The 243793-nt window shown below is 43.2% G+C and overlaps 1 protein-coding gene and 1 pseudogene across 6 annotated transcripts; both read left to right on the top strand.

Moving 5' to 3' along the window:
- Positions 1-2065: 2065 nt before the first annotated feature.
- ETS1 (ETS proto-oncogene 1, transcription factor) lies at positions 2066-130306 on the top strand. Of its 6 annotated transcripts, XM_047690803.1 has the most exons (11): positions 2066-2182; positions 16702-16784; positions 32355-32499; positions 90089-90190; positions 98103-98222; positions 99779-99979; positions 102760-102837; positions 103807-104055; positions 108342-108602; positions 125770-125888; positions 126788-130306. In XM_047690803.1, exons 2-11 carry the CDS (start codon positions 16716-16718, stop codon positions 127001-127003), a joined length of 1560 nt encoding a protein of 519 aa, XP_047546759.1. In that variant the 5' UTR covers positions 2066-2182; positions 16702-16715; the 3' UTR covers positions 127004-130306. The 6 variants fall into 6 exon arrangements, with proteins under 6 accessions (XP_047546759.1, XP_047546760.1, XP_047546763.1 ...); XM_047690804.1 differs by lacking the exon at positions 90089-90190; XM_047690807.1 differs by lacking the exon at positions 108342-108602.
- A 101611-nt stretch (positions 130307-231917) lies between these two features.
- LOC125080227 (uncharacterized) lies at positions 231918-232014 on the top strand (annotated as a pseudogene).
- Positions 232015-243793: the final 11779 nt, after the last annotated feature.

Here is a 243793-nt window from a genome sequence, read left to right as displayed (position 1 = left end):
AAGTCTACTCCAGTCCTTTTCCCATTCTGTAATGGGGTTATTTGTACAAAACTCCATATTGTAATGGGCTTATTTTGTAATGGAGTTATTTGTTTTGTTTGGAGTTCTTATGTATTCTGAATATTAATTTCTTATCAGGGATTTGCAAATATCTTCTCTCATTTTTTTTTTTCACTTTCTTGTTGGTGTCCTTTGATGCACAAAAGGTTTTAATTTTGGTGAATTCCAGCTTGCCTATTTTTGCTTTTATTGCCTGGGCTTTGGTGTCCTAGCCAATAAATTATTGCCAAATCCAGTGTTGTGAAGTGTCTCTCTATGTTTTGTTTTAAGAACTTTATGGTTTTAACTCTTATGTTTAGGTCTTTGATCCATTTTGAGTTAATTTTTGTAGATAGTGTGAGATGAGGATTCAGCTTCATTCATTTATTGCCTGTGGATACCGATCTAATGTTGCATTTTTGAAAATACCATTTTAAACAACACTTCCTGCTTTCCTGGGCATTGCCAGGCAACTTACAACGGTGATGACTTACTTGGCATCATTCAGATTTCTAGCTTATGCTCTTTCTCACCATGACAGGTAGAGGAGGGAGCTAGGGTCTTCAAGCATTGCTGACTGTATGAACTCTTATGTAAACAATGTCCAACTCCAGAACTTCTTAAAAATCACACCGTGTACTCTTGGAGGACAAGAATCCATGTCTTCTCTGCTTTTTTTCCAAATGTCTTGCAAACATAGTAAATACAATTATAATTAGTTGTGATGGGTTTAATTGACCATGAGCTTTTTAGATAGCATGTCTTGCACTGTATTGCAATGGTTGATTTATGTCTCTCTTCCCACGACAGCATAAACTTGTTATTTTTCCAGTGTCTAGCACAGTGCCTGGCATAGACATTTATTAGACAATACTGCACCAAATGCCATTATCTCTTCCTTTCTTCGAAGCCATATTAAAGTGCATAGACAAAAGATGAGCAGCAAAATCTCATTTTAATTACAACACCATCTTAACTGCATTGCTAGCTTTATAGAGTGAAGGATAATGATACTGTTGCTCTGAGGGACATTTATTAGATTTTCATAGACTTTCCAGGTTGTGCATTTGTGATTTCATTAGAAGGGGAAAGGAGCCAACCATGACAAATCCATCTCCCATCTATTCTTCAAAAAAGATAGAATCTTTTAGGATAAAACTCTTAAATTAAGCAGCCAAATAATGACTTTTCAAAAAAAATTTCTCTTAACAAAATAACCGTATTCCTAGAAATGATTTTACATGAATGTAACATTCTTACCATGGTTCCGAATATGTAAATAAAAGAAGCTGTATATTTTCACCTAAAACAAATGTATGATTTTCACACTGCTCACATTTGCTCTAAATGGGAAATATATGAACATTTCTGTCCTTTAATTGCTGTGCCAGAGTCAGGACCACTGAAACTAATCTATTTTAGACATCACTAAGACCAGACTTACACAAATAGGGTATTTTAATTTTATTTTTAAGAATTCCCAGTGCTCCGTTCCATATAATTATTTCCTTCTCCTTAGGAAACATCACATTTCACATCAGGTTAACAGAGCTAAATAAGCCAGAGCAGGTGACTGTTTGGTAGATATCCTGTTTTCTGACAACCTTGGGGGACCTGATTCTACAGCAAGCTTTCCATTTCCAGACCCCTTGCCTAGGTTAATGGGACTCCATTGAATCCATGAATATTCACATATTCAGTAGAAAGTAAATCTAATGCATCAGCAGAGGATGAGACAGGTTATCCCACTGAGCTGGTTCCCTTTGGCTCATCTCCTTCCCCATTACTCTCCATGGCTGCATTATATTTAATTGAAGGATAATTTGAAGGATAGAAAATAAGGTGTGATTCGGTGTGACCCCAGCCAGTAACAACATTTGCTTTTCCACCTAGACCAAAGAGCCTGTTCCAGTGTCTGCCTCCGCGGTGTCAAGGGCTTGGGGCACACTGCCTTTTTTCCCAGCTTTCCCGGCCTTGACCACACCCCCCAATTTAAGGAGGCAGCTCTATTAGAAACATTATGGTCTTTGCATCCTCTATAGCCATCAAGCGGAGGATTCCTGCAGGTAGTTGGAAAGAGACCACAGACACTGAGGGAAGCTCACTCAGGACCCTTTCTTCACCCAGGCTCTCCGGCAAAGTAGTAAGTGAAGTGTGAGTTTCTGCCTAAAACTTTGCTCTTTTCCTTTCCGCCCCCCCCCCCTTTTTTGTTTCATTCTGGGGAATTAAACAGTGAATTGATGGGGACTTTCAGGATACAGGCGGGTTTTCTCTTTCTCTTTTCACATTTTCTGATATTTTCCATTCAATTACTTAATAACAATTTTCAAAAATACTTCTTAACATTCTTAAAATAGTCTGAAATCAAGAGTGTTTCACTATTCTCCCTGCTTAATAAAAGCAAAATCACACACGTTTTAGAGACTCGCAGATTACTTGTCAGAAACTCTGAATTTTCCTCGCATGTGGGAGCAGCTCCAAAGAAATAAAGCCGTAGTTAAACATAGAAATTCCTTTTTTTCTCTTTCACTCCTACCAAACCTATTGCTTTTTTTTTTTTTCTGCCTCGCAGCTTAATGAATTTTTGAGGAGAGGAAATTGCCACAGGTTTGAATCTTGCAAGCCAAACTAGCCAGTTTGTTTTGTGTTGTTTTTTTTTTTTTTCCTGTTTTGTCTTTTTTTGGTGTTTTTCCCTGTTTTGTGACTCCTAGTTCTCCCATGTTCTGCCTGTTTTGGGGGCTGTAGCTGAGACAGGGAGAGTCTCAAAGTCACGGGGCTTTTCTCCTCTCCCCCGCAGAGCTGGACTTCATTGGCGCTGCTACGGAACCATAGGGGGTATGGATGGCCATTCCCCTGCACTGGGTGATTTTATCCTGCATTGCCACTCTGTGGCTTCTCATCTGCTGTTAACAAGCCCCTGTTGCCCCACCTTTTAAAGCAGCCTTAAACGTGGACGAACTGTTCAAAAAGATTCTGGGTTATTGAGATCAAGGCATTCACTTGTAGCTTTTCCTTACTGCCTTTTGGGTAAGATTTTTTTTTTTTTAATTTTAAAACCATTTCCCCCCTTATTTCATACCATTGCTGGGCAACTGAAAAGCGACATATCATCGAAACAACAGGAAAAAGCCTCTAAAATGATAACCCTGGCAATTCCACATGATCTGTAAAATGACTCTTCATCTGTCGTGGCTCCGGACTGTGTCTTCTCCTTCTTACCTAAAAAGCAAACCTTCCCCTTCTGCAGGCAGGGATACTATGCGTGGAGGGTTGGCAGGGTGGGCCCTGTTGCTGTTGAGATTCTTATTTACCTGTTGTTCTTGAATGGAGGGAAGGGACAGCTAATGAGTTAATGTCTGCAAAGTGCTTTGAAGATGAAAGGCCTTTTTCATGTGTTCAGTATTGTAGTTATTAATATTAATATTTGAAGAAGCATGCTGTTTCTAATTGTAAATCAACAACTCCCATCCTTGCCAACTCAGTAGTGAAAAAGCAAACAGCCAACAAAAATCAGCCACACAGCGTTTTCCGTCCTGGTTCCGTTGCTGAGGAGGAGGGAGGCGGAGTCGATTACAGGCTCCTTCCACCCACGCGCTAGTGGGTAGAGGGGCCGCAAGGTCCAAGAGTAGAGTCTGGAAGAAGGTGGGCAAAGGGTGTCCTTCAACACCTGGTAATGCCTGACCCTGGAGAGCTGGGTGAGAGCATGGACCTGGGCCAGTTGCCTGCCTCAGATTATAATGAAATTCAAAGGCGAGCAGGGTCAGAACGGGAACCAGCCGCTGGATTTGGCATCAAGAATGTGGATGTGCATTTGGGTCCCATTAGAGATTGGCTTGGTAACGGAGAACAGGTATTTAACCTGACTGTTCTTAAAATGGGAATGATGATTTGTGTCTCACCTCATCTTTTCCACAAAGATGAGAGAACAGGAGTAAACAGCATAGAGAGTGAAAGTGCCAATCCTGTTGAGGGGCGGTCCTAAGTAATATTGTAACAAGTTGGGTGTGTGGGTGCAGGTCCCTGGGGGAGGTGGGGGCAGAAGACAGAGGAATGGTAGGGAAACAAATGATTAGTCCTGACACTCCTTTCTTTGGTTATACCCAGAGCCACAGTGTATGCCTGAATTTCTTACTGAGAATTCCCATTCTGGTATACCTCCTGATTTTATTTATTGATGAACAGATCTGTTTTTCACAGCGACTCTCCTTTTCTTTCTTTTTTTTTTTTTTTAGACTTGTTTTTAAAAATTTTTTTTATTTGACAGACAGAGATCACAAGTAGGCAGAGAGTCAGGCAGAGAGAAAGGAGGAAGCAGGCTCCCTGCCAAGCAGAGAGCCCGATGTGGGGCTTGATCCCAGGACCCTGAGATCATGACCTGAGCTGAAGGCAGAGGCTTAACCCACTGAGCCAGCCAGGTGCCCCAACGACTCTCCTTTTCTAATTACCCATTGAAAATTCCCATTTCTGCAGCAAACAGCTGAAGGAAGGGTGACATCCCAGAAGCTGGGACACACACCCGCACCCCCTGCTTTCTTTCTTTCTATATGGAAATTAAAAAGTATTTGGTATTTGAGCAAACTGAATGTGGTATGCAAAAATTTAGTGGCATCGAAGGCAAATTTTGTGAGTTTTCGATCCTCGGAACAACTCATTTTGTGTCTTTTCATCTCCTTCGTCCCTCCTCCACTGAAAATGTAGCTTTAGGGAACTCCAGCTTTTAATCCGGATTATTCTCCAAGTATCACACCTGGTTTCCGTCACTTTCCCAACCGGGAGGAAAATAATTCCTAATATTTATCGAGCACTTTAAGTTAGTATGCTCGGGGGTCCTTACTGAGTGCTTTGCACAGACTACTTCATTTAACCCACATCGAAGTATTTGAGGTGGGCATCCTTGTTATTCCCATTTAACAGCTGAAGACCCTGAGCTTGGTGATATGACCAATGTAGAGTAGGACCCAGTTAGAACCAAGGGGCTGTGAGTCCAGACCTTGGGGCTGGCACTGTACTTACTGCAAAGCAACCTTCATAGCTTTCAGATACTGACACGAGTTTAGGCTGAATTCTTTTGCTTTGACTCATGATTTGCTCTTATTTGGGAAAATACTATGGAATAGGCCTCTTTTCCAAAGGGGAATCTGCAGATCGACCATTCGTTGTCAGAGAGATACTGACCATTAGACAAGTTAAAAGTCTAGTTGACCAGATCAGCGTATCTCTCCTCCAGTGTCTCTTGGGACAAATATCGATTGAATTTCTGTGTTGTCTCCAGCCTTGTGTTGGGTGATGTAACAGATACTGAAGGAATAATAATGGATGTTCCATTTCTAAGATCAACATAATTTTATTTTAGGAGGCAAGGTCTTACCTGAAAAGAGGTTGAAAATAAAAGACAATATGAATGCTAAACTATGTGATATAGTCTATGAGTGTCTTGGGACTTCAGGTAGCAAGAAATCATGTCTGGAGCAGGGAGTGACATCTATTTTTGATCAATTTTGTTTCTCATAGAAGAGGGTAGATTTGATATTCCAGTTGACTAAGGGCTGCTGCTGTCTCAAGAACTTAGAGGAGAAGGCTGGGATAGTACTCACTAGGAAAGTCAAGAAGCGACCTCTTGGTGAAGATGTCAAGAAAATATTCTCAATGGGAGAAGTAAAATCTAGAAATTTTCAAGTGATGTGGAAAAGTAGAACCCCCCCCCCAAATTTTAGCCTTTTTTTGCATTTAAAGTTTTTGACCTTTTCATTTGGAAATCATCTCCAGTGCCTCAGAAGTCGCAAAACACAAACCGGAGAGTTTCCAAAGTGTTAGGACGTTTAAAATTGTGAAAAATACAATGCAAATTATTTTCCTTCATCATCTTTTGGTGCCCCTGGTGACCTTTTAAACGAAAGGATTCCTGTCAATGGGGAGAGAACAGCGATGGCAGTTTCTTGAAATTGGAGGCTAAGTAACGACAACCACAGGTTCTTAGGAAAGGCTAGGAGGCTTGTCAGACGTGCCCATCCTCGGGCACGTGGCTTTGGGGGCAGGGACAGGTCCTGAGCCACACGTGTTTCCCCGGCCAGCTTGTACTGTCGCTAAGTTAAAATTGAACTTATGCTCAGCCTGTGCCACAGATGTCTTTTTGCCTGATCCTCAGGGGGCCTGCCCCCTCAACACCTGCTTTGTTGTAATTGCTCATGAACTTAACCAAGTTTGTCCAGACGCTTCCTTGCTCCTCCAACTGAGGTCCCTCTGGGCCGCAACATCAGCATCACGTGGGATCTCGCTGGAAATACAGACCTTCGCCTGTACCTCAGACCTGCTGACTCAGGCTTTGCATTGTAACGCGATTCCCAGGTGATTCCTATGCAAATCAGTTGGGGAAGCGCAGCTCTAGAGGGAAAAACCAAAACACACACACAAGAAAATTAAAAAAACGCTAACGAACAAAATTCTTGCAGTATTTTCTGTAGCAGCTGACTACTTCCTTATGTTTGTATCTAGTTGCTAAAGTGTTTACTCCACCAAAGATAGACATTTAAGTCAAAAACATGTCGGTCTGACTCGAGAGGCTACAATATCTCCCCCTTTGTGCCTTGCAGTCTCTGATGAGTTTGCTCCTCGCAGTAAGAAAAATGCTTACTTCTCGGTTTTATGCATAACAATGGTACAAATAGACTACCATTCAACAGAAATTGTGGCTCTTTTCTCCAGGGAAATTCTTAACTAATGCCTACTCAACCTCTGCTTAGGAAGGGAATCCTTTTCTGATTATTTAAATGCAAGTCCTTTAGAAAAAGGGACAAGGGATTTAGGCCATCTGGGTTCTAGCTCTAATACCTGAATGAATAGCGTCTGCTCCTTTGGGCACTGAAAATAATAATTAATAAAACCCACTATGACTATGAAAGTATGAATGTTTACTAATGCCAGGCCTTATGACAAAACAGCAATAAATAAGAACCACTATTTGTTGACCATTTTATCATGCATAAAGCACTCTGCTAAGCATGTTTATTTTATCCAACCCTTCTCAATGATCCCGAAAGGATGGGTATTATTACCTCCAATTGATATTTGAGGATCTGAGACTTGGTGAGCTTAACAAACTTGCTTTTGGCCATAGGCTCAGTGAGGAGCTGCCCGTTCACCCACAGTCTGTAACTCCAGAGCTCTTAGTTGCTGATAAACTTAACCTCTCTGAGCCCAGTGTATTCAAACAAAGCATGATGGTCAACTCCAAAGTTGACTAAATTTGCAAAGTCCCTCTTTCTGCGAGAAGGACAGCAAGCTGTCGAACATCATATTCAGAAAATTTGAACCTTACAGTTTGGGCAGTAAAACAAATAAAACAACACCATGAAATCTCCATCTGACATAGTCCAAGAAATTGCTTGCTGGATTTGAGAGATCTGAGGCAGCTGGTCTCCCTTGGTTCAGTTTGAAAAGGGCATTATTCAAATCTATCCTGTTCCCCTTTCATGTCTTCCTAGTAGCTACCTCTGTTCATGATGTCTTTCAGTCTTGTTGAGAGCTTCTTAGGAGCCCAAACCATCTCCATATTCTAGATTGTATCCAATGTGCTCTCCACGCTGTAAGTAGAAAAGTAATTATTTAAAATTCTAGGCTCTTTAGGGATTTCTTTGGCAACATCCATTGGGTTAGAGGTGACATTTTTAGTCTTGAGACCTTTGGATTCAACTTGGCCAAGAATCTCATATAACGTGACCTCCTCTATATCCGACACTGTGAAGCAGCAAGTACTTAATGTCATTTCTTAGCTTGCTCTTTTTTTGTTTCTAGTTTCTTAGTAAGAAACAATTTTAATTTATCGATTCAGCTATTCATAGATAACTATGATGTGCATGGTGGCCAACTGTGATCATTTGTTGAATTTCGTGGTTAAATACAGCATTTGAGGAATGACATTTGGAGATGAGGCCTTGGGCACTTTTACTGTAAAATAGGGTACTGACTGTTACCCTTAGTCTCCCAGATGATGTTCCCACATGAAACCTGATTGCCCAGAAAAAAGTAGAGTGCCAGTTTCTGCTAGGTTTCAGGGATTAGGATTAATATCGTGTTCATAAATTCCTCGCATTTAAGAGCAGGCAGGTTTGGGTGTATCCCTTGATGTTTATGAGAAGCAACTCCACTCTGCCCACTGTTGACAATACCATTCCAGCAGTGTGACTGGGAAGGATTTGTTTCCATGAGGAGGAAACATAAAATAGTCTATGAGGTACTCCTTATTTCCTAATTGCTATGGTACAACAGACTAAAACCATCTCATATTCTCTCTCTTTTTTAGGACATATTTACGAGTTACTCCTTGAGGAAGGGCAAAACAATATACTCTTGCAATCGTATGATAACATGAGTGTATTTATAGTCTTCCAAGAAAGATTGGTTGAGCTATGTCAATTCATACAGAACTTGAAAGTGTTATGCTTAGTTAGGAGATGGAGGTGGTTTAGAGAAATAGGAGATGGCTATGAGTCATGTTCATGCCTCTATTCAAGTAAGGTTTGGAGCACTAATTATCAGTGAAGCGGGGGAGAAGTAAGACTACAATGCTAGCTGTACCCTGAGTGGCTGCTTTGTGCATTTAGTGAAGGTGGCCTGTTTGGTTTAAGACACAGAAGGCAACAGCACATAAATGAGAACACTGCCTTTATGGGTCAGGGTTGGCCACTTAAAATAAGAAGGAATGTTTACTACTGTAATGTTGAAATACCCAGTCAAGACAATGAAGTTCTTAAAAATTTAGGAGCAAGGAAGAGAAACCATCTCTAATTCCTTGAACTATTTTTCTTTTCTCCTTATTGTAATCACAAAGTTTCCTTAGGAAATGATCTAAATACGCTTAAATTTGTGTTCTTGGGGGAATTGAACTTGGCAGCTTTAGTTACCCTGCCAGATCAAAGGAGAGATCTACAAAATGACTGGAAAAATACCAGTGAGCTACTTATGAGAGTTAAGAGAGAGAATGGTACAATAGATAAACTTGTCAATATGGTGCATTTGTTAGTTTAAAGGAAAATATGATTCTGGGGCACCTGGGTGGCTCAGTTGGACCTGCCTTTGGCTCAGGTCATGATCCCAGAGTCCCTTAATGGAGTCCTGGGTCAGGCTCCCTGCTCAGTGGGGAGTCTGCTTCTTCCTCCCCTCCCTACCCTTTCTGCTCTCTTGCTCACTCTCTCTCATATAAATAAAATCTTTTTTTTAAGAAAAATATGATCCTGCGTGCAGTGAACATTGAAGAAGTCTAATCTTAGTGTTGCATATGGACACACGTCATCACAAGTGATGGGTCTTTTTTGTTGTTGTTGTTCTAGAGGTATCTTCACTCTCTTGAGTATATTCAGGCTGTGAGACATTGTGTTACACGTTCTAACTCTATTTCACGAACAGGTTCTTTCATTCAGTCAATAAACGTGTTGCATGTCTACTATGTAGCATATGAAAAGGCTATTCCTACTCTCAAGCAGCTCAGGATTGAGGAGCAGAAATAGACATTTATAAAGGAAACACTCTGAACCAAATAGCAAATACCGAAGTAGGTATATTATTACATTGAGTCCTGTGGAGGAGGGTTGAGAGTGTCCATCTAACTTCCTAGGGGGTTCAGAGAAAGCTTCCCAAAAGAAGGAATGCTCCCTCTGAGTCTTTAAAAACAGATTTTCATGGCATTCATAAAAAAGAAACTCAAACTATTCATTAGAAATTTAAGGTGTTGCCTTGACATGGATGGCAGTGTCTTTAGTCTGGCAAAGGTTCTGTTATTTTTCTTTGAATGGATAGTCCTTTTGGAAGTCAAATTCTTTTCCTCCTGCATTTTAGGCCCAAAGGGTGTCTTTTTTTCTTTTTTTAAAAGACTTTTTATTTATTTATTTGACAGAGAGATTACAAGTAGGCAGAGAGGCAGGCAGAGAGAGGGGGAAGCAGGCTCCCTGCTGAGCAGAGAGCCCAATGTGTGGGCTTGATCCCAGGACCCTGAGATCATGACCTGAGCCAAAGGCTGAGGCTGAACCACTGAGCCACCCAGGCACCCCAAAAGGGTGTCTTTTTAATACAGATTGACGGGAATCCTAAATTCTTGATATTGAATCCTAGTTGCAAATCTATTTAATTCTTGCATAGCAAATTTATTTATTTATTTATTTATTTATTATAGCAAACATTATTTATGTGTCATAGCTTTACTCCACAGTTGAATCCTTCACGTGCCATCTTTATGTCTAGCATAGATTGTAGCCATGATTCCTGACCTGTGACATTAACAGAAAGACTGGAGGGTAAGGTCAAAGTTAGAACACAGTGACCTTGTTGGTGGCTGTGTAATTTTGGCTTCTCTGTTATGGAAGGCACTTTGTACACGTTCCTTGTTCCAACAATACCACTTGTAGGTATTTAATGACAGGAGAAAATATTTTAGAACCTTTATCATGACAAGGAACTGGGACAAGTCAGTTATACAGTAATAAGAGACTCATTAAGTGAAGAATAATGCATACATAGAGCATAATACTCGACAGCCATAAACTTTGGAATGTAGAGTTATATTCCTTGAAGTAGAAAAATTTTCATAACATCATGTCAAATGTCAATGAAAAAAGCAGATAACAACATAGCATATAGAATATTATACCATGAAGGTAAAATTATGATCATGTGTATATGTTATATTTACATTCAGAAAGACACATTAAAAAACACCCAGAAGGACATTGAACAGAGTATTAGTATAATTACCTCTGGACAGTGGGATTTAGGGTGATTTTGGCATTTATTTTAGACATTTCTGTGTTTTTATTGTAATTTCTTCAATAAATATATATTATTTTTTCCAAAAAACAATCATTTTCAAAAGAAACAAAAAAATTTAAGTGTAGTTTACTATTTCTGTAATGGCATAGTGTTTCCTTGAAGAGCACATAACCCGAAATGAAAAACACTGATGTCACTGTGCTCCCGTAGAGATGCAGCCTAGCAGGGCAGAGTTGATGTGAACTGGCTTCAGCCTTCAAGAACGTCTTCTCTCTTTGGGATTTCCTACTCTTTATGCTTAGGTCTGACACACCCCTGCTCCTCCCCAGCCTCTCTGCCCTCTGGGCCTCCCTCACCCTGCCCTGCAGGGATCTGGGTGAAAGGCAGCTTTAGCCTGCAGGTCAGGCCCAAGTCACTAAGCTTGCGGAGGGTGGAAAGGTCTAGAAGAGGTCCGTTGGGTAGCATGCTCTACAAAGAATAGTGCTTTCCCCTGAGTCCTACAGAAAACTGTTCAACGTCCATTACTGGACTGATACACCCACATAAACCAAACTGTTTATCTTTTTTGTCCTCTGCACGGATGAGCATTTTCATCTGGAAAATTGAGGATGAGTGAGAAGAGAGGAGCCCAGGGGAAGGTGGCTGAAGACCTAGACTCAGATCTCAGCCTGACTGGGTTACAGCATTGCCCATTGTCTTTATCCTCATCTCTAAAAAAAAAAAAAAAAAAGAAAGAAAAAGAAAAGGAGGACTTAAGTGAGTTAAAGGGCATGTACGTGTTTTCTAACTTAACTCTGAGAGTCAGCAAGTCTCTGCGTGGCGGTATCCTACCAGCACCTGTGTAGGGCCTGGAGCAGAGTGAAGACGCAGACGAAATCCGTAAGTTCTAAGTGGGGTGTGCGTTGATGAGGACAATCAACAAGCAGCTCAGTGTCACATGGGGTAGTGGAAAACACTTCTGTGACTAGGTGACATTAAGAGTGAAAGCTTAGAAATGGATCACGCAACAAACCTATTCTTTCTTTTTTTAAAAGATTTATTTATTTGAGAGAGAGAGAGTATGTGCATGCAAAGGGAGGGGAGCGCCAGAGGGAGAGGGTAGAGAGGAAGCAGACTCCCTGCTGAGTGGTGACTCCTGGGGCTCCATCTCAGGACCCCGAGATCACAAGGACCTGAGCCAAAACCAAAGTTGGACCCTCAGCCGACTGAGCCATTCACCCAGGAGCCCCACACCTATTATTTCAAGTGGATCTTTATTCAGATCTGGGATCTGTTCAGATTCTCTGATCTAAAAAAACATCTGATCCACTTTACATTTTCCTTTTTGGGAGACCAAGTCATTCTTTCATTCACTAATCTAAAAAAAAAAAAAAATCTCTTATGTCCCCTCGTCTGTCCTTAAAGTCTGGAGATACAAAGATGAAAAAGACATAGTGCCTGCTTCCGAAAGCTCAGAGTTTAGTGGGAGAGGCAAATAGAAACAAGATGTTTATAAAAATGTTGTGTTTTTTTTTTAAGATTTTATTTATTTATTTGTGTGAGAGAGAGAGAGAGAGAGCACGAGCGAGCACAGGCAGAGTGGCAGGCAGAGGCAGAGGGAGTGGCAGGCAGAGGGCAGAGGGAAGTAGCCAGGCTTCCTGCCAAGCTAGAAGCCCGATGTGGGACTCGATCCCAGGACACTGGGATCATGACCTGAGCCGAAGGCAGCCGCTTAACCAACTGAGCCACCCAAGCGTCCCGAAACAGATATTTAATAAACCAATGCGTAGGCACAGTGACAGAAACACGCGAGGGGGATGGCGGGGGGGGGGTGGGGAGGGGAAGGCCAGCGAGCCCTGCCCTGGGAGGGAAGGGTAAGGGCAAGGAAGGGTTTCCTGGCAGCGAGACCTTCTGAGAGGAGTCTCAAAGCAGCAGGAGAAGACAGGTAGGTGGCTGAGGAGCAGGACAGGAGGCATTTCTACCAGAGGAGGTCATGCGAGAAGGGCAGGAACCGAGGACTGGCCCCATGAGCTTGTGGGAACAGATGTTCCACGTTATAGGAGCAGAGGTGCATCGGTGTTGGGTAGCATAAGCCCTAAGGTCGGCGGGGAGCACTACCCCCGGAGGCCGGGCAGGATCCTGAGAATTAAGTCACTTCAGACACAATTTATCTACTCCTTGGCCATTGCTGGTTCCTTTCAAGAAAACTGAGCTCAGCTCTACACAACTCTGTTATCAGGTGTTCACATTGTTCCTACGCTCTGGTGGGCCTCTGGATGCTTCTAGGCTGGGGAGTAAATCTTAAGCCACACAGTTGTTTTGTATTTAGGTAATAAACGTTTATGATGCCAAAACAAAACAAAACAAAAAACAACAAAAACTTTGGTCCAGCTGATGTTTCATGTTATGTGGGAGGGAATTCTCCTTGGCCAACAAGTCAAAAAAAAAAAAAAAAAGAAAGCATCACCCAGACACTTTTTGCTTTTCCTGAAAGGGTTTATGTCCCAAGCAGCTGTTCTGTGTCACAATCTACAAGTGGAGAAAGGGTGAGTTCTTTTTTTCTTTCTCCAAAAAATAATACAGCAGTAATCCATTTCTGTCCCAGAGTTATTTCCTGAGATGAGAGCCCTTGAGAGCTCTGGCAACTCCCTCTTTTCGGCTTCCTCCCTGGGCGAAGGGCTTTTCCCCAAGGGAAGTGTCATTCATCTAACGCAGCCGCAGGAACACAGCCCCCAGCTGAATGAACCATATGTGGGGCCATAGGTTTCCTCCCTCGCTCTGTCTGCTGGAAAGAAAACACATATTTCCACCGAACCTCTCCCCAAGCTGTGTTGCTCTGAGGGGTGTTGTCTGGCTGGGATTGAAACTCCTGATGCCCTCGAGCTGGGCTTCCGGACAAGGCTGCCCCTTCCAAAAATCCTTTTTCTTACAAATACTTAAATAAAATAGGAATTCAGAAGAGGAAAGATCTTTGCCACTTGTGGGAGTATAGGGGTGATTCATATGGCCACAAGGTCACACCTCACGCACGCTGCGATCTTCCACGATTTCCCATTCCCCACACCTAGTAGGACGGACCGCTTATCTCTTTCTAGATTGTTGATAAACTGTTCATCACCTTGTATTATAGTCCCATGTAAGTCTGTCTTTGCCACGGCCTGAAGATAGAGACTGTCTTTCTCAGCTTCATTCTGAGTTGGAGAGAATGTAAGGTCCATGAGGTCGGGGATCTTTGTTTCCCAGGTGGGTCCCAAATGCCCAGAACTGCGCCTGTCACACAGCAGACACGTAGTAACGATTTACTGAATGGGTAAACAAGTTTCTAACAAAGGACGCCTTCACTGTGCTTGTTGTATGAATGATTGAGGTCTGTGATGACTCAGGGGGTCCATGGGACTTTTTGGGAGGACCTCGGAGGGCTGAATGGCTGGCACAAACAGTGCTCCCATACCTGACAGGTCCCAAAGGTATAGATTGTCCTGCAGGGCTCTGGAGGGAAAGCCATTTGTACCCTAGGGAATCTGATCATAGTTAATCTGTTCTCAGGATGACACATTCTGTGTTGCTGAGTTGTAAGTTTCATCCGTGAGTAGATCAAAAACTTTCAAGTGGGGATGTGTAGATTGATGACGATTCATTAGAATTTTTGCATTCGATTTCAAGATTAAAGGTAAGGAATGCTTTGGTAGGAAGGGAATGTTGAACTCATTGAGACTATCTTCACAATATATGGTCAGGATCAGTCCTCGTTGACCTATGTTGTATGTACCTTATTCATATGTCATGCTCGGTCTGATTCAAGATAGCTCCTCATTGTTTTGAGAAACAGGCGATATTAACTGGATATTAACTGGATTTTTAACAATGTCCTTGGACTTAAATACTTTGGTCTTTGTCTCCTCTTAAGCTTCACCACCGGGAATTGTTAAGGGACCATTTTGCTGCAACGGAGATCAATTCCCCTAAAAAACAAGGGAATAGCATCTTGATTAACATAGCCTAGTTACCCTTAGTTATTTTATTTATTTATTTATGAAAGATTTTTATTATTTATTGACACAGAGAGATCACAAGTAGGCAGAGAGGCAGGCAGAGAGAGAGAGAGGGAAGCAGGCTCCCTGCTGAGCAAAGAGCCCGATGTGGGGTTTGATCCCAAGACCCAGGGATCATGACCTGAGCCGAAGGCAGAGGCTTTAACCCACTGAGCCACCCAGGTGCCCCCTTAGTTATTTTATTTTAAAAATTAATATTATTTTGTCTGCATCTATTTTTGGAGAAATGCATCATAAGAAAGTAAAGGGTTAGTTAAAAACAAGAAGCACAAGTTCTGGGCTAAGGTATGTCTTTTGACGATTTTTAATTTACTAATCTCAAGCACGCAATATTAGCCTCTCTGTAATTGTAGTCCTTAGTCGGTATAATTTTCTGTTGCTGAGCCGGTTTAACTATATCGTTTAAATACATTTCATAGGAAGGAAGATAGGCTCATTGGCTGTCAACTGAACGAAGACAGTGAACCAAAACCACAAACTGAACATAGGACATATAATACTCTTTTTTTTTTCCTTGAAATGTGCCGGTGGCTTTACATATTAGCAAGAATAAAGGAAAAGACCAGTACAATCCGGAAACAGTCAAGTTAAAACAAAAATGTTACTTTAAAAAAAAAATAAGGTTTTTATTGATTTGAGAGAGAGACAGCGGGCATGGTCCTACAAGAACACGAGAGGGGGGAGGGGCAGGGGAGAGAAGCAGACCCCCCACTGAGCAGGGAGCCTGAGCTGGGGCTAGATCCAGGACCCTGGGATCATGATCTGAGCTGAAGGCAGATGTTTAACCAACTGAGCCACCCAGGCACCCCTAAAACGTCACTTCCTACCGTAGGAATTTAGCCTTCAAATGCTGTGCCTAGGAACTAAATCTTCTAAATCACTTGGGAAAGACTTTTTTTTCAGTATATATATTGAGTTGATTAAAGTGTGTGAACTAATGTACTTTAGGAAGCATTTAGATTAACAAAAATGTTTGATACATAAATGATTTTCCTGATGACTGACAACCAGCTGGAAAATCCCTTCAGCCAGAACATTCCTCAAGCGTTCTCGACAGTCGGATTTTTGGTGTAGAGAACAGCTCTGGTCAAGAATTATTTCATAGTGTTTTTCCTTTTGTTCCAGATGAATCATGTTCCATCCCTTGTTCAGGGCTTCTCTCTGTTTATCTGTGTCTTGGGGTCCTGGTGGATGTGTCTCTCCAGTCGGGCTTTTCCATCCTTCTTCCCTTCAGGCCTTTCTTTTTTTACTCTTTTATCCAATTTATGCCACACCTGTGTGCTGAGTGCACCTGCTATGTGCCAGGCCTGGTTGGGGTGGAGGGAGGTGATGGATGGGGATGTTACTAAAAATGACATGTAAGACCTGGTTCTTGTCCAGAACCTGCAAAAGGGTCTTTTTGTAGATGTTTTCCTGCTTCTTGACTGCAGGCTCACAGAGGGCTAGGCACTATCCCTGCTACTTTGCAGTCAAGAGACTGGCTCTGTCTGGGGTCTGCCCATTCTCTATGTGCCCGTGATCCATCACTTTATCTTTCTGATTTCTCTTTTCCTTCTCTGCAGCATAAAGAGGTGAGCTCTAGGGGTGCCCGGTGGCTCAGTCGGTTAAGTGTCTGACTCTGATTTCGGCTCAGGTCACAATCTCAGGGTTTGTGAGATCGGGTCCCATGTAAGTCTCCACGTGGAGCCTGCTTAAGGTTCTCTCTCACTCCCCCTCTCCTACCCCTCCTCCCCTCTTCAAAAGAAATATTGAAAAAAAGAAGAGGCGAGCTCTATGGTTTCTAGGAGACACCCAGTTCTAAGACTCGAACCCTCTGGTTCTAGTGCACACATTTGTGGCAACCAGTGGCTCAGTGAAGCTTTCTCCCACGCAGGTGCTGAAAGTGACATGAGCTACTTTGTGGATTCTGCAGCCAGTGGCCCTGCCCCTTACTCAGCAACACGTCCTGCGATGGCGGTAGTGGGTCCGCTCCCTGCTCCTTCCCCTTGCCCACCCTGCCTCTCCTGGCTTCCCCTTGCTTCCAGCGTCCTGACCTCTCTTGGACAGAGGAAGCCGGGACCCAAATCCAGATTTGGAATCAGCCTTGAATCTCTTGGAGGAGCTAAATTGTGAGATTATCGTGTTTTTATCGGCACGTAAAATAAAAATCCAAGACTGATGATTTGCTGAGAAAGGTTTTTTTTATTGAGTTTCAGAGAAAATGACTCAAGCACGATTAATGGTTAAAGGCTGGTGATTGTCCACTGCTCAGTTCACTTGGTGAAAATTTTTCACATATTGATATACCTTGGGTTTAACATGGTTAAACTTATTTTGGGCCTCATACATGAAAGCTAAATATCACAAGCCTTCTGATCACAGAATTTAAAACTGAGAAATGTAACAGTAAGTTTACAGGAAAATGTTATAAATCCCAGAATAAAAGAGGTAAAAGGAACTTTAAAAAATAGGAGTAAAGTTTCTTGGATCTCAGGGAAAAAAACCCTCACCCCAAGCAGTGCGTTGATCAGTAGAATGCATTTCTTATAAATTGATTGTGTGAGCGATCCCATGATGCTATCATCGATCAATTGCAATGTTGAAAGAACCTTTAATACTAGCTGATATATTATTGACTATTCATTCCAAATTCTGTATGTTTTCATATGAAGAAAGCCAATATAAACGTTGAACTTTTTAGCTTACTCTGGAAATTGGCAGATAAGCTTAATGCTAAGATCTTCCCTGTACGTTTTGGCTCTAAGGAGACACCAAGGGACCAGAGCTCTTTTCTGACTCTGGTCTTGGACCGTCTTGCCTGAGGATCTGCAGAATTTCTAATGCTGGTACCCTTACGTTCCACGCCTGCTCACTGTAATTGTATTTTGAAAGATTTGATGTATTCACAAGTTATTTTCCATATCGTTGAAAAAATAATTGCTCAAAAGCTATTCTGTGTTCAAGGAGTGATTATCACTGCTTTCTTCAGTGACTATTCTGAAATACCTGTTTTTTTTTTTTCCTGTTTTAAGGTGGCTGCTGCATTTGTATAACCCCTGTTCACTTTTCTAAAAAAATTAGAATCCAGGAAAAAGTTTAGAGTAACACCAGAAATACGTTTAGAACACACACACAAACAACACACACACACAAGTCCTGACCAGCCCGTCCACTCAGTTTTGCTCCGTAGAAATCTCCCAGAGTCTTGCACTTGCTGGTCACAGAAGGGACTGGAAAAGTTGTCAGGGAAAAGCTCCTCCTCCTGCTTCTCACACAGAGGTTATCATCTGAGGTCAGCACAAATTACACTAAATAGTTCTTAAAGATGATATTGAAGAGATTTGTTAAAACAAATAAAGGGTTTTGGGATTTCAGGGCAAAATATGTCATTGGCTTGGAAGAATAGATTTAAAAACCAGCCTATGTTAATTATCTTTGCCAGTATGGTAATCAAAGTAAACAAGACAATAACTTCTGCAAAAAAGCAATGCCATGCAAATTTGTATGCATTGTATTTTAGACACCGAAATACCTGGTATTACAAGTATGCAAACTATAGGTATAGTATTAAAGTAACCTTGGCAGGGTGTCTGGAAATTGTATGAAATTAGAAAACCAAAACCCAGCTCTGGGTACATATTTTCAACAAACGACCCCACCCCTAACTGAATTCACTGGCTAGTTTTAATGTATTTTAAATGGTCTCCACTGGTTGCAAAACAAAGGACTCATTTGCTCTCAGCCCCAACAGCCATATCTGAAAAGCATTATCAACCTGTGGGATCCTTCTCGCTGCGAATTTCAGAGTTGCTTGGGTAAAAGCAGAAGGTTGCCTAAGAACTGCTAACTACTGCTCCAGCACTTTCACGCCTAACTTCTCTCTGGGCCTCAGTTTCTCCATCACTGGGACTAGTTAGGCAACTTTTCAGAACCCTAATGCAAGCAGGCAAGTCCTGTGACTTCTTCACCTTGGCGCTCTCCCTAATACGGATGAATGCATGAATAAACAAACAAATAAATAAAATGTATTGGTACAAACTCAGGTTCAATCAACCAGCCCCCACAGAGAACCTCCAACCCTAGCCAGCACCATAAGAAACAAAGAATCTGTAAATTGTCTGCAGACTCTAACCTTGCGACGCTGGCATTAGCAAAACTGACAGACCTCACACCCTCGATCCCAATCGAAGATTTCGGGGAGGAGTGAGCACAGCTTCATTAACTTTCCCAGACAAGAAAGTCAAAGCTGCAGACACCGGGGCCTGCTTAGTTCTGTTGGAGCCACTCTATCTAGAGGTCAACCCATGGTACTTAATCCAATAATCCGCGTCCTCCTGCCTGGTGCCCTGGGCTCCAGTCTGGTTAGGCCATGCGGGGAAGAAAAGAAACTCTGTCCTTGGTGTGGGAATTTGAAGGTGGAAGGAAAACGGTAAAGCAGTGGGTTTTTAATGGGGCTGATTGCGCACCCAAGGGATAGTTGGTGATATTTTTAATTGTTAAAAGCAGACAGCAGCATCCCCTGGCATTTAGAGAGCAGAGGCCGGGGATGTCACCAGCCATCCCGCAATACACATGATACAGTGTCCCCACAGCAAAGGGTTATTCGGCTCCACACGTCAGTAGCGGCGAGGCTTACGAGTCCTGGTGGCAGTAGCCCCGGGATCGGGTTTGAAGGTAGGATGGTCCTCCATGTACAGACTGGTCTCAGCGGCTCTTGGCAACGTGTAAATTACTACTTCAGAAAGGGAAACCTTACAAAAGAAAAACAAGTGAGAATATATTCATGTTATGAGGGGTTCTGCTTCGGCTGCTGCTTTCACTGTTCAGTCTAAAGTTTGGTTCCATCTAAAGCAGGATACGAATATTTTCTAGTCCCTGAAGATGGCTAATTCTCTGATTGCTCATTCATAAATTAGAGGTAGCATCAGCATGACTTGATCATTTGGGGTACCAGAAGAAGGCTTAAAATCATCATAAGCAACAGTTACAAACTCCACGGTCAGGTAACAGCCTTCTTACACAAAACATTATTCTCACATTATCTGCCTCAGGGTCAGCTTGTCAAAGTCAGGATGCGTGCTTTCCTCCTTGTAAGGTCAGTCCTCCGGGGGACGATGGCCATGAATAAAGTGGCGTCATAGCCGGGAGGTCGAGCAACAACGCTTTGGGGAGTTGTCTGGCCATTGTGTGGGAGGGGGTGACGTTTTTCAGGTACGAATATGGGTTGTGTGTCAGGGACCCTTTCATCCAACGGGAGGAAGTGCTCCTTCCTGTTATGCTACCTCAGCAAGCCCATGGTGAGCCCTGGAAGTCCCCAGCAGCGCTGGTCCCTTCATCCCCTCATGCGTCATCCTCTCCTCTGTGCCACCGAGGCTGTGGAGCTGGGGGAGGGCAGGAATGGGAGGGATGAGCCACTCCTGGTTTTGACCAAACATGTCCCAGTCCTTGGCCACCTTGAAAGCAAGGAGGATGTGTGGAGGAGGTCCCCCCGGGATTAATGACCCCTGGGCCATGCAAACTTTAGGAAGCACCTTGAACTGTTCAGAGGAAAAGGACTAGCACCGCCCACTCACCTCCTCTCAGAGCTCAGGCCTTTGGGGATAGAGTAATATGCTGGGGCAAGAGTGACTGTGTTGGTCCCAAATGCCAAAATTTCCTAGGATAAGGCTCTGGGTTTAGGCAACATCCCATGTTCCCTGAGATGGAGTAAAGGCATGAAAAACTTGACATTCTTCCACTTTCTGGATCAAATGTTCTTCTCTTATAAATATGGTCACTATGAAAGAAGCATTTCAGAAACCGTCCAACAAAAGCCCTTTTTTTTTTTTTTTTTTTGGCTTGTGACTTTGTTATATGAATGGATGAATGGAATCATACTCTCTAGACACTTAATGGCTATAATCATATAGAATAACATGCTATGAGGTCAGGGCTATTTCAGACATAGGATCACTGAGTAATTTGGGTGATGCTCATATGCAGGAGAGCACATTGAGTATCAGCTTTCCGGGGGGCCGAGGAAGGCTGCCCGCCACTGGCTGGTTTTAGGCATTGCCCTTTGTCCTTCCTGTCCTTTTCCAGTGGAACTCGGTGGGCTGGCAGCCCTTCCGAATCTCCAGTGTGGTGCCCGCCAAAGGGGTAGCGTGGCCATGGGCCTTAGCTAAGTGCATTTGCAAAAATAAGCTCCACACCACACCCTCAGGCACAGTTGGCCAACACAGAGACCTTTGAGATTGGATCTTGCCAACCACTCTGTGGTTTGAGCAAATCCTCTTTTGTACATGTTCTTTCTTCCTTCTGTCATAGGGTGATTGATCAATTGATTTTTTTTTTTTTTTTTTGGATACATAACTCTGGTTCTACCTTCTGACACTCTGGGGAGGCAGGAGGGAGACCCACTTTGTTTTTGCCTCTTTTACATGAGATGGAAGACAGCCTGCAGTGGCAGCTGTGGAATGCAGCCCATCCAATTATAATGGAAAGGATTTTGGAGTCAAAGATGTGGGTTCAATTCTGGTCTCTTACTTTTTAGCCATGTGACCTTGGACAAATTACTTAACCTCTCTGAACTTCAGTGTCCTCCTCTGTGTGAGAGGCGGAGTATAATTTTGCATGTAAGACCATCATGATGGTTCAATGAGAAAATACTTGTTGAGTGCCTCCCCCAGATATGACCTCAGCTAATTCTCTATCCCTTATGCTCACTGTCTCTTCTGTGCTCTTCTCTGGACTTCTTGATCACGTTGGATGGGAACATGGAGGTGGGGGGAGTAGAGATGATTCCACTTGCCCATCCGAGGGTGTTGCCCGAGCAAGATGGGGGCTACTGGGGTGAAGATGGAGACATTCTGATTGTGCAACCTCCTTGCTTCATCACTACCCTGCACCAGAAACAGCTCCCTCACCACCAGATCAAAGTTCCCTTGTAATGGGCTGGTGGTTTACAACCCCATTGTGTAAACAGACCTGGTTCTCTTATCTTGAGTAATTGCAGTTTAATTGGGCCTCCTTGGGAAGCAATTCCCTTCTTACCCAGGGCTGTTTGCACACTCTTCACCTCCAGCCCGCATGCCTTAGGATTCCAGCCTTGGAGTGGTCACCGGGGAGTCCGCGGTGTCCCTGCTGCCCTGGGGAAGGGCTCGTGATTGTTGCTGTAAAGCCTAGCACAGAACGTTCTTTCCTCCTCTGTGTGAATCCTGGAGAACAATGGATAAAGCATTTGGGATTAGAGAAGTAGAAAGACACAAAAGAAATTTGGAATATAAGGGAACACTGGACTTCTTTTTTTTTCCTTGTTACTTGTCATGGTGATGGCTTTACCCCTGGAGAGATTGCTGGAACATGATGCTTAGGGAAATTATTTACATCCATCACTCTTTGTGCTGGGAAACAGTGATCGTGTATACTTCTCCAGCATCTTGAAAAGGGGGTTTTTCTAAGATACTGGGTTCAGGTGGCACCACCTAGAGAAACAACCTATAGGCCATCTCCCAATATCAGATAACTTAATATATATATATTATATATATATATAATAATAATAATAACTTAAGGTCCTCAGAGATTAGGTAAGTTGCCTGAGTTTACAGAAGCTGGCGGGAAGCGGCTGAGACCCAGATCTCCTGACTCCTGTCTAAGGACACTCCTTAAACTACCAAATTTATCCTCATTTTTGGATACATGATAATGTCAAAGCACTTACAATAGACTTTCATTCACGCATCTAGCTGCCTTATTTAGATGAGGTGATCTTCCTGGATTTAGGAAAAAACCCAAACTGCATTTTTGTAGAGCACCTCAGCAAATTGGAATTACTTCTGGGTCTGGTAGCCTGGGTGACTTTTCCACCTAGGAGCCCTGGGCCCGGACGGAGGCTCTGAGTCATCTGGCCCTCTAACCTCTGCCGTGTGGGGTGCCCAAAGCTGTCACCTCGCAGTCACTGGGAGGTGGTAGCTTCACGCTAAGGGAGTAGATAGAAGCAGACAAGGAACACGTATCTCCCTGCAGATCTCCCAGCAGGAGAAGCTGTCAAGGCCAGGCGGGTGCTCAGGCTGGTGGCAAGGTCAGTGACCCTGGAGCTGTCAGCTGGGGTCACCAAAGGCTGGCTGTGGGTGGAGGCCGCTGTGGTTTCCACCTGCCTAAGCCACCTCAGCTGTGGTCGGTTCCAGAAGGATTTTGAGGAGCCCGCTCTTCTCTGCGGCAGGGGTCCAGGCTCTGCATTTCTCCCTCAGAAACCCGTAGGCGGTCAGGCCTGCTCTTTCACCGAGGCCCAAGCCCATCACTCTTATTGTTTTAAGAAGAATTTCCTGGCTTTGAGTCTAAATTAAACGCCCTTTGAGAGTTTCCTATTTTGTCTGTTCTGCTTCTCCCGTGGCGGCCACTCCCTTCCCCTCCCTCCTCCTTCTCTACGGCAGGTGCTGAGGAAAGCTGAACCCAAGCTCAGGAGTATTTCTGCTTGCCTCTCTCCTTCTGCCTCTTCCAGGGAGTGGGGACACACATGCCCTCCTGAAGCAGATGGGCCTCCGTGTCCTCCTGAAGCCCTGACGTGGCTGTCCCCAAACTTCCCCCTTAACATTGCTCCAAGAGTTTTCTTCGTGACATGTTGGGGGCGTGAGTGAAAGCAGGCGTCTTGTTAAGTATCCTCTGAGGATGAGGAAGCCAGACCTAGGTTAAAGCCTGTGGAGTTCGGGCCCCATGTGGAAGGCCCACTGCGTGCAATGGGAAGAAAGGGTTTGAAGCTGAGAGACCGTCTTTTGGTTGCCCCAACTTTTCCTGAGCATCGACGAGGCAGGAGGCCCGGGAGCTATTCGTAGACAGGTGCTTCCGAAGCTTCACAGTTCTCTGCGGAGAAACAGGGGACAGGGGTCCAAGCAGTGTTTGAGCATGGTCTTAGGAAAGAATTAGAAAAATATGAAGGTGTTCCTAACTTAAAGGGGCCCTTGTATGTCATGAATCCAAACTACGTACGACTAGACAACTCTTGGTTCTAGAGGGTCCTCCACCCATGAAAGCTGTGGGTCACAGGTTGGGAGAAAGAATGTGGATCGATCCGCAGAAGAAGTCACTGGACTTGGAGAGGCGCCTGGAGATCACTGAGGCCGGCCTGATCAGGAAAACAAAATCTAGAGGTAAGGGACAAGCTGGAGGTGACGCAGCTCCTTAGGGGCAGAGCAGGATGTGAGTCCGGACTCCCTGATTCCCCGTCTTCTGTCTTCTGTCTTCCTACTAAGTGTGGGGATATCTACAGCCATTTCCGGAACAATGGCTGTTCCCGCAGAGGCACACTCCATGTCTAATTCATCTTCGCCCCTGGGTGTAACACGTTTGTTTTGTTGTTGTTGTTGTTTTAAACAGCAGCATCTAGAAATAGTTATTGTGTCTCATATACTCATGGCCCTGGATTCTGAAGTTGACCAAAGAAAAGCCAGATTTGCTCCCACAGAGTTTGTGCGCTGAGTCATTAGTAGGCAAACACGGGGACATTTACAGTTGCTTGCTAAAGGTGGACATGAACTTGAAGAACAGATCATGCATAATCTTGCGGACTCAGCATGGGTTTGTGATGTAGTGTTTTGAAAAATATTCCCCTATGCCCTCTTTTCCAATTTTTGGGGCAGGGGGCAAGGCAGACGATGAGCAAAAGGCTTGGCAGAAGATGCTCCTGAGAGAACAGCAGCAGGGGGTACGTGGGTTGGGAGGAAGATAGAGTCCCTGACTCTGAAGTTTGGGGGGTGGAGGTAGGTAGAGGTAATAAGTAGAGGAGACCTTGACTGGAGGCTAATGGATAGGGGCATATGTGGTCCTAGTCATTAGAGTGGGCTCCCCTTCAAAGCAGAGCAGGGATAGGGTGTGCCCATCATTCCAGTAGCTTCCAGATTCTGGGGCTTTGTTTATTTGTTTCCAGTGTCATAAAGGGTGAAACATGTGGGCTTGGGCTGTGTCCCTCTGATAGCCCCCAAAGGGATAGGGGAGAAGAGTGCCCTTCCCTTGGCACCTTGGCCACCATTGTGTGGGGACAGAGCAGGGCAAAACGTGCACTTTCCTGAGATTGCCCTAGGGGGAGGGGATCTAATCGCTCCAAGGCCCTGTGGCTACCATCCTTCCTTGGTGGCCACTGGGCAACCACCCGAGGTTCCGAAGCTCTGCATTTGGCTTCCACAACTCTGTAGGACTTTCTTGTTTTTCTTCCTCTGTCTTCAGCCAGCCACTGTTGGTTGTTTCTTCCCTTTTCATCTCTGTAACTGTAGGCAACTTTACAGACCCATTTTTGTTTTACACTGGCCCATTTTTTATCTTTTCTTCCATTTTGTTGAACTGCCATTTTTCTTACTTTATACTCTCACCGGGTGCTCCATGTTTCCAGATCTAACATGCACCTTTTTTGTCCTTTCTATCCTGTATCCACCTTCAGGAACCCCTGCCCTACCAACCTGCCATCACTCCATCTAAACATAACTGAGGGTGAAATTCTCTTCCTCTCTCCTTCTTTTTTTTCTTTTTCTTTTTTTAAAGATTTTATTTATTTATTTGACAGAGAGAGATCACCAGTAGATGGAGAGGCAGGCAGAGAGAGAGAGGGAAACAGGCTTCTGCTGAGCAGAGAGCCCGATGTGGGAATCGATCCCAGGACCCTGAGATCATGACCGACGCGAAGGCAGCGGCTGGAGGCCACTGAGCCACCAAGGGGCACCTCCTCTCTCCTTTCTTATGTATTACACCTCACCTTTGTCTCACCTTACACTCACCTATCAGTCAGAAAATCTTGTTGATTCTTCCTTGTGAAACATACTTACATTTTCTTGTTCCTCTTTACCTCTACATTCATGACCTTGATCTAAACTCTGCCCTCATACCTGGACTGCTGCTTAGTACCAACAACCAACAGGATGCCACTGGAACACTCATGGGCGGTAATACAATAATGGGTGCCCCAGCCCTCAGGAATCAAGCTAAATGATATCTTAATGCAAAATTTTCAGAAGTCAAAATTAATGCAAAAATTATTTAAAAAAATAAAAATTTTAAATAAAGTTAGGGTTAGTAATACTGATTTCCCCCCCTCTTTACCTTAGTCTCCCGTATGGCTCTGTGAGGCACTCCAGTGCCTATGTCCGCTTCCTTATCTCCTCCTCTTGCCCAACCCATCCTACTTGGCACCATCAAAGGAGTCTTCTAGAACATATTGATTCACCATATCACTACCTCTAATGCAGACACCAAGCCTTTCTCCTGGAGCCAAATTCCTGTCCGGTATTACAGTGCTCAACATTGTGATCTTGTCCTGTCCTTCCAGCTTTGCTTCTTACTCATTGACCTCCATGGCAAGCGTCCACATTGTCCAAGAGCCTAACTTTCCTCAAGCTTCTCACCACCAAACGACACAGTCTATATCTCTCTAGATAACCTATCTGAATCTTTCTTATTCTTCCTTTGATAGTATTACATGTTCCTTTTCACCTTAAGGTGTGTGATCATCTTTTTTCTTTTTTCCTCTCTCTAGGCTCTTCACTACATGTTCTAGGCTAAATCTTACCCAGCCTTTGGGTTACATTAATTTGCTTCCTCCAGGAAGTATTACCTGCTATCATGCCCCTCCCCTTACACGTTGGGACTTAACCCTGTCCCATCTCCTTGCTGTAATTTCCTGTTTACTTGTCTGAATGTTCCTAAGGGTGAAGTTCATTTCTTGTTCATATTATGTTCTTTGCATCGAACATGATTCTTGGCATAGACTAGGTGTACTGATATAAATTTGCCCCATAAATATCTATTGCCATAGTTTGCCTAGTACCTATCCTAAGACAGCAGTCACCCTTCTTGAGAAATCTGTATGAGGGCCACATAAGCTTCATGTTGGACAGGTAGAAGAAAAGACAGTCTGAAACCAAATAGACCTGGGTTTGAATGCTATCTTTATTATTTTATTAGCTGTGTGGCCTTTGGAAGTTTACTTGTCCTCTTTTTAAAAAAAGATTTTATTTATTTATTTATTTGAGAGAGACAGAGAGAGAAAGAGAGGGACAGGGACAATCAGACTTCGTGCTGACCTCAGAGCTGACTGGGGACTTGATTCCAGGACCCTGGGATCATGACCTGAGCTGAAATCAAGTGTCGGACTCTTAACTATGAGCCACCCAAGCACCACTACTTGTCGTCTTAAAACCTCAGTTTGTTCTGCATAATAGTGGTAGGAATAGTAATCTTGCATGAGGATGGTGAGGATTAAATGTGACCATTTCTGCACAATGCTTAGCACACCAACTGGCATAGAGCAGGTGTGTGGTGTACGTTAGTTCCTTTCAAAAATCACCTGTGGCGTGAATGAGTGAGGACGGGTGGTTTCTTAAAACTGTGACAAGGACTGAAAATGTTGCTCGCATCTTATAAGTTCACCTCCAGTTGCAGCCAGGAAAGGACGGTGTCAACAAAGAGACTCAAACTTATTTTGGGTGGCGCTTTTTTAAAGCAACAGGGTGGGTGTTGTGCAGCCCAGATTTCTGACCTGTTAATAACCTGCCTCTTGCTCCTCAACGAAGACAGTTTCATAATGAATTGGAACCAGCTATGTGGTCCTTTTGAGTAAAAATGTCATTTTCATACTCTATGAAATAGGTATTAAGTCAGTTTGTGAAATGTCTAATAACAGGCAGGTGTCTAGATAACAAGAGTCATGGTGCTTCCAGGAGCATCTGCTAGCAAAGACGTTTGTGGTTCATGGTAAGCTTAGTGCATTACCTCCTTCTCATTCTTAAGAGTAGGGTCCTCTGGCTCCCCTGAGGACGGCTAAAGAGAAAATAATGTCTTAAAATAAATCTCCATTTATAGAATAATATATGAACTATCCCTGACAAAAACCTGGTTTGAGGCAGGAGTGATTAAAAAAAAAAAAAAAGCCACATAAATTCAGTCTGATGCTGAGCATGGTTGTTAATCAAAGGCTGGGAATTGACTCATCACACTGCTATGTTGTTGTCATTGCCTGTGTCTAGAACCTCATGGCTTTATCCCTAACCCATAAAATACTCCTTCGACCTTCCATCTCTCCCCTGCAGAATGCATGCAGATAATTTTCCTTCGACACTTATTTGCACATTACATTTTGCCATCAGTGGCCTTTCCTTAGCAGAGAAAGCTTAAACATGTAAACTTGAGAAAAATTTCTCCATCCCACCTTGCATCAAAAAGAATAAAATATTTAGGAATAGCTTTAACCCAGGAGATGAAACACCTGTACTCTGAAAGCTGTAAGACACTGATGGAAGAAACTGAAGATGACAAAAACAAATGGAAAGACATACAATGCTCATGGATTGGAAGAATTAATATTGTTAAAATATTACCCAAAGCAATATACAGATTCAATGTAATCCCTATCAAAATACCAGTAACATTTTCCATATTACTAGAACAAATGATCCTGAAATTTGTATGAAACAACAAAAGACTTTGAGTAGCCAAAGTAATCCTGAGAAAGAAGAAAGCTGGAGGTATCACAATCCCAGATTTCAAGATATACTACAAAACTGTAGTAATCAAAACAGAATAGTACTCTCACAAAAATTGAGTAATAGATTAGTGGAACAGGATAGAAAGCCCAGAAACAAGTCCACACTTTATATGGTCAATTAATCTATAATGAAGGAGGCAAGAATGTTCAATGGGGGAAAAGACATTCTCTTCCCCAAATTCTCTTGGGAAAACTGGAAAGCTACATGCAAAAAAATGAAACTGGACCACTGTACTACACCATACCCAAAAATAAACTCAAAATGGATTAAAGACCTAAACATGAGACATGAAACCATAAAACTCCTAAAAGGAAACACAAGCAGTAATTTATCTGACATCGCCTTTAGCAATATTTCCTAGATATTTTCTAGATGTCTCCTTTATATAATTATAATTCCCTTCCTTTGGGCAAGGGAAACAAAAGTAAAAATAAACTGTTGGGTCTACACTAAAATGAAAAGCTTTTGCACAGTGGGGGAAACCATTAACAAAACAAAAAGACAACCTGGCAAATCGGAAAAGATATTTGCAAATGGTAATCTGATAAAGGTTTAATATCCAAAATATATAAAGAATTTATACAACTCAACACACACACACAAAAAAAAATTCAAAATCTTCTGGGCAGAAGACATGAACAGACATTTCTCCAAAGAAGACTGCAGATAGCCCACAGACACATGAAAAGATGCTCAACGTCACTAATCACTAATCATCACAGAAATGCAAATCAAAATCACAATGAGATATTACCTTACACCTTTCAGAATGGCTAAAGTCAACAACATAAGATACAACAAATGTTGGTGTGGATGAAGGAAATGAACTCTTGTGTACTGTGGTGGGAATGCAAATTACGCAGTCACTGTAGAAAACAGTATGGAGGTTCCTCAAAATAAAAATAGGATTACCATATGATTCAATAATTCCACTACTGGGTATTTACTTAAAGAAAGCAAAAACACTAATTTGCAGAGACCTACACCTCTATGTTTATTGCAGCATTATTTACTGTAGTCAAGATATGGAAGCAACCTAAATGTCCATGGGTAGATGAATGGACAAAGAAGATGTGAGATACACACACACACACCCACATACACACACCCACACCCACATACACACTCACACTGGAATATTGCTTAGCTTTAAAAACGAATGAAATCTTGCCTTTTCTGAACAACACAGATAGAGCTAGAGGGTATTATGCTAAGTGAAATAAGTCCGATGAAGACAAATACTATGGTTTCACTTACATTTGGAATCTAAAAATAAAAAAAAAAAACAACGCAAATGAGCAAACAAACAAAAATAGACCCATAAATACAGAAAACAATCTGTTTTCTTGCAAGAAGAGAGGAGGTTTGGGGGGGTGGACGAATAAGATGAAGGGGATTAAGGGTACAAAATACCAGTTATAAAATAAATATGTCATAGAGATAAAAAGCTCAGCACAGGGAATATATCAGTAATATTGTAATGACATTGTATGGTGACAAATGGTGCCTATACTTCTCATGGGGAACATAGTGTAATATACAGAATTGTTGAACCACCGTGGTCTATACCCAAAACTTACATAACATTGTATGTCAACTATACTTAAGTAACAAATATATAAAAAAAGTAAATGATATAAAATGCAAAAACCAAGAAGTTCTCCTCAGGTTTTTAATACCCGTGCAGGGCCTATAACAAACTACCTGTACCTATCTACAAGGATTCTACTCCTACTATCTACTGCCATCTTCAAGGCTCTTACAAGGAGGGTTTAGGCAAACCATGCATACACTGTCCCAAAAGAACAGGGGCAGGCAACTTAGAATTCTCCTTTATATAATTTAGAATCAAAATGTTCTCACTTGAAACCTAATTCTTGCAACTCTGATCCTTGACATTGAATTTTGAGGAAGACTCTAGAGAAATATCAAAAGATGGGGATGGATATTGAGAGCACACAGGTAGTCTAGGAAATGTGTTTCAAAACTGATCAGTTGCGAAGGGCTGTTGAAGACCTACTTATCTTTGGGGATTCAAAAGTTGTTGCCTCGGAGGCTTGCAATATGAAAATACAATGTCCCTAAAATGGTTTTAACCAGAATTCAGTAAACATTTTCTGACTGAAGCTCTGGGGAGTGTTAATTTCCCTAAATCTTTTGGTCTCAAACACAAATAGCTAGCAGCACACCATTGCTCCATGTATATTCTAGTGGTTCTCACCAGTGTCCAGTACCAGAAGCTAAGTATGGTAGCCTTTGTTACTCAATAACTCAAAGAGACTCCATTCAGTTCCGAGGATGTTATTATGTTCTTGGCACCTTTAGCCCAGTTACAAGTCCAACAGCCCCAAAGTAAACTTCATCCAGCCCTACTTTGAATGATTTTATGAATATTATGGAAAACGTCATCTTATTTAATGCACACAAATGTCCTTCTATATTTTGGCTTTGATTGTCATTTTTCTCTGGGCCAATATACTCTCTTCTGTTATTTTTACTGAGCTTAAGTTAATGGACAGTTGCAAAACGGGGAAGAGAGAGTAGATAGGGAATGTTTGACTCTAATACCGCTGAGCTCTTATCCTGCAGCTCAGAGGTTCTCCAATAAGAGGCTCTTCCTGGGGGTTAGCAAGCTACCCTTCATGGATGAAAATACTATCTAAGTAGCTATATTTATTAGTTAGCCCTTTAATATCAGTAGACTTAACCACATCAAATTATACAGAGTTTCATTATCTTAACTGTGGTTTTTATGAAGGTAGAGAAACCATAAGAGAAGATCGAAAGAATAAAAAAGAAAGAAAAGAAAATAAAGGAAGGGCCAGTGTAGATTAGACTCCTCAGGAAATCTTTCTGTGAATCTGCTATCTCCTTTTGTGTCTTACTTTTTTTTTTTTAAGATTTTATTTATTTATTTGAGAGACAGATATAGTGAGAGAGAGCATGAGCAGGGAGGAGAGGGAGAAGCAGGTTCCCCACTGAGCTGGAAGCCTGTTGTGGGGCTCCATCTCAGCACCCTGGGATCATGACCTGAGCTGAAGGCAGAGGCTTAATGACTGAGCCACCCAGGCGCTCCTTGTGTCTTGCTTTTAACCCCTCTTGCTCAATCCCAGGAATGTGACGGGTCTGTTATATCAAAATAATATCTACCTTCTATTAGGCATCATGAAGACAATGTACACATACATTTCATATTTAATTTTGCTTTAAATATAATTTTCTTACACATATTTTACTTAATTCTTCCTATAATTGAGTAAACTGAGGTTTAGATAAAAGAACAGGCCCAGGCCTTCCCTTAGTAAGTGATAGAGGCAGGATGTGAATCCACGAAGATATCTAGCTTCAAAGAATAAGATCTCAAACTCTGCATAACATGCTTCCCATGTGTGTTTAAGGAAGCACCTCTGCCTTCCTTAAAGCGTACTGGGTGGATGATATATTTTATGAATTTCACAAAATGCCTGAAAGAGTGGCACCAGTCCCCAAATGTTGCAAGAAACTGAAAATTTCTGTGTAGCCATCAATATCATTAAAACCCATGCACAATCGATTAACTGAAAAATGAGTGATTATTATTACATAGGCCCATATTTTGGTTTTCCTTTGGCGTCTGTCACCCACTGGTTCTATGAGATTAGAATGTCCTGTAAGAATATCCATTTATGGTGTTTTTACAGAGTAAGATCATAAAAAATTTCAAAAGCTGGGATTGTATAAAGATGACCGAGATTCTGCCTTCTGCTAATCAGGGGTCCTTATTTGAAAATTAGAAAAGGTGGTTGCCAAATGCTTGAAGAAATGGATGAAAATCATTGGATGTGCAGTCTAAGCAAAAAACCCTTCTCCTTCTCTCTGTATTTTTTTGGGGGTGGGACGGGGGTTGGTTATGTGACCATTGGTTGGTTCTCTTCTGCTCTCTATCATCTATGGATGACTCCTAGCCACATGTGGTTGTATGATAAGATGTTATTCCATTTGGGCTAGAGTACAGAGATTTTCCTGTTAATATATTTCGTTACTTTTTCCCTTGTCACAGAGGCAAGCACCTATCAACTCCTATGAAGATCCTCGAATGGCCTGTGGCTTCCAGTCCAGTGATCACCCGCAAAGAGCTTACTACCCTTTCTGGAATGAGATGACCATTCAGGAAGTTCCCACTGGTCTGGAACACTGTGGCTCAGGTAGGAATGTGAACAAAGGCTCGGACTGCGTATAGAGTCGGAGGACAGTGGAAGGGTGATGTGGGCTTCGTTCTCTGTAGCAAGAACAGCTGCCATGGCTTGTGCTGGGACAAGATGCTATTGTTCTCGAACGGAAAGTCCCGTGACTTGTCCATAATTCTGCGTTACTTTATTCTCCAGCGACAGGAAGATGAAACTGTAGGAATGAACCCAGGAGAGGTTGCTTCAGGTCTTCATTCTATAAATAGTTCTGTGCACCATGCATTTCCTGAGACTTACCCGTTTCGGCCCGGTTGTTGACGAAGGGTCTAGAAGTTCTGCAGTCAGAGAGTATGAGCCGGATAAATGGCCATTTTACAAAAGGGAATTTCTTTACTCATCTTTTTCTCCCCATTGTCCTCAACCTTTTGGCCTGTGTCCACTGGCATCTGGCTCCTTTTTCCTCTGCCCCCTCTCTTTCCCCAGCTCCCCTTAACAGACCTCCTTCCTCTCCTCCCAGCATTCCCCTCTCTCCCTGACTTGCTGGTCACCGTGCTGCCCCCTGGTGAACAGGAATGACATTCCTCCAGAGAGCTCTTCCCTGTGTCCCCCTCCCCCAAAGACCTGACAGGTTGAGAGTCCTCACCCCCATCCTGTTTTGCAGAAGTCACTGTGTATCTCACAAATTCCAGGAGTCCGCGTTGACCTGTGAACAGCGTTTTTGTTACTTTACGTTCGATGCCAAATGTAAAACTTGATTTGGGGGTTCTGAAGTGATGGATTTGGGTATTAAGTTCAATTTATCACGAGGCCAGATTATATATACCCAAACACCAAAAACAAAAACAAAAACAAAAAACAACAAAAACAAAACAAAACAAAAAAACAAAAACAAAAAAAAAACAACCCAGCTCAAATCTGTATTTTCTCCCAGGATGAATTCCTAGCCTAAGAAATCTCATTACTCTCACATGTTGAAAATATGTAATTCTGAGGCACGATATAGGGAGAAAGCCACTGGGAGCTCACTTAAATACAACTCTTCGGTTCGGTGTTTCTTTACTCCACATAACGATATGGTAGACTACTTTTATAATAGCAGAGACAGAAAATAAATGTTTGTTTTGTTGCCCTTGCTTTAGCTCTGACCAGAAATATAGAGGCATAAAGCAAGATGCTGAAGCACTTGGTAGGGGTTGCAGCGGGGGGACTCGTTCTCCAGTTGTCTGGTTCTTCTCTAGGGCAGAACGAAAGCAATCTCTGTGTTCATGGTCTCTGGACTCAGTAGCCATTGATATTTATGATATTTTTCAGCACCACCCCTGGATTTCAGACTTGGTATGTTACGCTTCCCTTTCTGCTTGGTTCTTCCAAGCATAAACACAAATGTCTCAACTACCCATCCATTTAAAAAGGAGACAGGGAAGATTTTTGCAGCTGTTTGCAGGTTAGACTTGAAGATTCTAAGGGATGAAAAAAAGTCATCCTTAACAAACTGTTCTAACAAATCTTATTTGCATAAGCAAAAGGTCAGGATGGTTGCGCCTTCATTTGTGTAATTCTTGAATCCTATCGATGCCACCAGGCTTAGGTCTTTTATCTTCCTGCACAACCCAGGTTAAAGTTACCTTGCGGTAATACTTTGTGCTCTGGCTGGTGCTTCTGTTTGCTGGAAGTTACCTTTTGTTAAGAGCTGAGGTTATTTCATGCTGGTCCGTAGTCTCAAGATCAGAAGGTCCCTTCTTCATAGCTAAAAGACATGGTCCTTCTTTTTTTTTTTTCCCCTGGCTGAGAAATACATACATTCCCAAGTGAAGATGATTTTTTATTCTCCTCCTTGTCAAGGTTCTTGAAAGCAAAGAATTTTTATTTCAGGGCCAATGACACCGTGTCTGTGACGCACACAAAGAACCTCTTGGGATGAAGCTTCTTCAAAATGTGAGGAGTCACAGCGGGATAATATAGTCTTCTTCCCACAGTCGACTTCGTTATTGCAAGAAGAAGGAAGACAGGGTCACACAGACCAGTGGCTTTTGAGTAGGATGGGAAGATGAGTGCCTGTAATAACTAGTCTTAAAATGACCTGGTTGTTGTCAACCGCAGCTCAGAAATACTAGAAAGCCTCCATGGGGAGCAGTGCCTTGGTGGCAACTGTGAGGTCTGTAGTTCCCTCTGCCCTATGCTCCCTCTGATAGAAATATCTGGCAAGAACCCGAAGCTCCTCCAGCCCCTCCTTTGCCTTCTGAGCTGTCCAGACGAAATAGTTGCAGGGATTATTTCTGGGCTGTGGTCCAGCCCTCCTCAGTGATGGGTGTCCTTTGGAAGGAGATTTGGGGTTATAGAGAAGAGAGATGAAGACATGGACCAACCAATGATTTCTCCAGCTGCAGCACATTTCCTTGGAGATGTGTTGAGTAAGAAGAAAGAGAGAAAAAAAAAATACGCTACATTTTTTTTTTCATCTTCTTTTATCCTATTTATAACTTCAGTTTCCTTCCCGTCCTCCGTCTCATGGCCACTCCCCACCCCCGCTCCCATCTCACGTTTTGTGTTCTCAGAAGGAATGAATGAACTTCTTTTCCAAGGACTCCACATCTGGCAGTGACTGGAATACCCGGCAGGAGGGGCCATTGAGGAACATCGGGCCCTTTCCTAATAAAGTGGCTCTTATTCACAAAGGGGCCCGAGGCTGAGGACTAGGAAAGGGGTGAGGGAGAGGGGTGGGAAGATAGGGCATAGAGCTGAGAGGAAACGTGACTGCGGGAGAGCCTACCAGGTGAGCAGGAGAGAATGCTCAGTAACCAAGACAGTTGAGAATGGGTTGAACAGAACAGATGCTAAGAAGAGTGCCCAGGAAGACAGAGAAGCATGGGAATGGGCAGAAAATACCCATGGGTATGGGTGGACAGGTGAAGCAGGATGGGAAGAGAAAATGAAAGCTGAATGGGAAGGCAAGAGAAGGGGAGCCCGGAAGAAGACAAGGCAAGAAGGGGAGGGGAAGATGATATGAAAGAGAAAAAAAAAAAAAAAAAAAACACAGATGAATCTGAGGACATTAACTATACGGCTAAAAAGGGAAGCCACATTTGCATGCAATTGCCCGCGCAGCTGTACATTTCTTCATGACAATCTCGTAGTCATCATTTTCTTTTATTTCTCCTCCTCCTCCTCGTCCGCCTCTTCCCCCTCCTCCTTCTCAGCCTGGAGCCACTAGCAAGAGCCAATGGGGATGGGGAGCTGGTGTTCTGCATGAATGAATGGCCCTTTCTCTCTCGGCTCCTCGTCATCCCTCTGTCAGGGAGCCTTGTGAATCAATGGAGCCCCTTACACAAGACAGGGCTGAAATGTCTGTTACTGTTTATAGTCTGACTGGAGTGGAGCCCACTGACCCTGCCTCCTCCCTGTTCCCGTGTCCACTCTTCTGTCCCCAACATCAGCCCCTTCTCTCAATCATCAGAGCAAGAATAACTTTTCAGGTCAGTCTCTTACTCCTTGTCTCTAAGAAATCATTAACACTTCACTGTCATTAACTATTATGATGAGCTTCTAACCACAGCCCTGTTGAGAAGGGACTGAATAGACAGCAGGCCATTTTTGGATCAAGCCCGTGAGCTCACAGCGCTGCCCAGACCCGAATGGAGCCATGTAATGCCTGTTTTCCATCGGGAACTAGAAAACCGACATCAGAGACCCACCTGAGCACCCACACCACAAGCCCACAGTCAGTCCCCAGTTGACAGCTGTTCATAATTAATTTTCATATTATGAACGGCAATAATTTATATCAGAAAATAGGATGATTACTGAGCACCCTTCCAAAGTGATATACTGCCAAGTTATTTTTTGTTTCATGGGATTTGTCTTGAATCAGCCCAACTTATGGATAGGGTGCTCTAACCCAAGGTTCGCTTTTGGGAAATAGTTACTCAGAGCTGGAAAGCAGTCTGTGGCTACACAAGACAGTACCCCCAACTTACCCTTTTGGGAATGAACCTATGGTTTCCTTACTGTGATCCTCGATTTCAGAAGCAAGACAATACTTTATTTCTTCTTGTATAATGCAGTCTGGTACGTTCTTGGTCACTGAACACAGTAAAAACCACATCTACCCACGTTTGCAGCATACCTTCCACTTCTCATTCTTCATGAGAGAGGAAGTATGTATAGTATATTGGTAAAGAATCCAGATTCTGGGACCAGATTGCCTGGGTTTGCACATCAACTCTTCCTAACCAGGTGACCTTAGGCAACTTACTGTATCTCTGTACTCTCATTTCCTCCCATAGACCAGTGGTTCTCAAAGCATGTCAGAATCACCTGGACGGCTTATTAAAACACAGGGGTGTTGGGTTCTATCCCCAGGGTTTCTGACTCAGTGAGTCCAGGGGACGACTCAAGAATTTGCATTTTTTCACAAGGTCTCAGGTGCTGCTGCTGCTGCTGCTGGTCCAGAGATCACACTTTGAAAACCACTAAGTTAATATATGTAAAGCTTGAAACAGCGCTGTCACTTAGCAAGCACCTTATGAATGTTTGCTGTCATCACTCATTGCCCTGAAGCGCCTGAGTGTCCAGAAATGTCTGTGTATCATTGAGTCATAAAGCGCCCCGCTGATTGGTCGAACACTTTCAGTGGTTAGTTTCACGTACTGGAAATGGAGCAGATGTCTGGAGAAGGGGAAGACTCACTCCTTGTCTCTAAGCAACTTGGTTCAAGCGTGTATGGGGGTAGGGGGGGATTGGGGTACGCTTACAGGATAGAAGAATTATCTCCCACGTGAAATATTACACTTACTCATAAGATAATGCTTGGCAGTATGAGTGTGTGACTTTGGATCTTGCTATTTAATATTTCTAAAGTAAATTTACTAGTAAAATGGTAGGAGGAAAGAATGTCTTTCTCAAATAAACTTTGGAAGTTCAAGTGGGGAGATGTACTGGGAGCCCGAGTTTCTGGTCTCTCCTGGGGTTTTCCCAGACAGCCAGGGCGGCTGGGAGAGATCAAACCAGGCCCAGTGTTTGGAAAGGGCTATTGACAACCAGGTGGGAAATTTCAGCGGGAGAAGCTGATGCCTCCAGTTTGGCTTTTAAGCGTTGAGAATATTGAGATAATGCCAGGCAGACTTGTTGAATGGAAATTCACCTTGCTCTGAAGTGTTTATATTCACAGCAGCTCTGGCCTCTCCACCCACCATCTCAGATGGCCCCGTGGTTTTAAAGGACAGTATTTCCAACTGTGTCTCCTGCACATGTCTAATCTTTTCTCATTCGGGCTTCGTTTTCCTTCTGTGGAGGACCTGCTTCAGTTTCTTTTTTCTTCAAAAATAGTCCTGATCCTGTGTGTGTGTATATGTGTGAATGTGTGTATGTGTTTTTGGGATGCTGTGATGTGGGTCATTCCTCACGGGGAACATGCAAAAAAGATACCCTTCTCCCTCACTGTATTATTTTGTTCTTCTGATGAGATTTCTATGACTGCCTGATCCTGTTCTCCATAAGTGAAGGATATTCCTCCTGCTTTGGACTGAATTTGGTCCCATTTACCAATGTTATGTTGCCGTCTCCTTTCTACTCCCATCTCCTGACCTCTTGTCAGCTTTCAAGTATGTACGAGGTCATATGCCCATTACAAGAACTTAGTGGTATAAATGTTTGAGTATGAGCTGAAGGGTGTTGAGTCCAAGCGAAGGGTTGAGGAGTGGTGTGGTGGAAAAGAGCAAGAACACGCCCTGAATCTTGTCCCCTCCCCTTTAATAGGTGGGACACCTGCACTGACTGCAAAGAGGTCTTGTGCCCCTTAAATGGGGGTATATACTTAAAAAGTCATGGCCTGTAGCAGGTGATCAATAAATGCTACTACCTTCCTTCTTTTTCCTTTCAGTACGATTTGAGTGTGAATTTAAATGAGCCAAGGAAAGTAGATGTCCTATCCACTCTTGCCCACTCTTCTTGCCCGAGGCTGATTTTCTGACACCTGCCAACCTTACCCTTCACGTGCCTCCTTTTACCAGTGAAGGCAGCCTGGTGAGGAACACGAAGAGAAGCTCTGCTCCCTTAAGGACCAGAGAGACTTGTGTCTCACTCTGGACTTGTGCCTAGCAGCCCAGAGCAGTATGGATTGCCAAGGACTTTACAGATGTGAATCATCTGTGTAGGTGCTTGCGAAGGAAGGTTCCCTAGAGGAAGAACACTTGAGTGGAGTTCCAGTTAGACTGCAAGCCTGCTGTTGGCTGTCCTCCTATGCATTGCTTCTCAAAAATCCTAGGATGTAACCGCCTTGTTCTGAAACTCCCAGGGGGCTGGGGAGAAAAAAGTTCTCTGAACTTTTTCAAACCACAAATATTTGGTCCGAGTTGGGAAAAGGTCTTCGGGGCAGCGAGTTCTTACTTGATTCAAGCAGTTTGACCCCTCTTCTGGAACTCCTCGAGCGGGGGCTGGGGACGGTGGGTGCCGCGGCCGGCCGGGCTCCGCTCTGTGAATGGAAAGCTCGGGCTGGGTGAATGGTGTGGGAGCTGGAGTCCAGCCGGGAGGAGAGGGCTGCTGTGTGGGACCGCGCAGGGGTAGGGGGTTGGATGCGCAGAGACAGCCTGTTTTTCTCAGTGTCTGGCCGCGGAGAGACTCATACTCTTTCTCTCCAGATGTTCGCTGTGTTTATAGCTGCTGAAGCAGGAGACCCAGCTCCCTCATTAATAAGTTTCTTTCTTGCACTGCGGCCAGGGGTCTGAGCCCGCAGCTGGAGGAGGCTCGGTGGGGGAGGGCCGCCCGCAGGGGGAGGCGTCTCGCTCCCTCTCCCAGCCTCCGCGTCCCTAACCCCTACCCCGCCTCCCTCCTCTGCAATCCTCCCAAAATACACGAGCATACAAAAAGAAAAACACCAGCAGATTTTTTATTTCAGAGAGTAAACACTTGGGCCATGGGGGTCTGGAGGTTATGGGAAAAGAGGAAACCATCAGGCTAATCAGGCAGGCACACACTTCCCCTGCTGAAATAAAACAGAAATCATTGCTCCGCAGGGCTGGCGGGTTAACCCCGGCGCTGCCAGCGATGCTGGCGCGGGCAGAGCGAGCCAGGAGGTAGGGCGTCCGAGGACGAGGACCCGAGTGTTTAATTCCAGATCCAGGCAGGGAGGAAAGGAGAGCGGAGTGAACTCCCTGGGCCTGAATGCCCTCCATTCAGTCTGTGGTAGCACATCTGCCCCAAGCCGGGCTTTGGAGAGAGACCATTGGAACAGAAGAGATTCTGCGCTCAGATGTAGTTTTGCAAGAGGTCAGGGGGAGTTCTAGGTGGGTCCGGGAGATGGAGAGATAGGTGAGGGAGCCCAACGCTCGACCCAGAGCACACGTGGGGATTGTTACTGTTTAGAAAGGAGCGCGAGGGAGGGTTTGATAGCAAGGATTCCGGTCAAGGTTATAGCCCTGCCACCCACCAGCTCTGCAACCAAGGGCAAATGCTGAGCCCTTCTGAGCCGCGTTCTCTCCTTTGTAATATAGTCGTGCCTACCTCACAGAACTATGGTGGGGAACAAAGCACGCACTGAACGTGGAAACGGCGAACCCCAAAGCATAGCTCTCAATTTATGATTTCATGCATTGCTGTAAATTGACCAGGTTCCTCTCTCCCTCCCTACCTCCTTCCTTTCTCTCTCCCTCCCTCTGTCCTTTCTCTCTCCCTCCCTCCTTTCTCCTTCCTTCCTTCTTTCCTCCCTCCTTCCTTTCCTCCCTTCCTTCTTTCCTTCCCCACGCCCTCCCCTCCTCGCCTGCCCCCCTTTTCTTCTCCTCCCTATTAAATGCCTTCCCTCAGCCTCTACCTTGCTGCTGCCTGTCTGGAGAGCATAAATATCGCATGGACCAGAGGTCGTAGGTCAATCATGAGACCTAATTGCACTGTGAGAGAAATTACCCTTACACTGATCTATAGGGCAACCTTTGGCTCTTCCTGAGGCTGCCAGGGTGAGTGGTCCATCAGCTCTCAGTCCAGACCCTGCCCCCATCTGGCGGCCTAGTCAGGGGACCATCACCTCTTCCAGATCACGATTTAAAAAAATACCAGCGTTCTAGTCGCCTTTGCTGTTCTCTTGATTTCCCACCTGATTCCTACGTTTTTTAAAAAAATCAACCCTGACAACTTTCTACCAAGTCTCAGACCTGGAGATTCTCATGAGAGCAGGGGTGCTTGACAGCGAGGAGTGTCAGAAATATGTGATCCCTCCCCAGCAGTGTGCAAAGGAGTTTCCGAAGGGTCAATAGCTTTCCTAGGATTCTCTGAGCCCTCTGGGACACCCCCACCCCCAAGAAGTTAAGAACTATTGGCCAGGACAAAAGGAACTTTTGTACCCCCTGCAGCATTTAAAAGCGTGGCATACATAGAGAGTGTGCAAAGTCTATTTTGTGGACCTGGATTGAATTCCATGGTAGGAGCTTCCTCCTATCAATCCCTTCTCACCACTCTGGTCAGTCCCAAGAGAGTGTATTTAAATCTAGAAGCGGATTCTATCCCATTGTGCCAGAGACACTGGGCATTGAAGTCTTGACTGAAGTCCAGCCATATTTTCAGCTCCCCTCTCCACCTTTTTTTTCGTTTTAACATCTCCTTTTATTTTGTGCTCCATGGAATGAGCTCTGCGAACATCCGTGGAGGTTATGGGCTTGTGGCCTCTCTACTGTGAGATGGAGTGGGGGAGGGGAGTACTTCAGGCCTCCCTCCTGAAGTACTCAGGAGAGTCACATCGTGAACTCTCCTTCTCACAGATGTGCTTCTGGTGATAGACTTTTCCACCTGCCCCTTTGTGGGGTGAATGGGGGGTGGGGGGAGAGTGAGTGGAAGAAACTTTGTCTCTGAAGGGGGCAGGAGTCCAGAGTCCACACCCCCCACCAACAATGTGTACAAAAACAATCATGGTGCCCACATACACCTCCAGATGCCACATACCTCCACCCAGCTGCCTCCAACTCTGTGCGGCCTTAAGGATCTCGGCCCCCATTTCTGATCTTTGGCCTTTTGTGGAACCACTGACTGTTGTATTGCCTGTCACAAACTGGCTTCATCAAGTGGAGACCATTTCCAGAAGTTTCAGATCTAGGGAGTGAGATGACCCCACCCTGGGTCAGCTCCTTTGAACTGTCCAGTAGTGTCTTAGCATTTCCTTCTTTGGTCAGAACAGATGGACATTCCTCACTGAACAGGGCTTATGGCTTACGTGAGGTTGATAAGTTGAATGTTGGGTTTTATAAGGAAAGGGGCTGAAACTTCTGTGGTCCTGCTCCCAGAGACTTGAAGAAAGCCTGGAAATAACAGAAAAGTGGTCGCTTCAACCATACCTGAGATATTCAGGCATTTCATCAACACTTTGTATTTTGAAAATCTGAGTTTAGAATTCCTGAAAAACACCACCACTAACCTATCATGACGCAAAGTTTGTTTGGCTCTTGGTAGGTTTTTATTTATTTATTTTTTCCAAAATAATTCAGATCCCTCAGAATTTCCAGTTAGGCATCTGTGCCTATTTCTATTTCTGTTGCTTCTCTCCTGATTAATAAAAAAACTTAAGAATATAGAGTAAAAAATAGTTCATATCCCATTCTTGTTCAATTTTAAATAATCTTACTGTAGCAAGTCCTGAGGGAAGGCCTGTGTTCTTTCTAGAACAGCTAGAGAGAAAGAGTAATTGTCATTCATCAAGTACTTTCTATACTAAGAATCACAAATGTTTGGTGATTTCACTCTTAAAACATTCCTCTAAAGATGATATTATGACCCATTTTACAGATGAGATGAATGAGGCTCAGTGGGGTGACCTGACTTCCCAAAGAAGTCTAACTATAATTCTGGGAGGTGGGGAGAGGGTCAGTTAATCTGGGATCCTACTGCAAAGCTCAGGCTCCGACCCTGATGCAAACTTGGCCTGCCCCCAAAATGTTTTTTAGGTCTTCATTGTTGCCTCATCCCTACTGGTTAATGTCTGCCCTAGAGGGTAAGAGAATATAAGCTTTCCTCATTGTCCTACAAACCAGAGAGACCCATGAAAATCTTAGAGCTGAATAGAGAGAATGAGCCTGTGTAGTCTTTCAGGACCTTCTCTCTTACTTTGGGCCTGACATCGGGCACGAGGGAGCTCTGCCATCTGTAGGGCCCTTTGGGGGAGCGGGTTTTCCTTTGCTGAGAGTTCCCTTAGGGTCTCTCATCTAAGCATCACACTCCCTTTGCTCCATTTGTCCTTCTCCACCAGCTAGCTTTGGGAGCAGACAGAGTCGCTGAGCAAGACTAAACCCAAGAAGTTTGTGAAAGGTTATACCCTTGAAGCTATCCACAGTGTACACAGCACGTGCTGAAGTTTATACAGACTTCTCAGACCTCTGAATAGAGAGACTAATTGTGGGGAAGCTGCTTTTCAGCACACAGGATGGGCTGTTCTCTGTGGGTTTTACTATCAAAAGGCTTTTAAAAGTGCAGTGTAGCCATTGTTGAATATTTCACAATGAATTAAATACCATTTTTCTCCCCGCAGCTGTTCCATGTGAGTGAGCGTAGAGTGCTTTTTTTTTTCCCCCTCCTGGCAGAAGACGGCTGCTGTATAAACCTAAGCACTGGGGTAATGAGATTATTTGTGTGCGAATTCTTTAGGAAAAGCATTTCTTTATTTTAAACTCAATGATGTGATTCGGGGCTGCTGCTCTGGAGATGGGAGAGTGGGAGCCTCGGAAGAGAATGGAATTGAAATGTCTCTGAGCAGAATTGGGAGAATGCAGGGGTGAGGGGTGAGGGAATGGGGCTTCTAAACCCCAGTGCATTTATCTGCAATTCCCTGGGGGCCGGGGGGGGGGGGTGGGCTGCCTCTCTGAGCCTTACTACTGGGCTGCGGAGGAGGAGGGAAATTCCATATTTCTTTCTTTCTTTCTTTCTTTTTTTTAAGTAAACAATTAATCGCTTTTCCATCTGCCCTTTCAACATTTCTTCCTGATCTCACAAGTTTTAATGGGGTTGAAGGAACATTTGGTTTGCTCTCTCCCTGTTTTTATATCAGAGAGCACTTAAAAATTTGAGAATTACAATGAAATCTACAAGGAAAACAGCTTTTCTCTAGCGCTTACGATGGTCTCTACAATTAGGATGATATTCAACCTTACTAGTGCTGTGACATCAAGTGTTATACCAAGTGTCCATTCCTCTTCCCTTGCTTGACTTACTATTCCTCTTCAGATTTTCACTACCCTTCATAGAAATCGAACTTCAGGTAAGCGATGTGTTGAACTAAGTACAAAATCAATTAAGATTCAAAACGATGCAGACTTAAACCTTCATCAAGTATCATCCAGGAGTTACCAGCTGTTCTTTAGATCCACTGAAGACTAAGGGGGAAAAATGGGGGGAAAAATGGGAAAAGAGAGGTTTAGATTAGCTATGGTGAAATTTAACTCTGAAATCCATTATTAAAGGAGTTTGTGAATTGCCTACGCCCTCAAATGTCCTTCAGGGCATTTCAGAAGTAGGTTAAGTCATTTTTTATTATCCTTCTGTTCCTATAACATAAGACACAAATTTCAAAACCTTTTAAGGGAACTTCAAGGGAATGTTTTAGGAATCTATCAAGTGGGAAAGAGCAGGTCAGATAGGAAAAGAAAGCTATTGATTTCGAGAATAATCTTTTCGTTCTGCTTCAGCGAGTGAAGCAAAAAGGGGATTCAGCTAGGCATGTGTTATGAGAACTCAACCAACAAGATTTGGGGGCAAAGGAAAGACGGTTTGAAATGTCCTTCTGCCTCTTTCCCATTGTTGTTGGTCACTTACTCTTTTCACTTCCCGTATTTCCCGATAGCTGTGGAAGGTGGGCAGGTGGGCGTTCATCATTCTCCTCTCCCTCTAACCGAAGGGGAAGACCCGCTACAAAAGCAAGAGAGAATCTGTGAGGTTTGGGTTGCTTTAAATCATGTAACTGTTTCCCTCTTTCTGGCTGGGAACTAGTACTTCGCCATGTGCAAATGTGAGAGGGTTCTTTTTTTGGTAATAATTGTTATAAAAATAATCCACCCCTTTAAGGAAAGTTTATAAATTACAGAATACTTTAGGGGGAAAGGGCACTTCCATTTCATCAGTTAGTGGTTAATGTTAAAGTCTACTCCGTGAATATTTTCCTGTGAATAGTTCATCTGGCTATCACACATTGTCTCAAAGTTACACCCGAGATCATCCCTTTCTCTCCTGCCTCTGTAACACTACCTAGATCGCCAATCCTGTCTTGGAGAAAGTCAAGCGATCTAACAGTCACCAGCCTAGGAAACTAGTAGTTAGTATTGACTCCCTCCTTTCTGGCTTATCCCTAGTGTTATTGGAGGCTCTTTTTGTTTGCAAGTGGTGGACATCTGGCTCAATTAACTTAAACTGAAGAAGGAATTTCTTGACTCACAGAACTGAAGAGTCCAGAAGAGCCAGTCCAGGGAACCCTAGGATAGCGATAATCTTTTCAAACCCTTTGCTCTCTTCTTCCTGGGTCTCTTTCTTCCCCTCTTCTCCTTCCTCTTCCTCCTCCTCTCTCTCTTTAGCTCATGTCTTCTTGTCTTTCCTAGAAGGGAAGTGTGATAAGAGGTCTGGTAGGGGAAGTTGGAGGGATCTGGTAAGGGAAGATGGGGGAAAGCTTTAGGGATGCAAAAGCAGCAGATGATCACTATATCCCCATACTGAGTTGGGCACAAGTCCTCTCAATCTTGTATCCTAAATATCTCTCGAATTTATAAGGATGATGATGACGACGTTGATGATGATTATTGTCAATCTCTTAGCTTAGGCCCTAGTTGTATTTCCCCAATACCTGAGTACCTGAATTGTAGATTATCTCACTGTGTTGCAATCACTGATTTTTGTTTTTGCTACTTGCCTATACGTACCTCGAGGGTAGACCTTTGTCCTGGTCCTGTTCCTAGTACCTGGCAGAGCACCTGGATTGTCACAGGCATTCAATTGAGGTCTATTGGATAAACAAGACAGGACTATGAGATTCATCTGTCGGGATGATTGTGATAACTGCCCAGGATTTTAAAATCAGTTAATCAGTTAAGAAGTTATTCAATTACAACAAAACGAAACAAAACAAAACACACACCTTAAACGCTTCAGAACAAAATCCAAAGATTGTTCCAGAAGGTTCTTTGTCTTCAGTTTCTCTCTCTTTAAGCCAAGGAAATGTACCATTTATTTCCATATTCCCCATGTTTAGCCCAGTACTTGCCATAGAGCAGAGGACGTGATAAATATCTGTATCCTGGTTGCCCAAGCATCACAGCTACTGGCAGGGTGCTTGGTGTCTTGGTCCTCAACTGGGCAGGAGGTAATTCAAGGTTTTTGATTGGTTTAGGGTCTTGGTTAAAGTAGAGCACTTTTATTCTGTCTGTCATCAATCAACGCTTACTTGTGTTCCTTTTATTCTGCATGAGGCATTGGGCATAAAAGTAGGATGGCACGGTCGTCCTCAAGGAGCATCAACATAAGCTGGATGGGAAGCTAAGACCGACATACCCACGCTGGGCAGCCGGGTGGGCATCGGGAGAGTGGGAATTTTAAGAATATTCCCACTGCACACCGGAGTAAGGAGAGACCAAGGCAACCTGTTTCCTCTCTGGCCTCTCTGCCAATCACGTGAAAGTGAAGATACTGAGTGTTTGCCTCAAGGAGCATTCATCTGTCCAAACTTGGTCAGCAGAATGAGGGTGGGGAGTTTGATTTGAAAGGGGGTTGTCTCTCTGATGTTTAGAATAGCGGTCACTCTTGCTCTGCTTTATGTATCCTCGTTCACTGTTATTCTTTCCTTCTTCACCTTGTGTTGATTTTCACCTCCCTGGCCCTCATCTGTCCCCTCCTGGGCCTTCCCGACTGCCTTCAGAGATGAGTTCAGACTCTGCTCGGGCCTCCCAACCTGAAGGAAATGTTCCATTTGTTAGGTCTGCTGCTCCTCACTTCATTAGCATTCCTGATGTTTATAAAGCCAGGAGATAATATTTTTAGGTTCCATTTGGAGTTTCCCCGGGCAGCCTCTTCTCGGAGCCACTTAGGAAGTTTAGAAAAGAAGGTTGTGGAAATGTTAGATGTTTTTCCACTGAACTTTGGTTAAGCAAATGGTCTTGAGATGATGTTCATAGACTCCACTGGTCAGGCTTTACTGAATGATAGGAAATTCTTTCTCTCCCTTTTATTTGTCTTGACTTCACCTCTGGAAAAGCAGAAGGTTTTTTGCTTTTTGTTTTTTTTTTTTTTTTTTTGGACAGTGTTGAGATGAACTTTATTGAGAAATAATTCACATACTATACAATTTTACCATTTAAAGTGTACAGTTTAAGGGTTTTAAATATATTCACAATATTGCACAAATAGCACATAATTTAATTCTAGAATGTTTCTGTTTCTCCTAAAGGAAATTCCATACTTGTTAGCAGTCACCTCCCTCATCCATCCTACTCCCATGCACTAGTAACTACCAGTCTAATTTTTGTCTATAAATTTGCCCCTTTTGGCCTTCTCTTGTAAATACAGTCTTAACAATATGTGGCCTTTCGTGACTGGCTTCTTTGGCATTTTCAAAGGTTTTCTGTGTTGTACTATTTATTAATATTTCGTTCTTGTTTGTCACCAAATAATATTCCATTATATGGTTATGTTACATTTTATTTACCCATCATTTGACAGACAGTTGAACTGTATTCACTTTATGTCTGGGATACATAATGTTGCTATGAACATTCACATAAACGTTTTTGTGTGAAACTATGTTTTCATTCCTCGTGGCTTTATATCTAGGAGTGGAATTGCCAGGTTATAGGGTAACTCTTCTGGAACTAACAGACTGTTATCCAAAGCATCAGCACCATTTTACATTCTTGCCAACAATGTATAAGGGTGCCAATTTCTACACATCCTCCACCAATATCTGATAACTTTCATGGTGACTTTGAAATAGTATCTCATTCTGGTTTTGATTTGATTTTTCTTAATGACTAATGATCTTGAACCTGTTTTCACCTGTCGATTGGCGATTTGTACTTGGAGAAATGTCTGTTTAAATCTTTGCCCATTTCTTTTCAGTTGGGTTATCTTTTTATTACTGAGTTATAAGAGTTCTTTATATAGTCTGAGTCTAAGTTCCTAATCAGATATATACTTTGCAAATATTTTCTCCCTTAATATGGGTTGTCTTTTTACTTTTTTGATGTTTTGGTTTGTGGCACCAGTGTTTTTCATTATGGTAATCTGATTTATCTATTTTTTCTTTGGTTTTTCATCCTTTTGGTGTCACAGCAGAGAAGCCATCGACTAACCCTGGTTATGAAGATTTACTCTTACATTTTCTTTTAAGAGTTTTATAGCTTTAATTATTACATTTAGGTCTATGATCCATTTTGGGTTAATTTTTTTTTTAAAAGATTTTATTTATTTATTTGACAGACAGAGATCACAGTAGGCAGAGAGGCAGGCAGAGAGAGAGAGAGGAGGAAGCAGGCTCCCCGCTGAGCAGAGAGCCCGATGCGGGGCTCGATCCCAGGACTCTGAGATCATGACCTGAGCCGAAGGCAGCGGCTTAACCCACTGAGCCACCCAGGTGCCCATTTTGGGTTAATTTTTGTGCATAGTGTGAAGTAAGGGGTCCAATTTCTTTCTCTGGTATATGTATAGCTCATTATCCCAGCACTATTTGTAAAAAGATTTTTCTTATCCTGGGGTGCCAGGCTGGTTCAGTCAGTAGAGTATGCAGTTCTTGATCTCAGGGTCAAGAGTGTGAGCCCCACACGGGGGGCACAGAGTTTACTTAAGTAAAAATTTTTCTTATCCTATTGTCTTGGCACTCTTGTAAACAGATATTTTTCAATACGTAGGCCACCTATTTATTTCTTATCTATAACATAGGTATTCATTCGCATCAAGTGATTCTTCAACATTGCTCACTGTGATGAGTATTTTTTGATGGATAGTGAACTTAGCGAGTTGAGGGTGCTTGAGTTCTAAGTCTGGTTTCGAATGTGATTTTTAAAAATTTTAACCTGAAAAGAAATTGTCATTTATTGTTTATTTTGAGCCAGATACTGTTAAATATTTTACATATATTATCTTATTTAAATTTTACCAGAAAATCTGAGAGTCCATTTTATAGGGGAGCAAGTTGAGTTTTATATAGTTGAAGTAACTTGCTAAAAGTTGCACTGTTCTTAAGTTACACACCCCAATTCTGAGCTCAGGTTAGCCTGACTCTGTAGCCTGATATTAAACTCTGTGCTGGGCTTTGCACAGAATCTATGAAATAATAGTAATGAGGAAAAGACTGCAGAAAGGGACCACTCTATGTGCAATTAGTGAAGAATGCAAAATCTAAAAATCTAGTTATGCTAAATAGTTATCAATTTCCTCATCTCTAAAGTGGAACATAACACTTTCCCTTTACCTCTTGTATCACTATTAAACCAAAACAAACAGTATTTTATTTTTAAATTTCTATTTATTTATTTATTTTTAAGATTTTTATTTTATTTATTTGACAGACAGAGATCTCAAGTAAGCAGAAAGGCAGGCAGAGAGAGAGGAAGGGAACCAGGCTCCCTCTGAGCAGGGAGCCCGATGTGGGGCTCAATCCCAGGACCCTGGGATCATGAACAGAGCAGAAGGCAGAGGCTTTAACCCACTGAGCCACCCAGGTGCCCCCAGTATTTTATTTTTAAGTTACTTCAGTGTGTTTCTTTTTGTCTTTCTTGGTGTATTGTTTTTAAGTCTTAGCAATGTTAAGAGGAATCAATAAAGCAAAGGATAAATAAGTAAATAAATAAATCGCCCAGAATTTCTTTAACTCCAAAAAGAAAAAAAAAAAATCAGCAGATTTCTCTAAGGAAAAGTTTATTAATTCATTTTGTGACTTATTGTATAAATCCCATTTAATGCATGTTTGTTTCTCTAAGATATTAATATTGATATTTCTCTTCTTACTTTTTTTGGTCTTATTTTTGATAGATTTAAAAAAAAGCCACTAATCATTGTCTGGCAAATATTCTGAATATAGAGTTTGTGATATATAGGACTTTTAACAAAATTAGTATATTCAATTTGGGCATCTTGAAGGAATCACCACTGTGAATCTAAGGGAAGTGGAACTCCCTCTTACAGAGTAGAGGTGTCGATAAGTTATTATATCTGCAATCGAGCCCCCAAGTTCTCTTCCCTTCCCCATTTTCTCTGTCTCTTCTTTCAGGTGCTCACTTGGCCCTTGGTGAAGAATGGGGGTATGTGACTTAGAAAAATGGAACATTTCCCAGAATGTATTGTTCGTGCCTTTGTAATGTAGGTCCTACTTGTCTTGAAGTCACTATTGGGACATGTTATTATAAAATCCCAGTCTACATATATAAATAGAAAAAAGACAATTCAGAAATATGTGTTTTGTGACCAGCTGCTGCTACTTCTAACGCTTCCCAACGTTTCCCAGCTGCAGCTGTGAGGGAGATGTGTAGCAGACATTGAATGTTCTGAGCCCAGAGCTTGCTTCATGTCAGTTTCCCTTGCCTCTTAGTTCCCATGGGAAGGGAGCTGAGTCCTTCCTCCCCTTTCCCTTAATCCCGACCCTGATTTCATTCTTCCTCTGGTTCATCCTTGAGCTCAACCAGATGCATCACTTGGGACCCTACTCTATCCACCCCCCAATGATGGCTCCACTTATTTCTATTCTGAGTGAAGTTGGGTGGGAATTAATGCATTGATAATTTCTTCTCCACCACACCATGCCTTCCCTCCTTTTCCCCCTCACCCTTTCTTGGTGGGAAAATAAGGACTCAGATGGCTTATGGTACATAAGTGATGAAAGGTCTAATAAGAAATCCAACAAAGGAAGACAAAAGACTTGGTGGGCAAAAACCACATTTAAAGATTTCCAAGTGGTAGGTGAGAGAGATGTGGGACATAAGAATAATTTGCAAAAGCTGAGCAAATGTGTGTCTTCAGTATTTTGCATAGCTCTTATGCATCAGAGTTGAGCTAAAACAGTGGAGAGTTTCTCCACCCTGGACAGACACTGGCATACTGAGGGCTGGGATGCATGCCTTCCTCCTAGACATATGTTTGGGGTGCTGGGACATGACGTCGATGGAAGTGCTTTGTGACCTTCCAGGCCAGGCAAGGGACAGTACTGCTGTTCCTTCAGTCAGAGGAAGGGAGCCGTGCTTACTCACATTCAGTTCTGAGGCTTGACACATAAAGAATTTAAAATGACCCAAACTCTTGTGAAGGTAGCATGACATGGGTGGCGCCTGATGGCTCTCCGTAAGGGATCCCATTTGCGGAGTTACGTGGCCAGCTTACTCTGATGTCACTGCTTAAATAACCTGCCAACTGGGATGTATTGACATGAACATTCAACATGGCTGCAATATACCGTCAATTCCGAACTCTTCCTCCTCCTAAAGAGAAGGTTCTTTTGTGTCTTGATTTGTCTATTTTACGGCTTTTAATATTGCTGAAAACCTCAGTTGGATTTAGAAAGCAGCCATATCTCTCCCACATAAAATATGCTATTTTCTAGGACCTTAAAAATATTGTGTTTACCCAGTGTACTTAATTTTGTACCCAATATCTCCATGACAGAACTCACATTTACAAAACCTAGTTCTTATCTTATGTTCCTACTCTTTGCTTAAAGTGCATTGATTATATGCATCTGATATTTCTCTTTGATTAATATGGTGGCATTCACACTTATATTTATTTCCAATCATTCTTCCCTTGCTACCATGTTTTCTATTTATCTTTGTTTTAATAGTTTATTTCTGTCATGTAGTTTATTTGATCTGGCCTTGATAAATTAACAGGTGTGATTTTTACACGCTCAATGCTCAATGCCTCTTTGTATTCGTACCAAGCTGTATCTTGAGGCATCAGATTTATATAGAAATGTAGATCTATTTATCTTCATTTATTATCCTATTTTTACATATCTTAGAGGTCTAGGATGGGTCTTCCTTAAGGCAAGATCTGAGAATGGAGGCACATTGTAGTAAAGTCAAGTAATAAAGAGCTTACTGCCAACCAGAATCTAATTTATGGCTTTCAATGCATTATGATCATTATAACGTGGGCATTCCACTTCAGCAAGTAGGAAGTTGGCCAGAACAAAGTGACTACCAAGTGAATGACAATGTTTTCTCCCTCAGTTTCAGGTTGGAGGTTATAAACTCTTTTGCTGAAATGGTTATCTCTTGATGCTGGAGGACCATGGAATCTTCCTCTGTGTCTGTCTTTATGCCTTGATTTCTCTCTCTGTGGAAGGTGCCCTCAAATATTGGAAAAACATCTTTTTTAGAAGTTGGGATTGTGATGGGAAAATAACAAGGAAAGAACCAACCCCAAATTTATCATGCTTAGATGTGACTTTGTAGACAAATCATCAGATAATGAGTTTTGTGAGGTTTTATGTTTGTTTGTTTATATATTTATTTTTTAAAAAATTTTAAGTAAGCTGTATACCCAATGTGGGGCTCGAATCCACAACCCCAAGATCAAGAGTCTCACCGTCCAACTGACTGAGCCAGCCAGGCACCCAAGGCCTTTACGTCTTAAAGATAGTAATCTTTTAGTGACCTTGGCTATTTATAATTGTTTGGGGATTTGGCAGAGTTGAAAATCTCTTGCCACATGCTTTAATTCTTTCTCTCTCCCTCTCTGTTCCTTCCTTCCTTCCCCCACCCCTTCCGTTCATCTGTCCTTTTGCTAATTTGGAGTTCTATGAGTATTTCTTGGGAAACTTAAATGTATATAGGCTAACTTTGTAATTTAGTTACCCACTCATCAGTATCAGACATTCAAGAAGAATGGTGAATCTTCTTAAAAACACTTGGAAAGGAAGATTTATATGGTCCAGTGACTCGATGAGCTAGAGATCTCAAAGACGAGAGTTTGTTTGAAAAGTTAAGCTCTAGAACTATTAAGCAGATTTAGAAAATGGCTGGCCTGCTCTCTTTCCATTCTATTATTTAAAAAAAAAATGTATCTGGGAAGTATGTGCGTCAGTATGCATGCGTATGAGATCTGACAATTTCTTTTTTTTTTTAGGACTTTATTCATTTGAGAGAGAGAGAAGTGTGTGCATGATTGTGGGGGAGGGGCAGAGAGAGAGGGAAGGATTGGCTCTCAAGCACACTGTGCACAGAGCATGGAGCCCAATGTGGGACTCGATCTCACCACGCTGAGATCATGACCTGGTCCGAAACTATGAGGCAGATGCTCAACTGACTGAGCCACCCAGGCGCCCCCAGATCGGACAAATTCAGAGGGATGGAGAACCACATCCTGAGATAACAGTACCTTTTCCAAGCACCCAGGGCCATGTTTAGTGAAGCTGGGAGCAGGCCTGAGGCTACCACATCTGATGACATTTCATATCAGATGCTAGTTTTATTCACGCATCTATTTATTCATTATTTCTTTCATTCATTTTTTTTCAGTTATTTGTTCTTTTAACATTTATTAAGCATTTACTATGTCACTATGTCCAAGTCACTGTATCTTAAGCTGGAAATGACCACTTGAATCTAATATGGTTCCTGCCCTTGAAGGACTGAGGTGTGTGGTCAGCAGTTGGAAATGCTCAGTCAGAGAAGCCTGTAGGTCCTGCCTGGGAGGCAGTTTGTTCTGAGAGAGCAGAGGTGGAAGTGCCCGATTTTATCTAGGAAGACCCAGGAGACCTCCATGGTGTGGGGATGGAAGGGGAGTGAGGGAGTGGGAAAAGTGGATGGGGGGTGGGAGAGTTACGTTTGCTGCTTTGTCCTGAGAAATGAGTGGAATGGGGGAAGGGCTTCCTGGAGAGGGCAAGGCCTGCAGAAGTGCACAGAAGGATGAGGCACTGAGGTGTGTTTGAGGGATCCACACAAGGGGGGTGCCCTGGAGGGCAGTGTCCCTCTGCGGGAGAGAAGATGAAGCATGGCTGGAAGGCAGGCAGGGGCCAGTTTTGGTCTTTTGGGCTGTGGTTGGGTTTTATCTGCTTAGCAGGCTTTGAAGGAATTCATTATTCATTATTATTAAGATCAAAATTCATTTTTTCTACTTCATGTTTACAACATTTGGGTTGAACTCTTGTCTTCGCTTTCCTATAGCGTACCTTTCCAAGCGCTCCTGCGTCATCGGTCACCCCGCCTGAGGACTTGGGTGACGGGGACGGGGCTGTGCCCCCTGTGGCTGGCATGACGGTGACTTCCCCAGGCTCTGCGACTTCTGTTGCAAGTTCTTCACACATTCTACACTCCAGGGCTGGTGACAGTGCCTTCAGGCTGATGTGGGTGCCTTCCCGCCAAAGCTTTCTGGGACAGAAATTTGGCCCTCCCATGTCGCTTATTATTATTTTTTAAAATAATGCTAAATAATAGTAACAGATAATAATAATAGTAGGTCATAATAAATTGTATCTATTCTTTGAAGGTGGAGGTGACTAAAGTCTGAGCTAATGGAAGAATACGGAGCATGAGCAAACTCAACGATATTGATATGATGGCTTTTCAAAGGGGGAGCTTAGGAGAAGTCGATCGCTGGCCTGTCTATCTCTAGGCGTCTTGCAGAGAGGTCTTGGACAGAGGAAAGCTAATCAGAAGACCTGCATGGGGAAAGAGGCGTGTTATTTAATTAGCTTTACAATGGGCTGACTTGAAGGCACGTGGTGGCTTTAATAGAGGGAGATAGATGTCCTTTTTTACAGGGCTAATTGTTGGGGAAAAGCAAGGTCTTTGTTCAGACCCAGCATGAGGGCTCTGATCTCTCGGAGCCTAGGGCTGCCCCTGCTTATAATTTTAGACGGAGCTATTCAAGGCTGCTCTGTAGAGAAAAGAAGAACAAGAACGGTATTGTGTATGCAGGATCAGTGCCCAAACCTCCCCAAAGTCACTAGGAAAAAAAAAAAAAAGAACGAGAGGACCCAGCCATGTGCATTTTCGAGTATTTCCCCATCATTTGTTTGCCACGGTTGTTGGAAAGGGCAAAGCTGCACTTTAATCAACCTGGAGCGGGGGTGGGGTGGCTTAACCAAACACCCCCAGAAAACCAGTTAAGTCCACTTTCCCCAATGAAGTGGCATTAATCTTGCCAAAATGGAGCAGGCAACGAGTGAGGAGACTATGTGTGTTCTAATATACCAGCCTGGGTGGCCAGGTGCCAGGCACTGGTGGTGCCAGAATACAAATTATGTAGCCGGTGCCCCCGAAATAGGAAAACCTGGGTGCTCTTGGGCAACACAGAGCAATGAGGGCTCTGACTGGCGGCAGAAGGGGCAACATGAATTACCTCTCCTTGGGCTCTTTTGGGCCACTGGTCAGCATGGGTTGTTGATGCCAGCAAGTAAAGCACTTCATCTGGATTCTGGGTGGCAAGTCCAGGCTTGAAGGACTGCTACATGGGTCCAGAATTCTGTAACTAAAATGCATGCGTATGGAGCGATAGAAGGTTTGAAGTTCAGGGTTGCAGCCCAAGCTGTTAGAAAACTCTAGCTGTCAGAAAAAGAGACAGATAGCCTAGAGAAATGTAAGATGGGAATACACAAGACAAGACTTCCATACAGTGAATATGGCAGCGTACTGCCCAACGAGGGCTGGCTGGAGGAATGCCTCTGACAGCATGGTACAGGGTATGTATTACATAGTACGTGAGATCCTCCTAGGTCACTGACCAGCTTGAAAGCCAGATGGCACAAGCCAAGTTCTTATTTTGCTCAGGTGGTACAGAATCATGGAATGGGTCTGAGACCTGCAGCCCAGAGTGGGGACATTCCAATATTGGAAGAGGCCCAAGGGTGAATATTTTCCTTTTTGCTGCTAATGTGTAATGTAGCTGTGAACATACGATTAGAACTTCTGACCCCTATGTCATGTCTCTATAACAGGAACCAATCCCCTTTCATCCAAGAGGATGGTGTGCTTTGCTTACTTAGACCTAAAATTATCTTTATTATTATGTTATGGATTTAATGGCACACACCAAGGCAGGGGGTCACCATATCCTAATCCCATTGTGGGAACATTGCACACCACAGTATGGATTAACTTCTATGAAAATTTTATGCTCACCAAATCCAAAGTCACAATTCTGATTTTTCTAGTGAATGAGAGGAGCAAAGTGTTGTCAAGGGTTCGTTCTGGGTCAGGCACGGGACACATTACTGGGCACACGTTCCATCCCATCTTTGGTTCCACTCTGTGAGCTGGGCATGGTGATCACCTCCACTCTAGAGATGAAGAATGAGGCTTTCTGAGGCCAAAGGACTGACAGCTGGAGGGGGGCCAAGCTGAAACTCAACCTTCTGTCTGTCTAATGCCAAGCCTGTGCTTTTAACTACTCTACAGCATTGCCTCCTCAGTTGTTTTTAAGCTTAAGCGCATTCTATGAAGTTAAGACACCAAAACCCGAGAGTCGATTTGATGAGCAACTGCCCATCCTCCCATGGGCTATTTGGAAGCACGAATACTTATTTGGAAGCACGAATACTTATTTGGAAGCAGGAACACTTATTTGGAATTGTCTTTTTACCTCTACACCTCAGCCCAATTCAATTCAATTAAAAAAAAAAAAAAAAGTACTCTCCATGACAGAAAAACGTTAGCTCATTGAAAATGGAGAGTCCGTGTGGATGCTGGGCCTCTCCCGGATCTGGGAATGGTTGTTGCCAGCCATCTGGTCTCTCTCAATGCCGTGGAATTCCCTGAAAGAAAAGTCCGTAATCTTTTTGATTTTTGACAATTCTCAACATTATTCAGAATTTTTAATTCCTGGAAAGGGATCTCTCCTGGGAACGTGCCACCAGAGAGCTGACTGCTGTTTATTCTTTCTCCCACAGTCTGTTGCCAGCTCCCCACCCAGCTGTACCTCCCCCCTCCCCTCCTCAGCAGGTCCCTAGTGGCTCTTCCCACCCAAGGCCTTTTTGTGATGAAGTCTTTCAAGATGGTTTCCCAGTCTCGGGAAAACACATGTTTCTGATCAGTCTGATGAAATACATTTCCATTAAGAAGTAACTTCTCTATTTTCTACTTTCTTCGTGCTCCACATTACCTATCATTACCTATCATTGCAAGCCCTGAATGCTTGAAAGTGCTTCACAGGCCTGACTGATTAAATGGCGCCTTCTTGCACGTCACACGTGTCGGATTTGCTGCTCTCCTCTTCACTAACTCCGAGGAAGAAAGGTTTTTATTGTATAGAAGCCAATCCAGATAGATGAGATGTGAGCTGGGGTCTGCTCCGCCTCATGCGTCATTGCCAGGACCATCCACTCCATCCTGACTCCTTCCCGAGAGGTGATGTAAGATGCAAAGTGAGCACAGCTGGCTCCTTACAAGTGAAAGAAAGCTTCATCTCTCCTCCGCCCTCAAGTGCAGAGCATTACATTCGAGCTGCAATCCCGGAGAAGTTGACATATCCTTTCTTGAGGCTGTTTTTCAACTGTCAACTTTCTATCAGTGGCATATTGGGTACTTAGTCATTTCCAAAAATGAGTAATTACCCTGGACACCCTAGAGTTCTTTTTATGGATTTGTGCTCCTGAATAGTTATGAAACTTGGATTTTGTGCACATTTTTTAGGGCAGTTCATGTGCAAAGGGGGGTCTGAAACAGCAAGGGAATTTAAAAAGCCCTCCACATTATATGATTTAGCAGGGGCCAAAGGTAGTATTTGTACGAATTCCTTATGACACGATAATGTTCAATGAAGGATGCTTAACGTGAGACAGGAATATGTTCCTGAGTAAGATGTTTGTAGATGACCCACAGAGTGTTATAGTTATTGGCTAGGAAGATGTTCTCTGTGTAACGTATGGAATTTTTTCTTGGGCCTCTTCTCATATAATAGGCCCAAGAAAAAAAAGGACCTAGGTCTTCCGGTTGAGGTGATATAAAATAATGTGCGTTCATGATCCTCATAGCTTGGTGGTAAAGGTGGACCCTGACCAAACCCGTTATTTCCTTGGTTTCTATGGTTTAAGATCAGCTGCTTTTCTGTTGCAACACTTCCATTATCCAGTAGTAGATATAACCAAGTACAGGAACAATGGTCTGCCACAGTCCAGCCAGCAGGAGGGGTTAGACCTTCTTTAGGTGTTTGTTTTTGCGCGCGCGCGCGCGCGCGTGTGTGTGTGTGTGTGTGTGTTAAGTGCTAGTGGGTCAGTTAGTTCCTTCTGTCCTCCGTGTTCTCACTCCCTCCCTGCTCTCATTCTCTCACTCTGGGGGATGCCTACAATATGGCCCATACTTCCAGGAACCTGACCAGTTAGAGCAAATTTGACAAGGTAAAGGGGATTTGTAACAGGTACTGGCCTCCCTGCAAGCATCTGACTGTCTATACTTCCTCACAAAGATGGAGATAATGGGTCCATGCATTCTCTGGACTCTTACAAATAATGGATATAATAACGGTTGGGCATCTTACCTTCACGATAATCAGTGAAATAGAAGACTCAACTTAAAGTTCAGAAAGTGCTGAAGACTGCCTCTGAGCTGCAGAGTGAGATTATGGACAATGTGTTGTATAAAGTTCAGACTGACAGCAAAGCCACTAGTTGGCTTTGTGGTAAGCCAGATGCCATTTTTCACACCTATACTGAATATGCTCAGATGAAAAATAAAATGAATATGTTGACCTTAAGCAACATTTTCCTTTAAAGGAGATCAGAGAGGACAGGAGCACAATAAAATTTCATAAAGACTTTTCAGTTGGAAAACATCACATGGCTGGGTCTTTACTCTTGAACTTTGGGCAACTTTGAGTCATACATTAGACAAAACTAAAGAAACAAAGAAAGAAACAAGTAAGTAAATAAGATGGAAGATGGATATCTGAGTTAAAGATCCATATTTGAAATGTTAGGAAGTTATTTGTTCATTAATTCAATCACTGGCGGAGTTTATTAAGCTCCTGCCCTCTTGAGCTGGGCCCCGGAGGTTGTGATGGCTGAGACCCGTTGCTGCCTTTAGGGAGTGTTGGAGGGAGACATGGCCATTCAAATGTTCACCAGGTGAGCACAAGAGGAGAACATCGTGGGGGTGGGGTGGGAGACTCTTTACATACAGCACATCCACATAGGGGAAAGTCTGTGTTCGAGGTCCATTTCCAGCTTGGCCTTCCCCTTGCATCTTCTGTAGATCCTTTCCCCTCTCTTCCCCTCACCATCCTGTGCAACTCTTTCAGCTAGAGAACCTCCTATTGATTTGTTTTATTGTCCTTCCATAGCTGATGACCATGTAGGACCATGAAATGGGTTCTGTGACCATACTGGATGCATTACCAGGCTTTAATTTAATTTTGAGATCTTAGGGATCCCCAAATGCCAAGGACACAGAACTGCTGTGACTATACTTCCTCATGCCTGCCCCTGACCCTATCTTGTCCTTCCTTTGTTCTCCTAGAAGTTCCCTTCCTAGTCCTTCCTCCTGTACCATTGTCCTTTTCCCCTGTCAGGACAATTTCTTCTTCTGGTGTTATCAGCTCCCTCTGCCTTCCTTCCAGCATCAGGAACAGGCTGGAGAAATTCCCCACCCTATCTCTGTTCCTTCATCTCTGGGGGTGGTAAATGCTAGTCTTTTGGGGCAATTGCCTTGGCATTTTAAAATGAAAGGGGGAGGAAAAGGGGGAAGATTCCACAATGAAATTATCTTAATTTAAGATTCAAACCACAACTGCAGAGAACATCTGTTTTGAAGTCTGCTGTTGTCTTTGTAACCCAAGAGGAAAGCAGGGTAAGATCAGAGGAAGGCCTTAGCCTTCCACCAGAAGAAACCACCTGCAGCCCGGGGAGGGGGCCAGCATTCTGTACTCCTGGGGTATGGAGCTCCTTCCTAAGACCTTCCTTCTCTGCTTCTGCAGGTCATTAAAGAACATTGGTTCTCCTGCCATCTGTGCTAAGGCTATCATCCCTTTACCTCCTCGAGAGGCCAATTTAGGACAATTTAAATTGTAATCCAAATTACACGGCCCCGAAGGCTCATAGGGTAGCCTGCATTCTGCATTATCCAGGCCCAGGAGGACGCAACAATCCCAGGAAATGGGCTCAGTGTGGGTGTGGAGGAAACCTCGGAACCCTGCAGGCTTGATAGGCAGCTCCTCACCTCTTTCTGGGGGAGCAGAGCCCAATCTGCTGCTGGAGTAATACGTGATGTCTAAACTCGTGGATTTTATAGTGTCGCTTGGTCTGTGGATTAGGCCAATCCATCCCACATTGTTGGGGCTGCAGATGCAGCTGAATGGTTTATAATTACAGTCTAAAGAAACTGCAGACAGCCATAGAGCCAACCCAGACCCTTTCTCTCCCCACAGCCCATGCCAAGTTGGCCCCCACAGGGAATGCTGGTGTGGTTATCCTGCATTGCATTTGCCCAAAGACAACACATCGGGTGCAGAGAACACTGTCAGATTTCTAGAAATTGAGGGTGATCATCTATCCGTTTCTGTGTACACTGGATCCTCCTTTGTGTCTCGAGAGTGTCCAGTAACAGACCATGCCGAATGGCGTGGCTTCCCCAAATGTGGTATCAATAGACCCGAGAAGATGGCCACGGACGGAACTACAGTTTAGGGAATATTGTTGTGGGACTGACATTGACTTTTTCAGGCTGTGTGGCTCTGGGCTGAATGACCTACTCTCTCAAACTCATTTTTTCCCTCTGGCGAGCAGGAGGGCTGGACATGGAAATCTCTAAGAGACTCCCAGCTAGCTCCGTCATGTGACAGCCAAGCGCTGGATGAGGGCTCCACTGGGTACCACCCATAGGCTCTTCCTTCTGAATTTGAACTACGGGTTTTCCACGACTTAAAACACATACAGATCTATAGTGTTCTCTTCTAACCAGGTGGTGCTGGGATTTCTCAAAGGAGGCCAAAGCTGGGCAAGTTCCCAAATCAGGAACTGAGTGAGATAGGGGTCTGGAGAGATTTTTAAATTAAACAAGATCATTCTCCCTATCTCTCCCTGAAGACGGTTCAGGTAAACAGAGGATCCAAGTTACTCTGAGAAGGGGATGGTCCTAGAGACGGAACAGGATTTTTTGACTCTTCTACCTCATCCTGGATTTTAATAGCAGGAACAATGATTTAGCTTTAACTGAGCACGTTTTCTGACCTGGACACTGTGCTAAGTGCTTTGCATGCATTATCCCATTTACTCTTCCAAATGACCTTAAAAGCGGGGGGGGGGGTGCTATTATTGTCTCTGCCTTGAGTGTGGAGGAGCTGAGGTTTTAGGGTAAGTGACTTCAGAGCAAGAATTCAGCCCGTTAGTGGGTAGAGCTAGAGTTCGAACCGTAGTCCAACACCAGAGCCCGCACTGCTCACTCTCATCTTTGTCTGATTGTGGAAGCTTTCCCGGGGCCAAGCAGCCCCCAAGTCCTCCCTCTCCCTGCCTCTCTCTCCCCCCACTTCCCCCTAACTATGGCTCTTCTTATGGCCCATTGTTTATTGTACCTTCTAAACAATAGCTAATGAGTGTGTATTACATGGTCGGGAGAGCCAGGGGTGATTTTATTCCCTGAAACAGAGATGAGGTTGTCACACACAAAGGTTAAGTGGCTCTGCTGAGGTCACAGAGCCAGCCTGCAGTCCAACAGCTCGGAGCCTGCCACTTGGGTTCTTAAACTGACCCTCAGGCCTTCTGGCATCAGAGTTTAATTAAGAGAGTTATTTCCATTTTCCTTTCGATCTCCAATTTGCCATTTTATTGCTGCTTGATAATGGTAGATATCAGAGCCCCAGGCTGTTGTCTGCCCCACTGTGTTTTTTTAATGACTCAACTTAACACGGAGAAACCACTTGCTTTAGAGTGAAGCTTCAGAGGCCTGTTTCTAGGTCCCTGTGTGTGACGGGGACTATTGCCTTTTCTCAGAGAAAAAACAACCACAAATGCAACTCAGACAGGTTGTTAATGGAGGATTTTTTTTTTTTTAATCTTACATTTAAACCAGTAAATCAACATCTGTGAGTCATAAACTTGTTCTGGATCAGCCGTTAGTGGTCAGAGTGTTTTTGCACCTACCTCCAATACAGCATATTTTAGCTCAAAACTCAGAGGTTCTTTGGTTTGGTGAAGTTTAAGATTCAAGAAAGAGACAAATAACTTCTAGCACGCTTGTGGAGAGGGACAGTCTGTCTTCCATGACTGTTTGAAACTCCGTGTATTTTTCTGTTTCTTTTTTAACTGAGGCTGGTGTGGAGTCGAGGGGCGGAGTAGTAAAGAGAAAGTTTGTGTTTAGGACATCTATGCATGTGAGGGAATTCCTATAAAGAATGTGACTAGTTCCTTGATATCATTAATGTCTAACCTCACATCTGGGTCCCCCAACTCTTGCAAGCCTGTTTTGATAATCATTGACACGATGTTCCTCTTTTACGGAGTTTTAGCACTTGCTGGGTGTAATTCCCTAGGTCTTAGGAATGTTTAAAAATACAATTCTGTTCTCTCCCAATTGTAGGAGGAGCAGACTGTTGCATTACAAAAATAAGCAAGGAAGTATTTCCTTCTTTGATTTTTCTCAAGTGCCTCACAAGTTGAAACCACTTGCCTAAGTAGCTGGAAGGCAAGGCCCAGCTGCTCTTGTTTTGCTGGTGGGGAAACTGAGGCACAAGTGAACCCGAGTGGACATGAATGCTGGGGAATAGAGGTTCTGCTCTGTCATGGAGGACAAAGGACCGACCTAGGGGTGGATTGGTTGACATGGTTTAGTTCCTCTTCACAAGCCATAGCAGAAACAACGCACTTAAACCTTTGCCTTAGAGAAAGCTGGTGGCAAGGTAGATGCCCCTGGTGACCAAGAAGTTGATAGTTCATTACTGAATACATATTTCCTGAGTGTCTGCAATGGGTCAGGCACTGGGCTAGGGATTGCTTTTTAGTCTTTGGTAAGAGCCATAGAAGATTTATAAGAATCTACTCCTGTCACAAAGGGAATGAAAATTTCATTTATCAGTGTTGATTTGATACTTATAGGCCTGATTCGATTATTAATATCCCATATTTGTGAACATATTTTAACTTGTTTACATCAGTGCTCTTTGTCCCAAGCAAAGTTTCAGTTAGATCTGAAGTTAGAGGCATGATTTGTGATAACTTCACTGTTCACAATCAGCCTCAAGTACAAAGAGATTTCCTGGAGGTCTTTGGTGGTCTCTGGCTATCTCCCTCACCCTCCTGTCTTAAATAATCCCCTTCCTTGATTTGGACCTTCACATATTTTGAGCTTCTGTGCTGCAGGACTGGGCTACAAAGGGTGAGGGATAGTTAGGTGAGATATCATTGTTGCAAAACCAAAGGAGTAAGTTTCCCTACTGCTGGCGTGGAGTGGAAATTGTTTCTGGTTTGATTCTGGACGGTTCTTTTAGTGTCTGATGGTGGAGGGTGTTGGCAGCAGGGTTCAGGCTGGTCTAGGGGAGAAAGCTGAGGAAGATTCTGGGGAAGAGAAAAAAGACTGGCTCTGAGGCAGCTTCGTTTGCAAGTAGAAAAGTAAGTACTTACACTTGGATTTAAAAATAACAGCATTTTCTTAACACAACATCAATAAAACAAGATTCCCCCAAAGCAGCTCTCGATTTGCTCAGTTCTTTTGCTGATATATTCAGAGGAGGCAAAGCAGAGGATGGGTTCAGGATCCTTTCCTCTGCGGCTCCTTCGGACGTGTAAATATCCAGTTCATCCTTCCAGCCCTCTCCCCCGGCTTTTCCCAGGATCAGAAGTGTCTGTTCTTGGCATCTGGAGGCCAGCATTGTTTTCTCATACCTTTTGGAAACAGCTGGATTACAACAATCCTACAAAACTTAGAATTGTCACATACAAGTATTTTTTCTGGTCACTGAAGGACAGGCATGATCTGAAGTTTGAACCTGGAACCAGAGATTGATTTTCTGTTCCTAGCTCCTTTTCTCATCTCTTGTGGGAAATAGGCAAGCTAACCAAGGCTTCAAGGAGACAAAACTGGGATTAGGTGAAGGTAAGCAGGTGTGTTAAAACTGATCTAAGTCAGTTGCAGGCAAGTGGTGGTAGTTCAACAGAGGCTTAGAAATCAGGAAACAGTATTAAAAATAGCTTCCTTTGAGGTTGTTCAGAAAGATTGTTGTTTAATCTTCTAGTTAATCAAAGGTAGATCTCAATGTCTGGCTCTAGCTGTGCACATGTATGTCTGTGTATGTTGCTCTAGATTTACTGGTTGATCTGGTAATTAGAACAACTAGCTCCACTCATGATAACCAACGTTATTAGTGCAAAGTTATGAATTATTGGGGATCATGTTATGGTGTCCAAAGTGTCTGGAATTCCCAAATGGGACAGGGGCTGCGCACTGATTCTGTCACAGCTGCGAATGATGTACTCCAGAAATTCAAAACCACAGAGCCTCTGCACCGCTTTTTTTGCTGGTGGTGGTGGTTGTAGTAGGGTTGTCAGTTTTATCTAGTGGAGGAGAGTCTTTGAAAGGAAAGGCCAACGGTGACATAATTAGAAGAATAGAATAATAGCTTCCCCTTCCACCCAACCCGTGCCGTAGGTAAACTGGACGCTTATGGAAGCCCATGACTGCATTCCAGTTTGGGGGCCCTGTTCTCTGCTCTCCCAATAATACATAAAAAGCATTTGGGCCTTTGTTTTGGGGTCTCCAGGAGGCTGCCTTGGGCTTGATCCTTCTCAAGGGCAGCGAGAATTCTGCTCAGAACGCTGCCTCTGTCTTTTCTTAACTGATTTCTTAACCATGACACGCGGGGGGGAGGGGAGCCCTGAAAAATCGAAGGCTCCTCCAGAAACACTGCACCGATTCCTGACTCACTAACCGGCGAGAGTCCAGGACTCCCAAAGCCCTTAGAGGACACTGGCTCGAGAACCCCCTGCGGCGCTCGCACGCACGCCCCTTCCTCCGCATGCCTCACGTCCTGTGTGTCAGTCTTTGTGAATGAATGGTGTACACGCACTCGGAAAACTATGCTGCTACTGGGAAGAGGGGCAGGAGCCGGTGACCAAGTCCTCAAGAATGCGTGGCGAATCAGACGGACTTTCCCGAAAGGGCCGCGGCACCTCTGCACCCAGGCTGAGTGCGCTGAGCCCTTGCCGGCTGGGGAGCGGGCTCTACGTCCCGCCCGCTCCGCGCTCAGCCATCCGCGGCCGGGCGCCTGGGCCAGGGCAGAGAAGGCGCCGGCGCGGGCGCGGGTGGCCGCGGAGCTCCGCCCCATCTTTCTTTCGTTTTCGGGCCGCCGCCGTCGATTGGCCGCGGGTATCCGGCCCCGCCCCAGGACCGCCCCCGCCCCGCTGGCCCCGCCCCTCGCTCCCCCCCGCCCTGCGGAGATCCTGGGGGATGGTGGGGGGGCGGGCGCGCAGACCCGGCGGCCGAAGCTCGGCGCCGCGAGAAACGCCCTAAAGAGGCGGGAGAGAGGGAGGGAGAGCGCGGCTCCGGAGAGCGAGAGCGAGCTGAAGCTGCCTGCCGGCGGAGAGGAGGAGCGGGGCGAGGACGAGGAGGAGCGGGGCGAGGCGCAGGCGAGGCTGGGACCCCGGGGCGCGCGCACTTCTCCGCAAAGTGCCAACTTCCCGGGAGAGAGTGCCGGGCGCGCACCTTCTGGGCTCCGGGGAAAAGTCAGCGGGAATTTGAGATCTTAGGGAAGAAAGTCGGATTTCCCCCGTCCCCCTTCCCCTGTTACTAATCCCCATAAAAAAGACAAACAAGAAGAATAACAGCAAACTTGCTATAAGCCTGTCTGCCCCCCACTCCTGGCACCATGAAGGCGGCCGTCGATCTTAAACCGACCCTCACCATCATCAAGACGGAAAAAGTCGATCTGGAGCTCTTCCCCTCCCCGGGTGAGTGGTGACTGTCGAGGCCCCCACGCCGGCTTTCGGCCAGAGGCTGGGGTCCCCTCCGCTTCTCCCCCTTTCCGCTGTTCCCTCCCAGGCAGTGCGTTTCTGCCTGAGCAAGGCGATGCTGGTGGCAGCTGGAGCAAGGTAGAGAAGAGAAGGAGGACTGTTGGTGGCCTGAGATCCTTGTTTGGGGGGTGGTATTTATTTTCACAGCTGTGTTCTTGTGAGTAGTGGGAAAAAGCTTATAGAATGTCCAGCACCCTTATTCCTGCCTTTTTTTTTTTTTTTTTTTTTTAATCTTTCCGAATGAGAGAGCATGCTCTGGCCTTATTCCTTAGCGTTAGGGGGGATGGACACTTCGCAGAAGACATCAACCGCTGTCTCTGCATCCCCAGAACTGGAGCTGGATGGAGGGCCCTGAGCAGTAAGAGCTGAAACAGTGTCTCACTGGCCGGCCTACAAGCACATTTTCAAACATCTTGCCTTCCTGAGATCCTCTGTCACATGCCCCTTTGCTATCTAGCTCCTCTTTTCTGGGTTGAGGGCAAGGAGGTGGTAGGAGAACTGAAATGATCATCTTAACTTCTAGAAACATCCCAATTCTATTCATGCAGGATACTTACTTTATCCAAAGCTTTCTCATCTGCCATACGTTTGTCCTCTGGTACCAAAGATCTGTTACAAGAGGGAAAACATCCTGACCCCAAACGTGACTATGGGTCTTTGGTGGGTGGTGTTATCCAACTCTTTGAAGGATTTAGAAGAAGGGGATAGGCAAGAAATTTGATTTTGTCTTAGACACAATTTTTGATCCTAAAATTGGATCAGTTTTCATTGGCAGTTTCACAGGGTCCAGAAGTCCTAGAATAAAGGCGGTTTGAGAAGAATAGATGTTTTCTTTTAGAATAAGGAACTGCCAGCTATCCTTTCGAGATTAGTGATTTTAGAGGTAAAGGTATATATAATAAGATATACAGAGAAGGGGATGCTTTCTGGAAAATAATTAATTGCAGTGACCTGCTGCTCTGTTGTATCTGATTATTGAGAAGTTTAGCCGGTCTTGCCTTTGGTTAACACTTCCTTGCCTCTGCCATCATCACTTGCTTATTTTAACCCTTTCTTCATCTGCTTAAACTTCCAACACAAGCCAAGCTGATGTTCTGTCCTTTGGAGAGCTTCCCGAAATGTTAATGAAGACCTGGCCCTGTCCTCTCCTGTTAGACCCCCTGACATTCAACCCCAGTATTCTGAGTTCTGCTGGGAAGTGCACAAAGAAGGCTAAGCTTGTTTGTTGTCACAAGGATGATGACATGGTCAGAGCAATGCTGAGATCAACTAGAACCACGGAGACATTTCAGGCACTTAGAGCTACAGTTCAGAAATGATGTCGCTGTGCTGGTCATGTTTGGGGTTCGAGAAAGCCAGAATGAATTCTGTTAGTCACAGTTGATCCAAGCCATGTATCAAAGAAATGATAGTTGCCAGCAAAGATATGAACTCAACTAAGAGGTTCTTTCCTTAAGAATGGCTTGTTTGTATGTGTATTTATGGAGAAAGACAGAGTTGGGTGTCTGGGAAGTATCGTGTAAGATAGGTCAGTCCCCATACCTACAATGGATTTCATGTGCTGGGAATAAAGTGCCCCTGGCAACACATGTTTTAGATCACAGTAAACAGCTGAAGTCATTTTGGGGGGAGTAATTTAATATTATATATTAGAGATTTTGAGCATATGGTGGTGTTATTTTGATTATTGATAAAAAATAAGCCTCAGGGCAAATAACTTTGCTTAGCATTCCCATCTGTAAAATGGGGACAGTAAGCACTAATGCTACAGTCAACATCTATTGTACTAAGTGTCTTTACAGTGCCTCTCTTTTTCAAAAAAGGTTGACAAGACACTGATCAGGTTTTGTAAGCAGCCTTCGGTACAGCAAAATTTCAACGGGTCAGAGAAATTGGGCAATTTTATGCCACTCATCATAATGAGATTTGATCCTCTGGTCCTGTCTTGGGGAAAATAGAGAAACTGGCAAATACATATAGCAGTTTTAGTTTTTTTTTTTCCCCCTGGATTTTTTAGTAGGGTATATATGAATATTGTACCCATATCTCAGAGAGGAAAATAGAGGCCCAGAGAAGGTAAGTCACTTACTTAAGAAAATCTTGTAAGTCAGTGGCTAGAGTAAAATTAGTCCCTTTTTTTAACTTCTCAGTGTATGTTGCCTTGAGTAACACTGCAAGTTACCTTTGAAGAGCGTAGCAAAGAAACTTCAGTTGAGGCTTAAGCTTGCAGGTGCACGGCTAGAAGAAACATTGGCTGGGGCTGCCTGCCTTTGTTGGTGGGTGGAGAAGACACTGGCTAAGTGGGGATTTGCTTTGCCCATCAGACCATATAGGACATGTGTTTAAAGTTTAACTTTTCACAGCGTGGCTTTGTGTCCACAGCTGTGACTTAAATTTTTTTCAGAATGATTCTTTGGGTCGTTTAGTTTCTTATGTGTGGAGACAACTAGTTTGGGATCTTATCTGACTTAAATCATTAAACCAGGATTTCCCTACACCCCACCCCCCAACCAATACATGGGAGCCCGTAGGGAGGCAGTGGGGAAGTGGGTGTTGAAACAGGAGTCCTGGATTATTTGCCTGTCTTTGTGGCTAAGACCTGATCCAGAAGCTTTATTCACATTTCTTCTAGATGGAGACCTCCCAGGATTTAACAGCTTTAAGTACCAAATTAACATATATTTTGAAATAACCTGGGAACTGGATATCCCTTGTAAACGTAAAGTGGGTATACCATTTTGATTGCAGTATGTGATTGCAGGGGCTCTCAGGTTTTAAATGGGCTAAAACAAACACAGCCACGGAGAGTGGAGAGTCCACGAGTTCCCTCCTGGTGTGGAGCTTACCGAGAAGGGCAGAGGCTGGGTTCCAAAGCAAATACATTCCCAAGCCACTTCGTTTTCCCCCTCCTTCCCCATTTCACCTTCTAGGTGAGGTGAGCATAACATCCAGAGACAAGCAGGAGTTCTAATTCTGGATATTCGCTGTCCTGGCAGGGGATGGGCGGCCATCGCGGACCCATACTGCTCGTAGAGACAGGAAGATTTCTTCCTTTCACCGTCCCTTAGGTCAGTCTTTGTGTCTTCATCAGTGTAGACAGGAGAGAAGGGCAGAGCTGCTCAGGCTGTTAAGCTCGCTCGTTCACTGTGCTTCCAGACCCCTACGGACCACACTCCATTAGTAACTAACGAGCCCGGTGGTTCAGAGCCCAGACTCTGGAGCCAGCCTGTCTGGGTTTGAATCCCAGCTCTGCCACTTACGAGCTGGGTGACTTTGGACAAATTACTTCATCTCTCTGTGCTCTAGCTCCTGCATCCACAAAATGAGTGTAGTAACTGTTCTATCTCTTAGGGTTGATAGGAGAATTATGTCTATTGGTATGCACACCATCTGAAAGCAGTACGGACCCATAACAGAGTCTCAACAGTTAACTAGTAAACAAGTTGACACAAATGAGCCTGACCAGTGCAGGATTTTTGGGGGCCCTTGAAATGTTTCATAGGGGCTGCTGCTGTATTGTGTACACCCCCCCCCCCTTTTTTTGAGAGGGAAAGAAGATTCAAGTTAAAGAGACTTTCATCTCCTTAGCTGAGATCTCATGCCAGTGAGGTTCCATGCTCTGCCTCCCAGGGCTAACGCAGCGAGCCAGGTAACTTTCCGAGTGTGGGAGTATCTCCAGGTCCAACTCAGAGCTAAAGAAAGGCCCAAGGATTGGTGACCGAGGTGATCAGGGCTACCTGTAAGCAAGAAGGCCACCAAGAGTAGGGACCAGGGGGACATTTGAAGGACTGATGAAAAAACAGTGTTTCAGTTATGCAGAGTTGAGAAGGGCATCATGTCCAGTTATTATAAAGTATCTCACATTTTATTTATTTATTTGGTTGGCAGAGCTTGCATTCCTGGCATTTTTGGTTGGTTTGTATTGCTGTTTTTTTGTCTATGTAACTTTTTTTTCTTTCTTAAAGAGACCAGACCACCCTGTAAGAGGATCATAATCCCCGCCCCCCCCACTCCCAACCAGAAGACAAACCAGCCTGTGGTCAGCCTCCCAGAACCCAGCTTGCTCTGGGCTCCAGCAAAATCTCTGCAAGACAGAGGGCTGGTTAGTGTCGGTCCGGATTTTTCAGGAAAGCGGGGCTCTCTCTTTCAAAAAGCGCAGATAACTCTATAATGGCTATAGCGACATCATAATTCCGGACGTCTCTCTGGTTTGTGGAATGAATAACGCGTGGCTGTAGTGGTATCCCATGGGCCTGGCATTGATGGTGGATTCTTGTCATTCTCAAACGACAAATTATGGGGCCTACATCATGTACCTGGCACACTCACATCAAATAATACTTTTTTACCCTTCACACTAACTCAGGTGCGGAGAGCTATTATTTTATCTGTATTTTCAGATGAGGAAAATGATATTCAGAGAGATGCAAAATCCGCCCAAGGCCACACTGTTAGAAACTTACAAATTGATGAGCTGTTGTAGGCATTTTATACCTAAAATGAAAAAAGCATGTTATTCATGGTAACTCTGGAAATTTAAAAGGACATATGTGGGCGCCTGGGTGGCTCAGTGGGTTAAGCCGCTGCCTTCGGCTCAGGTCATGATCTCAGGGTCCTGGGATCGAGTCCCACGTCGGGCTCTCTGCTCAGCAAGAAGCCTGCTTCCTCCTCTCTCTCTGCCTGCCTCTCCGTCTACTTGTGATCTCTCTCTGTCAAATAAATAAATAAAATCTTTAAAAAAAAAAAAAAAGAAATACCTTATAGTAGCAACTAAAAAAATGCTATAAGTTTAAAAGGACATATGTTTAAAACAATTACACACATATATATGTAATATATGATATGTAATATATATTTGTGTATATACAATTACAATTATATATGTAAACAATTACATATGTATATGTATGTATACATACAAAGGGAGCATATGAGGAAGTAGTGATGATGGGTTCTCTGGGGGTTGAGAAGGTGCAGGGCTCCCTCTGGGCTTAGGGAGAGGCAGTGGGCATTCTCCAGGCCCGCCTGTCCAGTTGTGGTGCCTTAGGAAGGCGCTTGAAGGTTGGAGCTATGCTTGCCTCAGATCACCAAGCAGAGGACCTGGGTTCTTGTTTTTCCAGTGTCTTCCAGATGTACTTCTCTCTCTCGCAGGTGGGGAGACGATTATGTTCACTTCCAAGGTCACATCCTTCCTGGAGCCTCCTGATGCTGCCTGTTTTGCCTCTTGCCTCACAGACACAGCTCTGCATATAATCTCACTCACAATCTGGTGGACGAGAGACAGATCAGCAACTAGTTTGTTTTCTTAATACGGCTGTGGTTTAATTTTCTTGCTTCCAGAGGAAGCCATAGGCCCCTACATTTGCTGTCTACACACCCAGTGTTTTATTTTTTTCCAGCTACAATGTAGTATTTTCAAGTCCATTTAATGGGTCAAGGGGCAGTGTGTTCAAGAAGGGAGGGTGAGCTTTGGGATTCTACCTGTGGACCCACCAGTCCTCCATGACCCCTGGCCAATCAAGAAACAGATGCCCTGATTACTTGTCCCGGGTAAGGTATGGGTTCCTCTATCACTGCCTTATGGGGAGCATTTTCTCCAAGTAATTAATATCCTGGGACCCACACAGTCATCATCGAGGTGGATTTATATATTGACAACACAGACTCCATATTTGTTTTTACCTGACTACTCCAGAATGAAATTGGCCCCACTTCCCTGCTCAGAATGTCTGATGAGATTTTCTCTCCTCTTCCCAGCCTCTTAGGCCTACTCTTGGCTTACAGCTGCTATGCACGCAGTCCCTAACTCAGCATCGAGAACGTCAAGACAATTCTCAAATCTATCATTTCGATTTGTCATGTGTCTATAGCTTAGCTTTTTTCAGTTGGGTTAAAGACCTCTTTTTTTTTTTCAAAATATCAGTAGATGTTTTTCAAATTGCATAAAGAAGCTGTTTCTGCTTGGCTACTTTTCCGAAGCCCTGTGCCTATCTGTGTTACTTTTTTCTTTTGATTGTGAAGTTTAGAGTCTCCGTGCAGATACAGAAAGAAAATGGTCCGTGGTGTAGGTTGCAGTAGGATCCAATTTCATTGGCAGGGAGCCATGCTTACAGACACACTCAAAATATTGCTGTTCAAGCCATAAATATTTATTGATTACTTGGCCAACTTTGTCATATTTCCCAGGTGCTTTCCAGTTTCTGCTGCTTGGGTCCAAGCCTCTCACTGGACACTCCAAATGTCGCTTCTTACTGTCCTATCAACTTTTTTTCAATTGTCCTTCTCTGTAGCATTTAGTTCTGTCCCTGAGAATTGTAAAATACTGACCCAGCTGGTGCTTTAAGACCCAAAGTAGTATTGACCGGTTTTAGGCTATTGGATTTCAGAACTTGTTGATGTCTAGGTAATAAGTTTCTATAATTTGTCATCTAAACTGGGACACTTTTGAGAATGTAATGGGCACTGTGAATAATTATACTAGAATGATGGACATGAGCTTGGACTCTCCCAGCAAATGAGGGTCACACCACTTAGACACTGAATTTAGATGATAATATTCTCTGTAATATCTGTTCTCAATTGCTAGCCTTGGGGTTTAGACCTTCCAAAGTAAGGGCCATATTAAGAGTTTGAAATAATTCAAGTTCAGTGTGGTTTCCCCCAACCGTGAGTAATATTTTTAAATGTGTTTTTGACGCATAATGTAATATTTCTCAGAGCCCGAGAAATAACTACAAATCAACCTCAAACAAGTTCACTTCGAGCATTTGAAACCTCTTGGTAGCTTTGGGGAGCTATGCTAAGCTGTTGATTTCTGCTTTGCACGGTTCTGCAGAGGAACTGTAAACTTTGTGCATGTTGTGTGTGTGGGGTGTGTGGTGTGTGTGTGTGTGTGTGTGAAAATGAACTTTTGAGTAGGGGGGAGATGTCATCATTACACAAGTGAAGACAATTAACATTTTTGCTTTGTTTTGTTTTAATGCTTGCCCAAGATGAGATGTTTTACTGATGGGATCAAAAAGGGCAAGAAAAAAATAGAGGTTTTTTTTTTTTTTTTTTTTGTACCACTAAAATGGGTAAACACAAAAACAAAAGTAAAAAACAAGCCTTTAGTGCTTTAGGAGGGGAGGAAGGGAATGGTGGATTCAATTACAACATCCCTTTTGGCTAAAAAGGAATAGAGAGAAAAAAAAAGAGTAGGAAAGTATGAAAGAACTCATAAAGGAACAAAAAGAAATAAGGAAAATGAATAAAAGCATTTAAGTGATTATTTCATAGACTTTTGGGAAATTCCTCATAGGGACCAGTCTCAGGTGGTTAGGTGGGTGACCTTGGCTCTCCATTCTTCATCTGTGGAATCTTTTCAGGAGCCTTTAAATCCCTCGTGGATGCATGGCTGGTCGGGGTAAATCAGATGAGATCTTCCCTGGGTTCCAGATGCTTCCATGGCAGAAAGTGCAGGAGGACCATTGTGTGAATTTATGGACCTGCATGTGGATCAATGATTATTTATATTTTCTGTGCCTATTGGGCTCTTTCTTCTAACACTTCTAGGCTAGAATAATTTCACAGGTCAGCTTCAGGGAGAACATGGCTATTTCAGAAGCATTCGAAGGAGGCGTAAGAACAGGGAAAGGATTATTTTAGATAGAAAGAACAGTGTGGGAAGAACGCCGAAAGTTTAGAGTAAAAGAAAGGCTTACATAAATACGAAGAAAACTACCTTGATTGTAGAAAGGGAAGAGAGAAGGAAACGTGAAGGTAGGGCCCATGTGAGAACATTTTGAATCTCAGGATAAATTAATTTTGCCTTTGAAGGTAGGAAGGTTTTAAGGACAGAGAAGTGTTACTGAATAGGTTTCTGATATATATATATATATATATATATATATATATATATATATATATATATACACACACACACACACACATACATATACATACATATATATATTTTTTTTTTTGGGTAGCATTACTTTACCTCCCACTCATACTGTTAGTTGTTAAAACCTCTGTATCAGTTTATCAGAATAGGCGTTAAACCTCAGAGTAGATGACAGAATCAATCAGGTACGTATTTTCAAGGTACGAATGGAAAATAAAAAATCTAGGTCAGGCAAGGGCGTTCCTAAACCCGGGGAGTGTTTGTAGATCCGTAGTTTTTGAAGCATTTAGGAATTCTTACTACTTAGTAGGAACTAAAACAGCTTTCATCGAATGTCATTTTTGTGTGGTAACAGTTTTGTGCTAGGGTAATTCATTATTTAGCGTTCATGTTTAAAATCAGAGTGTATTGTTGAGTATGATTTTAAAATAGCCTTCAGAAAATCCATCACCAGGAAATTTTTGGTGGAAGAGTTTCCGTGTGATGACCTTTATACTTCTAGTATTTGTATGTTTTTCCTCTCTGATACTCCTTGCCTAAAACTTCAGTGAATTCTGTACATTATGCGAAGGTTGTCTTCTATCACTGAAATACTAATTAAATGAATACAGTGAGGATTCATGCATGGGAAGGGGAGACTTAGCAGTGTAGTAGGAATAAATATTGTGAGTACAGTGTATAGGGACCCATCATTGCTCGGAGGTCAGCAGCCCTGGATTCTAGCCATGGCTTTGCACTTGTTTGTCTGTGTGACCTTGGGCAAGTCATTTCATTTTTCCTGAACCTCATGTTCTTCCTCGGTCAAATACATGAACCAGAGAAGATGACCCGTAAGGTTTCTCTTTACCCTGACATTTTATGATTTTAGAGAACATTTGAAATAATTCAGGCTCGGAGAGAACATATATGTCACTCAAGAGGTGGGCAAAACGAGGCTGTTTTTCTCCTAATCCTCAACTTTTGCCGATCTACTGGGGATACATCTGTGAAGGTTAATATGTCTTCTGCAGGGAGGTGTTGGGAACTGTTCCTGGCCTTGCTTGACGTTGGAGAAACTTAGGGCACATTGTCTCGGGGGTGACCCTGGACCAGGTGTCCTGCCTTCCTCTTGGTTCCCCTCCATGAAACAGCTTTCCTCGTCCCGTCAGCCTTTGCTACAGTTGCAGCGGAAGGCGGTTCCAGTGTGGGGTCTCATCTGGAGGAAGGAGATGTAGGTTAGGGGTCTGGAAGGTGAAGCAGCCAGCCCCAGCTGCATCCTCAGGGCTGAGCATGTGGTCTGAGCAGTGAGCCGATTCTGTCTAAGCTGCCACTTCTCTGTGCGCTGCTTGGTAGGTAAACAGTCCCCTCCTGCAGCAGGAATGCATTCTGCTGAAAGTCGTCTCAGTGCGTCTTCCTGACAGACTCAGTGAGTCAAGGCCCCTGCCTCCTATTTGTATAGAGGAAAGGGCCTGGGCCGCTAGCTTCTGGCTCTTCACGCAGCCGGCAGCTGACCCTTCTGCAGGCGCTGGCTGTCCTGCGGAGTCAGGGGCCAACAAGACACCACCTGCTTTAGCTGCCCCAGCCGTGTCCCCAAAGCTACAAGTGTGTCGGGGCGTGGTGAGCTCAGGCCGCCTTGCTGCTCAAGGGCCGCTCTTGGCAGCCGTGGAAGAGTGTCGCCTGCACACAGCTGTTATCTGAAAATCATTTTCTTGATGTTATTTCTACACTTTGAGAAGGGCCTGTCACACTTTTCCCCTTTTCTGTCAGCAGCAGGCATCTAAGGGCGGCATGCCAGTTTGGGGAAAAACAAGAAAAACTGCCAATCTTATGAAGGTTCACCTTATCTACTGGTACTTATGTGGGTGCTTCTCTCCCCTCATCTTGACCCTTTTTTTTTTTTTTTGGCCTATTAGTTAGCAGGTGCTAACTTATTAATCCGTGAGGGCATTCATATGCTGAGGACCTCGTTATTGTACCCTCATCCCTAATGGCTAAGTATTATTTCCATTTCACAGATGAAGAAACTGAGAGGTTCAACAACTTGCCCAAGCTCACACAGCTGGTGAGCAGAGGGCTTTAGACTCAGACCCACTCACTCTGAAGTTCCGGGTCTGCTGCCTCCAACATGTGCAGAAATATTGGGATGCTTGTTGAATTTGGGGGAAACCCTCAGGTCTGTTTGTATCTATTATCGACCAGTTCTCTTAATACTGGGTTATAATTTGGTAGCACTTTTACAGTTAGACACGTGACTTCACCACACTTGAACCTCAAGGTAATTTTTTTAGATAGCAACATTTTATAAATGGTGCAACTGCAGAGCAGTGATTCTGAGTCCCCCCCACCCCCAAGTTTACATGGTCAAGTTCAGTGGCAGAGTTAAAACAGGAAGCTGTGTTCCCCAAACTTCCTGACATTTCTGTTTAGCCATATACATTTTCACTATTTGATTTGGCGAGTACATAGTGCATTCAATGTTAATGAAATAGCAATCATAATAATAGTAATTATTAGTAATCATAATCTAGTAATAAACATGAACTTGAGATCAGAAATGCCAACAAGACACCTTCTCCTCTTTTGCCACAAATAGATTTCCCCCACATATTTTATATGTAGTTAGTGGGTCCCACACAGTTGGCTAATTATTGAGCTCTGAGTAGGTTGCCCAGATGACTCCGACACAGTATCTGAGAAATCTGCATAGCTTTCCATGATGCCAACCCACTGGCCAACTTTTAAGTAGGATGGCAAGTTAGTTTCTTCTCAAGTTTAAAAAAAAAAAAGTGAGTTACTCCACTAGCTTCTAGATAAATATGCAGTTTCCCTCTGGGATGGGTTGACCTTGGACTTTGAGAAATATGTTATTTTTAAAATACAAAGCATTTTGAAAAGAATCCCTGTCCAACCCATTTTCCTGTGTTGAGATATATTATCTTCTGTGCCTCCGTTTACCCATTTTAGCAAATGAAGTCCATTTTGATGACTAGCAGGAACTTCAGGTGGTTGGAAGGGGGAGGGGAAGAAAACCCGCCAAAACCGAGAACCTCGTACTGCATTTTATGAGCAAGAATTGTACCAAAGAGTTGTATAAGAAGGAATGACATCTTAGATGAGTAGGTTTTTTCCCCCCCTGGGGCAGGGCATTTGCTATGGCACCAGGTGTATACACTCTGAGTTTAGCAAACTCATCCAATGTGTTGTTCCTTAGCAATAAAAATAAGTCCCCTCCCTACTTGTGTTGGTCATTCTGGAAACTAGAGCGTTCCAAGGCAGAATGAGAGGTTGTTATCCTGAGAAGTGTCCCCTTGGCATGTTGCTGTTTTCCTACGGGTGAAGGTAACCCTACGTAGCCAGCAATGCCCTTGGAAGGGCTCTGGGTTGTAGGGCAAGAGGAGATGGGAATGAGGACCCCCGATGGCAGCAAAAATGGAGATAATCATTTTAAGTTTGGCACTTTTGAATCTCAGCCCTAAACTTAATGCTTGCCGGGAAAATCTACTCTTGGAAGGCGAATCTTAGTGTGGGTGGAAGTGTGTCTCCTTCTCAACCTGAACTTCGAGCTCTCCACTTGTGGGGAGTTTGGGTCAAACCTAAGGAATCTTTGATCTTACCTTTCCCCAGTTTAAATGTTTTCTGTGCTTGAAACTGGGCAGGTCCTCTTCTGTAGGTGGTCATCATTTTATCTCCTACTGCCTGGTGTGGGAATGCGGAGAGCTGAGTCTCTTTACTCTGGGAGGCCTGAGTATCTCCACATCTCTGTATCATCTCTCAACTCTTCTAAAAGAAGGGTGCTCGCTCCTCCTGAGTGAGCTGCCTCTCCTTAGGAGAGAGTGGGAGAGTTCACGAGCTCAGGTTTAGAAAGTACTCTAGAGTCATTGGTGATGCAAGAAACATTATTAGGGAGAGACTGATACAGAGTTACAATACGGAATACATAAACTAAGGGTGAGTCGTGTGTGTGTACAGGAAATGCGTCCTTGATTTCACGTCAGATCAAGAGTTCAATCTTACACCTTCCTTTCCTCCTAATGGAAACCAAACGTTCTTCAAAACTGCAGGGTGTGCTTGTTTTTGGTCTTTGTATGTATCTGGTTTCAGTTTGCAGGAGTGAGGGAAATAAATTGCTTTGCACCAATAATCACCTTCCTTAAACAACCTGGTGAGCTTGGTTTATTAATCCCCATTTTGAAAGTAAGAAATTGATTCTCAGAGAGGTTTAATTAATTTTCCCAAGGTTCTATAGTTCTCAGGTCATACATTTGAGCTTAGATCTTTCTAATTACAAAGTCCTACCAACTTAGAATCTGTTTGGAGGGAGAATTTGCTACCATTCTCATCAGAGGCTTTGATCGTTGGAACATTCTTTTGTGCGTTATGCTCTTTCAGGATCCTCATGATTATCGGGGTAAGGAAGAAAACATTCAGTAGATCTATAAATATCTACCATTGGGATGTGTAATACAGAGAAAGGCCCCCCCCCAAAGTTCCTACAATTGTCACTATGCATTTTCAAATTCAAAATGCACGAATGAAAAGTCGCTAACTCAACTCACCAACTTATGTACAGAGCTGGGGCTTTGGCCCCCATTTCCCAGATTGGGAAATCAAGGAATGAAGTAAGAGCCCCACCCTTGCTTGAGAATTCTCCAGGGAGGGGATGTTCAGAGGCACAAGTCTAGGCCTTGAGGCCACTTGATGCAACAGGAATGTTTGTAGATAAACAAACACACATGGAATGAATCAATGTCTACACAGCAGACCTGCAGTTAACCTCTGATTCAACTGAAGTTGTTTTTTTGCTTTTTTTAAAAATCAAGTATCTACTGCTTTATTTCTGGATTTCTGAAGGTTTCTCTTAGGGGGGCTTTTTGGCTTTCCACGCCCTCACCTGTTGTCTTCTGTGATGGATGGGCTGATGGGGGAAACGTGAAATGCCGTCCTAGCTTTAGTGTCTCCAAAGGATCTGGGGTGCTGTATGAACAACAACAACAAAAAATATTTTTAAATGAGATTGGGCCCTGGCGACTTGCCTCTAGGTTCATAGGTTTCGGTCAGGTTGCTCTGCTCGCAGACATGCTGCAGACAGCAAGCAAGGAGCAAAGATGGGTCCAGTCTCTGGTGGCCCTCTGCTGCCTTGCTTTCTAAGAAGAGAATATTTTCAGCATTTTTATGGGCACACCAATTCCAAGGAATTAATATTTGAATTTCTAAAAGTTGGTGGTGCAAGATAGGTTCATCCTACGCAAACCAGTCACAGATCTCTTTGCAAATCTTCTCAAAACACCTCACTGCAGTGTACCCTTTTCAGTAATTTGTTTTTTCTGTTTGCCAGGTGGATTTGTGTGTGCCCCAAGTTTCTTCCCATCATCTTCAGATCTCTATTCTCTTTTCCTCATTTGGTGGATGAGACATCTTAAGTCCAGAAGGGGATTTACATTAGGTTGCTCCGTGGAAAGTGATCTTTGTCCCCAAATCACAGTCTGTCATTCCTTATTGGGTGACAAGGGTGTCTCTCACTGCAGGCACCACGGTGTCCTGGTAAGGGCAGGGTTGACGTGAGCCAGTCCCGAGTTTGAATTCAGGCCTTCTGCTTATAATTTGTCCTTAGGCAGAGCATTTAACTTCTGTAATCCTTGTTTTTTCTGATCCTTACAACAGAGATCCGAATAAAGAATGATCTGGGCTGTTGTCCGGGTTTGAGATAATTCGAGACAATACTTTTCCACTGCCACAGGGTCTCAGTAAATGTTATTTTATCATTATCTTGTAGGCCACCGTGTTCATCGCTGACAGCGCTCTTATGACTACAGTGGTTGTTAAAACTGTGGTTACTGTTAACCTGGTTACAGAAAATTTTCCACTCGACACCCCCCTAACCAGTGGGCCAGAGCAGTCCCTGTGGCCAGTTAGCAGTATCTTCTTCCTCTCACGCATACTTAACCAAACTTGAGCTACGGCTTTGGTCACGTTTCTAACCCGAAAGCATTATTCACAGGCACTGCCCCTGCCTCGTCAACAAAGACGTTTCTTGGAATTGCAGTTATCAGGGAGGGCATAGAATGATTTTAGCTGCGTAAGGACTCTCCTCTTTGCCCTGGAATCCTTTCTTTGCTTGGGAGCAACCTTAGGCGTCTGAGGTCTGGGACAGAACCTCTGCTACTTGTGAAAAGAGCAAGCCAGGAGGAGATCTTGCTCCTTCCTGGGAAGGTCCAGGCCAGTGAATCCGTTTGACAACCTCCTGAAGATAATCAGCCTCAGGACTGAAAAATCCCACTTTCTTTCCTCTCTACAGGCTGCCCCTCCTGTCCCCTGCAGATGCCTCTTAGATCTTCCTAGTTCTAGCCGAGTCTCCCTAAAGTGCTTTGCAGCTAAGACGTCCGTAGGAACTGCGCATCACTGGAGCCGGGCTGTGGCCGATTGGAATGGTTGATTTACAGCCAGAATCTGGCCCCTAGAAAAGGGGATCCTGTGTCTTTAAACAGCTGTGTGCCAGTGTGTGTAAATGTGCTTGCTAATCCAGTGACTAATTCAGTATATTACAAAGCAGCAATGAGCAGGCTGCCAAGGCAGGGCTGTATCCCAACTGGAGTGGGGTGTGAGGCTCAGAGAATTCTTCCTTGAATTCTGCCACACCACTCTCTGGAACGGACTCGAAATCTCCTCTGTCTGCTCCCTGCACCAGAGTCAGCACTTGCCTTCCTCTGGTTCCTGTCCTGCTCTCCCCTGCCTGTCCTCTGTTCTCCTCTCCCTCCATTCCTTGGGTCCGTTTATTTACCCATCAGAGGGTGGAGCTGTGCTCATTCTGAGTCAGGGCCACGGAACCAATCAGAACTGCTTTGGGGCATTCCAGGGGACAGAACTCATGATCCCTCTTGGAAAAGAATTTTCCAAAAGATCTCTTTTGGTCACAGTGCTGTGACTGCACCTTCCTTGGGTCATGTCCAGTGACCTGGCGGGGGGGGGGGGGGGGGGGGGGGGGGGGGGGCCGCTGGGGGGAGTGTTGGTTTGCCTGAAGCTCTGTTCTCGTCTGCCCTTCCTTTGTCTCCCTCCAGGGTGGGAGAGAAAACGTCCAGAAAGAACCTAGTCTGATGGAGATTTGTTTTCTCGTGAAAGCCTGGTGAACCCAAGTCCTGAGTGCCTTGGGCAGTGTCTTCTGAGGACCCCTTTGGGTTAGGGGAACGTGAGGTGTTTTGCTTCCTCCTGCTCTGTGACCCTCCCTCCCAGACCTCGCCTAAGTGGCCCCGCCCCGGAGCTGTGGACACCGGAAGTTGTAGACGCTGCAAGTCTGGAAGTGGACCCTTGCTCGGCTTCTCCTGTAGTCCCAGTGAGCAGAGCCTATCTGCTCTCTCGGGAGGCTTCCACATGGCAGAGTCCAAACCCTCCGGCTTCCCTTTCCCTCTAATGCCATCTGTGGAGGCGAACATCACACTTTGACCCCCCTGTTGTCTCGCACCCCTGACACGGGACATCGGCAGGCCTTTTCCTGCCCCCTTCCCCAAGGCTTCTGGAGCCCAGCTCCTGTCTCACTTCGTCTCCATCGCGAAACCTTTGGTCTCAGTTGTCGTTCTGTCGCTCATCACGAGATGTAACTGTGTGCTTATTGCTTGTCTGCCTGTGTGAGGTTTGTTTCCCCCATGAAAAGGGAAAATCCAGGTGAAGGGTCTGTCTCCCAATCACCAGGGTATTGCTTGGCTAGTAGAAGGTGGCTCACTAGCTCTTTAAAAAAAAAAAAAAAATATATATATATATATATATACACACACACATATGTAATATATATAAGAATATTATATATATTATAAATATATATATTATATATATTTTAGATTGAGATTTAATTTCCATAACATAAGATTCACCATTTGAAAGTGTACAGTTTGGTGGGTTTTAGTGCATTCACAGAGTGGTACAGCCATCTAGTACATTTTCATCACCCCCAACAGAAAGCCCGTAGCTGTTGGCAGACAGTAACTCTTTTCGAATAAGGGAATGCCGGCAAGGCCATCCAACAGAGAACGTGAGGAGATGGACCCGTGTGTCTTGATAGGAGCTCCCACTACTCCCCCCGATGCTCTGTGCACTTTGCTGAGGGGAGGCTATCGGCCTGTCCCCCCGCTGTAAGGGCCTCCTAACTCGCTATTGCCCTCGCTAGGCAAGCCCCAGCTCTATTTTGGTGGCTTCCTTGCTTCGGCTCCACTGTGCAGTGAGCCAGTGGACGTCTGGGCGGAGATAATGAGTGCTTCACCATCTGCATGCAGACCATTCTGTCCGAGAGCTGAGGGCTGTGGTGGCTGCAATTTCCTAATGGTTTCCTGATGAGGCAGAGCCATTTATAGCGGCGGATGAGGGCTGAGGGCTACGCATCTCAGTCTCCCCCTTCACCACCAGACCCGGGCAGATGGGAGAGTGGCTTTTGCTCCCTCCTCCTTTTGCATTGATCACTTTTTCTCTGCTCTCCACCCATTGGCCTACTCACACCCCATTGATCTGGAGATCGGGTCTGCCTGGCGACTTCTCAGCCACGAGGGTTTGCCACTGGGAGAGGCATCCGGTGCTGTCTGCTCTGGGCCGGCGTGGGCGATGCTGTGGGCAGTGGTGGGGTTGTCAGAAGGTTTGGGGCCATGAGGAGAGGCCTGCTCTGAAAGGAGAGAGGGAGGTTAAAAAAAAATGAATAAATAACCCGGAGAGGTGAAGAGATCACAGTTAGGTGTATTTCCCCCTAGGTCCTTAACTCCTTGCATTCCAAATGGATTTCATTTAGAACTGGAGCTGCTGGTGTTGCTTTAGGACATGGACATTGAGTCAGACATATGGCCTCATTAATCAGAAGCATCAGGTTCAATGCACAGGCCAATGCCCTTGATTTTATGTGCTGACTCCGTTGGTGGGGTTTGTTGTCACCCCTCAACCCTCTGACTGTGTCTCCATTACTCTATTTGGAATACCAGCGAGACTGGAATGGTAGCGTTCTAGAACCTTTGCATAGCATGGTGGTCATCTGTTCTTCCTTTCAGTGCTTTTTAGATAAAGCTGCCTTCGCTCTGTCTGAATTGGTGGGAACAGCACCCTCAAATTTTAGAGCTGTTAGACACAGTGGTATGATGCAATTGAAGTTAGGTATTAAAGGTTGCTTGCTTTATAGTTCCTGGTATTTGGCTGGAATCTTCCACTCCAAGTAAACTAAGGTAGAGGCTGACAACTGACATTGAAAGCTTATAGTCTGGAGCGGGAACAGGTAGCATCATGGGTCTTTATAGTCCCGAGTCACGTTTCTTAGATCTTTGGATGGATTGTTCCTCTTGGGTTCTTACTTGGAGAAGGACAGTGTTTGTCCATAAGGACACCACTTTATAGTGGTCAAGTTATGAGGGAGACCAGCTCTTTCCCAATCCACTGCTATGAGTAAACAGCAGGGGTATGGAGGACAAAAGAAAAAAGAATACTGGACAGGGAGTCAAGAGGTCTAAAATTAATAACCCTGTGACCAAAGGCAAGTTGATGTCACCTCTCTGGGTTTCATTTTCCCCATCTGTAGAAGAAAGGGTTTGATCTAGCTGACGTCTGAGTTCTAAGTTTGTGTTCCGGGAATAGTGTAGGACCCCTGACCAGTGACAGAGCCTGGCTCCTCCTCCTCTCTACCCACAGCCTGCTTTTCATTCATCTTATAATTACGTCGAGTTGCCAGGAAGGGGAGCATCCCTCCAAGGAGTTGTTAAAGTTTTACAGCGAATTCTATAAATTCCTCTTTCCTGCTTTTGGGCCCCAGATAAGGCTTTATGTGTCATATAGCTATAGTGAGGTCGGTAGAGAGGAACAGAGAGCCAAGGAAAAGTGTGAACACACAAGTAGAGTGGATGGGATGATAGTTACTGCCCAATGCCATAAAAAAGGCCAAAGTTGAAGATATAGGGGCCAAAATTACAGATTAGGTAGGTCTAAACAAACCTTGGAGTAGCCTCAGATGATGGGTTTAGCAGTGAACCCAATGGTTTCGGGAGAATACCCATAATCCCTTTGAAGCCGTCTCTCCGGGTCCTGAGTACCTCCTTAGCAGCTCAGGGAACTTGAGCCCGTACCCTGCAGTTATTAGCTAAATCCCTCAAAGCAACAGGATTTCTGATTCCTCATTAGGAACGTGCATTTGGATTTACTAAACTGAATGTGGCTTTTAATTCATGAGCTGTTGAATCCATAAAGTCTGATGTTCTGAACTCCAGATGTTCCCCGTTCGGTCCATGCGATCGGTCTTTGGTGCATTTTATCTGGCTCGCAGGCGTTTGGGAAGACAGATAGGTCTAGAGAAGGGCTGTCCCCAGCACTTGCCAAATGTCCGATAGGTGGGAATTGTTGCATCTCCTCTGATGTCAGCCCCACTTCAGGGTGGGAATGTGTGTCTCTCTGCCTTCTCTCCGCTGCTGCCGTATGGCTCCCATGTCGCTCTCTTGCCCTTGGAGCAGAAAGGAATCTTTAGCCTGTTGGAGCATGTTAGGGATGGGGTGGGGGAGGGGGTCAAGGAAGCAGTGTTGGGGTGAGTTTAGTAGAGCAGGAGAGGTGGTCCACGAGCCCACTTAGATCTTGAGTTAGGCGGTCCATTGTCTCAGCCGGGTTTCAGTCTCCACCATCTGTCTGGAAGGAAAGATGTACAGTAGTGTTTGCATGTGGTTGCCTTGTACAGATGATCTCAGTTAGCCTGTCATTCAGGTTTCTTAGACCATCCTCGGATGGCCGAAACCCTGAGAGTCTTGATGCAGGCCCTTCTGAAGTCACTGAGGAGGGGTGAGGTGGAGAAGGAACATAGCGCCTCAAGTTTAACCTGTTGCTGGTGGCACCTACTGCAGCCGGGTCCAGCGCTGGTCTGCTCGGGCCTTCAGCCTTCACGTCCAGCAACGTTGTCTCTAGTTCCCTGTGAATGGGGTGACAGGACCCGGGGTATTCTCAATGACACACCCTCAGCTAGTTCAATGACAAGGAGAAAAATGGTCTTATTTGGGTTCTTTTCTGCCTCCTTAGTGTTGGTTTTCTAAGAACAGAGAGGCGAGCTGGTGGTAGGAACTGGCAGGCGTAAGAAGCTAAAATGACTCCTTAGGGGATCTCTGTGAAGCCCTGAATTTCATGCCTTTGGGAGATGCCAGCTTCTTACTCCTTCTAGGAGGCTGTCAGGTTGGACTGGATCCAGGAGACACAGTTGCTGGCTACCGGTCGCCCGTGGATGCTGAAGGCCGTCAGGGGAAACAGACAATGCAGTGGGGTGGCAGGGGGTTGGCCACAGGGCTTACTGCTGGGTCCCCCCTCCTTCTTCCCTGGCTCATCTCTGTTTGTCTTCATTTTGGTGTCTATCACAGGCTGATGTGGCCACTGCCGATCTTCTTTAGTCAGCCTCTTGGAGGATTAAGAATCTAACTAAGCGCTTAACTATATTATACACCTGAAACTAATACAATGCTGTATGTTAACTATACTGGAATTAAGATAGAATAAAAACTTAAAGGAAAAGTGGAACCCTATAAAAGAAAAGAGTAAGTATCACAGGAAGGATTGGAATTGATGATCACGCCAATGTCATGTTAGAGCAGAAGATGACCTTTCCAGAAAAGAGAGAGACTGTCAGAAGAGGAGGCAGAGATCTTCATGAGACAGAAGACACAATCTGTGCATTTCAGCTCCTAGCCTGTTTATGCTAGCTCCCAAGAAGTGAGGAGGGAACTTCCCCACAGAAAAGCTCTTTTATAGAGCTCTGAGATGAATGTAATGAACAGATCTGATAGGACTCTTGTTCCAGGAACCCTAGCGTTAACCTCCATCTACTGGTTAGTCTTCCCTTGACATCCCCACCTTCCTTGACCCTCTGTAGAAAAGGCCTTAATTGCCTTGGGCCGGGCGGGGCTGAGCAGCAGTTCCATTTGTGACCGGGCCTTCTCAGCGGTGGCGTATTTTAGCAGTAGGCAAGCAAACTTCTTTACTTGGCTAAAGAGATCCTTTAGGGCTAGAAGAAACTATTGCAAGCAGCAAAGGCAGCCTTGTTCAAAGGAGGCAGCATTCTTGGTGACCTCATCTTCCTCCCAGCTCTGGTCCAGTTGGAGCTGTGCATACAGGGCAGACTTCCAGTTCCTCTTGTCTGGGACTAACAGTGGCAGATATAAATAGACCAAGACTTTGTCTAAGCCATTGTTCTCTAAGTGCCCATGTTTCTGGACTGCAAAGTGACTGTAGGGATCTCTCCAAGTGCTCTCTCTCATTCTCTCTTCCTGCCCTTCCTTCTCTCTCTTCTCTCCCCCCTCCATCCCACCCCCTCCTCTCTTGGGTCTTCTTTCTCTATCTCTGTCCTGCACAGATCTGATTCCAAGCCTCCATTTTCCTTGCTGCCTTTCCACTGTCTGGCACTTAGGGAGAACCTGGGGGTGAACTGGTCTCACATTGGACACATCATCTGAAATCTTTGAGCTTTGTATTTTTATTCCATTGAAGCTTTTGTCCAAGTCTTTCCATGATATATTTGTGGTCAAGTTGAGGCTACATGGATCCAACCATGGTAAAATCAGGAGGATTTGTAAACTGGTTGAGCTACTGTACCCAAAACGGTTTTGATGAAATGCGTGTCAGAATGATGTGTGGTCTCTGCTGTTACGGGGCTCAGGACTTGGTCATTGCCTTTTCAACATTTTTATCAGGGGTTCATATCAGAGAAGGACAAGGAAAACATACTTACTAAATTGCATATGGTGCAAAGCTAGTGGGAAGGGGACAGCTTCGTAATGTAAAAAAAGATCTCTGCACCAGGAAACAGGGATCAAAACAAACGAGGTCAAGTTCAATATGGATAAATGTGAAGCCTTCCACTGAGGTTAATAAGATTCAGTCAACGGGTAGAGAACTGGCTCAGCTTCAGTACTTTGAGTGGCTTTTGTCGTGTAGCTGTTGGAAAACTCAGTGCTGGTCTGTACCCACAGAAGTGAGTGGTGTAGGGGAAGGGGGAGTCTCATTTCCTCCTGAGGAGCACAGTGTTCACCTGGGAATGTTTTGATGCCTTTGAGGAACATGGGCATGCCGGAAATCTTCTGGGTGGGGGATGGACAAGAATCAGCCCATCATGAATGCTGAAGAGACAACCATCAAGGAATTTAAAAACCCTGGATAGAAAGTGGTGACAAAGGGATTTTAAAGCAGTCAGGAAACTGATAGATGAAGAAAGATGAACTTGTTATACATGGTTTCAACCCACAGAAGGAGAGACAAAGCCCTCCTTCTCAGGAGGGAAGTTCTCCTAGAACTCATAAGAGGGCAGATTTGAACTCAGTGGCGTGTAATCGTTAAGAAATCATGATTGCAGTCCATAAGAAAATTGAGTGGCTCAAAAGGGACAGAGCAACTGAATGTCTTAGCAAGTCAGGTGGCATCCTACACGACTGCCAGGGCCCTTCTGGGAAGCATGGTGTTTGTTTGGGTCTCAGGTCCGATCTTACCTCTGATTGTCATTACTCGTTCACACATCGTCCTTTGTCCATCTGGGGACCTTGACCTTGGGCTACATATGTAGAGTGTATCATGTCCCTGGCTGTGGTCTGCCCTGTTGAGAATATTTGTCCCTGTACTGGGAAAATGGACTTGTGCATTCTTCTTTTTCATTGTGGTTTCCCTGGGTTGAAAGCAGACAGTTGCACTGTGTGAATGTGTATGAGTATGCTTTTTCCTTCTCTGTCCAGATTTATTTATTAAAAGAAAAACACATCTGCATAAAAAAGCCTTAGAACACAGGAAGAATGTCCACTTTGTTTTTCTTTCTGTAGCACCAAGACATGTGGGGTTTCAGCTTCCTCCAAGGGGTTTTTGAAGACTGGCTTTCATCTCAGACAAGGCTTTTTCCCATTGGAAAAAACGGTCCTTTTTTGGTTTAGAAATGTATTTATATAATGTATAAATAAATAAGAAAGTGGAGAGAGAATTTCCTTTCAAAATTTATGGAAAAATGCTGCTTTCTGAACATCATTAATTGGAAGGTGCTGGCTCTTCCCAGTCCTCTTCCACTCTCTGCTCTGGCCTTTATTCTGGTTTAAGATTTCCCAGTATCTCCTTGCTCTGCGCCCTCTTTCTTTCCCTCTCTCCTTCTCTGCCATCTGCCTTCCCTGCCAGTTCTTCCCCTCCCACTCCTCTGCCAGCTTCTCCCTGTCTGCCCATCCCCCCAGCCCCCTCCACCCCCACCCCCGCCTGTGGACCCTGCCGCCCACCCTGCGCCCCTCTCCTTCTGCCTCTCCCAGGCTAGCCTTCAGCTACTAGAGCCCTCACTGCAAGAGGCCTGTCTCTGTGTTTGTTTCCTGCGTGGGAGGGAGAGGCAGGCCTTGAGAAAACAGTTCAAAAGTGCAGAAAAACTTTACCTCTTCCAGCCTAAATAAACGGGCTCCACTCCATTTGTTTGCCCAGATTTTTCCTTTGCCCGTGGAGAAAACTCCTCATCTTCCACCTTGGCCAGCTTGGCCTTCCTGGTGATCCTCATGAGCACTGCCTCCCCGACTCCCTCCATCCCTGTCTTGCCCCCCAGATCAAGGGTCAGGTGGGCCCTGAGCCGAGCGGGTTGGGGTAGAATGTGTGGTGAGACCCCTTAGCTCTGGTGATGTGACTGCTCTCTACAGAGGGTCTCAGGGATTGAGGTGCTTTCCTTCTCTGGGAGGAATGTTCCCTATAATGAAAATGATGGGGGGAAACGGAAAGAAATGTCCTGGTGTTCAGCATTTCCGCCGGCCCTGCTTTACCTCTGCGAATAGGTCTGGGTACAAAACACCTGGCTTTGGTATCTGAGGATCTGGGTTTGTGCGCTGCTTGGATCTCTTCGAGCCTCAGTGTCCTCACCTATGTGGTGGAGATAATGCCACAAACCTGGTCGTTTTCAGGATTATGTTAGAATATGGGGGAGAAGGTTCTGTAAAATGTGAGATTCTGTTCTGATAATAGTCCTGAAAAATCAAGGGTGGAGGCAAGTGAGTGAAAAAAATTACTCAGCCCCCCAATTAACCAGCATCTCCAGGGCCGCAGGGAGGAGGCATCAAAGGCCCACGTGTGAAGTTGAAGAAGAGGAAGCTGGGATTATAGCAAGATGGAGCCTGTCACATATTTTCCCGAGTCTTCTTGAGTGGGTGATCCTGGGCCACATTGGCACCAAAAGCCTTATGGTCCCGTCATGAGGATTTTAGCTGATGGCACGGCCGGAGTTTGGCCTCACTTAGAGTGTGACAGAAGAGCCCCTAGGAGATCCTGTGGCCATCTGCAAAGCTTTGGGGCCGAAAGGGGCCAATTCAGGCTTTCCTCCTGAGTAATATGGAAACTGGGCTCTGTGTTTTTCTCTGTAATTTTCATGACAAAGAAGTCACACAGTTCTGGGAGATTCAGGACTTGTAAAATGTGTGGTGTGGTGGGAGTCAAGTGTAATCATCTACATAGCAAATGATATGAAGCATGAGACATACGTAATAAATGGCGTGAAAGGATCATGTTAGAACTTTTGATTATTTAAAATACTCTGTTGCGCTGTCCCTTTTTATGCAGGGATCCGAATCTCCACAATTAAAACATTCTTTTATTTTTTATTTATTTATTTTTTAAAGAGGCTAAGTGTACTTATTTTTAATTTTTTTTTTAAGATTTTATTTTTATTTGACACAGAGAGAGAGATCACAAGTAGGCAGAGAGGCAGGCAGAGAGAGGAGGGGGAGCCGGCTCCCCACTTAGCAGAGAGCTCGACGTGGGGCTCGATCCCAGGACTCTGGGATCATTATCTGAGCTGAAGGCAGAGGCTTAACCCACTGAGCTACCCATTTTAAATCATGAGAGTGTCTTTCATCGAAGGGCATGTGAATGACGAGGATAAAATGCAGCTTGGGTTTGGCAAATTTCAAACACCTAGAAAAGGGTTTTGAGCCCCAAATTACAATTTTGTTTTGTGCCATATTGACTCTGAAATGGCACTCTTAGGGCCTTTTGGAAACCAAAAGGCTTCTTAGGTGCGCTGGATCCTGGAGCTGTGAGGTGTTGTCCTGGCAAGGCACATTTGAGATGATAATTGCTGCGAAACAGGTTTCCCCCTTAACAGACTGGAGGGTGCAGAATAGGTCAGAAAATTAGTCCTGTTCCGTAAAGCAAAGAGCCAGATTGCGGAGATGTCAATTTCCGTTGACATCTCAGAATCGGATTTTTGTGTTCATATTTTTCTTATTTTCTCAGTTGCTTCCTTGTACCTGGGAAAATTGCCAGATTCCTTCTCCTCGCTGTCTCTCAAAGCATTAGGAAGTAAAATTGTGTATTTTTTCTTGTAGTCTTGATATTTTACAAGATGCTTTTTAGTTCTGTCCAAGTCACTGGTTACTTACTGAGCACCTCCTAGTAATGAAAATGATGGGGGGGGACGGAAAGAAATGTCCTGGTAAGGTGGGGAGAGAATCCCGGATAACGAAAGAATGCTCCGTCTCGTTGCTCTTGGAGACCTGTCCTTGTGCACCTTCTCTTGCCAGGGCTGCTAGAAAAAACGCAGAACCGAGGAGTCATTCCAGCCGGGCTCACTCATTCAAATATTTCCTCTTTCAGGCCATGTGCCCAATGTGTAGGGTAGGAGAGTTGAACTCCTCTTAAGTAGAGAGCAAGAAAATTTAGCTGCAGGACCCAGGGGGCAGTTCTGCTTTCTGGCTCCGATTCTGGAACGGAAGAGCCTCTCTGGGTTTCCCTGAACACCTGGAATTAATTTGGATTTTGCTCTGACTTCGAAACATTTGCTGAGGTGGAGGATGGTGGAGGGCGTAGGAAAGAAATAAATCCAGTGATTAAAAATAGCTTTGCATGTCAGGTGCCTGAACGGATTTGGGAACATGCCTGCAATCCCTTTTGTCTGGCAGGTCTGAACTCCGGCGCTGCCGAATTACAACCGCTTTCATTTGTTTTTCCTGCTCCCCTACCATGTAATGGTCAAGGGCTCATTGGAACCATGTGTGAGCCTGGTGAGTCACCAGATCCTCAGGACTTCAGTGGTAATAATGTGTTAAAACTCCTTGTGGGGGATGGGGCCGGGGTGGATGGAGGGAAGAAGGGAGAGCACTGAAGTCACTTCCTACAGATGTTCAGATTTTCAGAAGCCCTCTCCGAAGGCTTCTTTCCCAGGCCCGGCTGCGGGACCCGGGGCCGGTTTCCCAGTGCGGTGGGGAGCATGCTTTGCCTCGCCCGAGGCCACCTCTCTTGTCCTGTGGCAGCTTCCAGCCGAGAAGGGGCGCCCACCTCGGAGGTGGCCCCGGGGTACCCAAGCCCTGTGTACTCCCCGGTGGGAGTGTGCGTGGGCAGCAGGGCCGAGAGGCTGTAACTGGACACTGGCTTGCCTTTTGGTCAGGCCTGGTTGTTGGAGGGGCGAATTGGGGATTTTTCTGTACCACTTCTTTGGACTGTTTTTTGTATTTTTAATTGTTGGGCGACTTATAGGAGACTAGGTATTAAGAGGAGGGTGGAAGCCTGGTTGTAGGTTTTCCCTAACTGATAGGAGTCTGTTTCGAGCTCCTGGTGTCCCCTTATGTGGGGCAGCAATGGACTGTTGGGTAGAGATGGGTGGTTTCAGAAGGGGCGCCCAAGCCCTACCTTGCTCCCTGCTTGCCAGAGCACCTCCTTGCCTGGTCCCTCATCACTCTGTCCACATCATTAGTCTGTGAAAACAGAGCTGAGGGGCCGGGGAGGGACATTATTTCCCTTCTTTGCGGTAACCTCAGCCCAGAGGCTTTGTGGATTAGACCATCGCCCTCCATTGGAAAGCCCGCCTGCCAAGTTCCTAGGGCCTTTCACAGGATTTAGAATCAGGAGTGTGGGAGAAAGAGGACCCTGACAGGTCTCTTGATCCCTAGTTCCAATCCACTGTCCACGAACGAGAGAGAGAGCAACAGAGAAGGGATTTGAGATTCCCTGTCACACTGTAATGAGATATTAGTGTCTTCACGGGGGAAGTCCTCTTAGAGACCAGTAACAGCTTTCCAGGGACAGTCAACTCTGGGGTCAGAGTTTTTTCTATTTCTATTTTTCTATTTCTATTGATCTAAAGGAGTAAAGATGCCTTCTTTCCCACACTGGGACTTTCTAGGCGGCTTGGCACTGCCCTTTGGATTCTCGCCAGCATCCCCAGCCTTTTCTTGCACGCTCCTAGCTACAGTTAAAAGGTCATGCGGACATGAACCATTAGGAAGAATGATCCCTGTGCTCTCTGCTTGTAGGAAGGGGGATCCAAGGGACTGGCTTTCCATCCTGATTTGAGCTCCTCTTTCTCTGATCCAACGTCCTCACTTTCCAGATAATGGCAGTGTTGCTTTCAGACAAGCTCTGTGGTTCAGATGGGCTGTTAAACAAAATGTAGACTAGACCTAGCTGTAAGCACCGTGGAAGGTAATCTGAAGCCTTACTTTCCTTTTCCAAGAGTTTATCTGTCTCTTGTCAGCTTTCCTATTATGATCCTCCTTTATCTAGAGAATGTCTGCCTGACAATAAAATGTTTGTGGGTGAAATGACATGTGGTCTGGGATTAGCTTTATAGTTCTTCAGTGTGTAGGGAAGGAGATGAATTAGGAACCAGTAGTGTTGATAGATTTAGAATATGATTTCATTGTACTCTTCCCTCCGCTTTGGTGGATGTTTGAAAATTACGATAAGGGAAATTAAAAATGTTATTCAACATTAACCTAGAACCTATTAATAGACTTCTTTTTAGCAAGGCACTGATTAAGTGACTTATCCAGTGTGATTATATTAGTGGCAACACTGAGATAAGAGCCATGGATTTTGACCAACAAGCCAAGGCAAGCCCCGTGCACGCCCCACTATGTCTTTTTCCCTTGTCTTCAGAATTCTCTTTCCAGCTGGGACTATTGTTCTCTTTCCTCCTGGGATGGACCAGAAGGCTTCTTCTTGGTTTCTTTTCACTTTCAGAAACATGTTTCAGTAAGACTTTATGTAACTAATTAACCTTATATTATGCACACAATTGCCCATCAAGGTGACTCAGGGGTGAACACAGACAGGGAAGGAAGCCAGGTTGTCATTTAACCTGTGTCACTTTGTATGGAAGGAAGGAAGCGTCGCTACCCATGGTCCCGAGAAAGGGCAAGATTACAGTTGATCCTGTAAATGGCTTTTAATTATGTCTCTATGGAGCTAGCTCCATAATTCTGGATTTGTTCAGTCCAGGAAAGGTTTTAAGTTTTTAATTATTTTCTCAAATGTGTCTAACTTTCCAACTAACAAATAAAAGTCCCATTTTCTCTCTCTGAATTGTCCAAATTTTAGTTTCCTTGGATCTCTGATCTAATCCTATTTGCTGCAGCAGTGGAATGGAGTAGGAAGAGCTTGAGTTTAAGAATTGAAAGACAGAGGTCCAGCCCTGTGATTTTACACAAAGCTCTTGATCTCTCAGAGCTCTGTTTCCTCATCTGTAAAATGGGGATCCAGTAGTACCTCCCAAAGACCCTTGGAAATTTCATGTGTGATACCATGAAATAGTATTCATGAAGGGTCTTAGTGGACCATAAACTGGTTTTCAGATGTCAGGCATATTATCCATTGTTGTTGTTTCTTGCATGCTGCTCTTGATGGGAACAGTAACCCCCCCAACCTGCGGTGCCCCCCCCCATAGTATCATCATGGTAACCTGCTAGGGTTTGGCCAGTTAGATGGTTGTGCAGACTGGAATAATTCACCTGGCATTTCTAGTTCTTAGCTTTGTTTCTCATCACCTCACCCTCAGATTCAGATCCTAAATGCTTTGCTTTATTGTGTAGTTTGAGGAAGGTGAGGAGAGAGACATCTTAGGTCAATAAGGTGCTGTCCTTACTTCTCCTGGGACAAACATCACTTCTGGCATAGAGTCTATGTAACATGGTTGATATGAGCCATTTGGTTCCAAACAACTGAACAGAATGGCACGAAAAGTCACATGAAAACATCCTGGACAGGTTCTTGGACATTGAACAGCCCTTACCCTTGACTTACATATAACTGAATTGAAACCGTTGTTCTGCATTTGACTTAAAACATCCTTGGGGTTGCATATAAACTTTTGTTCAGGGTCAGGCCACAATGCAAAATGAGCAGATGTTTCCATGCATTCAGAATGGCCCTGGTTCGTTAAGCCCCTACTAATTCAGGGAGTGCTACCTGTTCGTTTCCGACTCGATTCTGTGCAGTCTTGCTAAGATGAGAGTTTGGGCCTGTTACTCATTCACTGGCTTCTGTACAACTCTTTTCTCTGAAACTTTGGGTGATTCTTAGAAATATTAACTCACATTTAGGGTCCTGAGGGATAATCGCTGGGTGGGAAATCTGATGTGCTCATAAATGTTTTCAGTTTCCCATGTGTTGTGTTTAGAGTCTCTACTGTATTGGGGTAATATATCTTCAGGACAGGTTCTCAGCATTTTGAGACAAATTTGTTATTTGAATTTAAGATACTGCAATTACAAATATTAACACAAAGGCAATTTTAGTACTTGTCCATGAAATACAGTTAATGAATTTCCGGGATGGGGGGGTTGATTAATTTCTACATGCCATCCCTCCAATTAGAAATATTTGGTACCTGATGCAAAACTATTATAACAGACCATGAGCTAAAATGTGGCAGGAATAACAGAGAGGCCTGTTTGGGCTAAACTAGGTCGGATTCTCCACCTGTGTGGTGATTTTGTTATTGTTGTCAATCAGTGTAATTAACAGAACTGCTGCGATTACAAACTAGCACCATAGGTGGAATTTTTGCGTTCATATTTTCTGTGAAGACAATTTAATCTTTTAGATTAATGTCTGCTTCCAAATATGATTATTCATCATCATTTAAATGCAATGCCCAGGCTACTACTGATAAAGCCAATCCTGGCTAATTGTTCATTCACTTAGAGAGGGGAGGGTTTGCTTTTTTTTTTTTTTTTTTTTAAACCAATGCTCCCCGCTGTTTAACAAGGGAGAAAAGCTCTTACTTTTCCTGTCTGAATCCTTTGTGTCCAAGGGCAATAACATGCCTTCTCCTGAGCTCATCGAGCTCAATGCAGGGTGTCCCAAGTGTGCGGGGTTGGCCTTCGCCAGCCAGCTGGGCTGTGAGGCTGTGAGCACTTTTCCAAGAGATCCAGCAGCCAGGGGCAGAGCTGATGGGCATGGCGCAGCTGCAGCTGACAGCATGGGGACCAGGCTTTTGGAGATGGCATTGAGGTAGACAGGCAAAAGTATTCCAGCGGCTTCTGTTGGAGAGAGCGAGTGAGAGCCTGGAAGGGCTGGTTCCCTAATAGGAAGCAGGAACCTGCATGGAGTGTTGTCAGGCCAGTGGTCCCGTCCAGACCATACTGTCAAAGTGTGCAGGGTTATAGGAAGCAGACTCCAGGAAACCTCTTTCTCAGGCTTTCTGCTGTCATCCTTGGCATCTTCCATGTAGGAGATGCGTGGGGCCTCCTAGCCAATCCCATCCTTCAGTTCCAGCCTCTAGCACAACCATTGTGCTTTTGGCCCGGCCTGTATTTTCCACATGTGTTGTCCTGGCCAATTTCCACCATCAGTAAAGTTCTTTTACTGATTTAATCATAAATCAGTGGCGGGAACAAACACACAAAACAAAACCCACACATTTCAAGTTCATGCATTTGTGTTGGACAGGAGTGAAGGGACGGGAAGTTGATTCAAATTTGGAAAACAGTGAATTCACTAAACATTTGTTGATTGACTCCTGTGTTCTGCCCTGTGCTAGGAGGCCAGGATGCTTTCAAAAGGAATGTTCTTAGGTGAAATAAAAAGTCCCTTTCTCTGAGGTGACACCGACTTCTACTCTAAGTAGAGACATTTCTCGACCTGGCACTTGGCTGTTCTTGGGTGTGTAGAGTGGGGACAAAGGGGCAGTATTGATGTCTTTCTTGGTGACTCATTTGATGATTACTCCATTGTTTGAAGGGCTAGATGTTATGTAATCAAAATTTTATCCCCTCCCCCCATTTTTCCCTCTTAACAATCTGGGATTTTCCATCTTTTTGTCAACCTTCCTGGAGGCATGTTGATTTTTCCACTAGATTACTAGATTTTTTTGGGCTTGGCCCAGGGCAGCCCAAGCTCTCCCCTCCCTAGAACTTCAAATCCACCCTCGGTGGCAGGGCCTGGGGAGCAGCTCCTGTGAGCCCTTCTGTGCTTTTAGGGGAGAGCTGGACTGCAAGCTGTTTCCTGAAGGCATCACTCAAAGCAAACCAGAGAGAAAGTGCTCACTCTTCTCTCTTGCAATGCAGTTTCCGTTCATTTTGACGTTTGGAGGCAATTTATTTGCTCCTTTTTTTCAGAGATCACCAGTCATCATCTTTTCCCTTCTGTGTTTCCATTTAATTCAGCCAGTACACATACAGATGTCCAGGGAATTTTTTTTAACTGGTCAGGGGGCCGGGATGGCTAGTTGAGGAACACCAATGGCAGCATTGCCTGGAACCCAGCCATTGTATGAGTCAGTTTCATATGATACCCTCAAGACCCAGGGTGAGGAAGAGGGCTTCTGGAAATTACTACAGCAAAGTGTACCACTGCCCTAAGATCACACCATGGCTAGTAGGAATTCTCAGTGGTTTTGTTTTGGTTTTTTGTTTTACTTTTTTTTTTTTTGCCCATGAGCTTTTTGTGGGAACTTGTACTTAAGGTGAATACTGGGGATTTTTAACCTGAGCCATATTTATGTATTTTTGCTTTGAACATCGTCTGTGATTACAAGAGGGATTGGACGTAGAGATAAAAATAGAGATGGATGTCGCAAAGGATGACACGTTCATGGACGTGCGGACTTTGATCCTTCACTCTTCCTCGCCACCTTCAGGGTAGATATTACCTCACATATGCACTTCAACTTCGTCCTCTTATGCTACATGTATCACCATCTTCCTTTCACCACAGCTACTGTAAGAACTTTTTACCAAGTGTTCCCACTATTCCTACTTATCTGCTCAACCGTTCTTTACCAAATAGGTGATCTTCTCTCTCTCTCTTTTTCCATTTTTATATTGTGATAAAATATACCTGCCATAAAATTCAGCACCTGAACCCTTTTTAAGTGTGCAGGTCGGTGGTGTTATGTACATTCATAGCGTTGTACAACCGTCAACACCATCCATCTCCAGAACTTTTTCCATCTTGTAAAACTGAAACTTTGTTCCCATTAAATAACAACTCCCCATTCCCTTTCTCCCTCCAGGCTCTGGGAGCTACCATTCCCCTTTCTGTCTCCATGAATTTGATTATTTGAAGGACCTCATGTAATCTGTCTTTTGGTGATTGTCTTGTCTCACCTAGCATAATGTGAAGGCTCATCCATGTCATAGTCCATGTCAGAATGCCCTTCTTTAAGGCTGAATACTACCACCTTGTATGTATATACTACTCTGCTTATCCATTCATATGTTGATGGACACTTGGGCTGCCTCCATATTTTAGCTATGTGAACAATGCTGCTGTGAACAGAGGTATACAAATCTATCTTTAGGACCCTGATTCAGCTCTTTCAGGTATATCGAGAGCTCCTAAAACACAACAACAAAAGCCCAACAACTCTATTAAAAATGAGCACAACCCTTGAATAGACATTTCTGCGGAGAAGATACAAAAATGGCCAATAAGCACATGGAAGATGCTAACGTTCATTAGTCATTAGGAAAATTCAAATCAGAACTACAGTGTGGTACCACTTCATGTCCATTAGGGTGCCTTAAAAAAGCCCATGCTTACCTTGCCACCTCCTCTCAATCAACTGTCCTCCTGGTTCCTCTGCTCCAACTGCACTGTTCTTTTTTATACAAAAATGGGCCACATTTCCCCTCCTCCCCCCATTTCATAAAGTTTATCTGTGCTCCTCCCATTGTCTAGGACCATGGTCCTCTAATTGGGTGGTCATCAGGAGCCCCGGATTGTGTGTTAAAAGCACAGATTTCTGGGCTCCCCCTCCCCCCCTCCCAGAGGTTCTGATTCAGGAGGTCCGGAGCAGAGCTGAGAATTTGAATTTTTAACAGTTTCCCGGTGATGATGATGATGATGATGCAGGTGGTTTGGGGACCACACCTGGGGCATACTGGTCTAGAGTATTTTTTCTTTTTTAAACAAGTATGCATGTTTTAGATCTCAGGTCAAGCATCTCTGTTCTCCTAAGAGAGGCCTTTTCTGAGTCCTCCAAACTTCCGGGAATTCTTGTTCTATGTTAACCTCTCATCTTTTGCATCTCCTATGAAACCCGTATTGATGTGTTTGAATGTTTAATTGTATTAACTAGTTTTATAATGCCTGAATCTCCTGCCAGCCGCTGATATCCAGCTCCATGAGGGCAGAGATCATTTCTGTCTTGCTCACTGCTTGCTTCCCTAATTCCTTGCACATAGCGAGTGCTCAGTGATGATGTGTTGAATGAATGAATGTTGTCATTTCCTTTTCATGGAAGTAGGTAGCAACATTAATTCTCTCAGTGAATGTGAAGGTTGAGCAGGGGCTATGACTGAATTAGTAAAGCTCTGCAGAAAGAGTAAGCATTTTTTAATTTTTTTTGGTCAAGGATGTAGAACATTCTAGTCAAATGTCAGGTTTGGTTTGTTTTTTTTTTTTTTAGGGACCTAGCACACTGTGGAAAGCCCCCCAAATTTTACCTGCCCTGGTGAGGACATTAGTACAGTTATTTCTCAGATTGCCTTCTTCAAGCCATTCATGCCCTGTTATCTTTTATGTGTGGTTAACTACCTAGTAGTTTTTTAAAACTGAGGTACAATTAGCTTATATTAGTTTGAGGTATACGACATAATGATTTGATATTTGTATCTGTTGCTTAATGATGACTACAGTGTCTAGTCTAGTCACCTGTGTTGTTTTATTATTCATCTATTTTTTTCTTTACAGATATGGAATGTGCTGATGTCCCACTCTTGACTCCAAGCAGCAAAGAAATGATGTCTCAAGCATTGAAAGCTACTTTCAGTGGTTTCTCTAAAGAACAGCAACGCCTGGGAATTCCCAAAGGTGTGTTTTGTTGTTGGGAGAAGAGAGGGATGGGATCAGACTTTTGGGTGAGGTTAGTTATCTCAGCTGTAGTGTGAGATAGACATTATGACTAACCACTTCCGTCAGCCCCTGGAAATGGCGGCAGACGTCTCCTAGAACAATCGTAGACCCATGCCAGTGCTTTCCCATCTTCCAGGTTTTGACACTGCCATCTTGGTCTTGGACAGTGGTTCCCAAAGTTGTTTGCACACGAGATTCAGGACTTCAAGAAATCCCACAGCTCAGGTCATGTCCCAGGCCCATGAAGTTGAAATTCCTGGTAATTCCAGAGCACAGTTGAGCTTGGAAAACAGTCTTAGAGTCATTCTGGGCCATCACTGGATGAATTTAGTGAGCTACATTCCTTGGAATTTAACTGATTGCTCTTCTCTTTTCCATGTGCTTTGGTGAAATGTGTTTATGCATGGGTGTTCTCCTCTGAAAGGGTTTGTTCAGGGATGTAAGGGGACTGGAGTTGTCAGAAAGGACAAATGACTGGAGAACACTTAAGCCTCCAGCAGGCAACATTTCCTGAGCAACTGAGAGCAGAAAGAACACTTTTTTCTCAAGTAAGAGTGATGGGTCTGCTGCCTCCAGTCCAGTCACACCCACATCTTAGACAGAGTCTGTGAATGTACCTCCAAACCTTTCCTCATGTATATACTGCTTCATCACAAACCTTGGCTGACAGCAATGCCCAACATCCTATTAGCATCACAAAGCAGAATCAAGTGAATATTGAGCTTGGGTTTTCTAGCATCTCATAAAGTCATCTGCTGGATTGAAGGGGGGGGGTGTGGCTGGGCAGCAGGTGCATTGTGAGCCCCACAGCCGGCCTTCCTGCCATCCTTGGAGCTCTGAGAGCGCCACGCTGGTTCAGTCGTGCTCAACCCCAGCCACGTGGGAAGAGCATGTCTTGTCTGTTCTCTGATGCTGCTCCACGCTTGCGGGGTGTCTGGTATGATGAAATCAGGTGCCTGATAATGCTGTTATGACTAAGGACCATTTGAATGGCTTACTATTACTAGTTGCAATGATTATGACTAGCCATCATTAGCGAGGATAAAAATGATTAATTCTAACATCTCAGGTCAATCATGACAGCGAAGAGCAGGGATAGGAGGGAGCAGTCTCCAGAATGCACTTGACTTTGTTCTTATTGCTATGAAAGACATCATTCTGTTCCTCGGTCCTGGGCTTTAAAAAAAAAAAAACAAACAAACAAACAAAAAAAAAAAACCTCATGAAAGTAAGGTTGTGAGAGAGGAGGTTCATCAGTCTCTGTCTGAATAGAGGTGTGGGGGTCTACTCCTATCTTACTTTTTGGCTAATGGGCGTGATCTCTGAGCTTGCAGGCTAGGGATGTTGAGTGTGGGGCCAGGGGAAGGTTATGGAGAGTGCCCCATGACATGCCTTTATAGGCTGGTGCTTCCTAAACCTGTGAATCAAAGAACAGATCCTTCAGTGTCCTCCCTGAGGCCTGGGCACGAGGGAAAGCCTGACCTGCTGGGTCTTCATTTGATCTCTTTCCTCAGACCCCCGGCAGTGGACAGAAACCCATGTTCGGGACTGGGTGATGTGGGCCGTGAATGAGTTCAGCCTGAAAGGTGTGGACTTCCAGAAGTTCTGTATGAATGGAGCAGCCCTCTGTGCACTCGGGAAGGACTGCTTTCTTGAGCTGGCCCCAGACTTCGTTGGGGACATCTTGTGGGAACATCTCGAGATCCTGCAGAAAGGTAAAGGTGTGGGGAGGAAGTGAGGAGGAAGCCCTGTGGGGTTGCTGCTGCGGTGGGTGGGGGAGGATACCTAAGGGCGGGACATCCATGCCAGTACCTGTGGGTGTCCCATCACGGCATATACTGTCTCTGGAGACACGCCTGGCTGGCATGCAGTAGGTGCTCAATAAATGCAGCAGGTGCTCAATAAATGTCAGTTTTTTTCTTTTATGTATTGGAGGTTCAGATTTTAATGTTTTGCAAGATGGCACTCCCGAGGCATTTTGCTAGCCGGAATTCTGATCCCAGTCCTTACCTTGGACTCATGGGCTATTCGAACAGGGTCAGCAGCCAGCTCCCAAGACAGATCGTTGGTTGTATTTTTTCTCCTGGCCCCTTAATACACAGTCCCTTGATCCATGGCAGTGTGATACCTGTCCACCTCCACTAGAGAGCTTCGCTTCTCAGAGCTACTTACTAAGACTGGCTTCTTGGCCCCCTGCCTGGGAGGGTGGGAAGGGATTGGCGTGCTGTGGGCTACCTTTTTCATCAGGAGCACAAATGGGGGGTTAGGTCGGGACACCGTGTTGCAACCTTGTAATGACATGGCCTCCCCTACCAGCCTCTTCCAACCTTTTTGGACCAAGTGACTCATGTACCACAGTCCTGGCTGAGTATAGAAACAGCAGCAGGCGGCAAACTTGGGTGTTTTTGCACTTATTTTTCTAAATTTCTTCTTAAAATAAATTGCAGTTACCAGCAGTCAGTGGTGCCCTCCAGCTGACTGTAAGCCTAGAAGCCCGTTGCCCTCTCTGACCCAGGCCCACCCTTTCCCTGTGGTCACCAGCTCCAACCCTTGGCGCAGATGCCACGGTGGGGGTGGGGGGGGCAGGGAGCAAAGCTCTGGATTAGCACTTTTCTTCCATATAATACCTTCCTTTGTGTAAGGATATTTTCCACTCCGCAATGCTCAGGAGAGCCCCAAATTAGATTCCTCTGGGCCCAGAAGTGTTATCTTTCTTCCTTCTCTTCAGCGTCTGCGCTGGAAAATAAATAAATAAACACAGTCCAGAACTAGGTGAATCTTGCTGCGGCTGCCTCCGCTGGGGATGGCCGGGCCCAGGCTTCCCGAAGGCCCGAGGCCTTGTCCGCGTTAACTGCTCCAACACCCACTCCTACATGTTGACACGAATGACCTGTTTATAGAGGGAAAAGACAGGGCAGGCTCCTAACAGAGCTGATGTAACCGTTGGTGTATAAACACAACGGTGGATTCTACCAGACCGTGTAACCCAAATATATCCCAGTAATACGCACTTTCCCTGTATTTGTCCCCGTGGAGCGACCAGGTGTGCCAGAGTACCTGTGATCACAGTCATGACTAGTAACTGTAGCACAGCTCCTGTTTCCCGAGTGCTTTCCGATCCATTTTCTCATTGGATTCTCAAAACAGCCCCGTGAAATAAGAGGGCCGTGTGCTGTTGGTGTCCTCATCTGTAAAATGAGGGCAGATTAGGTGGTTTCCTCAAGATCGCTCATTTCCTTAAACTTGGTCTTTTTGATTTAATTTCCTGCCCTGCATTCTTTGTATAATAATATGGACTAGCAGGGCTGTGTCTGGGCCGCCAAGATGGGTGTGACCTACCTTCCTGCGAAGGACCAGTTTCAGAGAATGTAGGCCAATCAGGAAGTCATTGAGAATATTGGAGGACAAAACGTCCTATCATCACACCCATTTGCTACTGGGAAAGGTGGTAGGAACCATTTCTCCTTAGACTCTTGAAGAGCCCAGCTCTAGGTGTGTGTAGAGGCTACAGCTTTTGTTCTGTAATTAAACCAGAACAACACAGCCCCAGAACATAGCTGTTTGGGGTGGGGTGGAAGGCCAAAGGGACAGGGATGTTTTAATCTGATAAGGGGCTAAAGCAGAGTTTAATCATTTTATCTCCACTAGGAACTGTTTTCTCTGTACAGGCATAAACTTGTTTTCCCAGCAGCCTCTGCTCCCAACAAGCTATCCGATATCGGAGGAAAAACCCAAGCCAACACTCCTTCTGTGTGTCTGAGTCTTACAGGGAAATAGAATCAGAGCATTCCATGCAATATCTGGGGTCACACCACTGGATTCCAGGATCCCCCAGCTCACCTCAGCTCACCTACATTCTGTTCTCATGCCAAGGGGAGCTGGCACCTGGTTGCCAATAGCAGTTGGTGATAACGGTTCTCTGTCTTTGCGTGAGCCCCACCGTATCCATCCACCCAATGGTCACCTCACCAGTATCCTGTTCTTCTCTGAGCCTGGGGGTGATGGGAAAAAAAAAAAACAAAACCAACAACACAACACAAAAACCAGACATCTGTTAGAAGTGGAGGCCCTGAAGTATAACCACCTAAAGATGATAATATATTTCCAAAAAAAGTTTTGGAACCGATTGGTTCGAGCATTCAGGACTGATTCGGGTAAATTCCCAAGACATCTTGAAGCCTCTCGTGGTAACGTGGAGCAAGCATGCATCAGAATGAGGGTGGGATGCCTTCCCAAGCCTTAGAGATTACTCACTGGTGCTGCTTCCAAGTTATTAAATCCCATTTTGCAGCTACTGAAATAATTGACTTAGCCATACTTTTGTGATCTCATCTCTAGACAAGGCCCCAGTCAGGGTAGACTCAGACACCAGCTCAGTTAATTTCTTGGAGGAGGGACTGAGATCATTGTAGTCCTTGCGTCCAAGGTCCTTTTAGGCCAAACGTTACTTTGTCTGTTGACCTCTCTCTTTGGTTCCCCGCCCTGTCTGTTACAGAGGATGTGAAACCATATCAAGTGAATGGAGTCAACCCTACCTATCCAGAATCCCGCTATACCTCGGATTACTTCATTAGTAAGTTTGTCTTCCGCTCTTCTCTCATTTTGCTTGCTGTAGTGGGAACCTAGGAAAGGATTCCTGTCCCACATGACCTCGGGCTCCTTCATGGTAATTCTGTGGAAAATAACATTTTCTTCAATGTGGCCTCTCTGTTATTTATTTTGCTGTTCCCCCGAGGCACGAGGCTTCAACCTCTTTACGTGTTGGTATTTTATTAACCTGCCAACTCCTCTACACACCAGGATCTCTCCCACTACCTTCAGCATGAAAGTCATGTAGAGGGACTGCAACTTGGCCCCTGAACTTAGATCTTCCTTGATCCTGCGTACCATGGTGGCCATCAGAGGTTGGGGTTAGGGATTTGGTTGTGGCCTTTGTTCTTTCCCCTTTTACTAGTAGATACGACAGCATTTCCTCTGATCCTTCCTCAAGAGTGTGCCGTGTGGCTTTAGATTCTGTTACAGAAGGTAAAGCCTTTTCCCTTGTAGTAAACGATACCTAACCTTATACCTAACCTTACGGGAGAGGGGGCCAGAAGAAGCGGATTAGGGTAGGGCTGTTCTTATCTGATGGCCTTGCTTTTGAATGGAGTCTTGAGCAGGTTTGTTTTCCTTTTACCTTTTTATTTTATTTTGATTTTTATTCTAATAGCAGCAATGATATTAAGTATTGAGATGGCAAGAGCAAGAAGGGTTGGCCGGCGTTTTACACACGTAGTCTTTGCTTTTCTTCACAGCGCTCTGAGGGGGATTGCAATCATCCCTATTTTAGAGATGTGTAAATTAAGCCAGAAAAGGGAAGTCTCTTGTTAACTAGTTGAGCAAGCTGAAGCACCCAGACCCTTCTGACCTAAAATATTCTCCTTTCCTTCTCTAAGGTAGTCAGCTCGTTTTCGTCTTGTGGGGCTGCTGTGAATGGCGAAGACCTGCCTGTTGTAGGTCCAAATTGGCCCTCTCTCCAACGGCACATGTTCTCTGTTTCCAGGTTATGGTATCGAGCATGCTCAGTGCGTTCCTCCCTCAGAGTTCTCAGAGCCTAGCTTCATCACAGAATCCTACCAGACACTCCATCCCATCAGCTCGGAGGAGCTCCTCTCCCTCAAGTATGAGAACGACTACCCCTCGGTCATTCTCCGGGACCCTCTGCAGACGGACACCTTGCAGACTGACTACTTTGCCATCAAGCAAGAAGTCGTAACCCCGGACAACATGTGCATGGGGAGAACCAGTCGTGGTAGGTCAGATTTCTTCTCTAGAAGCTCTTGGGTTTTCAGATGTAACTGACTTTGTGAGTTTTTCAGGTCCCGTTATTTTTTTCTTTGCTATTGGCCCTGTATATTCCTGAGTTTCAGCCTTTCCGTTAGAATGTCTAGATATTAAGAGCTTTCCAACATGAAAGTGTGGCCCAGTCCGCCATGATGACAAAGACCGTGTGTCCATGGTGGAATTGGTGTGATGACCAATCCCATTTCTCATTTGGGTAAAATATTTCATTAAGTGATAACTCTAGTGGAAGGTGGTTGTTTTTTAAGGTGTGATTTATCTTCTTTGAGAGCATTTTTCTTGGGGAAGACATAATCCAATAAGAATGGTTCAGGTGACCCTCCTGGAAAGCCCTTAGCTTCCCATGTAGCCTAGCGATCCTTTTAGAGTCGTCCTGTGTCAGACTGCATACCCGGGCATGTTATCTGAATGACCTCTGCATCTCAGCCTGGGCTCTCCAGCCTCCTGTGACTTCTCTGGTTTGGGAAGATACAAGATGGTTAACCAACGGTTTATTTGGAACCAGTCATCAGCAGTATGGTGAAAGTGTGTATTTAGCTAAAGGACCAGGGAAAGAGGTCGCCAGAGGCTTCCAAAAGAAGGTACTCCTGTTGACATGACCATTATGATAATGATAAAATATTCACCGAGAGTGAAGTAAATGTTTCAAAATAGAGCTGACTGACTTTGTAAAAAAAAAAAAAAAAAAAGAAAGAAAGAAAGAAAAGAAAAGAAAAAGGTTTAGTACACCTGAATTTAAGATCAGGACACTAACGCTCAGAGGCGCAGCCTGACTCCTCAGGTGCCTGGATAGCTTTGTGTCTGAGGGAGGTTCAGTCCTCTGTACGGAGGGATTTGTTCATCGAGGAAGAACTAGCTAATTTCTAGAGAGTTGAAAAAAAAAAGACTTTTCCAGTGGATAAAGGTGAAAACACTACGGACAGGGAGAGAACAGGAGCTCATCCAAGTGGTGATCTGAGGCTTTTAGTCACGGGAATCAGGCCTCATAGGGATTTCTGCTCAGGGTTGACCCTGCTCTCCTCCTCTGAGTCTCTCAGAGTGGAGCCTAAAGACATCTTTACTTTGAAGAATCACCCAGCAGCCACCAGGGGCCATAAACGTCGTCGTCGTCTTCGAGCGTCAGTCTCATGCTTCCTCCCAACAGGCCCTAGGAAGAGTGGCAGGCCCTGCAGAGGGAAAGTCCCTAGCAAAATCTGAACCTGCAGTCTTCCTTCTTAGGGCCCCAGGGTGTTTGTGTCTCAGACGAAAGGGGATGGGTGGAACCAGTTTTGCCTTCCCCTTTCTGACTCTTTTTTCTTATTTTTGGATGCATGTCTATTTAAATACACACACACATGTGTGTGTATCTTTTTTTTTTTTTTTCCTCAGGCAGGTCAAAGCAACAAAACTACTTTCTTTCTCCTGGCGCTTTCTGTGCCTGTATGTGATGAGGCCAGGGCTGAGGGTTGGGCCTAGCCATGGTGTCACTCGGGGAGCTCTGCCGTCACCTTGTTTCTAAATTGTGCCTGGCCTTGCTTTTCTATGATCGTCCCTTCTCTCTCTCCTTCTCTTGGTCCTGGGTTTGGGGCTCCACTATCCTTCTAACCCCATGTCAGTTTCTGGGGACCAGATAGCGACCTGTACAAAGAGGCAGGAGTTGTTTCTCTCTGACCCCATTCCCCCTCCCTCACAGCAAACCGACCATGGCCTTGGCCCTGGAGAGGAAGCCCTTGTTGTTCACGGCTGCTGTTTGCATGTTAGAGGTCCTACAGACCTGCCCTCGGACGCGTGGTGATTGGTTAGACAGAAAGCATGACTGTTGGCTGGTGATTAGTAGTAATGATCACAGTATCTGTGGACCGCATTATAGGATACAAAGCGCTTCTGTGTCCCCCTTCTTCGGACTCTGAGTACTGTCTTTGTGTCAGTCTGTCCAGAGTGTTGCTGGTGAGGGTCCCCCTCTGCTGTGTAGCATGCTCTGAGGTCTGTCTGGTGGAGTCAGATGGCTTTGGAAGGCCTTGCTCTGAGACAGTTCACAGAGAAGCTAGCCAGTGGGTGTCTTAGAGGACACAGGCTTCCCTGCCTGAGCACAGTAGCATAACTGAGTGCCTCATCCAGTTGGAGCCAACCCATTTTTGGAGAAAATACCCGTAAACGAAGGTTCCCAGCTCCAGGATTGTGAAATAGAGCTAAAATGAAAGCAGCCTACTGCTCTAAACCACAACTCTCAACAGAGTTACATTTGGCTCATGTTTGAGAAGCTGCCAGAGGGTGGTTATGGCCTAGTTTCGTGCCCTTGCTTCTCGGGGCTCCTTGAAAACTCAGCTCGCCTGCTTTGGAAAGTTCAGTCTACGTGCCCTCCAAATGGAAAAGTGACTGATAGAGAATCGTTTCAGAGAGATTGAGGTAGAAATGCTGCCTAAGTATCAGTTACTTGCTGGGTGTTCTCCACAAAGAGATGAGTTGTCTTTCTTAAGCTGTTGGTGTGTTTGCCTTGTGGAGAACCTGAATGACCATTAAGATGGGTGTCTGGTCTCAGCAAACACCTCTTGAAGAGACGCCGCCAATTTTCCTTGTTCTGTTAAAAAGAGGCTATTGGATTCCGGTTGTAGGCTGTTTTCTTGAGTCTTTTCCTGTGAATTTCTGGAAGAGACGATTCTTTCATTTGTTAGGATAATAAAAAACTTACAGATATGCCAGTGGGTGGGGTAGGCACTGCCAGGAACTCATGGAGAGCTCCTAGTCTGCCTTCTGGAGATTACTCTTCTTCGGATGACTCGAGGAAGGAATGAGATTAAGTGGATATACCTACCGTTCTGTTTGCAGCAGCACTGGAGGGGATAAGAGGTTTGGGAAACCTTCTTACAACAGTGGCTTTGCAAAAAATATATATTTAACTGAATACCTTTTATTGTGGATTTTTTTGGTTGTGTGTTTAAATTTTATGAGCAACATATCTTCCCTCCCAATTACTATACATCTAATTTTGGTTTGGACACCATAATTAAGTATTTGAATTCCATTCTTTTAACCAATCCTCACTATTATGAAGGGGAGAATATGCCAGAAACCCACCAGTATTAGCTAGTATCGGCCAGCCGTATTCTGGGATTTGAACTTTATAGCAGACCTGCCTCCCCTAAACAATGGAGAGTTGACCTGTTATTTCTACACACACGTCTGTCACGTCCGTTTGCCTCTTGGCTTGTGCTGACCTGAGACGGTCATGGAGTCTCCCATGATTTAATTTAGGTTGCCTGAAAAGTCTCTGAAAGGGGAACACAGAAAATATTCCTGTGAGCTTTTCAGCTTTTAGATACATTTATTTTCCTCCAAATTATTTATTTTTTTTTGGTTTGTCTCCCTTTTCATGGCATTTTTGCCAATGGAAATTTCTCTAGGAGCTATTACGCAATCATAGCAGCTGTTTATAACCTGGTTTGGGAAATTAATGAACTTGCATGATCTTGTGGTCAGTTAAGAATGCCTTAAGCAACTCATGGAGTAAAGGATTTCTGACATAACTATGGACCTTAACCCTTCAATCAACTCTTTTATGTTTTATTGCCCCCACTCCCCCACTGAAGTATAAATTTCAAACACAAAATTGTACTTGGAGAAGATGAAGACCATGTATTTCTATTTAGAAGAGCGATAGTGGTTCTTTTTTTTTAACCTCCTGGAAAAAGCATCTCATAACTTCTTTCTCTATTTGAGAAGGCATGGAGGCAGGGCGTAGATTTCATTTTAAAATAGTATTTGGAAAAAAATGCTAAAAAATAACACAAGTTCCAAGGTCAGGGAAGGTCAATCCGCTCTTAGTCTAATGGAATATTTTTTCTTATGACCAAAATATTTTGCCAAATTGGGCCTTTTGAAATCAGCTCATTGGACTGAGTGGGAATAGAGAGTTGAGCCTGACTGCTGCGATTTCTTCATCTCTTCGTTGAGTCGAATACGTCAGCCGGAAATTCCGTAAGATCCAGTGTGATTCTCCACTTTTGGATTTCCGGCCCCAGGAATCTTGAGGCCCCACAGACTGCCGTCTCTCTCTGACAGACAAGAGCAGCGTGATTTCAGCCCCGTGGGGCGCCCTTCCCCAGTGTAAACCCCTGAGCTTCCGTTTCCACTGGCCTCTCCCTTCTTCCATCCCTCCTGTAGGTCTGATTAGCAATCTGTCCTCACTAAGAGGGTTTTTACAGTTTTCTCTTCCCAATTCCTCCTCCCCTGCCCTCTTCCCACCTCCTTTACCTCCAGGTAAGCTCGGGGGCCAGGACTCTTTTGAGAGCGTGGAGAGCTACGATAGCTGTGACCGCCTCACCCAGTCCTGGAGCAGCCAGTCATCCTTCAACAGCCTGCAGCGCGTCCCCTCCTATGACAGCTTCGACTCAGAGGACTATCCAGCCGCCCTGCCCAACCACAAGCCCAAGGGCACCTTCAAGGACTATGTGCGTGACCGTGCTGACCTCAACAAGGACAAGCCTGTCATTCCTGCTGCTGCCCTGGCTGGCTACACAGGTAGGCGTCCTGCCCCTACCTCAGCAGCCTCTGTGGGCTTGTCGCCATGGGTGGGCTCGGTGCTGGAAGGCATCATGCACAGATCCCTAGAGACTCTCTTTTTTGGCTGAGTGGGAAGAAGAAGACAGTAGGAGGTCTGGTCAGTCTCTCACACCACTCTGTTTGTGAATGGCCATCGATTTTTGGAAGTAAACAGTATCGTTCTATCCCAGGGGATCATTTCCAAGAGTGGTAGGAAGAACTTCTCTCTCAAGGGCATCATTGAATGACCACACTCTAGATTCTTCTGTAGTAGCATTCTCATTAGGCTAGCTGTTCAAATAGGAAGAGAAGCCTTAGTCACCCTATGCTCTGTCCAGATCTTGGCCTCTGTAGGAAACCCTTTGTTTGTTTGTTTGTTTCTCATTTAGCTTTATTACTGACTTTCTTCTAGGAGTGAAAGTTCTAGCAGTGGTGAATGAAGAAAGAACATAGGGAAAGGAAGATGGATGTTGAGAGCTTAGGCTTTGATTGAGAATCTGCTGATAAAATAGTTCATTGTCTGAGTGAGTTGTTAGCAGGGGTGCTGCCTAACCTTGGAGATATGTGACAAGTGTATCTGAGAAATATCCAAGGAGCATTCATGGGTTAACTTAGATCCTTTCTGTAGGAATGTAGTATTTTCTAAGAATTAGGAATTGTGCTGTGAGTGGAGCTTACTTTAAGCTTTGATCACTGAGCTGTGGTGTAGGCCACTCTTCTCTTCAGCTCCACGCTGGACAGGTTGACACGTGGGGACCCTTTCTGTGGATGGAGGCAAACTGTCCTACCTGCGTTTCCAGGGAGGTACCGGTCTGATCTTAGGAGCGTGCTTGATCCTTATTCCTGTGTCAGGGAGGTCTCGAGATTTTACTAGGAAAGCCAGCTGAGCTTTGAACAACTCAGAAGCTTGGAGAAATGACTCCTTCAGAGATCAGAAGTACGCCTTTTATGCCACATCCCACACAGCTCCTCGGGCCGTGCGTCGCACAAATTGGTGCTCAGCACTTATGTCTGTGTTTTGGGGAAGTGACAAGGTCTCTATAGAGAGTCAGGACCCAGAAAGACGTAAACGCCCCCTACCCTGTTCTTCCTCCTGGAACCTCCCATAGTCTTTGCTTGGACATCACTAGTGTGTCACTAGTGGGAACATATTGCCTTTCAAGTGGATCCTCTTCCATCTCTGGACCACAGACTGTTAGAGAGGAGGCCCCTTTCCATTAAGGATGTCTGGAATGAGGAGAAGCACATTCAGTGTCTTTCAAGATGTGCGAGACTGCTGGCTCCTGTAGCTTTAGCTCCTAGGTATTTTAAGCCCTGGACTCCGGTTGGATACTGATGAAGGAGGGAAAAGTGCAGCTTAATCAGGGGGAGAAAGGAAGGGCCAGGGAGCCTCCAGCATGATCCCAAGAATTTTGCAGGTGGCGGGGTCTCTAACTGGTGGCGCTTGCTTCCTTTCCCCTGGGCTCTGCCATTTGCCAAGGGTAAAGTCCAGCTTGTCTGCAGCTTCCAAGCAAGCCCTCACATTGCTTTGTCCTTATTGGAAGCATTTCTGTATTCTTTCTGGCATCATCTCCCTTATAACCACCAGCATCGACGATCACTGTTCTTCTCCCATGGCATTATTCCCTCTTAGCTAGGTACTTCCTAATGAAAAGTTTGCTACTTAGGGTGGTTTTGTGGATAACAAGATGAATAAACTAACTTGAAGTTCTAAAGTTGGGTTATGGTCAAAGAAAGCCTTATGGTTGAGGTCAGCCTTCATGGGATAAGATTCTGGTAAGGATCTCTGGCTGCACTGCAGAAGATCTAGAAGTTTCTGGGAAGGGTAAAAGCCTGATGTGCACCTCAGCTAGAAACCGCTCTGAAAGTGTGACATGTATTAGTTACTGCATTTTCTGTTGGGAGAAATCTGCAGAGCTAACAGTCTATGAGAGTGACTCAAGGCGTTTTGAGATGATCTTAGTATCTCCAAAGAATTATCTAAGAGTTGGGGAATCTTTCCAAGTGTCCCAGTTTCAGGGTGAGACAGAAAGGGGTGAGTTGGGAATTCTAAGAACTAGGAACCAATATGAAATACAAATTAGAGACATGAACTACCGTCAAGATAGCTAACATCCATGTGCTGCCCAAGAATCTTCTCTGGCGATCTAGACTCAGAGCCAAACCGATAAGAGCCTTAGAAAGTTCTTTCAGCACAAACGTAGGTATGTCCTGGAGATCTCAGTTACGATGGATGTCCCCCTTTATCTGGATGGGTTTTTTTAAAAGGTGCTCTCAGCGGCCCCCCCCACCCTTCCTCCCTCCTTCCTCTGTCTCTCTGTCTCTCTTTCTCTCTCTCTAAGGGAATAAAACATTCAGTGAGTGGAAGAAAAGCCAAGGTGACTTAGTGAAAGGTCTCGAAGACTAAAGTAGTCCCTTAAATTTAAAAGTACGTTTTAAGCATCTCACCACCCAGTGCTGCTCTCTGACCCTGGGGATGTAACTGTTCCCACCATCTCGGACGGTGGTAAGAACAATAGCCCAGAAAACAGAAGTCCCCTGCCCCTCCCCCGCCCCAGCTCTAGCACACTGTGTGATTTTAGGCAAATTTACCTTGTACCCTTTTCTACTTTTAGTGAAGTGGAAGTGTTCATCCTTATCTTGGTGGTGGGAGATCTGTGAAAATGTAATTTAACTAAATCAATTAATTAAACAAATGAGTGCTAGACGTTGTACTAGACATGGGGTGCCGGGAGCTCCGTTTTAATAAATCCGTTGTTTCAGCAAATGTTTCTGAGCACATGTCGAGCGTAGATAAGGGCCAGTTGCCCTTGGGGGGGTTCATTATCTGGTCGAATTCAAGATATTATAATTGTCCTTAGACTTGGACTGGATTTTCTTCATGCTGTGGTCTGAATGAAGGTCAGGATTTGTGAGGCATGTGGGGGCCAGCTGAAATTTTGGTGACGTTTACCCTGGGCTCAGTGCCTGGCGAGTATCTGTCCACCCTGCAGACTAATTCTACACGGTGGTTCCCTTGCCCTTGCACGTTCCTTGTGGTCCCTCATCATTCCAGGTACATCCTAGGGAGCGGGGAGAGGGATAGAGAAACATCCCTAGGTAACCCCCTCCACCAGCCTGGGAGCATGACCTTACACCTGACCTTACATAGATGTGTTAAGGTGAGCTGAAGTTTGGAAAAGTGCTTTGGAAAGTAGGAAGCATTGGTTAAATGCTGGCAAACTTTTTATTGCTCATAAAAATCAGACCCATTTTCTAGTTCACATGCTGCCTCCTTTTTGTTCATTCCCTCAAAATCCGAATACTCCAGAGTATATGTGGCCGCCCCGAAGGAGCAGTGGCACCATTATATCAGCATTATTTGGCCTGAACTACAGTGTGTACACATGGCTCCCTCGAGCCAGGAAGAGAGTCATTTCCCTGCCATTACACGCGGGGGGCCTTTGTCTATATCACCTTCAAAGGAATACATTTCACTTCTTCATGTGATGTCTTCGTTACTGCACTGTACGTGTGGAAATCAGTTAGAAACTGAATTTTCACATTCTCTTGCACAGTTACATTCTTCCTCCGAAGATAAGAAAATTGCATCAACCTTCACTGGGCTCCCATGGCAACTTGTTAAATTAGGTCAAGATGTGGGGGCAGATAACATGGCTTGAAAGCCTGCCTGTGCGCCGAGTTAAGAATACATCAAATGCAGTGCTGGCTTCCGCCAAAATGTACCTTCTTACCTTACTGTGAACTGCTTACGGTTATCAGACTGATACAATCAGAAAGCTCCATTTTCTCTTGTTTGAAGATACATTATGAACCCCATCTAATTACAAAACAATCCGAGAGAAGTGCCCCAGTGTTTTCTATCTATTTAATAGACCTAAGCAAAATGCTTTCCAGATCCCTGAAAAAGGTAGGGATCTCTGATTTTTTTTTCCCCAAATGCAGTAGCTATAGAAAAATATACTGGAATGTCAACTCGTATTCTCTCCTCTCCCAGCCCCATTTAATGGATGGTGAAACTGAGGCACAAAAAGTGACTTATTCAAGACCAGATAATTGGCATGTACACAGAAATAGCTACTGAAGTGCCAGATGTCTCACTTGACCAGGAATCTTTCTCCGTGTTAAAGAAAGAGAATAGTTATGGGTTATCTCAGTTGCTTTCCTACAGTAGAGTAGGGAGCCTTGAGTCTCACTTGTTACCAATTAGCACTTGTTACCAATTGTATATGGGTTAGGGCTGTGTAGGACATAGTACTAGCCTTTGGCTTCAATCTGGAGTCATCTGCCTACAAGTCACCTTTGCTGAACTTCATTCCAGATTGCCAGACAGATAAGGCATTGCCGCAGATAAGACATCTGTTCCTAGCACTTCTGCAGCTGTTTCTGAGCCGGCCTGGTAGTAAAGCCATTGTTCTCCCATCCCCGGGTATGTCCCCACCCACAGTTGCGACATTGTGAACGAGGTGGCAAGGGTCTCTTTTTCATCTGGAAGCCTGAGAAAGGCTAAACTCAAAGCTACTTGTCAACCATCACCAAATTCTGTCTTCTAGTGCTGCGCAGATCTATGAAAATGTAATCCCTCATTCTTATGGTTCAATCTGGCACTATCTGAAATTCAACTTTTAGATACTATTGCATGAAACATCACACATACACACACACACACACACAGTGCTAGTCCCGTAGAGGAAGAAGCCCCGTACATTCTCTCTAGGTCCTCTCAAATTGCTTCTGGCCTGAAAGAAATCTTGCCAAGTCCTAGGAGGCTCTAGAGACAGTCTCAAGTCATACAGTAAGAAAGTCCCTAGGCCAAGCCCAGAACCTTGGAGTTCTGGCTCGTAGTTAAGTTTTAGGGTTCAGTAACCCAGAGCTGCTGCTAAAACATGTTTTTGAAAATAAACAACTTCATTGCAAAGGAAGTGCTTCAAAGCCCTTCAGTGCAGAATGAAACCTGAGATTTGGCAGCGTTACCTGAAATCACAGTTTTCTGAAGCAAAACTGGGTTGCAAAATACTCTCAGGGCACTCGGGTACGAATAACAACTAAGGAAGCTTTTGGTTCGAGCCTGCGTTCCTGATAAGGAAAGGGGAGAGGGGTCACAGTGCAGTGTGAATTTGTGCACAAGAGTTCTAGAATTCTAAACCCAGGTGGGTATGTTATTAGGAACAGCGTGGAGCTTTTTAATTTGAGGGTGAAGGAGGGGTGATTACCCCACCCAGGCTCTAGAATATTGTGTCTGTACAAATGTTATCAGTATAAGACTGTGAATTGAAGAAGAAACAACTTGTTGACATGAATATAGAACTCTGGTCCCTTGTTGGGGCCTGAGCTGCCTTTTCCGGGGGCCCTGAGGTTCTTGGACAGGCAAAGTTGGAGATGGCCCTCAGGCTTTCAGGGGGGCCCACCACATCTCCCTGTGGAGTATCCTTGGGCAGCACCTGGATGGAAAGGAAGAAAAGAGCTTAGAAATGAGAAATAGTGGCCCAGAGAGTGTCTTGCCTTTCTGGCTCAGAGGCCCTGTGATTACCAGGTTGCAGGAAGCCAGGAGGACCCCCGTGGCCTAAATGGGACCAGCATCTCAGAAGCTGGGTGGGATTCCCATTCTCTGTGCTGTGGGTTAACATGCTGCCCAGTGCTGAGACTGATGGGAAAAGACTTTGGAGCATGGGGGAGGGAAACCCCTTGGGAGAGGAGAAGTCCCTTTCTGAGGCCCCATAGAGCACTTTCACTGCTCTGCCTCCTGCTTGGCTTTCTGACCGTTCTTCACCCTCTGCCACGAGCAAAGATCACAGGGTGGCAGGATTCGGCCTCCCTGTTCATTTGTTGTTGTTGTTGTTGTTGTTGTTTTTTCCTAAATGTCTTTTTAAAAAATATGGAAAGGGAGGTTCCCCTTTTCTGCCAGTTGTTTATGAAGGCCTCTGCTGACTGAACCCCCTCCTTGTCTTAATTCAGTTACAGCAACACCTTGCAAACCGACTCTCCCATTTCCACTTCACAAAACGTGCCTTGTGTCCCTGGTGCAGTTTCCAGCCACCCGAGGCCGAGCAGGTGTGTGGGTTTGGGATGGCAGGAAACTCACCAGGTGACCCCTTCCTTCTGGGGACAGGCCCCCTGCCTGTTTGGGAGGGGTCCTGAAGTCTCGCATTTTGTGGGTCACTGTTTCTTTAATCAAATCTAACTACAGAGGCTGGAACTGGGTGGTGACGGTTCTGGAATTCGGCTCCGTCTCCAGTTAGAGGCTCCACCTTTTTTGTCTTTGAAGTAAAATATTTCCACTGAGCCAAATTCAGCCCGGGTGCTGCTGAGGCCTCGGCACCTTTTGCCCTTCACCAGCAGGCCTGGGAAACTCCCTGCAGCTTCCATTGGGAAAGGCCCTGCCAGAGGTCCCAGATCGTCCTGCTGGTGCCCCTTGGCATCTTTCTCCTGGATGGCCTTCACTGCTCCAGGGAATGAGTGGCACATTCACTGGTCCCTCCACCTAGGCACTCTGTTCAAGGGAAGCTGTTCTCTTCCCATCCCGCCGACGGCAGCTTTCCTGTGCAGCCCCCTGGTTGGACAGCGTGTCCCCTGGAACTGCCTTCTCTTCTCAGTCCTGGTAAAGCATCCGAGAGGGAGGCCTTGCCAGGCTCCGTGAGCCCTGGTATGTTTCCCGTAGGCGTGAAGAGCCAGAGTCGGGATCCAGGCAGCCTGAGTGTGGTCTGGCTCTGCCTTGGACCATGTGTGACCTCAGGCAGGCTCGCCTTCCTGTGCCTTGGGATTCTCATCGGCAAGATGCTGATAATAATAGTTTCTATCTCAGGGGGTTGTTGGGAGCACTGAAGGCAGAGTTTGTGGAAAGCACCCGGAACCCTTGCTAGGCACATAGCGAGTACCGCTGTTCCGTATTATCCCCCAACCTCCACCTTTCCCATATAATTCTTTTTTTAAAAGATTTTATTTATTATTTATTTGAGAGAGAAAGAGTGTGCACAAGATGGGGGAAAGGGCAGAGGCAGAGGGACAAGCAGGCTCCCCGCTGATCAGGGAGCGCGACGTGGGACTCAATCCCAGGACCCGGGATCGTGACCTGAGCCCAAGGCATGTGTTTAATCGACTGGGCCACCCAGGAGCCCCTCTGCTATAATTCTATATTTATATTCCTCGAGGTCAGGGGACAGTGTATTTTATTTAGTAAATGCCAGTAATTGGTAGCAGTGACTTAGGGCACAGAAGATTCTTAATATCTGATCAGGTCATTTCGGCTCTTCAGCTCAGCCCACGGGTGCATTAAGCTCCCCCTGTGTCCTAGTCTCTTTCATGTACATTACCCTTTTTTTTTTTTTTAACTGTCACCAACAACCGCACAAGGTAGCTTCAGTCATTCTTACTGTACCAATGAGGGAATCAAGGTTCAGACAGGGAAAGAGGTCTAGTCTGAAGTCACACAGAAAACCACAAGGAAGATGCCTTTTGAAGTTTTTCATGTTTTCAGACAATTAGTTGGGAAACAGTCACAATCGGTGGACATGTTCCTGTGTTGTTTGGGGTCTGCAAAGGTGCAGATGGCAAGACGTGGTTAGACTCAAACAAGACATGTGTTGGTGTGTGAGGGGGGGATCTGTGAAGGACAAAGTGGGGGATAGTCAGGGAGGGCGGGGGAGGCTTTCAACCATGCTGCAGGTCTCTCCCCTGGAAAAGGAGAGAGGGAAGGAGGATCTGGATAGAGAAGAGCCTCCCTCTGCAGCTCGGGTCCAAGAAAGGTTTGGCCAGGCTCCCGGGAAACCCTCAGGTCAAAGCTGCCCAGTGGAGGAGCCCGTGTTCCCTCCTCCTACAGCGGGAGGTCTCAGTCGCCTCTTGTCGTGGCTGCGGGTGACTACCACATCACGTCTGACTGATGACTGTGTGTTGTGGATAGGCCGGCATGGCTTTTCTGTCTGGCTGTTAGTACAGTGGGGCTCCAGACCCTGGTCGTGATGCTCTCCGTGGCCCGTGGTAGGCTTCAGAGCTCTGTGCATTTATACTGTTGACTCTAACAAAGCATATGGCATTGTCTTTTGTGTGACTCACCTCTCCCTGAGAATCACAAGAGTGAAAGTTCTCCTAAGGTGAGTGAATGTGAAAGTTTGAACTTTGGCGGGAGGCTGGAAGGCTCTTTGCTGGAGCCGTGCCCACGGGGCACAGCCCTGTGGAGGGGACTGACATTCAGAGCCGAGGTAGGTGCAGTTTCTTGTGCAAGTCCCCAAGGCTACGTTCTCGGTCCTTTCTTTAAAAGCAAGGCGTAAGTAGGACGTTCTCAGCTCTTCACACGACGGTGGAACAAAACATGTTTCTTCCGATGCCCCTTGCTGTCATTCATGTTCTCTTTGTCGTCCAACCCAATCTGGCGACCATGCCTTACACATGGGGGGTGCGTGAAAATTCTTTTCTGGATTAAAGTTTGAAAACTTCGGTGCCCCAAAGACCACTTGGGATGTATGTCACCTCCCCAAAACTTCTAGCAGACTTTGCTCGTCATTCCTCTCACCCTTGATATGCAGGCGCAACTATGTGGCGAGGATAAATTAAATCCCAGAGGTTCCACTCAGGCCACAAACTATGGTCTTCAGACTCCTCAACTTCATCTTTCTAATCCTAATCAACGAACACATCTCTCTTTCTTCCTGTTACCTTGATACATCATAGGGAGGCATTGTTTTTAGACATTTGCATTGGTTCGAAAAAGCATTTCTTGGGTTTCGAACAAAATTCTCACCCCATACCCTCAAATCCAAACGTAACCCATTTCTGGTGACTTCTGAAAATAGTCAGTTACCTAGAAGACATCAGAAGGAAAAGCTCTGAAGAACCCACTTCCTGACTTGAGCTTCCCCAGCTCTCGGTCCAAGTCTGTGTCTCAGTGGTAGGGTGAGTATGGTTAGACAGAGCCCTTGGGTTTGGAGGGAGGGGCGCTGCATTTGAATATAGGCTGCCCCTTTAAGAGAAGACCAGTCTCCTTTCTCCTTCCACCCCCACACCGGTGGACTTGAAACGCGCAGGTGCAAGGAGCCCAAGCAAAAACAAGGGTCTCTCCTCCACACGCTAAAGCGTGGAGCGATCTCGTTCTCAGGACCCAGACAGACGGGCTGGGGAGCCTCGCTTACGTCTGTCCCAGGTGGGGCAGCCTGGCCGACCTGTGGCCCGCCACCTGGGCTTGTGGCCCGGTCTGTCTTGGACATTGATTAACTGGACAGGACTTTTGGCTTTACCTTCGGTTCATGGCATGGGATCTGTCTCTAGGCCCGACGTTGGCGGGCAATGCTGTTGCATTCCTGGGTCAGCCCTCCATAATAATGAGGTAGAGTGTATTTTGTGAGGAGCATAAATGATTAGGGAGAAAAGCACATTGGGGGAAAAGAGGATCTAAGTCTGTCTGTGGCCAAGATTTCCCCAAACCGTAAGTGTCTGTCATACTTTCACTTGCAAAACAGTTCGCATGTGTTTGTTCTTTTTGTGCTCACCTACTTTGAATCAGGGCCAGCACTTCACAGAGTTATCCTGAGCTTGAACAGATCCACACTGGTCGTTCTCATGTACAGGATTTTTTAAAAAGGTCACATATATATACTTTAACCTTACTCGTAGCCTGCAACATTATCCTTTTCCAAAGTAGCCATGAGAAAGGCCAATTTAATTCTTGGAAGAGTAATTGAATTTTATCTTGTGTTTTTGCTGTGTTTATTTTTTTTTAAATTTCATCCTTTTTGCTTGTCTTTCTTTGAAAAGTGTGCTTTTAAAAATACATTTTCTGTTGATTCATTCTTCTAGTCGGTCCCACTGTCATATTTTATATTGTTCCTAAAATGTTCAGCACTGTGACCGCCTCTGCATATGTGTGTGTGTGTATTTAAATTTATATTTATATGTTTTTTTTAATTATTTTTTTATTTTTTTATTTATTTTTTATTTTTTTTTAAAGATTTTATTTATTTATTTGACAGAGAGAGATCACAAGTAGGCAGAGAGGCAGGCAGAGAGAGAGGGAAGCAGGCTCCTCTCAGAGCAGAGAGCCCGATGCGGGGCTCGATCCCAGGACCCTGAGATCATGACCTGAGCCGAAGGCAGAGGCTTTAACCCACTGAGCCACCCAGGCGCCCCTATATTTATATATTTTTTAATAACAGGGACTCAATGGACATCTCTATAAAGTAGGGAGGACAGGGATAACTATTTCCATTTTAGCAATGGGAAAACTAGAGCCCAGAGAGGTTAAATTAGTTGCGTAAGTTCGTGGAGTGAATCAGGGAGGAAGTGGGAGCAAAGTGCTGGAAGCTTGACCTCCCCACTTGGAGCATTCCTTGGGCATATATATTTTTTTAATTTCTGAGGGTACTGTCTGCTCTCCTCTCCCAGTTTTCCACTGCCTGACATGTTTGTTTGTTTTTGATTTTTTTGAAATTCTTTCTCTCTTTTGGTCTAACGTGCCAGGGACACAGACTTACATCAAAGGCAGGTTTCACATGATTTGAGAGCTGTTTTCTGACTGGCTTCCATTGTCAGCTGCTGGCTCTTTCGGCAATAAATCCATGCATGTTCGTAAAGTTATCGTCCATTATGTTCATGGAGCGTGTTTTTCAAGCCCCTGTCAGATAATATTCTTTGTGGTTGTGTGCTGAATTACTAGAACCTGTGTGCCCCACTGCTACCCTTGAGTTATTAGCCATTGATACAGGAACTTAATGATGGAACATATGACTCATTGGACCAAGGCACTCTTGGCTGGTTATGCAATGTACCATAGTTAGATCATGCTGGAGTTGAGAGGAGATCAGGTTGGGGTGGAGGCAGGAGATGGGCATCACTCCGAAGAAGTGGGAAAAAGGTCCTTACAGACATAACCCCATGCCAAAATATCAAGCAGTCTCTGCCCTTCCTTTCCTTTCAACAATCTTCCCAGTGCTTTGGTGGCCAAACCATCCAACAGTCGTTTATCCCCAGGCAGAAGACATCGGCGCTTCACGGCTGCTTTGGGTCCAGAGGGCAAGCCACTGTCAGGAGGTTTCCTGTTTGTCATTCAACTTCATTTCATAAGGACTCAGTGGACAGGGATTTGGGCATCTTCTGTGAATGATCGTTCAGAAGCGGGTTGACAGGAAGGGCGTGGTGCTTATGAGGCTCCGGGGTCCCTCCACCCCATACCAGCCACGGTGGGCACCTTCACGGTGGCAGCAGAGGAAGATAGATTGGTGAGCAGATGGGTCATTTCTGGATTCGTGTGTGCTGTTTTTGCCATCTTCGTTTGGCTGTGGGTAGAGACACCTGGGTGGAAGGGAGGGGCAGTCAAGGCCCGTTCCTCTGCTTTAGGACCACCTGCCAGATGTGTGCTCTGAGGGCAGAGTCTTCCCTGTTGCAAGGGTGACCAACCATGCTAGTTTCATAGGTTAAAATAAATGTGGTGTCTTGCTCGTACTGAGGTGTTTGATTTGACTTTTAGAGTCAAGCTGAAGAGATTAACTTCTCAAAGTAGCAAATGAATCCCCAAGGGACAGGCCGTGTGGGTATGTTTTTATTTGGGGGAACATGTTGCTCCTACAGCCTGGGAGTCACTCATGTTGATTAGTCCCGGATAGGGTTTAATAGAGAGAGAGGCAGCTGGGGTAGACACCTTTCTGCAGAGGGAGGATGAATGTCTCAGCAGCATGAACCAGTAAATGTCTGTTGAGCACTTGTCCGAAACCCCATACCTGCCACCGAGAAAAGAAGGCTCACGAAGCTTGAGTCTAGGTGCACAGGGGGCCAACGGCAGGTGTCATTCAACAGCAAGTTGCTTTCGGACTGTTGGTATTTCGGGGTGAGGCATTGTCTACGCTTTGCCTTGCACCAGTGAGAAAGCACCATCTCTGCCGTGAAAGCGTGCATCCCATGACAAGAGAGACAGGCCATCAGGCTTGGCCTCGGTAGAAGCAAACCCATAAAAGAAGCTACCAGAGAGCGCAACTGCCCTGTGCTGACCTCCGTCTGCACGGAAAGCACCTCTCATAGGTTAGCCACATGCTGGGGCACAGATGAGGGGGTGAGGACTTGCAGGTGAAAGGAAAAGGAAACACGGCCGTCCAGTCCCGGTCGCCGTTCACCAGCAGTGAGTCCGGGACCATGGACCTGAAAATGAGAAGACATTGACAGGTGGTCAAGTGGAAAGGATGATTCCCAGGAGGATCTTAGTAAGATCTTGTCCTTGCCCATGGCTGTGTATTGAATTTGTTCACTTAGACTCGGAGTTGGGGAACATGCAACCATAGCAGCGAAACAATAGGGGATTTTTTATAACTAGCCCTCCTCAAGAGAGATGGTGGGCCTTCCAGTTCCTAGACAAAGAGAAGGGACTTAAAACATCACCTGGATGAGGAGGAATTTACCTGAAGCTTTAATCTTAAAAAAAAAAAAAAAAAAAAAAATGAGACTAACAACTTGGATCTCAAGTGCCTTGAGGGTCCCCACCTGACACTTCTGCTTCTGAGGTTCGGTCACGTTCTTCAGATCAGGACTGTCACTGTTGTACTAAGAACTCTCCTCTTACCCAGAAGCTTAGAAGAACAAAGCCAGCAGAGGAAATCCCCCAGCTGCAGCCGGCGAGGGGGCTGGAGGGAGCAGTCGGCAGGGTGTGTGGGGCCCAGCCAGTGTGTGTGTGTGTGTGTGTGTGTGTGTGTGTGTGTAGCCCTCCCTCCTTCACTTCTTCGGAGAGAGACTTCCTTCTAACAGGGACCCCTCTGTTGTTGTGGCTGAGAGTTTCTACTTGAGAAGCATAGTTTCCCAGTGATGCCACCGGATTCCTGATGTGTGACACCCCGGGGCAACATGGTGAAGGACGCCGTTGACTGCCTTGGGGCCCCCAGACAGGGACACCATTGTGAGTCACATTGAGTGTGTAAACTCCCCCTTCCCATGACTGGCACTATTCTTAGTACCATTCTCTGCTCCCTGGGACAAAGGTCACTGGGAGCACCGTCCAGTTGGGTGGGTGGATGGGGTTGGGCCCAGGGTGAGAGGAGGCACAGGGAGAATGAGGAAGAGGCTTTACAATTTGAGGATATGTTGGAGCAAGGGTGAGGGATGGAGGAGCCCTGCAGCCCCGGGGATTTGGGCTGAGATACACTAAGCAACCTAGAAACATCCTCTGGGAGAGTCTGTAACCAGCACTGCTAGTCTCATTTCCGGGTTTCAACAAGTCTGGGGCCTAGGAAGTTCCCGTGGGCCTAGACATGGATGGGACGGGCGGGGTCACCCAGTGTGCATTGCCATCCTGGAGCTCCCTGCCAGCTGTGTGCTTCCCTCTGGGGATCCTGATATCCCTTCCCAGACCTGCAATGAACGTGACCAGGCTCCTGTGCAGGACTGTCCACAAGTCCAGCTGGGTAATGGACCTACCCCCGGACCCAGAGTTCTTACTGAGACCTGGCGTTTCCAGCTGGGAGAATAATTCCACATCCTTCCTATTTACGGCTCCCCACCACCAAAAGCGCCCTTTAGGAGTCAGCCAAAGGGAGGAATCTTTGGAGGGAGGGTAATCTCATGGATTCCTTTCATTTGGTACCACATTCTGAGCTTTCTGAAGGGCGAACAGCCTCTTTAGGAATCCCACGGCAGGAGCCCTGCGTGTGCCTGTCAGCCCTGGCTGGGCTTCCAGGATCTTCCTTGCAGAGTCAGGGAACAGAGACTCGAGCTGACATCACCCTATTTTGACTTTCTTGTTGTGAAGCTTTCAAGAGACATTCCTCCCTGTTCAAGTTCCTGTGCTTTGGTTAGGCATCTGGTTTTCCTATTTATGCTCCTTCTTGCGTTTGTTGTAAATAGTAAAAAAAAACTGATAGTATCTCACCCACGACCTGGGTTCCTAGTTCCCAGATTTCACAGTTTTATGTTCCTTTTGAACAGAGGAAAATTCACAATTAGAAAAACAAAAAGCAAACAAACAAAAAACACACAAAAAACCCACCAAACCCAGAGACAAGGGTTTACCCTGCCCCCCTCCCACCCCTAGCCGCCCAGGGAGGCAGGGTTGGCACAGACAGATAGAACTTGTCCCTCTGACATTTCAGTTTGGGAAATGGCACTGGGCAGGAGAAAGAGCAAGAATAATTCTGACATCTGTGCCTCCGTGAGCTGGTTCCGGCGACAGGACTTATACACCCCCTTTGCACTTTCTGGCTGCCTCAGGGATCCCAAGGGCGAGGAACTGGGATATGTTCCTGAGCCTCTCTCTTTGGGACTTGGGATGTGCCTGCTGCTCCCTGCCAGGGACTAGGACTTGCCTGGGTAGAAAGATCCCAAAATGTCCTTCCTTCCCCTTCGCTGAGCTTGGTGTGACTAGCCCTCCACTCCCCAAAGGAATCTGAAGATAATGGGAAAGAGGTTTGTAGGTAAATAGTGAGAGGGAGAAACAGTGAAGTAACATTAGCCTCACAGCTACCAGGAGGGGAAGGACTCATGGGGCTGGACATATCACCTTTGGAGGTGAACACCAAGGTCCCCAGTGGTTGGATGGTCAATCAGGAGAACCACTGGCCAGCCCAGTGTCCCGTGTGTGCTGTGAGCAGTGAGGAAGAGATTTTTTTTTTTTTTTAAAGCTTGGTCCTTTTATCCCATGGCTCCTCTCAACCAGGCCGCCCGTTCAGATTTCTGCCTCTGGGTGGGTCTTATTTAAGGACAAAGCAGTGCCAAGCTGAAGGATTTGGGGGTCAGTCCGCCTGGGTTCCATTCACGGCCATTTTACTTCTGAATGGCCTTGGACGAGGCCAGGGGACAAGTGACCCAGGAACTCAGTGTCCTCTGTTGTGAAAATGGAAAAACAAATTTGCGAGTCCTAGTACCTACTCCCTGGAGTTACTATAAGGAATAAATGAGATGAACATAAAGCATTACGCACAGTGTCCAGTGCGCGTGAGTGTGCAACACGCCCGAGCTCTCGTTTGCACTTTTCCTCATCCGGGGTCTTACAGTGACTCCTCTCTCTCCGTGTTCAGTCGCTTGTCTGTGGGCGTGGCCCGGGAGACGACTGACTGCAGACTCCAGGGCTCCTTCACGTGGTTTCCGAGTAGTTGACTGTTCCTGGTTATGTTTCTCTTCCAAAGAGTGGGAAGACAATGCTGTCCTCTTGGGTGTAGGGTCCTCTTTGCACCTCTTCCGGAAGCCTGCTCTTTTGCTGCGTTGTTTCAGTGGCTGTTTGTGAATTTCTTGGCTAGCAGAGATTCCACAGCCTTTCTTAATAGAGACGTGTGGACTGATGGCTCCTGTCCAGAATGGCTTCTCCACCAATTCCTCCCATAATGTCCCGTTTCGTCCTGTGAGCCCAGGCAGACAGTAGTGACTGGTACCTTGAACTCAAGGCCCACGAAACCTGCCAATATGCCCGAGTTGTAGGCAAAACCGTGTTTTAACAGGCTGAGAGACAGAAGAGGGTAAGGCTTTCCTGGGGTCACCTTCTGGGCTGTTTCTTTGAATGCTCAGTTATTTCGTAGGTCCACGGGATCATCTCATTCTAGAATATGCATAAGGTATTTCTTACAGGATGGTTTTCGAGAGTGCAAGGTGCATTCTTAGAAGGATGAAGTGAAGCTGTTTCATCTTCCAGTTTTAGCTTGGCCTGTGCTGGAGACATGCTGGGGTTCATCCCCAGCAGGTAGCCACTGGGGTTCGGGGGGCAGTGGGATGCTTCCTTTGGCTGTCCAGTGAATGTCCACGTCAGCTGCTGTTGCCCTGCTGCTTCGAGTCTGGAGGCCTGGACACCGGACCCAGAACCATCACGTTCACACCATGCCCCAGAGCAAAGTCACCTTGATTTTCTGAACATTTTTCTTTTTGTTTCTTAATAGGACGGAAACACTAAAATTCGTTGTGCCTTGCCTATAGAGAGGGCTGGGGAGTGGATTTTAGGAGTTAGCAAAATGATATATGGGAACATATCTTGTAGAAGTATAAGGTATAACAAGAGTTGACCCCTCTAGATCATAAGAACATTTCTCTTTCTAGATGAAAAAAGTTTATTTCCCATTGAATCTCACTTTCCTTTGGATCAGACAGATCTGAGGCTCAGGTTAAGGATGAAAGCCTTAGAAAGTCAAGTGTCCCTGTATGAGCTGGAGTGCTCCTGGCTTCCTTCGTCTTTCCTCCTCTGCCCAGATGGCTTCTAAGATGGTGCTGTAAGTGTAGACCTGTAGCAAGCACCACGGACTTGAACCATAATGTTGAACCATGTTGTTTCTCCCTCCAGCTACGCCCATGAACGAGATTGGAATCACTGGCAGCATTGTCATATCTGAATAGAAAGTTATCTTACAAGGAAATCTATGAGCATAAATCCTTTAGCGTGAGATAAGTGGACCATCAGAGTGTGTCTGGTTTTCCAGAACTAAGATCTTGGCAGTGTTGATGGCTAAGACAAGAGGATTGTGTGTGTGTATGTGTGTAAGTTAGAATATACTGACCCAGGAAGAATTTCTGAGACCGCCCTCACCTGACCTCTGAAGATTTCGTGGGTGGCAGGTTAATCCCTTATACAGTGCTGATTCTCTCCTTTCTTAGTTTGTGAGTCTGCCTGTAAATGGCCTGGGGGAATGGGATGGTGGTGGAGAGTATTATGACCTTATGACCAAAAGAATGTCTAACCTCTGTGTCCTTGTTAGATGACCTTAGGATAGCAATCCTTGTCACTTACAAATCAGGAACTGGAGGCTCTCTAATACAGAGAAGCACTTAAGAGCTTTGACTTAAGATGGGAAGTGGCAAGGTATTCCTTAGTTAATGACTGTATTACTAGTCAAAGCAAACAGGACTTAGTTCTTGAAGGCACGAAGGATTATGCTGCCTTAGAATGTCTCAGAGGATGGATCTAGTAATTTTCTTTCTAGAATTTTCATTGCAGTAAAAATGGACTGACCGTTAAGTCAATCAAAATAATATTGATAAGACAATGGTATATTGTAAGTGCTTTTTTGGGGGGGGTAGAAAGTTTTTCACCATTCAGTCCTTGTGAACTCACAGTACCTCCTCTAACTTTTGTGCTGTATGCCGCCTTCATCCTCCCGGGGCTGGACGGACTGGAGAGGAGGCAGGAGGGGCGCTGTGTAATGGGACTCATTGCTGGTGCTGTCGAGCGTCTGGTGTAATGATTCACAATGGCTTGTGTTTTCAGGCAGTGGACCAATCCAGCTGTGGCAGTTTCTTCTGGAATTACTCACTGATAAATCCTGTCAGTCTTTTATCAGCTGGACAGGAGATGGCTGGGAGTTCAAGCTTTCTGACCCAGATGAGGTAAGAAGGGAGTGACGAGCGAGCGCTGTGTGGAAGGGGGATGAGAGTGAACTCTGGAACTCTGGCAAGTGGTTATGTGGGCCGGGATGACATTTCCTAGGATTCCAGCCCCACCTCTGCCCTTTTCCTAGGAGTCCAGCCCCACCTCTGCCCCTTGGTGCTTGTATGATCTCGAGCCAGTTACGTAGCCTGTCTGAGACTGAGTTGCATCCTTCAGACAGCAGAGGACATAGTTACACTGCCCATTTGTGTTCCGGGATTCACATTGTGGGCCCTTCATACACATGGGTTGCCTTTTCTGGAATGGGTCGGACAATTCAAGAGGTCTTGGAAGATCAGTACAATCTGTTCATTAATATATCGTTCTCAACAAATGCGTATCTGTGCCAGGCCCTAGTCTGAGCATGACAGAACTGAAAACACTGAACAAGAGAGACAACATCTCTGGTCTGGCAGACAAGAGAAGATAGCACACCCAATACAGAAAAAATGCTGCCCTTTGATGAAACGCAGGCATGATCAGCTCCACTCCCTCACACTAAATTTCATGCTTGCAAAGCGAGCGTAGCCTACCAGCAACATAAGGAAAGAGGAGAGTCTATAGTATTGTCTTTTTTTTCCCCAATACTTTAATACTTTCCAGCATTTCATTACACAGAAACACAGGATCAAGGTATTTTCATTAATTTAAAGAATCTTGCCCATCTCTTAAAAATGGGAATTCAGAATAGATGGGTGAGAAAAAGATCTCCCGTGCACGTGAGTCTCCACCCATCTTCCTTGGACATCACGGGTCACCATGAGTGGATGGACACACAGGCATACCAGAGTGTCTACTTGGGTTATCCTCTAGGTTTTTACCCTGTCTCTTTTTCACTTTTTTATTTGTCTAATTTCAGGTGGCCAGGAGATGGGGAAAAAGGAAAAACAAGCCCAAGATGAATTATGAGAAACTGAGCCGTGGCCTACGCTACTATTATGACAAAAACATCATCCACAAGACAGCGGGTAAACGCTACGTGTACCGCTTTGTGTGCGACCTACAAAGCCTTCTGGGATACACGCCCGAGGAGCTCCACGCCATGCTGGATGTCAAACCCGATGCCGACGAGTGACGGACACCCAAGGGGTCGGGGAAAACTCTGCTGAGACATTTCGAAGAACAACCATGTTGGTCGGACTCTTAATTTTTAATCGTTATTCTATTTTTAATTTTCCAGAACTCGTTTTTTACATTCAGGGGTGGGAGCTAAGTGAGCTGCAGCTTAATCAATTGTGAGCAGTTGGAAAAAGAGAGCCAGGACTTGTGGGGTGGGTGGGACGAGAAATTCTTGAGCAAATTTTCAGGAGAGGGAGAGAGAGAGAGAAAAAGAGAGAGAAGGGTTCTTCTTAGAAGCTTGAAGGATCTGGCTTAAGGGAGGAGGAGACTGACACGTCCCATTATTTTTTAAAAATCGTCCATGAAAAAACAAAGGCATGTCTTGAGTTATGGACCTATTAGCAAAAGAAATTGACACATCAGGAGTTCTGAGACCCATGAAAAGGCAATTAATTTGCTTTTGGTTTTAGGTCTGGGAGGGCAAAAAAGAGGGAGGTGGGATGAAACATTTGTTTGGGGGATGCACTAAAAACCAAGGACTATTTACTTTTTACTCAACTTTCGAAACAAAGATGGACTGCAGTGGGGAGGAGCCCAAACTGTTTTTGTGTTAAAATTTATTTTATTAAATTTTGTGCCAGTATTTTTTTTTTTTTTTTTTTTTTCTTAAAAATCGTCTTAAGCTCTAAGGTGGTCTCAGTATTGCAGTGTCATGCAAGTTTGTTTTTTATTTGCCGGCTGAGGATTCTGTCACAGTGCAAGGAAACTGTTTATATAGACCCCACTGGAAATGCAAAGTGCTGTCACTGAGATCGGGGATCCCAAATTCTTGTGACTTCTATATGAAGGAAAAAAATCATGCTGATTTGGGTACAAGAGACCTATGCATGTGAATTTCATCTGTGTTTTAAAAAATGATCACACCCCTCTACTTACTTACCATTAGTGGATTCTCGGGGTTTGGACTTAACGTTGAACTAAGAAGCATTAAGTCTTTGAACTGAATGTATTTTGCAGCCTGGTTTTGGACCACAGTCAATGTAGGAGCACTGTTGAGGTCATAGAAAGGAGATCGAAGGAGGAAGACTGACTTGGTTCTTTATCGGTTCTATACCTGTAACATTTATGACTTGGAATAAAAGCTGTGTGCATGGGCATTACCCCCTCAGGTCTTAGGAAGTAAGTCCTGAATGCTTGTCATTCCACACCAGCACTCTACTCTTTCTCCTTTATGTCTCATTGTCCCGGCATCCCACATTTATTGCTTCCCCCCACCCTGTTACCCAGTGGAGAGAAATGTCCGACTTTCCGATTGGTGAGAGAAAGAGCAATGCAGTCATGCCATGAGATGGAGAGTGGCTGGCAAAGCCATTTAGATGTCCTGGGTTTTAGGAACAATGGAAATTAAGGTTGCGTGGAAGTAAAATGTGGCTTGGCTGTCTTTGGGAGGAGAAATGCATGGCTTTCCTTTGAGGAGTGTCAGCTGGTGGAGTCAGGTGTCGAGTAGGCCGTGCATGCAGCGTGAAGAGTGCAGACCCTATCTGGGCCCGTGCTTGGACCTGTTATCTTGGCACAGGGTAAGTGAAGGTTAATAATTGCAGAAGAGACAAATGACTTGAAGGCAAAAGAAACATAAGAAAAGGAGCTTGAGTGAAGAAAATGAGGTGGTCCGTGCGATTCGAGTAGATTTCTGGTTCCTCCAAAGCTCAGCGACAAACTCCGTTGACTGGGGCAGTGCTGAAGGGTGGTCTGCAAAGGTTTGGGTCTTTCTCCAGAGTGGGGAGGGTGGGAACCAACATCTAACCAGTGAAGAAAAGTGCCTAAAACACTTGAACCCCGCTCCCAATAGATGCCTGATTAAAAAGGATGATGACCGAGGGACAGCTCTCGCGGACTTCAGTGGGAGAGGCGAAGAGATATTTAAGGTGGGCTTCTCAGGGTGAGCCCTTCTTGGGCTCCAAGGGAGAGACCAGAAGTACTAACTACCTGTTAGCATAGCTTCCAGAAAGTGGGTTGTTTACTCCCAGGTCCTCTTGCAGACCCTGAATTATCAGGAAACCAGCTCTGTGATTCATGAGTCTCCTTACACTGTTAAATCGGAGTGTCTCCTTGGAAAGCAAAGGTAGAGTTGGCCCAGCTGTGTATTCTCATCTTCTTCCGGGTGCAGGTGCCTTAATGAAGCTCTCGAATATTTTAGGAGCTGCTCAGGGAGTGTTAGGCGGAACTGTTGGATTACGTTGTTTTCTCTTAGATTATGGGATCTTTGTTGGGCACTGGCAAAGGCGTGTGTGTGTGCCCACGCGCATGTGTGCGTGTGTGCGTGTGCACGTGTGCGTGTGTGCATGCTTGCAGACATGTAGAACTGCCGCTAAAATAATACCTGGGTTTTTCGGTTAAGTCTTTCCACATTTCAGCAACAGGCAAGAGTAGAACCAAGGCAGGGCATCGGTCTTGCTTGCTGTTCGCAACCAGGCAGAACATGACTTTCTCAGTGCACCCACCTTTCCTTTTGCGTTTCTGCTAGAAACTCCCCTTGTGTGAGCATGTCTAAGTCCTGCGAGAACTCCATAGCAGATAAGAGATAAGAAAGTGCCTCCTCCTGCTCCTCAGCCCGCTTATTTGCTAAGATGCCTCTCTCTCTAGGTCCGCCGTTTTCAGTATTTGTAGATAGTGCGCTAGTTAGGGAAGACAGCTTTGTCCATCTGGCCAGATGCTTTTTCTCCTTCTGTCCAGGGGCCAGAGACCATCCCAGGAAGAGTGGTGGGTGGTTTATACACTGGAAATGTAGCAGAATTGTTGCATTTATGCTTTTTAAAAACACATGTTAACTTCAGAGGAAGGATGGGCAAATCTGGTTGAGCTGATGAAACCCTTATTTTCCTGGAGATGCCTTAACCCGTGTTGGTTTTGGCTGTCGGGTTCAGGGTCACTTTTGTTTCCTTCTCCAAGCAGGGGAAGGACTTCCCTACACAGAGCCCTGGTTTTGTGGCTTTGGGGATTGGAGGTAGCATTCAAAGATCAGATGTGCTTTTCCTCACTTTGGAGACGAACACTCCGGGTTTTAGAGCATTAACCTGCCTAATCTTCATGGTGAAAAGTTACACCTTCTCTGTTCTAGTCATGCTGTGCGTGCTGCTTTCTGTTGGGGTCTATATAAATGTGTTGAACTCATATCTACATTCCAAAGAAGTTTCAAGGAACCATAAATATATGTATACATATACATATATAAAGTATATATATATTAAAATGAAATTATCTCTATCAGGAATACTGCCTCAGTTACTGAACTTTTTTTAAGAATACTTTTTTTTTTTAAGCTGAGAAGTATAGGGGTGAAAAAGATGTTATATTGTGTTTGACTATTTTCCAACTTGTATTTTCATATAATTTATATTTTTTAAAAAGCTGAAAATTTAAAAGCAAGATGAAAAAAGGAAAAGCAGGTGCTTTTTAAAAATCAGAACTGAGGTAGCTTAGAGATATAGCGATGTAAGTGTCTATGTGTTTTTTTTTTAATGCAAAAAAAATTTCTTATGGGGGAGTTTTTTTGTTTGTTTATTTTAGTAGCTGATGCTGGCACATCATTTTGCTGGAGAGTTTTTTATATACTGTAGCCTGATTTCATATTGTATTTTAAACTGTGTGAGATTAAAAACAAAGAAATTCATTCATAACAATGTGGGTTTGGTTCGATTCTTTCCTGTCTGGTGCATGTGTGAAAAAACAGGACAGACTCACCAACCAGAGACAAGCTGAGGAAGAAAGGCAGGTCAGTCTTGCTGATCTCACGAGCTCAAGACCAGCTCAGATAAAGACTTCCTAATAAACTTATAACGAGAATACAGGGAAGTACAGTGCAATACTCCACTTATTGAATATACGGGGGTCATCCTTGGTGGAATGTGCCTGGCTTCGTCACACCACATTTTATTCATGTCTGAAGGACCGAAGAGCCCACGTGAAACAAGTTTTTTAGTGACTCAACGGATAAACATTTGATTTCAAGGGAGTAACTTTCCTGATAGGAACATGGGAAGTTGAACAGCTTAGCTCATGCTCTGGACATGAACAGTATTTTGGTTTGTTCTTCTGATGCTAATTTTGGTCTATGCAAATTGGAACCCATCACATTTGTCTCCTTTGGCCCAACTCTTCCACTGGGGGTTGAAAATGGGGAATGATAATATCAGCCCGAACCTCAGCAGCCCGTGTTATAAATAAAATCATATTTATAAGTGCTTCGGGGAGGAGTGCTTGGGAACACATCCTACGTGGTACTTTTCTCTTGTTGTTGAAACTGTAGAAGGTGGATGTTTTTAATTAACACCAGCATTTGCAACATGAGTCCTCTACTCACAGCTGGAAAGAGAATTTTTGCTGAATTGTTCACAAAGAGAGCTCTGTTTTTGGAAAATCTGTTTCTCCCAGCCTGGAGGTTGAGGTTTGCTGAGTGCACATTGAACACTGACTGTGTGGTCTAGTGGTTATAGAGCTGGACCGGCCATGAGGGGGTTCGGTGTCCCTACACCTCAGTCAAGCTGCCACCACTCACTGGGAGACTGGGCAGTTGGCTTGAGGTCCTTACATTTTTTAGACTTCAGCTGCAAACCCAAGCAAAGCCACAACTCCTGAGCCAACCTGAGGCCACATTTGAGCTCTCTCCCTTTGAACAAACAGTGCACAGAGAATAGGTTTCTGCCTCCATCAAGAATTTGGTCGGAGAGCTTACCTTTGGTGCCAAGTGGCTGTTCTCTCCCAAAGTATCTGATTTAATGCTGACCAGGTTAAAAGATACAGGATACCCTTGAATGAAATAAGCTTAGACCTCAGTTTCTCCAACTAGGAGCTAGAGTTGAGAGGGAAAGTCTCAGGTAACGGGGCTTTGGTGATTTCTCTTAATGATACTGCCAAGGCTACCATATTGTTTCTGGGCCAGAGACCGTGTCTTCTAAAACGACTGCAGGATTTGGGGGTGTAGGGTAGGGTTAGGATAAAAAAAGATGCAAGGAAAAGGGGGGGTCATTCAGAAGAAGCGGGTCATCAAAAATCAAGATTTGACAGGCTTTCGGGAAGCTATGGGATAAAGTAATTGCCCAAGGCTAATCTGGCTCACAATAGGTATGGCTTTAGAGCGAGATAGGACACTCACACCACATAGACAAATAAGCAAGCAAAAAAAAAAACAGCAACAGAGCTTCCTGTATAATGAGGTGTAACTATTTTAACCTGAAAAGGAAGAGGATTGTGATTTGTGTTTTAGGTGAAATGAGGCAAGCAATGTAGGCGAGAAGTTATATGTGGACAGACTGATGGTGCACCATAAAGGTGTTCAGTTCGGCCTTCACAGCGTTGGGACCCATGTATCCAGTAGGGTCATGGGAGGTCTTTGAATAACTGGTATTCCTCATAGCAAGCACCTGTGGTCGACACTGAGTGTGAGGTGCCCTCAAAGTGAACGTGGGTCTCCTTTCTCCAGGAGGTCAGCCCCACACATTTACACTCCTGCCCGGTCCCTGTAGAACTTGACTTTGTAACCCTTATGAAGATATCTATCTATTCACGTTCCATATTTACTTGGCAGGAAGCTCGTTTTATTCTAGAACCTACCGTGGAAGGGAGTACAAAAGGTCATCATGTTCATCAGCACCACCTGACTTCTGAGCCCTTGTTCTTTCCATTAGGCCACATTACCACCCAACAGCTCCAGAAGGTCTCCTTTGATGATGTTGGCTAATGGGCCCCCGTCCACGGGAGCCACAGCCCCAGTTACCAGGAGGTACACTTCCTACATCAAACACAGGACAAGGACAGCCTTCTCCCTAGAAAGAAGCTTTTCCACTTCCACAACATTTCCTCTGCCTGTCCCCAGGGGTGACTCCGGGAAAGCAGTGTATAATGCAAGTTCAGGGGTACAGAGGCCTTTCTCTGGCTCAGATGCAGGGACACTTGACCTGGGCAGGTGGCCCTTGCCTTTCAGTGAGGAAATAGACTCAGCGTGCTGCTGGTTGTTCACTGCTCTTGGGGTTCCTCCATGCTATGAGGATCCTCACCTAAGAACAGCAAAGGAGAGAAGAGAAAAGCACTTGCCTGGCACCTCCTACAAGGAGACAGAGATTTAAGGAAGTTGATAAAAGTAGGAGTTGATCAGTTGATGAACATTAGAAAAGGCTTGAAATTGAGGTAAGAAGCCCTTACTGAGAATTTCAAGCTGCACCTCAGAAAATCAGGTGGCTCTGCCTCTGCCCCTTGACCACTGCCATTTCCTGTTTTACTTGGTGTTCCAATCCTTTTTCCCTTTTCCATTTTCCTGAAAAATATTTCTGTACTGAGAAAGCCAGGTTCATTTAATTGCCTGGTCTATCTCAACGTTGCTGACGTCCAGAGTTATGACAGTGACGCTTATCTGTCCATGGCAACACGGGACAATCAACAGGGACCAGGTCTCATGACGTACTGTGTGATTCCCAAAGCCCTCATGAGTTCACAGCCCTGTCCTTTATCTCTCCTCCTGCCACTCAGGCTCCCCTGCTCTCTCAGCCACCGTATTTTCACAGAGCTTTGATGTTGGGTCAGCTTTGCTCACTCCACGGGGTACCATGGGGAGGGGCAAGGAGGTTTCTGGCAGCCACCTGTGGGAATTATAAGGGGTCAAGAGATAGCCATTACCTTCTTCTCCCTGCCCATTCCACACTGACCCTGGGCAGTAGCAGGCTGTTTTTCATCTTTTTACAGGCAAATCTCAAAATTTCAGTTGTGACGCTTCTTCTTCCCTTTTGAGGGCTGTCCCCCAGATGTGCTGGAAATAGTGACTCGAAGAGGTGGCCCCAGTCTTCACAAGGCTGGAAAGTTTGATGAGGACTCTGGGCCTTGATCTGGGACTGCCTTTTTGAGGCAAGAATATTCCAAATGTGAGAAGGAGAGATGGGATTGGGAACTTTGAAAGAGCTTTGAGAACGGTATAGTGTTCATATGAACTGGACCCTGCTTATATAGATCTGAGGGAAACACAAGTTCAGAACCTTGAAAGTAATTGAACTTGAGAGTAATTGAATCTTCTCTGCTAATCTACTTCTTGGGCAGACCAATTTTGTCCCATTTGTTCTGGTTCCCACGGGAATAAGAAAGTTTACTATCATAGTGCAGCCAAGGCACCTTTTGTCTGAGATGTTTATACATATTAGGGGAAGGGTAAGTGATGGTAAAGACAATGACCAGTGTTTGGAGGGTACATAGACATTTCATTCAGGGTATCTGTTTTCTCTATGGTCAAGGTTTCATGAGCATAGCACAGAGCTGTGTACTTGAACCCAAGGGGATTTAAAGTATTTTCTTCACTGACCGACTTCAGACCACTGGGATAGGGAATGGACTCATCTGGGCTCAGGCTTCTGACTTAGGAGCAGGTAGGGGAATTGGTTGGGCCTCCTGCATGATGGTGAAGCATGTAAGCTATTCTGGGTACCCATGTGTGCAGTCTGCCTAAAATCCCAATACAGAAATCCCACAAATTCCAAATCGTCTTCTCGGCCACCACAAGTAACAACCACAAACCTGAAACCCTGCCAACAGAGGCTGAATTAAAACAAGGGTGACCACAAAGACTGGTGTACCTGGGACAGTCCCAGGGTCAACCCATTGTCCTGGAATAATTATTCACAGCAATTCCTTCCACTTCCATGATATTTTACACAGTCTCCTTATAAAACCCATGGATGGCTTAGCTGCTGGTGAGTGGGAGAGCAAACACCAGAATTTGAAATTCTACATTTTTGAGTTAAAGGGGACCTAAAATATTATCTAGTTCAGCCTCTTCAATGAGGCATGCATGAACTCAAGGTCCAGAAAGGCCAAAAGAGTTGCCCAAAGTTACCTGATTAGTGACAGAAATAGACTTTCTACTAGAACAGGAGATCCATCTAAGATCTCCTGTTCTAGTATGTCTAGATCTTAGATGGATCTTAGATGGATCTCTTGTTCTAGTAGGTCTAGAACTAGCCAGACTTTCTACTAGAAAGTAACTCGGATTGTCCCTGAGTCCTCCCAGCCCTCTCTTTCTTCCTCTACTGTATTGGATCTCATCCGATTGCCAGACAACACATCCTAGTTTAAAGTTGATTCATAATTGATCATAGTTGATTCATAATTGATCATGGCAATTCTTTCTATTAGTTCTGATAGAGTCCGGCAATCTACTAAGTGTTCATGTTCAGGCTGGGATCAGGAGATCCTGGGATGGTGGAAGGTCTAAGATCTGCTTTTCAGAAACTGAACATGCAGGAGGTATGGGATTGCTGTCTATGAGACTATAGTATGTCATAGCTGGAAGGTGCCCTATGTGAGGATACCACTCAACAAATTATTCAGGTAGTGAACATTCATCGAACACGTGCTCTGTGGTTGATGCTGGACTCAGTATTATGGAGCTGTAAGGAAAAGATAGACACAACTTACCTTGACTCTGCTTTTAGTAGATGAAGACTATTGGCAGGTAAAGGGTGAATGACTATCCAAGGCAAGTAGAGTATGGTTTGACATCATGTTCCCTGACCTCCCAGCTAGAAGAATTTATGCCCTAAAGATGAGAAGCAGTGAGCCAAGCAGAAAGGGAAGGAGGTTCAGATTGAGGCCTAGAGGTGAGAAAGTTCATGGGCTGCTAGAGAAGCTGGAAGTCCTTTTGAGGTACCAGAACTGAGGGTGAAATGGAGTAGGGAGGGGGAGAGGGAGAAGGAGAGATGATGCGGAGCCTCATGTCCCATGGGAAGGGCAAGGCACAGGCCTGAGGACCTTCCTGCAGGCCAAGTCACACTATTTGATCTATGCTTAGAAAAATCATTCTGTCTGTAAACAGAGAAAGCATTAGAGGGCCCAAGGATGGAAGTGGGCAGACCATTTGGAAAATGGCTTCATTTGTCTCCAAGAGAAACAGCAATAAGCAGATCAGAGAGGTACTCGGGAGATAGAATGGCTAGGACTTGGTGATTGGTTGGTGTGGATGGGTGGTGGACTGCTGTGCTAGGACCAGAACTTGGGCGGTGGGGAAAGATGACTTGTCCTTGGTCCCAAGATCACCATTCTATGGAGTTCAGATCTGGAAAGAACCATAGAGGTAAGGGTTTAAGGTTAGAGGGTTTAGGTGACTGATCTGAGATCACCTTGCTAACTAGTGACAGAGGCAAAATTAGATCTTAGGTCTTTTGACTCCAAGGCCAATCCTATGTGTCTGATGAAGGTCAAGGGCTTTTCCCTACAAATAACCTATCTCTTCCTTTCCTCCCTTTTTCCTCCATCCCTTCACTCTTTCCTTCCCTTCCTTCCTCCAGGGACAGGAACTATTCAGCTTACAAATGGATGTGACAGGCCTCCCTGGGTGACTGACACAAGCTGTCTCTTCTCATCAGGGGCCTAATCTCTCCCTTGAGCCGTGGACACCTGCCTCCACCCCAGACTGTAATTGGAAGAGAGGGAAAGTGCTCATTTCTCTGCTCCAGCTGCCTGCTCTCCAGCCTCTCTGAGAGCTGTCTGAGCCCCATTTGCTGAGTGATCTCGGAGTATTATTTCCAGAGTCCTCTTGGGGGCATACAAAAGAACAGGTGTCTGTTGGGCCTGTGGTGTCATGGCTTCCATTCCCTATCCAGCATTTCCTGCCATCTCTCTACCTTGGTTTCACAAGACTTCTCCTGGACTGAGAGCCTCCAGCCTTTTTCTTTTTTTTTTTTTTTTTTTTTTTTTAATTATTCCCTTCCTTGGAGATCACGCCTCACTCTTTCCTCATCCATTCCTTTTACTCTTCATCTGAGTTCCCTCACTCTGTTCTTCATATTGTCTATTCCTAGAGAGGAAATATACGTGACAGGCTAAAGAGAAGGTCTGTAACTTTGAACAACACAGGCTCTGAGGCAAAACTGCACGGTGATAATTCCTAGTCCTGCTGCTTTTTAGCTGTGTGGCTTGGGCAAATTATTTAACCTCTCTGTTCCTCAATCTCTTCATCCATAAAACAGGAACAATAGTACCGACCCCACCGATATGGCAATTGCCGATTAACCTATGTTGGTGTTTAACACATAGTGTCATGGAAATGGGAGCTATTAGTAAATCTGAAACCACAGCTCAAGACAGTCTTTCTCTCCTTTCTTTGAAAACATTTTCCCACTCCATCCCACCCCCAGATTCCCTGGACAAGGAGAAGACTTCATCATTAGGGCACAGCACGGGCTCTAGCTCTGGAGGGCCTGTCTGAAGAGATGGGAGCATCTGTTCCCTGCCCTCCCAGCCCTTGGCTGGGGACGCTGGGTGCCCAGGCCTCCCTGTTCACTGTAACAGCTGTGGGTGTCACAGAACGACTGGCTCCAAGCATGGAAAGGCGAATGCTGTTCCGGCCAGCTCCAGGACTCAGCATTTCCCACTACTCCTTGCTCTGTTTGCTTTCCTCTTTGGACTCCCCCACGGAGTGGGGACTTCTGAATGACGTCCAACAGCAACGTTGGGCCTGCCCAAAGTCCTCTCCCACCGCCGGGCTCAGAGCCCACCTCTTGTCTCCTCCCGTTGGCAGGCAGAACGAAGCAGGGCCTGGCTGGGCCATGCCGAAAGTTCTCACACAAAGTGCCATTGTATGGGGCTGGTCTGTGGGAGACAAATGAAAGGGATTTCAAAATCGACAGCAAGTTATTTTTATCCATGGAAGGGCTGAAATGCTTTTATTTTCCATCTTGGAACTCAAACCTTAAGGGGTCATTGTGATGCGGAGTGTTTTCATTTACTCTGGTATTCACGCAGTTAGGAGGGAGGCCTCTCAAAGACCTGGATTCAGAAAGGACAAAATCCAGAAAACCAGGCTGTTGGACTGATGGACCCTTCCTGGGTGGGGGTCTGATGGATGGCCCCGGAGCCTTTCTCTTGCCTGTGCTCTGAGCACATGTACTGTGGACCTCCAGCCTGGGCATCTTCTCATCCCAGCCCCATGTGCTGACTCCACAGTTCCTAACAGGCTGCTTTTCTCCTCCAAAACCTCAGCCTTCTGTATCTGTTTGGGAATATAGCGTCAGCTTCCTCTGGGGTAGGGGTCTCCCAGGGAGGTCGTGGCACGTTCCGGGAATTGCAGAGGAAGACATGGGGTATGGAAGAAATCATTTACAACTTCTAGCCATATCTGTTGTTAGCTAAAACTAGGAAATGCATTTTTATTTACTAATATTGAATATACATGTTGATCCTGGTGCCTGCGGTTGGCCTTCCTTGGGTCATTTGCATATATTCCAAGCACCCTAGGGGAAAGTGGGAATTATACAATGGAAAAGGGGTGTGTACGCCGGTGCTCTTATTTCTTTTCTCATTTTTAGCATCTTACAGTGTTTTATGGTTTACATGTACACAGTGAGTAGATTTATAAACCAGAATATCTAATTTTAACCAAATAACCTTCATAGAATGGACCAGTGCCTTCCAGTGTTTTCTGCAACGAAACTGGGGTATACTCATAGGAACCACTGTGGCACACAGACAAGAAAAGAAGCCAGGTGACTTCTACTCCTGGAACAAATTATTTGTCAGTCATGCACTGAAGCTAAAACAACGGTAATTTAACTAGATTCGGCCAAAAAAGTTTCCAAATTATCAACATTATATATAATATATATTTTTAAAGATTTTAATTATTTATTTGACAGAGAGATATGCAGCAAGAGCAGGAACACAGCAGGGGGAGTGGGAGAGGAAGAAGCAGCCTTCCTGTCGAGCAGGAAGCCTGATGCAGGGCTCTATCCCAGGACTCTGGGATCATGACCTGAGCTGAAAGCAGATGCTTAACAACCCAGGTGCCCTTCAATATTAAATGTCGATTTACAACTATTGTCACTAATGAGAATAAATGCCATGGGGTATTGTATTATCAATCAATGCTGATAGATATTAATTAGTGCTTCGAACTTATAAATAAATATGCATATATCTGAGGCGGTGCTTCAGATATTTACTGATGGTAATATAGGGTCAGAAAAGCTTGGAGATGACTATTCTAAAAGAGTAATTGCTGTGGGCCAGCAAGATTTCTGTTCATGGTGGAGAAACCTTGGCATTTGCACTCAGTTAAAATCTGAGTTTAAATTCTGACTCCACCACTTAATAAGCTATGTGACTTTGGGAATCCATATAATTTCTGAGCCTCATTTTTCACAAAATGACAACGAGGGCAGTTATCTCACCGGACAATTTTGAGGATCAGTTCATTTATAGTAAATGCACAGAATAGTACTCACCCTATAGTAAGCACTCAAGAAGTGTTTTGCTTTTCCCATTCTCTTCTTGCTTCTGCTAGAAAACTAGGGAAGATCCAAGGGTTTAAGGGGAAGCTCATTCTCCATGAAATCTTCCTACCCATCCTCGGAGAGGGTCCTTCCCTTGGGGTTGGGAAGGTCAACCTATGTGTGTTTTTCAAAACAATCGTTGATAGGCTGCTCTTGGCTCACAGAGGAAAGAAGGTTTGCATGTATATGTTTAAAAACCACTGTGGGTAAGCCTTCCTGGTGGCTTCCTAACAACTGTGCAATACATGGTTGTATGTTGGTTTTAGCCCAGTTCCCAGCAGACCATTTTTTACGTCAGAAGGTAGCACTCAACAGCGCCACAATGGCAGTAATTAGCCACCGCCCCCCCCCCCCCCCCCCCCCCCCCCCCCCCCCCGTGATGCAACTCAGCCAAAGGTCTCAGAAGCGAATGAGCCATGGAAACTGGGAAGCCCCTGCCGAGCTTGGGGCCTGGCCTTTGGCAGAGGATTTGGCAGAGCCCAGCCCTGTTATAAAAGAGGCAGTGTGTGGGGGTGGCGTGGGGAGTGAGGCTCAGTTCTTCTGGTTCTTTTCCCCAGCTCCCATTTTGCAAGCAAAGAACACAAGATGAAGGACACTGGAGCCACTAGAGTGAGAGAGCCATACTCTTCCTCTCTGCCAACTCCCGTTGGTAACTGATGATCAAACTAGGATTTTGACGATCTCCTAATGGTCACAGGCTAGCTTTGAGAGAACCCCAACCAGCTTGCACACAATCCATCAGAGCCCACCCCAACCCCATTCTAAACAGAGCTTTAGGTTCAACTCAATCCCAGATCTCCCTGCAGCCCTTGTAGTTGGACCTGGGACGGTTTTTTGGGGGTGAGGGTGGGGGGGTGGAATCAGAATTTCCTTATCCCAAACTTTAAGAAAAGGATCAATAAACAGCAAGCAAATGAGGTTTTTTTTTTTTTTTTTTTTCTTTAAAGCCCAGCAGTCAAAGTACATTGTAGATATTGAAAGAGACTCACTACACAAAGAAACAGCATTCAACACAAAGTGGAGGGAGCCGATGTGACCTGAACAAGTTGACAAGGAAGCTGCTCTGGACCACTGCTCTCTGGTTGACCTCCCTGGTGTGCTCTCCCACAGTCTATTCCAGACAGGTGACCAACCTGTGAGTCAGGCTTGCCTGGGCAGGAGGCAGCCAATACAGGGAATGCACCCATTTCTGTAACCTGACAGCCATGACCCTTGACCTTGGAGGGGCTACTCCATCTGCGAACAAAGCAACCTTTGTCCTTAGAAGCTGTTGACAAATTGTTAGGAAGAAACACATCACTCCAGCTCCCACCATTAGCTACGCAGGGTCCTAGGTTGGTTGGATTTTCTCTGAAACACCCAATTCTCTTGCCTTAGATCAGACTTCTTTGAGTTTCAGATGAACTATATTTGATTCATGACTGCTTTGATGAAAAATGCACTTTGCCAGGAGGGTGAACTCCCCCAGTCTGGGTGCCAATTCATCAGCCTGTGGACAGTGATATATTCCTGGGACTTTCCCACCCCGCCAAGCCTTTTTTATTCTCTGAATTTCAAAAGACCATACCAGGAGCTTAAGTCTCTTTTTAGAATCAAAACGTGGACTCCAGAAGCCGGCAGACCTACAATCAAGCCTAGGGACCTTGAACTAATAACTATTTGCCTTTTGCAAATGGGATAATATCTACTTTATAAGATTGTCACATTGACCAAATGGAACAATGTAATAAAGTGACTTTTAAAGGGCTAATATCTGGCAAATGCCCAGTAAACATTTGTTTCCTCTCCTTCATCCATTCTATAAGACAGAGAATCCTGCCCCTGAATTACCTCCATATCTATGTTTAAAAAAAAAATTAAAGATTTTATTTATTTGACAAAGAGAGACAGCAAGAGAGAAAACATAAGCAGGGGTAGGGGAAGAGGGAGAAGCAGGTTCTTTGCTGAGCAGGAAGCCCAATGTGGGGCTTGATTCCAGGACCCTGTGATCATAACCTGAGCTGAAGGCAGATGCTTAATGACTGAGCCACCCAGGTGCCCCATAGTTTTATCTATGTTTTAAAAATATTGTACATTTATTGATAATTTAAGTAACTGAAAAATACTCAGAAGATAATTTTACAAGTCATCTTATGTTCTTAACTATTAATATGTGTGTATTTAACACTAAACATGATTTTTATTGAGGTAAAACTTATATACAACATACACTATTCTGATTACTATGACCATCGGTTAGTTTTCCCTGTTCTTGGACTTCATAATTCACAAGGCATTGGGTAGAGTACAGAGAACGGTTTCGCATCAGTCATGGAACAAAATTAGCCCTAGACTAAAGACAGTGTACTCCTGCCTAATAAAGCTTAAGACCAAGACTCAAAACGGTCAAACTATTTCCAAGTAACTTAGCTCAAGAATATTTTTAGGAATACAAAAATACCCAAGAAGCCCACAGTGCTGGCATCCAATAAAAAATTACCAGTCATACAAAGAAGCAGAAAAATATGACCCATAAAAAGGAAAAAAAAAATTGGTCAGGAAATTTCCCAGAAATGACACAGATAATAGACTTAGTGCCCAGGATATTACAGGAGTGTAACAATTTCACATGTGCAAACAGCTATTGGAAATATTGAACATGCTAAGTAGAGATGTGGAACATAAAAAAAAGGGAAAAAAAGAGACCCAGGGATGAAGACTTCTGGGATGAAGACTGTAAGGGAAGAGGTGAAAGATACAATTGATGGGATTGGTGGAAGATTTAGCACAGCAGAAAGGAAAAAAAAGTAGCGAACCTAAAGTCCTAGCAATAGCAACTAGCCAAAATCAAACACATAGAAAAGAAAGACTGAAAGAAAAATGAACAGAGAGACAGTGACCTGTGGGAAAATTTTAGGTATCTGAATAAGCATGTAACTGGAGTCCCCAAAGGTCAGAGAATGTTATAGAGAAAAATATTTAAGAAATTGTTAATGCCTGAAATTGTCCCAGATTTGCTTAAAACTATAGACTCGAAAATCCAAGGTATAAAGTCCAACTAACTCCAACCACAAGAAATTAGAAAACAATTATAGCAAAGTACATGACAGTTTAAATTGCTGAAAACTGATAAATTAAATTGCTGAAAAGTGATAAAAAAGAGAACCTTAAAGATAATGAAAGAAAAAAGATATATATACAGAGAACAAGGAGTAAGAATCATAGCAGATTTCTCATCAAAAGCAATTCAAGCAAGAAGACAGTATACCTCTTTAAAGAACAAGGGAAAAAAATAAGTCAACCTAGAATTTATACCTAGTGAAGATATCAAACACAACAGCAAAACAAAGGCTTTTTCAGATATAAAATATTAAAATATTTTATCACCAGCAGAACTGCACTATGATAATCATCAAGTCTTAAAAGCTGTCAGTATAAGAAAGCCATTTGTAATTATATGTGGTGAGAAATATTAACTCGACTTACTGTGATCATTTCACAACACACAGAGATATTGAATCAAGAAGAAAATAAAATAACCTCACAACCGTCAGAATGGATAAAATAAAAACCTCAAGAAACAATAAGTGTTGGTGAGGATGTGGAGAAAAAGGAACCTCTTAAGCTGTGGTTGGGAATGCAAGTGGGTGCAGCAACTCCGGAAGACAGTATGAAGTTTCTGCAAACAATTAAAAATCCTGAGCCACCTGAGTGGCTCAGTAGGTTAAGCATCTGCCTTTGGCTTGGGTCATGATCCCAGAATCCCAGGATCAAGATCAAGCTCTGCATTGGGCTGGGGTGGGGGGTGGTCCATGCTCAGTGGGGAGTCTGCTTGTCCCTCTGCCCATCATACTTCTCATGCCCTCTCTTTCTCTCTCATTCTCTCTCTCAAATAAATACATAAAAATCTTATTAAAAATTAAAAATAGGGGTGCCTGGCTAGTTCAGTCATTAAGCATCTGCCTTTGGCTCAGGTTGTGTTCCCAGGGTCCTGAGATTGAACCCCAATTCAGGATCCCTGCCCAGTGAGAAGCCTGCTTCTCCCTCTCCCACTCCTCCTGCTTGTGTTCTCTCTTTTGCTTTCTCTCTCTCTGTCAAATATATAAAATCTTTAAAAAAATTAAAAATATAACTATACTATGATCCAGTAATGATGCTACTGGGTTTCCCCAAATAATATGAAAACACTAATCTGAAAGGATATATACACCCCTATGTTTACTGCAGCATTATTTACAATAGGCAAATTATAGAAACAGCCCAAGTGTCTGTTGATAGATGAATGGATAAAGAAGATGTGGCATGTATATATATGAATATAACTTAGCCATAAAAAAGAAAAACATCTTGCCATGTGCAACACCAGGAGAAGGATCTAATGATTACAATCCTAACCAAAATAAGTCAGTCAAAGTAGGACAAATATCATATGATTTCACTTATATGTGGAATTTAAGAAACAAAAGAAAAGGACAAAGGGAAAAGAAAAGAGACAAACCAAAAAACAGAGTCTTAACAATAGAAAACACATCAATGGTTATTAGAGTGGAGGTGGAGGTGGGTGGGTGAAATGTGTGGAGGGGATTAAGCACACACTTATCTTGATGAACACTGAGTGATGTATAGAATTGTTGAATCACTGTATTGTACACTCAAAACTAATGTAACACTGAATGTTAACAACATTGGAATTAAAATGAAATTTAAAATATTTTTTTAAAAAGTAGAAAGCAAGATAAGCAATTTTTAAAAAAGCTATCAGAAAGGATGGAAAATAATCCCAGATGGAAATGTGTGCAATTGAATTAAAAGCTTTGGAAATGGTAATAATATGGAGAAATATAAAATATACTTTTTTCTTGGTATGCAAATCTTTCTGCAAGAACACTGATTGTTTAAGGCAAATATAAGAGCACTGTATGTGGGGCTTATTAGATATGAAGAAATAAAAATGTATGGCAACAGTCACCCAAAGTCCATGAAGCAGGGAAGGGAAGTGTGTTGTTTTAAGTTTCTTTTAATGTATGTAAAGTGGTACAGTATTACTTGAGGGCTGACTGTGATAAATTAAAGACATATTCTATGAACCCTAAGTCAACCATTAAAAAAAATACAAAAAAGAGATAAAACAGAATAATAAAAATATGCTGTGAGTCCCAAAAGAGAGCATAAGGGGTAGGGAAGAGGCACAAAACCCAGATGGAACAAATTGAAAAAATTAGACAGCTGGTAAATTTAAAACCAATCACGTACATAATCACATTAAATAGAAACAAATAGCCCAAATTGAAAGTCAGAAATATCACAGTGATAAAAAGAAGCCCCAGCTATATGTTCACTAGAAGAATGCACTTCAAAAATAAAGGTACACCCAAATCAATGGGTTAAAATTAAAAGAAGGAAAATGATATACAATGTTAATACCAGTCAAAATGAAGCTAGAGTAGGTATATTAATATCAGGAGAAGTAGATTTTAGAACAAAGAATATAATGAGTGATAAAGAGGGCCATTTAATAATGATAAACTAGTCAATTCACCAAGATGATATAATAATCCTAAATATTTATGCCCTTAATAACTGAGCTACACTAAATATGAGACAAAAAAAAGATGAACCAATGGGAGAAATAAACAGATCCACAGTTATGGTCAAAGATTTCAATAATTGATAGAAGTTATAGAAAGTTAGTAAGTATCCAGAAGATTCAACCAACACTATTAATCAAATTGACTTAATTAACAATTATAGAACACTGTATCAACAATAGCAGAATATACTTTCAAGTATCAATGAAACATTTACCAAGACAGACCATATGTTGTACTATAAAACAAATCTAATTAATTTAAAAGGAGTCAAATAATAGAAAATCTGTTCTATAGCCACACGGAATTAAATTACAAATTAGTATCAGAAAGATAGCTGGAAAATTCCAAAGTAGTCCAAAGCTAACATTCATAAATAACTCCTGGGTTTTAGAATAAATCAAGAAAGTGCCAAGTATCTTGAACTGAACAAAAATAAAGACCTAACACACACACACAAACCTAACCCTAGAAGATGTGGATTCAAGTATACCTACAGGACCATTTATAGCACAGAAGTGCTCATAAAAGAAAAGAAAAGAAAAAAAAGCTTCAAATCAATGAACTCAGCTTCCACTTTAAGAAGACTTCCAGAGGGCCAACAGACACGTGAAAAGATGCTCAACACCTCTCATCGTTAGGGAAACACAAAGCAAACCTCCAATGAGATATTGCCTCCTACCTGCTGAAATGGCTAAAAACAAAACACAAGAATAGCAAGTGTTGGCAAGGATGAGGAGAAAAAGGAACACTCCTGCACTATGTGGGAATGTAAACTGGAGGAGCCACTCTGGCTGCTCTCACAGTATGGAGGTTCCTTACAAAGTAAAAAATAGAACTACCCTATGATCCAGTAATCACACTACTGGATATTTACCTCAGAAATATGAAAGCACTAATTTAAAGGGATACATGCACCCCACATGTTTATTACAGCGTTATCTATGATAGCCACATTATGGAAGCAGCTCAGGTGTCCATCAGCAGATGAATGGATAAAGAAAACTGTGGTAGACACATACAATAGACTATTACTTAGCCATAAAAAGGAATGAAATCTTGCCATTTGCTACAACACGGGTAGAACTAGAGAATATTATACTAAGCAAAATAAGTCAGTCAGAGAAAGACAAATACTATACGATTTCACTCACCTGTGGAATTTAAGAAACAAAACAAATGGGCAAAGGGGAAAAAATAGAGAAAAACAAACCAAGAAACAGACTCTCAACTATAGAGAACTCAGGGTTACCAGAGAGGAGGTGGGTGAAGAGGGTAGGTAAAGGCGGTGGGGATTAAGAGTACACTTACCATGATAGGCACTGAGTAATGTACAGAGGTGTTGAATCACTATATTGTACCCCCTAAACTAACATAACACTGTATGTTAATTATACCGGAATTGAAATTAAAAGCGTAATAAAATAAATAAATAAATGGAATTAAAAAAAGAAAAGCAGATGAAATCTAAAACAAGAAAAGACCGAATGATCGGAACCCAAATCAATGAACTAGAAAATAGAAAAGCAATTGAGAAAATTTCAATTGAGAAAATCAAAGCAATTGAGAAAATCAAATCAAATAAAAAAAAGAAATTTTTTTTAAAGATTTTATTTATTTATTTGACAGACAAAGATCACAAATAGGCAGAGAGGCAGGCAGAGAGAGAGGAAGAAGCAGGCTCCCCGCTAAGCAGAGAGCCTGACATGGGGCTCGATCCCAGGACTCTGGGATCACGACCCGAGCTGAAGGCAGAGGCTTTAACCCACTGAGCCACCCAGGCGCCCGAGAAAATCAAAGAAATTAAAAGATGGTTCTTCAAGAAACTCATTAAAATCAATTAACTTCTTTTTTTTTTCAAGCTTTAAAAAATATTTTTATTAACATACAATAGGTTAGTTTGAGGCATATAGCATATGATTCAGTATTTATATATATGGTAAAATTGGAGCAATTAAGTCTAACATTGATTAACATACATAGTTACAATTGTGATGTTTTAAGACTTAGAACTTTCTAATGTACAAAACAGTTAAAAATCAATTAACTTCTAACTAGACTGGTCAGGAAAAAAGAAAAAAAGGGAGAGGAACCAAATTACGAATAGCAGGAATAAGAAAGGTGGCATAGCTGGTTTCTAAAGATATTAAAATATAATAAGGGATACAATAGCACCTACTGTATGATTTCATATATATGAAATTATAGAAAAAAGCAAATAATTCAGCTTTGAAGAAAGCCGTTCTTTCTTACCCAGGAATGAGGGGGAGGGAAGAATGGATTACCAAGGGACATGAAGGAAATTTTGAAGTTGTTGAAATATTTTGTATTTTGATTGTGGTGACAGTCTCATGATACCTTACATATTTCAAAGCAGATCAAATTATACACTTTACATTGGGTGCAGTTTAGTGTACTTTAGTTAGAAACAATTTTTAGAAAATACAATGCTCTCCATTACAGCCAAGGATCTGCTAAGATCCATGGCCCATAAACAATTTACTTGGAGAAATTATATTTTCCTCTTAGTGGTTATGAGTTTCTGTAAGCCATTCACATGGTAACTCAATGACCCAAATTTGAGTAAAAATACAGGTGCATTTTCTTGCTGCTGGAAATGGAGAAACTAACTTGCCTATGAACAACTCAAGCTCATGGCTTTGGCCTCACTGGCATTGGACATCAACCAACTGAGCTAACCAGCCACTGATAACATCATAAAGAAACTTTACTGAGGTATTTGTGTATAGGAAGTTTTCCACTCATTTGGGATAACATCAAGGAGTGTGATTGCTGGATTTTATGGGAAGAGTGACATTTATCCTTAATGTATGTATAACTTCACACATCTGCTAGTGTTTCCTAAGGCCAAACTCTTAGTGTCTTTTATTAAAAACGTTTTGTTGAGGTATAATTGACACACAACATTATATTAGTTTCAGGTAGACAACATAATAATTCAATATCTGTGTATAATGCAAAATCATCACCACAATAAGTCTAGTTAACATCCATCACCATCCAATGGGATTACTGCTGAGACTCGTTTAGTTACAAGTAATAGAAGACATCTTGAGGTCTCCTAGGGAAATATGCATTTTATGGATTCGGGGGTGAGTGATGGGCCTCTGTGGTGGTCAGGAAGGCAGCTGGAACTGTGAAGGTTCCAGAACCAGGGACTGAAAGATCATCAGGACTTCCTGTCCATCTCCGATTTCTCCTTTCTGTATTTCTGCAGCTTTATTCCTTTTCTTTCTAGGCAAGCTTCCAGTGTTTCTCTTGCTCCACTTCATAGGAAACACGGCCTAGCAAAGTTCCAGAGTTTAGGTGGCATGGGTCCAGCCATATAACAAGAAACCAAATCTCTCTCTTTCTCAGTCATAATTTTTAAAATCCCAAGGAAAGGGCTCTGAGTAGTTCAGCATGGGTCAGATGCTCACCTCTGGCCCTGTAGCAATGGGAAAGGTACCCTCTTTCAGGGAGCTTCTCTTGTGGGTAGGACAGGCAGTGTCTAGAGAAGATTGTCTGGGTAGGAGCTTACTGAGTCAAAGTCTAGGCACGTAACAATTTTAATGTATATTACCATGTTTTCCTCCGAAATGGTCTACAGTCCTAAGACAGTATATATGAGCAACTATATCTAAATCAAAATAAGAACTCCGTAGTCTGTCCCACGACATCCAAGTAATCATGTAATATTCAACTTAGATAATCAAAATATTGGAAGGGTGCCTGGGTGGCTCAGTGGGTTAAGTGTCTGCCTTCGGTTCACGTCATGATCTCAGAGGGTACTGGGATGGAGCCCAGCACCAGGTTCCTTGCCTACTTCTCCTTCTCCCCCCTCCTCCCCCTGCTGGCGCTCTCTCTGTCACTCTCTTTCTAATAAATGAATAAAATCTTTAAAAGAATAGATAACTAAAATATTGGAGAGGGAGAATCTAATGTTTCTTCTTTTTCCTAAAATGGAACATCTCTCCTGTGTCTTTAACTCATTCCTATACTCCTTTCCTAGAGTCTCCTTTTCTTCTGCCCCTGATTTTGGTTGGCCTCAGAGGATCTGGGCTCAACACTCAGGGAGTGCACCCTTTCAAGAACTTACCAACTCTCATAACTTCATTTAGCACTGTTGTAATATTGATCTTCAATATCCATATCCCCTTCCTATCTGCTCTTCTATTCTGTTATTAGGACGGCAATTTCCTACACTATTCATGGCTGGAAACAGAGACATCAACCTGGACCACTCCTTTTCCTTCCTTTGCTGTGTCCAGTCTCTCGCAAAGTTTTTTGGCCATCCATGTAGGCATCTTTCTTCCCTTTCTGCTCACCATCCATCTCTATTTTTCAGTCCACACAAAGGCAACAAATGGCAGATCATCAGCTCCCAAGTTTAGATTTTATAATTTAAGTCACATAAAGGACAGATTAACTCAGCCCCAATCCCAAATTCTCTGCATGAGTCAAGTTCCTATTTCTGAGCCAATTAGGTATAACCAGGGGTCAGGGTCACACAACAGAAATATGACTGGTTACCTGGCCCCGTGGGTGGGGCATGTTGTTCCCAGAAGAGGGTCCAGGAGGAAAACCCTGTAGGTGGTCATTACATGAGTCACCAAAACATCATAGAATCTCGAGTATTACCCAAAATCAAAATTTGGGATATATCCCACACGTTGTTGATGAACTTTAGGGTTCAAATACAGATTTCCTGAGTAAATAAAGCTTAATTTTATGCTGGAATTTTTTAGGTGATTATTTCATGAAAAAAAAATCCTAAAAATGCAAATAAAGAAAACATCATCTTGTCTTCCTCGTTTTTATTTAAATAGAAAAATCACACCATCTGCAACCAGCAGCCTTTTCAGACTCTCATTCTTCATCATCTAGACATGCAGTATGTGATTCCTCTGATGCCAAGGTTTGTGGCCTCCAACTCCCCGTTGCTTCATACTGCTGGAGTGACATCAGCATTGTGGGTTTTCCCAGATGTGAGCCCAGAGGCTCTTAGTACTCTTAGTACGAGTTGTTTTTGGATCAGGGAGAGTAAGCAGACAGGTCTAGAAAAGGCTCCCCTATACCTTCAAATACTGTCCCTACTGTACTAACAATTAAAAGTAAACTAAAAGAAAAAAAAATTAAACTCAGGGAAAGAGTCACTCTTTAGGCTGCTAAAATTTTCAGTATTTCTATTAAGTATTCCAGGGTGGAGAAACACAGCCCTTCCTGCCTCATCTCCCACATTTATATACAACATTCATCCAGGGATCTGCTATATAATCTCACGCTTCTGGGTTTATGCAACTGTTGTTGTCTTTGGCTTTTCTGTGTAGTAAGAACCTACATATTTCCCAAAGTCCAGCTCTGATAGTCCTTCTTTCATGAAGTCTTCCTCCCAATTTTTCCTTCCCTTCCAACTTCTACCAAAAGAGCTGTTCCTTCTCCAGTGAACCCGCTACGCTTTGGTTCTTCACTCTTCAACAGCGTTTGACAAATGGGCAGAACACCCACTTTGCGTCAAGTATAAGTATTTGATTTATACTTATATAGGATGAAAAGTCATATTTCTTGTCTACAAGTATCTTTTAATCTCATAGAGAGACAAAAAAGGAAAATACCATAGAACATGAGTTACAGTTATAGTGTGTGTGTATGTGTGTGTAGTGGAAGGGATAGGTAATTTTCTTCTCTACTCCTGGTGTTTTCTTTAACGGGGAGGGTGCTCCATTAGTGTAACACTTCTAGCCTTTCTCTGTCCTTTACTTGCCCCACTCCAAGGAATAATATGTTTGATTGCTGAGTTTTGTTTTAATTTTTTATTAACATATAATGTATTATTAGCTCCAGGGGTACAGGTCTGTGAATCGCCAGGTTTACACACTTCACAGCACTCACCATAGCACACACCCTCCCCAATGTCCATAACCCCACCACCCTCTCCCTAACCCCCTTCCCCCAGCAACTCTCAGTTTGTTTGGTGAGATTAAGAGTCTCTTATGGTTTGTCTCTCTCCCGATCCCATATGGCTTCATTTTCCTGCTTATGAGGGATTCATATCCTCCTGTGTTAGCCCACGCTCTAAATCTTACAGTGGTCGGCCCTGTTGTGAGGAAGACTGACCCAGTCCATCAGAACCTATGCCTTGAAGGTTAAGATGGCCAAATTCTGGGGTCATTATTAGGAAGCTCCCTTATCCAGTTGCCCGTTGCTATTAACTTACACAGTGTGATGTTGGCTTTATTACTGATAAGGGTAACATTTGGGGATCCCATTCCATCTGCTTTTTTTGGTCTTTTTTAAAAATTTATTTCAGAGCTTGTGTAGGAAAAATGGGTGCTGTGGGCTGACCCCTCAGATTCTTCCCATCATTGTGTAGTTAGGTGCAAGGAACTTTGATAAAGGCAGAACTGGTGGAATCAGAGAATTTATTACAGAGGATGCATGCATTCTTTAGTAAATTAGGATGCCATTCCTAACATGGAGAGCAACGGTCACGTGAACAGCACAGCGATTTCACGGAAGGTTGTGTCACTGGGGTTGAGGGGTTGAGGATGTCCAGAGATGTAAGTGGGAATAAAAATAAGAATCAGCTCACGAAGGGCTCTTTCATGTTAAGGAATATCGTTGTTTGTCTATAACCAATGGGGGATCAATGGAGAAATTCTGAATTGAGGATTGCTATGAGGACATTTGAGTGCAAAAAACATGACTCTAGCTTAGTAAAAAACAGATTTGATAATTAAAACTGTATGGTATTGGCCTTAAAAAAGACATTATAGACCAATGGAGCAGAAGAGAGAACCCAGAAATAAATCCAGGCATATATGGTCAACTGATCTTTGACTAGGATGCCAAGAATATACAATAGTAAATGACAGTTTTTTCAACAACTGGTGCTGGGAAAACTGGATATTCACATGCAAAAGGATGAAAATGGACCCCTTTTACATCCTGCACAAAAATCAACTCAAAACGGATTAAAGGTTTAAAATGAGACCTTAACTGCAAAACTCCTGGAAGAAAACATAGGGGGAAAGTGTCACCACACTGGTCTGATGATTTCATGGCTATGGCACTGAAGGCACTGGCAGCCAAAGCAAAGATAGACAAGTGGAACTCCTTCAAACTGAAAAGCTTCTGCATGGCAAAGGAAAGCACCAACAGAGTGAAAAGGCAACCTATATAATTGGAGAAAATATTACAAAGCATATATATGGTATAAGGGGTTAATTTCCAAAATATGCGAGGAACTCCTATAACTCAATAGCAAAAAAATCCCCAAATAACACAATTTTAAGAAGAACTTGAACAAACATTTCTCTGAAGAAAAAGGAACTGAAGAAGGAAAGGAACTGACTCAATGGAGATGAAGAGAGAGCTGGAGGAAGGGAGAGCAGTTCTGTACGCACCAGAGGTGGCAAGGAAGCAGAGGCAGCATCAACAACAGAAAAGGAGCAAAGTGATGGAATCTGGCAGATAGTAAAGAAGTCAACTCTGTAGGATATGGTGATAGAGTATGAGAGGTTGAGGGTGGGCCGTGGAAGGGTCCATGCTGGCTCCTAGATCAGGTTTGATCATCTGGAAGGATGGAGAAGATGCCATGCCGATGACAGCCCCCTCTCACCACCGCATCATAATTCATTGAGAATTCAACCACACTCGGTCAGGGTTTCCTCAAAAAGACAGACTATGACTTTTAAGTATCCAGAAGACTTTGCACATTGCCTGATATGCAGCAGGCTCAAAATACTTCTTGAATTTCCCTTTTTTTTCTTTGAAAAACATAGAGTGCTTACTATGTGCCAAGGACTCACCTAAAGGCTTTACAAATAATATTTCACATATTTCCTGCAGCAGCCCTAGGACAGGTATAATTGTCTTCCCATGACAAATTAGGAAAGTGAGGTACAGAGAATCATTAACTTGCCTGATGGGATAATAAGTTGCTGATCCAGGTTTCAAGCTCAGGCAGCCCGGCTTTGGAGAGGTTTCCCCTAACCGTTATGTTATACTAAATAAATATATGAAGCTCTTGAAGGCTGCTAAGTTAATACATCCAAAGTGACTTCTACCACCTTCCATCTACTAACATCTTCAAAACTCAGATCACATGTCCTCTGACATTCCAGCACTCATCTGAGCCCTAGGACAGGGATCAGAGTCCCTCCCACGTGCTTCCAGAATGTGCAGTATCGACCTCTGTCCTAGGATAGACTCTACCATCTTGGAACTGCCTATTTATTTCTCTGTCTCCCTTGCTAGCTCGTGAGCTGCTCAGTGCCAAATGATCGTGTCTAATACATGCCTACAGTCAGAGCACCTAGCATCCATTTGTTATCAGAAAGAAATAACCTAACAGGTAGATACCCACATGGCAAGATGCCATGAAGACTTTTGCAAGATGGAGTGGCAGTTGGGGCACTGGTCGGGAGGGAGGAGAAATGCAGGTAGAGTAGAAGTCTGTTCTCAGGGACTCAGCCTTTCTAATCTCACGAAGAGAGCAGGTCGAGGTGGAGAATTCCCTGCCAGTGAAGGTTCCAAACATCTGTTTCTCATCTCACTATCCATTTATGATTTTCTCCCTCATCCTCCCCCTGCCTCTTTGGGGTCTGTTGTAGCCGGAAAGCCCATGTGGAAGTAAAGTTCTCGGTAAATCACCAAGAAGGCTCCAGGGCTTTAGGGCTCATTTTTCACTGGAAAGAGCCAAATCCGGCAGAGGCTGGTGAGGGCTGGTGAGCGCTGGTAAAGAAAGCCAGGCGTGGGATATCCCGGCTCTTTTTCTCCTCTGTACAATGAGTGGGAGGTGGGAGAATGGGGGCAGCGTATATTTGTGTGTGTGTGTGTGTGTGTGTGTGTGTGTGCCTGTGTGCGTGAGTCCAGATGAGGGCTCAGACCCTTCCTTACAGCTTGAGGTAGGAATCAGAGTCAAAGTCTGTAGGTGGCTGAGCCCTGACAGCCCTCCATGCACTTGCCTGCCCCAAACTGCTAAGCACAAGGGTGTCCCTCATGAGCAAGTCTCTCTGCAGAGGCCAGGTCTGAGCCACTGGGCTCCTCTCCCTGCTTGCCGCCCACAGACTTCAGAGCAAAGTAAACAGGGACCGGGAGAGCACACCCAAACGACTTGGGATAGTGGCCAAATGAGAGCAGAGCGAGGCAGAGGCTGAAGCATCAAAATTAAGTAATAGGAAATGCCGTTTGTGGAATCTCTAGGGCTGGTGGTGAAACTGAGTTTCTCTGTAACAATGTCACCTTTTAAATTTAGGCTGCTTTCTACTTAATGGGGCTATTTAAAAAAAAAAAAAGATTTTATTTATTTATTTGTCAAAGAGAGAGAGAGAGAGAGAGAGAGAAAGCACAACCGGGAGAGTGGGAGGCAGAGGGAGAAGCAGGCCCCCTGTTGAGCAGGGAGCCTGACGTAGGGCTCCATCCCAGGATCCTGAGATCATGACCTGAGCCAAAGGCAAACGCTTAACCGACCGAGCCACCCAGGCGTCCCAATGAAGCTATTTTATGTTGACATTTGATGAGAGCTAGGTTAAGGCATTAGGTTCCACGGGCTAAGACAATCACAGATGAACCTGTTAGGACAATCAAGTTCCAGTCCCATCCCTCTGATAGACACCGAAACTTACCACAGATGGTTCAGGCACCAGATCTTTGCTACATCAGCCTTTCAAATTCAAGTGATGCCGTGCTAGGACTCAGTAGATTTGTTTTACGATTGCCAAGGGATGGTGTTAATCTATTTCTCTATTATGAATTCCATCATTCTTGCAGGGAGATTTTTACTGAAACTTCAGGGACTGGTGTTTCTTTCTGAAAGCCTTGAAAGAATCCAGAATAGGCTTTTGTGGTATAGTGCTTGGTTTGAGTTATGTTCCATGAATTCTTCCACTTCTTAGCCCATCAAAGTCCTCAGCTGACAGCAGAAATGATTCTCATCTAGAGTTCTTCTCGTTAATGAACTGGCTGCCTCTAACAGATCAAATCTGAGACTTGCATGTTATAAAAAAGGATTTCTGTACTACATCCAAGTGTGAGGATAAGCCAGGGATAGGTAGTTTCCAGAAAAAGTTGATGGGTCATGAGAATAACAGATGAGATTATTTGAAATTGAGACTATTCCTGACAACCTAGGACTCAAAGTTCCCATTGTACTAGTGTCTTTCCCATGTGTGTTTTAGAATCTCAAGGAAGAACTTCCCACTTTCCACAACACTTGTTACAAACTTCCATTTGACCCAGAGAATGAGTTTTCAATGCTTCTACTGTGAGGGAGAGCTGAGAACCAGGCAGAATTCATACTAAGAGGTAAATGACTAATATCAGAGCCCAAGGGAGATGGAGAGATTTTGAATGTCTAAATTGAAGTGAACAGATGACCACCCCCCCATCCCTACTAGAGGCAAAAGTGCAAGGTCCCATTAGAAGAGCCCTGATTCCATTTATAGGAGCCTCTGAGAATCGCCCCACAGCCTTGTTTGGCTAAAGCTTTGCTTCTGAGACAATTCACTATAGCTGTACCTAGCTCCAACTTTCCCTTGAATGAGTTCTCCCCAAAGACCCCACAAGGCTAATAAAAGTAAAAATTTGGCGGTAATCTCATCTATGAATCTGACAGAAATACACCAGCATGTTTGAATCCAGCAGCGTACACAGCCTCAGCTGAATGATAATAGTAATGACAATGACAACATCTAACATTCTCTGGGTCTGTGGCAGGCACTGTGCCAATCATGCTGCATGAATTATGTCATTTAATTGTCACAGTGATGCTCAAAGAAAAGTACTCTAATTACCCCCATTTTGTGTATGGGAACACTGAGGCCAGCAGGGAGAGGATGACATCCTGACCAAATTAGCAACTAACAAGTCATTATTTGTAATCCGGCTGATTGACTACAGAGGGTATACACACGGCAGCTGTGTTTGCTCCTTCTCTAGAAACTGAGAGCTCTGAATCGTAAGTCAACATTTAGCCCTGAACAGCCTTACAGTGTCACATGACCTATCCTTGCTACCTTAACTAGTCCCACTACTGATATGTGCAGTACTGAGACGACAGGTCTCCAGAAGTTGGACGATCTGCACCTTTCTTTTCCATTTCCCTGAGAATATTTCCTGGTCAGCTCTCTAGTTCTGGTGGTTCTGGTTAGTTCCATTTCAGTGGTTGGATGTGGGTGAGAATGGAAGCCTTAGCTGTTGTTACCTACTGAAAATGGGTAAAGGAGCATTATTATTCCTGGAAATGCCAGGACACAACTATACAATTTCCTTGAGCAAATCCAAAGGAAAGGTGAGAAGAGGCAGGTGATACTATCCCTCCAACCTTCCCCTCCCAATTTGACGTGATGGAAAGAACGAGAAAGGTGAGCATGCCAGCGAACAGTGGTAAATATTCTTGGGTCTGAGTGAACCAAGGGGAACATCCTAGGACCAACCAGCTCAGCCAGAGGGAACTGAGTCCTTCCACAATATCCTAGAGCCCAGTGAGGAACCTCATAGGTCATCACTCCTGTGCAATTACTAGTTTGCCTATATCAATGAATGTGTCCCACAGTGTGAAGAAGGGAATGCCCCCTTGCCTCAGCCTGCACAAAAGCTCTAGCCCCAGAGCCTTTTCTCTTCCTTTGGCCTCAGTGCTCCACCCTTGGACGGGGAACTCCCTGTTGACCTCTTGGAGACACGAGAAAAAAGAGAGTGGGTGAGTGGGTTCCAAACCCTCTTCCCTCAGCTGTGACCTTTAAGCAAGCTCTGCTTTCTTGGGGCCCTCAGAGCCCACAGTAGGTTCTCCCAGGCCTTTATTTGCATATCTTCTAAATGCCTTAAACAGACATGGGCTAGGGGAAGGAGGCCAGGGAGAAAGCTAATGAGACCGAGGGAATCTGCCTCAGACCAGGAGTGCTGGAAGATCCACCAACCGCGATGACGCCAGTCAGAAACAGCCCTTCTCGGCAATGGAGGCCACTGAGATTTGAAGGTGACCAAAGGGGCTCCCACCACTGCCTGCCACAGGGCCTGAAGTCCTCGCCTCCCCTCACCTCAGGAGTGAGGCCTTCTGAAGAGCACGAATTTTTCTTAGCTTGAGATGTGATGTTATCTCAAGGCGGATCATGTAGGTGGTTGAAACTCTGTTTTGGTGTTTGGAGGCGAAGGCCTGGTTTCAGGTCCAGCACGTTGCCAAGTCTCCTTCAGCCTCATCTACAAGGGAAAATAATGGTGGCCATTGTGTGGCTAGCCATAAGGCTCAGGTAAGGCGTGAATGTGAAAACCTCCATAAATCTGATGAACCCTGCTGTGTCTGAGGGGACTACCATCACCACGCAAACAAGGTTGTGTGTTAGAGTTAATAATATATGTTTATTATGCTATCAGTTAATAATATAACCAAACAATTTATTTAACAGACATTTCATTAAATAATTTAATTTAATGAGACATTTATTTAAGTGCCCTTTATGCATCAGGCACTGTTGTAGGAACTGGCAATAAGGTTGAACACAAAATCCTTGCTGTCCTGGGGCTTACTTTCCTCTGGGGGAGAAAGATAGTAAACAATTATACAAAAGTAATGAAGATGATTTCAGACATGAAGGATTACCAAGAATTAAATGCTAGACAAAATGGGATAGAGAGTCTCTGGGGGTGGGAGCAGAGCTGTTTTACATAGAAGGTTGCCTCCTGAGATATTGACTAAGATAGAAGGGACCAACCAAGAAACCACCCATGTGAAGTGGGGGAGGTGTTCCTGGGAGCCAGTGCAAAGGTCCTGAGGCAAAGGCAAACTCGATGAGGGGAAAGTGGTCCTGGGTGGTGCAGCAGATTCGTGAGCAGGACTGGACTAGGAGCTGAGCTTTAGGCAGTGGCTTGGGGGGTGGGTATGGCCTTGTGGGACATGCTAAGACTCTTATTTCCAGTGGAGGCCACTGGAACATTTCAGAAGGGGAACAACACAATCTGATTCACATTTTAACAAGAGTTCTCTGGCTCTTGGTAAGAATCATAATGAAGCAAGAGTGAAAATGAGGAGATCCATTGGGAGGATTATCTCAACTGCTGATCACAACAACCTAACAATTGGTGACAGGCTATTTTCTTAATTGAGAAACTGAGGCTTCAGGGAGCCTGAGTGCCCTTAGGGAGGCCATACCCCCACTAAGCAGTAGAGGCAGGATTCCAACCCTGGCGGCTCTGCTTGCCGGCCCACGTTGATAAACCTTCAGTGCATTGTTTCTCCCTTCAAAAGCCTGTGTAAGTCACTGCCTGACGCTGTCAACAGTGGCTAGCCAATCCTTGGGACAGAGAGGAGTCCTGCTGGGGTGGAGTTGGGGTTGGTGGCTGGGGAGTTGGCCTCCTTATAGCAGGAGGGCTCCGCTCCACCCTCCTCTGGGTTTTCCCCAGGGGGTCTCATTTCTGCCAGGGCACCTCCCTGCGGTCCCCATTACGTCTGTCCCCAGAGCGCCCCCACCGAGGCCTGTGGCCGCAGCATGGCTCTCCTCCACATTGGGCCTAGGGTTGCAAGCCACAGGGTGAAGATCCGACAGCTCTGTTTTGCCCTAACATCTGCCTCCATGGTAACGGCCTGCCATGTGGCTGGAAAAGTGATCTGTAGGACTGGAGAGCTGCAGGCAGGGAGCCCAGCCCGGAGAGAGCCCGAGCCACAGCCTCAGGGGGGCGGCTTCCCCTGCCAGGGCTGGAAGGTGCGACGCGCACCTGTCCCTTTCCCTGGGCCTTTTCCTGTCGTGTCTTTCGGTTGAGGCTTAGCTAATCCAGATGTTCTCCGAAGAGCTGGGGTGTTATTTGGCCCAGTCCTTACCCTTCTCTTCATTTTTCAGCCAGTCTGACAAATATTTGTAATAGCCACGTTCTGTGAATCCCAGGACGCCTCTGGGCGGCAGGGGGTTAATGAGAACCAACCCTGCCTGTGTAGCTTCCCTTCCCCCACCGCGCTACCCCTGGGCCGTGCCTAGCTAGGCCTGCAGGACTTGCTGTCCAAAGGACCTCAGAAGACATCCGAGCAGCCTTTTCTTAGAAACAGGAAACTGTCTTCAGCCAAGTACAAATGAACTGAAGCACCCAGAAACCTGAGGGCTGCTCCAAACTCCGAGGCCTGGAGGCAGACAGGGAGGGTTGAACTCCTGGCTGGGTCTCCCTGACTCATTTGCTCATGAATGGGATTGATCTCAGCTGTGCTCTCAGCCATTATTCATTGCACTCAGACCATTATGTAAGTGCTGGTAACAAATTCATTGAAATACTTTCAGCAAAATCCTTTTCTTTTTTTTTTTTTTTTTCCAACTCTATAATGTTTTATTTCATCAGCAAAATCCTTTTCAATCCTAAAACAAAAATATGAATCAAGACAATATTACTTGTTATTTTTCATAACCTTTTCACCGGACAGACACTAATCACTAGCCTGACCGGGAAGATGAGGGACGTGCTGCTCAGGCAGTCCTTTGAATAGAGGAGGATGGAAAAAAAAAATGCAGATTATATTTCTTCCCAAATATAGCAGGAGGACTAATGGGGAGCACCCGTGGAGCTGGGTATTGGCTGTCGCATATTTGTGAAACTGCTTCACAAGTCTGGAAACTATCTTGTTAAAGGATAAATAAATGACACGCTCCTTGAGGATGGGGAGTGAGTCTCTCTGTTTGCTGTGGCAGCCCCAGCCCCTAGCTTGGGGGCTTGAAATTTGCCTCACAGAATAGTTGGTCAAGGGTGCCTCAGCGGCTCAGTCGGTTAAGTGTCTGCCTTTGGCTCAGGTCATGATCCCGGGGTCCTGGGATCGAGTCCCACATCAGGTTCCTTGCTCAGTGGGGAGCTGGCTTCTTGCTAGCCCTGCCTCTGCCTCTCTCTCTCTCCCTCTCTCATGAATAAATAAATAAAATCTTAAAAAAAAAAAAAAAGAATAGTTGGTCAAGGACCAAATGACTGACTGACTGAATAAATAACCTTTGTTCTCCATGAATCGAGGTCAGACTGAGGCACCACTGGAGCGGGGCATGTTGCTTGCCAGAGACTGGGTGAAGGTGAAGTGGAACAGGGGAGGGAAAGAAGGGTAGGGGTGGTGTGGGGGTGGAAAAGAATTTTCTTTGGGGTGGATGCTAGGGAACGAACACTAGACTTCAAGTCAGAAAAGCAAGTGTCAAATCCTGACTCCGAGTAGCTGTGTGACCCTCAGACAAATTGTCCAATCTCCCTGAGCTTCGATTTCATCTCTAAATGCAAACTTTTTTTTTTTTTTAAGATTTTATCTATTTATTTGACAGAGAAGTAGAGAGAGAGAGAGAGTACAAGTAGGCAGAGCGGCAGGCAGAGGGAGAGGGAGAAGCAGGCTCTCCACTGAGCAGGGAGCCTGATGCAGGGCTCGATCCCAGGACCCTGGGATCGTGACTCGAGCCAAAGGCAGCCGCTTAACTGACTGAGCCACCCAGGCGTCCCTAAATCCAGATTTTTGATAGCTACAAATATTATCATAATCACCTAGAGATTGAATGAGATGAGAATGGGAGAGCGTGTCCAGCACACAGTAGGACCTCTGCACATTTTTGATAAGTTGGCCTTTTCAGCAGGCTTGGTTCTGGCTCAAGCTCTTATAAATGTACTCCATAATTTATTTTCCCTCTGATGGCCCTGACCATATATTTTCCCAACTAACCAGGGTCCTCCTGGTGTTCTCTCCTATAGGCCACCCAACCAGAAAGCCTCCTCCAGTCCTGGGGGAGCTGCTGCTCTTGGCTGGGTCCCTCCACCCCAGGTGCCCAGTCTTCCCTGTCTCTAATGATCAATACAATGAGTCTGAGAGAGGGCTTCATCCAGCTTCAGAATGTGCCTCACATGATGTGGGAGCCAGGAAGTGTCAACAGAGATGGAACTTCGTGTGCGTGTGTGTGTGTGTGTGTGTGTGTGCTTTTATCTAAAATTGGGCCTGGGGCCAGCATTCATGAGTGTGCTGGGCCCACCCTTCCCTCATGAGCAACAGGTCAGGCAGAAAGGAGAGCCCTGCTATGGCCCAGCCCCCCTTGGGCCTTGCCCTCGTGTGCCTATCCCTACCGTCACCAACTCGGAGGCACCGGGTGACAAGGCTTCTGGAGGCAGCCCCCTCCCCCTCCTATGGCACTTGGGCTTTCCGTGGAGCCCGCCAGCTGAGGGAGTGGTTTCTGTGGTATTGTCCTCCACAGCTCATTTTCCATTAAGGTCACCAGGCAACCAGCAGAAAGCGACAACTCTCCTGACGCAAACTCTACTTCGCCCAGCGAGAAGCTCTGTATCCCATTACTAAGCCTGGGCTGGCTCCAGGGCGGGATGTGCCAAAGGCGTGTTGCTGGCGAGGGCGGATGGAGGGTTCTAGAGCCCAGCTCCCAGCAGTGCCTGTGCAGCTAGCTGGGAGGCCTGCCGGGGGAGTGAGGGGGTCAGGGGGCATTGAGTGAGTCAGGTAGAGGAGGCAAGGTTTCAAATCAGACATTGATCCCAAATGAAGCGTGCTCTTTGTCCCGTTCTGACTAGAACTTTTTTTTTTTCTTTTTTTAGGGTGTCACCCAGGAAATAAACTGAGTTACTTAAAAAAAAAAAAAAGAAATGATGCTAACATCTCCTTTTTATATGGTGGTTTACAGTGTTCAAGGCAGATTTATTTCCACAGTTGAAATTTATCCTCTGCCTGTTTGAGGGAAGTATGGTATTGTCTTTAGAGGTGGAGAAACTGAGGCTCAGAGAGCAATGTAGTAGCCCAGCATTGTATCAGTGAGTGATTAATTGGCTGGAACCAATCAGGACTTCCGCTCCCATGGAGCTGTGGTGTCCATCTTGGAGGTGAGGGAGAGCCAGTCTGGGCCTGTGTGGGGGTAGATGGAGGAGAGCGTCTGTGGGAGGCAGGGAGATCAGAGAAGGCCTTCCAAAAAGTTGCTGCTTGAGCAGAGCCTGAGAGAAGCGAGGGAGCCATGCTGGAAGGCATCACGGACTAAGACCTGTGCCCCGGCTCTCCAGGGTTGGTGTCCTCTCTGCAAGGAGAGATAAAAACCCCCAGAGCAGCTTGCTCAAGTCCCACAGCTGTCGTGACGGGACAGAGGGTGTGGACCAAGGTCTGTCTTCACAGCTCTGCCTCTCACCACCCGGTTTCAGAGATACCTTCTCAGGTGGGGAGATATTTGGGCCAGGGTCGTCTCCACTCAGATTCCTCAGCCCCCCAGGTGATGTCAACAGGGAACATGCTGGCATAATAAAAAACTAGCCTGTCTTTACTATGTGACTTAATTTTGATTTCCTGTTATATTTCCTGTCAGGCAAAGGACCAGAGCCCACAGATGACAGTCAACATCCAGTACAGTATAGCAAGAGAGGATGGACTAAGGATGACACTTCCTTAAATGTCACTCTAGGCCAGGTGCTGTTACCTACTTTCTGTCTAGGGTCTCACTTAATTTTCACAAACATCCTGTGATACAGGCACTGCTTTTATCTCCATTTTACAGATGACGAGGTTGGGTTGAGGATTCAGTTAGGCTTGGATGACTGAGAAGTGTCTGATTTACATTCACCTCACCTTTTCTTTCTTTCTTTTTTTTTTTTTTTAAGATTTTATTTATTTGAAAGAGAGAGAGAGAGACCACAAGTAGGTAGAGAAGCAGGCAGGGGTGTTGGGGAGCAGGCTCCCTGCTGAGCAGAGAGCCCGATGCGGGGCTCGATCCCAGGACACTGAGATCATGACCTGAGCTGAAGGCAGAGGCTTGACCTACTGAGCCCCCAGGTGCCCCTTCACCTCACCTCTTATACCATAAACTGAGCTCTTGAGTCCTAGGGAATGGGTACAGGAGATCTCAAGTGGCAAGAACTAATGGAGAGGAGGCTTAAAGGGGGAAAGGCAGGGGAGACTATGGGTCTGCTTCCTGGGGGTCCCATCATTAGCTAAGACACCCCAGTCGGGTACGTTGGGATTGTTTGTAAGTGAAACCTCCTTTTCTCTAGGACCACACCAGGGAATTGTAAAGAACAATTTGTTAACTCAGTAAGAATGCAGGGGAAAGTTCTGACATCCCAAACATTGGATTTTTAACATTTTCACTTTTGTTGATTATTAAAATGCATGCTTAGTGGCAAAACATGAGAATATTGGGGGGGGGGTGAAGAAAATGAAAGCACCCCTTATCTTACTACTCAGAGACAATCACCATTACCATTCAGCTATCTTAGTGTTCCATCTTCCATCCAGGCCTCCTTAAAACATGTAATTGATTCAAAAGAGTTTTTTATGTATAATGGTGCAAGATCACCTCTTTCTTGGGAATTGAACTCTACTCCAGTCCCTAGCTCCAGAGACAGCTCTGGCTAAGGCTCTGGTGCCCTCCCTTTCCCCTCTGCTTATCACTTTGAGTTGCACGGGAGTTTGCGATCAACCCAGGCCCCACTTGAGCCCTGCTGTCTCTGGAAGGGTTTCAGCTGACCCTGGGCTGTGGCACAGCCAAAGGGCACCCGCTTTTGCTACTGAGCTATACATTCCCCCTGACAGGAGATCCTCTCAGTCCTCCCTAGACAGCAGACATTGCGAGCAGACAGCAAGATTCATGGCTGTCTGGCTTCTCCCTGTCCTCCCCCAGATGGGCTGAAGCCAGATGACAGAGCGTTAGACCCGAGGAGGAGCAGCCCCGGGGGTCGACGGCTAGCCAAGCAGAAATGGACACTATCTCGTCCCAGCTCAGACTTTGGCTTAATCGTAACCACATGAGCCAACTTGGGACTGCATAGCGTGATTCCAGTTAGAATCGAGTGTCCTTGGGGAGACTAATGGGGATGAAGCTGCTTACTGAGTGAGACCGCGTCCTGTTGGAGCTATCATCCGTTTACCATCCGTTCGCTAGTAATGGCAGAGTTCGCTGTGTGCCTACCATTCTGCTGGCACAGCGTTTGGTGCCTGGGAGGATTATCTCATCCATTTGCATAAAACACTGCACAGGTGGGTATGGTTGCCATCCTCATCTTGGAGATGAAGATAGGGTAGCTCAAAGAGAGTAAGTGGGTGTCCAAGGTCCCCCCAGCTAGGATGCAATGGAGCTGTGCTTTGAAACGAGGCAGTTCTGAGGCAGGTCCTCAACCTCTCACTCAGGTTCCATGTCATTCATTCACTCATTTACTCACTCATTCATTCGCTCTGTAAAGAGACCAGTTCAAGCTACTACCATCTTTAACCTGGACAGCCGGCGCTAATAACTTCCTATGTCTTGTCTCTCTCTGATACAGAGAGTTTCCACCTTGGCTGCACACCGGTATGACCTGGGATGATTTTACTAGTACAGGGACCTGGTCCAAGAAATACTAATTTAACTTCTCTGAAATGTGGTCCATGTATAACATAAGAGATCTGAAACATACATGTGTCTAAATTCTGACCACGTCCCTTGTGTGTGTAAGCCATTTTCCTGGAGAAAAGTCCAGATCTTAACATGACTAGATGACGCAGTTCTGCCGCCTGTGGTCCCTCCCTCCTCACCAGCCTCCTTTGATACAGTTCATCTTCTCGCTCAGCATACTGCCTCTCTGGCTTTCTTGACTTCCTGGAAGGATCCAAGCTTCTTTCTGCCTTAGGGTCTTTACACGCAGATAGCAGTTCTCTTCTCTGTCTGGTTAGCTCCTGCTTATTCTTTTGGTCTTAACTTGGTGCAACTGATTACAAAAAGGGCCATAATTCTCTACCTCTCCTCCATCTGCACTTTTTGGCATGTGGCTTTGTAGCTCTTTCCATTGAGAGGTGGGAGTTCTCTTTTCCTACCCTCGGAATCTGAGGCTTCTGCTTCCTCTCCTGGAACCCCACCAGCACCCTGTGAATGACCCTGGTTTGATCTCCCAGAGAATCCTAGCTGAGGCCGTCCCAGACCAACCAACCCCAGCCCACAAACTCATGAGGAAGCCCAGTGGAGATCAGAGCCTGGCCTAGATCAACAGAACATTTCAGCTGATCTGCAGACTTGTGAGCAACAATAAATGGTGGTTGTTTTAAGCCACACGATTTGGGTTGATTTGTTATGCAGGAGTAGATGGCTGACACAGTTTAATATTACTTCCTATTTCTCTTCTAGCCTGGATATGGTCTCCACTTACCACTTTCACAGCACCTTATGCTTGTTAACTGTAGTAGGTACGACAGTTCTACCAAAGTTAAAAATTGTGTAAATAATACTTTCTTTCCTCTGATTAGAGGTTCAGCTCCATGAGATCAGAGACCGTATTTGATTTGCCCCTGATATGTTGCTATCATCTAGCATTATTTTATACACAGTAAATGCTAAATAAATATTTTTTATAAAAAAAAATACAAGGATTAATGAACATATTCACAAAACGTTTCTAAAGTGCCTTTTATATATCGGGTACCATGTGAGATTTTAAAGATATAAGAAAGAATAAGGCATAGTCTTTGCTCCTAAGGTAGCTCACAGTTTAGAAACTGGGACATGACCATTAATAAAAATTGTAGCCCACCTAAATAAGTATAATTGAGGATGTTTTTAGTATTGATAAGGTCAGGGTAGATAAGGATTGAATACAGTTGGAGAAAAGAAGTTTCTGCAAATGCTTTACAGAGGAAATATCTGAAATGATGATTCTACATCTGAAGAGTGTGTTCCAATGGGGGTTCCAATGATGGAAGTGGTTCTGCCATTGGAAATATGGCTTTCAGGGGCGCCTGGGTGGCTCAGTGGGTTAAGCCGCTGCCTTCGGCTCGGGTCATGATCTCAGAGTCCTGGGATCGAGCCCCGCATCGGGCTCTCTGCTCAGCAGGGAGCCTGCTTCCTCCCCTCTCTCTGCCTGCCTCTCTGCCTGCTTGTGATCTCTCTCTGTCAAATAAATAAATAAAATCTTAAAAAAAAAAAAAGAAATATGGCTTTCAGAATGATTAACAAAGTTTGTTAAATTTCCATGCAAGCCAAAATGCAATCTTCTCTCGATTAATGTAGCAGTAGCATTTATGGAAAATTCAAACTGCACAAAACTATGTTTTAAAATTATACAAAAGTTAGGTCTTAGGTGTTTATATGTAAATGCAATTAAGTATTAGGCTCAGAGATTTATGAATCGGTTTCTACCCATGTAAATGTCTGGAGGGACATTTGAAAACTCTCTGGAGTATGGGTCAGTTGTTGATTGCATGGTGATGTTCTATACATCCATGATTAGCATTCCTGCCCATTGCCTGCTAAATGGCAGTAGTATCCCCTCTTGATAACTGTGACAACCTAAACTTCACTTCAAATTTCTAAGACTATCTTACCAGTGTGGAGCTACATCTGCACTAAACTATTGATGCAAAAAAACTGCTTTGACAAATTAACATTGATGTTTTACAGAACAGTGTTGTTTAGAAGAACACAAGCCATCCACACAAGTGTTCTAACACTTCCAAATTACCTTGGTCTTATTGCGAGAGATGATTCGACACTTCCTTGAAGGAGAAAGAAAGATACTGCTCCATTTCTATCCCTGGAAGCAAATAACCTTAATATCGGAGCTGTTCCCAGAAGGAGTGGACAGAAAGTCCAGCATGCCTGCATTTCCAGAATGCTGAGAACAACCCGGCTGAAAACTCATTTCATCGTTCTGGGTCAACAACAGCACAAAAACATGTAAAATTGCCTGGAGACTTATTCTGAATAGAGAAATTCCTCATTAATTTTTTGTGATGGGAGTAGCTTGGATTAGTGAAGAATCATAGTGTTAGAAATTTGTAAGCGTTTAACAAGTCATTCTAAAAGGTACGTACAATCAACGGGTGAATATTTGAGTACCGACCTTAGGTGAAATTACTGTGTTAGTCGCTTCGAATATCCAAAAATCCTACGAAATGTTTCCGTTCTTTAAGGAACTGGAAAAAAAATCTGAGTTTGGCAGTAGAATACCATCCTGCATGATTTACTGACAACACACACTACCAATACCTAATGAGTGGTACGGTCATGAAGGGCTTTAGAAGTTCAAGGGTGAAGAGAATTAGAATGACCAAGGAAGATTCCCCAGAGACTGGACCGGGCCCTAAAGGATAGATAGAAGATAGATAGATAGATAGATAGATAGATAGATAGATAGATAAAGAAGAAAATTAGGGAGGGCACTTTGGGTAGAAGCAGTGGCATGGGAAAATAAAGGAGGCAGGAATGTGAATGTCGTATTCTAGAAATGATGATTCCACTCATCTAGCCAGAGTCACAGTAGGTCGTAGCTAATAAGATTACATTGGTAAACTAGAGCCAGATAGCTAAGCATCTTAATACCAGGCTAAGATACTAGAATTGGTGCTCTGAGGAAAGAGAGGTTATTGAACATTTTGATCAGGAGCGTTTAAGGATCAGAGATTATTTACATAGTGGGAGAAACCCTTTCATTTTTTCCCCGGGTTTATATTTCACTGTGAATAAACCTCCATTACAGAAATACTCCTGGCCTCAGAATGCCCCAATGCAATTCCCCCTTAGGGAGGAGGAATTATTTTTCTGATTGAGAATTTGGGAGATAAAGTCGAGCATGAATTGTACAGCTCCCTTCTCATGTCTCTGCTGAGCTACTACTGCAACATATTTTCATTCTTGTTATCTGCTCTCTGATTCTTACAGGGATAGGTCTGCACGGAGAGGTCTGCTTCCAAATGCACCTGTGATTGGGTAAGCAAGACTGCCTAACTCAGAATCAAGTACTAGCATTCCCACTTGGCGGCAAACCTCAGCTACATTCTCCCAAAATACATTTATCTGCACGAAAAGGGCCATTTTGTTTCCTACCTGTCTAACTCCTGTGTTTCTTAATTAATTCTCACTCGGGTGGAAGATGACTTGTGCCTCTTCCACATTAGAGATAAAGTATCCATTTAGACAGAGGTAGAGGAAAAGCCTCACCAATCCAAAGACCCTAAAGAAGATTCACCCACAAAAGCTTCTGCCTGATAAACATGAGACTTAGCAATTAGGTTGATACTGGAATAGTCAAGGTCCTAGGGCTGCAAACGAGACATTTATGGATGCTTGAGACCAGGGGTTGATGAACTATGACCCACCTGGTCAAACAGGCCCAGCACCTGTTTTTCTAAATAAAGTTTTACTGGAACACAACTATATGTATTCATTTGTGTATAATCCATGGCTGCCTTAGAATTTAGATATACTCACCACCATGTTTATTTCAATCTATTTACCAGAATGGAGCAGTGGCTACAGAGACCATGTGGTCTGCAAACCCTCAAATGGCTTCTGACTTCTGAGTGGTCATTGAGAATCAGATACCATTTACACAAGTTTAAGCTCACAAAAGCATAGTTTACCACACTGCAAGTTTGAGGTAGATTATGTAAGGAAAGGAAAGGTCTTCCTTATTATTTCCATCAGAAAATTCAATATGAAGAAGGAATCTGCCAAGTAAGTAACCATAATGAACTATCCCTTATCGATTCATTTTGTCCATGCAATCAATTCTTGTGCTGCTAGATGTTGGATTCAATCTGTGCTCTTGAATTTATCTGCTTTTGAAAAAACGCCTTTAAGTTTTAAGCTCTGAAGCCCATACTTAGGAAATTCTACTCTGAAATTTCAGCAATTAAAAATAGAATCATTTGCATGAGGCTCTGAGATTGTCCTTTGTTGAACACACACAAAAAAAGGCTGAGAGCCTTCAGGTAAGCATTAGGGCAAAGCAGAAAATATTTGTGGGTGAAATTAAATTAATCATAGCTTGTGTCCTTAATTTATTACAGTCATCAATAATATCCAAAATGAGGTACGCAAACTTCTCTATTGGAGGACAATACATAACTGTTTCATAAGGGTTTGACAGATGTTTCTCCTGAGGATAAGAACATATTATAGAGAGTGAAGACATTAATAAATCTCCAGGTACTTTTAATTCATAAAGTGTACAATCTCTGAAACATTTATATTAATGACATTTTACCTACATAAAATTATCCTTTGATTTAACAACCCTTCCCATGCAGCTCTGGAAATATCACTGAGCTAATTAAAAAGTACAGGCCATACCAAGTATACCTAATCACTTCTAGTATTTATGTTTATATTACATGAAAGAATAAATCTTTGTGATTGTCCAGGCCTTTCCTGGAAGTCCCCCAAAATAGTTTCGGATGTAAATGAAACTGCTTTTTTGCAGGAGGGGTGTGTGTGTGTGTGTGTCCCAATTTATTTATTTATTTATTTGTTTGTTTGTTTATTTTGTATTAAGTTTTTAGATTTTAATTGCAGTATGGTTAACATACAGTGTTATGTTAGTTGCAGGTGTACACTATAGTGGTTAATTTTTTTTTTCCAATTTAGAATATGATCTCAGGAAAACAAATTCAAGAGTTCTCAAAGTATATTAAGACAGTATTTTGGGCACCTGAGAAACAATTTTTTTTTTTTTAAAGATTTTATTTATTTATTTGACAGACAGAGACCACAAGTAGACAGAGAGGCAGGCAGAGAGAGAGAGGGAAGCAGGCTCCCTGCTGAGCAGAGAGCCCGATGCGGGACTCGATCCCAGGACCCTGAGATCACGACCCGAGCCGAAGGCAGCGGCTCAACCCGCTGAGCCACCCAGGCGCCCTGAGAAACAATTTTTAATTTGTGTGTCAACTTCATTAAGCCAAGGTGTCCAGATAATTGGTCAGACATTGTTCTGGATGTGTCTGTGGGGATGTTTTTGGCTGAGATTAACATTTAAATTGGTGGATTTTGAGTAGAGCAGGTTACTCTCTATAATGCAGGTGGGCCACATCTAATCAGTTGAAGGTTTAGTTTAGGACAAAAGGCTGACCCTCTCTGTCCCAGAAGGGAATTCTGTCAGCAGATAGCCTTTGGATTTAAACTACAACATCAGTTCTGTCCTGGGTCTCTAGCCTTCTGGCCCCCACTCATGTTTTTCTTGACAAACAAGGACATGCTTATCATTATGCACACTGTCTCCACTAGTATAGTCATAATTACCCATATTAACTATAACTTGTAGCTAAATTACTTAACTTCTACTTTTATAGGGAAAAAACTGGAAGGTAGATGACTGATAATTACTTGTCCATGTGCAAGCATTTTAGCAGAATTACAAAGCTATTACATGGTACAACTGCCTATAGACACTCTTGCCTTTCTAAATGGATGAAAGTGAATATCACCAATAGTGTGACCCAGACTTATATTCACTCCATACCATATAACATGTAACATAAAAGTAAGAAACAAAAGCCTATAAATTAGGATATATATTATGATCAGCGTTTGAGTATTCTATCTTACTTAGAGATTATCTAAGTGTGCAAAGATTAGCCAAATTTAATGATAGTCCTAGTTAAAGTTAACAAAGAATCTTGGGAGTTATTTTTAAGCTGAAACATTATAGAACATTTAAAAACTTTGTTGAAATTATATTTTAATTTAGGTGAACACATAGTGTTTCTGTTTTCACAATCATAGTGATTATGTAGGAGTAATATTGGCTAACCTGATCCCTAAGCCAATATAAGAAATTTAGGAAGTTCAGAATAACTAATTCCTTCATGAGAGAATAATTCAAAACTTATAAAAATAAGACATATGCTTATATTATACATATTTAAAATATATCCATATTTAAAAAATATGTCTTCATATTTTTATGAAGACATTTTGAAATGTCTTCAAGTGAAATGACCAAACCAGTGGGGATTCACCTTAATTACACAAATTTGGATCTTTACATAAAAATACTTTTGACACAGTGATTTCTTACAAGAAAGAATTTTTATTTCTATAAAAAATCAAAGTATGAGATGCTTAGTTTCTTAATTTTCTAGGAAAATATTCTGAATTCTGGAAGAAGCTTTATGTAAGTGTTTATTATTCTCTCTAAACTAATTAAAATACAGCTTCTTTAACTTAAAGTGGTTTATGATCTAATTTCTTAATATACTCCACAGGTAGAAAACTATTTCACATTCACACACTGAGAGATAAAGACATTTCACACTTATGGATACAATTTTACAACTTTGGCCATGGGTCAAAGTAAACATAGAAACTCACCAGACTAGGTCTCAAAGATTTATTCTTTTTCACAGAGGGTATATAGTATTTATTTGCGTTCATGAGGAGACAACAAGACAAAAGTCAAGAAACCAGAGTCTTTGCTGTGTCTCACCTTAGAAGAGATCCCTGTCATCCAAGAGAGATCACCAAAGGGTCAGACGTTAAGACTAGGTTGCCTGTCAGTGATGCCATGTATGGGGAAGAACGTCTTGGTCATGAACCAGTCAGAGCCAGAACCAAGGTTGGTTAAGTACAGAAGCAGAAATAAAAATGCAGAGTGAGATTAAAAAAAAAAAAAAGACCAAAAAAAGAGGAGTCAGGATCGATTAAGTTGTAGTGCCTTTAAGACTCCCTATAGGAACCAAGAAATGACATTCTTGGACTTAATCCATGAAATGGACAATTACAGCTTAATTGCCTCTGTGGGCATCTCAGTAGGACCTCGCAAACTGCTAAAGAACCATTTTCAAAAAGTTAAAAACATGACTCTCATTCAAACACAGAAGGATTACTTCTCAAACCTTATTCATAATTGTTCATTATTGAGGGAACCGGTAAAAATGAGAACTTGGTTCAAAGCGAGGAGCTGTGAGGAACTAGGTATTCTATGGGCATTAAAGAAAGGAATGTTGGAATAAGGTTGCTACTCTAGCAAATCGGTTAATGTCCTACAGGGCAATAAAACTTAACCTTTGGGATTATCTTCTCTACCAGACAAATATTCTTGTTAACCCAAACTTTACAATGTCTGGGCTCTAATCAAATTGTAATGGGAAAGCCAAACATAAACAAATTCCCCAAGAAAATTAAATCATCCTCGGGCTGGCTTATTATCCAATGCTTTCGTATGATATTGAAAGAAAATACCATCCTCCCCCTATGGTTTTTTCCAGGTTTTAAACAATTTTTCCTACTCTTTTATTGCCCCTGTTCTGTTTGTATGACTCAAATGTTTTTATTTTGCAAACTATTCCAGTTCCTCTTGGGTCTCCCAAGCTGGCTCGATTCCCAGAGATCAAGTGTTATAGACATAGGTATTTAAATTTCTTTTCTAGTCTTTGAGTTTTTAGTAATTCCATTGATAATTTTTGTAATAATTCCGATAACAATTCAATTGTTTCTCTATCATCCCAAGATAATGAATGGCATTTTTTTTTAAATGTTAAAGACCCTCTTTCCTTTTTCATTTGTTTATGTAAACAGTCTATTCTTCTATGGGAGAAGCTGTAGTGTGGGACTCTGAAGTCTAAAATCTCCTTCTAAACCTTTGTGATTAGTTATTCAGTTTACTTGGGGGGTGACTTTGAACCTGTGAGTCAGCTACAGGAATGCAAAATTATTCCTTCTAAAGTTATATCCCTCTTCAGAATAAGATGAGATAAAAGTATGTGTAGCTGATCTCAGATACACCTTTACTGGTTTCAGATTTAAAGCTCACATCTCACATTATAATGCTCTGTTGCACAAATGGAAAGAAGCTACCTTTGAAATTTAATTTCTAGATCTACCTTCTGGACTAAGAAACACAACCGGAGGAGTCCCCATTCAGCCCCAGCAACTTCCCTGTTCTACCACAATGCCCAAAGTGGTGGATGAGCAGGACTCTTCCCTTTGATCGAATCCTTGCCAGAAATGGTACAGTTTGCACATGTTTACTAAGCCCTCCCTCCCCATTTGTTTGGCATTTTGCTAAGGTCTGTGGGTGTTAAGAAAAGCTGCTCACCTGCACCTAAAATCTGCCATAAACTACAGTGACTTACAAAGGTCAGAATCCCATATGGTTTACTTCTAAAGCCTAAGGCTGAAATCCACCTCCAGAGGTTGCTCTAGTTACAAGTCAACCACACAACTATAAAAACCGGTCCCATGGCATAAGGTCAAAACCTCACAATACCCACAGTTGCTAAAATCTAGGGCCTCGAGCATTCAATCCTGGACCCACTGAAGCCTTAATCTACAGATACAACTTGGTTTTCCAAGTTGCAAACTTTGTGTATCTCTGAAGACTTCCAACCCAATAAATAGGATGTTGGGGTTCCTAGGGAGAATAGCTTCTCATTTGTTTCTTGTCCCAGTTTAGACATTGAGAGGCAGCCTATGGAGCCAATGGGCTGAAGATGAACTTATTGTCTTTGTTAGTAAAGAAGTATTTGGAGAAGATGGCTCAGGAGTGAAGGTCACATGATCTTGCTAGAGAGTGTGTTCATTGCATGAACACTTCCTCCTCTCACAGCCCTCAAACCAAAGCAGAGTTCCTGGGCATATTGCAGTGGGAGAGGGACCGTGAGTAGAGGCTACCTGTCTACACAACTAAGGTGTACACGGATAAGTTACTCTTCTGGGGAATGAAGGAGGAAAAGGAGGGCAAGAGTGTTCTCTGACAGCACATGAAGATCAACATCAGACACAGGGAACTATGTTTCGTTTTTGAGGTTAAGACCTTGAAAGAAAGAGCCTGACAGGCACTGGGAATCCTTGAATTTCCCATTCATGCATTCTTCATTCCTTTGTTCATTCAAAAATATTGGTATTTTACTACGTGCTCCACATTGTACTAGCAACTGGAACACAACAATAAATAAGACTCACATGGTTTCCAGTCTCATAAAATTCCCAATCTAATGTGAAAAACAGAAATTGGACAAAGCTTAGTCACATCAGGGCTTGCCAAAATGCAAGAAAACACAGGGCTCTCAGGGATTTTTCTCTTGAGAATGGAAGAAAATCCAAATCAAATGGCTTAAGCAAAATAAAAAAAATCAATACATCAATGATACAAAATAAATTTTAAGAAATGAGGGGGGTGTTATGTGTTCACGTAATTAAAAAGTTGAAATCTGTAGGCATATCTGGCAATAGGGGTTCCAAAGCCATCGGAACCTGGTTTATTTTTCTCCATTTCACAGATCTGTTCTTACTTTGTGGATGCCCTTTTCAGAAGGCTTGTAAATGAAGTAGCTTTAGATCTTGTATCTCAGCTTTAAGCCCAATGGAAAAGAACAAGAATCTGTATTCTAGCATTCTTAGATTAAAAAAAATTCTGATTGGCTAGGGGCTTCTGGGGGACTCAGTGGGTTAAGCATCTGACTTTTGATTTCAGTTCGAGTGATGATCTTAGGGTCATGAGATGGAGCCCAAAGCCTGGCTCTGCACTCAGGGAAGCCTGCCTGAGATTCTCTCTCTCCCTCTCCCTCTACTTCTCCCCCCATCTTGTGTGTATACTCCCTCCCATAAATAGATATAAATAAATAAATAAATAAATCTTTTTTAAAAATTCTGATTGGTTGGTTAATAAACCCATGTCTGTACCAATCATTTTGGCTTATGTCTAGACTCCATGGATCCCCACCAGGAGACTATGGTCTATGAATGAGGGGACAGCACATGGTTCCTCAGAAATGATGGACTAGGCTTATCATTAGAAAGTTGAATGGATAAAGGGGCACAAAAGCCACAAGTGTTCACCATGAGTGAATTAGTGTGGTAACAGCAGAGAAGGCTTCTTTCTGGAAGATATAGTATTTGTGATCTGAAGGATGTGTAGAAGTTAGTGACTTTTTAGAGAAGATGAAAAGTCTTCCAGATTGAGGGAACAGCATGTGAGAGATTGTCAGGGAGTGTGGTAGGGAAGAACATGGTATATTTCTGGCTGATGTGATTAAAAAAATAAATAAGGAAAGATGGGCAGGGGCAGGTGAGTAGGTTGGAAATGCAACAGGCATCAGATTACATCAGACATTGCAGACCACAGTAAAGCCTTTATCTTTTTGGTTTTAATGTAGCTATATGCATCAAGAGAGGGTAGACAGAAGACTAAATGAGGACACGGATCAAGGAAATTTACCAGGGTGACTATAGTATTCCATGGGCAACTTTCCTGTATAATCCCAAGGATCTACCTAATTTTTATTTTAAATTTTTTAAGATTTTATTTTATTTTTAAAAATTTTAATTCAACTTCAATTTAGTAAACATATAGTGTATTATTAGTTTTAGAGGTAAAATTTAGATATTCATTATTTGCATGTAACACCCAGTGCTCATTCCATCAAGTGCCCTCCTTAATGCCCATCACCAAGTTACCCCACCCCCTCCACCCATTTCTCCAGCAACCCTCCGTTTGTTTTCTATAATTAAGAGTCTCTTATGGTTTGTCTCCCCCTCTGACTTCGTTTTATTTTTCCCTCTTTTCCCCTACAATCCTCTGTTTTTGTTTCTTAAATTCCACATATGTGTGAAATAATTTGATATTTGTCTTTCTCTGACTGACTTATTTCACTTAGCATAACACCTTCTAGTTCCGTGCATGTCATTGCAAATGGTAAGATTTCATTCTTTTCAATGGCTGAGTAATAGTCCATTGTGTATATATATACCACATCTTCTTCATCCATTCATCTGTCGATGGACATCTGGGCTCTTTCCATAGTTTGACTCTTGTGGTTATTGCTGCTTTAAACATTGGGGTGCACGTGTCCCTTTGAATCACTCTTTGTGTCTTTGGGATAAGTACCTAGTAATGTAATTGCTGGGTCACAGGGTAGCTCTGTTTTTAACTTTTTGAGGAACCTCCATGCTGTTTTCCAGAGTGGAACCTGGAAACTTCAGATGCCGTTTTGAGGAAACTTCCATGCTGTTTTCCCACCAACAGTGTAAGCGTTCCCCTTTTTCCCTCATCCTCACCAATATCTGTTGTTTCCTGTCTTGTTAATTTTAGCCATTCTGACCAGTGTGAGGTGGTATCTCATTGTGGTTTTGATTTGTATTTCCCTGATGCCCAGTGATGTTGAACAATTTTTCATGTTTGTTGGCTCTGCCTGATTCTTAAGATGTTCTTAAATGTAGGTAGATACATCTAATACTTATTGAAATAAGTGGTCCCTTAGCTGGGTGTTAGAAATTATTGTGCTCACTAGAGATGTTTGATGTAATGGAACTTACTAGGAATGGAATATGACCTAACATCCTTAGAAAAAAATATTACAATCGTTCTCTTATGATTTAGATTCTCATATCCTTCAAGTCACTTTTCTTTTTCTCTTTCACTGATTGGACCTGGGCCAGTTCTTAGCAATAGTTAAGTATGATGTTAAGAAAAGAAAAATGGGTATACAATATCTCAACATAGACATAATTTCACCCAACATGAGGTGCGGGGACTGAGTCATAGGATGAGTACTCAGCCCAATTCTCCTTGGAGATTGAGGTGTTTCGGAAGACAGAGAAATCTTAGAAAACAGACAACAGATATATCAGCCAGAGAATTCTCTTCAGATGGCTGTCTATTCCTTCACCTCACTACTCTCCAGATTATTAAAAGATCAAAAGTTACTAAGGAGTTAAGGGGACACATGAAGCTGCTGCCAGCACGTAGTGAGAAAGCGAATGACTAAAAACGATCAGTTGTCCCGCCAGATTGAGATGGAACCAGTCTCCCTTCCAAGGGAAATGGAAAAATTAGAAAGAAGTGTTATAGAGACAATCTGGAAGGAGATTAAATCTTGGAGTGGATCCTCTTGCTAAGGTAGGATTAGCAGAGTGATTTGGCAATATTTTCCCAAGCTTTCTTTACTGGAGCAAAGGCAGAAAAAATTAGGGGTGGATGCTCAAATTGGTAGAATCTGCCATCTCTTAGGGAAAAAAGTTGTAACTATGTGAAGTGATGGATGTTAACTTACTGTGGCAATCATTTTGCAAAATATACACCTAACAATTCATTATGGCGTACATCTTACACTAATATAATGCCATACGTCAGTTATAGCTCAATAAAACTGAGGAAAACAGAAGACTAGGATGTAACAAATGGAAAAAAAAAAAAAAGCTTGTTTGTGCCAGATATGCACAACTGCTGATTCAGAAATATAGGAAATGTTGGATTGGGGGCGGGGAGCGAGAAAGAATGGCTATTAATGGATAGAAGTCTCTCCTAGGTAGGAAAGTGTGGAAGAGAGCTTCAGTTTCCTGGACTCAAAAGTGTAGAAAAGTTAAGTGGAGATCTTAGAGACAGGGATGTAATAAGATGTATTCGAGAGCTCTTCTAGGACTGATCCACCCTGAGAAAAAGGTAGAGATGACCCTCGCTCCTTGGGTTTGCTAGAATGTTTCTGGCAAGCAAGGCATGGATGGTTTAATGGGTTAGGGTTGTGCGCAAATGTGCCTTGGTTTGGAGACAGGCACATCTGAATGTATACAGTGTGACCACCTCTCCCCTGACTTGTAAATGAAATAAAGAAGCTATCCTAGTTGGAGCCAGTTGTTTCAAAGTTGACCAGAGAGAAGAGGTTGAAAACCTAGGCTGGGCTGAAAGGAAATCTGGCTGTGATTTTTTGAATTGGGGTCGAATTTTGGAGCTCTAATACTAAACTCCTTTGTACAAGTTCTATCTGATAGATCATTACTGGCCCGTGTCTAGTGTCAGAAGGTATTTGCAAGCCTTCTGGGGGCTAACAGAGTTGAAAAACTGCTATAAGATCATTTCAGCCGATCTTTTAAGGATGAGCGCTTCTTTTCAGTATTTCTTTTTGGGATCCCAAATGCCAGGCAAATGACCAGCCCTGGTCCCTTAGTTATTTGGGGTCAGATGAAATCTGGCAGAGCAGTAATAAGCTTTGGTTTTGCAAATTGATGATTGTACAACTTGAGGAATGGATAACAGTTCCCTTCTAAAGAATGGCTTTCTCAGCATATGGGAACCACAAAAAAGTTAGGAAGATCTTGAAGCAAAGCAGCAAGCATGAGTCAAATTCTCAGGAATAATACCCTGAATTGCTGGAGGTCCTCCTTGCTGCAATCAAGAGCGTGTACTGTAGCTCCTATAAGCTAATTTACAGTGTTGCTAATCTTTCTTCTACCTCTTCTCACTCTTGCTCCAAATCAGACCATTTGGTCTTTGGTTGCTGGGTTCTGGAAACCTAGTTAACCCACCATTCTTTTTGTCTTTATCTTCAGAAGAGATTGAAGGAGGCAGACAGAATGAGATCTGCCTGCAGTGAACAGGGCGGTGAGAACTGTTTACATCTGTGTAAGGGCACTGTTCACGGACTAGAATGATTGCTCAGAAACAGAAGAGGGAGATGTCGGGGGAAGGTGATGGAAAAGCCACTGGCGGGGAAGGAAGGGTGGCAGGGGTGTGGTCCTCTGGTCATGGTCAAGGAGGGGAACGCTGTTTTCAGAGCTCAGCCTGCTTTGAGGTTGCGTGTATCATCCAAAGTAACTTTTTCAGTCCTGTCCACATCAGCAAATTTTCTTGTGGCTTCTCTCTCTCTCTCTCTCTGTCTTTTCTTCTTTCTTTTGGCTCTTGTTTAGCTAATCATAAATTTCTCTAGGACTTTCCACTCTGATCTTTTACCTTTCTTCTCCCTTTCCCCACTATTGCCCCAGTGAAGACAAGGTGTGTTTGGAAGCAATTTAATGAACAAGCAGTTCATGTGGGGAGGGTAGGGAACCTAGGCATGAAATGGGAACCACAGGAGGCTTTGTGAGTGGTAGACAGTACTAATGTGCCATTCCTTTCTTTTTGCCTTTTTACCCTTCCACCCCTAATCTTGCCATGATGCTCTGAAATGCAGGTGAAAGTTTATTGGATAAATATGTTTCTTTTCTTACTGTCAGAGGCACACACACTTCTCTCTTAGAGGATTCAAGAATGATTCACATAAAACAACAGGCTAAGGCATTCCAAGGTGTGCGTTTTCACATGTTTGTTAATATAGTGATGTTTCTGCTAATGTATTTGTACATATATGGTCTCATCCAGAGTTGGATGGATTCAACTAGCTTCTGTTGCTCTCCCCAGTCCCTTGCTTCAGAAGTAAGTACTGGTCCATGAGCATGCTAGGAAATTCAAGGCCCTGGCCAAAGGCATGCTGGGAAATTCAATGCCCTAGTCAATGATGGTTTGAAGAAATAGTGAGCAAGGCAGCTCTTTCCTCTTCTCACAGAACTCCTTGGTTTATGAAAGAAGAGTAAAGACTCCTAGGGATGACTGAGCCAAGCATCTTCATTTTACAGAAAGGGAAACTGAGGACCAGAGAAGAGACGTGACTTGCATAGGACTCCTATTTAAGGTGGACCAGCTCTTAGACCTCAGACCCCTTGTCTAGTGTCCTTTTTGGTCAACAGCAAAACACTCAGGGACCCTTCCTCCCTCTTCCTAAACCCTGGAGCCATGAGGGGACAAATCTTGGGGTTTTGCCTCTATTTTTTCCCTTCACTTTGCAGGCTCATCAGCTTCTACAAGAGAGACTTTTGCAATCTCTTCTCCCTGTTTCCTGAGATTTCTTGTTCACGGTTCAGGCTAACACCAGAAAATTCCTTCCCAGAGGCAGCCGGGACATGTCAGCAGTTTCTATCTTTCTGGGACAGAAATGGCAGGACCTCAGACCTCTCGTTTGCTTCTTAAGACTCAGCTCAGTCTGTACCTGACTCAGCAGGGGTTTCTGGAATCTCCCCCTCTGCAGGCCGACCAAGACTCAGATCTGCACTAACCAGAAGCAGTCAGTTGCCTCTCTCTTTCTGTAATGAGAATACCAAAAAAAGCTGACGATGACCACTGAGACAGAAAATGCACAACACATAAACACAGCATTCTCCACTCTATAAATAACCCTAATTAAAATGAAAACACCCGCATAGCCCCATCTTTTTATTTTTCCTGTTGGACATCATGGGAGGTCCTCTGGTGCTTGCCAACAATAACCAGGCTCTGAGAAAGAGACATTTCTCAGCTTCTTCCATTTTTCTCGTGAACTCGAATCTGACTCTTTTCTGAAGCATAATGCTGGTCCCTCTCTGTTTCCCCTTCTGTCTTTTAAGGTGACTTTTAGAGCCCCCATCCGATTCTGTCTTCCCTCCTAAAGTTCCAGGCATTATCCAGTTGATTTATGAAAGAAGTTCAGCAGGGCTTAATTCATAACACAATTAAAATAGTGCCATGAGGGTTTCCCTTGGAGAGAGGAGCTGTGGCTATTCCAGTCTCATTTTTTAAAAGGGACCAGATAACATTAGACAGAGTACAGAAGTCTCCTTCTCTTGGAAAGCAGTGGGAGTAGAAAGGGGTGACTCAGCTGCCTGAGGGAGCTTCGAGGGAGGGCTCCAGAGCAAATGGGTCTCTGCGAACAGAAATGGGGTGGGGCTGGGTGGGGCGGGGAGTGCTGTTGCTCAAGAACCAGCTGACTGCGTGCGTAGAGCTCACCAAGGTCCCTGCCCTGGCCTTCCCTTTGGCTCCCGAAAGAGGGGACTGAGGTTTTCACATCCCTCCCTGCAGGCCACAGGGATCATGGGTGGGAGGCCACACTACACAGCTCTAGGGGCCCTGGGTGGAGAAGGCAGCGAGAGAGGGGTTCTGGAACCAGAGAAGTCACAAAATCACCCAGCTTAAGATGAAAGCCTATCAAAATTTCAACTTAAAAAGTATTGTCATCCAACTCCTAATTCTGTAAACAAAGGAGACAGATTCTGAGAAGGTTTACTTGCTCAAGTTCACATCCATGGTCAGCGGCAGAGCCAGGACCGCTCAAAATGAACAGATTCTAGGTGGTCTCTTCAAAATCACGCTCTGCGTTTGTACATCTCATGCCAACTTTGGATCTCCAAACACTCCCACACAGGCCACAGCTATTCATTGCATATAAATATTTAGTGCCCCTCTGTGCTTCTAAGCATCCCACGAATGACTCTATCATTCTCCTAAATGACATTGAACTCATCTGTTTCTGACCGTGTCTTCCACTAGTTGTGAAGGTTGAAACCCTGTCATACTCAACATTCACATTCCTGGTACCTATGTTTGCAGAATTCTATCTATTTTTCAGACCAAACTCTGTTCTAGAAGCCTAAGAAGACACCAAAGAAAGAAAGCATATCCCCCTTTATTCCAGTAGCTTATGGCCTAATGGGAAGTATAAGGAATATGTGTCTGGCCCATTTATCCTGATATACAATCCTCAAAAATAATACCTGTGAAACAAATATTATTTATAATAAATAATACCTGCGAAATAAAAATATTATCATAACATCTTTTTAAAAAATTTAACTTATGAAAGAGAGAGAAAATATGAACACGGGGAGAGGGAGAAGCAGGCTCCCCACTGAGCAGGAGCCCCATGTGGGGTTTGATCTCAGGACCCTGGGATCATGACCAGAGTGAGCCACCCAGGTGACCCCCAAAGTGATCCTTTTCTTGGACCTATCATCTACTTACTGCCTCTCTTCACTCACACACATGTATTCCACCTCTACGGACAATTTCAGGTGCCCTGGGAAGTTGGCACCTTCCCCAGAGTTCCTCGCTTTCCACTGGAACCCTGTGTTGAAATCCACCTTATCCTTCAAGATCTGTTTCAAATGTGACTTCTTCCCGGTCACTCTCATCTGGGATGGCTTGGAAGTCCTTTGGTGTGCGTGCACTCTGTCCCCTTCTCAGGACACTTACTTTAGAATCTTTTTATCAGGGTAGCTGATTGTGTCATACAAGTGATCCTATTGGTTCCTTCCTCAGCCTTCATATTCCTCGTATCTAACTAATGTATAATTCAGTAACTGTCAGTGCCCAACAAACAGGAGGGAGAATAACACACTCAGTTCACACTTAGGTAAACCAATCTACGTCAGTAGACTGGAGTTCCTGTAGGATTGGGATTTTGTCTTGCCTTTGCCTCCCCACCACATCTAGCCCCGAGCCTTTCTTCTAGTAGCTTGGGTTGAGCTCATGTTTGCTGACTGAAAGAACGACTAGGAATTACAAAATAGCATGGCAAAGTACAAAAGTATAGTGTGTTTTTGGAAGATACTGGCCTAAAAAGTGGAGTTGAGCAGTAGAAGCTCTGTGTTCCCTTGAGATAGTGTTTCTGAGCCAGGAGAGGGGTTGGTGGTGGGTAGATGGCAGGACAGTGCAAGAATGAAGAGAATCAGGGGCGCCTGGGTGGCTCAGTGGGTTGGGCCGCTGCCTTCGGCTCAGGTCATGATCCCAGGTCCTGGGTTCGAGCCCCGCATCGGGCTTTCTGCTCAGCGGGGAGCCTGCTTCCTCCTCTCTCTCTGCCTGCCTCTCTGCCTACTTGTGATTTCTCTCTGTCAAATAAATAAATAAAATCTTTAAAAAAAACAAACAAACAAAAAGAATGAAGAGAATCAGAAAATCACCAATAAGGAGAAATCAGGCCTTTCTGTTCTAAACAAAGGGCCCAGGCAGATCAATGTCATGTGCATTGCTGAGGCATCCCTTCTTCAGAGGGTGGGAAAGTAAGTGGAAAGATACTGGTATGGGCATCAGAAGACCTTTGGCAAGTTGTTTATTTACTTGGAACCACCATTTTCTCATCTGTAGAAGCCTCCGGGGTAGATCAAATGAAAGAATATACAGATTTAGATTTCAGCTGTTACTCTTGACATTCGAAGCAGCTTCTGGCATTTCTCTTCTGTGGCTTCTCCTCCATCGAAGGTATTTTTCTTGTTTGTCCCTGCTCCCTGGACACAGGAATTTTATTTACTACGGAAAGGAATATCTGCAGATCACTGTGCTAACTGTTGGTGTTCTTTCTTGAAATTCTTAAGTAAATAATCATAGGTTCAGCTATGAAATTGTTCTTGACAACATTATTTATCAGAGCTGGAAACCAGATGTAATCTAGACATCTAGCTGTAGAGAACTAAATAAAATAGAAAACATCCATATAATAAGACATCATTCAGTACAAATTTCAGTCAACTAGGAAGTAAAAAAATGATGCCTGCTTGCGATTATTTAATTGTTACAGAATTGCTGAGCCTCTTTTTCTGTTTATTGGCTCTGTGTGTGTGTGTGTGTGCGCGTGCGCGTGTGTGTTGTTTGTTTGTTTCAGTGTGCAAATATCTCCAAACACAAGGAATTCGGTATGAATTTCATCACCCAATAAACACAATTTTGAGGGTGGAAATTGGTGCTATTCATAATAATACAGGAAAACAACCAATAAACTGATCACCAGGCCCATAATGGGGACGTAGAATGACCCTTACACACTAAGACTTTCCACTTTCTTCTTCTGTGTTCTTTACTCTTCTCAAGGGTCCACGTAGAAAATTAAAAATAACAATAACAACAACGATTCTAATGACTTTAGATTTACAGAGAAGTTGCAAAGATAATACAGAGAATTCCCATATAACCCTCACCCATTTTCCACTGATGCTAACCATCTATTATGATCATGGTACATTTGTCAAAACGAAGAAACCAACACTGATGTGCTGCTATTAGCAGATCTCAAATGGTAACAAACAAATATTGACAGCTTTTTTCCTTTTTCTTTCTCCTTCCTTCCTTCCTTCCTTTTCCTTTTTCTTTCTTTTTTTTTCTTTCTTTCTTTTTTTTTTTTTTTTTTACAGTAATGGCCTTTCTCTCTTCCAGGATCCGATCCAAGAAACCACATTACACTTAAACAATCACGTCACCCTTGTCCTTTACGGTTTTTGATGGCTTTTTCCCCCCTGTTCTTCACGATCGTTACAGTGCCAGGTAATTTGGGTTCACCTGTTGTTTTTCTCATGATTAGATTGGGGCATGGATTTGGGGAAAGAATACAAGAAAGATGAGGTCCCCTTCTCATCATAGATTAGAGGGTACACGCTATCAGTATGTCTTTTTACTGGTGAGGTTAGCCTTGATCAAATGATTAAGCAGAGTTTGCCAGGTTCTTCCACCGGGAAGTTGTGTCACTTTTTAAAATGGAATTTCAACTCTGAGAGAAAACAGATTGTGTTTGGGTTGATGTTTCTTTGTTTTGCAAAATGTAGCCCCAGAAGGAAGACTGGATACTAAGTACTCCTTTAGGGCCCAAACTGAAGTATAACCTAGCCCCCAAAAGGTGGCTCTAGCAAAGGCGTAGGAGGAAAAGCCTGCACATAGGGATTGGTCTGGGACGTATGGACAAGTCCAGGCGAAGAGTTCCCTTATGACATAGCCCATATATAACCCAGATGTGATTTTCTTAAAAAAAAAAAAAAAAAAAAAAGAGGGACGCCTGGGTGGCTCAGTTGGTTAAGCAGCTGCCTTCAGCTCAGGTCATGATCCCAGCGTCCTGGGATCGAGTCCCACATCGGGCTCCTTGCTCATCAGGGAGCCTGCTTCTCCCTCCGCCTCTGCCTGCCATTCTGTCTGCTTGTGCTCGCTCTCTCTCCCTCTTTCTCTCTGACAAATAAATAAATAAAATCTTTAAAAAAAAAAAAAAAAAAAATGCCCTCTTGCCATCCTGAGAGTCATTTCAAGATGGAAGCTGGGGGAAAATACGAACATCCACCCTGGGTGCAAGGAATAAAAAGTGCATTTTCTTTTCTTTCTTTTTTTTCTTTTTAAGATTATTTATTAATTTATGATAGAGCAGAGTGAGCAAGAGACAACACAAGGAGGTATGGAGGGGCAGAGGGAGAAGCAGACTCTCTGTGGATCAGGGAGCCAGATATGGGCTTGATCCCAGGACCCGGAGATCATGACCCTGAGCCGAAGGCAGGTGCTTCACCAACCGAGCCACCCAGACATCCCTAGAAGGTTGCATTTTCTATAAACAAAAACAATAATGAAACTCACTCTAAGTCCATCTGCTTTTTTATCATCACCATGCACTGACAATTCTAAACAACATATGTGACATAATACTCATCCTCAGTGTAAACAGCTTCTACCACCATCTCCTTGGGCATGTCACTGACCGTTCCTGATTAAGAAGATTCTGGATGGAGGGCTCCAGCAATGGCAGGTCATCTCACTGACCTAATGGTTAAATGCCTGAGTTCGTCCACTGTCTGCCATTTCTTAGTTTTGTGACTTTAGTACGTGACTTATACTAAATCATTCCTCATCAGTAAAGGTGAGCTAACTTAATATGACGCTTGTGAAGAAGAAGTGAATTAATTCCTGGGAAGGGTTTAATGCATATGGTAGAATTCAGTATTTTAAGAAACAATACTCCATCAGCCACTTACTCCTGGCAGCTATACTGGAATAAGTCAGCTTTGAGGTTAGGAAGTCTTTGTCAGTCTTAATGCTCTCTGGCCTCCAAACTGCTTTTGGCTTTTGAAAGTGCATATCATACTCCCAGGAGGCAATGGAATTATGGGCAAAATTGCCTGGGAAGTTTGGTTCTCTGGGTCTTCTGGTCCAGCCCCAAGATGTCTAGCTTCCTAAAAAGGTTAAATTTACTGAAGGTCTTTCAAAAACACAGGCACAGGAAATGTGAAGCACAAGGAGACCCTGGGATTAGGAGATAACTACCTAAGGAAGAATCCTACAGGGATGAGTGGTGAGGCCAGGCCTGAGTTCAGGGAGAACTCTTTTACGGCCCGAGGGGATGGGGTTTGTATACAGACCACACTCAGGTTCTTTTATTTTCATCAAGATTATTTGTGATGAACACATTCCATGAGCTGGGCCACCCCAAGTGTAGAGACCCTCAGTCTACTTTTAGCGCAGACCAAAGGATCTGAAAGGTTGAGAGTCAACAGCGTTTCTAAGGCTAACCAAGTTCAGAGGCTACTAGTGCACAGACGAGGGACAGTTGAGCAACTCTGTCTAATGGAGCAAATGGCACAAACCCCTGAATCTTTTCATCCTCATCCTGCTGTGAACTGGAGCCCCACAGATCAAGGGTCAAATGCCATATGGATTCAGACTGAAAAGCTCATGGAGGTCATTTGCTTTCCCATTCCTTGCTCTGGTGACCATTGACCATATCTCCACAGAACCTCTTGCACTCTGCCAGAGCTTTTTTTTTAAAAGATTTTATTTATTTATTTATTTATTTATTTATTTATTTGGCAGAGAGAGAGAGAGAGAATGAGATCACAAGCAGATGGGGGTGGGGAGTAGGATCCCCGCTGAGCAGAGAGCTCGATGTGGGACTTGTTCCCAGGACCCTGAGATCATGACCTGAGCCGAAGGCAGAGGCTTAACCCACTGAGCCACCCAGGCATCCCACTCCGCTGGAGCTTTTAAAACCACCACTGGGCTCCCCTAAAGTGAGAACACTCGTAGATTGTTGGCAATAGCCCCCCAAGATGAACGACTCCTTCCAAAACCCAGCATATTTTGGAGTCTGAGGTGTACCTCCTGTGGCCTTCTCACTCCTGTGTGGACCTTTTCCTCCCAGGGAAACACTACTCTGAGATCAGTACTTGAAAAAAATGACTTAACACTTCGTCATTCTAGATAACCACAGAATTTTTACCACATAAATTGGAAGAATTTTCAGATGGAAAGATATGCTGCTCTTCTCTGAGTGAACTTTGGGGTCAATGATTACAGATCCCTGTAAGCTCTCTATTTAACCCATTTTGTTTTTTTCTGACTTTCTGCCACATGGAGTCTATAAGATTGGGGCCCCTTATCTGGTAACTTCCATGTAGAAACAAAAGAAAAACTGTTCGAAGAATAAGTCAGTATATGTGGTATTCACCTTTTTGGGTCTCAATTGAATTTGGAGCCTTATACTTTTCGATAACTTAGTTTTGTGATTTTAGCAGGCATACTGAGGCTCTTTTATGAGAAAAATCCTCAATCCCTGTTTAAGTTGGATGAAAAGGAGGTAAAAAATTACATCTAAACTCTCTTTCTGTCAATGTTTAAAGAATGTCCTGTTGTTTATCTACTTGTGCTTTAACATACATTGCTGCCCAATTATCTTGGCCATTAGGCATCTTAGTAAAACAAATAGAAAACTTCCAACAGATGAGTAATTCCAATTTTATTGTTACATGGTCTTGTCTCTGATGGAGATACACAGAGTATGGGAAGAGCGGACAGGGAAAGAAACAACACAGAGAAAATAAGAAGCAAAAGATAAATTGCCATGTATGGGTAGAGAAATAACAGAAAATAAATTATAAAAGCAGAGGGGAGAGCATGAAGGGAATGGCACTGGGCACATGACTTCATTGTGCACTCGCTGTGCTAGAATCTGAAATTTCCCTCTTCTTCATCACTGATTGAAGGAGTGTTCTTTTCTGTCTGTGGAAGGTCCCTCCCTGTGGCCGGGGTTGCTTGAAATTGGTAAGAGAGTTAGAGCCTTGCTATTGCCTGGGGAGGGCACAGTGAGGTTGTGTGGTTTAGCAGTGCTCAGCTAAGATCCAAAGCTCTTCCATTTGCTCACCTGATGGCTGTGTGCAGCCTGACTTAGAGAACCTCTCCGCTGAGTCAGACCAATAGAGAAAATGCAGTGCGCTCCTGTTGCAAACTATGGGAAAACACGCAGAAGTAAGGACAGCATTACTATTGTCAAGATCCGTCTTCCCATTTGACCCCTGAAATTTACTAGCTTGGAATCAAAAGGATTTTTCATGAAAGCATCTTAAGTGTTCTTGCTCATCAGAGCTGGTAGAAAAAACTGGCCTAACCTAGTCCTTCTCAAGCTGTTGGGCTTTTTGTTTTTTTGCTTGATGGTTAACTTTTCCAAGATAATTGGAGAAGACTAATGTTAGGGCAGATGTGCCTCTTTCCTTCTCAAGGAACATTCCTGGGCAGCTAGCAATGCAAGCACGAAGGCAGATGATTGCAGTAGTCAGGTGGTTGGGCTTTGGAGTCCGCAAAGCACTCTTAAAATCTAAATGACCTGGGGCAAGTTATTAATTTTCCCAGGTCATTTAATTAATTTGATATTGAATTTCAATACCTTGTTTTTCTCATCTGTGAATCTGAATATGGGTAAAAGTAGCACCCAGCCCAAAGGTTGTTTTGGAGATCGAATGAAATAATGTATGTAGTGCTCGAAATGTACTAGCTTTCATGATCACAAATGGGATGCTAAGTTAGAGCTGCTCTTGCCTCCTGGTTTGCAAATACTTCTGCTGAGGTTGAGATTCGACATTTATAACTAGGGTCTGCATCTGCTCACTCGATGGAGAAGAGTTCTGCACCAGGGTACACTTGTGGTTCTCGGGCTGGCTAAAAATGGAGTGTCGACCTCTTTGAGAGGCCCCAGTCTTGTTTTTAAGGCACATCTCATTGTGTGGTTTGGTTGCCGCTGGTTAGCAGTGAAAATAGGACTTATTTCCAATGCAGATAAATACCTTCACATAATAACAGGGTTTAAAAACTGAGCTGGGAGTTTCATATGAGTCAGCAGAGAGATGTGATATCAAAACTGGCAAAGTAAACTCAGATTGTAATAATGGACATTTGAGAACTAGCACGAGGGAACGATGCCCGCACCGTGTTCCCCACTGGTCAGAACTCTTCGGGAGTATTGTAATTACTTCTGAGTGTTGCACTTTCAAAGGAATATGAACAAACCAGAATAAGCTCAGAAATCCACAACCAGTGTAGCAAAGAGTCTTGGAACTAAATAACTAGAAACAGTTGAAGGAAATGGACGGACAAAACCAAACAGGGACACTACCATTGTTTACAAGTATTTGCAACAGAGAATAATGAATCACATTTTCCCCTGAAAAAGAGGACCCACAGGGTTGTAAGTAGTCCAGTGGGAAGAAGTTTAGCCAACTTTTGGCTTAATGTAAGGAAAGGAAAGTCCGTGAGGATAGGGACTTCTTTTGGTTTATTTGTTTACTGCTTTTTTCTAGGGTCTACAGGAGGGCTTGGGCACTTAGTTGTTACCAAATAAATATTTGTTGAATGAATGAATAATGGTTTTCAAGCAAAATGGAGTGGGCTTCTTCATTCCTGGAATTATCCCGACATGATCTTTGGTGAGATGGGAGAGAGGACATTCAAGCATGGAAGCAGTCTGGGCTGGGTGACCTTCAGTGTTTATACCAACCTTGAGATGGAATTATTCTATAAACCATGGGAAGGACTAGTGCCCAGCAAACAAACATGAAGTTTGGTACTCTTCCGAAGTGGTTTCTTACCTATTCATTTATTCCCAAGACCCCAAACCCCACTCTGAGTTTTGGTTATTACAGACTCATGGCTGGCAGAAGGTTCATTCATTAACTGGGTGATTGTTACAGCCTCTCTGATCTGACAAGGGCACAGCTCTTGGCTCTGACTTTCCGTCATCTTCTCCTGAGAGTGTCCCTGAGTGAAATCTGGCAGTCATCACAAATAGGGAGGGAGACGCTACTCACTCGGAATTCAGGATTGGTGAATCCTTCCTTCCTTTGACCATTACCTCTCACCCCTACTCCAGGGACATGCCTGCAGTTCCCTGCTTACCTACTTGGCCCCATCCTGGGTACACAGCCCACCCCCGCAACACACTCTCTCTCTCTTTCTCTCTCTCTCTCTTTTTTTTTTTCCAGAGCCAGAACCAAATTCCCTGAGCCCCTAACTGGTGTGTAGACTCCAAGTATAAACACAATCCCTGGCATTAATCACGGGTAATAGAAACCAGAGATGAACTGTCACCTAACTGGCTATCCTCTTGCTGAGTCAATGCAACCTTTTAAAAACACACTAAGAAACACACACACAGGCTGGGAACAGAGCATGAAAGAAATTCCAAAGAATATTTTTCTTCACCCCCACCCCGTCCCCTTTTCTCTTTTTAATTGCGCAGGAATTCAGTAACCAGAAAAACATAAAGAACTAAAAATAGAACCAGGACTTCTGAGGTTCTGCAATAGAGTACTGTGGGGGAGAAAAAGCTTTGTATTATTTACATGCCATTTGTGCAGCAAGAGATGTAACTATTTCAACATGGAACGTCTACATTGTCCATCTGGTGGCTACCTCCTCACTGAGCAGCCACGTTGTTGGGCATCTGAGAGCTGGCCCTAAAGTTAAAAGATCTGAGCTAAAACTCTACTTATTTCCTTTGTTATATCTGTAACTTGGAGGTAAATTATTTACCTTCTATGTTTTAGCAAACTTGCTTGCAAAATGAGTATCAGAATATCCCCTACACAGGGTTTTTGTGAAGATTTAATGACATGATCATCTGTTCAGTCCCAAAGCTAAAATACAGCAGGCCCTTGAAAAGGGTTCATTGATTCCATATCTGATCTTAGTTGGGAAACATCGCAGAAGCATGAAGGTTGACATTGGCCCAGGGACACACCTGCTGCTCTTCACTGGACCACTTTATAATATATAAATGTATTTGTGTGTATGTGTGTGTGTGTATTTGTTTAAATTATTATCATTATAAAATATATATCATATATATATATAAATATAAAGTTTTCATTATGTTATTTCACACTAACAGAATAAAGTTTGCAGTGATATGGAATCACTTTATTTGCCACGCTCACACTCCTTATGTTAGGGGAAGCAGAAGCCCAGCAAAGCATAAAATGCAGCATCTAGCCCAACTGATTCAGGATTGCTACTTTCTAAAGAGTAGACACTCAGAAGATACATACAATTAAAACAAGTTGGGCAACAAGGTAAAAATTAGAGGTGACTTACTCACTTTTTACTCACTAAGACATCCATCAGCCACAATCTGTTAGACTGGCTAATTATTAAACATTTTTCTCGGTTTCTGTCTGATTCCTAAACCTCCTTACTTCCTAGACCATTACATATTACCTGGTGTGGTAAGAATGATGTAATTTTTCTCTTTCCACAGTTATGTGGATAAGGAATAGAGGATAAGTCATTTCCAGAAGCTACCTAATGTCCGCTAAGGAATTAGTCTGAGGAGTCAGACATAGTTTGAGTTATTTTAAGATCAAACGATTTGGGTAAAAATGAAACTAAGTCTGCCTAATAACCTCTACTAAGCCCTAAGCACAGGACCATGTGTGAGAGCGACTCACTGAATGTTGAATGTTAAATGAGTACACATACTCCATATGGGTAGAATAACTATTTCGTATTCACTATTTAAAGTAGAACACTTCTGTGCATGAAAGGAGGAGCTGTAATAAATATTCCGGGGCAATAGGTATAAATAAGACCATCAGGGAAAATCCAAAGCATACACTCTATCTAAAGCAGGCTACCCAGGAGAGCGGTCTGAGGTTCTTGGTATACTAGAGAGCAAATTCCCTACAACAAACGGCATTTAACTTGACCCTGGAACTTGCAGCCAAATTCTCTTCAGGATTGTTGGTTTAGAATCATGGAAATTATATGACACTGAGTTACGCGATCATAATCTACTTTGTGTTGCATCTCACAGGTACCATGTGCTCAAGAGAGTACTTTGGGCAATTACAGATGATTACCTAAATGGTTCTTTTAACTTGGTCTACATAACTGGTGTCACGGATTCTTCAAGGTAACGTAGAGGATAATGTAAAATATTTAGTCTATGCCCAGAACATGGCATTTCTTTCTTTGGGTGGAAGTTTTATGTCAGTCATTATAACTGTGAAATCTACAGCTTGGCTAAAGTATTTGGACACGATGAGGTAAGAGCAGCTCTAACTTGTCTTGGCTTTTATGATAATGAAAGCTAATACATTTGAGTACAGCATATATCTCATTTTTGTTTTATATTTCAACAAGTTTTTTAAAAAACTGGTTACAAGCTTCTGAATCAAATACAGGTTTTCTTAAATAATTTCTGTCCTTAATTTCCTTTTTTAGATCTCCTGTGAAAGTTTAATTGGTGTTCTTATAATATTTCAGTATATAGCTCTTTATATGTGATTCGAAGTGAACTTCTTTTTTAAAAAAATTTATTTATTTGAGAGACAGAGAGAGCATGAGCTGGGGAAGTGGCAGATGGAGATGGAAGTGGCAGACTCCTTGCAGAGCAGGAAGCCCAATGCAGGGCTCGATCTCAGCACCCTGATATCATGACCTGAGTTGAAGGCAGATGCTTAACTGACTGAGCCACCCAGGCTCCCCTTGAAGTGAACTGTTTAATGAGGTCTTGTAATATAGTTGAAACATCACAGGAACAGAAAGAATAGTATTTTGTTTTTATCCAAGTCTGCCATTAAGTTGCTGTTGATTTTGAATGAGTTACTCAAGTTTTCTAGGTATCTCTCTGTGTTTCTTTCTCTCTCCCTCTGTCTCTTTCCATCTGTACATACATGCATCTGTCTACCTATATTTTTAAACAAAAGCAAACCACACACACACACACACACACACACACACACACATACACACACGCAACCAAGAACAACCCAACCTATGATCTTGAATACCCCTTCCACCAAGTATTTATGGTTAATGCTGAATTTTATGCTGATTCTCTGAGGATACTGAAGTAGGTGGTAGAATTTTAAGATATATTTAATTAATGTGATAACCTTCTGTTTACTAAGAATGTGCTCAAATTCACTCTTAACAATAACTGTAATTCCACTTCTGGAATTCTTCCTTAATGAAATAATACTAAATTTAAAAACAAAACCACAGGGTTTTGCCCAATGATATCTACTGCAATATTATAAAGATATTATAAAGATTGTGCAGACTGTCACTTATCTAAAATAATCAGCTAGGTCAGGGGTACAATAATTTATGAACATTTAAATGTTTTTTTTTTCCTAGCCATAAAAATTACATTTTTGAAAGTTATGTACTTACATGAAAAATATTTTTGATGCAATAAGAAAAAAAATAGGTGGGAAATATCAAATTATAATTTTGTTGAAAATAAATTATGTATTTGGAAAAGACAGAAAGGCAATACAATAAAGTATATAATGACTATTTTTAGATGATTAAAACTATAGGTGATTAGCAGTAAGAGATGGCAAAAGATGTCTTTATTTTAAATTCCTTTTTTTATGTGATGAGTCTGATGTTTACTCTTCCTCCCCTTCCTCTTCTTTCTACTCCTTTTTTTCCTCCTCTCCTTTCTCCTCCTCATTTCCTTAACATGGCAGTAGGCACTTTTATCTTTTCCTGCCTGGCATCAATTAAAGTCTAGAAAGATTTGAAATTGCAAAAAAAGTATTTTGTAAATCAACCTCAGGAGGTTACAGTTCTATTGAACTTTTACAAATGCATCCTTTTGATCGCACTTGTTTCAAAATCAGTTGGAAATCTTCAATCAAAAAAATCCAGTGTTTGAGAAGTCAAAAGAGGTCATCTTTTGTAGCTTTTAGAGAATTTCAATTATTGAAACAAAAGCATGCAAACAAGACCATATTACAGAAATACATTGAAATGCATTACTATGAAAGCAAGAGAGGAAACAAATGAAATGATGGATGAGCATTTAAATAAGGTGCAAAGTTTAATTCTGAAATTCCATAATTGTTCATTTTGAGAAAAATATTTTAATAGGGGTGCTATTTTTTATTGGATAAATTTATATTCTGTAGTGGAATAGAATCCTATTGAGGGGTCTTAAAATGTGCCACATCCAAATTTGGCAAAACTTAGAAAATAAATACTCAGACACAACTTATTTAAGAAATATTAGGTTGAAAAAATATATTTTTCTTTTTTTTTTTTTCATCCTTTCTTTCTTTCTTTTTTTTTTTTTTTTTTTTTTTACAGCTTTATAAACATATATTTTTATCCCCAGGGGTACAGGTCTGCGAATCGCCAGGTTTACACACTTCACAACACTCACCATAGCACATACCCTCCCCGATATCCATAACCCCACCCCCTCTCCCAACCCCCTCCCCCCATCAACCCTCAGTTTGTTTTGTGAGATTAAGAGTCACTTATGGTTTGTCTCCCTCCCAATCCCATCTTGTTTCATTTACTCTTCTCCTACCCCCTCGACCCCCCATGTTGCATCTCCTCTCCCTCATATCAGGGAGATCATATGATAGTTGTCTTTCTCCGATTGACTTATTTCGCTAAGCATGATACCCTCTAGTTCCATCCACGTCGTCGCAAATGGCAAGATTTCATTTCTTTTGATGGCTGCATAGTATTCCATTGTGTATATATACCACATCTTCTTTATCCATTCGTCTGTAGATGGACATCTAGGTTCTTTCCATAGTTTGGCTATTGTAGACATTGCTGCTATAAACATTCAGGTGCACGTGCCCCTTCGGATCACTATGTTTGTATCTTTAGGGTAAATACCCAGCAGTGCAATTGCAGGGTCATAGGGTAGTTCTATTTTCAACATTTTGAGGAACCTCCATGCTGTTTTCCAGAGTGGTTGCACCAGCTTGCATTCCCACCAACAGTGTAGGAGGGTTCCCCTTTCTCCGCATCCTCGCCAGCATCTGTCATTTCCTGACTTGTTAATTTAGCCATTCTGACTGGTGTGAGGTGATATCTCATGGTGGTTTTGATTTGTATTTCCCTGATGCCGAGTGATATGGAGCACTTTTTCATGTGTCTGTTGGCCATCTGGATGTCTTCTTTGCAGAAATGTCTGTTCATGTCCTCTGCCCATTTCTTGATTGGATTATTTGTTCTTTGGTACTGGCACAAAAACAGACACATAGATCAATGGAACAGAATAGAGAGCCCAGAAATGGACCCTCAACTCTATGGTCAACTCATCTTCGACAAAGCAGGAAAGAATGTCCAATGGAACAAAGACAGCCTCTTCAATAAATGGTGTTGGGAAAATTGGACAGCCACATGCAGAAAAATGAAATTGGATCATTTCCTTACACCACACACGAAAATAGACTCAAAATGGATGAAGGATCTCAATGTGAGAAAGGAATCCATCAAAATCCTCGAGGAAAACACAGGCAGCAACCTCTTCGACGTCAGCCGCAGCAACATCTTCCTAGGAACATCACCAAAGGCAAGGGAAGCAAGGGCAAAAATGAACTTTTGGGATTTTATCAAGATCAAAAGCTTTTGCACAGCAAAGGAAACAGTGAACAAAACCAAAAGACAACTGACAGAATGGGAGAAGATATTTGCAAATGACATATCAGATAAAGGGCTAGTGTCCAAAATCTATAAAGAACTTAGCAAACTCAACACCCAAAGAATGAAAAAATATATTTTTCTTAAAAATTTTAATTTGATATAATGACCAATGTTATTTTAGCACAGGAATTTTCAGAAGGAGCATCCAAGAAAAAAATTGTGCACTACCTATTAAGCTGGTATGATGTCTGATTGATATCCGGCAAGCACAGACCTAAAAATGTGGACATTTTGATTTGTTGGCTTTCAGTTCTGATTGCTTGAAATCTGTCCTGATTGCTTGGTGAATATTTGAATATTACCCCTGCTTTTTTCAAAGTGAGAAGTTGTTCCTCTACTTGTATCTGTGGTTGAAGGAACACTTGACTGAAAGGGTTGTTGAGACCCAGTGTTGCCTCCTCAAAGCTGGCCAAAATGGGAAGCAAGGTAAAAGAGCAGGGGTCCTTGGTCTCCTTTGAAGGGAAGCAGATGGGGCCAGTATGATGGTGACTCAATGCTCTTTGCTTCATTTGCTGAGCTGAACTTAAACATTCTGTTCTATTCCTATGTAGTTACTCATATATTTTTTTTTTAACTCATAACTTTCTTTCAGTTTCTTTTTCTTAATTTAATTTTATTTTCTATTGGCTCATAATTGACACACAATGTTCTACTAGTTTCCGGTGTAAAACATAGTGAGCTGATAAGTCTACATGATATCCTATGTTTTTACTTTACTGTTTAAAGTCTGCAATTCAGTGTTTTGTAGTATATTCACAGAGTTGTGCAACCATCACCTCAATCAATTTTAAAGCATTTTATTGCCCCCAAAAGAAACCCCGTGCCCATTAGCAGTCACTTCCCAGATTCTCCCAACATCTCTCTCCCCTCAGGCTAGGCAGCCACTTGTTTCTTTCTGTCTCTACAAATTTGCTTCTTGGGGACTTTTCATGTATATGGAATCACATATAGCCCACATGTGGGCTAGTCTGGTTGGCTTCTTTCACTTAGCATAATGCTTTCAAGGTCCATTCAGGCTGCAGCCTGTTTTCATGTCTGCATAATATTCTATTCTATGGCTACACCACATTCTGGGTGTCCATTCTTCAGTTGCTAGGACACTTAGGTTTCTATCTACTTTTTGGTTATTATGAATACTGCTTTTGTGAATATTCTTGTGCAAGTTTTTGTGTTAACACACATTTTCATTTCTCTAGTTGCATATCTATAGGAATAGAATTTCTGGATCACTTGGTAACTATGTTTAAACTTTAAGAACTTGTCAGTTTCCCAAAGTTGCTGTGCCATGTTGTACCCTTGATCAGCCATGTATAAGGATTCCAACTTATCTACATTCTCACCAACACTTGTCACTATTTGTGTCTTTGACTCTAGCCATTTTCGTGGGTGTGGAGTGGTATCTCAATCTGGTTGTGATTTGCATTTCCCTGATGGTTCCAATAGCAAATACTATTCTGTTAAAAGATAACCAGATGTATATTAAAAGTCTCAAGAGTTATGTGAGCAAATATCAGTTTGAATTCATCCAGTACCAAAATGGAAGTGGTTAGGAGCACTCTACCGACAAAAGCTAGGAGAAGGGCTTTATAGAGGTGATGTGGAAGCAAAGCTAGGAACTCATTTGATTGGCTATACCTGAAGTGGTTGCCTTATTTGGGAAAGCTTAGTTGGCTACTTGTGTTTGGTTGTTGTTAAATGTCATTTTTTTCTGTTAGATGTGCTTTTATGGGAATTGGCTCTGGTTTAGATGTTGGTTTGCTTACCTAGACGAGCAAGGCACTAGAACTACCAATTCTAGTGGCTTCCTTATTTAATTACTTCAACAGTACCCATGCAGTCATTTGTCCTGATTGGCATTAAGAACAAGGGACTATGGCAAACATATCAGACATTCCTAAATGTCAGGTTGCATGAACAAGTGACAATAAGAGAGATATAAAAGTTTCACTTTACCTTACAGAAGAAAGTTTGGTGAGCGGTAATGTTTGATGATACAGGAAGCTAGCAGTGTCTTTTGAGGAAGAGTTGGGTATAAGATACTCCCTTGAGATTGGAGCCTTTGGCAGCCAGCTGGCTGATGTCCGTCAGTGATCAGCACATTAGCAGATCGTGCCCAGACCAACACCCCTGCACTTGCTCTGATGGTTTGTTTGTCTAATGGCATTTCACCAACATGAGAAAGAGAATCACATCTCCCTTGAACGTGCATCCATCTTTCAGTTCCCAAGATGACATTTGCTTGTTCTGACCTTGGGAGTCTGTCTCACTCTGACTTTTAATATATTAAATGGGTTGTGTTAAAACCTAGTTTGGGAAGAAAAAGTAAGCAGGAGAAAAATATGTCACTTTGTAAGTCTTGAAACCCATTATTTTAAAGTAACTAACACATCAGTGAAGGCAAATGATAGGATGAGGACTCAGAGAGCCCATGTCCTCATGGCCCCAGTATCTTAGGTAGTCTTCACCTTTTGTGTGTGGTGAAGTTACCCGTGAAGACTGTTCTTGAAGGGTGCATGTCTGGGTCCCCAAGCATCTGTTGATCTGACTCAGGATGGAGCCTAAACAATGGTGGTTTGTTTGTTTAATAAATTCCATCATTCCCCATGTTGCCGGAATTGAGTAGGAATATGGATAATCAAAAACAGTGAATAACTCAAAGTTGTATCTTTGGTTTCAGAAGAAAATACAGAATGTTTTTCCTAGACTAGATTTGCTTTTCATGCTGTGTTGTGGGTGTTAGGACACTATGAGAATGATCTTATGAGGATGGGCTGGTGGGGAGAAGTAGGAGGAACACATTCTCTGCTGCAGACCTATAGGAAACAATGCAAATTTATTAGAGTCAAAGCCTTCAACCTCATCTCTTGCTATTTTCCTACTTGATAATCTACACCCTAGCTGCATTGGGATACTTAACATTTATTTATATATTTGTTTGTTCGTTTATTAAAGATTTTATTTATTTATTTATTTATTTGTCAGAGAGAGAGAGAGAGAGCATAAGCAGGGGGAGTAGCAGGCAGAGCAGGCAGAGCAGGCAGAGGGAGAAGCGGTCTTCCCACTGAGCAAGGAGCCGATGTGAGACCCGACCCTGGGATCATGACCTGAGCCGAAGGCAGCTGCTTAACTGACTGAGCCACCCTGGAGTCCCTGGGATACTTAACATTTATTAAATTTACTTTTTTTTCTTAATTTTTCTGCATGTGTTGTTCCCCTTGGAAAGTTTTCCCACCATTTTGTCCATCTGATGAATTCATGTGAATTCTTCAAGATTTATTTCAATAGTCCTCTCTATGAAGACTTCCCTCACCTCATTTGCTCACTTTGCCCAGAACTGACCAAATACAGAAACAATTTCTTTTTTCCACATTTACTGAGCACTTGTTATATTTTGGACATTTTGCTCCAAAACAATTGTAACATGCCCATCTCCCTCTTTGCTTTCTTGACATAGTAGAGGGGGAAAGAAAGCTATACAGATAATTGCAACATGAAGTATGCCAGGACTTTGTTAGGGAAACTTAAGGATGTTCTGGGAGGAGATGGGAAGGACACCCATGCTATGGGGAGAAGATGTCGTCGATAGCTTTTGAGTAAGTGGATATCTGAGCTGAGCCTTGAAGGATGAGTGAAAATTAACTGGAAACACAGGGTAGGGCAGCAGCCAATAGGAAAAGGAGAAACGGTGAGCGCGTCATGATGGGAGAAGGGATGGCACACTTGTGAAGCTATGAGCCATCCAGATGGTGGGAGAACGGAGTCTGAAAGCATTTCGGTGGCAGAGACAGCAGGGCTCAGGGCAATTGTGGTGTGAATTAAAGCTGCAGAGGTAGTCTGAGCTCCCTTCCAAAATAATTCTCAGTTTGCGTCCCTTATCTTCTCCTCTCCCAAGAGAAGTGTCTTGTTTCATTCAGGTTTATATTTCAGCGGCTGGTGCAGTACAGATTTATGGACAGAACATTTATCGAAGGAGTGAACGAATGCATGGAGGCACGCACGGGAGGAAGAGCTCTATGGGGCCGAGATCACAACGCAGCTGTGAACAGTGTACATGGAAGAAATACGGATTTTCACAAAGCATCTGGTTGACTTTGAGAAAAGATGTTAATTTCGTGGGTTTTTTCTTTTTTTTCCTCCCATCTCATCCATTTTTTATTACCATATATTTCCTAAAGAGAAGGTCTGGCCAGTATCAAAACAAAGCATACCACTGTGTTTTTAATTACCCTTTTCAAGGCTGCACCAGCAAATGCTGCCTCCTCTAACTTGGGCAGCAAACAGAAACATTTAGTCTGCTTTCCTTGAAAGCGTTGAATGGAGCGCATAAAGCTTGTATTGATAAGGGTTGAATTTTAGGCTTTATCTTTTAATAGGGGTGATAAGATTCTAATGCCTCAGCCCTCTATACTATCTGGATGCTGATGGTGGGAACAGTCACCAGAGTGATGTGCCGGGTGGTGGCGGGGGCCCTGGGTTAACCTCAGAGAAACACAAATATGAGTGGGTGGAGGGGCCGCTTTCCATGAGAATGTCTCTCCCTGTCTTTCACAGCCTGGCCCACAGATTGGGCCTTTTGCCAGGAAGCAAAGCAATGGATTGTTTTTTCCATTGGTCAGAGGAAGTTTTCCTTCTCATCCTTTCTTTTCTTTTCTTTTTTTTTTTTTCTTCTTTCTTTTTCTGAATGGAGATAAAACCTTTCATTTTAAAGGGGGAACTTCAGAAATTTCATTTTAGCTAAAGGAAAGACTGCTCAGATTCCCAGGAAGCCCTAGAGGAAGGCACAGAGCCTAAGGAAACAAGGGCCCTTGGGATCATACAGATGTGGGCGTAAAGCTGGTTTCCATTGTAGACAGGCTGCGAGGCCTTTAAAGTTGCTGTCCCTTCGTGAGCCTCAGTTTTCTTGTCTCTAACATGGGGAAATTTTTAGGTAAATGAAATGAGTGCAAGGAAAATGTTTAGAGGACCCTCGGTATTTGTTAGTTTCCTTCTTTTGCTGTTGAACGAAGACAAAGGATTACACCCGCTTCCACCAGCCTTCTGTATATTTGGGAACAAAGTCATGAATACACATCTAAAAAGCCCCAGGGAAAGCTTTACATACACAACGTCTCAGCCTGCCAGCTGAGCTCATTTACGTCAACTCACCAAATATTTATTAAGTGTATGCTTGCTTAAAACTGCTTGAGACTGTGGAGTTTACAGTTGGATGACAGATGGTTACTGACGTCTGTCTTCATGAAGCTCCTCTCTTACTACAGTGACAAGACTTTTTCTATGCCGGGCAGATTAATAGGACCGGGCAGCACGTGCGTGCGTCCATGCGCGCATGTGCTCACGCGCTTGGGTATGGCGCTTGTGGAGTCATAGGCGTATATATTTTTAGGTGGTGAGAGATCAGCAAGGGCTGGAGACAGGAGGGGCTGAGCAAGGAGCAGAACTATCGTTCTCATAACCGTTCTTCCCTATGGGCTTCAGTTTGGCCCAAGACAGAAGCCTTTGGATTTCACAAATACCCAATTTCCCTCTTAATACTGCTCATATTCCTTTAAATGCCAGGAATGTTGGGGCTCTGCGCCTCCGGGCCAGCTCTTCTGGCTATAATTCGTTTCTCCAACTATAGAAATCTGACTCATTCTCCCAGTCCCGGCTCAAAGCTTCTCTATGAAGCCTTCTCTCCTTTTGTATATCTATTACCTAATGTAGACATGATACATATTTTAGGAGTGAAGGAAGTCCGTCTTATAAATGGTTTTGAAAGTTGATTTCTGCCAAAAATATTCCCCCAAACTGCCCTGGGACCTTTAATAACTTGAGAGAGACACCCGTCTCTCATTTCTTCCTATCTTCATCTCCACCCATGTCCCTTCTTACCAGGGTCAGGGAGCAAAAGCTTCTACAGAAGCATCAAGTCCCCTCTGCTATTAGCTTTCCCCAACTGGCAACCCAACAGTCAGAAGCAAAGCAGAACAGTACGTATCTTGCCTTGTACCAACCCCTCTCAACAAACCCACTGATACCAGGCGGAAAAGTAGTACAGATGTGGGACACACAGAAATTAAGGAAGGGCATGAGGAACATAAAGCTTGCAAGTGCTGGAAAGCATACCACTTGTCTGTTTCAGGGATATGTGACAAGGGAGAATTCACTCAGTTTGTGTGAATATGATGACGCAAACCCAAAAACTGAAAATAGAAAAGAAACAATGCAATGGTCCTGCAAAATAATTCATCTTGCCAAATTTCTCTTTTCACATGTATACATTAATTTAAAGGGTTTTGTCAATCTGTAGATAGTATGAAATGCTTGCCCTACAAGGTAAAACTCTATAAATATTCTCTTGGTTTACTCCTTCCTATAATGGGAATGACCTCTAAATTATGAAGAATGATCATCTAACCAAAAGTGACCCATGGCCTTGCAAGGCCCAAAGACCTTGGCAGATGAGTCTTTTTAAATATCCCCCCCACCCAAATCAATGAGTTTAACAGGACAAATAAAATACAGTAGGAGACCATTGGGGTCTTCAGGTATTCCTAGAGAATGCTTGGGAGGCAAAATTTCTAGGGAACCCACAGATTATGGTTCAAATTCTTGCTCAGTTTCTGATGGAAATGACTTCTCTTTGCCATGCTCACAGCCCCCACCCTTCCTGGACTTCCCTGTTTATCCCCGTAGGCTGTATGTGGGAAGCTGTGCAGTTTGGGCTTGTGGCCGAACAAAGATGGGGTAGGCAGTCCTCAGCTCCACATTCCCATGCTTGAATTGCTTTCTCTGGGATTCCAATTCCTATCAAGATTTGTTTTCAGCAAGTTGGTCTTCATGCTATTTCTTTTCTTCTTTTCTCCTCTCTTCTTTTCTTCTCTTCCCTTCTTTTTTCCCTTTCTTTCTTTCTTTCTTTCTTTCTTTCTTTCTTTCTTTCTTTCTTTCTTTCTTTCTTTTCCTTCCTTCTTTCCTTCCTTCCTTCCTTCCTTCCTTCCTTCCTTCCTTCTTCCCTCCCACCCTCCCTCCTTCCCGCCACTCCCTTTCTTTCTCTCTTTCTTTTTTTCTTCCATTATTTTTTTCTTTGGAGGAAGCTCTAAAGTGCTTTTAGGGCATCAGACAACTGGTTTTTACCACTTTGTTGAGTTCATAGCATATTCTTTGCCTCCCCCTACCCCGCCCCCCCCCCCCACCATCCCCAGAATCAAAGGGAAACTCATTGGTAATGATATGAAGCATTTATGTTTTTCCCACCTCTTTTTTATCGGGGGGGAAAAACACTGGAAAAACAGATTGCCTGCCCAGGCTGTTGGCTCTTGAAATGCCTTCCCTCTTCAGACCTATTATCTCAGTAAGAAAATAGTTTAGATAACATAAATCTAACTACTGTTCACTTTAATTTGCCCCCGGGACTAGTGGGCTGGGCTCTCCCTCCTCTTTGGGGAAAAGAATTAGGCTTTTTCAGGAATTCAACTCCTTCAGAAATGGAGGAGGAATTTGAACCATACACTGTCATTCATTTCCAAGTGAAACAGATTTTTAAAAAAATAATTTTTTTTTAGAAACACATTCAAGACAAGAGTCAGATCCACCCCAGTGTGGATGGTAGGGCCTGCTTAAAAGGGCCCCATTCTGGCCCTCATACTACCCCTTATAGGTCACACTTAGGGTCCTTGTGACCCTGGAATTCCTTGCTCAACTGACCTTCAGCCTGCTTCCAGAGTTTTCCTGGACTTTTTCCTCAGGGGGTGTTCCCATCAGAGGGTAGATGGTATATATTTTAAGCCCAAGTGGTGGCCAAGAAGTGACTCTTTATGGGGTACAGATAGACTGAGCTTCCATGCTGGAGGCTAGAGACAGAGGTAGGAAGAAATGGTGCTTGGGCCAAGGGCAGTTTCTTCATGCTTCCATGTTTCAGTTTTGAAGCCAGTGGAGACTGAACATATTAAATTTGATCCAGGTTTTGCAGGTTATTAGGAAGGTACATAGAACAGGAAAGAAGGAGAGGGGGCTCAGGTAGCCAAATACCTGGTGTTTGAATATTTAGACTCGCGGCATGTTGCTCTTCAATTACATCATTGCCCAAGGCCTCCATATGTTAGAGAAGAGCCTGGAGAAAGGGACAATATTATTACTTGGGTTCCTTGATCTGATCTAGTTAAGTCAGGAGGAATGAATTGGGTATATTTTCTGGGTGGACCTTTCTCTGCCTTCATTTTGGGGAGTAGGGAGGAAGTGTTTTATTGTGGAAAGAACCTGAGATTTGGAGGCCAGAAGACCTGGACTCAATAAACTTTTATTAGTCCCTATTACATGTCAACAACTGAAAAAGAATACTAGGAGAGGTAAAACACAGCCCAAGTTCTCCAAAAACTGATAGCTTATGGGTGGTTGTGAAAGAAGGTGACAAGGAAATGTGTTAAAACTCACAGTTAACCAGTATATTTTAAATAGATAAGGGTGAACATCTAAATGAAGGAACAGGTCACAGGAGGAGAAATTGAAGACTTCACAGAAGTGATTCTTAGCCTGGGTATTAACCTGGGATTAGGAGATGTTTTTTGCTAGAAGAAAGGAGGGAAGCGTGTCTGGAGGGAATGGAATGGGTTGTACAGAACAGAAACACAGAGGAGTTCTAATCTAGATTTTGGAATTAACTCTGTCATCTCACTTGCTGAGTGTCTTTGGGTAAATCATGTTCCTTAACCCCAGTTTCCTCTTTGGGTTAATGGGGAGCATCATAAGATATCATGACAAATGAAATGGTGAATTTGAAACACAGATTTTAAATTCCAAACAAAGCATCAACCAAATCTTAATGATTGTTACAAGTGGGGCTTCAGGCCTGCGCCCCTCTAGATCCCAGCTGGGGAATGACAAAAAAGTTGGAATGTCTCCTGGGGGTCCTGTTGGCACGAGTCCCGAGAATAATCACAGTACTATCTGACCTTTCTTACAGAAGGAACATGGGGTACAGGGCAGGCTGGACTTTTTATAGACATAAGCCAATGCCTTTACTACAGCCCAGAAGTGAGACTGAGTCTTTAATCTTCTAATTTGTGGGCAGGCCTCTCTATTTCTCTCTTGCAGAGCCCTCACTCCCCAGATCCAGTCTTCTTTAACATTCTTAGGCAAGAGGTAACAGTATTGAATTCTTCTGTTGGCACTGGTGTGGCTGAGTATACAGGACCTGAGGACGAAGACTAGATCTTATAGAACTCAGGACCCTTGGGATCCTGAACCAGCAATGAGCACAGCATACATAATAGGGTCTGTTCCCTTCCCTGCTGATTCAGAAAGACAAAGTGTCTTGTGTGCTCTGGTCAGTGCTTCAAGCTTGTGGCTCTCTAGCCCTAATTGCCAAACGCTGCCCTTGTGAAGCCACATCAGTGACAGGGCATCCCATTGGGTCTTCCCCTGCAGAGCAGACCCCCATGGCCCACAGGACATCGATAGCTTCTATTTCACATCTGTTTTTACTTCTGGCTGGGCCTTCCGGGTCACTGCCTTGGCCCAGTGAGCTCCCCTTTCACCTTGGTTCCCACTCCAGGTCAGGACAGGGAGGCCTCCTCATCTCCTCTCATCCCTGGGGCCTCTCTCTGCTCCCCAGCCGGACTCTGTGGGTCCTGTCAGTCCTCCTGTGGCTGCAGAGTCTGAGGCTGTCTCCCTGCACCAAGGCACTCAGCCTTCCCCAACCTGGCCCCGCTCTCAACGCTCAGTGAGTGCCTGTCTGCTACTCACATGTGCTCGTCCTGACCTTTGGGTCTTGGAATGTCAGCATGCACATGGGGCCAAAGAATCCAATCTGCTAGAAACATTAGGTGTTCAAATCATCAGAACTCAGGGAGGCTTCTTGACATTAGCATTGTATCAGCTGCATGTTTTCTGGGCTTGTCATCCCCCCACCAATCCTCCCACTTAATCATTTGGATCATATGTGAGAGTCATAATGCCTAGATGGCAGGGCTGACTGTAATAGGAAGAGAATATTGAGTCTTCTTCTGTCTCCTCTTCCTTCTTTGTAGCGCATTCTTCATTTCAAAGGCTTGCATTAAAAAACAAAACAAAGCAAAGCAGAAACGGGCTCTCGGCAATAACCAGTTCATGGGAGGGGTACGGGAGCCCATCACAGTCACATTAGTGGTCATTAAGGAAACGCAGCGGGAATGAAGGTGGTGGCCTGTGACCTCAAGGAATTTATAATCTCTCTGTGTAGATAGAACTAGCCCACAAGAAACCAGGAGAAACCATGTGAAAGAGATTATTTATAAGTACCTAATTGCTACTTAGTAATAAGTGATCATGGAGGCTATGGGGATTTGAGAAGACTGCCCATAGAAGGTGGAGCTCAGGTCGACCTATAAAGATGGAGGCTGTGTGTGTGTGTGTGTGTGTGTTTATTACAGTCCCGTACCCAACACAGTAACCTGGAAATTCATAGGTGATCAATATGCATTTTGCATAAATTAGTGCCTGGGAAAGAGAAAACAAAGGGGAGATGTGAACATGGGGCTGAAGATGGCGCATTTGTAGCCCAGGGTCTATGGACTGAGTGAGTCTACACCAGACTGTACTTCAGGTAGGGAGAGGGGAGAAAAACAGCAAACACTTGCTTGTGGTCCAAGTTCCTACTCAGTGGAAGTCCAAGCTGTTTGATGTCACTGGCCATGTTCATCAGGGCAGAATGTGCTAAGCTCGGATCACTTTTCAGTTTCTGAGCCAGTTTCTCATTCCAGGGGGTTTTGGGAAAATGCTGGTATCACAGAGATCGAAAACATGGGACTGCAGATAAGGAGGGTAGGGTGACAGCAGGTAAGCAGTAAGGGTCACTGAGATAGGGCTCTATTCCATAGCAAAGCCAAACAATTCAGACCTTCACACCCACAAACTCAAACCCAAACAAAACTATAAAATGAGAGGGAGGGGCCGCAGGGAGGGAATTATGTGCCTAATGTGCAGAAATGCAGCTGGACCAGAAGGGCTGGGCAGGACAGCTTTGCCTTAGCATTATTGCTCCTCTGGTAAGTGTGGAAGTCTATGGAAAATTTTGTCCTGTGTATGAAGTTTAAAATATAAGTACCAAAATATTTGTTGCCCTTTGAGACTATACATATATTTGTTTGTTTGTACCATAAAGATATACTGAGTGTCTCTTGTGGGTTATGCCTTGTGTATATATACTCTGGCGATCATATTTGAACCATAGACTCTGTCCTTATGAAGCTGATAGTTTACTGGGGACAGAGGTAATAAAGAGGTAAATGAAAAGATATGTCAAAGATGAAAAAAAATCTATTTCTTCTATCAAGAATATTCAGATAAATGGAAGATAAAGAATTTAAGAGTTCTAAAATATAGCATAACTGCTTTTTCCTTTAGAAGTGGACCTTTTCTTGTACTAGAAGTAAGGGTGAGATAAAAAACAAAACAGTTTATAGCAGCAGCATCAACACTAGCTACATTATGGAAAGAGCCTAAATATCCATTGACTGATGAGTGGGCAAAGAAGATGTGGTATATAAATAAACAATGGAATATTACTCAGGCATCAAAAAGAATGAAAGCTTGCCATTTGCAACAATGCAGATAGAACTAGAGGGTGTTATGCTAAGTGAAATAAGTCAGTCAGAGAAAGACAAATACCATATGATTTCACTCATATGCGGAATTTAAGAAACAAAACAGACAAACAAAGGGACAAAAACAGAGACTGTCAAACCATAAAACAGACCATAGAGAACACACTAAAGGTTGTGGGACAGGAGGTGGGTGGGGAGATGGGCTGAACGGTGATGGCATTAAGGAGGGCACTTGCTGCGATGAGCACTGGGTGTTGTATGTAAGTGACGAATCACTGAATTCTATTCCTGAAGCTAATATGACACTGTAGGTTAACAACTGGGATGTAAATAAAAACTTGAAATAAAAAATAATAAAAACAAGAAAAATAAAATAAAAAATAAAAAGAAGCACAACCTTAAAAAAATAAGCAAAACAAAACAATATCAGAGTACAATGAGCTAGGATGGCTTTCAGGCAGACTGTTTTTTTTAGATTATCATGCTCTCTCGTGCATGTGTTCTCTCACTTTCTTTTAAACAAATAAATAAAATCCTTAAAAAAAAAAAGGATGCATGGGCCAGAATACATGTGCTTACAGAGAGAAGGGTTTAGGATATTTGATAGTAGATATGCTTTAGAATATACCTATTTGTTGAGCTGATGGACACAGGTGAATGAATGAGTAAGGGCTTCAGGGAAGCGATGGTGAGTAGTAAAGTCTTCAGAGTCAGAAACATCTGGATTTCCATCCAGGCTCCTTCTTTCTAGCTGTGTGAACGTAACATTGACAGTTTAACCTCACTAAGCCTCAGTTTTCCCATCAATAAAATAAAGCTATTTCTGCCTACTAGGTGGTTAAATGAGATTGCTATGTCATCTATGTAGCACAGTGCCCGGCATATAATGTGTGCGCAGTAGATCGGGACCGTGTCAGCGTATATCCCAGGAGATATGCTGGTTGGGTAGTGGCTGGAGATGGAATGTGCAGCTGGGGAGCTGCACACACAAGGAGTGGGACAGAGAGTGACACCTTAAAAATGAGAACTAAGAGTGAATAAACGAAACAAGGACGTGTTTGCCAGCTGAGAAGTTGGAATTTTCCAGTTGTCTGGATCCTTCTCTAAGGAGTGCTGCTGTTTTGTAGCAAGGTGAAAGTGAAGCAGATGTATTTCGGATCTCTGAAAGAATTCAACACTGAATGCTTGTGCCCACTTGTTAGCACGGCTGATGGTCCTTTTACTGAATCTCTATGGTTGTAGGTGTGCATGCAAACGTGTGTGGGGCTGCATAACTCAGTTATCCAGTGTGCTCTGCTATACACGAAAATATTGCTTCTAGTTTATTCTTCTGAATGAGTCACTGTCTATTTAGTAAGGGGTGTGTTTGTCTTACATTTACCAGAAAACAATACATCAAAATTCCAAGTTAGAGTCTTTTTGGGGCTAAGTGAGCTTTCAAGTGGGTGACTAGTCTTTCAGATTTCCTTTCCCTTTCCCGGCTTCTCCCCCAGATAGTATATGGGAAAGCTTATGTGACCTCGTGGGGTGGGGAAAGAGAGCCTCAGGTTTACCTGTTGGCTTCAGCTCTTCATGTTCTGTTTTGTGAAGAGCTGGTTTGAACAGATTATGCTGCTCATTAGGTTGAGATGGGACTGGTTCTTTTCTGGCTCTTGGGTCTTTATTCTGACTCCTGCTACTGAAGCCCTTGGTCCCACACAGCTGGTTTGGTTGTAGTCTTCCCTGGTGAGGGGACAGAGACTCCATGTTCTCCTATTTTCTTGCCCCTCCCCTCCTGGGACCTGTAGAACTTTGAGAATTCTGATACCCACACACACAGGCTGAGGAGAGTTAGAAGAATGGCAGGCTTCAAAAGTCATCATTTTAGTCACCTGCTTCCTCTATGCTGTGTGCTCTCTTTCCCCCAAACCAGTTTGGAAGTGACATAGAGCTGATTATCAGTCTTTTCAAAGAGCAGTAGTCTTGACCTTGGCTATACAATGGAATCAGCTCAAAATTTTTTTCAAATACTGATGCCTGAATCCTATGTCCAGATAGCATTCTGTAAGTGCTCTGGGCATATAGTGGTGATTCTGATATGTAGCCACATTTGGGACTCTTTGCCCAGAGACTTGCAGCTTCCAGATTAGGAAGCAGGCCATTAGCCTTTGTGTTTTGGGAGTCCATCTTGCCCATTCAGATGTTCCTATCATGCCCAATCCACTAGCAGTTCTGGAGACTGATATGTCATTTGCAAATATTTTCTCCCATTCTGTCAGTTGTCTTTTGGTTTTGTTCACTGTTTCCTTTGCTGTGCAAAAGCTTTTGATCTTGATAAAATCCCAATAGTTCATTTTTGCCCTTGCTTCCCTTACCTTTGGTGATGTTCCTAGGAAGATGTTGCTGCGGCTGAGGTTGAAGAGGTTGCTGCCTGTGTTCTCCTCAAGGATTTGGATGGATTCCTTTCTCACATTGAGATCCTTCATCCATTTTGAGTCTATTTTCGTGTGTGGTGTAAGGAAATGATCCAATTTCATTTTTCTGCATGTGGCTGTCCAATTTTCCCAACACCATTTATTGAAGAGGCTGTCTTTGTTCCATTGGACATTCTTTCCTGCTTTGTCGAAGATGAGTTGACCATAGAGTTGAGGGTCTATTTCTGGGATCTCTATTCTGTTCCATTGATCTATGTGTCTGTTTTTGTGCCAGTACCATGCTGTCTTGATGATGACAGCTTTGTAATAGAGCTTGAAGTCCAGAATTGTGATGCCACCAACTTTGGCTTTCTTTTTCAAAATTCCTTTGGCTATTTGAGGTCTTTTCTGGTTCCATATAAATTTTAGGATTATTTGCTCCATTTCTTTGAAAAAAAATGAATGGTACTTTGATAGGAATTGCATTGAATGTGTAGATTGCTTTAGGTAGCATAGACATTTTCACAATATTTATTCTTCCAATCCAGGAGCATGGAACATTTTTCCATTTCTTTGTGTCTTCCTCAATTTCTTTCATGAGTACTTTATAGTTTTCTGTGTATAGATTCTTAGTCTCTTTGGTTAGGTTTATTCCTAGGTATCGTAGAGTTTTGGGTGCAATTGTAAATGGGATGGACTCCTTAATTTCTCTTTCTTCTGTCTTGTTGTTGGTGTAGAGAAATGCAACTGATTTCTGTGCATTGATTTTATATCCTGACACTTTACTGAATTCCTGTACAAGTTCTAGCAGTTTAGGAGTGGAGTCTTTTGGGTTTTCCACATAGAGTATCATATCATCTGCAAAGAGCCATAGTTTGACTTCTTCTTTGCCGATTTGGATGCCTTTAATTTCCTTTTGTTATCTGATTGCTGAGGCTAGAACTTCTAGTACTATGTTGAATAGCAGTGGTGATAACGGACATCCCTGCCGTGTTCCTGACCTTAGCGGAAAAGCTTTCAGTTTTTCTCCATTGAGAATGATATTTGCAGTGGGTTTTTCATAGATGGCTTTGATAATATTGAGGTATGTGCCCTCTATCCCTGCACTTTGAAGAGTTTTTTTTTTTTTAAGATTTTATTTATTTATTTGACAGAGAGATCACAAGTAGGCAGAGAGGCAGGCAGAGAGAGAGGAGGAAGCAGGCTCCCTGCCGAGCAGAGAGCCCGACGCGGGGCTCGATCCCAGGACTCTGAGATCATGACCTGAGCCGAAGGCAGCGGCTCAACCCACTGAGCCACCCAGGCACCCCCACTTTGAAGAGTTTTGATCAGGAAGGGATGCTGTACTTTGTCAAATGCTTTTTTCAGCATCTATTGAGAGTATCATATGGTTCTTGTTCTTTCTTTTATTAACATTGATTGGTTTGTGGATGTTGAACCAACCTTGCAGCCCTGGAATAAATCCCATTTGGTCACGGTGAATAATCCTTTTAATGTACTGTTTAATCCTATTGGCTAATATTTTGGTGAGAATTTTTGCATCTGTGTTCATTAAGGATATTGGTCTGTAATTCTCTTTTTTGATGGGATCCTTGTCTGGTTTTGGGATCAAGGTGATGCTGGCCTCATAAAATGAGTTTGGAAGTTTTCCTTCCATTTCTATTTTTTGGAACAGTTTCAGGAGAATAGGAATTAGTTCTTCTTTAAATGTTTGGTAGAATTCCCCTGGGAAGCCATCTTGCTCTGGGCTTTTGTTTGTTTGTAGATTTTTGATGACTTTTTCCATCTCCTTACTGTTTATGGGTCTGTTCAGGTTTTCTATTTCTTCCTGGTTCAGTTGTGGTAGTTTATATGTCTCTAGGAATGCATCCATTTCTTCCAGATTGTCAAATTTGTTGGTGTAGAGTTACTCATAATATGTCCTTATAATTGTTTGTATTTCTTTGGTGTTGGTTGTGATCTCTCCTCTTTCATTCATGATTTTATTTATTTGGGTCCTTTCAATCTTCTTTTTGATAAGTCTGGCCAGGGGTTTATCAATCTTATTAATTCTTTCAAAGAACCAGCTCCTAGTTTCGTTGATTTGTTCTATTGTTTGTTTGGGTTTTTTTTTTTTTTTTGGTTTTTTTTTTTTTTTTTTTTTTTTTTTTTTTTTTTTTGGTTTCTATTTCATTGATTTCTGCTCTGATCTTTATTATTTCTCTTCTCCTGCTGGGTTTAGGCTTTCTTTCTTGTTCTTTCTCCAGCTCCTTTAGGTGTAGGGTTAGGTTGTGTATTTGAGACCTTTCTTGTTTCTTGAGAAAGGCTTGTACCGCTATATATTTTCTCTCAGGACTGCCTTTGCTGTGTCCCACAGATTTTGAACTGTTGTGTTTTCATTATCATTTGTTTCCATGAATTTTTTCAATTCTTCTTTAATTTCTTGGTTGACCCATTCATTCTTTAGAAGGATGCTGTTCAGTCTCCATGTATTTGGGTTCTTTCCAAATTTCCTCTTGTGATTGAGTTCTAGCTTCAGAGCATTGTGGTTTGAAAATATGCAGGGAATGATCCCAATCTTTTGATACTGGTTGAGACCTGATTTATGACCCAGGATGTGATCTCTTCTGGAGAATGTTCCATGTGTACTAGAGAAGAATGTGTATTCTGTTGCTTTGGGATGAAATATTCTGCATGTATCTGTGATGTCCATCTGGTCCAGTGTGTCTCTTAAGGCCTTTATTTCCTTGTAGATCTTTTGTTTGGATGATCTGTCCATTTCAGTGAGGGGAGTGTTAAAGTCCCCTACTATTATTGTATTATTGTTGATGTGTTTCTTTGATTTTGTTATTAATTGGTTTATATAGTTGGCTGCTCCCACGTTAGGGGCATAGATATTTAAAATTGTTAGATCTTGTTGGGCAGACCCTTTGAGTATGATATAGTGTCCTTCCTCATCTCTTATTATAGTCTTTTGCTTAAAATCTAATTGATCTGATATAAGGATTTGCACCCCAGCTTTCTTCTGATGTCCATTAGCATGGTAAATTGTTTTCCACCCCCTTACTTTAAATCTGGAGGTGTCTTCGGGTCTAAAATGAGTTTCTTGTAGGCAACATATTGATGGGTTTTGTTTTTTTATCCATCCTGATACCCTGTATCTTTTAATTGGGGCATTTAGCCCATTAACATTCAGGGTAACTATTGAGAGATGTGAATTTAGTGCCATTGTATTGCCTATAAGGTGACTGTTACTGTATATTGTCTCTGTTCCTTTCCGATCTACTACTTTTAGGCTCTCTCTTTGTATAGAGGACCCCTTTCAATATTTCCTGTAGAGCTGGTTTGGTGTTTGCAAATTCTTTCAGTTTTTGTTTGTCCTGGAAGCTTTTTATCTCTCCTTCTATTTTCAATGATAGCCTAGCTGGATATAGTATTCTTGGCTGCATGTTTTTCTCATTTAGTACTCTGAATATATCATGCCAGCTCTTTCTGGCCTGCCAGGTCTCTGTGGATAAGTCTGCTGCCAATCTAATATTTTTACCATTGTACATTACAGACTTCTTTTCCCGGGCTACTTTCAGGATTTTCTCTTTGTCACTAAGACTTGTCAATTTTACTATTAGGTTACGGGGTGTGGACCTATTCTCATTGATTTTGAGGGGGGTTCTCTGTGCCTCCTGGATTTTGATGTTTGTTCCCTTTGCCATATTAGGGGAATTCTCTCCAATAATTCTCTCCAATATACCTTCTGCTCCCCTCTCTCTTTCTTCTTCTTCTGGAATCCCAATTATTCTAATGTTGTTTTGTCTTATGGTGTCACTTATCTCTTGAATTCTCCCCTCGTGGTCCAGTAGCTGTTTGTCCCTCTTTTGCTCAGCTTCTTTATTCTCTTCATTTGGTCTTCTATATCACTAATTATTTCTTCTGCCTCATTTATCCTAGCAGTGAGAGCCTCCATTTTTTATTGCACCTCATTAATAGCTTTTTTGATTTCAACTTGGTTAGATTTTAATTCTTTTATTTCTCCAGAAAGGTCTTTTATCTCTCCGGAGAGGGTTTCTGTAATATCTTCCATGCCTTTTTCAAGCCCGGTTAGAACCTTGAGAATTGTCATTCTGAACTCTGTATCTGACATATTACCAACGTCTGTATGATTAGGTCCCCAGCCTTCGGTACTGCCTCTTGTTCTTTTTTTTGGGGTGAGTTTTCCCCCTTGTCATTTTGTCCAGATAAGAGTATATGAAGGAGCAAATAAAATACTGAAAGGGTGGCAAAGACCCCAGGAAAATGCACTATAACCAAATCAGAAGACAACCCAAATCGTGAGAGGGAGAAAGGGGATAAAAAGAAGTTCAGAAAAAAAAAATTAAAAAAAGAAAACAAAGAAAAAATACAAAAAAGAAAAAAATATGTATATATTAGATAAATTAGTTAAAAAATGTTAAAAAAGAAAAGGGTAAAAGTTTAAAAAAATTCAGAAGAAAAAAAAATTAAAAAAAAATTAAATTAACTGCAAGACCAAAGAGTCATGGGGAGAAAGCCATGAGTTCCGTGTTTTGCTTTTTCCTCCACTGGAATTCTGCTGCTCTCCTTGGTAGGTGAACTTTGTCTTGGCTGGATTTCTTGTTGATCTTCTGGGGGAGGGGCCTTTTGTCACGATTCTCAAGTGTCTTTGCTCGAGGTGGAATTGCACTGCCCTTACCAGGGCTCGGCTAAGTAATCTGCTCGGGTTCGCTTTCAGGGGCTTTTGTCCCCTCTATCCTTTCCGTAGAGTTCCAGAGGACGGAAGTGAAAATGGCGGCCTCTCAGTCTCCGGCCCAGAGGAGCCGAGAGCTCAGGGCCCCACTCCTCAGTGAGCCCTCAGAGAAAAGAGCCCAATCACTCCCGTCTCCCTGGCCTCTGACTGTGCTCCGAGCTCACCTAGCCTGCGACCGGTTCAAGGTAACCCTGAGCTGAGAGCTCACTCCTCAGGTCTGTCTCTGTAGCCGGCTTCCCCTGTCTAATACCTGCGAGCTCTGCCACACTCAGACACTCCCAATCCTTCTGTGACCCTGTGGGACCTAGTGCCATGCTGGCCCTGCGTGGGCTTCACCTGGTTTAGCCTCTGGATCTATGTCCCTCAGTGGAGCAGACTTTTAAAAGTCCTGATTTTGTGCTCCGTTGCTCAGCCATTTGCTGGGAGCCGGCACCTCCCCCTGCGGTCTATCTTCCCATTGCTTTGGATTCACTTCTCTGCCGGTCCTACCTTTCAGAAAGTGGTCGATTTTCTGTTTCTAGAATTGCTGTTCTTCTTCTCTTCGATCTCCTGTTGGATTTGTAGGTGTTTGCAATGGTTTGATAAGCTATCTAGCTAATCTCCTACTACCTGATGTAGTCTCAGCCTCCTACTTCTCCGCTATCTTGACTCCTCCTTTTTTTATTTTTTAAATTAAAGACCTCACTAGAGATTCCTCAGCAAGTTTCCCCTCATGTTTCACTATCTAGAATGGAATATATATACACTCTCAACCAGTCATTGCATGGTGAAAAGAGATAATGTGATTGGCTCGCAAAGTACAGCCTCATTAAATGGCATAAAATGGGATAAAAACAAGATTTGCTAGAAAAAAGAGAAATGTGTTTGCTATGTGCTACAGGCAACCAGGGGTTAAATAAATAAGGAAGATGGGCTATGTTGGAATGGATCCACTAGAGAAGAAAAGAAATATCCCAAGAAGAACAATATACATGGCCTAGAAGGCACAAGTTTAAATTAGATCAGAAGGACAGAGGGACCCAGGTAGGACAAATCTATGTGAAAACAGAATGTGAATTTTGGTAAAAAAAAATTTTTTTAATTCGCATAAAGGCAAAAGATTAAAAGTAGGCATTTGGAGTGTCAGAAGATGCAGGAATCATTGTAAGAAAGAAATATAATCATGAAAACCTAACTTAGTTCTGTTGTGTTCAATACTGGCATGGTCTTTATAATAGGGATATTGCCAGTTGATTTCCAACTTCCACAATCAGCCCATCAGTGAAAACTGGTTATAGAATGAGAGGTAACTGGCATCCATTTTGAAGATATAAAAGAAGAAGTTTACATGTCAGAAATTGGTTCTAGAAGGTTGGGGGTGGGGGGTGGTGAGCAGAGATTGGAAGGAAAGAGCAGGGATACTAATATGCTAATATTCTTACCTGACAGAATGGCCAGATAAGCAAAGATACCCTTTTCAGTTGGTGGAACAAAAAGTTAAGAAAGGAAGAAAGAAAGAAAGAAAGAAAGAAAGAAAGGAAGAAAGAAAGAAAGAAAGAATTATGAAAAGGAAAGGAATGAAGGACATAATTTTGATTTACTAAGATATTTGGTGCAGGGGAAGATAGGCTGAGGTTGTGTGAGCCAGATGCTAATTTATCTGGAATTCAAAAGATAATGTAGAAAGTGAATAAGAAGTAGAGGCAAAAACATATATTATCTGGAGATATGGCACTGACTCCTGGGGAAAAAAATAACCAGAAAGAGTTCAAAGTATTTGCTGTGGGGAGGGAGTTGGAGGGTAGCAGGGATGGGAGCCTTTTCTATGTAAGCCCTTGTGATTTTTTCTTATTTCAACCATGTGCACACATATCATTTGGTAATTGAAAATATATTGTAAAAAAATGATATATTTTTACTTTCTATCATAAAGCAGAAACTTTCTGTATTATGCGTTTTTCATTTATAGCTGCATCATGAACATTTTCCATGACATTACATAACCTTTATAATGATTCAATTAATGGCTATATGATATTTTGCATTGTTTCCTTGGAAGTCCTGATCCATTTATATACATTCCCTCATGCTCCTGGTGTCTATCAGGAACCAAAAGCAGTAGTTGAAGTTTGGGGGGGCAGCCTAAGGCCAAAGAAGAAAGTTGTTTTTGTTTTTTTTGTTTTTAAAGAACTAATCTTGAACTGGCCCACATTAGCCCCATGCGTTAACCAAGTTCAAAGCCCAAGCAGAACTGCATGTCCTTGCTCAGTGCAGCAGCCCTGGGTGGTGTGCAGACACCTTGAGACAGACCTACAAGACCCCCAGAGTGCTCCATGACAGCCTGGACATCATCAACACAAGGCTGCCCTTTGCATTGACACTGCCCTCAAGTTCATTTGAAATGGGGGCTGCCAGAAAGATGAGGCTTCATTTGCAAAACAAGGGCATGGTTTTAATTAGCCTTTAGATCCATAAAAAAGAGGGTTGGGGGTGGGGATAGATTTATGGCTTTAAATTCTTTTCTATGCCGTTTATAAAACAGTATTTATCAGGTGTGGGGCACATGGCAGCTCTGGGGAGTGCCAGACGGGATCAAAAGCAAAGCATAAAAACCTTCCCCTTTCAACATACCTAATCTCCTTCTATCTATAAATGGCCACATTAACCTCATGGCTCAGAAGAGAGATTCAGTCTGGCATTTTGCTGTCGGAGTTATAAGGAGCAAGTGAGAGGCCAGCTTCTGTGTGCCAGGCATGTCTTGCCTCCCCTTTGATGTTTCCCTCAGAAGAACCCTTGTGGCTATGGCCCTGGGGTGGGGCACTCCTGCCATTGTGCTGGAGAGTGTCCTTTTCATAGGGAGGCATTTATCGCTTCCAGGAGAGTATCAGATGGCAAAATGATGGAAATGAGCAATCATTCATTCTTCCAGGGCTGTTTAATTATCTCTCATGTGTCCCACATACTTGCAGGTGTTAGTAGATGCTAATGAAGCAGAAGATAGGATTTCTTCCTTCAGAAAACTTCAATGTTAGTTGGAAAAAAAAAATCTACCCATAATAGACTCAAATTATTAAGATAAATTTTGGTGTTGTTGAGTTTTTGGAAAGAGTTGGCCTTAGTGAATCTTCAGATTGAATTGAGTTTTGCCAGGAAGGTGTGATATGGGCTAAACCTTGAATGATGGGTAGGATTTGAATAAAAAAAGAGGAAAGAAGAGATGGAGGAAGCCAGAAATAAAAACCCCGAGGCCAACGTAAAAAAGGTGCGTGGAAGGGATAAGAGCAGAGAATACACGTTAGAAATATCTTTTGGGCTCAGAGGTTTCTGGATGTGTGTCCCAACCCCCTGAATTGTGGCTTGCTGATCAAGAACCTATAAAGGGGCAGATTCAGGGGGCCTTTTTGCTTCTAGAAAACAAGGCAATTTTTCCATGATTTTTCTGCTTCCGAAGCTCTAGAAGATACTTTGCTTTTCTTTTTCCTGCCAGCTGGGGCTATGCCTTCCCTGAACTAGAGTATCACACTGTAAAATCTTAAATGTAGAGAACCCTGAGGTTATCTAGGATGCAAGCTCCATGAAAATAGGAATTTTTGTTGAGTTTATTCACTCAGTGTTTAGCACAGTGCCTGGCACATAGTAAGAGCTCAGTAAGTACTTATTGAATAAATAAATGCATGAAAGCCTAGCCTCCCTTGGGCAACATCTGGTTCCTGCTCTGAAATACTTTGACTCTTATTATCATCCCTTGTAACTCAGTTCTCTTATCTTTAAAATGGTGGTATTAAAATCTATTTTAACCCACAAAATTCTGAGGATCAACTATCCATTCAGTGTATTTTATTTATTTTTTAAAAATTTTTTAAGATTTTATTTATGTATTTGACAGATAGAGATCATAAGTAGGCAGAGATGCAGGCAGAAAGAGAGGGGGAAGCAGGCTCCCTGCTGAGTAGAGAGCCCGATGCGATGTGGGGCTCGGTCCTAGGACCCTGGGATCATGACCTGAGACGAAGGCAGAGGCTTAACCCACTGAGCCACCCAGGTGCCCCCATTCAGTGTATTTTGATTCTTTAACTGTTCTGTACTAGACTCTTGGGAATTTTATGTGCATTTAGCTTTCAGAGAACTTGGTCTAATGGAGAAGGCAGAGGAAAACAGAAAAGATCTCTAGTCAGTGTGATAGCAGCTAAGATAGTAGTATGTGCAGGCTATTGTGAACTCACAGAAGATCAATAGCTAACTCAGATTAGGGGGTGCAAGGCAGCCTTCCTACAGATGACAGATTCCTACAGATGAGCACCTTGGTTCAGCTAAGATTTACTCAGAAGAAGTGAGGACAGAAGTACCATCAAGGCAGAGGGTAGGTGTGAATGCCCAAGTGCCCAGAGGCTGAACAATGAAAGGGTTGGGTGGAGGTGCTTTTCTGTGTACAAGTGAGCACAAACCAAGTATGTACTGATCTGTGCAAGGATTGGCAATGAATCCTTCTGGTGAAGCTAAGTAAGCAGTAGAAGTCACATAAAGCCTTATTTTCTAAATAATGACGGTTGGACTTTAGTGAAGAGTTGTAAGTTGTGTGGGGACGTGATCAGATTCACATTTTAAAAACAAATCAGTGCAAGCATGGATAGAGAATGGATGGGGACAAGATGAAACCGAAAACAAAATTGATGGTGGTCGAAATCAATTAAGAAGCTACTGAGAGAATTTTGGGGAAAATGAGACTGGGTACGTGAAATTGTGTTAAGGGGGTAGAAGAGTTCTGGGGGTAGATTAAAAGAGATTGAGAAATGTGGACTCAGTGGTGGCTGGCTGCATGTGAATTATAAGGATAAGGGTAATGATTTGGGTGTTTGACTTAGGCAACTGATCCGGTAATGGTAAACCAGACTTTAACAGCGGGAAATCTCAAGTCAGTGAATGATGTAGTGCCCTATCAAACAGATCTTCTCTGGGTGGGGAAGAAAAGCACCATGCATAGATCCTCAGCCTATCCCGTGTTCTGTTCTAAGTAATTCATCTCGGGCTCCAAACTTGCTTCTTCCACCTAAACTAAGAAAAAGGCAGCTATTAAGCGGAATGTCCCATTTGGAAGAGGATTTAGTGAGCATCTCCTTTTACTAGAGCATACTTCTTAGAAAACTTACGTTCTACTGAAAGAGGTTTATTTGCCTTGTCTCTCTGAGAGGAGGTCCGGTCGATGTGGATTTTCTCTATTTGTTTCTAGTAATCTTTGAGCCATCACAGTAGATTGTTTCCCTGAGCAACCTTCGGTCTGATCTGCTCCATAATGCTTTGAATGATGGTTATATTAACTAAGTTGGTGACTAAGAGAAAAGGCATAGAGGATCTGGGAGTGGGGTGTGGTCAGGGAGCTCATGTTTTGACCCGTCAGTCTCAAGGGTCAGTCTCTGGGACATCCATAAAATGTCAAGGGCATAAAATGCCCTCTTTTTTTTTTTTTTTTTTTTTTTTGACCTAAGCCAGGGCTCAGATCAACAGAGAAACAACTGTGGAGAAGACACACAAAAGCTATGAAGTGTCCATGTCCTTCGGGCTGAGCAGTAAAAAGATCACTGGTGAGCTTTGCTTTTGACGAGTGTGGAAGTTGGATTTTAGTGCTGAGATAGTCATTAAAGGGAAGTGAAAAGCAGAGAAAGTAAGTGTAGACAATACAATATATAATGTGTTTTTTTAAATGAAGTTAAACTATGTTGTAAAAGATCTTATTATTTGAGAGAGAGAGAAAGAGAGAGAATGAGCAGGGGGGGAGAGACTGAGAGAGAGGGAAAAGCAGACTGCTTGCTGAGCAGGGAGACTTATTCAGGGCTCAATCCCAGACCCTGAAATCACGACCAGAGCTGAAATCAAGAGTCATATGCTTAGCAGTCTGCGCCACCCAGACACATCAAAATTAAACTATTTTCTATTCACTTCCTGCTATGAAAGAGTTAACTTTCATATCATCCCCTATACATGCATGTCCCTTCCCCTTTCTCTCAATATAGAATTATGACAATTTTCTTAGCAGCATATTTAATCTTCACATTTTCATGACTATACCAATGTTTATGTGCGGCTGAATCATGTAGACTACTATGATTACATATCCTTTCTTGTACAATGTGGCTTTTGTACAATAAGCATTACCAATTTCCTTGATTTTTTAGAAGATTTTATTTACTTATTTATTTGACAGAGAGCAGGCACAAGAGCACAGTCAGGGGGAGCAGCAGAGGGAGAGGGAGAAGCAGGCTCTCCTCAAAGCAGGGAGCCCAATGTGGGATTCAATCCCAGGACCCTGGAATCATGGCCTGAGCCGAAGTCAGATGCTTAACCAACTAAGCCACCCAGGTGCCCCATAATTTTCTTGATTTTTTTGCTTGCTTAGTTTCCTCCATACCTAGAACAAAAATCAAGCCCAAACACTGTCAGAAGTGTCAGTTTTCCCTCAATATTTTTAAACATATCAGATTTTCTATCAATTTTGATTTCTTAGAGAAATATTTCCCTTGGTTCTCCATTCTCCCATCCCAGTGTGGATGGGTTGTCTTCCTTGCCTACTGTAGATGTGTCATCCTGGCTTTTCCTATTTCATTCTGGGGATCTCCTTCTCCTGTCTCTTTTGTTGGTGTGGCTGTTTCTTTTATCTTATGTCTTCTTTCTTTTTGATCTATCCTTTCATCCTGGTGGAAAGTAATTTTCCCATAGATCCTGGAAAAATAATTGGAAGTACTTTTTGTTCTAAATTGCCAGCTGAATATGTCTTTATTCTTTGTTCACAGTCAATAAATATTATGGATGATACAGATTTCTAGGTAGAAGATCATTCTCCCTCATAATTTGAAGGCTTATTTCCCTGTTGTTTTTTAGCTACTAGATTGGTTTTAGAATCTCTGTGCCATTCTGACTTGAATCCTTTGTTTTTGTGGATAATCTGATTTGTATTTTTTTTTTCTCCTTCCCTTGGTTATTAGGATCTATTTTTCTTCTCCAGCATTCTAAAAGGTCACTCATCTCCATTTTCTCTTTCTGGATCCCCTATTAAGGATAGCTCTTCTGCAGTGGTTTTCAGTTATATTTACTATTTGCAGTTACATTTAATACATTTCTGCTCTTTGTTAGTTTATGTCTTATTTTGGGTAAGATTTTCTCAATTTCGTTCAATGGTTCCATTGATATTTTTTAGAACATAGTTTATTTTAAAATATTTTTAATAACCAAGAGCTCCTTTTTTAACATTTCTGAATATTCTTTTCGTATGGGGCATAGTTTTGTTTCATTGACTTACAACTTTTATCTACTTTAAGTTCTCAATTATAAATACATTTTCTGTTTTCTTTAGCTGTCTGTATTTTGGCGGGGAGAGGGGTACGGGCAGAGAAAGAAGGAGAGAGGGAATCTTAAGCAAGCTCCATGCCCAGTGCAGAACCTGACATGGAGCTTAGTTTCGTGACCCTGACAACATGACCTGAGCCGAAATCAAGAGTTGGATGCTTGACCAACTGAGCCATTCAGGCGCCCCTGCATTTTTTTTTTTTTTTTTTTTGGTATGTCTTTCACATTACAGAATTTCCTCAAATATCTGATGTTCCTTGGTTTTCTGTTCATATTTTAAAATGATGCACTGAAAACTATTAGGAATCTTTTTGTACTTGAGTGGGACTTATGGACTGTTGGCATTCTCAGTAGGGTGATTTTTAAAAAAAATTTTTATTAACATATAATGTATTATTTGCCCCAGGGGTACAAGTCTGTGAATCATCAGGCTAACACATTTCACAGCACTCACCATAGCACATACCCTACCCAATGTCCATAACCTAACCACCCTATCCCTATTCCCCCCAGCAAGTAGGGTGATTTGATTGGTCATTTTTCTGAGATTTCCCCATATATCAGAATCTTTCCTAGTGGGTCAGGCAGCTTCCTCAAAGAAAAATCTCTGTTGGTATGTAGGGGAGAAATAAATTTCATTACCACTTGGAAGGCAAGTTGGGGTAGGAATACAGGTGGGGTCTTCACATATGGTGTGATTTAATGTAACACTTCTGTTTCAGTGCAGGGTTCCCACACTCTTCTGAATCAAATGTCTTCAACTCTAGAATGTCTTTAGTTCAACATGTCCAGAAGGCAACTCTTTACTCTTCTGCTAGAATAAAGGATAGGTAGATGCCCAATTAAATGCAGGGAGTAGAAAATCAGGGATCTGGGAATCTAATTATTCCCATAAAAACTTCTAATAAATCTTGCTATTTTCAGTCTTTTGTCCACCACCATTTTCAGAAGTATCTCATCATCTCAAATTCCCGATCATTTCTCAGATTGGGTAAATCAGTCTTTTTTTATTGCCAAAGGAAGTTTTCTCTTTTTCAGCCCTGCTAAGTCAGCCTAAAGTTCTGCTTGTTCCCTACTTTGCATCTCCTTCTGATACGTCATTTCTATCTCAAACTTAACATTCTAATACCAAACTCTTCCTCCCCCCCACCCCCAGACTTACTGCTCTCACATCCTCATATCAAGAAATGACATAATCAATCACCCAGTTGCTGAGATAGTCTTAATTATTTTCATTCTTTTACCTTCCTATTCAATCCATCAGCACATCTATTGAATTTACCTCCAAAGTATATTTCAATTCTGACTTTTCATTACCTTTACAACTACTGACCTGGACCAACCCATTATTATCTCTCACTTGGATTACTCTCATTTGTTCATTCCTTTTTTTTTTTTTTTTGCCCTGCTAGGAATATTCTCTACACAGCAGAATGATCATTTAAAATCTTAATCTTTTAAAATCTAAATCTGATCATACATTTCCATTGTTCAAAGTATGCCACTAATTTCCCCTTTATCTTTAGAATAAAATCCAAGAGTCTTTCCTTAGCATTATATGTCCTGTCTATCCAAATTCTATCTTTCACTATGACTTCCTGTTCTTATGCTTTCAGTCATACTAGCCTTCACTTCCATTGAAGATACTGAGCATTCTCTTGTCTCAAGACTCTTTGCTTGCTCGTCCAGCTACCTGAAATTCTTGTCCTACATATATTGTGATTCTGGAATAACAACTATTTCCATTTTCTATCTCCACAGCCTAAGTTTCTCAGTTCCAAAGACTGCTTTAACTATTGCTGTGTCAAAAATAGGCTGGACACATAGTAGGTGCTCAATAAATATTTGTGGAATGAATTATTGAAACTCCAATTTATTGGAATTTTGAGTGGAGTGTCAATAAATGCACATACTCAAATAGTCGTATTTAACTGTGATGTGAACATTTTTTTAATAGAGGAGAAAATTAAATTACTAAGGAGCTACAATTTCAGCTTCTGTTTGAACACCTTAAATCATAAAAATTCACCATCTCAGAGGCAGGGAATTCTACCTTTAGGGAGAGCTCATAATTTTTAAAAATTATGTTCAGCTTAAAACTCAACATAAAAAAAACAAACAGCCTGATTAGTGAGTGAAGGACTTGAATAGGCATTTCTTTAAAGAAATATATAAATGGCCAATAAGCACATGAAAAGATGTTCCACATCATTAATTTCAGGAAAATATAAATCAAAATCACAATGAGATACCACCTCACATTCACTAGGATGACTACTATTAGGAAAAACAGAGAATAGCAAGTGTTGATGAGGAGTTAGAGAATTTGGAACCCTTATACACTGTTGGTAGGAATATAAAATGGTACAGCTGTTTTGGAAATAATATAATGGTTTCTTAAACTTTAAAATAGAATTATCATATGATCCAGTAATTCCCTTTCTGGGTGGATACCCAAAGAATGAAAATCAGGGGCCCAAACAGATAATAGTACAACCATGTTCATAGCAGCATGATTCACAAGAACCTAAAGGTAGAAGCAACCCTCATGTCAATCAGTGGATGAATAGACAAAGAAAATGTCGAACATACAATGGAATATCACTCAGTCTTAAGAAGGAATGAAGTTATGATATGTGCTACAACATAGATGAAACTTAGGGATTTTATATTAAGTGAAGTCAGGTAGTCACAAGACGACAAATAGTGTGTGATTCCAATTATATGAGGTCTCTAGAGTAGTCAAATTCATAGAGACAGAAAGTAGAAAGGCAATGCCAGAGTCTGGGGGAAAGACAGAATGGGGAGTTCTTATTCAAAAGTAACAAAATTTCAGTATTACAAGATGGAAAGTTTCTGGAGGTAGATGGTGGTGATGGTTGCGCAACAATGTTAATGAACTTAGTCCCACTGAACTGTACATTTAAAGTGATTATGATGAAGTTAGTTATATATTTTTACCATAGTTTAAAAAAAAAAAAACTGTGTCCAGCTAAAATAGGCCAACCAGAAAATTTTATCTAAAGGACCTTTTAAGCCATAGGTGGAAATTCTGATGACAATAGTGGGAACACTGAAAGACACCAGTGATGGATCGGAAGATTCTAAATCTTCTCTTTTTCAGACTTATCTTCCCATTCAAGTACCTATAACCTTTTCTCTATGACCTAGCTCTTCGTCACCCTTCTCTGTCATCCCATTTGGGAATAGCAAAAACCCCCAAATTTAGTAATATTCAATAGCAGCAGGTAACATTCTCAGTGTTTCTTTCATAAAAATATTATCTTGAAATGTATTTTTAGAAATGACGAATTTCATGGTCAAATGAGCTAAACAGTTTTTTGTTTTTGCAGGATTTTTCCAAGCATTTAATTGGATAACGTACATTGTCAGTTTCCAAGAACAGGAAGAATATTTGGGGCTTCTCTAGCATTTTTGGTCACAGCTTTCTATCTTAGCAGTTTTCCCACATGGTGTACAAGTTTGGGGAAGTTTTCACTAATGCAATCGTTAACTCTCTTGTGTTTGCTCTGTCCCCTAAGTTCATAAGTTTTTGTAAGTGTGTGCTGCAAGCACAAGAATGACTTCTGGATTTAGGCTATGGAGTGTTTCTGTTCTTGAAAAGAATTTCCCTGAATTGTCCTCTGAGAAAGTCAACGTGATTTTTTCTGATATGGTACAGAAACATATGCTTTGCATACATGAAAGATACTGCCACCCAAAATAGACTCTTGCCAAGCTGTAAGACAGATCATCTCACTTTAGTGCCACAAATCATGCTTTGAATTTTCCCAAGGCTCTGGAAGCACACAACTTCTATATACATGTCTATAATTTCTTATTCAAAATCCAAAATTTCCAGATGTGTCTTGCAACTTGGGATTTTGTAAATTTTAGGAATATAATATAATGCCTATACCATTATAGTATATCCCTGAAAGTTCTGGACCCCTGCCTATAAACAAATGCAAAAATATTGGCTGAATATTCAGACTCACTAGGATAAATAAAGACTATAGATAAACATATCAGTCTATATCAGCTTTTTTTTTTTAAGATTTGATTTATTTATTTGAGAGAGAGAGAGAGAGAGAGAGAGCACAAGCATGGGGAGGGGCAGAGGAGAAAGAGACTCCTGCCAAGCTCAGAGCCTGATGTGGGGCTCAATCCAGGACCCTGAAATCATGACCTGAGCTGAAATCAAGAGTCAGATGCTTAATCAACTGAGCCACCCAGGCACCCCTATATCAGCTTTTGTTGCCAAATGAGTTTCAGTGACTCAGTTAGATAACTTTTAGTTTCAGATATTTTGAATTTTGGATTTTGGAATGGTGAACAAGGGATCATAGGCATGCTAGTGAAAACAAAGCCAGGGATAATGCTAACAGAATTTGCTCTTTTGCTAACAACAGGATCCCATATTTTTCAATATTCTAATCTTTGGAGGAACTGTGGAGAAGTTACAATAGAGAGAATCCTTAAGGAATAAGGGCAGGGATAATTGCTCTTAAGCTTACATTTCCTGGTCCCTCCTGTTTGACTCCCTCTAATGCAGTCTTCAACAGATTAACTCATTTGTGCTAACCTGCCAACTTCACCTGAGGAAGGTAGAAACCTCCACATTATTGGAAAACAAAACAAAAGAAAAAACCGGAACATCCAGGTTATGGGATTTGCCTAAGGTCATATAGATAGTAAGCAACACAGTCACACCTTCTAACTTCTGGCCCTTGGTTTATCCCATTACATAAATTAGTTTTCTTACTTCAACTATGAAGATTGAGCAATTATTTAGTATCTCCAGTCCAATCAACATTATCCACTAATAGGTTAACTGCAAGTGAACTATCTCTTTGGTAGACAAACAAACACATAACTAACAATGGAATCTTCCTGCTTCTGGAGGATATCCTTCCAGAAAAGAATGCTATCCTAAAAGACATGCATGGAAATTCATTTCCTCCATCCTTCAGGACCTTTTATCTTATGCATAGCATATTGTACTATATATTAAATGTCTCCAATAAGGACTTCATTTAGATTTAATAAGTCAGAATTGCAAACATTAATGAAATGCCAAAAGAGTGATTAAGAACACATGCTTTGAAGTTCCTCAAATATGCACCAGAGAGAGAGAGAAGAATTTATAAGAAAAATGTCCAGACATGGAACTTTACCCTGTAGTATCTCCCCCCGCCCCCTTTCAGAATTGAAATATCTCTCAAATGCTCAGTACTGAACAAACAGAAAACCAGCAGGAGGATAAAAGAACAAGGCTGGATTTCAGTCACACAGATCTCAGCAAGAAGCAAAAATAAACTCTTTTAAATGTTCCTTTTCCACAGCACCCAGAGGCAGGTTTGGTAAAAAGTAACTAGAAAACAGACAAATTCATCCTCCACCTGACTCCCCTGACCTCGGACCCCACTTTCTGCCTCTGTTCTGATTCTATTGATCCTGTGACTTCTTCCACATTAGTGGAAGATTCCTGGGATTTTACTCTCTTATTTTATTTTTCCTCTCTATTCCCAGGAGGTACGTAAGAACATGGGGGCAGAAGCTATCTGCTAATTTTGTATGATTCCAATTTCAGGAAAATAGCACGGACATTCCGTTTCTCTGGCCCAAACTCCCCCGTTCTTAATGACGTCTAGAGAAATGATCTGTCAGGTGTTACAGCTAGTTTGTGAGTGATGTGACCATTCATATAATACAGGTACTTTTCTCTCTAATACACAGGTTTTCTGCTGTCCCAAATTAAAATAGGATAGCTTTCCTCACCCACTCCCTGTTGCCATAAATACCTCTATGGTATGGCATTGAGTTAGGCAGCTTCAACCATATCATGAGCTCCATGAAGCTGCGGGCTTTTCAAGTTCAGCACCTGAGAAAAATTAAGGGGAGAATTGGAAATCACATCCAGCTGGGCGTTAGCATGTGTTAAACAGGGTTTTGATGTTAAAGGGTTTTAAGTGCGTGACTGGTACACCTCAGGGCAAGGCCCAAGCTTCCCTGAGAATCTGTTCTTGCTTTTCTTTCTTTTCGCATCTAATCGGTCCCATTCGGTTTTCAATTCTCTCTCTCACTTTGCAAAGTGCCAGACAAATTACTGGTATCCTCTGTGAGCCTCTGGTTTCTTTTTGGCTTCTGAACTTATACCCTCTTGAGAATACTTCAGGGTAGATCTTACTCAAGACACATTTCATAAAATTTGAGGAACATAATTAGAGCAAAGACCTATTCATAATTTTTCTAGCCCTGATCTTCCATTTTTTAATCCTTTCCTGTAATGTGCATATTTTCTCCATGTTTTCTTCTTGTATTTCCTCCAAAAGTCCCTCTTGTTCTTCAGCTTCAACAACATGGCTTCTCAACTTTGGACTGTCTTAAAGTGTTAAGACTATTAAGACGAAGTTGTTCAGATTTAACTATTTTTGAACTGTAAAGATGGCAACTTCATTTGGTTCAGGCTAATAAATTGTCATTTGGAATATACTTGTTTTAGCAGAGTTTTTAAAAATTTTTATTTATTTATGTGAGAGAGAGTGAGAGAGAGCACAAGCAGGAGGGAACGGCAGGCAGAGGGAGAAGAAGACTCCTCACTGAGCAGGAAACCCGATTCGGTACTCGATCCAAAGGCAGACGCTTAACCGACTGAGCCACCCAGGTGCCCCCCCCCTTTTTTTCCTAAAAGATAATGTAATAAGACCACGAACTTTATTGAACATTATAATATGGAAATTTAAACAATTTATTTTTTTTTAATAGAGAGCAGGAGCAGGGTGGGGGCATTGGGGAGAGGCAGAGGGAGGCAGAGACAGAAAATTTTAAACAGCCTCCATGCCCAGCATGGAGCCTGATGCAAGGTTTGATCTTATCACCCTGAGATCACGACCTGAGCCCAAAGCAAGAGTTGGATGTTTAACTGACTGAGCCACCCAGGCACCCCCGGGAATTAAAACATTTTTAAGAAAAAAATTCTGCTTAGATGATTTCTTTTTGTTTACTTACATTACAACTAATTTTATGTCTCCTTTTGCTGGCAACCGTCTCCAGGTTTTACCTGTTGCCCAGCATTCTGTCCAATTTAGCATTCCCTCTGGATTGTTCACTGACTACTGAAGTATTAATATTAACTGTTGCATGAAAATAATAATAGCACTTGGTTAGGTTGGTCTTGGTGGCCTTCTGCTTTGTAGTGCACACTTCCCCTCTGATCTCTTCTAGAACCGTGAGAGTCACAGAGTGAAGAGAGATCTTAGAGGACTGTGTTTTAAATTACTCCTTGAAGACATGACTCATAGATGCCTCCTTCTCAAGGGAGGAATGTTGGGTGCTCAGTGAGGAAATGGATTCAGATACAAGCTGTGTGGGGTGGTTAGGTTTTTCCGGTCTTGAGTGGTACTGGCAGGAGGGATTTCAAGTTGCTGCTCTAGTGGCCACAATATTTGCTAGCCAGTTGTGACCTGGCCTTGCCTTCATGCCTGCTACCACCTGAATGAGGCATAAAGCTGCCAGGCTACTGGCTGGGGGGATCCATGCCCCACATGAGGAATTCTGTGAGGTCTACCTGAAATGTGCGCATGAACTGAAAACTGGGTGGTCCTGCATGGATCACGTAGTGAGTGGTGTGAAGGCTTTTGCTGTGGTGATTTTGTCATCATATACGTGATAGAATTCTATAGCCAGTATCTTAGTTTTTGGGGGTACATTTTTTTTCTTTTGCAATTAGCCTTTTTGACAAAAATGAGTTCAAAAGGAAGAAAAGAGCTTGTTGAATGCAAATTTGAGGCCTGTTGAATGCACATTCAAGGACTAAATCTTCATTCTCATGGGAGTTGATGATGAATGGGTAACTTGCACACAAGGTCTTTCCACAGTCCCCATCCACCCCAGAGGCTGTGGTGTGGTCACTGACCACATGGCAACATGAAAACAGAAATCTGCTGAAGAAGCATCAGCCTTCACTGGAGAATTACTAGTTTATGAAGACCAGGCCTGAATGCAATAATTTAATATCTGCCGCTCTAGAGGGTGTGTTTACATATAATAATAGGAAACTTGACTTTTTCTGCACTTTGAAAAAAATGAATATCCTTCCAAATTAATTTCTCTGATTTTTTTTTTTAGTACCAAGTTTTCTTGTGTACATTAATACAAACACTGAAGAAATAACTATTAACTGTGTCAACTCCATGTATGGAAGAAAATTGTAGCAGTTCAATGAGGACATTTTTTTTTTTTTAAAGATTTTATTTATTTATTTGACAGAGAGAGATCACAAGTAGACAGAGAGGCAGGCAGAGAGAGAGAGAGGGAAGCAGGCTCCCTGCTGAGCAGAGAGCCCAATGTGGGACTGGATCCCAGGACCCTGAAATCATGACCTGAGCCGAAGGCAGAGGCTTAACCCACTGAACCACCCAGGTGCCCTCAATGATGACAGTTTTATGTTGGTGTGATCCACTGGGTTTCTCAGCTGAGCCACAGAACACAAGACAAGTGGATTGAAAGACCACTTTTTCCATGAGAGACTGTGGACTCTGAGAAACAAACTGAGGGTTGTTGAAGGGAGGGGGGTGGGGCATTGGGTGAACCTGGTGGTGGGTATTAAGGAGCGCATGTATTGCATGGAGCACTGGGTGCGGTGCATAAACAATGAATCTTGGAACACTGAAAAAATAAAATTAAAAAAAAAAAAGGAAGGGGCACCTGGGTGGCTCAGTGGGTTAAGCCGCTGCCTTCGGCTCAGGTCATGATCCCAGGTCCTGGGTTCGAGCCCCACATCGGGCTTTCTGCTCAGCGGGGAGCCTGCTTCCTCCTCTCTCTCTGCCTGCCTCTCTGCTTACTTGTGATTTCTCTCTGTCAAATAAATAAATGAAATCTTAAAAAAAAAAAAAAAAGAAAAGACTACATTCTCAATTTTGCCCAAGATGGTACATGACCAGTGCCATTCCAGGTGTGCCTGCCATGACATACAGTCCACTGTATGTGTTCTATGTATGTATGTATGTATGTATGTATGCCTTGGATTCAGGACAGTTTAAAACTCCTAAAGAATTCCAGTGGAAAAAAGCTGAGTTCTATGTTTCAAATTGAAAGGCCATGAAGATAATATCCCCAAATCGTTTTTTACCCACCCAGCCATAGGACCAAATAAAGCTTTTGGAAGTTCATTCTTCCACAGGTGAAATTGCTGACATTATTTTGAATACTACCAGAATTTAGTTAAAACTTTCAACATCGAACCAGTTATATACTTCGTGATGATATACTTTATGTAAATATGGACTTTGGTGGAGCAAACCCTCAAAATGATCAGTGTTGTCATTAAGTGAATAAATCTAGGGCACAGAAGTATATATGGAATTAGTGGTGAATGTATTTCTCAAACTGTGTCCATATACAAAAGCCACAATATTCCCTAGTCAAATATAGAAGCTGTTGCTGGTAAGACTTACAACTATTTTTTAAAAATAGGGTTAAAATAATTAAATTTAATTTTTTGTTACAAAGTTGATGTTGAATATAAAAATATAAAAGGAGGTAAATGTTTTGTTACCTGTTAATGAGCAAATTTTACAAATATGAAAACTTTATGTGAATCAACCTATATGTCCTATAAAGTTTTTGAAACCTTTTTTTGGAGGGGATAAATGAGTTACCTGATTTTATTTATTTATTTATTTTTAAGATTTTATTTATTACGGAAAGAGAGAGAGAGAGAGACAAAGGAGTTGGGTGAGGGGCAGATGGAGAATCAGACTCCGGGATCATCACCTGAGCAGAAGGCAGATGCTTAACTAACTGAGCCACCCAGGTGCTCCGTGAACTACCTGATTTTAATTGCATTTTGTTCCAAATCACTTGTACATCTTTTATTAAAGTTTTGGGATGTTCCACTTGTCGGCTGCACTGCAGCTGCTGCTCGTGGGTGGCTGGGGCCCAGAAACTCCTGGGCCAGGGTGGTCACAGTCAGGGTTCAGGCCCTGGAGGCCAACTTTTCATCCTTTGTAGGAGAGACTGGAGCCAGGGGGGCAGCAGGTCAGCCTCTGTAAAAAAAAAAAAAAAAAAAAAAAAAAAAAAAAAAAGTTTTTAATAATTGGCACACTGCAAAGCTTTAGCTTTTGAAGATTTTAGAAAATTGTAATTACTAAAAATAAAATGTTTGAGTGAGACAATCCTGAAAATTAATACAAAAACAGAAAAATTGATCTGGAATGCCAGTGTGGGAAACATGTTGTCTAATGAGACTATGAGAACTCAGAATATATAAACCTTAATCCTGAAATTCAATAAAATCTTGAAATACTTCAGCTTTGGGGAATAGTCTTTTAATGGAAACATTATTTTTAATTCAATGCATTTATATTTTCTTTCAGAATAGAAATAAAATTGAGAAGACATGATTTTACAACATTTGCTGTTTATGAAACGTTTACTTTATTTATTAAGGTTTAAAAAATTTGAGTATAGTTGACACACAATGTTACATCAGTTTCAGGTGTATAACACAGGGATTTGACTTCTCTATGCATTATGCTACATTCTCCACAAGCTACCATCTCTCACCATACAACGTTATTACAATATCATTGACTCTATTCCTTGTGAGTGCTTTTATTCCCAGGAGTTACTCATTCCATGCCTGGAGGTCTGCACCTCCCACTCCCCTTCACCCATTTTGCCCATCCCCCCAGTTGCTTCCCTTCTGGGTCACATTTTAAACATGGCAAATAGAAGCATCTTATTTGATGAGTTTGATCCTCTACAAAGTGAAAGTAATTTGGGTGGAAACCCAAAAATAGAAACTTTGGACATTTGAGCTGATGTATTTGTACACTTCCTTATAAGGAATTAGAATTAAAAATCTTCCCTGTTTAGTTGAAGTTGGCCTGACCTCACCTGACCACCTGGAGATTTTTCTCAATTAAAAAAAAAAACAAAACACAGTCTAAAAGATGAGTCAATTGGCAATGCCAGTAATTCCAAGTTGATTAAACAAAAATTCAACTTTTAGGATTGCAAGAAACTGTATGGCAAAATTAAAAATTACTGTCTTAATAAAAACAAATTATTCGGAAAAATATTTGTGACAGTTTTGGAGTCTGCTATAGCTAAGAAACTGATTAAAGTATGTAAAGACCTGCCAAGAATAATTAGTCTGCTTATGTTTCTTAATGTTTAGAAAATTAATATAAAGAAGTTTTAAATTTTGGGGCCTAATGTACACAAATATGTGATTTATTTATTTATTTATTTTTGGTCCTTCGGAGTGTTTTGAAAAGTCTTTTTGAACAGAACTATCTATGAATGTGTGGCACATACACTGAGATCGGAATGATACAGAGAAGATGAGCATGGTCCCTGCACCAGGACGACACAAAAAATCATATAGTGATCCATATTTTTTTAAATAGGTGATGGGGATGAAGGAGGACACTTGCCATGATAAGCACAGGGTATTGCATGGAAGTGTTGAAATTAATTTTATGCTGTATGTTAACTAACTGGAATTAAACCAAAAACTTAAAAAAAGATAAAGAAGAACCTTATTCTTTAGAACAACAAAGGAACAATCTATGAATACAAAAAGCCAACTTTTTAAATCAAGAAATCACCCATGGAAATTTTCTCTCTTCTTTTCTATTCTGGTATGTCCTCTCCTCCTTTCAGGGCTAGTTCAAGCTTGACGTGAGAAGGAACTATGTCTCTGAGCCTTTTATACATTGTGGATTGCTCATCCTCTGAATCATCTCTGAGTCTCTGTTATCTTGCATTGAATTACCTTTTCATTCACTGTAGCTTTTAGGCAGTTTATGCCATGTCTCATAGCTTTTGTGTCCCCCTAGGATGGTAGGGGCTCAAAAAAATGTGTGTTGTTGATGACAATATGGCCACATCATATTCAAGGAAGAAATGCTAGATGTCTGGATTCTAGGTGGAGGGTGAGGAGGGATATAAATGGAAATGTATGGTTGTGGCAACTCAACTCTTGTTATTATCTTCTTTCTAGCAGCAGAAAGAACTCTTGCAATAGTTGTGATCCTGCAAATGGCAAGAAGGGTCAGTTTGGGGGTGGGGAAGGTTGGCGGTGGCTTTCACTTTAGTTGATCAGAAAGGATGAGAGATGAGGCTAGGATGTGTAAGATTATAAGAATGAAGAATTAGGCTTATTCTACAATAGTTACATTGGCAAATAACGATATATTAGCAGTATAATAGCCAAAAGAAAGTGTCAACATCAAGGACATAAAAGAAAAGGAAGAAAACGTCTATCACTGTAGGAAAATAAGGAAAACAGGAAATGAATATGGCTGTTGGAAAGATTTATTTATTTTGACAATATTTTATCTTAGCAGAGCCTAAAATGGGGTGTGTTAACATTCGTTAATAGCAACTGATTGAAAAGCAAAGATGTCAATAGAGCTGTAATGCAGAAAGAATGAATGAGTGTAAGGAATGCTATGCAAAAATGGATTTTTAAAGTTTCCTTTGGCACATCACCTCTGGCATTGGCTTTCGACAACAACAACAACAAAAGGCCCTAGTGATTTTAAAGTGAGGTTATTGGTACAAACGTGTGCTGGAAATCAAGGCACAATTAGCATTCAAATATTTATTACTAGGTTAAGAACATTTTGAATCAACCATATTTTATGTACATATAAGATAATGTCTTAGAAAGAATGTAATCTTTCATTTCCTGCACCAGGGGCATGATCCTTAGAGACACTGGTTTTTGTGATATCTTCATATCCTGACCATGTATAGAAGCATGGGGAAAAATAAACAAAAATATAAATAGTTAAATAAGGCAGAGTTTAAACCTCAACTAGGTAGAAAGACTGACACAGTTTTCTTCCAAACTACACTCTCAGATTATGAAGATAAATGAGAAAGGAGAGAATGTTAACTTTGGCAAATAAATATGTTTAGAGTCTCCCAACTTTGTTGGATTCTCTTATTTTTAAAATAATGACTTAGATGAATTTAGAAAACCTCAATATGCTGTAGAGAGGCTTTCAGAATGGGACTTAGGAGACAGGAGTTGTTTTTTATTCCAGACAAGATAGCAGTGGAAGTAATTGACCCATCAGTAACTCACATAAGATAATTCACCTCTCAAAAAAGTTGTACAATGCTTAGCGAAATAAGTCAATCGGAGAAAGACAACTATCATATGATCTCCCTGATATGAGGAAGTGGAGATGCAACATGGGGGGTTAAGGGGGTAGGAGAAGAATAAATGAAACAAGATGGGATTGGGAGGGAGACAAACCATAAGTGACTCTTAATCTCACAAAACAAACTGAGGGTTGATGGGGGGAGGGGGTTTGGGAGAGGGGGGGTAGGGTTATGGATATTGGGGAGGGTATGTGCTATGGTGAGTGCTGTGAAGTGTGTAAACCTGGCGATTTGCAGACCTGTACCCCTGGGGATAAAAATATATGTTTATAAAAAATAAAATTAAAAAAAAAAAAGAAATATAGGAGCTGTGTGGAATAAACATAAAAAAAAGTTGTACAAGATGACAGCTGAGAAACTTTCTGACATATGATTTTAAAACCCGTGTAGTGCTGTTATGACCCATTTATCCAAATGGAAAGATGCAAGGGGTAGAACTGATGAGAGCAAAGGAACTGTCCAGGGTGCTTAGAAACACTGCGTCCACTCATTCTCTAGAGTGATGACCAGAAGCCACAATATGACTCCCTCTGTTATTCATCCAGTATATCTACTACGTTAAATAGATAGCAAACTACTCTGTCAGTATCAAGTGGATATAATTAAATATGAGATCAATTTCCTTTTGCTTAAAAGGAGGAATTACATCTTGAGAATCATCCCTGTTCTGTCTCCAGCTAGTTGCTGATTTTTAGACTAGTCATTTCATTCAATTATTATTTAGAGGAGGATATCATAGTAGTTTTCATGGCATACCTGTGGTATTGACTTTCCAGAAGTCATATCAGGAGTTATGAGGCTGCATACACTGTTATTTGATCATGGTACAACAATAAATATAAAGGAAAGATGAAGAGGAAGAGGCGTAGGACAGATTAGGAGAGGTAATTATCATGAAGTAATCCTCAGTTGCCTGACCAGGATACATGGAAAGGGGTTGTCGGAGTATACGCATGGGTTATGTTAGCTTATTACAGCATGACCTGGTACTCTGGCATTAGATGCTGCAGCTTCTTGCTGAGAACCTACTTTGTGGGGGTGTGGGGAATAGAGGGTACAATGGGAGTGTGATGTTGGTGAGTCTTAGATACCGGCCTACTGAGTGAAAAGCAGGGGAGGTGGGAACTCCTTGAAGCTAAAAGACTTACGCCATGTCAATTTCTTGAAATTCTACTCTTGTACCTGTTGCTTCTGTCCGAATCTTCCTTCATCTCAGAACACCCTGACCTTTGCTTCCTTTCTTGTTCTATGTTGAGCTTGAAGCCAGAGTTTCAATCTCTTGGACTCTGGGCCCTGTATTGTTGTGAGAGTGATTGCCATCTTTTCTAGTCAACTGTCCCACTGACCCCAAGCCTGAGATGTCTTTTCATTTTCGAGTGCTCAAGAATGGCAACCAGAAATTGAGTCTGATAATTACCACAGTACAAAAAGACTGTTACTCCATTTCATCCCTATAACCAGCACACCGATTCTATGGAGCTTATGTACAGGATTTCATGGGGTACTGGGCTTAGAGGGGTATATGAGATATTGATATTATATTAAACTCAAAGATGCTCCTTCTTTTCAAGGACCAAGTCTTTACCTCATGGCCTGCCTAACCCTTCCTTCCCTGAGACATGCACTCTCCCAAGATACTCATCACATTCTCATGCACATGAACTGTGGGGTAGGCACAATCACACCTGATATGTTAGTTTTCCAGATATATGATCAGACATACTTGGATCCCAGTAATTAATAACATTTAAGTTTCAATTCAAGTTGTCTCCTTAAAAGTAGGAAAGTTTCCCTTCCAGGGTAGAGGAAAAGGTGTGTAGGTAGCAGCCTCTCAAGCTAAATTTGTTGGCATTAATTTCCAGGCAAAGGTCTATAAACTGGTAGTCTCAGTGTAACCTGTAGAGATTTTTAAGCAAGTGTGATGCTCAAAAGGACATGGCAGCATCACTGGGGTCACACTGCTGTGGCACAGAAGATCCTCAAGTCAGGGCATTTGGATGGCTCAGTCCATTGGGCATCTGTTCTCGGTTCAGGTTGTGATCCTGGGGTCCTGGGATCGAATCCCACATTGGACTCTCTGCTCCTTGGGGAGTCTGTGTCTTCTTCTGCCTCTGCCTTTCTGTCTCTGTCTCTCATGAATAAATAAATAAAATCTTAAAAAAAAAAAAGATCCTGAAGGCAGAGTTTGGCAAGAATTAGACAGTGCCAGTGTCCCTGCTTAACCCAGAAGGCATTTAGTCTCAGCAGAGGATTTGGAGAATGCCTGAGATAACCAAGAGAGAAGCCCCACCACATAAACTTATCAAACGGGAAGAATTAAGAGGAATTAACCCTAAATTAGAAACATGGTGGCCAGGACTCTTTTTGGGTACACTGGGTATCGGGTTCCAGGAGGAAATGGGGAGAGGATAATGCAGGAACTGTGGAAATGACAGAAATGTCCCCGATCCCACTTGCTCAGGCTGAGAACAAATGAGAGAGAACATTTTGGAAGATGTTTTACTTTTCTTTCTTCAGCCTATATCAAGTTTGAGGTTTTTGTAACATAGTCCTAGGAGGCTCTGTGGTAGACGGTCAACAATGTGCATTTGGATTTTGCTTAGGAGGCAGCCTCAGGATTATTTAACACCCTGCATATGATTTTGATTTTCCTCCTATTTTTACGTCTCCTGAGTATTTCCCCCTTATTTAAATGATTTCTTACATATTTATCTAGTGTTTCTAGGGATTTCATAGCTAGAGATTTTCCGATTCTCAGTGTGCCATATTGTTAGAAGCAGCCCTCTCAGTATTGGACATTTCATAAATACTATTAGGTAAATGAATAAGCTGAAACAGTGCATAATGACTACCTCTGAGGGTAAAGCTTTCCACAAAAGGGGCCAATAGGAAAGTCAAAATAAGAGGAGAAGCTGTAGAGTTGGGGGGGAGGAGGCACCTTCATGGAGGGTTCATAGAAAATGATCGAGAAAGGAGGTCTGAGATGGAGAATGGTGTTTGGAAACTGTTAGAACACTTTTTTTTTTCCCGTAAGCTCCACACTCAATGTGGAGCCCAACACAGCTTGAACTCACAACTCTGAGACCCAGATATGAGCTGAGATCAAGAGTCAGAGGCTTAATCAACTGAGCCACCCAGGTGTACCATGTTAGGTCACTTGTTAGGAACTAGTTTCTATAGGTGATATGAGAAGAACCCAGGTTACAGGGTTTGGGGAATGCGTGGGAGGAGAACAAGAAATGTGACCCTGAAAGCAAGGTGAGAGGAAAATATGGTAGTTAGGGTGGGAAGCAAATTTGAAGAGGTTTTTTTTTTTTTTTTTTTTTTTTTTTTAAGGTAAGGGAGGTTATCAGTTTGAAGCTTCATTCACACTTCTGCTAAGTGTCATCTAGAGTTTCAGGATAAATCAAACATTGCTTATTAACTGTCTTCTCTGATTCATATTGGAATTTAAACTATTATTAAAAATTGGGGGCATGCTTGTTTAAAAAATGACACATTAGTTCATAGATAAGACAATAAGGTTTAGGGGTGCCTGGGTGGCTCAGTAGATTAAGCCTCTGCCTTTGGCTTGGGTCATGGTCTCAGGTCCTGGGATCAAACCCCGCATCGGGCTCTCTGCTCAGTGGGGAGCCTGCTTCCCCCTCCCTCTCTTTCTGCCTCTCTGCCTACTTGTGATGTCTCTCTCTGTCAAATAAATAAATAAAATATTAAAAAAAAGAAAATAAGGTTTAGTGGTCTAAAACCAGCAAAGCCTTATTATACCACTTAAAAATACTGTTTATTGCTTTCTACTCTCCTTTGCATACCTTACAGGTGATTATAATAACATTAGACTTTGGTAAATGGAGCTACATAAATTTGAACAATATAATTTAATGTGAAAATGCATCAAACCATTGAAAATGGCAAAGCTTTTTAACCAAGTATCTAGGAGGAAGAGGGTTTGGAGAAGAGTTTACAATGATTTCCCTAGAATTGCTCAAAAACCATCGAATATGTATTCAAGGAGATGTCATAACTTGATTTTGTCCAGGAATGTTTAGTTCTGCTCCCTGAACTCATTAAACCCAGCTGTGTTGCTCAAAGAGCCAGCTGAAGGAAGTGGCAGAAGTGGTGACAGAGGAGCAGAAATAAAAGACCAGAAAAGGTGAGAAAGCCAGTGTCAAACAGGAGGGGTGATCACAGCTTCACACGGTTTATAGCGTTTGTTTCCTTTTGCATTCTCAGATGAGGGGAACTTTTAAATAAGACCCTTTGTAATCTCACTGCCAACTTCTTCACTAAAAATAGGATTGGGCTGTTTGAACTTGCCGTTCATAAAAATCGGCATCAGATGCCTGTCCTTTCCTTTGACAGGGTGAAGTTTCGGACTCCGTGGCATTGCCCATTCCCATTAAGCTCTTTGGCTATGGGGCCAGCATGCCCATTGATACCTACTTGTCATCATCAGCCTGGCAGAGCCCAAAGGGGCCCACTGACAAGGTGAGCACCACAAGCCTTCCCCAGCATTCCACATGGCTGCCAAATGTTGTGAGGCTTAAAGCTGCTTGTAGTAGTCTGCTGTTGGCTGGGATGAGATTAATTAGGAAACAGGATAAACATGGTCGTTGCTTTCCGATAAGTGGAGCACAGCCAATAGAGGCCAGGCTTTCAACCTCACAGCAATCACTTACCCCGAGGGCCCATGTAAACACACACACTCACACGTACTTAGGAAATCTTTTCTCCAACCCCAAATAGAGCCAGAGGAGAATACAGGAGGCAGAAATTCTCAAACTCTATTGTACCCATCTAAATAAACAGATTATTTTTATAACCAGTACTTAAAGTTGGATAATGGTAAGTCAAATTGGCAAATGCCTTTCTGCTGACGATGTTGACTGGAGAAAATATTTAAATAATTTTCCATATGGAAAAATGGAGGCAAAGAATGTAGGACTTGTTTCAAGATTCTCCAAAGTGATCCTGTTTTACTGGGGCATGGATATTTTTGCAAGGCCGATGAAAACTAGAGACAGTTTCTCCATAAAAATGCAGGGATACCACCCCTCCTCCCATAACTTTGGGTGCTTTTTCTCGGTAGCTAATTTGTGGACCCATATATAGGTTCAGCACAAGAAATCCTGGCATAATGTATCATAGAAAATATCATGTGAGTGAGTAAAATGTGAAAACTTAATGAGAGTGCCCTATGTACCAGGAATTTTATTAGGTACCTGATGAACATTATTTCTAATTTTCATAACAATCCTGCAAAGTAGGTATCACTGCCTCTCTCTTACGGGTGGAAAAAAAATGATGGTAAGAAAGATAAACTAACTTCACAGGGAAACAGTATTTCCTAGTGGTTAGGAGGTTAGACTCTGGTTTCAGATTACTGGGGTTCAAATCCTGTCTTTTCCCACTTAGCAGTAAGAAAATTCTGGGCAAGTGTCTTATCCCTTTGTGTCCGTTTCCTTAGCCATTGGTGGGATAATGGTGGAATGTACTTTATAAACTCTTATGAAGATTAAATAATACAAGACAAGCCAAGTGTTTACAACATTGACTGGTACATGGTGAGCACTAAGTAAATATTTGTTGTAATGACTGTTATGGTTATAGATCACAAAGCCAGTAAGTAAAGGAAACAAGAATCAAACCAACTTCTGTTGGATGATAGCCACTACGCTTTCTGCCATACCATGGAGGTTTCCAAACCTTGTATTACATTTGTCCTTTGGCAGGTCATGTAATTTTTCCAAATTTTAATTTCTGTATCCATAAGATATAGACTAGGATAGTAATAATAAAATATTTCCCCAATTTGTTAGGAGAATCCTATTAAACCCAATAAACACAGTTGAGTAAACTGTCAGGTTTGTCAGTGATGAATGAATTGATCAGACTCAAAGTAAGAAGCTGATGTTTTCACTTCTACATTTATCATCATAGAATTAAATTTTTATCATGGGCATTCACATCCAAATCTATCTTGATGACACAAGTTATCAGAGGATGGGCACAGTGCTGAAAAAAGGATTTCACAGTCTTGACTCAATACAAGGCAGCGTTTAACCACCCCACGGGATTTTCAATAACAACTTGCTGAAGGTAGGAAGAAAAAAAAGTTTTTATTAAAACAAATGTTTGGGAATCGCATTTATGTTTATCTAAAAACTGAGAGAACGTAGTAGTAGCCAACAAGTTCATTATGTTGGCACAGAAACATATTTTTTAAACATCGAGTTCATTGTCCTCAGCTGGAATGCATGATTTTGGTTACTTTTCAAAAGGTCAGTTTATTTCTGGGAGTAATATTTCTGCAATGCTAAGAATCAGAAGCCAAAAGGGGAAAGAGGACACGGCCTGTGGAATAGATTATATCCCTTCCTGGGATCCCTCAGGGAAGCTTAGAAACTAGAGCTTAGCTGTCCTAAAGTAGAGACTTCCACTCTGGAATGGAATTACGATGTTGCAAGAGGTCCATTTAATCAAATTTAGTTCCATTTTGTTCACAGAGTCTAATTCCCTAGACATCAATTCAGATCTCCTCTCTGTCAATTCATGTCCATCAGCTCCTTTAAAAAATAATTCACAGTTTACATCAATTGACCAGGTGCGTACTGAGTGCCTCATATGTCCTAGATGTATAACCTATCCCAAGGCCCAAGGCGTGGTTTGTGTTCCCAAGACATTCAGCCGAGTGGAGAAGACAGTTCAGCCAAAAACCCATGTCAGGCCCTGCAGTGTAGAAGGTGCCCAGTCAATGTCTCTTGAATGGAAGAGTTCATGCTAATAATAGTATAAAGTGCTATAGGAAAACTGGCTGGGAAATTAGCTGTTTTGTGGTAGGTGGTGGTCAAGGAAGAATTCCCCAGGCAAGTGACATTTATCCAACTTGGGGGGAAATGCAGGAACGTGCTGGATGGGAAGCAAGTGGGAGTTGTATGGGAAGAAGGCAGAGGCATGCAAGTACAGGGTGAGCTAAGTGGGCTCAAGTAGCTCTGATTTATTGAGGTTTTCATGTGTGAGTGGGGAAGGGAAAGGCAGCTAGGGATACGCAGGGGACAAACTGTCATTACTTTAATAGGCTAGATAAGAGGAAATCTCAGTTTATTCTGCACTAAGGAGTCCCAGGGTGTTTCATATACTCATCTCTTTCTTTTTGTTAGTTCTCTCAGAACTTCGCACCTCAGAAAACTACCGACATTCTCCATGTGAGCAGAGAGTTTTGGACCAAGTCCAGGAGTCAGACATTAAAGCCAAACCCCCCAACCCACCCCAAGGGGTGAGCACACACCCCCTACTTTACTTCCTACAGGGCCTTCACTGCCCACTGCCGAGCTGCCTGTTTGCATAGATGCCTAAGGGCTGGGAGGCCAAGTGTTTGAAGGCTGGTGGTGGTACAGAACTGGGGCTGGCAGAGGGGCAGGGTATAGGATCCTGTCAAAACTCACCTAAATTGTGGAGGGGTGGCTGCTTGGACTGAATTCCTAAAGGAACGCCAGGTGAGATAGTCCAAAACCAGGATGCTTAAATCTGGAATGAAGCTATCAGGAAGACAGGGGGTTTGAAGGAAAGCAAGTCTGAGGGAATTTCCTGCTGGTTTCAGATACTTATGATGCCTTTGAAAAATTGTCTGTGACCTCTGAGGGGAATGTGTTGAGATCAATAAAGGGGTTCATTGTATACTGGGTGGTTAGAACCTCTTATGTGGGCATCCATGTCATGGCATCCTCTGCGTACCTATCAAGCTTATAATATTTTTTAATGCATGTATTCCTAACTGCATTGTAAATTCCACAAAGGCAGGACTTGTGGTTCCTGTTACTTCGATGCTACTTACCTTGGTAGGTGCTCAGCAAATATTACTGAAGGAATAGATGGACAAGTGCATGTGTATGTGCGTGTGCGTGTGCATGCGTTGTTCTACTTTCTGGCCCTATAGGCCATGTAATTAGGAGTTTTGTTAAGATAGAAAGAATGGGTGCAATCTTGACTAAAACTGGGATCCACTGGAGCTCTTTCCCTGAGAGAAGGAATACAAAGATTCTCTCCTCTCTTCTCTTCTCTTCTGAAGGGAACTGGGGCCTTTTGAAATTGTACCTGAGGGAATGGAAAGAACTTTACCCTCTCTCCTACCAGAGAACACGATCCTGCCCTAAGCTTCTTTTCTCCCACAGGCCTGGACTGGGGTTTTGGTGGAGCAGACACTCAGGAAATGCCTGTTGAATTGACTTTTTAATGTGCCATACAAAAAAACAAACGGCAAGACATTTCAGATTTTTCTGAAATGAAGGAAATAATTTGGGTAAAGGTCAGAAGAAGGAGGAGGACTTCTTTACAAGTACAAACTTAGATTTGGAAGTTAGCCCTATGCTCATTTTAGGTTTAGATTCTGAGACCCGGTGCATGAGCTACTTTGCTCCTCTGTGCAAATGCATCATGAAGACCCAGAACTTGAACCCAAGTCTCTGACCTCCCCTCACACCCAGCCTTTCTCCTTTTTTCAGGGGGAAGGAGGTAAGCACACCTGGTGCAGGAGTGGAAAACAGAGGCTGAAGTTGATGAAGGCGGCTGAATCAAGAGTTCAGAGTGTGCACCTTATTAGCCTTGATTTTTCTCTTAACTTTGAAGTTCTCTCCAAGGCTTTGGGAGTTTTCTTTTATTCATCCACACACAGCTCTCTACCTCCAGAAGGCCCTCCAGCTCCACACACATACACATCTATTATTTCTATGGACAGCTTTGATGGATATCTGTGAGCCCACATGTTCTTCCATTCATGCTTTTTCTTTCTCTTAAATATTTATAAAGGTTCACAAGCAGAAATAAAAGTCCCTCAGATTCAGAGCCAACTAAAAATAGCACTTCTATTCCTTGCCAGGCAATCTGGCATCAATCAAGGCCATCAGAAAGATGCTAGGGAGGGAAGAGGAGCTGATAACCTTTTTATCCAGTTTTTTTTAGTCATTCCTCTCTGTTATTAATAAGTTAGCAAGACGGACAGCCTGCGATGCAACCCAGATGTTTGGGAGATCTTGCTGCGGAAGATCATTTCTTCTTCATGGTGTCTCCAATAAAGTGTGTCCAGGAAGAGAAGGGGCTTTGAATGAGCTAATTGCCAGGGAACTCTAGTTGTTGGGCAAAGGGAGGGATGGGTGGAATTTTCCAAATGGGCTAGGGAACTGAACTACATGAGCTCTCCAGATAACCACCATTTCTGTTCATTGGGTTTAGGCTTTCCTTTCAGCCATATATCTGAGGCTGTCGTTGACTAATGCACTCAGTAATGGCTACTTTATAGCTCAGGTGCCACTTAATGGGGTTCTTTTTAAGTCTTGCCGCTCACCAGATCTATAACCCTGGGCAGCTAGGCAGTCATTCCTTCTGCCCCTCTGCCACCCCTAACAGACAGATTTGAAATTTCTTCTGGGGAGTGTACTCCCTTCATCCTCCCCCTGGGTGAAGTTGCAAAAAGTAAAGGTCCTTCTCAGAGACCTGCAAATATTGAAATCCTAGTCACGTTTCTCTGATTCTCCTCTTCCTACCTGTGGTCAGACTTTTATCTTCTTTTGAGTGGGAAAAAATGTTTCTAGATCTTTTTTCTTTTCTGTTTCTGTTCTTTTCTGGTTTTGTTTGTTTGTTTGTATTTTGTTTTGTTTTGTTTTGTCCCTGCTTCTCACAACTTTGGTTTATGTACTTGAAAGCTTTGACTTTCAGTACTTCTATCACTCATAGGAACTAAAAGGGCAATTTTTCAAATTTAATGTCTTGAATCTGAGTTTTGGATTTTACCTGAATCAACTTGTCTCCCCATGGTAGTATATAAAGTTATTCTTACTGGCAGAATCGTAATAAAGACAATGGGAATTGGAGAGGGTAATGGCTATGAGAGAGCAATGGGAAACAGCTGGTGGAAATAGCTCAAAATTGTCTCCTGATTGTCATAAATCCATGACATCTTTCTGCCATTTATTTATTCCTTTTAACCTGGTTGTAGTCACTGGGAAGGGGA

The sequence above is a fragment of the Lutra lutra genome, chromosome 10, assembly GCF_902655055.1.
Source record: "Lutra lutra chromosome 10, mLutLut1.2, whole genome shotgun sequence".
Taxonomy (NCBI): domain Eukaryota; kingdom Metazoa; phylum Chordata; class Mammalia; order Carnivora; family Mustelidae; genus Lutra; species Lutra lutra.
Note: the sequence above shows the minus strand (reverse complement) of the source record. Positions and strands in the feature narration are given on the sequence as shown.

Excerpts from the sequence above, each read along its gene's own strand:
- ETS1 (XM_047690803.1), top strand. The coding sequence starts at position 16,716 with ATGAGCTACTTTGTGGATTCTGCAGCCAGTGGCCCTGCCCCTTACTCA. Across the intron at positions 90,191-98,102 it reads TGGAACCATGTGTGAGCCTG|ATATGGAATGTGCTGATGTC; the intron begins GTGAGTCACCAG and ends TTTTCTTTACAG. Across the intron at positions 98,223-99,778 it reads ACGCCTGGGAATTCCCAAAG|ACCCCCGGCAGTGGACAGAA; the intron begins GTGTGTTTTGTT and ends CTCTTTCCTCAG.